General features: G+C 45.0%; 5 protein-coding genes and 2 pseudogenes across 19 annotated transcripts in view; 4 read left to right on the forward strand and 3 right to left on the reverse strand.

Annotated features, from left to right (window-relative positions):
- The window catches only part of Anln (anillin, actin binding protein), a 122,734-nt gene extending 55,867 nt beyond the window's left edge, over positions 1–66,867 (reverse strand). Inside the window, exons 1-23 of one of the 7 annotated variants that reach the window (XM_087196412.1) lie at positions 66,613–66,867; positions 60,429–60,582; positions 58,207–58,518; positions 54,577–54,974; positions 52,789–53,011; positions 50,174–50,361; positions 49,692–49,799; positions 42,540–42,663; positions 38,015–38,125; positions 37,059–37,297; positions 36,077–36,222; positions 35,664–35,811; positions 34,615–34,750; positions 33,688–33,870; positions 32,171–32,297; positions 31,252–31,300; positions 31,103–31,159; positions 30,004–30,042; positions 29,627–29,648; positions 28,053–28,165; positions 25,749–25,802; positions 14,677–14,763; positions 9,619–9,726 (exon numbers count right to left, since the gene is read on the reverse strand). In XM_087196412.1, coding sequence (XP_087052538.1) covers positions 9,619–9,726; positions 14,677–14,763; positions 25,749–25,802; positions 28,053–28,165; positions 29,627–29,648; positions 30,004–30,042; positions 31,103–31,159; positions 31,252–31,300; positions 32,171–32,297; positions 33,688–33,870; positions 34,615–34,750; positions 35,664–35,811; positions 36,077–36,222; positions 37,059–37,297; positions 38,015–38,125; positions 42,540–42,663; positions 49,692–49,799; positions 50,174–50,361; positions 52,789–53,011; positions 54,577–54,974; positions 58,207–58,518; positions 60,429–60,582; positions 66,613–66,630 — 3,144 coding nt within the window. In that variant the 5' untranslated portion in view covers positions 66,631–66,867. Of the gene's footprint in view, positions 1–9,618; positions 9,727–14,676; positions 14,764–25,748; positions 25,803–28,052; positions 28,190–29,626; positions 29,649–29,999; positions 30,043–31,102; positions 31,160–31,251; positions 31,301–32,170; positions 32,298–33,687; positions 33,871–34,614; positions 34,751–35,663; positions 35,812–36,076; positions 36,223–37,058; positions 37,298–38,014; positions 38,126–42,539; positions 42,664–49,691; positions 49,800–50,173; positions 50,362–52,788; positions 53,012–54,576; positions 54,975–58,206; positions 58,519–60,428; positions 60,583–60,935; positions 61,090–66,277; positions 66,501–66,612 lie in introns of those variants that run through there. The other 6 variants (XM_021254585.2, XM_021254586.2, XM_021254584.2 and 3 more) reach the window with 6 other exon arrangements.
- Positions 390–2,388, forward strand: LOC106009002 (nibrin pseudogene; annotated as a pseudogene).
- Positions 4,273–6,363, forward strand: LOC106008974 (uncharacterized; annotated as a pseudogene).
- LOC147822681 (leucine-rich repeat-containing protein 37A2-like) lies at positions 19,689–23,855 on the forward strand. The gene is given in 2 exon segments (XM_087196413.1): positions 19,689–20,971; positions 20,974–23,855. Coding segments are annotated over 2 exon segments (2,307 nt in total). The 5' UTR covers positions 19,689–20,424; the 3' UTR covers positions 22,734–23,855.
- A 21,973-nt stretch (positions 66,868–88,840) lies between the features above and the next one.
- Matcap2 (microtubule associated tyrosine carboxypeptidase 2) lies at positions 88,841–125,127 on the forward strand. 5 transcript variants are annotated; one of them, XM_004840299.3, is made up of 7 exons: positions 88,844–89,104; positions 97,765–98,459; positions 111,403–111,546; positions 112,082–112,214; positions 113,006–113,311; positions 119,005–119,102; positions 122,503–125,127. In XM_004840299.3, exons 1-7 carry the CDS (start codon positions 89,080–89,082, stop codon positions 122,659–122,661), a joined length of 1,560 nt encoding a protein of 519 aa, XP_004840356.2. In that variant the 5' UTR covers positions 88,844–89,079; the 3' UTR covers positions 122,662–125,127. The 5 variants fall into 5 exon arrangements, with proteins under 5 accessions (XP_004840357.2, XP_004840355.2, XP_004840358.2 ...); XM_004840298.3 differs by having other exon boundaries at positions 88,842–89,104; positions 119,005–125,127; XM_004840301.3 differs by lacking the exon at positions 111,403–111,546 and having other exon boundaries at positions 88,843–89,104.
- Eepd1 (endonuclease/exonuclease/phosphatase family domain containing 1) lies at positions 109,215–239,657 on the reverse strand. Of its 5 annotated transcripts, none has more exons than XM_021254587.2 (8): positions 238,035–239,643; positions 183,025–183,076; positions 158,298–158,408; positions 154,177–154,308; positions 152,709–152,847; positions 139,602–139,796; positions 113,692–113,785; positions 109,215–110,969 (listed from the first exon to the last, which is right to left on the reverse strand). In XM_021254587.2, exons 1-7 carry the CDS (start codon positions 238,910–238,912, stop codon positions 113,706–113,708), a joined length of 1,587 nt encoding a protein of 528 aa, XP_021110246.2. In that variant the 5' UTR covers positions 238,913–239,643; the 3' UTR covers positions 109,215–110,969; positions 113,692–113,705. The 5 variants fall into 5 exon arrangements, with proteins under 5 accessions (XP_021110246.2, XP_087052544.1, XP_004840354.2 ...); XM_004840295.3 differs by lacking the exons at positions 109,215–110,969; positions 113,692–113,785 and adding an exon at positions 137,295–138,359 and having other exon boundaries at positions 238,035–239,082; positions 239,513–239,657; XM_087196418.1 differs by having other exon boundaries at positions 109,215–113,785.
- LOC101720846 (G protein-coupled receptor kinase 6-like) lies at positions 123,203–130,216 on the reverse strand. Its single transcript, XM_013070562.3, is given in 2 exon segments — positions 123,203–129,118; positions 129,121–130,216. Coding segments are annotated over 2 exon segments (1,668 nt in total). The 5' UTR covers positions 129,950–130,216; the 3' UTR covers positions 123,203–128,279.
- Positions 239,658–288,358: the final 48,701 nt, after the last annotated feature.

The raw sequence follows: 288,358 nt of genomic DNA on the forward strand, positions 1-288,358 counted from the left end.
GTTCAAGAAATAGCCTGAGTTTTGCTCTTGGGTTTCCTGTAGTTGTAAAAGAAAGAAAAAAGAGAGAGAGAGGAAAAAAAAAACTTTAGACAAATTAAGTTGAGCAGTCTGTTTGAGGAAAGGAGGAGTCATGAGTCGTGTATCACCCTGAACCAGTAGCGGTTCAGAGCACTCCCACCCAGCATCTTGGCCAGGAAAACCGTATAGATTTTTGACTGGTGTTGAGTATGTTGTTGGAAGGAAAACCTGTGCCACTGTAATTGACAATGATCAGTCCATCAGTTTTTCATGCTGTGTTAACTGCTAACTTTTCTGTAACTAACTTGCAAACAGGTGAAATTCCTACTTTAACAATAAAAGATAATTAATTCTAAGTGTGATACCTTTGTTAATGAGGGGAAAAAATGCAGAATGGCCTTTCTCGAACTTTGAAGACAGAGGATAGAGTTACCTTTGGAGTGTTTGAAAGTAAATTCAGAGCAGAATACGAGCCTTTGGTTGCGTGCTCCTCTTGTTTAGATGTCACTGGGAAACTGCTTTAAGTCAAGCTATATTACAACCTGGAGGACTTACAGTAAACACCTGGACAGAAGAATGTACTCACCTTGTTGTGGTATCGGTTAAAGTTACCATTAAAACAATATGTGCACTCATTTGTGAATGTCCGATTGTAAAGCCAGAATATTTTACTGAATTTGTTAAAGCAGTTCAGTCCAAGAAATAGCCTCCACAAATTGAAAGTTTTTACCCACCTGTTGATGAACCAGCCATTGGAAGTAAAAATAAACAAATCTTCAAAGGGAAAACATTTGTATTTTTAAATACCAAACAGTATAAGAAATTAAGTTCAGCAGTTGTTTTTGGAGGTGGAGAAGCTAGGTTGATAGCCCAAGAAAATTAAGAAGAAGTTAAGTTTTTTTTCAGCTCCTGGAACTTGTGTTGTTGACATAGGAATAACAAATACACAAATCTTAATTCCCGACTCCCAGAAAAAATGGATTCACTCAATTATGGATATAATCCAAAGGAAGGGTCTTAGACCTATTCCTGAAGCAGAAATTGGATTGGCAGTTATTTTCATGACTACAGAGAATTATTCTGATCCTCAGGACCAGCCCAGCACAGGATTAAAGACAAAGACTCCAGGGCTAAGCCTTTCATAAGACTGGCCAGTCAGTGAAAAACACATGTCAAGTGCTCCTGAGAACACTGCAACATATGTAGCTGACACAGAATTGGACCAGGCACATACACGTATGTATTCAAGTGAAAAGACAAAAGAAATAAAAATCTCCAAAACGGAACAAAAATGTGGATCATCTTCACAAGAAATAGCCATTATAAAAGAAGCCCCCCAAAGAAGCTCCAATGATAACATAGCATCAAATACTCTGGTTAGGGCAAATATCCAAAACTATCGGCTTTCACCAACTAAATTCCCAAGTGTAGATAAAAGTAGAGATCGAGCTTCTCAGCAACAGACAAATACCATTAGAAACTACTTTCAGCCATCTCCCAAAAAAAGTGAAAGGGATGAAGAAAACCAAGAAATGTCTTCATCCAAATCAGCAAGAATAGAAATGTCTTGTTCTCTTTTAGAACAAACACAACCTGCTATAACCTCACTATGGAAAACAAAGAGCAAAATCTATCTCAGAATGAACCTATGGACACAAAATCAGGAAACTTATTTCCAGATGATGAAGATTTAAAATCCAGTGTGAAAAACTCTGACAGTAAATCTGTTTCTACAGAAAGTCTAAGATCAAAAAAAGCAAAGAAATTGATTTGGCCATAGAAGATGAACTATTGGAGCAGTTATTCAAGAACACAAGACCAGAGTTAGAAACTGAAGTGAAAGTTGAAAAACAAGAAGATGTCAACATTAGAAAAAAGCCAAGATTGGATATAGAAACAAATAACAATTTTGATGATAAAATAATACCAGAAAGTGACAAAATACCCCAAGAAAGTGAAGTTGGGAAGAAATGTGAGCTCAAGAAAGAATCACTGTCGTCAACTAAAGAAATACCTAATAATGATGAACTTCAGGACAACAGTGAGATGCTTCCAAAAAAGTTGTTAATGACTGAATTCAGATCACTGGTGGTTAATAACTCCACTTACAGAAAACTGTGTGGGATAAATAATGATCATGGTCATCAACTAAAGAATTTCAAGAAATTCAAAAAGGTCACCTTTCCTGGAGCAGGTAAACTTCCGCACATCATTGCAGGATCAGATCTAATAGCTCATCATGCTCGAAAGAAGGCATAGTCACAAGACTGGTTGAGACAGGAAACGGAGGTACAAAAGCAACATGCAAAAGAAGAGTCTCTTGCTGATGATCTCTTTAAGTATAATCCTAATGTTAAAAGGAGAAGATAATTGAGAACTTTAAAAAGAAACTATAAGCTGTCACCTGCCTCACAAGCGCAAGGTCCCGAGTTCGATCCCTGGTACCAAAAAAAAAAAAAAAAGGAAATTATGAAAACAAGCTTCCCAGCAAACATTTACTTCAGGCCGAGATACATGAATACAGTGTATGGAAGAGATTTTTTTTTTGTGGCCCAAATTTGTTAAATAAAATGCACAAAACTCTAAAAAAAAAAAAAAAAAGCGAAGGTGATACATTACTGAATGATAACAAATTAGGGGAAGTGCCTTACCAGGCATTAAGATCTCTTTTCAAGCTGTGATGATTAAGACTGGGGTAGAGAAACACAGCAAAGGAAACGGCACAGAAACCCTAAAATTAAACCAATGACATTTTATCCACATACGTACAATGAATATCTTCGTATATGCCAGAAGCGGCACTGTGAACCAGGGAGGGGAGGAGGGACCATTCAACAACACTGGCACAATCGGCTGTCTAGAAAAATACATCAATTTGAGGTACATTAAACGTGAACTATAAAACTTTGTAACTTTGGAAGGAGATATAAGAGAAATTCTTTTTCGTCTGTTTTGTTTTTTTGGAGATAGTTTCACTGTGTAGTTCAGGCTGGCCTTGAACTCCTGGTGATCCTCCTGCCTGAGCTTCCTGAGGGTTGGGATTACAGGTGTGAGCCACCATCCCTGGCTTAAGAGAAATCTTTTCCACTGCAGAGTAAGAATCAATCTTTCAATCTTTCTTTCTTTCTTTCTTTCTTTCTTTCTTTCTTTCTTTCTTTCTTTCTTTCTTCCTTCCTTCCTTCCTTTCAGTTTTTGTTATTGTTGGTTTTTTGGGGGACAGAGTCTAGCTATGCACCCCAGGCTGGTCTCAAACTTTCACTAATCCTCCTGCCTCATCTTCCCGGGGGCTGGGATTACAGACACCCAGCAGCTTTCTTAAGACTCAGAAAAGCACAAACAATGCAATAGATTGACAGAGTTGATTTTCTTAACATTCTATTCATAAAAAGACTCTTTAAAGCTAAAAGATAATGCCTTTTAAAGCTAAAAGATAAAGCTACAGAAATATAACTGTAATTTACCAAAAGAGATGAAAAATATAGAAAATCAATTAAGAGAAGAGAAAATATAAATGGCTATAAATACAAGAAAAGATCCTACTCTGGTAATCAGGGAAACACAAAAGAAAAACAGTGACGTAACATTTAGCCTCTCTCGTACTGACCAAAGATTAAAAGGACAACATATCAAGTGTTGGTGGGAGTAAGGAAAACTAAGAACTCTTACATTCCTGGTGAGAGCAGAAAATTGTACAACCATTTTCAAGAATCATTTGACAAAATCTAGTCAAGTTGAAGATGTCCAAATCTTGTACCCAGCAATTCTACTAGGTAAAACTCAAGAAAGAATGTCCATCGATGTATACAAAAAGTTAAATCAGAGCAGCACTGTTTATAATAGCACCAATTTGGAAATAATCTAAGTGTCTATAAATAGAAAAAGGAATAAATGAAATGTGATAAGGCCTTATAATGGAATACTGTACTACAGAGAAATGAAGCAAGCTAGAATTACACATATCCACCTAGAGTAACTTCACATACGTGTTGACTCAAGCAAGGCAACTTGTAGAATAATATATATGATATATGATTTGTATATTTAAAAATGTGCAATTACAATAACATAGTTACTATATAGGATAAGAATCTTAAGAAATGTATAGGAACAATAAATAATTTTAGCACAAGAATTATCTATGTGGAGAACTACATGGGGGAACATCCATTGGTCTGATAGCAAAGATTGACTGAAATTATTTTTATGGCTTTTTAAATGCCTTAAACATTTCACGCTCATCAGCCCCCATAGGCAGAACAAGGAGACCGGGGGAGCCCCAAGAACACTAAGAGTTCACGGAAGTGCAGCTTCTGAGAGGAAAGCTATGGAAGAGGTCAAGAAGGAATCAAATCTAAAATGCCCACAGGGCCTGGTTCCAGCAGCAAGACACACCAGGTAAAGTGGGAGGATGCTGCAGGACCTGGGTACCACCATTGTGGAGACACCACTGATTGGAGACTAAGATTCCTAGCTAGAAGTTTAGGGCAGAAGAAGAAGAAGACCAAAAACACAGCCTCCTGATTACTGGCCATTTCCCAATAACAGAAGAAAATGATTAAGACTCAGGAGTCACTGACCCCGGAAGATGTGGCTGTGAGGTTCACCTGGGAGGAGTGGCAGCTCCTGGGCCTTGGTCAAAAGGACCTGTACCGAGATGTGATGCTGGAGAACTACAGCAGCCTGGTGTCAGTGGGCTATCAAGCCAGCCAGCCACATCCCCTTTCCAAGTTGCTACATGGAGAACGATGGACAGTGGAGGATGCAATCCACAGTCAAATCTATCTGGAAATCCAGAAAGTTGATATACAGATACACTCACAAACCCAAAGATGGCTGAAGAGAACGCCATAAACATAATGTATTTGGAAGTGTCATTCGTCAGAGGACAAGCAATTTCCTTTTAATGCAAAATCATGATATATATGACTTACATGAGAACCCACTGAAATTAAATTTAAGTGCAGTTAAACAGAACAGAAGCTATCAAGTAAAGAATCCTGTTGAGATTAATGGAGATGGAAAATCATTCCTCCATGCCAAGCATGAAAAATTTCATACTGAAATTAAATTCCCAGAATGTGAAAGTTCTGTGTATACAAATTCACATCAGATAACTCAAAAGACAGCTAAACCCCATGTATGCACTGAATGTGGAAAGGCCTTCCTCAAGAGGTCTCGCCTCATTGATCACCAGAGAGTTCATACAGGAGAGAGACCTCATAGATGCAATGTATGTGGGAAAGCCTTCTGCAGAAAATCCAGGCTCAATGAACATCAGAAAACTCATATACGAGAGAACCGGTATGAATGCCCTGAATGTGACAAAGCATTCCTCTGGAAGTCACAGTTCATTGCACATCAGAAAATTCATACAGGAGAAAAACCCTATGTATGCAGTGATTGTGAAAAGGGTTTCATCAAGAAATCTCGGCTTATTAATCATCAGCAAGTTCATACAGGGAAGAAACCTCATGGATGCAGTCTGTGTGAGAAAGCATTCTCCAGAAAGTCTGGGCTCATTGAACATTAGAGAACTCATACAGGAGAAAAACTCTATGAATGTGCTGAATGTGACAAGGCATTCTGCTGGAAATCACAGCTCAATGCACATCTGAAAATTCATACAGGAGAGAGATCATATGTATGCAGTGACTGTGGAAAAGGCCTCACTCAGAAAGGCAATCTGACTGTACATCAGCGAACCCATACTGAAGAGAAGCCTTACACATGCAATGAATGTGGAAGAGGCTTCATCCAGAAGGGCAATCTCCTTATGCATCAGCGTACTTATACTGGAGAGAAACCTTATGTGTGTAATGAATGTGGGAAAGGCTTCAGCCAGAAAACATGCTTGATCTCACATCAGAGATTTCACACAGGGAAGACTCCTTTTGTATGTAATGAGTGTGGAAAATCCTGTTCACACAGGTCAGGTCTCATTAACCATCAGAGAATTCACACAGGAGAGAAGCCCTATATGTGTAGTGACTGTGGGAAAGCTTTCAGAGATAAGTCATGCCTCAATAGACATCGGAGAACTCATACAGGAGAGAGAGGCCCTATGGGTGCTCTGACTGTGGGAAAGCTTTCTCCCACTTGTCCTGCCTTGTTTATCATAAGGGAATGCTGCATGTAAGAGAGAAATGTGTTGACTCAGTGAAGTTGAAAAATATTTTCTCAAAGAGTCACAGCTTATCACAAAGAAGTGATCTCCTACAGGAGAAAAATCCCATTAGCATGGTGATTGTGCAGAAGCCTTCTGAGACTTCATTAAACAACAGCAAATTTCAAGCAAATAGGATACAGAGCCATTGTGGGACAGAGATCCCAGATGTTCACCCCTAGCAGAGAATATAGCTCATTGAATGTAATGGTGCTTTTAGTGGTCGGTTACATCACATTTTATGTCATAAAAAACACAAAAGAATAAACCATGATACACTTATGGCAGAAGACCCTTGAGTAAAACCTAGCTCACTGTTGGCCAATAAGTATATGCTGAGAGAAAAACAGTATGAATGCAGAGACCAGGAAAGTCTTATGGGAAGATAGACCCTATCATCAGTGATGATAGATCACAGAAAATGAGCTGTTGTAGAAATACGTTAAGCATGGAAAAGTCCTTGCCCAGAAACAAGTTCTCTGCGGGCGTCAGAGTTCACGCAAAAGAAAAATGGTTGGAAGACCTTTGACAGCAGCGAATGTGGCAGGGTTGCCAGTGGTATGTTCTGCCTCAGTTGTCAGAGAAAATAATATAGAGATAAAACTATGAATACACTAACTGGAAAATCTTCAGCAACATATCAAAGAAGCAAATAAGCCCAGTGAAAATGAAGAATAGTTCAGGGAATTCTGTCAAAAGTCTAAATCATTATAGATAATACATGATTTGCATTCTAGGACAATATACCTTAAATGAACCTCTTGGTCAATATGTTAGTGGCTCCTTAATTAAAAGAACATGATTTGCATTGCACCTCATTGGTCAAAGTTACAACATTATGCACCTCTCTTCCTCTTTTTTTCTGGCATGACTCTTCTTTTTCCACCCGGGATCATTATATGGTTAATACTTTGTATTTCTTTGGTTCTAAGAACTGAAGTCCTTCAAAAGGAAATGGAATATGCCTAATTCAGTAATGTAACATGTGTAGATGTGTTTATCACATCAGGGAATGAAGTTCCCAATGAGTATGGAATGAGTAATCAATTAGCCACATTCTTACCCTAGAAAGTAGTTCTCATCCTCATCCTGTGGTTTGTTTCATTACTGCTAAACACCATTGAAAGAAATTTTTATCAACTATATTACCTGGTGCTGTTCTAGAAAGTGTAAGTGATGACTGTGATGAACAAAACAAAAGCTCTTGCTATTTTTGAGTCACCATTTCATTTAAACTAGATTATATACATGTAGAAATTTTATCCTCCAGCTGGGTGTGGTGGCGGTGGCCTATAATTCCAGCACTTGGAAGGCTAAGGCAAGAGGACAGCCACGAGTTTAAGGGTAGCCTAGGGTACATAGTGAGACCCTGTCTCAAAAAATGAAAATTTACCCTCCAATGCATGTACTTAACGGATGCATATAGCTATACTACATGCAATGATGTCAAAGTATCCTTATAAGTAAGTTCTTGTTCAAGGAGCATGTTGTCCTTTGGAGTGGGAGGGAGAAAGGATTAATTTTACATAAAATAGGATATGGATACGTCTTCTAAAATGATCCTAATCAAAATAACTTCGCTCATGGAAAGAAAGGGGGCTAGTGGAAAGAAATTTTAAGAATCAGTATTCCCCCCTCCCCGCAAAAAATACCCAAGATTGGTGAAGGTGTGAACCTTTTGCATGTCTTGGAGAAGAATCCTTACATTTATGCACGGACCTATCAATTTTGACTGTTGCCATCATCTCAAAAATCCTGGCTCCACTGACCTGCTGAGTTGAGAAATGTGCTTTATCTTCATCATTTGCCCTTGTCATCTCTCCTATACACAGTTCTTTCCCTGAATAAAGCTAGACCTAGCTTGGAAACAGTAAGTCCTATTTCTAAGGAAAAAGTGGGAAAAAAAAAATTCACTTCTTTTTTTTTGAGATAGGGTCTTACTGTGTAGTCTAGCCTAACCTCAAACTCATGACCCTCCTGCTTCTGGCTTCTGAGCACTAAGATTACAGCATGTACAACCATATCTGTCCATAATATATTTTTTAAATATCAGTAATTTTAATGACTACAGTGTAATAATATTTAACAACTAACAAACACAACATTATTGATGTATCTTTATTGACATGGAAAGATGCCAGAATACATCATGATGAATCCTTTCATGCAAAGATTGAAATTTTTTTAAATTTTTGCCTAAAATACATACATGTTGTATTGCTTCTCGGCCTTTTGGCTAAGATCATGTGTAGTATATACATGTTGGGCCAGGGATTTAGCTCAGTGGTGCTGCCGCCTGCCTCAAAAGCACAAGGTCCACGGCTGGGGATTTAGCTCAGTGGTTCCACCGCCTGCCTCACAAGCTAAGGACCTGAGTTCGATCCCCGGTACCAAAAAAAAAAAAAGCACAAGGTCCTGAGTTCAATCCCCAGTAAGGTTCCAAAAAAACAAACAAAACCAAATTCATACATGTTACCTAGAGAACACATTTCATTGCGTTCCATTATTATGGGCTCTCCAAAACTGGATCTCTAGGCATTGAAGGGTTAAATAAAGACCAGAGATGAAGACTGCTGCTCTGGCCTGGGCGTAGCTTAGTGTAGCGCACTTCTCCAGCATGTGCTGGGCTCAGTGCCCAGCATAAAGGAGAAGAAAAAAAAACTTTAAAAAGCACTGCTTTTTGCTTTTGAAACATTCATAAATGGATATATTGTAGTTATTATTACATATTATATATTTTTTAAGTTTAGAAAGATATACAACCAAACTATAAGCAGTATTTATCTGTTATGGATGATTTTACTTTTTAATTCTGCTTACTTCTAGTTTCTAGTTTGGGGCTAATAAACAATCTCACTTGGGTGATAATACTAATAATGTGCAGTACTAATAATACTTTTAAAATGAAGGGTAATTTATTAAACAAAATCCTATTGTTAAGTTTTAGAAACAAAACCAAAGCCAACTGTGGGTGGTTTTTCATTCTTGTTTTAGCATAGATATAAGTAAATCAATTAGCTAATAAAATATAAAGTTGAATTTAATGTATTTCCAAATTTGCAACTTAAAGTTACTATGAAACATTTCAAAGGATAAGAAAATATACACGGTAAAGTATTTTAAGGATGGCCAGCTCGCAAGGAATAGGAAGATAGAACACACACACACACACACACACACACACACGTCTGCAGCCAGGACATTTAAGGACTCAGCAAGTATGTGAAACAAGGAACCTGGGCTGGGGAAGCAGAGGGACACTTGCGTGGACACCACAGGAACATCCCCATCCCCAAGTCTTTCCCCATGAAGCAGTACTATTTAAATTACCTTCCACTGGGCCAGAGATGTAGCTCAGTGGCACAGTGCCTGCCTGGCAAGTGCAAGGTCCTGAGTTGGATTCACAGTATGGAAAAAATAAATAAAATAATATTTACCTTCCGCCGCTCATCATCTGGATAGGTCCAATAGGAGATACAGTTTCCAGCAAGCACACACCATCTTCTATGCCAGGCACCAAAGCCACTAACATCTTCAAATATAGTCTGCAAAAGTCAAAGTGCTGACTTTAGAAACGTGAAGCAAACACCCTAACAATGAATGGTTGATTCTATATGGTAGGCTTCTGTATGTTGTCATAATCCATGTCAGATCCATGTATATGAATTTTATCGTGTCTTTACAATCGCCAATCGTTCACATCAGAGGTTAACTATAATATCATCTACACACATTTAAGAACATCCAGATATTATCCCAAATAAATATCTCCACCTAATCACCCTAACCAAATGCTCCATAAAGAAGGGGGTTAGCTCCTTATGTGCTGGGGAGGAAAGGACCTGAGCATTATACTTATATATGGAAAAACTCATGACAGAATTTTAAGCTAGAACCATCTTCCTCTAGAAAGACTGGTATTTAATTGTTATTCTAGAGAACAGTTTTCTAAGAGGGTTAGAAAAGCCTCCGCTCGGGATGAGCGGCCCTGCGGGATCCACAGGTAGCTAGCTGCGTCGCCCTGCAGTCGGGCGCTGGGCCACCCTCGCCTCGGAAGCACTCGGGGGATTCCGCGGGGAGGTGGAGGCGCTGCACCACACACGGGTCTGCAGACTCAGACTCACCACGTCTGAGCTGTCTTCCCAGGAACTACTTCTATGTAAGCAGCAGTGTAAGTAGAAGCGGCCTTTTTTTTTCTCTATCTCTGCTGTTTTATAGCTGTAATTACAAGAGCCCTAATTTATATAAAACCCTACTTTTAATTAAAATTATTTTTCTTCGTGAACTTTTATGTTCGAGAACAAAGCAAGAGAAAAAAATGTTAGCAATGCCGTAGGTCATGGGTTGGCAATCCTTCTCCTTATAGGGCCGAGAATATCCCGGGCGTCAGGAGTTCTGTCACAAACACAGCTCCTGCTGGAGCCCAAGGCAGCCAAAGCCGCCAAGTCAGCAGCCGCACGTGGTCTGCAGGGGCCTCGGGTGCTGCCCGGTGCTGCGCTGTGCTGCGAATGACCCCAACGCAACTCTGTGTTTGATTCCAGAACACATGGAGGCCTTTCCACCTTTCAATAACGGCGTTCCCTTTCTGACAGTTGGGTAGCTAATAAAAAACTAATGTTATTTGGTGGTTTCTGTGAGAAGCACCCCTATAAATACATTTTTAAAATGATCTCGACTAATCTTTACACCAATCCTGTGGTAGTATGATATACACTCTTCTCAATTCGCTAATTTATGGGAAGCTCCCAAAGGTGGTTTGAAGAAAGCAGTCCTGGCCAGGGAGGAAAGTTCCTGGTAGGCTAAACTGAGCCTCAGGTTTATTAGCTGAATTAACTAGCCTGCTCCAGGCAGAGCTCCCCTGACCTGCCTTTTCCGCTCCTCTAGCTCACTCTTTCCCCTAAGGTGTGCTTTTCTGGGCAACACTGCTTGCAGCCCAGGAGGGAGGATAGGAATCTTATTTGACTCTCAGTCACAAAGATAGTACAGATGGCTCACCAGCTCCCTCCTGTGTCTACATTCACCTTTTACACCACACAGGCAAGGAGTAGACAAAGAAGATGCTGATGAGGACAGCAGTTACTGTCACAACCTACTGTACCCAGAGAGGAAGGAAAGATGGCCTTTTCGTCCTTACAGCGAAGGAAACCTAGGGCCGGGGAAATGAAGTGACGACAGTCACAGGCAGAACACCCTTGCCCTGCTGTTCACCGAGCTGAGCTGAGCTGGCCCAGGGCGGGTTCAGAACCAGGCACGAGTCTCTAGGGCCAGGCTTCCTCCTCCCAGCTGCCCTGGCTCTGCAGGAAGGGACAGAGGGTGTGTGAGGGAGTCCTAAGCTCTTCCTCACCACATTCTGTATGATGTAATAGAAATGGGCCTTAGGATTCAAGAAAGAATAAATCTGACTGCATCTAACTAGAGAACAGCTCAAAAACTAAATAGGTCAGGCAGTGCCTACAAATGAACTGGCTACTACAACAGGGCCTACAACAGACTAAAGGTGCCTACAATGAAATATGACAATATTTACATTAAAAGAAAATGTCAGAAAGTAAACACAGCTTTCAAGTCAGGAATTAAAACAAAACCTTTCCCAAGAATATTTAGTGCCACCTGCTGGATTTCCATGTAAACAGCTAAGAAGGAAGGAACTGTGTTCCCAGCATCTGTCAGAAGCCTTGGCTACCTGGGCCAGGTGGGCTTCTCCTACAGTCCAGCCCCTCTTTCTGACTTTGACAGCAACTGCAGACTGGTCTGCAACATCCCTGCTATCAGACTCTTGCGTCCCAGAGTCAGCCAGCTAGGTTTCCACCATAACCGCCATTGTCTATGTAGTCCACACTCCCCCTCTCCCCTCTAACAGCAGAAGAGATGTCATTCTGTGACCATCCAGGGGGCCAGGGCTGGGGCTCACTTCTCCCCTCTCAGGGCCATGCTCTGTAATTACTCTAGTTTAGACTCCCGAGGCCTCTGTCTTCAATCACTTTGACTGCATTAGAAGACATCATCTCAGATGCCTTCTATCTTAATAAAATGTGGACAAGATCCTTTCACCCTACAGACTGCTACAAGTATCACACCCTCCCCTCTTTGCCTCCTTTGCTTGTTTCCAAGAGATGCTCCTTCCATTACCTTACTTCCCTCCCACTCTGTAAGCACCTGCGAGCCAGCTTCTACTTCTACTGGGGCTGGAATCACTTACTGCCTTCCAGGTGAGTCTGAGAGCCAGAGGGGACCCGTGTCTAACTTGGCCACTCCCTCCTTCAAACTCTCTCGTCCCTTGGCAACCAGGTCATCAGGTTGTCCCCCTCCTCCCCAGTCCCCTCTAAGGAATTCTCCCCAGGGCCTGTCCTTTAAACACCAGCCCCCTCCTCTATGCTGTGGACAGCCAAGGCTGGGCTTGAACTTGCAGTCTTTCTGCCTCTGCTTCCCAAGTGCTGGGATTACAGGCATGTGCCACTATGCCTGGCTGTATCTTAACGAAAATTGGCTAACGTGTATGCATTCGTCAAAACTCAGAAAATACATACTTCAGTTTTAGAGGAAAGTGCCTAATGTCTAATATACTTTGAAATTCTCCTGAAAAGAGAGATGGCTACGTGATACATACAGGACACAGTAAGGATGGTAAAGCATGTTACAGGCTGAAGGTAAAAATCCAATCGGTGGACTCATAGATCCAATGCTGCTTACCATTCTCACAATAAACTGTTAGGGGACGGGGGACACCACTTCCCACCTTGAACATGGGAAAGAGGAGCGCATGGCTCTTCTCCCTGGCCCTGTATGTATTCTATTGCCTTGAGCTAAGGCAAGGGTCTCGGCACCATCCCAGTGTTTTCTCCCCCAACCTGGAGCGAATCCCTCACTCAGGTCGGGTCGGGTCTCTTTCCTCTCTCCATACCCCTGCAGTGCCATCTCCTCTCATTGGAACTACTATCTCCCAACTAGGTTTTCGGGGCTGCCACTGTCCAATCTACACTCTACCTGTCGGTCAAAATCATTTGTCTAAAGCCCAACTTAAATTCCTGTTAGAGTAACTCAGCAGCTGCAGAATGAAGCCCAAATGCTGTGAAGGGCCCTTGAACATGTAGCCGATTCTCCTGACCCCACTTTCCTTCCCAGTTGCCTTCTTCACACACCACACACACACACACACACACACACACACACACACACACTAATGCTAAGCTTCAGCCATCTGAGACGCTTGTCACTGTCCTAGGGGGTCACCTTTCTCTTCCCTGGGTGGGTGGGAGCGGGAAGGGAACTGCAGGCCCTCACATGCTCCCCTTACCCAGAGCCCTTCTCTTCCCCAAGGGCTCCAGTTAGTGGCTCCTCCAGCCACCCCAGCGCAGTCAGGACCAGTTTCACGTCCAGGCCTCAACACCCCACGCTCTCACCTTTCACAGTGCTGCACTGTGCTTGCTGCTTCACTGGTGCTTCTCCATCTGAGATCAAAAGCTCTCGAGTGGAGGGATTGTTTTGTGACCTATCCTATTCCAGTACCAGTGTAGGGGAAAGGGCTCCATAAAACTGGGAAGGCCTCATTGGGCTTTCTAGCCAATGCTAACCAGAAAGACTTAAAGCTTTACTGATGGAGCAATTAAAAAGACAGGAGAAAGCTGATAAACCACACCCTGGCCGAGTTAGCCCAGCCACCCCTCTCCACCTTACAAAGGAGACAAGGGGTGGCCACTTAAAAGACAGCTCTCTATTTAGTATACAGTATGGTACCAAAAGTGTTGGTGAACAATTTGGTTTGCAAATAGAAGCACTTGGCAAAATTTTATTTTTGTTTGCGAAGCCTGCACTTGGTGACAAAGACGATCACAGCCATCTTTTCCAGAATTGTGGAACATATTAAATTCATGACTTGAGGTACCTCTGTATATCCTCTCTCACTGTTTCCCTTTACTTAATTGCTAACTGTGTAAGGTCTCTTTTAACCAACCCATAAATTCTAGGGACACAGTCTGACAGGACAAAGGAAGTCAAATAAAGACCACTTAAGAATGTGCATAGAGATGTAGATGGTGCAGGGAGTTAGGGGTCTTGGGGCCTGGGATCTATGCATGACATCCCAGGAAACCAATCAGGCTGCAACACATTCTAAGGGGAGGGCCCTAGTACCCAATGAAAACAGCCGAGAACAAAGGGCCCGCTGGTCCGCCATCTTTCCAGAGCCTTCTGCTCTGATTTAACAGGGTAGCTATCCCTCCTCCTTTTTCCCCCTTTCCAATAAAGTGTCTAATAAAATGCCTTCCTTTCCTTAAACTTTGTATCTTTTTTCCTTTACTGATAGGGAGTTTATGAATCCCAGAGGTGGCCACTCACGGTGGACCCAGAACAGTGACTGGCATATAGAAGTCATGCAACAAGTCTTTACTGAACCGATTTATCACTTAATCGCACCAGCTCTCCTTCCCATGGGACACCAAGTGTCTATATTTCATAAAATGGAAAAAAGGAAATAAAGATTAACTGATGTTACTTACTAGAAAACCTTTTTCTTCAACACTTGAATTCACTTGACAGTTTATTTTTAAACAAATATGACCTTCCAAAGGAGACAAAAAGGGCACCTGGGAACAAAAAGGGCAAATTATTTGCAAAACAGTTTGAGTGCTGTGATTCTTTTTTTAAACATGTATAAATCATGAACAATGAATATAATGCCGAGAAAATACATCATTTTCTAAAGGTAGACTGTAAAAAACGTGGCCAAAAAGCCTGTTTCCTTAGCAACAAATGCTTTTGAAGAATATATTCATTCAAGTTAGAGCTTGACAAAAACAAATGCTTAAATCCCCAATAACAGGAGAGAGAAAACAGATTTAAAAATCGAGCACATGCATGTATCCATTCTCCACCAATAGGAGAATATATACTCAATAGAGACTGAATAAACCAATGACTTAAATTCATACAATGCATATTACACAGCCGTAAAGAACAAAAAGCTGCAGAAATGGGACAGCCAAAGCTCAAATTCATATGAAACTGGAAGAAGCTCCAAATAACAAAACAATCTTAAAGAGGGAAAGCGCTGATAGACTTATATGTCCCAATTCCAAAAACTAATTCAAAGAGCAAGCAATCAAAAGATGTGGTACTAACACAAGGACAGAGATGCGACAAATGGAATAAAACTGACAGCCCAGAAAGCAAATCATGTATCTATGACAAGTGTGCTAAGACCAGTCATACCGCAAAAGAAGCAAATTTGGGATCTCAGTGTGTATATTTGTGTGTGTGTGTGTGTGTGTGTGTGTGTGTGTGTGTGTAGTGCTGGGGATCACCCAGGGCCTGGCACTTGTGAGGCAAGCATACCACCGCTGAGTTACAACCCAACCCATGTTTCTTTAAGGAAAGGAATTTAAACTTGTCAGAACATATTTCTAGCAACTTACAATGGTTTGACTTACAATTTTTTTACTTTACAAAAAATTCAAAAGCAATATGCATTCAGTAGAAACAACTTCAAAGTTTGAATTCCGATCTTTTCCCAGGTTTGCAACATGCGGCATAAAAATTCTTTTAATATTCTTTCCAGATGCTGTGTAGCAGCAACAGCTACAGCTCCCAGTCAGCCATTCAACCAGGAAGGAAAGAACTGTTATCTGTAATGCATACTGGCAGAGAAGGAAGAAGGATGCTAACTTAGACCCAGCTGTGAAAGCCAGTGTTGAAATCTATCTGAAGAACTGAGTTCAATATGAAGGTCTGAATTGGCCTAAATGCAGACCAGATTCCATTACTGAGATGATTCTCACTCAATCTCAGCTGACCTGCTAGCTATGGATACACACACAGTCACACACACAATTATTCCTCAATCTGTCCACTCAATTTATTACAGTGTGCATTGTAAGAAGGAGATACACAAAGGATTTCTACTTAGGTGCTCAGAGTTCCAGTACCAAACATGGTGTGAAGTTCACAAAAGACCACCAGTTCTGCTCTAACAATACTAAAGCACTGGATTCAGTTTCAAACCTTATTTTTCTTAAACACATCCAAGAGCTATGGAACCAAACAGATTGAATAAGTTGAACTGCAGTAAGAAATCTGCCTGTCCAGCCTAAGCCAAATGAGGGACTTTCATTCCCTGTGGGCCAGGACCAGCAGCACAAGCCTGCCACAGTCAGTAAGTCTTCCAGGGAAAAGGAGAAAGCAGTTGAGCCTTTCATGGCTGAGCATGGGGTATGGGGTAGATGGCATCTCAGGGGGCACAAAGGCAAGGCTGGCCCTCCCTACCTGCCACACAAGGATTTTGCTTAGTGAGTGTTGGCTGAAGACAAATCTAGAGGACAGACAAGGCCTATAGATGCACAGTACTTAGATCTCAAAAGTTCTATTCAAAGGTGGGGGCCTGGGCCAGGAATGTAGCTCAGTGGTGCTACACCTGCCTGGCAAGCACAAGGTCCTGAGTTCGATCCCCAGTACCAGAAAATTTTTTAAAAGTGGGGGGACCTGACCTCATTCTCAATGCATTTGCAATAAAAGTTGAACCAAAACTAACCAAACCCCAATCAAAGCTTGACTTCTAGTTATATCAAAAGGATCAGCCCCTAGGCCAAAAAGAAACTTCAGGCTCTACTGCTATGGCTTCTTAATAAGATTAGGTCTTGCTTATGATAAAAGGAAATTACAGGAATGCCTCCATTCGCAAACAGAAGCATTTGGCAAAGAATTCTACCCTTGCCAGGTTCCAGCCCTTGTGTAAGGCATGCGATGTGACCTCATACCATCTCAGGTAGACCTGACCAGGTTATGATGCACACTGTAATTCTTAGCAGCTAATGAAAACAATCAGGAGGATCGTTAAAAATCTAACAGAGGAGATAAAAAGGATTACCAAAATAAACAGGGCAAAAGAAAAACAACAGTTCAAAAACAGGTGAAACAAACAGAAAACAAAGAACAAGCAGAAGCCAGCAAATTTTCTACAAAGCCCTTATTTCTCCTTCTAGACTCTGTAGCCCACATGGTCTCTGTCACAACTACCCAATTCTGTCACTGGAGTGTCAAAGTAGCCATGGACAATACATAAACAAAGGTGCAGAGCTGTGTCTCAAATGCTTTAGTTACAAACACCAGCTGCTAAACTTTAGTTAACAATAATATACCAATATTGGCTCATCAGTTGTGACAAATACAATAAGGGAAGATGTTAATTCTGAAAATCAACAACAAAAAGCAAGCCACATTCGTGGTGGCGATGCTCTTCCTGCTGAACCAGGTCCAGAAGCTGGAGGAGTCCCTGTCGAAGCTGGAGCAAACACTGGCCTCAGGAAACTAAATCGAGGTCGGCGTCGGAGTTGGTGTCGGCGTCGGCGTCCGGGTCCCCATCCTCGTCCCTGCCTGCTCTCCCGAGTCCACGGCGTCTGTGGCTGTGCGTGACCGGATCTCCTACGCCTTCAGGCCATCCACGACAACCAGATCCTCATTGTCACTGGCGAGACCGGGTCCGGGAAGACCACACAGATCACCCAGTACCTGGCTGAGGCTGGCTACACATCCCGGGGCAAGATGGGCTGCACCCAGCCCCGGCGCCTGGCCTCCATGTCCGTGGCCAAGTGGGTGTCTGAGGAGTTCGGCTGCTGCCTGGGGCAGGAGGTGGGCTACACCATCCGTTTCCAGGACTGTACCAGCCCCGAGACCGTCATCAAGTACATGATGGATGGCATGCTGCTGCGCGAGTGCCTGATCGACCCCAACCTGACACAGTATGCCATCATCATGCTGGACGAGGCGCACGAACGGACGATCCACACCGACGTGCTCTTCGGGCTGCTGAAGAAGATGACATCCTGGTCTTCCTGACCGGGCAGGAAGAGATCGACACAGCCTGCGAGGTCCTGTATGAGAGGATGAAGTCACTGGGCCCCGACAGCCCCGAGCTGATCATCCTGCCCGTGTACTCCGCCCTGCCCAGCGAGATGCAGACCCGCATCTTCGACCCGGTCCCACCAGGCATCTGGAAGGTCGTGATTGCCACCAACATCACGGAGACCTCGCTGACCATTGACGGCATCTACTACGTGGCGGACCCCGGCTTCGTGAAGCAGAAGGTCTACAACTCCAAGATGGGCATCGACCAGCTGGTGATGACGCCCATCTCCCAGGGCCGATGGCATCGGTTATGAAGAGGAAGGTGGCCCAGAAGCTTGCTGCTCAGAAGGCTTTGACAGGCGCATTCCTGAAAGTGTGCATCATGGCTCTGGGGTGGAACTCAGGACCTTGTGCTTGTGAGGCAGGTGCAGCACAACTGAGCTACATGGCCAGCCTTGCAGTGCTTTCTCTGAAGCTTTGCTCATTGTATCCCATGGTGTTGTGGTTCTTGGAGAATAAAAATTGCCCCTGCCTTCTGATCTGAAGTATCTACTGGTCCCATGGCCTCCGTCCCAGGTTCGAACTCCCTTTGAAACTGTGAAGTCATCATAGTGGGGATGTCTATGAAGCCCGAATCTGATGGTGAGGAGTGAGTTCTAAAACATGGAACCCTTACCGAGTTCAGAGCAAATGGCAACACTGTGGAAGAAATCGCCTTCAGATGTGCTCTCCTGCCTCCACCCCACCTGGTCTTGATTTTGCTTGGAAGCAGTGCAGCCAAGGGGAGGAAGACTCACTCTGGGTTTCAGGTGGAGGGGGAAGAGTTCCAGTTGCCAGGGCTGGACCACTACTTCTGATAGAACAGTGCTAAACAGAAAGGCAGGCCCTGGCCTTGCCTCCATTTTTTTCTCCACAGAATGTTTTGTTTTGGAAATGTAAGTTTATGTGGCTGGGCTCCTGCCCAGTGTATCAAAGTGGTGTGTGGCTGTTTGAACTGTGCGACCTTTCAGAAATGTTCTGTCAAGCCCTGCCCTCTCACAAGAAGGTTCTGTTAAGCTCTGGACCCTGTCAGAAATGTTCTGTAACTCTGTCCCCGAGTCCCCGTCCCCCCCGCCCCCCGCTTCAATGAGCATGCTCACCTACCCTGTGGCTCCCTATATAAGGAGGCTCTCATTTCTGGTAGAGTGCTCAGACTCCTCTACTAAAAGGCTTATCTCTACCTCTTCAACTGACCATCAGATTCTCAAGTCTTCAAAGAATGAGAGCTGTGACCCGGAGTTGCCACACTGAGCAATAAAGCTCAGCTGTGCCTCAGAGCTGTGTTTCAGAGCCACCACACTGAGTTGTAACACTTGGCTATAGCACAGAGCTGCTCCTCTCTGCTGCAACACTTCTGAGCATCCCAAGACCAAGCCCTAACTTCCATGGGAACCTCTTCCCCACCCCACCCAATGGCTGGTGCAGGCCCAAGACCACACGTTGGCACTGCTATGGAGAAGAGGCCCTGTGAAAAGCCGCTGTCACCTTTTAAGGGAAAGAGAGCCAGGCCTGGGCACTGATGGGCAGCCCTGAGAAAGGTTTCCTCCACTATGATGTCATACAGAAAGGGTGGGGTGTGGCAGAATGTGGGTGAGCCCCGTTACCAAGGCACTTGCCACACAGGTGGCTGCCAGAAAGGTTCTAGCAGACCTAGGGTCAGCACCCTACTGGCCTAGATCTGTGCAACTGAACCTTGTCCTGTCACGTTTTCACTTTGTTTCTGGGCTTCACTGTTGCTGCACTGGCAACAGATGTGCCTGCCCATCCTGGCTTGTCCCACAGCCAGGCTGGACCCCATACCAAGTTCACCTGAACTCTGCACCCCTAGCAGCTAATAAGGCCTCTTCCCTCGAGTCTGATCTCCCGCTCAAATCACTCACTGCTCTTACTCCCCCAGAAGAGCCTGGGGGCTTTGTTTACCCAGATTCCTCAGTGCCCACCAAGATGTCCTCTCCACCTCAGAGGTTTGCGGGACAGCTGTCCCCACAGCTAGAAAAGGTTGCCGCCCCACCTCAAGGTCTGCGTGCCAAGCTACCTTGGCAAGAGAGGCTCCGAAAACTGCTTCTGAGGTCTGCAGCTGTTCACGCAAGGCCCGCCGAGGTGACGCTTCCACCACCAAACCTGATTCTGGGCACAGTTGGACCTTTGGACCCACAGCTTACCAGAACTCCACCGTGGACTGCAGAAACTAGAGTTCCTCCAGCTGTCCAGAAGCTCTCCTCCCAGCCTGCAGACCCTGCTGAGTCTGTCACTCAACCTCCAGCGCCTCTGGAGACGGGAGCTCCAGTCCTGGTCAGGAGCCCACTCAACATCGCCCATCACACCCGGTCGCAGGCCCACCTTCCCACGTGGATCCCAGCAGCACTGCCATGCCCTCCACAGGGGCTGCACACTCTCCGTCCTTGCAGAAATCTACAGCTCCTATAACACAGACTGGGTTGTCGCTGCCACGCCCAGACCAGGTTCAGACTCAGCATCCAATCCTGACTGAAGTCACCACTCAACCAGCAGAGGTGAAGGCTCTAACTGTGCTAAGTGCACAGAGCAGCACCACACACAAGGACATATTCGAGCTCTGTTCCTGCCAGGAGGAGACTCTGTCTTGCACTGACCCCGGCTCCACCCGCAGGCTGCACAAGGTGCCTGCCCTCGAGCCCAGTGCCCACAACAGGACCTTCACTGTCTTAAATTTCCAAGGAAATTCTATTTCTTCCCTTGATAAGAATGTTTGGAAAACATACCAGTGGGTTGAGAAACTAAATCTCAGTGGAAACTCCCTGACTGAATTACAAAAAGACTCCTTTGCAGGCCTACTGTCCCTGCAGTACTTAGATTTATCCTGCAATAAAATACATTCAATTGAAAGAGGGACATTTGACTCACTACCCTTTTTGCAGTTTGTAAATCTTCGTTGCAATTTTCTCAGATCAGCTACGGAACATTTCATGCATGGCACAGGATGCAGTTTTTACATCAAGTAGTCCTCAACAATAACCCTCTGACAACTATCGAAGATCCATCTTTTTTTAAATTACCAGCATGAAAACACCTAGACTTGGGAGCAACACACGTGCCCCCTGCAGTGCTGGAGAACATCCTCACCGTGACTCTGGAGTTGCAAAAACTGATCTTGCCAACCTACATGGCCTGCTGCCTCTGCCAAATTAAGAGTGATATCGAGGCTGTGTGCCCGACAGTCAAGCTGCACTGTGAAAGCACCTGTCTGTCCAACACCATGCAGTGCCTTGAGGCAGCAGCCATTGGGAATGTGGATGGGTCGCTCATGAATGCGCTACAGGCCCGGAACAACAGCACCAGCGCCCAGCTGAGCATTGAGCCTGGGACGTCATCTTCGCAGCAAAGTGTGGCCCCCTGGTCGGGCATCATGAGCGACCAGCTCAAGTTTGATGACCAAAGTGACATGATCAACGCCCTCAGCTACGTGGTGCCCTGTCTCTCAGAGGGAAACCCAGAGGATGTGCAGTCAGCTCTACTGCCACTCATTGCAAGCCTTCTTCCAAATGCATTTCATGGAGATAACACAGATTCTTTAAAAAAGGATACAAAGAACTCCTCCTTTATCCATGAATCCAACAAAAATAAATTGGAAGAGCTGAATTTGCTCAGAAATCGGTCAAATGTAGAAATTCAGAAAAAAATGGAGGAGGTTAAGAAGGAAGAAGACACTGTCAGGCATATACAGCCCAGCATTTTGGGTCCCACCTTGGAGCCCCAAATATCTAGAACACTGGGAAGGGCTCCGACACAGGAAAACAGCATGGTGGAGAACCTGAGAGGAAGAAGGCTGCACACAGTGGACAGGGGTCTCAGGGGCCTGAAGGGCACAGGTAAAAGGCTGCTGCAGGACAGGAGGAAGCAGCAGGTCAGGGACAGACAGGTCACCTGGCCCCTTGCACAAGCAGCCTCGGGGACCCCAGTGCCACGGAGCTGGAGCAGCGTCATGGGGGCCCCCAGCCCCAGGAACCTGGAGAGATTCTCCATCCTCACAGGAGGACAGAGGGTGGCCACCCCTTCCTCCCTGCCAGCTCCCTGGCTGGGCCGGTCCCCCACCTCCACCCCTGCCAGAGCCCAGCCTGTGGTGAGAAGCAGAGCGAAAGACTTCACCCACAGCATACGGTTTCTAAACCACGGGCAGGACAGAGTGCTAAGAATGAAGGCAATTCCACCTGCCTTGCAGTCACAAAAGAGTCGTCGCTTGGCTGAAACTTTCTTTCCTGTGTCCCTCAGAACAGCCCAGGCCAACTCGAGGGCACAGCTCACCAAGGGAAATGCACGCAGCGACCTGAGCCCAGTAAAGAGGCCTGGGTTCCAGGCATGGAGAAGCCTCATGGACTCCCCTCCAGGAGGCTTCCCGTCAGCACCAGGGGACCTGAGTGTGTCTGCTGCAGACTCTGCCTCGGGCTCGACCTTGGCCCCCACACACATCACCTCCCCAGTGCTGCCGTCCCTGGGGGTCAGGTTAGAAACACAGCTGAATCACTTGCTGCAGCCGCTCATCCCTGACGAAGGCATGAGATGGCTCATCGCCCAGGTCGTCAGCATTTTGAAAATGGACTGTGCTGAGCCCCCCGTGTCCCCCGCCTGTGCCAAGCTCATCTCCAAGTCTCGCCACCTGCTGATGCTTCTGACTGAGCAGCGGGAGTCCACGCTGTCCTAGGCCCAGTGGGAGCAGCAGCAGCTGTATTCTTACCCCATGGTCATGGAGGGGACAGAAGCCCATGGCAAGCAGAAGGGACAGCAGACACCTCAGGTGTGCAGAGAACATGTTCTTGAAGACATGTATATATACAACTGGATCTTCAGGGCATTAGCAGCCCTGGTTATGATACTGATACCTGTCATCATCGCCCTCTGCGTCAGGTACAGAAGAGCCAGAGTGGAAGATCCAGAGGCTGGGGGGAACCCCAGCGAAGAGGCTGAGCCTGCAGAATCAGCCAGTTACAGGGAGAGTGATGAGCTAGTGGAGGTGGTCATCTAGTGACCTCGTCCTGCGAGTGACCAGCAAAGCTTATTTTTCCCTCGTCAATAAAGATGTTCTTAACTCCCATTAAAAAAAAAAAAGAAACTGGAAAAAAAAAAAAAAAAAAAAAAAAAAGCAAGCCACAAGTAGACTTAGCCTGTGGGCTGTGGAGTCCCCACCCCTACGGTAGACTAAACCCAACCACATTTGTATTACATTAACTGTAAATGGTCCAAACACTCCAATGAAAAGGACAAAAACTGTCACAATAGAGGACAAAATATGACCATGAGATGTTCACAAGACATAAAATTGAAATATATAGACACAAACAGGACATGAATAAAAGCTAGAAAAGATACTACACAAATACTAATTATAATAAAGTTGTTTTGACTGTATTACTATCAGACAATGTAGACTTGAAGAGAACCATCAGAGATAAAGTAAATAATTTAAAAGGATAATACAACAATTTTAAACTATGTGCACTAACAGCATAGCTTTAAAATATATGAAGCAAAAACTGACAAAAGAAGGCTAGAGGAATACCCTTGCATGCTTAAAAGACTGAGCTCAATCTCCACAAGCCAGAGACTGCTGCTGACAGACAGCATCTCGGAAAGATGAGAAAATGCACCCTCCCATTCTATGGCTGGGGACATGGGTGGTATTCTTGGTTGGAAGCTGGGCCTAATAGAGAACTGAGTAAAGAATGTTCACAAGAAGGTTAAGCCTACTGTTCCCTGTTGAGCATGGAGACTTGTGTGAAATCGCTAAGACCCTAATCTGTTTAACAAAGGGCTATTTTAAGACATCCGCACTTCAATGATTATTACAGAGACATCAAATGTAGTTAATTATATGAGTGGTGTAGTTAATTATACAGTGGCATATGTTAGAGTGAAAGGAGCATTATTAATGACACAGGCCAACAGGCATGCAACTGGATGGCTTTAGACACACCAGAAGGCCTAACCACTGGACCTCTGACACAAAATTCTGTAACTCTGGTTGTTTTACTTTGTAACTTTGGTTCTAATAATTTTTACATTGACTTCTACTTCCTAAAAAGTATAGACACCTAAGAGGTCCTTCAAGTCAGAAGATGAGCTTTGGGATACCTTTCTCCCTTTATCCATAAATCCTGTTTTGAATTCCCTATTTGAAAGGGTTTGAGAGTGTGGCTCATTGAGATTCATCATTTAGGGCTGGGGTTTAGCTCAGCAGTGCTGCTGCCAGCCTCGAAAACACAAGGTCCTAAGTTTGATCCCCAGTACCAAAAAAAACCAACCCAAAACCCAAGATTCATCATTTAAATTCTGGAATGCGAGGCTTAAAATCAGATTAAATCAGACTATGTGTAAACTCAAATAAGGTGGCAATCCACTGTTCATGGTGCCTTAACTTTGCAGAGCAAACAGACTGGGTTAACCTCCATAAAACTTCCATTCTGAAAGGGATCTCAAGGAAACTCTGTAACCCAATGGCTGCTATATTATTGGTCAAGATACAAGTTTTTTAAAAAAGAAAAAAAACACTCCCTTGTACTGATAGCATCGGATAAGAAACAGCAGACCTGTCTACTCTCTCAAAGTCAATTAAATAACAACATCATATTGGTATAGAAGATTTACATTTTTCCCAGCAGATTAAACAACAGCTAAACTTAACTATCATAAATATTCTACATACACCACAAGCTATTGGAATAAGTATTTGCTTGCCCATCACTCACAAAATCACATTTGGTACAAATTTTGAATCAAAATTGTATTTGACTCAGAAAGACACTTAAAAGACAATCAGTTAAATTTAATGATTTGATTTTTCACTCAATAATATAGTCAGAAATTTAAGTTATAATTTCAAAGGAAGTATTAAAATAATGGAAAACAATGTTAATTTTTAAGTGTGACATTTCAAATTAAAATGGCAGCCAAAAATTTTTCAAAAGAATGGTTTATATTTAAGATATGTCATTAAAATCTCATTTTCGAGATTAATTAGCTCACTCACAAATGCTGAAACTGCATAGGTGACAATACTGAGTGAGAAACACAGGTCATAGAACCCCAGTTTTTATGTTTATCTAATTTGCAAATATCAAATCTTGTTTTAAGGATTTAAAATAAAACACTATCCAGCATTTTGTTAACTAGCATTTCTATATTACCACAGAATGTTTGCAACTGGTCTTTACAAGAACATTAAATATTTTGTCTTCTAATATATTGATATTCAGTATAATTTTAGTGTTAAATACATTTAGCAATATTCCAATTAGCCAATCGATACCTTTATTTAAAATATCACCAATAACTTTCAGTAGATAAAAAGTCAAAAATATTGAATAATTTTAAACATAGTTACTAACTGGGTATTCTAATCGATATTCAGGAAAAAAAATCAATCGTGAAATGAATACAGAAGTTTAAAGAACTATAAAACAAAAGGCTACATAGAAGAAAAAAAACCAAATACCAAACATGCCTGAAAACAAGAAAGAATTTTCAAAGAAAGTTTTAAAGATTTCAGAGCAGAAGAAAAGATGTCCTTCTGAAAGAGTCCAAAGAATACTGTACACAATGTCCTTAATTATTCAAAATAACACAAAAGACACAAAAGTAGTTAGTGAAAGAAAGATACATGGACTAAATATTAAGATTGATTTTTAAGTACATTAATTTAAAGCAAAGAAAATATGGCAACCTTTTCCTGGAACAAATAGCCCAGTAGCTCTTGCTCTTTTACATCATAATTTATCTAAAACAAACAAACAAAAAAGACAGAGAAAAAAAAGACCCATGATCATTCAATTTGTTAAATTAGCTGAATTAATTAAATTAAAAGTTAGGTAATTTTTTAGAAATGAACATATTAAAATATATTTATGGTTTAACAATCGTCAAAATTTCAAATATAGCCTGCTTTTTGTCCATCAACTACAGGAGACATTTCATAAAATTCTAAAGTTAGGTTGCCTCACACTAACCTAAGATTCTGACTTCACCCAAACTAAGATTCTACACTGGGAAAGCAAGATCACTGAGAAATACAGTGACTAATTCCATAATAAATAAAAAACTACGAGCAGGACAAATACTCAAAACTAGGCCTTCTAATTTTTATACATTCTCACCTCTATATTCTGACTACAGATAATCGCTTACAAAGTATTAAAAGCCAAATGTCGCCTATTTTCTTTCATTGGTAGATGCTAAAGTCAATCTTCATTTAAAATAGTGGTTTCTAAAGGCTGAGAAGAGTTAAGGGAAAGGGGGAGAATGAGAAAAAAAGAAGAGGGGCTGGGGATTTGGCTCAGGGGCACTGCGCCTGCCTCGAAAGCGCAGGGCCCTGCGTTTGATCTCAGGTACCAAAAAAAAAAGGAAGAAGAAGAAGCAAGATCCATCATGTTCAGGTACAAATTCCCTACGATGAATGTGATCATTATGTATATCTAAAGTATAAATATTTTGCTTCCAAATAAATGTTTTGCTTCCAAAACAAAAGAATTAAGGGAAAGGAGAGAGAGACCTCATAACAAGTATCAAGACAAAAGGAATATATGCTAGTGTTCCACAGCACAGCAGGGTGACCAGAATTCATAATAACCTGCTATATACTGTATTTTATAAAGAACTAGAAGCCAGGAGCTCAAAGGATAAAACATAAAGAAATAAGGAAGCCAGGCACTAAAGGATAAAACAATAAAGAAATGAGGAAGGGCCGGGGATTTAGCTCAGTGGTTTTGCTGCCTGCTATGCAAGTGCAAGGACCTGAGTTCGATCCCTGGTACAAAAAAAAAAAAAAAGCCAAAAAACCAAAATGAAACAAGAAATGAGGAAGCCAGGCACTATGCCGCACACCTACAATTCCAGCTATCCAGGAGGCTGAGGCAGGGGGATCACAAATTCAAAGCCAGCCTAGGCAACTTAACAAAACCCTGTCTCACAGTAAAATTTAAAAAGGGCTGGAGGATGTAGTTCAGGGGTAGAACACTTGCTAACAAAGGCACAAGGCCTGGGTTCAACATCCTCACCTCCCCCACTGCAGAGGGAAATGCTAATTACCCTGATTTGATCAACGGACACTGTATACAAGTGCTAAAATATCGGAAACTCCATAAATACGTACAGTTATTATATCACTCAAAAGTTTTTTAATTAATATTTTAAAAATCATTGTAATATATAGCAAAAAATCAATACAAGAAAAAAGTTAGCCTCTCGTTCACTTCCTGTTTAAAATGGTCTTATAAGAGCAAAATAAAAGACAGATAAAGGCCAGGGATTTAGCTCAGTGGCACCGCGCCTGCCTTGACAGCATAAGGCCCTGAGTTCGATCCCTGGTACTGGAGGATAGCAAGGGGATGAAATGAGGAATTACGTTGTGATGCGTGCATGCACCAGCTCCACACAAGGAACGTAAGAATTATGTACCGCAAACATGGACTAATTAAAAAAATGGTCTTGCCAGCTACTTAACAGTTTAATTATACCACATTATAGTGTAAAAACAATAGTGATATAATACAGATTTGAATTTTGAAGCTTTTAACCTGGAAGGGAAGGACAGAAAAGAAGTCCCTTAGATTCAAAAGCACTTTTTCTAAGAGACTAATCTATTTTTCCTCATCTTGTCAAAACTAAGGCCATAACATATTGCTCATTTCAAAATGTATTAGCGGTTCAAATGGGCAAATTGTTATGTTTTAAAACTACAAATTTAACATCAAAATGTAAGAAGCAGTGCTTCTTCAGTGAGAAGTGACAGCATAAACCAGAATACTCTACTTTGAAGATCTAACTACAATATTAAGATATAAGAGAGAATACTTTCAACATCAAAAAATATACCATTTAGTTATTCTTGGATCTAGTAAAAATGTGCAATTCTATAAACATTTACTAAGAGACTTCAAATACTTGAAAGCATTATGGCATTTTCATTAACCTAATTTTTCTAAAATTACAAGAAATAACACAACATATTCATAAATTTGAGAGTAAATACCTTGTCAAGAGCAAACTTAGTGCTTCCTACAGATGACAATGACAGTGTGTAAGACCCAACGAGGGCAAAGTTGCTGGTCCGCACAGCATGGAGGCCTCCTGGACTGGCCATAACTGTAAAGAAAGAGCCAATGACATCTAGTTCAGTGACTTTTGCAACTACAAATAGCAATTCCTCACCACACACCGACAGGATGAAAGTAAACTGCCACAGAGAAAACTGCCTCATTTTCCTCTATTTTTAAATATGGGAGAAAACAGAATAACACGTTTCCTAGTGAAAGAAAGTTATAGTGGACCCTTGACTTATGAATTCAATTCATTCCCAAGGGCTGGTTGTAACTCAAGTTGGTCAATTGAGGCTCAGGCTTCTCTATACAGCCCTCAAAATCTCTCTCCTGTATACATGCAGATCTCAGTGTCCTTAGAGAGACACTGGCTCAGGATTTCTCAACTCCACACAGGAAACAATGTTGTAATGTTCCTTACAGAATTATTTTTTTTTTTTTTTGGTACCAGGGATGGAACTTGAGACCTTGTGCTTGCAAGGCAGGCAGTGGAACCACCGAACTGAATCCCGCTCCTTCCAGGATTCTTTAAGGGTTAAATCTGTATCTGAGACCATCTGGAAGCACAAGTGGCCAGCATTTGGATCATAACTCAAGACTCTGGTCCTAAGTTAAAACTAAAATGCTGGCTGTAACTCAAGTTGTTCATATGTCAGGCCAGTTGTAACTCGAGGGTCCACTGCATATAGAATTTTGTCTTTAAATGAATGTAAGCACTCCTTAATATTTGGAATGTATGTGTCTTAAAGAGTCTAAAAGTGAATACATAAAAAGCAATTTACCAAGAAATATAGAAGAGATTTCATCACTATTAATAGTCCAGGGTGACATAATTAGCAGTGGAGATCCAATCTGTACAGGTCTTCCTAGTAAGTCTCTGTGCCATAGAGAAAAAGCCAACAGCCCAAAGGACATGAGAGAAACCAGCTCCATCCTAATCTCCCTTAGAAAACTTAGACCTAAAGCCAATGTGGAGAAGGACTTTTCTGGCAGCACCCCAATGCCCAGCAAACGAGAAAGAGCTTTCACAGTATGACACAATGCCAGTCGTGATGAGTAAAGTGGAAAGAAATAAACTCCACAGTGTGAACAGCACACAGCAATCCACAGAGCAAGAGAAGCCTGGTGGAGTACTGCCCCCTGCTGGCGTTGCCTGGTAACTAAGTACCACATGTGACTGACTAGCACAGCCTGAGTCCTGTGATGGCAGTGGCCTGCATTGCTGCCTGACAAAGGTACAACCAGGCTGCGTGCTATTCTGGCCAGTAACCCTATATGTGACTAAAAAACCCATATAGAAAGTATTATCTCAAAGAAGAGTAGGGTAAACACTCAAAGTCAGTGGTGCCCCTGCCTGCCTCGAAAGCAGAAGGTCCTGAGTTTGATCCCCAGTACCAAAAAAAAGAGTCAAGGTGGCCTACATATATATGAATGCACCCTTACATATATGCAACTGCTTCATTCTTTTCCTTATTCTAAACTTTTAAATAGTTCAGGATCCACTCACCTGAAGAATGAAGGCTGCTTTTCTAAAAGAAAGTAAGAAAAAAAATGTTACTTCTTTTCTTTGATATGAAGATGTAAAAACTCTAACAAGACATAAACATCTCAGAAAACATTCTTTCCAGGCCGGGGATTTAGCTCAGTGGTTCTGGTGCCTGTCTTGCAAGCTCAAGGTCCCGAGTTCGATCCCCGGTACCAAAAAAAAAAGAAAAAAAAGAAAAAATATTTCCTACATAAATGTCAAGGATCACTTTCCCCATTAGTATATTTTAAAGATCAACAGAACTTATAATTGGTTTAGAAATCATTAACCAATTTACAATCATATGTGCAAGATGAAAATTTCTCAAGAAAGCTTAATTTCTTAAAAACTCTACTTACTGGGGTTATAGATGTGAGGAGTCTCTTTGGAGTAATAGCCTAGAAGAAAAAAATTAGCATATTTCCAATTAAATGCTGTAATTCAGAGTTTAAAATTAACTTTGAGATATTCCCACATAAAAAATAAATCTTAAATATGAATAGTTCAGGCTTGAGTCCCTTATCAAGTCTTTCCCATAAAGCTATTCCTAGCTGGGCATGGTGGTACATGCCTGTAATCCCAGCACTTGGGAGGCTGAGGAAGGAGTTCAAGGCCAGCCTGGGCTACATAGCAAGACCCTGTCTCAAAAAACCGAAACAAAAATTAACAACCATAAAGCTATTCCTTTTTAGTTAAAGCTAAAGAAAAAAATTTTTTTCATTTTTATTTTTGTTCCAAGATAAATTAATTTGCAATAAAGAAAAATTCTTTAATGATGACTTACAAAAATAACAATGACTGGAAAGGTAAAAACCAAACTAGAGGTTCTACTGCTTACTCTACACAAGCGACCAGGTGGTTATGGGCTGGTTTAGAGGACTTAGGGAGACAAGAGGGCAGAGGACAGCAAGGTTTAAGCGGTTATGGAAGTTGTCAAGTAAATACAGACAAAGCAGAACGTTCTGTCTTGAGTGCATCAAAGGCTTATAGTGAGGATCACAATCACTTAGTGTGAGTTCATCTTAAGTATTCACTCCTATTTAATGCAGTGAGTAGAAATCTGGCACGTAAAACTGATCTAAAGACTTTATAATCATTAAAAGTTGTATAACAATTATAATCTGAAATAGGAAGAAAAGGAGCAAAGGGGAAGGGGAAGTGGGAGGGGTTGGGGAAAGGAAAGAAGGGAATGGAATTAACATGAGAAAATGAAAAAATGGAAACAAAGTCTTTGTAGATAGGGAAGGATGGAGGGGTTGAAGGGAGGGCAGGGGAATGGGGAAAAAAATAAGAACCAAGATAGATTAAGGTACAAATTTCCAATGATGAAAGTCATTATATTGTATACCTAAAATGTACCAATAAAAATTTTTTTTAAAGTTGTATAATGATTAAAACTAGCCTGACACCTATTATATTTTATCAAAATATTTTTTACTAGATTTCTATAATTCTCACCTTGGACTTGGATGTTTTTTTCTTCTTATCGGGGCCTGAAGAATCTTTCTTTTGTACCTACACACAAGCCCAAATTATAATCACCTTAAAATCTGATATTATTAAGAACAATATACTACTGGTTATTTTAGAAAATTACAAATTCTTACCAAGCTATAAACTTCAAGATTTATTTCAAAGTCATTGGACACATCTTGTCTGGAAAAAAAAAAGGCATTAAATAAAATACTAAGACAAGCTTCAAGTTATGCCTTTAAAATGCCACAAATACTGTTACAAGGGTCTGAGGGTAAAGAAATATACTGTGTTTTTAACTAGAGACAATAAAAACTGGTAAGAATAGTCTGTGTTAAAAAAAAAGTCAGAAATATTTTCTTCAGTGTTTTATAATTCAAGAGCTTCAAAAAGTAGCATTTTTTTTAAATTGGTTTTTACTCCGTAGTTCCAAAATAAATCTGTAATATTAAACATAAATATCTTTTTATTTATCATGTACAGGTACAAATTCCCTATGATGAATGCTATTATATATATCTAAAGTGTACCAATAAATGCTCCAATTAAAAAAAAATCTTTTTATTACAACTGAATATTAAGTATGAGATTTAAAGCATATATAAAAATTATGATCCACATTTAATATATATAATACTTCAAAGTATTAAATATCTATAGTAACACGGAAGAAATGTGCTACACAATGGAAAACAATATCAAAAACACATAAAAGCTAAATGAAAAAACTTGAAAACTGAGTTATTCATCCATATAAAAAAAAAATGAACACACAGCTCCCAAGAGACAGAAATACATAAGAAGATGGTGCAAGTTCAGGGCCAGCCCGGGCTACAAAGTCAGTTCAAGGCAGCCTGGACCTTGGAGCCAGATCTTGTCCCAAAAACTAAAAAAAAAGAAACTTAAAATAAAAAAGGACTAAGCACACACTTGGCAAGATTTGATCAGTTTATGGATTTGACCCCCAGCACCACAAATATCACCGGTATGCTTAGACTGGTTAACTGTTTAAATGAGAATAGTGTCTGAACCACCAGAAGCCTAATTACTCACAGAGTAAATGTAGTAGTGAACATCAGAGCATCGCCATTAAGAAAGTTTGAAGTACTTGCTAATGGTGTGGCTACCATATTTTCAGCTCCTGCTTTTAGCATAATTAAGTAATAATAATTGGCTGCATCTGCAAAAAGTGATCAATTACATAATTAGCACAAGCAAAATCAGATTTAACTCATCAGGGTTCTGAACTACCAAAGGAATAAAGTCAAACTGTAATCAGTTTATATAAAATTTATATTTAAAGTCTTTTATTTAAAGTCTAATGTTTAAAGTCTTACTAAATCAAATTTCCAGAAACAAAAAGCTGTTAGACATAATCTGATAGGTATAATCCTGAAAAAAATGTCATCAAGGTCTCTCCTTAACTTCTCAATTTCTACTAACTTTGAATTTAACTCACTAACCCTAATATGTACTTCCAAAGGGTAAATTATGATTTTTGTATTCAAAACTGAGATTAAAATATCATGAAAGTTATCTAGAGGTAAATTCTAATAAAATCATGAATGACTTCACTTTGCCATTAAATAAGCACATATCTCAAGGTACATGTTTTCTGTTCACACTTCACTGAAATGAGGCAATAGCAATAACCACAATTTAAGTTAGCTGTTCCTACAATAATGCTCCATTCTTTTTTTCTTTGGTACCAGGGATCAAACTTGGGACCTTGTGCTTGCAAGGCAGGCGGCGGAACCACTGAGCTAAATCCTCGGCCCAAATGCTCCATTCTTTGCCTTCCTCCACCTCAAAGTCACTCTCACCTACAGCTGACTTTCCTTTCCCACAAAGAGAAAGTTCCACACAAATAAAAACTTAAGAGAACCTTAAAAAAAACCTTACCAATATTTAATGCAACTGCAATTTTCTTAAGCTTACTAGAATTACCCTGCTGTGTTTTGAGATTTTGCTGTCAAGTTCCCCTGTATCCACTGGTAAAGACAAGACTTTTAGGGGGAAACAGGAGGTTGGGGAGGGAAGTAAAAAGGATCCATACAAGATTAAGTACAAGCATGAATTCGCCGCAATGAGTGTACATATCTAATATGTACTGCAAATATATATTAATAAACATCTTTTAAAAGTAGATATAATTTTTAATAGACTGCATTCTTTTACTGTGATTATTCAATCAAGCGAGGCAAAAGGAATAAAATTGCAGTAGAAATATCTTCACTGAGGTGCTCATCATCCACACAACTAGTGGTTCAGAGTTTGTAGAACAAATTTCTATACATACTGGGGTGCATTTTAAGTAGAATAAATAAAATGAGTTCTTTTAAATACACCAGCTAATTTCTACAGTAAAATTAATTACTGAAGTCAAGTGGTCTATTCTATTAAGATAATTCATCTCAGGAAAAGTTTTTATGTTCAAAATTATGTTTAGCCTCACTTGCATTGTACCTTTATATAAGTAATTCTTGTAACTATCTCATACAAATCCAATCTAAGTGAAGTTCATAACTTAACATGTAATCTAGAAATAATGCAAATAAACATCACCATACCAGATTTCTGAGCTGTCCCACAGACAAAATCTGCTTTCAGAGGCAAGCGGATTTCAGACAAAGTAACTGAGCCTGTGGATGGGACAAATCCATTTTGGGCCACGGGACCAGCCTTGTTCCTCCTCTGAGGGCCTTCACTCTTCAGTTTATTCAGCTCATCAATCAAAAGTGTCCTCTTCTCAGCTATGTAAAAACATGAAAGTAAATATGCTAAATATCAAAATTACAATGGTGGGCTGTGGATATTAGCTTAGTGGTTTGTCTAGCATGCTTGAGGTCCTGGGTTCCATCCCAAGCATCATAAAAGTAAAATAAAATAAAATAAAATTCAAACTCCTTCTAAATGAAAGCCAATTCAAGAAAGTACACTGATAGGGGACCTGTACAACAAAACGAAGGACAAAAGTCACCGTTTTTATGCATCAAGTAGGAGGTACTGGGTAAAACCTATACTGTGCATGTTTACCAAGGCCTTGTAATTTAATTCTTCAGCTTTCAATTTACTCTTTCTGAGCAGTATCATCTCTCTACCACGCACACCTCTTTCCTTCCTTTCTCCTCTCTCCCCCTCTCTCCCAAATCTGTATTGTTTTAGCTACACATAAGTCGATAGGGAGAGAAAGGGAGACACAGACAGATTGCATGTACGGCGTGTGTGTGTGTGTGTGTGTGTGTGTGTGTGTGTGTGTTCATTTAAGATCTTCAGGTGCATTCCAGTTGCTTTCACCTTTGATGTAAACCACATATTACATCTTATTTTTCACAAACCTCCTAAATTTCAGAAACAAGAGCTAGATCAAGAGAAGCATCTGATCGGAGACAATCCTTTCTCTCAAATTAGAGATTTCTGAACATACCACAGGAAATGAGCTTTCCCTAGGTGGAAATTTTGCTGGAAATGTTTCAGGTGCAATTATTGGCACATACTTGCAATCAGAAGCAGTCTCTCCGCTTCAGCTTCTTCCAGGGATCCCTTCCCATGCTCTTCATCAACACAGCAGTTAAGAGCCTGGCTCGCTTGATAAATCACTGTCTGCTGCAAATTTATTTCATTATTGAGCTCCTAATGCAACCAAGAAGAGGAAGAAGTAGGCATATTAAAATTACCATTCATTTCAACTTACTTCATTTCAACTTCAATTCTAATTCATCTGATTGGATAATTTCAAATTTTTCCAGGGAATAAAGTCAAAACGTTAATTCCAACCCGGCATATGATGCATACCTGTAATCCTAGCACTCTAGGAGGCTGAGGCAGAAGAATCACAAGTTTGAGCCCAGCCTGGGCAACTTAGCAATTTAGTGAGACCCTATCTCAAAATAAAAAATAAAAAAGAGCTTGGAATGCTCCTCAGTGTAAAAGCCCTGGGTTCAATCCCCAGTACTGAAAAATAAATTAATGTCAATGTTCAAGTTTCTAGATTATACACCAAAACACTGAATATAGTATAATAATTAAACTATAAACCTTCCCTATGAAATGACTTCCAAGTCATACTTGTTAAAATTATAACTGGGACTACATCTAACAAGGTAGAAATTTAGAAAGTATCTGATCCATCTTGTTTAAATTAGAATTCTGTTGCTTTTGAAAAAAATGCTTTCCTAGCACTTAAAGAGTTAAAAAGCACCATAAATTTCACACTTCGCCATGATCCAATGAAGAGTTATACTTAACTCTTCATTCAGGTGTATGGTAGAAGGTGTAGCTCAGCGGTACAGCACATAAAACCACACCAAAACCTCTGGGCTCAATCCTCAGTATCTTATCCCCTTGAAAAATATTCAGCAACAAAAATAAGCTTCTGTTTTCTCTGAAATTAAACTGAATTCAAGTGTGACTTAGTGAGCTCCAAGGGTCAGTACTGCTGTAGTCACTCAGGGTACAGAGATAAATAGGGCTGGGTCCTCACTCTCAAAGAGTTCCCAAGGTAGCCCAGGAAACGCACCCAGTCTCCTCTCCACAGAAGCCATACCTGCATTTTCTGCTTGATGTTAACTTGAGAAGAAAAGGCATTCTTCTTTTCATCCAATTTTGAAGTAACATCTTCCTTCCGAACAATCACTTGCTTTACTGAAGGACGCTCTGTCTCTTTGATTCTTTGAGACCTATATGCGTCGATGCTTCAGGAAAAAAATCACACTTGAGAGACCCCGCAACACACCAAGCACTATTTACTACACATATCAGCAGAATTTGATATTAATACCAAACATACAGCAGACTATTTCACCAGGACGGAAATGCTACTTGGTCAGAGAGAGGCTGACAAAAGTTATTCCAAACTTTTATACAGACCAGTTACTAATAACATTAAAACTATAAACTGAAATGCCATTTATGTCAATCCAAACCATGACACCAACCTAACTGTCCCAACGCTCTTACCTATAAAGAAGACCACGATCTTCAGAGCCAATGCTATCCCCAGACTCTGCTCGAGGGACACGGGTTCTCTGGAATTTTCCTGGTTTGGGACTTTCATCACTTCCACTAGTGTCCTTCAATTCCAACTTAGGTGAGGAAACAAAACTCTGCAAGAAAGCACATCAGATATCAGAACATTATATGGATAATTAACAGTGACTCGAAATGCTAATTCATTTCATTATGAGAAAATAAATGAATTTTTCCCCTTTATTGGAAAATACATATCCGGTAAGTCAATTGATTCATCATAAAAACAAAGCAAACCAAAATAAATCCCTTTAAAAGAATGAATAAGGCTGGGTGTGGCGGTGCATGCCTGTAATCCCAGCACTCTGGAGGCTGAGGCAGGAAGATTGCCACAATTTTGAGGCCTGCCTGGCTACATAGTGAGTTCAAGTCCAACCTGAACTACATAGTGAAACCCTGTCTCCAAAAAATAAAAATTTAAAAAAAAATAAAAAGATGAATAAAAGTATGAAGTCAGCTGAAACTTATACAGGTAACTCTGTAAGTGAACCAGTCTCCAGAGCTGCAAGGTGACAGTGAATGACAGCACTCAGATCTCACTGCATGTCACCTGTGTGTCTGGTGCTAGGTACCGGCACACTAGCATGACTTAAATGTTCACACCAACCCTTCGATGTGGGTACTATTGTCAACCTCAGAGAAAAGACAAGGGAACTGTGGCAGAGAGAGGATCAATGTCAAAGCCAGGGTTTGGGCCTGAACACCTGCCGTTTTAAGTCACATTACAGTGTGGATTTTGTCTAAGGTCCACAGGAAGCCGCTGAAGAGTTGCAAGCTCTCTCTTAAGAGAATTTTCATTAGGTTTCCAAAATCACTCTGGCTACAAAATGCCAAATGTCCATCTACCAACAAAAGGAGGGGCCCCGTTATTACCCAGTTTACATTTTTCACAGGCCTGTCCATGTCTTCTTACCTCTGGACTTACACCAACAGTCTGTGCCAAGGGCGCAAGTAAAGACATGGAGGAGATATTCAGCGCATCTTCCTGCTCCTCACCACTTTCTGCTATCACCTGATCCATCTCCTCTTGGTTCTTTTCCACGTCCAGGTCATCTCCTTCAAGGACGTCACTGAAGAGGTCATTAATTACTTTTGAACTGTTGATATCGTCGGCATTGTCGTCCACACTCATCTCAATTTCCCGAACCACTTCTGAAAAACATTTCAATAAGTGGACACTGGAGTGCAGGCCTTTAAGAATTAAAGGGACAGCAGAGAACACTTTGTACTCACATGCTTATTAAATAAATAAGAAACAAAGAAAAAGCATTTCCTAAACAACAAAAACTAAACTACTATTCATATATGAAACCGAGATACTTTTCCAAGTTCCAATCACATTCTCTAAGAAATAAAGGTTGGCTCTACCAAAAGCTGATTCAATAGTTTGGACTTAAAAAAGAGTAGTAAATAAGAACTCAATTGCAGCATAATAACAAACAACATCCCGACTTTCAAAAAATGTTCTTTCAAATGATTCTTTTTCTGTTGTCGGGAGGCCAGGTCATGCAGGGCAGGGTTTACAAAGAAGCCACAGGGGCCTCCAGCCCTCCCTGTTGGCAGATATAGCACACGGGAGGCAGGACATGTCTTCTCACCATGACAGTGACAGTCCCACCTGGGTGCCATAACTGTGCACCGCACCACATCTGGGTGGAGTATTTCCTAGTTATAGGCTGAGGGTGTGGCTCAGGGGAACAGCCCTTGCCTAGCAATTACGATGCCCTGCTTTCCATCCCAGCACTACCAAAAAAAAAGTGTTACCAAATATAAAAGCACAAGACACATTTTTGTGTCTCTGTGTGTGTGGTGATGAGGGTCTAACTTAGAGTGTCAAAAGTTAATAGCAAATAGAGAATAGAAACCAACCAATCTGCTGTTCAACTGTTGGGTCTGATGTCACTTTCAAGGACTTTTCCTCTTCTAAAAACAATGTTATTTTCAAGGGGCTAGACTTCATCATGTTGCATTCCAGGAAGCCTAAAAAAAATTAAGAAATATCATATTCATATATACAATGACCTAGAATTTTTAAATTAAGGCATCACATAATTTCATTATAAAACAATGCAACTGTTTAAAAAATTCAAACCTAGAAATATATAGAAAACCACTGAAACGCTTGTGTCTTCTCTCTTTCTCTGTCTCTAAGTCTCTTTCCTTTTCTCTCTAAATATGGGGTCTCACTGTGTTCCCTAGAAGGGACTCAAACCCCTGGGCTCAAGTGCTCCCTTTGCCTCAGCCTCCCAAGCAAGGACTATAGGCACATGCCACACCCAGCTGTCCTCTCTTAAATTTCTATCTCCTTTCCTACTGAAAGAGAAGGGAAACACTACTATTATCAAATCGTTGTTTGTTTTTCCATTTTCCCCCTAGGAATACGTTAAGTGTATATTCTTTTATCAGAAGATGATCATTATCATATACAAAGTGCTCTGCAATTAGTTTTTACTTTAAAAAGTATCAATAAAATTGCTTAAGAACTAGGACTAGAAAGAGATAACCCAAATATAAAAGACCATGTATTAAAAAACCCTCAGGGCCAGGGATTTAGCAAGCGCAAGGTCCTGAGTTTGACCCCCAGTACAGGGTAGGGAGAGGGGACCCTCAGCTAACATTATTCTCTATGGTGAAAGAATAAAAGCTTTTCCTCTAAGATCAAGAACAAAGCAAAGATTCCTGCTCCCCCTATTTCCATTCAACATAACATTGAAAGTCCTAGCCAAAGCAATTAGGCAAGAAAAATAAATAAAGGTATTCAATTAGAAATGGAGAATTAATATTTATCTCTGTTTACAGATGGTATGATCTAATATGTTGAAAATCCTATGGATTCTGCAAAAAAGAACCTGTTAGAATAAATTCAGCAAAGTTATAAGATACAAAATCACTACATAAAAATCAGGTGAACTAAAAAAAAAAAAAAAAAAAAAAAAAATCAGTTGAACTAGGTCTGGTGGTACATGCCTATAATCCCAGGTTTTCAGGAGGTTGAGACAGAAGAATTGCAAGTTCAAGACCAGCCTGGGCAACTTAGTGAGACCCTATCTCAAAATAAAAATTAAAAAGGACCAACAATGAACACTCTGAAAGGAAAATTTTGAAAACACTTCCATTTACAACAGCACCAAAAAGAATAAGATACTTAGGAATAAACCTAATCAAGGAGTTGAAACACTTGTATCTTGAAAACTATAAAGAACTGCTAAAAGGAATTAAAGATACAAATAGAAGAAAAGACACCGATGTTCATGGATAGAAAACTTAATGTTGCTAAGATGTTGATATTACGCATGTAATCTGCAGATACATCATGCAATCCCTATCAAAATGCCAAGAGCAGTGTATTCAAAAGTTAAAAAAAAAAGCGAAATCATCCTAAAATTCAAAAGAGAACTTAAAGAGACCCTGAATATCCAAAATACTTTTGAAAAAGAACACAAATGGAGGACTCATCCTTCTTGATTTCAAAACTTATTACAAAGCTACAGTAATCCGTAGAGTTTGGTAGTGGCATAAAGACAAACGTAGATCAGTGGAACAAAATAGAAATACCAGAAATAAACCATCACATACATGGTCAAATCATCTTCAACAAGGGCATGATGCTGAAAAAGAACACTCCTTCAAAACGTGGTGCTGGGAAACCCAGACATCCTCATGTAAAACAATGAAGTTGGACTCTTGTCTTTTACCATACATAAAAACTAAGTCAAATTAAAACAATGACCTAAATGCCCAAAACTATAAAAACTCAAAAGAAAATATAGGGGGAAAGCTTCGTGACATTGGATTTTATGATAATCTGTTGGATATGAAACCAAAAGCAAAATCAACAAAATAAAAAACAGACAAATCAGACTATATTAAACTTTAAAAACTTGGGGGGTATCAAAAGGCACACTTAACATAGTGAAAAAACATCATATGGAATGGGAAAAATGTTCAGATCTCTCTGAAGAAGTTAATATCTACAAACTACAGAACTCCTAAATCTAGTGATTAAAAAATGGCCAAAGGACTTAAACAGACGCTTCTCCAAAAAAAGATATAGAAATACTCAAAAGGCACATGACAGGATGTTCAACATCTATATTTAAAGAAACATAAGTAATAAACACTGAGACTCATGGATACTATCTAAAACAGAACAAAACAACAGAGATAACAAAGTGCTGGTAAGCAGCATTAAAATTTAAATCATTGAGCACTGTTGGCAGGAGTATAAAATGGTATGAACCACTGCAGAAAGCAGCATGGTAGAGCCAGGTACAATGGCCTATGCCTGTAATCCAGCATTTTCAGAGGCTGAGGCAGGAGGATCATAAGTTCAAGTCCCACCTGGGCATCTTAGCAAGATCCTGTCTCAAAATTTAAAAATCAGAAGCCTGGCGTGGTGGCACATGCCAGAAAATCCCAGTACTTGGGAGGCTGAGGCAGGAGGATTGACCCAGTTCAAGGCCAGCCTGAGCAGCAGTGAGTTCAAGGCCAACCTGAACTATATAATGAGACCCTGTCTCAAAAGAGCCAAAAGATAATAATAATAAATTAAATTAAATTTTACAAAATTTTAAAAATCAGAAAGGGCTGGTAATGTAGCGCAGTGTAAAGGTCTTGAGTTCATTTTCCAATACAAAAAAAGGGCAGATCCTCAAAACATTAAAAATGAAACTACCATGCAATCCACCAATCCCTTTTTTAGGTATTTATCTGAGAAATCTGAAATATCAAAGAGATATTTGCACACTCATGCTCACAGCAGCACTGCCTACAATAGGCAAATGTAGAAGAAACATAAACAAAATGTGATATATTCACAAACACACAATAGAATGTTATTTGGCATTGAAAGTCAGTCTCATCACATACTGCACCATGGTGAACCATAAGGACATTATGTAAATGAAATAGGCCAGTCACAAAAAGACAAAAATTACAGTAATCCCTTGCTATGTACTTTCACAGTTTCAGTTACTTACAGACCACTGCAGCCCAAAAACATTAAATAGAAAAGTCCCAGAAATAAACAATAAGTTATAAAGTGCTGCCGGGGATTTAGCTCAGTGGTTCCGCCACCTGCCTCGCAAGCACAAAGTCCTGAGTTCAATTCCCGGTACAAAAAAAAAAATACAAAACACTCTAAGTAGCAAGGTAAAGTTTGCAGGCCTTCCCACTGCATCTAGCTCCAGGCCAGGGATGTGAATCATTCTTTTGTCTAGGGCATCACCCTGTAAACACACCAGAGCTTTAGTCAAGTAAGTGCAAGTTACCCTAACTTCACTGAATAGTGGTCCCAAAGGGCAAGACAGTGATGCAAAGATGGCACCAGGACACAGAACATGTAAGGACAAAAAAAACTTTTTTGGGGGGGTACCGGGAATCGAACTCTGGACCTTGCACTTTCAAGGGAGTCGGGAGCACCACTGAGCTAAATCCCTGGCCCATGTATGGATAGATTAACTCTGGTACCATGTGGTAATGCTGCTGGGCATATAAGACAAAAACAGTCTATGTGGAGTGCAGTTTATAATATATGGATATTACCACACGATTTCAGACACTCACTGGAGGTCTTGGAACATGTACCTACAGATAAATGAGAGCGGGGTGTATGATTTCACTTAAATGAGATTTCTAACATAGTCAAATCCATAGAACAGGAAGTAGAATGGTGGTCACTAGGGGCTGAGAGGAGGTAGAAAAAGAAATGCAGAATTGTTGTTTCATGGATATAGTATCATTTTTGCAAGATGAAAAAGGTCCAAAGATGTATTTCCTGATAACATGAATAAAAACTTAACAGTAACGAAATATTCACTTTGAAACAGTTAAGTTGGTAAATTTGATGTAATGTGCTTTTATCTCAAATTTTAAAAATAAAATGAAAATGTTAAAAGTATCTATAATAAGTTAAATATCATCACAAAGCTACCATCTTCTAGGCACCTACGCATTATTTGATTACATGGATGCAGCACGATTTATTTTAACAGTCTTCTGATGGGCACTTGAGTCACTTAAATCTCATTACCATTTCCAGCAGTGCACAATGGATCTCTTTGTATATATAAAACTCTGCAAAGTAGTTCAGGAATTCATCACAGAAGTGTTAGAAGAACACTTGCAGAAAAGCTGAATTAAAGAGCAAGTCAATAGATATAATTGAATATTTCTCCAAAAAGAGTTGTAATTACCCTCATCAAGAACACATACATACATTCTCACTGTGGAATGAGAAGTATAGGAAAACCACACTGCAATGTCAGAAATAAAAAACGACGAAATAGACCTGTCTTTTGCACTGGAAGCAGCATTTCTCCCCCCTCAATCCAGTTTCCAAATCTTTGATAGACTAGAAGCTACATTTTAAGTGAAGTAGAAATACAACACTGACCTGCAGGTTCTGTACTAGAAGCTTTTGCAGGTATCTGGTTTTCTGTCACCTTGTCTTTTACTGGGAGGGACTGGGTATTGGGAACAACTTGTTTCTTGAGGGGATTGTCCTGACTGTGAATTTCCTGCAAAAACCAAATGAAGAGGTAAATTTTACTTCTCAAAACTATAGATTTTATCTACAGAAGTTATTAAATAGTACAGTTCATATTCCTGGTTAATATTCAGTATATAAAATGTTTTTAGAGACAAGAAAGCAAGGGAAATCTACACCAGAGCTCATTGTTATATAAACCAATTAAAGGGAAAGCAAAGGGGAAAAATAATACCCCATGTCATTTATCTCAACTAATACTTAACACAATCTGGTGACAGTTCCTACATCAAGGTTCCATTTAATGATCAGTTACTCAGAGTGTAAAATTTCAAGAAAACAATAAAAGGACGAGAGCAGATGGGAAAGTAAAAACAAAAAAGAAAAACAGTCCCTCATGTGAGTCTTTTTATTCACTAGAAAGCTATGGAAGAGAAATATTTATTGATTTATTTGTTTAAAGACTAAGATTAAAGCAATACCAGAAACAATCAAGTAAGAATAGCAGTGGCTAAAACCTAGTTTAAATGTGCCGGTCCCCTTTCCACATAGGTCACATCTACACTGCCTCCTCCAATCCTCCCCCACCTGGAGTAAATGCCACTGTGACATCCGGTTCCATGTCCTCATGTCCCATCTGAGTCTCAACACTGCACCTTGTCCTTCTCGCTCTAAGCCCTCTCTTCCACCCTCCAGAAAGCATTTCTCCTTCCATGTGAGCAGAGCAGGAGCTGCCTCTGGCAAAGTCCAGTCTTCTGCCCTCACAGGCCTAAGACCACAGCACTGCAGTTTTCCTCCATCCTCTCCATCACAGACTGCCTCTTGGCTTCTGTCTCGGCCCTGTGCTCTGAGTTCATGCACTCCCACCTCATCCCATCAATCACCAAGTGCTCTCCTCTACCTTCTTAGTGTCTCTAATTTCTTACTACTAGCTCCCTGCCTTTGATACCAAAACCGACCCCAGTCTCAAAAAAGAACAAAACCAACACCAACCCTACTTTCCTTCTTCATGCCCTCCAGCTATGCCTCCCTCCTCCCTGTGCTTTAGATGCAAAATTCTAACAACAGCTCTGCATATTGATCTGGGCTTTCTCCAGGTCCCTCTACAGGGCCAAAGATGAAGGTAACAAGGTTATCACAAGAGACAATCATAGTAATTCCCTGCTCTGTTCCTCACCTCCCTGCGCCCGCCCCCAGTCCAGACTGCCTGGATTCTACCCTCACCACTTTACCACCACGTCTCCCTGTAAAGCCCAGTGCCCCTGGCTCACCCCACACTGCTCGACACTGGACAATACTGGCCACGCCTTCCTTCCTGGGACTCTAATAGCACCACACTCAGCTGCCTTTCCTCTCACCTCTTTGGCTGCTCCCTCTATGGGGACCACAAATGAGATTTTAGGGGGAAGAGACCAGAACCCCTTGTGACTACATTCAAAATTCTGTTTGTACACATATGTGCTGCTGCCTGGGCCAGAATTTCTCATAAGCTTAACAGGAATCACTCAGCACAAAATAATTTAAGAACCACTGCCTTACACTCTGCAGAGACACAGGAGGAAAACCATGAGAATACCATACACAGGCAACTGGGGGAAAAGGTCTCCAAGTAGAAATTAGTAATGGACAATGTCAAATGCTGCTAATAGCTCAAGTTACAAGACTTTGGACACTGATCACTGACGATCATGGATGAACTTGGTAAGGGTGAGTGTGTGTGGAGGGGGCAGTGGCAAGAGACTGACTGGAGAGAAAATTTAAGAGAAAAACTGGATGCAGGAAGCAGAGACACCTCTGTGGAAAAGTTTGCATGCAATGGAGTCAGAGAAAAGGAAGGAAACAGGAGCCCAAGAAAGTTGAAATTGGAAATTAATGGTAAAAGAAACCACAAAAACTTCATAAACACAGAAATTAAATAGCACCGTCCTGAACAACCAATGGGTCACAGATGAAACTGGAGAAGAAACTAAACAGTTTCTACAGTTAACAATAATGCCAATACAACAGACTGGAACTTATGGGACATAATGAAAGCACTCCTATGAGGGATATTTATAACAGTGAATTCCTGTATCAGAAAAACATAGTGAGCTCAAATAACCAACCTAATGCGCAATGAACCTCAAGCTTCTAGAAAAACAGCAAGTCAAGTTCAAAGCTCTTATGAGGGAGGAAATTATAAAGATCAGACCAGACCAGGAATTAATGCAATGGAGACTAAGAAAAAAATACAAAGAATCAATGAATCAAAGATATGGTGCTTTGAAAGATTAAATAAAATTGACAAATCCTTTGCCAACCTTATCAAAACAAGACTCAAATCCAGGTAACTAAGAATGAAAAGGGTTAAATCACAACAGATCCTGCAGAAATCCAGAAGATCACCAATATCTATTTTGAGAACCTACTTTCTAATAAGATGGAAAACACAGAAGAAATGGACAGATCCTTTGATATATACAAATTACCAAAGCTGAATCAAGCTGGACATGGTGGCACATGCCTGTAATCCAGTACTTGGGAGACTGAGCCAGGAGAATCACCGAGAGTTCAAGGCCAGCCTGGGCTACATAGTGAGTTAAAGCTGGCATGAACTATATAGTGAGACCCTGTCTTGAAAACCAAAAAAAAAAAAAAAAAAGCTGAATCAAGAAGACATAAAAATTCTAAATAAACCACTATCAGTCAATGAAACTGAAGATGTAATTAAAAACTTACCAACAAAGAAAAGCCCACACCCTGATGGATTCACTCCTGAATTCTACAAGAAATTCATAGAAGATCTAATGTTGCTACTTCTCAAACTCTTTAATGAAATTGAAAGGAAAGCAATATTCCCAAATTCATTCCTGGAAGCAAGCATTACCCTGGTACCAAAACCAGAGAAGGATCCAACCAAAAAAGAGAACTACAGGACAATATCCTTAATGGACATAGATACAAAAGTCCTTAATAAGATACTGGCAAACAGAATGCAGCAAATCATCAGGAAGATTATACACCATGACCAAGTAGAATTCATCCCAGGGATGCACAGATGGCTCAACATACGCAAATCAGTAAATGTAATATACCATATTAACAGAGCCAAGGACAAAAACCATGTGATCATCTCAAAAGATGCAGAAAAAGCATTAGACAAAGTCCAACACCCAGTCATGAGAAAAATCCTACAAAAAACTGGAATAGATGGTTTTTATTTCAATCTGATAAAAGCCATCTGTGACAAACCAATAGCCAACATCACACTAAATGGACAAAACCTGAAAGCTTTCATTCTAAAATCAGGAACAAGACAAGGATGTCCACTGTCACCACTCTTGTTCAATATAGTTCTGGAAACACTATCCAGATCAATTAGACAAGAGAAAGAAATAAAAGGAATGAGGCCAGGAAAGGAAGAAGTTAAGTTATAGCTATTTGTGGATGACATGATACTATATATTAGAAGACCCCAAAAACTCCACCAAGACTTCTAGATTTAATAACCAAATTCAGTAGTGTAGTTAAATACATAGTCAACACTCAAAAATCAATAGCATTCCAGAAGAAAAATAACAAACTTACTGAGAGAGAAATTAGGGAAGCAACACCTTTCATAACAGCATCCAGAAAAATGAAATACATAAGAATCAATCTAAAAAAGGAAGTAAAAGACCTTTACATGGAAAACTACAATACTCCAAGAAAGGAGATCGAAGAGGAAATCAGAAAATGGAAAGAATTCCCTTGTTCTTGGGTAGGAAGAAGCAATATATTGAAATGGCCATACTTCCAAAACTGTTATACAGATTCAATACAATCCCAACCAAAATAGCTATAGCATATTTCACAAAATTAGAAAAAACAATTCTAAAATTCATTTGGAACCAGAAGAGACCTAGAATAGCAAAAGCAATTCTGGGCAACAAAGGCAAGGCCAGGGGCACCACACCCCCTGACTTGAAATTATACTACAAAGCCTCTATGAGAAAAACAGCATGGTAAAGGCAAAAAACTAGACCCAAGGATCAGGGGAACAGATTAGAAGATGCAGAAGCAACTCCAAACACACTCAGCCACCTTATCTTAGACAAAGGGGCCAAACACCTTCACTGGAAGAGAGCGTCTTTAATAAACGGCTTTGGAAAAATTGGCTTACCACTTGCTAAAGTTTAAAACTAGACGCATATCTTTCACTGTGCACTAAACTAAAATCAAAATGGATCAAAGATCTAAGTATTAAAAGAGAAACACTAAATCTGCTGAAAGATAGAATAGGTAGAACTCTTGAAGACATTGGTATAGTTAAGGACTTAATGAACAAAACCCCAACGGCACAAGAAATATCACAAAGAATCGACAACTGGGATCTCATCTTATTAAAAAGCTTTTACACAGCAAAACCCACCAAGAGAGTGAAGAGACAACCTACAGTGTGAGAAAAAGTTTTACATTTTTTCCTCAGACAAAGGACTAATATCTAGAATATATAAAGAACTCAAAAAAAATCAGACCCTCCAAATTTAAAGACTCAGTCCAAAAATGGCATCTGAATTGAATAGACACTTCTCAGATAAAGAATTAGAAACAGCAAATAAACATATGAAAAAATGTTCAACATCACTGGTCATTCAAGAGATACAAATTAAAACAACACTGAGATTCTATCTCACTCCAGAAAGAATGGCTGCTATCAAGAAATCAACCAATAACAAATGCCACCAAGGATGTGGGGAAAAAGGAACCTTGCTCCACTGTTGGTACGAGAGTAGACTGGTGCAACCACTGTGGAAATCAGTGTGGAGATTCCTCAAACAACTCAACTAACTAAAACAACTCAAACAACTAAAATGAGAGGTTCCATTTGATCCAGCCATTTCCTTCTTACATCTTCTTGAAAGAATTAACAGCATCAGACCACACCAATATATGCACACCCACGTTTATAGCGGCACAGTTTGTAATAGCTAAATCTTGGAAACAGCCCAGATGCCCATCAACTGATGAATGGACAGAGAAGATGTGGTTTTTCCATACAATGGTGTACTACTCTGCCATAAAGAAGGATAAGCTTAAGACATTTCTAACTTAAATGGATGCACCTTGAGATCATACTCTAAAGTGAAATAAATTGGACACACATGTTTAAATACCACATTGTTTCTCTGATGTGAGAAATCAAAAATGTAAATAAAGACCAAAATGTAAAATAGATATTGGGAGATGGGAAGAACAGATTCAAATGGGAAAGGGAACAAGGGAGGGGGAGAGGGGGAAGAAGGAAAAGACAAGAAAAAAGAGAACAGAAGGAAAAATGGAAACAAAGCTTTTGTAAATAAGGAGGGGAAGAGGGATTGAAGGGAGGGAAGAGGAATGGGAAAAAAATAAAAAGATATATATCAGTTACAGGTACAGGGCCAGGGATTTAGCTCAGTGGTTCCGCCGCCTGCCTCACAAGGTGCAAGGACCCAAGTTCGATCCCCGGTACAAGAAAAAAGTTACAGGTACAAATTTCCTATGATAAATGTTATCATTATCCATATCAAAAGTGTACCAAGAAAATAAAAAATTTAAAAAAAAAATTCCCTGATGAATATTATCATTATATTTATCTAAAATGTACCAATAAAAAAAATTTTCAAAAAAAGATGACATAATGCTGATGGCAAGGATCAGCACCTTCCTTCCTTCCTTCCTTCCTTCCTTGCAATGCAAATGCAGGGAGCTCCTCCTCTCAGGCTCCTCCTACTCAGGCAAAAGAACAGCAAGGCAAAGGTCTGCAGGCGTGGCACAACACAGGCACACCTGGAGAGGAGAAGAGAGGCTGGGGACTCTGTACACCAAGCCAAGCACTTTGCACACTATCACGATGACAGCTTTATAGAGCGTGCCAAGATTTTAAGCAAGTGGATACATTAATATTTGCCTTAAAAAACATTTCTCTGGGACGAAGAGTTTAGGTCAGTGGTAGAGTGCTTGTGTGGCATGCACGAGGTCCTAGATTCAATCCCCTACACTGCAAGAAGAAATTTCTCTGGCAGCCCTGGATGAGAGGAATTGGAGTAGCTGGAAAAAGTAAGGTGTCCAACACAAAGCTCTGATAGCGACTATGGCAATGGCAGAGGAAAATACGGAAGCTTGATGACAGATTTAGAAAACTTACCACTGGTTGTCTGGGTTCATGTGTGCACATCAAAGGCAATCAGAGGGGAAGACATAGAGAACAGCAAGGAGCCAAGGAAGAACTACCAGAGTATCTTAGATGGCAAAACAGACCAAAGCCACAAGGAAGACAGAAACTATGAGGGAAAATAATGCAGCAGGCTTTACCACCAACTAAGCCTTGCGTTCAGCACAGCAGAGCCGAGAGCCATCAGCACCTCTGCACTTGGCTGAACCCAGACCTGAGAAAAGGACAACACAGGGAGGGAGAAGACTGAGGTCATAATCTGGGATTAAGCTAGAGAAATAACAATACCAGAATCAATCAATTAGATCTTTCTCAAAGAATTCTGATTAATTTTTTCTTCTTCTTTCTATTGGTCATCACTGTAAATATAATTCTATTAGTTCAAAAATATATCCTAATATATTGTAGTCATGTTAATAAAGTAGAACCTAGTTTTCATTTTAAGTGGGGAATTTTGGAAGGCTGATTAATGAATTTGACAGGAAAAGACAAATTCTGGATGTAGATGGTAACTGAGAGAATTGAAAATAGTCTAAAAGTAGAGTATTTCAGGAGAAATAAAATCATGTCAATGGGAAAAGTATATTTGAGATACATTTCAGAACCAGGATCTAAGTAGACTATTAAGAATCTGACATTGAATGATGAAAATATTTTTTATTTTATTTTAAGGTCATACTGAATGTGGTAAAGAGCTCCACTGAAATGGGAAAATACCATGAGAAAAGTAGAGCTTCGTTTACGTTTAAGGAGTTTATGAATGGAAAGTGTCCAACTTAAATGGAAAAGGCAAGCATGTAAAAACTTATTTTACAATACAAACTACCAATGTTATCCTAACACTACTTTGGTACCAAGTTGGCAGTCATATTTCTTGCTCACATTACCTGTTTGGTTTCTGTCTGTTTGCTTCCTGAGTCCCCTCCTTTTCCTGTGCTCCATAAATGGCCCTTGTCAACTCGGCCGCGGAGACACGCTAGTTCTCTTTGGCGCTCCTAAATTCATCAAAAGATGCATTTTACACAAAGGCCAGAAGTAGGCAGAAGGACAGACAATACCCAAATACTACCAGGGCTTTCCTTGTCTTCAGTTTTAAAATTGAGTTTGCGGGCCAGGGATTTAGCTCAGTGGCATTGCACCTGCCTCAAAAGCACAAGGTCCTGAGTTCAATCCCCGGTACACTCCCCCCACCAAACTGGGTTTGCAATACACATGGAATATAGGACAATATTTCCAATTTGCAGTAAGTGACAGTTACCTAAGATACTGTTTATCTCAGCCAAAGAGATGAGCATCAGAAATCACATCTGATTTCTAGGTTCTATGCTAAGACCATGCAATGAATAAAATGTAACAAAGTAAGCCATACCTGCTTGAGCTGTTGTGCCGCATGGGTAGTAGATGAACTTGTGTTTTGCTTGAACAATCTCTCTTGGATGGCCTTTGTGTTTGGGGTGATAACAGGGGTCCTATGGGGTGTGCTATGAGCTGGGCTTTCTTTGCGTTCCTGACAACGCTCTCCAAAGCGTTCCAGGAAAGGCTTAATTCCTCTTCCTCCTGCAGAAAACAAAACACATTTTTTGGAGGCTATTCAAAATAAGTAGTGTTCTACAGAAAAAATTCTAAAGTCCATTAGTCACAAAATGCTTTGTAGCTGGTGCACGGCTGTAATCCCAATACCCAAAAGGCTGAGGCAGAAGGACTGCAGTGAGTTTGAGGCCTTCCTGGGCTACACTGTGAGCTCAAGGCTGGCCTGAACTCCATTGCAAGACCTAAAAAAACAAAAATAGCTTTGCTTCTGATGGGAGTATTCACTGACAAAGTAAACAGTATAAAATAGTCCAAAAAATAGCATATAGTTCTATTTAATTACATGTTCTAAAATGTATTTGTAGGATTTAATTCTTTTTAAAAAATAATTCATGGGGATGTAGTTCATGGCATAGTACTTAATATAGCATGCACAAGGCCCTGGGTTCAATGCTCAGTATCAAAAGAGAAAGAGAAAAAAAAGGAATGTTAAAAATGTAGAGTGAGAAGGCAGTGGGGATTTAAAAACTTTCAAATTGAACAATCAAAATTTTAGTGATCAGAAACTGACTATATGTGTACAAATAAATAATAAAGTGTCCTGGCCATGACAACTTCCAACTATTTACATTTCTATAGTTCAATTCATTTTATCTTGCTTTTCAGAAGTCCAACATGTGAATATCTTAGGATTTTTCCTTTCCTCCTCAAAAGAAAATGATTATCCATATCACCAAAAGTATGTCTTCTTTCTTCATTTTACAAAGTTTTAAAATAACACTTGAGATGATGTACAGTACATTTACAGTGGGCAAATGGGGCATATATCACTTCCTTAAGAGAGTTCTAGGATTGTATTATATAAAAATAGGCTTATCTATATAAGACAAGGGCAAATATTTTTCTGTAAAGGGTCAAACAGTAAATATTTTGGCCTTTCCAGGCCACATGGTCTCTGTTGCAACTATTCAGCTCTGCATTACAGCATGAAAGAAACCACAGAAAAATATGTAAGTAAATGGATGTGGCTATGTTCCAATAAAACTTTATTTACAAAGAAAAAAGCAAAAGGTGGAATTTGACCTGTGGCCATAGTCTGAGGACTCCCCCTGTCACTTACCATCATTTCATGCCATATTTCAAATGGGACTCTATTAAGGAGACAAAGAAACATCTACACTTGATCTTAGCCAAAAGGCCAAGAAGCGATAAGAAACATCTAAAATAAGTATCTCTGAGGAGGCCCTGATAGTATAAAGTATTCTGACTATACCCAGGAACTAAAAACAATAAAAAGAATGCTTCTTATCTAAGCTTTTAAGTCTTTAGAAAATTGCTGATTAGTCCTATTTCACATGGAGAATCTTGCTATTGTTTCTAATTTTTTTGTGTGTGACAGTGGTGATGCTAGAGATAGAAATTCTTACTTTGGTAAACTGTAAACTGACTGCTGGTTTCTATTTACCCAATAGCCAACAGCTTCCCTACCATTAACTTTCTGCCAACATCCCCTTTATGATGAACTATAGCTTTTGGAAGGATTGTGTATTCAAGAAGTTAAATTTTAGAATTATAATTGCCCTTCCAATGAAAAAGAACACAGTTCAAAGTAAACTCTGTTACTGTATATTTGCACCATACTTTCATTTTTGCTGCACTATATTTTTTAGTCCCATGTCTCTTAATATATGGAAAGTGGCAGAGATATAAATTACCACAAGATAAACATGTCCTTTCATGGGGCGTTGGTTTACCATGGTAAGAAACGTGAGCTTTTATACGTATACATGTATACACAGTGAACACACAGGAAAACATAACTGGAGCCAGGCATGGTGGCACACACCTGTAATCCCAATATCTAGAAAACTGAGGCAGGAGGATGACCATGAGTTCGACGCCAGCCTAAGAGTGAGTTCAAGTCTAGCCTGAACTACATAATGAGACTGTGTTTCAAAAAACGAAAAAAAAAAAAAAAAAAAAGAAGAAGAAAGAAAATAAGAAAAGAATATATAACTGGCAGTGGAGTCAGTTTAACGCCCACTCAACTTCTCTCTGCTATTGGGGTGACTTCATAGTGAAGACCGAGAAACACTGCTCTGTACACTTTGGCTCCAAAAATGTTCCTCCATTACACTCCTAAAATGTGATTTCCAGTTGTATACTTTTTTCCTACATCAAAAAATATAGAAAAATATATCTAGAATGATCATCCTGGGAAAAAACATATTTAATCTGTTATAATCTACATGTTGAATACTTTGACTAGTTAATGAGCTGGTCCACCTGACTCCTGAGTACTCATCAATTAAAGCTGAATAAGAAGTCTCATTCAGGACATTAGGGACTTGTTCTGACAAACCAACACCATCAGCCACAACTACATACTTCAACTGCGGCGAAAAGAAGCTTGAATAAGGGAGCAGTAACTTTAGATTTTTTAAAATACGTAACCTGGAGTTGTATATTTGTCTTTAGATTGAGACTGCAGACAAATTTCTCTGTTTCCTTCTTCTCTGGCACCAACTCCCTGGGATAAAGCAGCCTTCCCAGCAGGTTCTGAGACCTCTGTTTTCAGAGGACTAACAGCCTTTTGCAGTACCTCAGGATTCTGTACCTCACAGTTTTTAGCACTGGTGGTAGATGTAGAAGACTTCACAGGGGAAGAAGCAGCTTTCTGAAACATGAGAAAAATTAGGATAAGTAACCTTCATAATATCTCAGGAAGTCCTATAACAAAAAAATTCAAATTCTGTTTACTTAGCAGCCTTTATGAAAAGCTTATTTAAAAAACAATTCTTATTCTTTAATAGCTCAAACTAACTCACATGGTTTGAATGCTGTTAAATTATGGGTTTATATATTAAGGGGTAATTAAGTATTAAGAATAGGGTGACTCCTTACTTTATACATTTTTTTCATATAATTGTACTAGTATCTCTATTAAATTTTAACTAGATTTGGTCAAACTAAATTTTTATTTATATTTTAATTAACATCAATTCACAAGACACAGGTTGAGTATCCCTTAGCGAAAATGCTCAGGATTAGAAGTGTTTCAGAGTTCAGATTCTTCAGGTTTTGGAATATTTGTAATGAGGTATCTTGGCAATGGGACCCAAGTCGACACACAAAATGCATTTATGTTTCATATACAGCTTAGACTCATGGTCTGATGGTCATTTTATACAACATTTTTAATAAGTTCATGAGTGAAAGTTGGTTGGTGTGGAATTTTCCACTTGCAGAAAGTATTGTGTCATTGCTCATAAAGTCACAGAGTTCGAAGCTTTTCAATTTCAGATTTTCAGATCAGAGATCCTCAGCCCACAGTATCAGGTACTTGATGGCTAATTATGAGAAATTCTTAAACAGAATACAGCTAGGAACTATGGTAAGTGCTTTATGCATACTACTTTATTTAACCTTCCCAATAACCCTGTTCTCCCCATTTTACATGGAAAAAAATATGGCTTTGCAAGATTAAGTAACTTATACAAAGTTAATCTGTCACACTTCTAATTATGAGGCAGAGCTGGAATTGAATACAGGTCTAAGTCCAAAGCTTCTCTCTACACTAAATGACAATCATCAGTATAACAACACAACACTATTTTTCCTTTTTTTTTTTTCTTTAGACTGGTTTTTTAACTGCTGAGATGACACATGCATAAAGTAAAAGTTTCAAGCACTTCAAAAGGATGCACAGTGGAAGTGTCCCCCTCACCTTCCTGTTCAGCAATTTCCCTTCCTGGACACAACTACAGCCACTAGTTTCTGTCTCTTCAGAAATAAATGCAGTATCATGCACATATCCTTAAAGCATTCTTTTTGTACCAGTGATCGAACTCAGGACCTTGCGCTTGCAAGGCAGGCACAGTGCCACTGAGTTAAATCCCCGGCCTCCTTAAAGCATTCTAATGGAGAAATCCATTTCCAATAATCCCCTTGACCAAGAGGAGGCTCAGTCATACCATTATTATATACTTTGAATTTGCATTTAATTAATGTAATTGCAGTTTCAAAATGTTCATTTATCTTGAGAGAGGTTACCAAATTTACAATTTCACTTTCGATGAAGCAAATATCCTAAAACTACATATAAACACACAAATACATATAAACACACTATGCATATACTATAAAATACACACCTACATACACGTATATCATTACCTCTAATAGCAAAAAAAAAAGAAAAAGAAAGATATGGTCCCCAAGACCAAAATGGTATTGACTCACCACAGAGCTGGAAACTGAGTCATGAAGTACAGCAGCAGTGGCAGCGCTGGCAGACAAGGCTTTGTTTAAAACTGCATCACCATCCCTTTGGGAACAGCATGTAGCTTCCTGCTTAACACTGCTGCTATTGATCCTAGCAGATGCTCCAATTGCAGAGGAAAATTTGGATAAACAAGTGGTACCAGGCTGTTCTTGTACACTGTTTTGCTTTGCAGATGAGTAACTTACATCATCTTCCCAGGAGGAAATGGTGGCAGCAAGATTGGCCAGACGGCCCCTTCGCCCAACTGGGGTTGCTGAAGCACCAGAAAGGGGGGATTTGGGAGGGGAGGCAGCCTTTTCCTCAGATGGCACTGGAGAGATGAGGGAGCTCGTGGGTACATCATCCGAAAATGTGTCTAGAAAAATGGCAAAGAGTTACACTTGCAATGCGTAATAACAAGAGCATTCTTAGAGAATTTTAAAATAAGATTAGTAGTAAAAAACTCATGCATGAAATACCATGCTATTTAAATTTTATAACATTTTTTCAAATCAAATGATGCTTACCCAAATTTTAAAACACTGTTAACATCTGCTTTTTTCAATTTTTGATAGATTATGAATGCTATAAGACACCAGATATTTAGGTTATAATGTTAGAAGCAATTCATGGTGCTCTGATATTGCATAATTTAAGGCTGTGTATTCTACCTACAGGAACTTTTGTTTTAAAAATGAACTAAACCAGGGCCAGGGATTTAGCTCAGTGGTTACGCCGCCTGTCTTGAAAGCGTAAGGACCCGAGTTTGATCCCCGGCACCAAAACAAATCCTCAAAGATGAACTAGACCAAGGCTGTGGAAGTAATTTCCCAAGATGATGAGATGTCCCATATCTATGTTGCTTGATACAGTACAAGCCACACGTGGCTAGTGAACACCGGAATGTGGCAGGATAACTGAAAAGCTAAATTTTATTTAATTTTAAATATAGTCACTGTTCAGATAGCACAGAGTTAGGCCAAATCAGTTTTTGTGCTTCATCTGGAGGTGAATCCAAATAGTAACACTTAGCTGAAGAAAGACCTAGGCCTGTGTGCGTGCAGATACAGAGGAAAGCCGAAGTTCATGGCACTTCCTATTCCACAAATTCAGTCAAGGGAAGACATATCCCTCCTTCTGTCCAAGGCTTCCACTCCTGCCTAATTTTCAGTTCCACCCCTTCCAAAACCTCTTCGGAAGTCTTGCTTCAAATCATCCCTCTTCTTCTCTGCAAAGCCTGTCTTCTCTGAACATAAATATGCTTTCATCTTAAAAATAAACATAAGCAGCCAGGCATAGCGTTGGAGCCTGCAGTCGTAGCACTCTGGGAGGCTGAGGCAGGAGGATCACAAGTTTGAGCCCAGCCTGGGCAACTTAATGATTTAGTGAGACTCTGTCTCAAAATTTTAAAAAATTCATCCATCCATCCATCCATCCATCCAGCAGGAATCAAGGCTCAGTGCAAAGTCCTTAGATTTAATCCCAAGTATAAACAAATAAATCTATTACAAAAGAATAAAAAATAAAACTAAGCATCCTCTTTTTCTTTACATAATATTCACTCACCACTAAACCTGCTCTCTGTCTACATCACTCCCCTGAAGCCGGTTTGCTATTATCACTAGATGCCAGTACATACTATGCAGATCTTGTATTTCTCGACATCTCTAAAATTTATCACTTCTCCATTCATTACATCCTTCTCTACAAGCTCTCTGTCTCTATGGCCCATCTTTCATGGCCTTCCAACTGCAGCTACCTCCAGCTGCCTTTCTCACAAGCATCCCAAATGACACACCTGAAGCCCAGGTTGCCCCAAACATACTCCGCTTCTTAGTAAATGACATCACCAACTATCCATCACTGAGGCCAGAGAGTTGTCCTCTCCCCCACTTCTCACTCATCCTCCACCAACCATCAAGTCCTATACATTTTTTCTCCAAAATCTCTTACACCCAGCTTCTCTTCATTTGCACAGGTCTTTATCATTGGGCACCTAGATTATAGCACTGGCCTTCCAACTGGTCTTCTTCCTCCAAATCTCTGACCTGTCTCATCCCTCCTTGATTTTTCTAAAACACCTGCCTGCTGTAAACTGAGCTAGGACCTTCCAGTCACCTCCTGGTTAAATTTGGACCTTGCTGCCTTTTCAAACTTATCTCTTGCTTTCCTACCACCTGCACTATACACCAAAACCACACAGTGTTCATGGTATTTACCTCTGTGCTTCTCACATTACCCTTTTCTGCCCAGATTATTTCCATTCTCTAAATCCAGGTGTCCTTCAAAGCCTCGCTTATTGGCCTTCAAGTCCTCAGGAAAGGCTTCTCTCTTCACCTTCCCTACAATACCTTTTCTTTTTTCTTTCTCTTGTTTGCCTGTATTGGGGATTGAATCCAGGGCCTTTGTACTGAACTATACCTTCAGCTCTTTTTTTGAGTCCTGCTCACTGTGTCACCAAATTGCCCTAACTGGGCTTGAACATGCAATATTCCTGTCTCAGCCTCTCAGAGTGCTGGGATTGTAGGCATGAGCCATCACACCCAGCTACAATACCCTTTTATGTACTTCTATCACCTTCTGTAGAATAAGCACTGTCTCTAAGAAGATGACAATCATACGGTCATGTTTTAGGAGTGCACTTAATAGATCTCTGGCTCTTGTAAGTATTTTGTATAGAAAGACTTCAGATAAATTACATTTTAATAAATGTCCTAAAACAATTTAACTTGTATCCATAGCCTTGTTTAGGGTTCACTAAGACATTAATTATAAACACTAGATTCAGAAGTCTCATTTCTTAAAATCTGAGAAGATATGGTGCCATAATGAGATTTATCGTTACAACTGAGGCAGGCATTTTTTAACAGCTGTTTTCCCAGTATTCAAAACCACTGCCATCCTTACACTCTCAAATGTTTAGCACTCTGGTTATTCTTCTGACCACATGTTAAAACACAACCATCTCTTTTTTTTATTCAGAAAAATCTGCACTCTGATATCCATAGCTATTTCCTATAGAACAGAAATGGCAAAATATAAAAACAAAGCAGAAATGGCACATCCATCTGCTGAGGCACATTTACTTGACTCTTTGGGCTTTACACAGAAATATGCTTAAGCTCACCCACTACCAAAATGAACAGGTATTAAATGACACCATAAACCAGTGGTGGTGAACCTATGGCATGCATGCTGCAATGGGCTGTTTGTATAAAGTGAAAGTTCTAAAAGGTTCATCATCACTGCCATAAACCATCTGCATGCTACTGTGCACGGAGAGACAGCAGGCAGATAGCTGCAGTTGAGATTAGAGTCCTAGGATCAGAATACTGGGGTTTGAATTTTAGCTGCCATCCCAGGGCAGGTTTCTTAGCGAGACTTCTGTGAAGTGGTCCAAGAACCTCGTCACAATCTATGTCATTGAGAATATAACCACCTTATAAATGTACTACTGGTATATGAACCATTTGCAAACAAAGGGTGCTCTGAGTACAGAAAAAAGCCAAAGCATGTGCCTTTCATGTATTAACTGATAAAATTTCCAAATACCAAACTGAATCTCAGCCAGGGAGACTGACAGATCCCTTCACCCACATCACTGATACCTGCTGTGTCGTTATCCCAGTGGCGCCGCTGCTCTGCAAGTTTTTGCATGCGTGTTTTAACTGAGGAGCCTGCAGCTGCTTCCAGTCTAGGGTGCAGCTCTCTCCCCAGGCCTAGGAGGGATGCTGGGGCAGCCGCAGAGTCCCTGACCCCAGCGGGTGCCGGGGGCCGCACCTGAGGAGCCGCAAGGCTGGGAGAACAAGATTTCACAGCAGCTGTCTCAACCGGCTGCTTATTTTCCAAGTTAGAAACTTCTACTTCAGCATGGTCAGAACAGCGCTTTTTTGATGGTGACGGTTTTGTACCAGATTTCTCTAGATTAAAAAGAACAACAGAATATTGAAAATTCCATAATTTCTCACAGCATGAAAAGCTTGAAGTGGGTACTTAACAAATTAATAAAACATTGTTTCTCTAATACTTAGTTTAAATATTTTAGTCACAAAACATATATTAAAATGCCACTCATTCAGTAAATCAGAAATCTAATTTGAAAGACTTCTTTTTAAGTGAACATATAATTTATGGTTTAAAACCCATAATGAAAATTTAAGTAACATCCTCAAATGTATGCATAATACTTTATGTGGTCATAAGACAATAGAAAAAGAAAGTACATGCACACAGAATAAGCAAGTCCTCTAAGGAATTTTACAGATCACATAACCCACTACCTCATATTTAGGTAAGAAAAGTCAAGTCGAGAAATTAAGTTACCACCAAGTCATACAGGTAGAAAAATAGAACTTCTGTATTTGAAACAATCTTTCATGGACAATATCTAATAAGCTAGGATAGAAAAGCACTTGGCTTGAGCTTCGGGAGAGAGGCAGAGATCAGAATAAGTGACTGAATTATCTAGTCAACACCAAATGAAGGGCCGGGAATTTAGCTCAGTGGTTCTGGCACCTGCCTCGCAAGCACAAGGTCCAGAGTTCGATCCCCGGTACAAAAAAAAAAAAAATCTGCGAACACCAAATGAAGTCACCAATACAGTATCTAATATTTAACATTTTACATTTTGTGAACACCTATAAAGTAAGTGAAAAAAAATCCTTTTAAAAGGACCTGTCCAAACATAAGGCATATTACTTCCACATATGAATGACTTCCAATATATCCTTTGAAAATATTTTTAAAAGAATGTGAATTTCATACAGTCATCTCATTGGCGTCTCCAAGTGTTGTTTTTGGCAGTAACCACAGTAGTCTCAGTGGGAAGTTACGGCTGTGCTCATCAACAACATAATTAAACACACCATGAAACTTCTTAGTCCTTTCTAACTCACTTATGGATCAGTCTGCATCTAATCATCTAATCATTTTTTTTAATCTAATCTTTTTTTAAAGAGTTCCTATTTTAACATGAAACATCATCTGGAGAGTAAGGATTCTACAGATTCTGCAAGTATACAGTTCTTTTATAAAGCAGTAAATACTTTCATTTAAATGTCAAAATGAGCTGGGATGGTGGTGCACACCTGTGATCCCAGCAGGATGAGGCAGGAGAATCACCATGAGTTCAAGGCCAGCCTGGACTACACAGTGAGTTCTAGGTCCCTGTCTCAAAAATCAAAAAAAATGAAGCTCCTAGCACTAGTTTTCAAGAAAATAATACTCTCAGAAGTACTCAATAGTGTCACAGTGAAAATAGAAGATCCTAGACTACAGACAAGTCCCATGTTCCTGGCTTAATATCACAAAATACATAATTACATAATACCTATTTCCTTCAAAACATATAAACGTATGAAAATAAATTCTCACTCTATGGTTAGCTTCCAAAATAACTGAGCCAGCCCCACACCTCTTTGTTTGTTTGCAACACTGGTTTTGCTCTTTGTAACACTTGTTTTCTGTATTTAAGATTTTTCAAATAGTACTAAGGAAGATTATTATCTCCAGACTATTAAATACTCCAGGAAAAAGACTGGTGCTGGCTAGGGATGCCAGGATTTCAGAAAAAACAGAAGATTCCAGGTGAAGATGTGTGTGTGGTTTGGTTTTTAATTCCTGTACTCATGGAGATTAAGTCTAAACTTTGAGCTCAGCCCTAGAGTTGGTTCAGCAAGCACAGCATGACAAACATACATTTAACTTTGAGCATTCATACCCAGTCTGCCTTCTGTTGCCTTGTTCATGCCAGAGACACCCCCTGAAATTAGCAGCCAGCTATTCTGTCCCTGTTGGGGTGAAAAACCCCACACCACTGCCAATGTTTTACCTTCACCACTGGATGGGGGCTGCTGGTTACTTGCTTCTGAAAGCGGCTCCCTGAGTCGTTTGGCATGAGTTGCAGACCTGGCAGCAGCTGTGGGCCGCTCAGCCATTTTTCTCTGCAGGTTCTCCCTCCTGGCACGGGTTCTTTCAAGCAGTTTCTACGTGTGTAACATATCAAAGTGTTAAAACACAAGTATAGTCAAAGGTTTACAAAAACTTGGGCATCTAAAACCATCAAATGTCATTCAGGGTCACAGTTAAATACATTTCAAGAGTGAAATCCTATGTAGTTAAGGCAAGACTTACCAAATACCACCTCAATCTCAAAATCATTACAGATTCAGTAAGAATATTAAGGAATGAGGCATAAGGATAATCACTAAGATTTTAAATGGCCACAAGTTCTTTCTGCTCTCACCAAAAGGTATAATTGTTTTCTCCAACCTTAAATTTGGGTGAGCAATGTGATTTGCTTGGTCCAATAAAACATGGCAAAAGTAAGGTACCGTACTTCGTGACTTCTAGTCCTCAGCCTGAAGAAGTCCTGCAGTCTCTGCTCTCCCTCTCGCAGATCACTGCCCCACCTGAGAACTCCCAGGTTAAGTCTGCTGGAAAATCACCACTCTGCTGAGAGCCAGCATTAACCCGTAGTCACATGACTCAGGTCTCAGGCCATCCTGCCCCAGGGAATTTGCCAGAACCCTGGAACATCCTCCTGTTCCCAAGGAAGACAAGCTGAAGAACAGCCCAGCTGAGCCCAATACAAATTTCAACCCAATGAATCATTAAAAACAAAGTGGTTTTTCTGTCAATCTGTTAAGCAGAATAATGATCTCCCAGGGATGTTCATGTCCTAATCCTCTGACCTGTGAATGTTACCTAATAGCACAAGAGGCTTTCCTGAGGTGATTAAGAATCTTGAGATGGGAGAAATTATCCTGGATTATCTGGGCCGGCCCAATGCAAAAGAAAGGTTCCTTTCTTACAAAGGAAAAGAGGGAAGGAAGGAGGCAGAAAAATCAGAGTTAGGAAAGACGTGTAGACAGAAACAGAGGGCAGAGTAATGTGACTGGTAGCTCTGAGGATGAAGAAAGGGACCACAGCCAGGCAATGCAGGGGGCTCGAGGAGGGGGAAAGACAGGCTCAGATTTTCCCTTAGAGTCCCCAGGAGGTACAAAAATCCTGCCAACACCTGGATTTTTAACTCAGGAAAATCCAGTTCAGATCTTTGACCTACAGACCTGAAAGATAATAAATATGCTTTATTTTAAGCCACTAAAATTGTAGTGATTTGTTACAGGAGCAAAACTAATACGGCCCCTTGGATTTGTGATGGTGGCAAGCAGCAAGGTAGCGTATTAAACTCCTTCCATAGGACACTTTCTAGGAGAAAAATAAAAGCTAATCTTATGTTTTACTTAATTAAACATCCATATGTAATAATTAGTTTTAAGTTCAAATCTTAATTGTAACATAAAATCATGATTACTCCTCTTTTCTTACTCTGAATCAATTAATGTTCCTATTCGAACAGCGTAGTATAAAACAATTTGTTCTCTTTCAAATATACAAACCCAAAAGAAGAAAGCAGATTATTACCATCCTACATTTACAGATATAGTACTTAGTGCAGACTGAGGAATTAAACTACTTTTGATCTAACTCCTTAATAGAATAATGTTTAAGAAATCCTTTGAGCATGCAAAAAGAACATGAGCTAAATTTGAAACAAGGAACAACTCTCTTCTTAGGAATAATTTTTAATTTAAAGTTCATTAAAATTAGGAACACTAAATCAAGATGCTGTGTCACTGAAAGAGTAATTTAGAACCAAATGCCTTGGAACCAAATCCAAAACACAAGACTTCAGCCTCTAAATAAAAATCTCCTTTAAAAAACTCAAATGTGATCATACTGTTACAAAAATTCATAAACGTCTGATAATTTTCCCCACGATATCACTCTGCAGACACCAAACTGCCAAATTGTATTCAGGCATGGTCATCTCCACAGTTCACTCCAGTTCGTTAGAATACTTAGGAGTCTGAACAGCTTCAATTACCAGGAGCAAAGGGTCACAGCAAAAGAATGTGGCTTTGCCATTCAAACATACACAAGTATTGTATTGTTTGCATTAGATTCAAAAATTCCCAGATTTCAGGCCGGGGATACAGCTCAGTGGTTTAGTCGCCTGTTGCGCAAGTGCAAGAACCCAAGTTCGATCCCCGGTACAAAAATAAAAAAAAAAAAAAAAATCCCAGATTTTAAAAAGTTATAGATAAGCAAAAAAAATTAAACTGATAAACACCAAAGTTTGCTAATTTAAAGAAATTAGTATATCTAAAGTACATAAACTCAACAGCTCAGTAAGTATAAGCTATTACTAATAATACTACATCAGGAATTTAACGACTCAAATACAACCCACACTGTTATTTAATTCTGGAAAATAAGAAAAACACTACTAAAAACAGTAGCAGTCTTTTCTTTATTTATTTATACTTAGCTTGCATGCACAGAAGGATTTAAAGTATCTCACAAATTTTTTTAGAATGCCTCAGGAAGTATATTATTTATTTATTTATTTTTAAGAGATGAGTCTCCCTATGTTCCTCATTCTGGCTTGAAACTCCTGGGCTCAAGCAATCCTCCTGCCTCGGCTCTCAGAGTAGCTCCTAAAAGTATTTAGCACCAAAGTATTTTAATTATAGTTTTATCCCTTTAAAGTTTCAATATAGGAAGGACCAGGGATTTAGCTCAGAGACACAGTGTCAGCCTGGCAAGTGTGAGGTGCTGAGTTCCATCCCCAGTACCAAAAAAAAAAAAAAAGAGTAGCAAGTCTGATTTTAAATTCATCTGACAAGTATAAAAATAATGTAACAATTATACAGAATTTAATATAAAGTACTTTCAGGGCTTGGCAAAAACTAAAGCATTTCATTTTCAAAACCTTACTTGGTAGGATCTGTTTCTTCTACTACTTTACAGATGAGAGATTGATGCACAGACTAAGTAACACAAGATAGGTCACATGGCTTAGAAGTGGCAAAGCAGGATTCAGATCCAGAATCCAGGGTCTGGGTTCTTAACCATGTCACTAAAACTGTCTCTTGACAAAGCCATTGCTCTTCTTAGGAACTTACTGGCAGCAGAACAAGCCAACCTCATATCAGAATTTTTAATGCTATCAGCTGATCATAACAAATGCATGCCACAATTGCTTGTTAGTCCATGAATCAATCTGAGATGGATTCTTTTCTCTACCGTTGCTTCATGAAGAACCACTTAAACACTCCCCTGTGGACTCTGTCCAGATCCAGATTCAAAGAAATAAGGTCTAAAAATATATGACACTTGGGGAAATCTGAATCATAGACTATCCATAATATTAAGGGATTACTTTTAATTTTTTAGGTGTGATAATGGCATTGTGATTATGCTTTGCTAAAAGAGTCTTTCGTATCTAAAGTATTTGTGTATGAAATTACAGCAGTACTTTGGTTCATAAACTTAACTCTTTCCACAATTCTTGATGCAAACCATATTGGTCTACAACTGAATCAAATTTAATGGTTAGGTTCAACATTGACCTTATGGGGAAATTTGAGATGATGCTCATCCAATTCCATTTGTGACCAGAATCGTGGAAAAAATTAAATTTTTGAACCAAGGTACCACTGTATATGATGTCTAGGATTTGCTTCAAAATAATTCAGTGGGAGTCAGGTGTAGTGGCACACACCTATAATCCTAGCACTCAGGAGGCTGAGGCAGGAGGATTGCTGCAAGTCTGAGGCCAGCCTGGGCTACATAAGACCCTGTCTCAAAAAACAAAAAATAATTCAGTGGAGTAGGTGAGAGGGGATAAAGCAAAAAACAATATGGCTTATGTTGATAACTGCAAAAGTTAGATGATGGGTGCATGAAGTTATTCTACTTTTATGTATTTTGAAATTTTCTTCAGTTAAGAAAAAAATTGCTAACATGTTCTAATAGATTTATAAAATTGACACTTAATAGCTGTCCACTGTGTTAATTCAGCAAAATATTGTTAGTTGCATTTGATTTTTATGAAAATATCTTTGAACAGCAAAGAACAGTTCCTACCTTCGAAAGGCTCAGTTCAACAGGTAAATGCAAGTGAGATGAGCACTGGGAAAGGTGATTGCCCTCTGGAGAAGGGAGATCACATTGCAAGCTGAAGATCAAATCCGAGCTCAATAGGCAGAAAAGGCTGGGAGACTGACAGAAAGCTAGACAGCAGCAGAGGCAGTGGGGAGAACCAATGACAAAGTCTTGTTTAAAGAAAATAGAGTTTAGGATGATTATAACCTTTGTGGACCAGAGTTACCAAGAGAATTAGAACAGATCCTGGGATTTATGCAAATGAGTTGATTCCTTTCCTGTTTGCAGGATAGTGCTGGCTATGAGTCACCCTTGGAAAAACTGAGAAAACTCTCTTAATTTATTGTGCTCCACGGTTTTGAGAAGGAAGCTCTTAATGGTCACTTTATAATGACTTTAAGTCCTTTTTAGAGAAGAAAATGTACCAGCAATTCATTGCACTGTACAAAAATGTTATGAATGCCATCATCAAGCACCTAGAAGTTGGAACTAGTTCAACTAGTTCACTTGTTACCAATTAAGGAAAAGACGTGAAAGCTGTTATTCCAACTGCAACTGATCTAACGTTCATGATATAAACTGTACGTATGAAACCAAACCACATTTCTAAATAGATTCTAAAATTATCTAAATAGAAAGTTTCAATTAACTGACATTTGCACTAGCTTCAGAATGACATTTTTAAGTAAAAATTTTCAGCCAACTTTCAAAATGTTTCTTCCCAGGCATTTACTCTTTCCTGTCAGTTACTACGGAGAACATACAGCCTTGTCTTTAGGGGTTCTACTCCACCTAATGTAAAATAATACATACTTTTTAGCTTCAGTGTGACTGACAGATATTTGGTGCATGACCAGCCCTATTCTTTAAAACTGATAAAAAAAATGTGTCTTGGATTTTCCAATTAGAATCTTCAAGTAAGCTGAGCAAATTGATGTGTTTCCCACAATATAATTGAAAATTTGAAACAAAAAAACCTTATACTTTGAATACAGATAAACTTTTAACTGTTGAAATCTTTAGTGTCTTAGACTTAACTTATGGAGTTGTAATTATTCCTAAAAGTATGCATTATCCCACTCCATTGCATTTAGGTTTTCAGTCTAGTGTAGAAATACTTTTAAGCCCACTTTGCAACAATGCGCGCGCGCACGCACGCACACACACACAAATTGCAGTTTAGAAGCTGCACAACAGCCTAAAGAGGAACTTCGTGAAGTTAAACGCAGCAAAACGAAACTCCTCAATGTGTAGACGTACATCCTCAACATGAAAAACCAGAGACACAATAGCGATGTGATCCATACTATTTCCGAGGAACAAAAGATGAGGAAGGTATTGGTTTACATCTTTAGTTTTTTTCTTTTTTTTTAACCTTGGGCTAATAGTATTGGTTTCCACTCACTGGGCTAGCTAGCCCTGTTTGCTTTGAAAAAAAAGATCTCAGGTACGAAGCCGAGAATCAGCAGAGCAAAGGGGTGTGGCGGAACTACAGACACTAGGAAGGAACGCAAAGGTCGGGCACCTGCGCATCTAAACGCTGCGCTGCCCTCTCGTTAGCAGGACCTTAAACACGCAAATCCCCTTATCACATCCCTTCCCGTCTCCAGGCAGTGGCTGCACACGCAGCCCTGAGTCACTGGGCACCACCCTGCCAGCGATTCAAGCTTCTTCCAGCAGGCCTCTTTCCGTGAGCCCCAAGCCTCTTCTGTGCAGCTGGAGACAGACCTGGAAGGGGGGGATCACGACTCCCGAGGGCCACTGCAGTAACAGGGGCTGCGAGAGCTTCCGCACTACCGCCTTTTAAAACGGACTCAAAGCTTTCCTCCCCGAGTTCCGTCTGGAGGACAGTAACACTACCGCCGCGGACAGACCGGAGACGCGGCACAGGGAGTAGCTGCGACCAGACCTGGTCTCCCCAGCTCGGGGGGCGCTAACCCCCGCCACGTTCTCACGCACTGCGCACGCGCGCGCTCTCGGGCGGGTGGGCAGAGGTTGACAGAGCGGAAAGAGGGTGGGAGTCGAGAGGGGTCGTGGTGTGCCGCGCAAGCAAATTTTCTCACCTCCGTAAACGGGTCCATCGCCCCGGGCGTCGCGTGCCGACTATAAGACGGCGGAAAGGATGGCTCAAATTCAGGAAAAGAAAAGTGAGTCTGGAGTTCAGTGTGTCTCCTGGAGAAAACAAGAAGTCCCAACAGGGGAATTCACCCACTACCAACTCTCCTCTACCCTCAGCCTGCAGTGTCAGACTCGGCTTTCTGCGGCCGTTCAAATTTGAATTTCAGCGCCGGGAGCGGCGCGCATGCGCAGGGGTTAGGCGCGCCTCGGTCACATGGCGTCGCTGGACCGGAAGTTCCTTGGCGCACAACCAGGTCGGTACCTGAGTCCCACCCCACTGCTGTCGCCCCACCCTGACTAAGCTGGTCCGGTCGCGTCTCAGCCTGGCGTTTGGGCGTTCCCGCCTTCTTTCAATTACTAAATGTAGGGTTAGGATTCTGGAGTCCCGCCGGGGGCGTTGGCTTGCAAAGCCTCCTCCCTCCCCGCCACCTGGCGCCCACTGCCCCGGAGCGGGGCTGCAGGCGCTGGACCTGTCTCTGAGGCGGCTCTGGGGGTCCAGGATACTTGGGAGCCGTGACTGGTGCTTTCTGTTGGAAGGAGAAGCTGTGAGAGAACTTCGGGTGTCCTGCTGTTTTAATCCTATACCCACGTATCTGGGGTTTGAGCTGGGAGTGACCTGGAAGGCTCTCTAGTTCAAGCGACGCACGCAGACATTAGCTGGTCCAGGGGAAATGGAAATCTCTTTTTTTTTTCGTGATCCGCTCTCCACCCTAGATCAGTCTTCGTCTCTACGCTTTTTTTAACGCTGTGGTACTGGATATTGAACTCAGGACCTTCCCACTGAGCTACATCCCAAGCCCTTTTTACTCATTGAGACAGGGCTCACACTTCGGATACTCTGACCTCAGCCTCCCGGAGTGCTGGGATAACAGACGTGTGCCCGGCTTCACGCTTTTGCTTGATGATTGTAAAATAATCGTACATAGTTGCCGCACTAGGTTCATTTCTTGCCTAACAAGCCCACTGGGACTTGTAAAAACAGCTCTTTACTTGCCCATCTGAAAAGTAACACCCACCTGGATTACAGTGACTGCCCAACAGCTGAACCAAACAACACTATTCCACTTACTGTATTCAAGTAAGATGTTTATATTTAATAACGTCTCCATTTTAGCAGTCAGTAAGGATGGCAGACGTTATTTTACCAATAATTTCTTTCATTTGCATTTTAATGATAGATTGTGATAAGCCAAATTCTGAACCTGAGGTGGGGAGAAACTAGTTGGGTCTGGACTCTACCAGGACCCAGGTCCATGTGACTTTAGGCTTTAAGCAAATCGTCTGACCAGTTTTTTTTCCCGTGGGGGTAAGTCATGAATTTAGAAACTGAAGCTGACCTACCTAGAAAAAAACCCCTCAATCGTAAGCTATTTAACATACATGATTTCGTGCAGTTTGTGAACACCAGCTTAGGAACCTCTGACTTAGCCTCTCTTGTGCGTATCTGTGTAACAAGAATAATCAACTGCCCTTGGAGCTCTGGTGAGAGACCCCAAAGTATTTTGTAACATGGAATTATTAATATTTACCTCAGAATATGCCACTTGTAAACCAACGAGGAAAAAGGTCCTTGAATTTTTTTCAGGTGCTGAGCAGAAAAGGTGTGTGTGTTTGGGGTTCAGCTATGTGTGTGAGACAACACTGGGAATGAGTCACTAGAAATTTATGTAGCCGTTGTGCCTTGGGGCTAGCACCTCCCTGATCCTTAGATTCCTTCCAAACTAGCAGTAGCCAAAACGGGGATAAAGCACCCAGCAAAAGATAGCTGCTCTGCTTTTACCTTTCTTCACAATCCCCCTGTATCTTTGGATTTTATCTTCAGGATGATGGTAGTAATAGTAGCAACAAAAGCGCCTGTGTGTGAAACACCTACTGTGTGCCAGACACTGTGCAACATCCTCAATCCACCGAGTACCACAGTCCTCTCCTAACAGCCGTCCTATTCATTCCTCAGTTTATAAGATGGAACAATTTTTTTAAAAACTGTTATAAAATATTTCTAGTTTACAAAAAAAAGAAAAAGTGAATAAAACATAACCCTGTATTCACTTTTTTTTGTGAGAGGGTCTTGCTCTGTAATTCAGGCTGGCCTTAAACTCACTGCAATCTTCCTGCCTCAGCCTCCTGAGTGCTGGGATTACGGGCGTGCACCACCATGCCCACCTTGTACCCACTTTTTAAAAATCTCACACATAACTGAAATCTTCTATGTGACCCTTCTAATCCTATTCACCTTCCCATTCCCCAGTGATAAAACTGCTTGATATTTATCACTCCCAAGGACATGTGTATACTTTTGTTACATCTAAATGTACCTCCACAACAAGATACAGTGTTTCATGTAACTTTTTTTCCCTGCGGATATCTTTTCTGCAGTTTCTTTGTCTCATCTTTATGAGAGCCATCCTCACTAATATTGTACTATAGCTTTATTTCATTCACTTTCACTTCTATCTTATTATATAAAAATGAGTGTAATTTGTACAATATCCATTATCTTTCAGTGGACATTTAGCTTGTTCCTAGATTTTCATTCTAAAGATCCCATGATACAGTGACTATTCTTGTCTCCTTACATACACATAAAAAACTTGCTTAGAATAACACACCTAGAATTTCATGGCTCATTGAATAAATGTATTTTGATATTATTACAACATACTGAAAATAGATTGATCTTAAAAAATTCTTATAACAATTTATACTCCAATCAATAGTTTATAAGTGTACCTGTTACTCTAGTTCTTCCTCAGTACTGTAAATGGGTTCTTTTGGGGTGGTGTTCTTTTTCTTCCTTTTGGTTTTTTGAGACAGGGTCTCACTATGTAGTTCAGGATGGCCTTGAACTCACTATGTAGCCAGGCTGGCCTTGAACTCCCAGTAATCCTCCTCCCTTAGCCTCCTGAGTGTTGGGATTACAGGTGTGGGCTACCACGCCCGGCTGTGAATGGCTATTTTAAAAATTTTGTCATTCTTGCTTGTGTGCATTTATTTCTCTTATTGCTAGTGGAGATGAATATTATTTCATGTGTTTTTTTAGCCTTTCACTTTTTTTCTATGACATTGAACTTTATGTACTTTTCCTGTTGGTTGTCTTATTGATTCATAGGCTATTTGTTATTTTTTCCCATATTCTGGAAAAACAAGATGTTTGGGGGGGCCTACAAATATCTTTTCTTGGTGGCTTGTCTTTCTGCTTTATGAATCTTTGATGTACAGAAGTGTTTAATGTTACTATTATCAAAAATATGTACTTTTTTTAGGATTTGGCATTTTTATGCCACAACAAGTTCTTTTTACCCTGAGATCATAAAGATGTTTTCCTGTATTTTCTTCTGAATATTTTAAGCAATGGATTTTCATGGCTTTGTCTTTCAACTATTGGTCTTGATTTAGTATTTTATATGGGTAACCAGTGGTTTCTGCAACAGTTTTTAAATTGTCCTTCCTTTTCCCTTTGACCCAAAGGCTACTCATATCAAATTTGGAGGGTGCTAGCGATATCACTCAGTGGCAGAGTGCACACATAACTGGTATGAGGCCCTGGGTTAATTCCTAGCACCAAACCAAGAATTTTTCTTATACCAGGAATTGAACTCAGGACCTTGTGCTTGCTAGGCAGACATGGTGCCACTGAGCTAAATCCCCAGCCCTCAAAACAAGACTTTTTCTCATGTGAATGTAGTTTTATACTGAAGCTCTTTCCTCGGTTCTTTTGGCCTCTGTCTCTGTCCACAGTGTCACACAATGTTGATACCTAACAGAGCAAATTCAGGATTAACTTGTTTCATTTTGCCTCTTGTTCTTACACCTAAATTGTATTCTCAGGCTCCACAAAGGAGAAAAAAAAAACTCTTGAAATTTTTGATTAGAGTTGCACTGAATTTATCACCTAACTTGGAAAGAATTGACATCTTTGCCATATTAAGCCTTCCTACTCATGAACATGGTACAATGTATCCTCCTCAGTAGTGCAGGTCTACTTTAATGTCTTCCAAACACATTTGTATTTCCGGAAAGCTCTTTAAACTCATTTGTTAATTTTTGCCTATATCTTTTTGCTGTTGTTTTTATAAATGATATTTTAAAAATTATCATTTGTAAGCTGGAAGTAGTAACACACACCTGTAATCCTCGCACTCTAGGAGGCAGAGGTAGGAGGATGGCAAGTTTGAGCCTAGCCTGGGCAAATTAGTGAGACCCTGTTACAAAAAGGGGTATGGAGGTAGCTCAGTGTGAAGGCCCTGAGTTAAACTACCAGTACAATACATATAATAATTACCATTTTAAAGTATCTGTTAGTGATGTATAGATACATAATTGATTATAGCAAACATACCAAATAAACTCTTACTTGTTTTCACATAGAGATTTTTTGAAACAGGTTCTCACTATGTAGAGATCTTTTAAATATAAATTATGCAACGTCAAGTCCTAGTTTAGGGCTGGTTTATGTCTTCCATTGCAATTAGAATAACACAACACACCCACAAGGCCCCATGGCATCTGGAGCCTGCCTGCCTCTCCTAGCAACCTAATATCCTCCTGATAGCACAATACTCTTTTTTCTTCATGAGGCTCCACCTTCACGCCTTCTTCTCTGGTCCTAAAAAGAGCCATGGACTGGCATGGCAGCCCACGCCTGTAATGCCAGCACTCTGGAATTGCAGGTTTCAGCCCAGCCTGGGCAACTCAGCAACTTAGTGAGATTCTGTCTCAAACAAAAAAAAAAAAAAAAAGGAAAGGAAAGGAAAGAAGGAAAGGAAAGCCTGATGCCCATCTCTGAACCTACCTAGGCAGTTGGTCTAAGCTTGCAGATGCTCTCTCTTTAAAAAGGAAGTGACAGTTGGCCACCCTCTCTTCTCTGCTTCCAAATCATTTTCTATCCTGTTACTCAGACTTATTTTCTTCATCAAATTTACCATGATTGGACATTATTTTAGTTATGTATTTATGTTTATGATCCTGCTCTTCCACTAAAGTATAAGCGAAGGCTGGGAGCTCATCTTTGTGGTGGTAACCCAGGACCTTCTGGGCACAGGAATGCAGTAGATACGTATTGAATGAATGAATGAACGAATGAATGTAAAAATAACTGTTATTCCTATTTTAGAGTTGGAGAAATTAAGATGAACACACCCACACACAGACACACACACACAAAAGGGTATTTGGACTAAGTCATTAAATAAACAAAAAATACACTTCTCAAATTATTTTTTAAAAGGCCACAACTTATTATATTAACAGAACTGAGTATCTGAAACAGAGATGACTAGCCCTAGAAAATTAATATTTCCTCCAAGACAAAGGAAATAAGTGTGTCTTTTGCAGATGAAATTGATGGAAGGCCAGAAAACACGAAAATTGGATAGCATTGACTTCGATAAGGACAGTCCAAATGCTGTATCAAGTGATGGCAAATGTTTTAGAGACCAAGCTCCCAAACAGCAACCCGGGACCCACTTAATTATCGACAGCTGCCAACATTGCAATTAAACCTGAATACTGAGGTTTTAGCTTAGAAAGAACAACTCATTCATTAAAAGAAAAACAGAGCTTTCAATGATATAAACAGCCCACTGTGGCACATGTGCCATAAGTTCGCCACCACTGCTGTATACTTATAGTTAAAATACATTCACACACATTCTCATTTACTTGACAAAATAATGCAATAACGTAAATATTTGTATTTTTACAGGAAGAGAAAAGGCCAAGCTCTAACCAGAAGGCAGTGGCCAGAGGGATTAGCCGCAAGTGCTCTACCTCAGGTTATCTGGTCAAAAGGCCAATTCTATACATTTATTATAATGGAGAATAAGAACCATCAAAAGTTGTTATCAACATGTTACTGAAAAGGATACAATTTATGCTCTTAATGGCTTTTAGTGTGACATAATTTGTTTCGAATTTAATCAGTGAAAATATTTCAGATTTCAGAGGAACTAAAAAACATATTTGACTTTCTGACTACGTTGTTTTTTAAAACCACTGCAACTACAGACATATCTCCTTTATTCAGTAGAATATTCCAAAGATGCAAATAGGTTCAGTGCTCTTTTTACATTCATCTGCGGTTTATGAGAATATCTAGCAAACTCATATTTAAAAGATCACATTAGGGACCGGGGATTTAGCTCAGTGGTTCCGCCACCTGCCTCACAGTGCAAGGTTCCAAGTTTGATCCCCGGTTTAAAAAAAAAGAAAAAGAAGAATAATAAAAGACCACACTGAAGGGCAGGGATTTAGTTTAGCCTGGCAAGCACAAGGTCCTGAGTTTGATTCCTGGTACCAGAAAAAATTTTTTAAATAATAAATTTAAAAATAAATAAATAAAAATAAAAGACCACACTAAAAAAAAAAAAGACCACAGTAAATCCTTTCATAAAGAACGATTCTTTCATGTACTTCTCACACTATAATTTCTCTGTTGATTATTTTTCCATACCTACATTTCTGAAAGCTGTTTTCATAAAATTCCATTTTTTAGTGATCCCATATTAAAGTAACTCTTAAATATTACAAAATAGCAGTATCCAGTGTTTCTTAAATATCCAAGTCCTTTTATTGAACATCAAAGATAAAATCTTCTCCTTAAATGTGATACTAGAAAATAGACTAAGTTTATTTTATTTCATTAATATCTGTCACGAACTTTGTTGTTGTTGTTGTTTTGTTGTGGCACTAATCCACTTGTACAGTGGATCCCCCGTGAGCCCACACCTTCCTTTAGTCCCACCTCCCAGTACTGTTACACCAGGGAGCATATTTCCAACGGATGCTTTTGGGGGGACACATTTAAACCACAGCACCAGTCTTCCTCAGCTCCCTCCCTACCTGACACTTCCTAGGCCCCCAAGTACCGTTTGCTGATGAATTCTCAGGAACCACAGTCTCCCACACCCTCACCCCACCATTCCTCAAAGCCTTCCCACTGTGTAGGCTTCTGCCTTCTACCCACCCACCCACCAGTTTATCTGACTGAGACTCGAGTCAAATGCTCCATCTTCAAGACTGCAAACCCTGAACCTGGTCTCCTGACTCTCATCTTGAGTCCTTATCTCTTCTCAGGGCAGCTAACTCCAACCAAACCTGCAAGTCCTTCCCTCTGTCATCAATCTTTAGTTTACTTACTCTCCCAACTTTTGCTCACAGTAAAACCGATAACTCAGGCATGGTTGTCATGCTCAAGTACCAGTCCTCACCTCCCACCCTGCCCTGTTTTGTGAGGTCACGTGGGAAACAGCTCATGCTACTGGATTCTGAAAAAGAAGCCAAGAGGAAATGGAGTTTTAAAATGTCTCAGTGTAATCAGAGGATGTTCAGCTCACCTAATCCAGCCATTTAAAATAGTAGATGAGGAAACAAGACTGAGCCCAGACCCAGAGTTCTGCAGCCCTTCCCGGGAGTGCTTGTCAGCTTTCCATCACTGTAGTACATACTTGAGATAAATCAAGTTATAAAGAGAAAATGTTTATTTTGGCTCAGGATTTTCAGTTTCCCTACATGATGGGCTGGCCCTGTTGTTTTGGGACTATGGCGACACATCCTGGTTAGGACTGCATGGCAGAGCAACACTGCTCACTTCCTGTCAGGAAGCAAAGAAACGATGCAGGAACCAGGCTCCCACTGTCTCCTTCAAGAGACTGCTCCAGAGAACAGAAGACCCCCACCAGGCCCAGCTGTTAGAGGTTCCACCACCTTCAGGAGCACCACATGCTGGGGGTGAAGCCTTTAGCACACAGATCTGGGCCACACTTGTCCACTGCACTGAGTCCTTCCCCTGACACTGCCCAACCTCCTGCAAGCTAATTCGCTCTGACCCCACCAGACCTCAGAAGAAAGCATTTCAGTACCATTCTCCTGGCTCTTGTTCTTGCCAGTCTCCAACCTTTCTCTTTCTATTTTGCCTGGCTTGCTGAGCATTGCTGGAAAAAGACACAAAATCAAGCCCATTCCGTTTCAAATGCATCCCAACCAACTAGACCTTTATTGTTGCTCTGAATCCTTTCATTCTCATCCATTTGAATCCTTATCACACTTCCCATCCCACCCTTTTTCTCTCTGCAAAGGACCCTGTACCCACTCTGCTTAGTGCCCAGGGCTAAGGGAAGCATCCAGAGAACAGAACTCATCTGCTCGCCATTCCCAGAACAAACCCTGCTCTCTGCCGCCTCTGTCCCTGGCTTACCCTGATCCCACTACCAGAATGCCCTGCCCAGCACTTTTAAATGTCTGAATGTGAGCTCCACTGATTTTGGGGTCTTACAACATTTCCTCCCTGGTCCATGGTGAGGTCATCATCCGCTTTATAACTCAGTTTGCACTGTTTTATTTTGACATGATTTCACACTTACAGAAGAGTGCAAGAGGCTTGTAATGCCTTAAACAAAGATTCCTGGATTCTAGGAATCACCTAGATTCCTGATATATTAACATTTTACTACGTTGGCCCCACCCTCCTCCCTTTCATATATGTATACATGTTTACATATTTGTACATGCCTATGCATGTATATTTACATATACACATGCACACGCTGAAATATTTAGGTGTAAAAGAAGATCATGTTTGCAAGCTACTCTTAAAACAGTTCAGGAAAAAATATATAGTCATGCGTCATTTAATGATGGGGACATGTTATGAAAAATGCACCCTAACTCAATTATGTCACCATGTACTTAGTGAACTAATGTAGCTATGACATCACTAGGCAACATAGTCTTATGGGACCACCATCATATATGCAGTCAATTTTGGGCTGAAATGTTGTAGTCAGTTTTTGACTGAAATTCATATATAGTTATATCATCATGTGTATTATTCTCTGTATATGGGTAGATGGGTGGGTAGAGGTAGGTAAGTAGGAAGATAGGAAGGTAGGTAGACAGACAGACAGATACCATGGATAGATAGATGTAATGAACTTTGCCAACACTTCTTTCTCCATCCCATAACTAAGTGTCTAAAAACTCTGCATTCTACCCTGAGTACTCTTGTCTGCCTACACACACCTGCTAGGTGATCTCATTGGATTCAAAATGCCAGCTATATATAATGGCTCCAGAACATATTTTTCTTGCCCCATCTCTTCCCTGAGCTTTGAGCTCTTATATTGAGTTGTCTGTTTGAAACCCTGACTTGGATATCAGTAAGCATATTTGACAGAGCAGACCCAAAGCAAATTTCCCCGCTAAACCTGTTATTCTTGAATCTCCTCTATCTGCCTGTCTTGAGTCTTCTCAGCCATCTACCCGATTGCTCAAGAGAAATCATGTTTACTTCTTTCTCTCCTCCTGCTACTCACATACCCACGTGATGGTCAATTCTGCTTCCCAAGCCCTGGCTCTTCCACTTCTCTCCATCTCTGCATCTTCCTTTGCACCCAAAGCTCTCATCACTCTCTCCCTCGGCCCACTGGGAGAGACTCTTATGTGTCTTCCTGCTTCCACTCTCACCTTCCTAGCCATTGTTCTCAGAGAAGACAACTCAAGCTTTGAAAAACTTAAATCAGAGCTGGAGATATGTTCACTGGCACATGTGAGGCCCTAGGTTCAATTGCCAGCACTCCAAACAAACAAACCCCATAAATCACGTGTTACTACCATCTAAATACTCCCATGGCTTCTGATTGCACTTAGAATAAGATCCAAGCTCCTTTCCTAGCCTCTCCTTACTTTGCAGAACATTTTTCCTGCCATTTTCGTAGCTTACTGGACTTCAGCCATACTGACTGTCTTAGTCCATTTTCTGTTACTATAGCGAGACATCTGAAGCAGGCTACTTTAATGAGAAAACAAGTTTCATTATCTGAGATCTCTGAATGTCCCAGGGCACAGTGCGGGCATCAGCTTCATTCTCCTGAGGACCTCGTGGTGGGTAGGACCACAGTGGCAGGAGTATGTGTGGGAGGAGGAATCACAGTACCAGACGGGAAGCCAAAGAGACTGGGTAGCCACCAGGCTTCTTCCCTTTTAGCAACCCACTCTCTGAAACTGACTCAGAGGCCCCATGAGAACTGCCTTGAGCCTCTCCAAGGGCACCAAGGACATCCCACTGGGCTCACCTCTTACAAGTCCCCAGTTATCCCCCCGCCCCAGCACTGTCATACCAAGGACCAAGTCTGTGACACACAAACTCTTGGGAGTCACAATCCATATCCAAAATTGGCCCTGACCTTCTTGTGTCTCCAGAATCACGCCAAGGTCATCCCTTGTGTCTCTGTAATTCCCTTTGCCTGGAATATTCATTCCCTAGAATTGTCTGTCTTTCAAATCTCAGCCCAAATTCTCTTCCTCAAAGCAGCCTTTCCTGACCTCTGTCACTCCAACTCACTGTTTAGTGCATTTCATAACACATGCTAGTATTTGAAATTACATCATTTGTTGATTTGTTGTTTGCTTATCCTGGTACAACATAAGCTCCATGCAAAGTAGGACTCTGATTTATTCACCATGGTATCCCTATTGTGTGTACTTAAGGACAGGATGTGTACAGTACCTCATTTCTACATACACACTTCCAGTAAGCGCTTTGTAGGAATGTAGGGTGTCTTTTTCATCATCTTTTTGCCTTGTAGATACCAGGAACTTAATATCCTAATACCTTTCAAATAGCTTTGGATGGAATAAATTGATAGATATTTTGACTTCTTCAAAATTATAATCAAGGGCAATTTATTTTGGCTGATTAAAAAATATCCTTCCTCACTGTAGTCATTTACAGTGAAACATGGCATCAAATAAAAATCACAGAGCTGGGCATGGAGGTGCACACCTATAATCCCAGCACTCAGGAGGCTGAGGCAGGAGGATCACTGTGAGTTTGAAGCAAGCCTGGGCTACATACTGAGTTTAAGGCCAGTCTGAACTACATAGTGAGACTCTGTCTCAAAAAAAAATTTTTTTTAATTTAAAAAAATCACAGAATATTTCCCAGGATCTTTGTGCTGTTCTAACTTTTTTCATTGCAGTAAAGAGCCAGAGGTGGTTTCACAAAGCATTCTTTCATTTGGCTTTTACATGGTGCTTTTCATTCTCCAGAATATACACATACTGAAAACATTCTATTCTCTCAATATTGACATTCTGAGGGCATTCAACTTAAATAAAAATATATTTATACATATACATATAAAGAAGTCAAGGGAAAAAACAACCCTACCAACTAGTCCCTTGATTCTTTCTTTTTTTCTCTTTTTTTATGAGTCAAGGAAAATTGTTTTCACTCCCCTTGAGGCTTCTGTTAATGCTTATTAGAATCTGAACTATTGCAACCATGGTTGCCCTGTCTTTTCATAATTGCAGGCTGCAGATCCAGTCTCCTCAATTCATATATTTTCAACAACAGGAAGATTCTAACTTGCTTTCAATAGGACAGGAAGAAAAGTCAAAAGTGTTTACTGGAAGCTTCTCCCCTCCCTTCGGGTAAGCACTCATCTGAAACTTAAAAGTAAATAAATATCATTTCAAGGTTCTAACTCATTTTTAGTTACTAAAAAACCTTTTCTTAAGAAATTAAAGACTTGTTCAATTTCCAGCTTAATATATACTTTTTCTACTCTCAACAAAATGGATTTCTACTATCCAATGTGTGCTAGGAAGACTACTTGTCTCTGCAGTAGCAATACAATCAACCACCTTGTGTTCATCTCTTCCTTCTCTTCTGGCCTTTACTACCCTCCACCCCAGGCACAGCAAATGATCAAATCTCTTCTGAATCTTTAAAATGGACATGGTGATATTTTCCTGTAAAAGAAAATAATGCTGTCTTTTTGCAAAGATAGTTTAACCAACTTTAAAAAATTTGATTGATTGGCTTTGCAACGCTAAGGATTAAACCTAGAGCCTCACACATGCTAGGCAAGTGCACTACCACTAAACTAACTGCCTTTTTTTATCCTCAGTCCTAACCATTTTTATACCAAAACTCCATCAACTAATTTACAACTAAATAGTAAATAAACTAAATGTTTGCCAACAACACATACCATCTGTTCTGCTGTGTAGCATGTAAAAGGAAGATATAAATTCATATGAGTAGATAATTAAACAAAAAGTTACTGACAAAATAAGAAAAACTCTTTGCTCATAACAGTAATCCTACTACACACAAAATAACAATACTGTATTTCTCTCCAGGCACCTATTTTCCTTTGATTTTTAAGTCTAAAATTGACTGCAAGTTATCATTACAGATATTCAGAAATCATAATGATCCACAATATAATGCTGCTAGTGTACAAAATTATAATGACCATAAAAAGAAAGTGACTAGCCGGGCATTTAGCTTAGTGGTTCTGCCACCTGCCTCGAAAGTGTAAGGTCCTGAGTTCAATCCTGGTACCAAAAAAAAAAAAGTGACTAGGGTTGAGGATGTGGCTCAGTGGGGCCTCGCCTGCCTGGCAAGCACAAGGTCCTGAGTTCGATTCCTGATAACGAGGGAAAAAAACTGACTATATTTCAGTGAGAAAACTAAGATAGCATTATTTGTTATTGCTTGAAAATTTGAGTAAGATATCCTTAAGTGTAAGAGGCATCCTTAAGGGTAAACATAAATTATTAAAGGCAGTTTTAATAAATTCTTTAATTCTCCTTGATGCATGCTAAAAGTCCCATGAACTATCCATTGCAATACAGAGCTTGCCCATCACTTTTAATAAATTCTTGATTTTTTAATCAGTGCTTTGAAAATGGAAGAGTGAATCAGATCAATCCTTTTGTCTCAATATTAATGTAGAAACAGATATAAAAGAAAGTTTTTGAGTGAGATGGAATTGTTCATTGTTCTCATAGTGTGTGAAAAATAATGCTGCCTCAAACCCAGCCACCTGGACAGCTGCAGAGGCTGAGTCCCACGGAAACGCTAGGTGGGGCAGTGCATCAGTAATTACTGCAGATGCTCCCGCCTGATGAGCACGAGCAATTGAAGGGCTGGGACTAGCACAGGAGCTGGTAACAGCATTCCTTTTCTAAGACATCAGAGAAACTGCTCAGAAATTCATTAGCTCTCATGTTTCAGTAGTACATGTAGAATACATTTTAAAACATTTTGATTGCATTGATATGCACCTTTATAGCTGCATGTCACTAAAGATATTTAGAAGTCAAAATGACCCTCAAGAAAATATTGATAGGGTGAACATAAAAATAATTATAAAGGTAGAGAATGTGATGATTGGCTAGGTATGTTAATTACAGAGGCATAAAATTTGCTTACTTTTGGAATTCTTAAACTTAATGAAATATTGAAGAGGGAGTACATCTTTAATGCACTTCATTGCCTGGCATGTATGTATATACATACATGTGAATATACACATAGACATATATGTCATTTATATCCACTATATGTAACTATATAATATTTTCCATATTAGTGAATAAGTTCCTTGACAATAGGTATCATGTCTTTGAATGTATTCTAAAAATAACCAACCCAATGCCTTGTATATAAATATCCATGGAGCCAGGTGTGGTGGTGCACGCCTATAATCTCAGCACTCTGGAGACTGAGTCAGGAGGATCGCTGAAAGTTTGAGGCCAGCCAGGGTTACATAGTGAGTTCAAGGCCAGTCTGAACTTCATAATGAGACCCTGTCACAAAAAACACTAAGTAAATAAATACTCATGGAATGAAGAAAGTAATACACATCTTTGTTCCTTCAGAATATCATAGGACTAGGGATGTAGCTCAGTGGTAGAGCATTTAACTACCAAGTGCAAGGTCATGGGTTCAATCCCACTACTGCAAAAAAGAAAACAAACCACGGGGTGGGTGGGTAATAATCCAAGCACTCTAGGAGGCTGAGGCAGTGAGATCAGAGGTTCCAGCCAGCCTGGTTAACTTAAACAATTTACTAACACCATCTCTTTTATTTTTCTTATTTATTTATTTTTTAGGGGGCCAGGGGATTTAGCTCAGTGGTTCTGCCTCCTGCCTCACAGGCTCAAGGTCCTGAGTTCCATCCCAGGTACCAAAAAAAGAGAATAATGTAATTTTTTTTTTTTTTTTTTGCGTTACGGGGGATGGAATTCAGGACCTTGCACTTGCAAGGCAGGCCCGGCACCACTGAGCTAAATCCCTGCCCCCAGTAACACACTCTCTTAAAATAAATTTTAAAAGGAGGTCCCCAGTCGCGCGGAACACACCGAATCACCCCGCTGCAGACCAGCAGGTCTGCCCACGCCCTACTGAGGTCCCGAGTGGCACGGAACATGCCGAATCAGCCCGCTGCAGACAGGAAGCCACCTGGTTCCACACTACAAAGACGCAGAGGACACCAGACCACCAGACCAAGGTACTGAGTCCCACTGCTCCCGGCCCAGAGGTAGGGGCTTCTGAGCCACCGTCCCACTGCTCCTGGTCCAGAGGAAGGGGCTTCCTGGCCACCATCCCTCCTGCTGCTCCCAGCCCACAGGAAAGGGCTTTTGGGCCACCATCCCTACCGCTGCTCCCAGCCCCTGTCCCACCTCTCCGAGCTCAGAGGAGGTAATCCCTACAGGCACTTACAGCCCCCCGCCCCAGTCGAAATGAGAAAACACATAAATAAGTCTCAAAACCAGACTTCCAGATCAAATACAGCAACCCCAAAGGGAAATGACATGGAACACTATGATACTCAATCACCTGGATGCACTGAACTGGCAACAAAAGGGGATCTGGAAAAAATGAAATCAGAAATAATTTCTCAGATAACAGGAGAGATTGTGCTCCTAGTGCAAGACATGATTAATAAATCTAGAGAGGAGCTGAGGAACATGATGGAATCCCAACATAGGAAACAAATGGAATCCATAAAACAGATGCAAATAGATTTCCAGGGCATGAAAAACTCCATTGAAAGTCTACCCACCAGAATGAGCCAGTGTGAGGACAGAATTTCAGATATAGAAGATAAGATTGCAATTAGTGACCAGGAAAAGAAAAATTGCTTCAAAATTATAAGGGAACATGAGAAATCAATCCAGCAGCTGCTAGATGATGCAAAAAAGAATAACATAAGACTGATTGGGCTCAATGAAGAAACAGGAGAGAGTGGAGATGACATAAAAACCTCTTCACAGAAATAATGGCAGAAAACTTCCCAAGCAGGGGAAAAGAGCTTGACATACAGATAAGTGAGGCATATAGGACTCCAAATAGCCTTGATCAAAAAAAACTGCACATAGGCATATAATTGTTAAGATTCCAGAAACACAACAGAAGAACAAAGTTCTCCAAGCAGTCAGAGAAAAGAAACAAATCACATACAAAGGAAAGCCCATCAGAATCACAGCAGATTTCTCAACACAAACCATCAAGGCAAGAAGAGCTTGGAGTGACATATTCCAAGCCCTAAAAGAAAACAGCTTCCAACCCAGATTGATGTACCCTGCAAAACTATCTTTCAAAATGGATGGAAAAATAAGATACTTTCATGACAAAGAGCACCTTAGGAACTTCGTGAATACCAAGCCAGCGCTCCAAAGAATTGTACACAATATCCTAGGAACAGACATTGAGGATCACAACCCCAGGAAGCAAAGCAGAATGAACCCATCTGGCATGACAAGAAATTAAAGGTAAAGGGGGAGAACCCAACAAAAAGAAAAAGTCATGGCAATGACAAGTCAATACGTTTCAGTTATAACCATCAATGTTAATGGTCTCAATTCACCAATCAAAAGAAATAGACTGGCAGAATGGGTCAAGAAGCAAAATCCAACAATATGCTGCATACAAGAAGCACACTTCTTTCAAAAGGAAACTCATAGACTGAAAGTTAAAGGGTGGAAAACAATACTCCATGTGACAGGAACCCGAAAAAAAGCAGGAGTAGCTATCCTCTTTGCAGATCAAGTAGATTTCAAACCAACACTGATTAAGAGAGATGAAGAAGGACACTACATCCTTGTAAAGGGAACAATCCAAGAGGAAGAGATGACAATCATAAATATCTATGCACCAAATACTAGTGCACCCAACTATATAAAACAAATACTAACGGACATGAAAAGTCATATATGCACTAATACAATTGTAGTGGGGGACCTCAACACCCCACTGTCACAAATAGATAGATCAACTAGACTAAAAATAAGTAACGAAATACTAGAACTCAATCGAACTCTTGAGCAAATGAATTTAACAGATGTTTACAGAGTCTTCCACCCCACAAAATCAGAATACACATTCTTCTCAGCTGCACATGGGTCATTCTCCAAAATAGACCACATACTCACACATAGAACATGTTTAAGTAAGTGCAAAGGAAGTGAAGTTATCCCCTGTATATTATCAGACCATAGTGCGATGAAATTGGAGATCCACAGCAAAAGAAACTCAAAGAATTTCATAAACACATGAAAATTGAACAACACACTTCTAAATAACCAATGGGTCACAGAGGAAATTAAAGAAGAAATCAGACAGTTCCTTCAGTTAAATGACAATGACAATACAACATATCGGAATCTATGGGATACAATGAAAGCAGTCTTACGAGGGAAATTCATAGCAGTGAATATGAATATTAGGAAAACAGAACGAGCCCAATTAAACAACCTGATGCTGAACCTCAAGCTTCTAGAAAAAAAAGAGCAGGACAACCCCAAAGCTCATCCAAGGGAGGAAATTATAAAGATCAGAGGAGAAATCAATGCAATGGAGACTAAGAGAATGATACAAAAAATCAATGAAGCCAAGAGTTGGTTCTTCGAAAGAATCAACAAAATTGACAAACCTTTAGCCAACCTTGTCAGAAAAAGGAAAGAAAAGGCCCAAATCCATGCAATTAGGAATGAAAAGGGTGAAATGACAACAGACCCAGCAGAAATCCAGAGGATCATCAATACCTACTTCCAGAACCTATAAGCCAATAAGATGGACAACACAGAAGAAATGGACAGATTCCTAGATGCATATGAATTACCAAAGTTGAACGAAGAAGACCTACAAATTCTAAACAACCCAATATCAACCAATGAAATTGAAAATGTAATTAAAAACTTATCAACTAAGAAAAGCCCGGGCCCTGATGGCTTCACTGCTGAATTCTACAAGACATTTAGAGAGGAACTGCTGCCACTACTGTTTCAACTCTTCAATGAAATGGAAAGGGAAGCAATACTCCCAAATTCATTCCTGGAAGCAAGCATCACCTTGATCCCCAAAGCAGAGAAAGACCCAACTGAAAAAGAGAACTATAGGCCAATCTCACTAATGAACATAGATGCAAAAATCCTTAATAAGATAATGGCAAACAGAATGCAGAAGATCATCAAGAAGATCATACACCCTGATCAAGTGGGATTCATCCCAGGGATGCAGGGATGGTTCAATATATGAAAATCAATCAATGTAATACACTATATCAATAGAGCCAAGGACTAAAACCATATGATTATCTCCATAGATACAGAAAAAGCATTTGACAAAATCCAACATGCATTTATGATAAAAACCCTACAAAAAATTGGAATAGATGGTCTCTACCTCAAACTGATAGAAGCCATCTATGAAAAACCAACAGCCAATATCATACTAAATGGTCAAAAACTGAAATCCTTCACACTAAAATCAGGAACAAGACAAGGATGTCCACTATCACCACTCTTGTTCAATATAGTTCTGGAAACATTAGCCACAGCAATTAGACAAGAGAAAGAAATAAAAGGAATAAAGATAGGTAATGAAGAAGTCAAATTGTCATTATTTGCAGATGACATGATACTCTATATAGAAGACCCCAAGAACTCCATCAAAAGTCTTCTAGACTTAATAACCAAATTCAGTCAAGTAGCTGGTTACAAGGTCAACACACAAAAATGAATAGCTTTCCTCTACACCAATGACAGACTCACTGAGAGAGAAATAGGACAAATAATTCCTTTCACAATAGCATCTAAAAACCTGAAATACCTAGGAATCATCCTAACGAAAGAAATCAAAGACCTCTTCTCTGAAAACTATGGCACTCTGAAAAGAGAAATTGAAGATGATATCAGAAAATGGACAGACATCCCCTGCTCCTGGGTAGGAAGGATTAATATAGTGAAAATGGCCATACTTCCAAAACTGCTATATAGATTTAATGCAATTCCAATTGAGATCCCAGCAGCATACTTCACGGACCTTGAGAAAACAATCCACAAATTCATTTGGAACAAGAAGAGACCCAGAATAGCAAAAGCAATTCTAGGTAACAGAGACATGGCAGGGGGTATCGCAATCCCCAACCTGCAACTCTACTACAAAGCTACTGTGATAAAAACAGCATGGTACTGACAAAGAAACAGACTTGAGAACCAGTGGAACAGATTAGAAGATGCAGAAACAATGCCAGACACACTCAGCCATCTCATCTTCGATAAAGGAGCCAAACACCCTCACTGGAGGAAAGATAGCCTCTTTAATAAATGGTGCTGGAAAAATTGGGCTTCAACTTGCCAAAGATTAAAATTAGACCTGTATCTCTCACCATGCACTAAACTAAAATCAAAATGGATTAAAGATCTAAATATTAAAATAGAAACTCTGAACCAGTTGGAACAGAGGTTAGGTAGAACCCTTGAAGACATCGGTGTAGGAAAAGGTTTTATGAACAAAACCTCAGTTGCCCATGAACTAGCACAAACAATCAACAAGTGGGATCTCTTCTTATTAAAAGGCTTCTGCACAGCAGGAGAAACCACCAGCAGTGTGAAGAGACAACCCACAATGTGGGAAAAAATCTTCACTTGCTCTTCCTCAGACAAAGGTCTACTATCTCGAATCTATAAAGAACTGAAAAAGATGAGACCTCCCAAATTTAAAGACCCAATCCGAAAATGGGCATCTGAAATGAACAGACATTTCTCAGACAAGGAAGTAGAAATAGCAAATAAATACATGAAAAAATGTTCAACATCACTGGTCATTTGAGAGATGCAAATGAAAACAATGCTGAGATTCCACCTCACACCAGAAAGAATGGCTGCTATCATGAAATCAATAACAAATGCTGGCGGGGCTGTGGGGAAAGACAAACACTGATGCACTGCTGGTGGGAGTGTAGAGTGGTGCAACCACGGTGGAAATCAGCATGGAGATACCTCAAAGAACTAGGACTGGAAGTCCCATTTGACCCCACTATTCCACTGCTGGGGATCTTCCCCAAAGAATTAAAAGAATCATACCATAGTGATATATGTGCACCCATGTTCATAGCAGCACTGTCTGTGGTAGCTAAAACTTGAAAACAGCCCAAATGCCCATCAACTGGAGACTGTATAAAGAAAATGTGAGGTTTTTTATAAAATGGAGTACTACTCAGCCATAAACAATGAGAAATTAGAGACATTTATAGCTAAGTGGATGCACATTGAGGCGATACTCTTAAGTGAAATAAATAGGACACATGTGTAAATACCGAATAGTTTCTCTGGTGTGAGAAACTGAAAGTGTAAATAAGGACTAAATGTATAATAGGTAATAGGAAGAAAAGGGGCAAAGAGGAAGGAAGTGGGAGGGCTAGGGGAAAGGATAGAAGAGAATGGGATTAATATGAGAAAATGGAAAAATAGGAACAAAATCTTTGTAAATAGGGAGGAATGGAGGATTTGAAGGGAGGGCTGGGCAAGGGTGAAAAATAAGAGCCAAGAGAGATTATGTAAAGGTGCAAATTTTCAATGACGAATGTCATTATATTTTATACCTAAAATGTACCAATGATTAGAATGAATAATCGATAATGCAAAATAGGAAGAAAATGTCCAAAGGGGTAGGGGTAGTGGGAGGGGCAGGGGAAAGGAAAGAAGGGAAAGGAAAAATCCTGAGAAATGGAAAAAATGGAAATAAAGTCTTTGTAAATAGGGAAGAGTGGAGGGGGTGAAGGGAGGGCTAGGAATGGGGAAAAAATAAGAACCAAGATGCATTATATAAAGGTACAATTCCCAATGAGAAATGTAATTGTGTTGTATACCTACAATGTACCAATAAAAGAATTTAATAATAAATAAATAAATAGATAGATAAATTTTTAAAAAATTTATAAGGCCAGGGATGTAACTCAGTGTGAAGGCCCTGGGTTCAGTCTCCAGCACGTCAGCAAATAAAAATAAAAAATATAAATAAAATAAAATCAGTAAAATACCTAATAAACTAGACAATATGAAGTAAGTGCTAAACATAGAGCATAGAAAGGGGATATGAAATATGAGAAAAGAATGAAATTTTAAACAGAGTGGCCACTCTATTTTTAAGTGGAGTGGCATTTTCAATAGAGTAATATTAGCATTAAGTCCTTTGAAGGAAGTGAGAAGCTAGTCTGTGGATACCTGGGAAGGAGCCTCTCAGGCTGAGAGAATCCCAAATTGCAAAGACCTTGAGGTCAAACAGTTCCTGTCACATTTGAGAAACCTCCGGAAGCCATTGTGTACCTGGAGGGTGGGGAGGAGTACTGGAGATTCATCAAAGAAAGGACTGGAGGCTAGGTCATAAAGAACTTGGAGTCATTTAAGGGTTTTGAGGCCAGGACTGATAGGATCTGACTTTTTCACAGGGTCCCTTGCCACTGGATTTGGAGAATAGAATTAGAGGGTAAGGATGGGAATAGAGAAGTCATTTAGGGTATCCTCCCTGTAATCCAGACAAGAGAAGGGAGTGGTTTGAACCAAAAAAGTAGCAAGTGACTGAGTTCTGGATCTATTTTCAAGATAGTACTCACAGCTTCTTTGGACAGGATGTGAGGTTATCTACTAATATGTGATAGTTCAGTTTCCACTATTTTCAGCTGGGCTTGGTGACCCATGCTTGTGATCTTGCATTTAGGAGGCAGAAGCAGGAGGAACACAATTTTTGAGGCCAGCCTGAATCAATAGGGAGACCCTGCCTCAAAAACTTTTTCCCCCACTGTTATCTAAGTGATGAAAAAGAAACAATTTCTCACAAGTTCAAGGCTTTTCAGTGTATCATACTCCTGACATTGAACTTTCCTTTGTTCCCTAGTTTGAAAACATGCCCCAAGGAAAGGAGAAAAAAGGGGCTCTGAAGATGGACAGTGCCAGCATTGTCTTCTGACCGTGACAAAATGCTCTGCCAGGTTTATTGCGTTTCTCTCGATGTCCTCAAGACCTTCAGAACCTTGCATGCGTTGACCTTACAATGTGTTTACTGTATGTTATATTGTCTACATTTCTCATGGCTATTGTAAAAGATTGTTTTCACTTTCCTTAAAGTGAAAATGAATGCAAATAGGCATCCATTAATTTATTTTCCATGGTTTGAGTTTTCTGTAGTAATTGCAGTCTGAAAATATGAAACATAAAGTTTGAGAAATATACCACTGCCATTGGTAAGTGTTAAATAGCATGGAATCTTTTTATTTTTTTGGTACCGGGGATCGAACTCGGGTCCTTGCGCTTGCGCAGCAGGCGGCGAAACCACTGAGCTAAGTCCCCGGCCCCATGAAATCTTGACTATCACACGGTGTCCTGCCCTAGACACAAAACACTCCTTTGTGCATCATATCTAGGCTGTATATAATCGCTGCTCGGGTTATCTGAACAACTGTCTTTGTATCACAGTGCTATGTTCAAGTAGCCCTTATCTTACTCATGAATGGCCCCCAAGGGCAAAGGTAGCGATCTTGGCAATATTATTACAGTAAATTGTCATAATTATTAGCTTTTGCTGCCAATCTCTTACTGAGCTTAATTTATAAGTTAAACCTTATCATATCTGTGTATGTGTAGGAAAACACAGTACCATGGTTCAGGCAGCCCCTGTGGGTAAAAAAGGAACTCTAATAAACCGAGAAAGAACATTCAGCCCCTGTCAACTGCATAATCCCAAATTAATACCTATCTTTCAGTATTAAGAACAGTATGCTGGCATGCTGTCCACTAGTGAATGTTTGCAGTGTACAGCCGGGACTGAGTATCACGGTATCCGTATCTCGTGCAGCCATCGCGGAATCAAACCCCCTGAATCGCCAGCAAACGTCTTGGGGGACGCTCTCTCGGATCGCGGATACCAGGCTGTCCCACACAACCGCGCGGCGCAGTCCGCGCTTTGTACGCCGGAAGTTGTAGTTCCCGTCTCTCCCTGTGAGCCAGGCTTCTGACTCACGAGCGCCCCCAGCGGCGCGCAGGCTCGGTGACGCGCAGCGTGCGTGATGCGGCGGCGGCGGGGGGGGCGTTTCCTAGCAACGGGGGCAGCGTCTACGTCACGCCGGTAGGGGCTAAGCGCGGCCACCGCTGTTAAGCAAACGAGTGCATCTTCCAGCGCCTGCGGGTGGAGGGAGTGCCGCTCACAGCCGAGTGTCCGCACTTCTCCGTCTGCCCCTGCTGCCGAGAGCAGCCCCGCGCCCCACCACCAAGGCTCGGGCGGGTGGCGGTCCCGCTGGTCCTCCACCCCACGGAGTCCGCCTCCCGGCCCCGGCGGGACCATGCTGGAGTCCATCCGTGTGACAGGTGAGTGCGGGGAGGGCAGGCCGAGGTGGCCGGAGTGACCAGGGGTGATGGAGGTGGCCAGGGTGGCCGAATGACGGGGAGTGGCCGGGGTCCTGGCGCGGGAGGACCGCACGGGACGCCGCGCGGGGACAGGAGAACCGGCCCCTCCTGTCACTTGGGGCGCGCGAGCTCTGCACCGGGGTCTGGGGAACGGACGCCCCACAGGGTGTTGACGCTTGTTCCGGAGCAGAAGAGTGCCTGGGCGTTACGATTTTCTAGAATGTTCGGACAAAAGAAGAGGTAAGCAAGAGAACGCACCTTTCCCCTTGAGTGTCTACATCGCCTGCATCCGTGTATGCGCTCTTATTCGCAAACCCTGAGGACGTTTTGAGTTGATACTAAGAAGCATAAAGCATGGGTGGTTAGACCCCAGCTCTGAAAGTTTGCTTGCCTTTATGTCACTTTTAATTTTTATGTAACTAAGTGACTAGACATTTAAAAATCTTACATGCTGTTAAATTAATTTCCCACAATGTTTTCCCAACATCTGATTCCTCAGTAGAACCTTTGTGTAGATCAGGTTTCATGATGAAGAACAGGCTGAAGGGAGTTACCTAAAATAAGGCCAGACTTTTTAAAGCATCCCAGTGCCTAATAAACCATGCTTTCTGTGTGCTTTTTAAATTGAAAAGTGATAATATTTATGATCTTAAATGTATACTGTTATTTGATATTCAGTGTTATAATATACAGAGCTCATTCTGTGCAGCCATGACATTGCTGAGATCTATCTCATTTTGATGTTGACAGGAAGCAGAAACAGTAATAGGAGCTAAGATCTAAGAGAGGCAACTTGAGTTGCCATTAGATTTTTTAAAAATAGGCTTTGATATAGATGCTAGTCTTTCAACTTAAAACAAAATGAAAGTTACTTTGAAAGTGCCATTTCTTTTATATGTCATGACCACTATTAACATTAAGCAAGATAATTCATCCTAGTTTGTTGTTTGATAATTTGACTTCTCCCTCCCACCAATTTAATGACTAAAAATGTCTTCAGATATTGCTATAAATGACTCATAAGGGGCAAAATTGCCCTTTGTATTTTCATTGAGAGCTACTGTCTTGGAGTAAAATGTAGTGACATTCTGTCACAATACAAATTTATTTGGTTTAGAAATCATTGATTAAAATCATTTGCCCAAAGTATAACAGTTATTATAGAGAGAATACCATTAAAATAGTCTTAATATTAGAATGTAAATATTCTGATCTACTGGTCTGTAAGACAAAGTGGATTTCCTGATACTTGAGTTCATGGAATTGGAAGTTTGAGGAGAGATACAGTACTTTATAAAATAGCACACCCCCTCCTGTTGACTCAGTTGCCTTCTCTTAATTTAACGGCAGTGTACTTATCAATCAAACTCAGTGTTGTTTGTCCTGACTTAGATAATTTGGGAGTGGATTTCTATATTATAATAAAATTTTAAATTATCATTTTTTTTTGAGACAGGGTCTCAGTGTGTATTAAATTGCTATTGGAGACCATTTAAACCTCAAGTTTACAGTCCCTTTACAGCCACACCTGTAATCCCAGTTACTTGGGAGGCTAAGGCAGCAGGGTCACAAGTTTAAGGCCAGTCTGGGCAACTTAGCAAGACCCTGTCTCAAAAATTTAAAAAAAAAAATTAAAAGGGGTGTAGGAATATAGCTCAGTGGTAGAGAACTGGCCTAGCACGTTCAAGGGCCTGGGTTCAATCCCCAGCACCGGAAAAACAAACAAAAAGAAACCCGAATAGGTTATTTTTAAATAGTTTGTCCATTTCCTTTATATAGTACTTAACAGTTAAAATAGTGCTAGAGCCCTGTGCCTAGCTCTTCTCTCGCTATTCATGGTATCTCCAACACCCAGTTCTTCTGGTTAGCAGACCAGCTTGATGGATGGTAGTGAGAGTACTGCTCAAAAGTGTGCCTTTTTTCAGCTTTGATATAGCTATAAAAAGAGAAAAACTGGTGTTTTATATTTCAGGACTGAAGCACTTACTTAAGTGTCTCTGAAATCACTTACTTATTTATAATCTTACCCGCTTTGACTTAGTCATGTAATCTAAAACATCCCAGTGGAAGTGCTAATTAGAGGAGTAATTTTTTTTTAAGTTTTTTGGAGACAAGGTCTTGCCATGTAGTTCAGACTGGCCTCAGACTCACTGTGTAGATCCATCTGGCCTCTAACTCATAGCAATCCTCCTGCCTCAGCCTCCCAAGTGGTGAGATTATGGGCATGTACTACCGCACCCGGCTAGAGGAGTAATGAAATAAAGATATACATGCTTTGTGTGCTATTAAAAATGGAATCAAATCAGAAAATGTTTCTTTGCCCTCTTAGAATCTTCTAAGGAAGTTTATTATACCAAAGCCACTAAAATGTTGATTGTAAAATATACAGTTGATTACTTTAGAGTTAACATTAAATTTACCTTGGAAATACAAATGTAATGATTCTATTTACCCATTTACATTGTTTCATGGATGTGTCTATAGCAGCTGAATGTAATATTCAATATAATTATGATAATAATAATGATAGTTAACAAAGACTGTTTATTTTGGGCCAGCACCGTTCTCAGGATTACTATAAAAATCTTCATACAACACCAGGAGGCAGGAGGATCATAAGTTTGAGCTTAGCCTGGGCAATTTAATGATTTAGTAAGATCCTATCTCAAAAAAAAAAAAATCTGCATGGAGATTCCTCAAAAAACTAAAACTAGAAATTCCATTCAACCCAGCTGTACCCCTTCTATGAACCTTCCCAAAAAAGTTAAAGACATCATATTACAGTGTCCATGTTTATATAAATATGCCCATGTTTATAGCAGCACAACTCATAATAGCTAAGTTATAGAAGTGGCCCATATGTCTATCAACAGATGAATGGATAAAGAAAATATATTCATACATAATGGAATACTACTGTGCCATAAAGAAGAATACATTTGAGTCATTTGAAAGAAAATGGGTGCAGGGGCTGGGAATTTAGCTCAGTGGTTCCACTGCCTGCCTTGAAAGCGCAAGGTCCCAAGTTTGATCCCAGGTACCAAAAATAAATAAATAAATAAAATCCAGAAAATGGATGCTCCTTGAGACCATAATGCTTAGTGAAATAAATCAGACACAGAAGGTTGAATATTGCATATAGATTGTATATTTCTCTTATCTGAGAAATCCAAAATATAAATAATTTAAAGAGCAAAATAAACAGAGATGGTAGGCAACAGGGAGGTGGGCTTTGTGACAGTTAGGAAAGGGCTTTAGAGAAGGCAGGAGGGGGAAGAGTTGGAGAAAGAGGAGATAAAAATGATCAGGATAAGATATATATGTATGTATGTACCAATTCCCCAAGATTAATGTAATTAGTATGTCTCACAACCATATACTACTAATAAAGGTTTTTAAATTTAAAATAATTTTTAAAGAAGGACTGGGGATGTAGCTCAGTTCAGACCCTGGGTTCAATCCCCACTGTGTGGGGTGATAAAATAAAACAAAAATCCCTTTTCTTGAGCCTTATTAATTGTTTCATTTCCTTGTACCTTCCTGGGATGAGTTTTTCCCTCAACCCTCAGGAAACCAGATTCTGCGCCCCTTCCCTAAGTCTTCTGTCTCCTTGGCTGCCCTCTCACAAGCAAGGCAGAGCAGGCCAAAGCACACACAGCCGAGTGCTGTCCTGGAGTTTGTTACTACTCCATTTTGAGCAGGCCCTCCCAGAGCAAGTGTAAGAGAATGGTGTGTGACAGTCACTACTCGGGAGAGACGAGGAGGACTTGGCAGTGAGTGACCTCCTAGGCCGTGGTTAGGGGATCCATCCTCAACCCGTGGAAGGCCATGGGAAAGTTAAATCCTGCTACATTCACTATGACTTCACAGGGCTCACTGATCGCAGCCAACATCATCAGTCATTTCCAGAATACCCTCTAACTAAAAACCACGTGCAGCTACTTCTGACCCCAGAGCGGCTCATCACCTCCTAGGTTTGTTGCCTACGGATCCGCTGAAGCACAGCCTGATCCCCAGTTCCTGAGTGCCATTAGCAGTGCCTCTCCCTTTTCCTTCACCATTGAGAAAGTGCAGTGGGTGCTGCTGAATTAGCGGTATTAGAGCTAATAGATTACTCACGTAATGTGGACAAATTGTCCAAGAACTGTTTTTAAAGATACTGTTTCTTATTGCAATATTTTAAACGCAGCGTTGAAGATGTAGCTCAGTAGTAGAGCTCTGACCTAGCACATGCAAGGCCCTAGATTAGATCTATAACACTGGAAAAAAATTAAGGAGGTATTTATATAGAGTGAAGTGTACAGGTTTCACTGTAATGAATAACCATTGCCCAGAGCAGACATGGAAGGGTTTCTAGCACCCAGTATGCTCCTTGGTACTGCCGCCAGTTTATGACTCCTCTCAAAAGACCAGGGTGATGCTGTTTTGGCTTCTGCTATCATAAATAAGTTTTGTTATTTCTGAACTGCATCTGAATAGGATTATATGAATGGAATATATACTCCTTTGATCGGCTTCCTTTCCTGAACCTTGTCTGAGCAACCTCAGTGTTTTTCAGTAGAGTGTAGTATTTTGTTGTGTTACTGTGCCACAATTTATTCATTCTTTGTACTCTTGACAGGTACTTCAGTTGAGTTTTAACTGCTGAAATACTTGATAAAGTGTTATCTCATCCAGGGATTATTTTGTTTTACATTGTTTTTTCTTCTGTGTGTAACCAAGCAACTGATTGTTTTGTGCTGTAAATTTATCCCAGATTCTCAGGTTCCATAAGTATTAGTAAACCATATGTTACTGTAGGCTGGGCATGTAGCTCAGTGGTAGAGCCTGCCTGCCTATCTATCTATCTATCTATCTATCTATCTATCTATCTATCTATCTTATCTATCTATCTTATCTATCTATCTATCTATCTATCTATCTATCTATCTATGTTGGCTTTTTTTGAGACAAGGTCTCACCAAGTAGTTTAGGCTGGCCTTGAACTCACTATGTAGCCCAGGCTGGCCTTATACTCAAACTCATATAGATCCTCCTGCCTTAGCTTCCCGAGAGCTGGGATTACAGGAGTGTGGTACTATCCCCAGGGGTACAGAGCCTGTTCCCCAGGACCAAAAGAAAAAAATGACCAAATCTTAGTTGTTTTATAGGCCATGATTTGTTGAGCAGTGTTTTTCCACAGGGCTTCTGTTTCTGGTGATCCGCCATTTAGCCAGGGGCCTTGCAGTCATGTGAAACCTCGCCTGTTCCCAGGTGTGAAAGCCTGGGTCAAGTGAGCAGCATCCCCTTCTCCCCAGTGTTGCTCTGAGGAGTGAACAGCAGCGGCCCTGATGGGGTGGACGATTAGGCTGATGTTACAGAGAGGTCACTGAAGGAGCTGCCAGGGGACGCTGGCTCCTGTCTCCTTTCCTCCAGTTCTAGATGCTTGTGAAGCTCCCATTGTGCTGGCGAGCTGAGCACTCACCTGCTGAGGGGAAACTACTAGTTTTTATCTAGTAATATGGGTTACCCTTTTTTCCTCAGCATGGGAAACCAGGTCGAGGTGAACAGATTATTCATTCCGAGATTTTAACGAACAGATTGCTGATGGGTAACTTGTTAAATTACACGGTATCAACTTTTTATGTGAGAGATTATGAGATTTAATTAATGCTTCTTTGAGGAAAAATACTTCTTCCTAAGAGAAAAATTTTCAAGAAGGAGGAGTCAGGGAATGAAGTGTTCTTTAATAAATTATGTAGACAACTGGAAATCTCATCAGCCTTTTATTATGTTCTTATGTATGAAAGGTCATTTTTTAAAAGAATAAACAGTAGTACTTAAAATGATGAGGACAGTATTACAATTACTAAGTCTTTTTTTTTTTTTTTTGGTACCAGGGATCGAACTCGGGTCCTTGTGCTTGCACAGCAGGCGATGAAACCACTGAGCTAAATCCCTGGCCCGAGGACAGTATTATATACAACTGAAGTATGATTAGCATGACTGAGAAGTCAGTCTGTGTCCATCTTGAAGGACCATATGCCCCACCTTTCTGGGCTTCATGGAAGAGCCAATATTTGGCAAGATTGGTGTTGGGAATAAATTCACCTGGCACTTGGAAACTGTGGAGCAGCAGATGGGCCTCGAGCATGCTGCTGAGCTCTCAGTAGATGGTCAGCAGGTGAGCCGAATGCCATAGCCTGGGGAGAATGCTTTGTCACATGCCCCTCTGCCACCCTCTCTCCTGGGGGGCTTCTGTAAGAAGTTCAGGACTGGTTTTTTTCATATCCTAAAGTATATAGTTTGACCTCGGACAAAATTATGAATTTGGAAGTCACTGATGCCTTATGACAAAACAAAGGAACTCAGTGAAATCGGCTCTATGGTCATAAAGTTAAGTGTTCAGGATCAAAGAAACCATTTTACATTGAATTTTTTTTTTTAAATCAGACATGTTCTGGGCCAGGGATTTAGCTTAGTGGTTCGAGCACCTGCCTCACAAGCGCAAGGTCCAGAGTTCAATCCCCGGTACCAAAAAAAAAAAAAAAAATCAGACATGTAATGAACCGTCAGAGTTCTTCAGGGTGATTTTATTCATTGGTTTTAATTTCATGCAACTTTTTCCCTTGTCTTAAATGAAGCTCAAACTGAGAAAGAACCTGGTTACCTCCCTTTACCTTTCTGGCCGCTCTGGTCCTTACCCTCCTTCTCTAGGCTTACGATACTGCTGTGTTCTTATCTCATTCTCTTGCTCTTTCCCAATTAGTGTCCATTTCAGTGTTGCTTTCATTGTCATCTCTTGTTTCCTAAACCTGTGGTGTCTTTTCAAGGAAACTGGCATTGTTGTCGGGGATTTGGGCTGCAGCCTGTGTCCTGGTGTTCCTTAGCTTGCTTGCCTTGCCAGTTTTGACTCTCAGTTGGCCTCACGTCTGAAAATTCTGCGAAACTGGCACTTACCAGCCTGTGATGAAAATGGTGTCTGTCTTGTTTTTGGCTGATTGAATCTTTAACATGTTTTGAATGGCTTCTGTGTCCAACCCACCTTCGGCGTGAACCTTGCAAGCTGACTCCTACTTCTAAACTTGTACATACAGTAGATATTTTGTCCCTGCAAATACTTTTAGACACTGGAATTCAGATTTCATATGCTGTCCTAGAAAATGTAAGTAAAAGGAATTTTTTAAGTACCTTACGTAATTGGATGGGGTTAGGCCACTTGTGACCTGGTACTCTTTCTTCGCCCTAAACCCTGTGACTTCTAGGCTTTCAAAGCTAACGTTCAAAACAGAGTTTCTTTACCTCGCTACCATCGACATGTTGGGGTGAATGTTTCTTTGTGTACAGAACTCCTGTGAAGGATCTTTTGTGTCATCCCTGCCCTCTGTCCACAGATGCCCATAGCCCTTTCCTGCTGTGACAACCAAAACATCAGATGTTGCCAGATGTCCCCAAGGGCAGAGTCATCCTCAGCTCAGGGTCTTTGTGGGTTTCTATTTCTGCAGGGCTCTTCCTGTAGGAAAACTGAATGCTTCCAGAACTGTAGATCCCTCTTTACTTAGTGGCTGGAATGTGGTATGTGTAGGGTCACTGATTAATTACTTTATTCACTGCACATTTCTTGACAGGACTTTAGCTAGAGTCTTGTTCACATGGCTGCATTTAAGCTGCATTTCAGTTAGTGAGTCTGACAGCCCTTTGAGCCCCACCTGGGACCCCCTCACCTGGTCCTCTTCAGTTGCTCCCTCCCTAGATTACTGTTGGTGTCTTTTTTTACCTTTAATCATAGGCTAACTGGTATTATTAATCAAAACACCTTGTTTTTGGAGTCAGATTAGAAGCTGGCTGTAGGCAGGAATAGTGTACTTATACAGGTGTTTATTAGAGCCTTATACAAGTCAGTAGTATTCTATATATTTGTGAGTAAAACAAGACAGAACACAATTTTAAAGCAGTGTGTGAATATCAGTATATAGGTCTTATTTGTTTAAAGTGCTTTTGAGCCCTAAAGAGAAAGTTGCCCTCCCCTTAACTTGCCACTTAATATATATGTATCATGGTAATAGTAATTATAATTTGCTTTTCAGTCTTGTCAAGAAAAAACTGTAAGCTTAAAATATAACTTAGAATTAATAAAATCAACCAGTTATTGATACTGAGTGCTTAAACACATGCATGTCATCTGTTCAATCCTGAAAGTGGCTTTTGGGGTAAACAGGCTGCCTTTTTCTACATAGTTTCAGATTTCAAGATCATATTAATTTTGAAAATACCTTGGATTTTATTTGTTCATTAGTAATACTATTAGGAATATATTCTTTCTGAAATCGACATTCTTTAGTAGTGTCTTCAGATTATTTAGTGTCTTATCTCACATCTGTATTAGACTTTGATCATGTACATGGTTTGAAGCTGAGGAATTTTTACAGATAATTTAACATATATACACTATGGGGAAGAAAAGCGATAATGTCTAGCATTACCCAAGTAATACATCCTATTAATATTTAAATATCTTTTCTAAAGATTATTGCAAATTTATAAAGTTTACAAGCCATCAGAATATTCTTCATATAAAAGCAGTTTGCTTCATCCGGTATCTTTGTTATTTCTTTTGTTTTGATTTTGTTTATTTAACACAGAGAAGCTTCACTGGCCTGAGCAAGAACTTGCTAAGAAGTCTGTTCTAAATGCAGAAGACTCATTGATCCCTGACAACAAGAGAAGCCTTTCGCATTTATCCTCTGGAATACTAAAGGACATTTTCACAACTGGAACCAGTAGTTACAATGTCCTACTGCAGAGCAAGGAGGAAAGAAAGCATCATTCACAAAAACAGTCCTCCTCCACCTACTCCAAAAGATGTAGAAAGCCCAGCAAATGCCCTAGCTCTTCTCATAGCAGAGACCCTCACAGGACAAAAGGCCCGGTGCCCATGGCAAGCAGTGGTACTTGGTGTTGCCTGGAGAGGCAGCCTGCTGCTTTTGTCACTAGCTCAGTGTCAAGTCCTGTAAAGTTTACCCGTGATATCTCTGTTACAGGGACCAGCATAGTCTTGCCACCTAAACCTAAAAGCAAGATCAAACGATGCCATTTCTCTGCTCTGCCAAAGCCTAAGCAGCAGCCTCAGCTGTCTAGAAGCTTTGAAAAAGCAGATGACTTTTCTGGAAAGAGATTTTGCATATTGACTGCTATAAAGCCTACCAACTTAGAGAAAGAAAAACTGAGATTCTTTAAGTCTGACTATACCCACAACCCCCAGTTTGAATACGCCAACCCTGGCCTGCCAAGTGTGTTAGCTAAGCACAGCAATGCATCTGACCGATTTCTGAAGCAGGTAAGATGCCAATAGTGGCATTTCATTTTTGTGTACCAATTATCTACCATTTTGCAAGCAAAACAGAAATTGTTTTTAAATACTCCAGTAATGTATATGTTGTAATTAACTCCCACCCAGGACAGGTGGAAATGTGACAAGAGATCTCCAGATGAGTGATATTTCCTATACATGAACAACTACACACTCATCAAAATCTAGAATCTGTTGTGTAGACTCTTTGTGACAGGAAGCAACCCTATTTGGAAGCGAGCTTCAGATTCGGGTTCTAAACTTTCGTTCAGGAGTTACAAACTCTTGGCCTGTTATAAGCACACAGATGGTTGTTGGGAAGCTCACACTATGTTTTTGTTTTCTAGTTGAGTTTTTAATGTGTAGGTGGAGCATGCGATCTCTGGTTCTCCCAAGCTGGTTCATTCCCAATTTACCAATCTATAGCAAATTGGGGACCCAGACTTGCTTCTTGCTCATGAACTTGTTAATACTTTGCTAAAAGGATTAATCATCATCTAGTGCTCATTTAAAGAGGAAAATGGGCTGGGGCCGTAACCCTGTGGTAGATCACTTTCCAGGTGTGGACAAGGCCCTGGGTTCAAGCCTCAGCACCCTAATAATCAATAATTTCAAAAAAGAAGAAAATAATGGGATTTTAATGATTATCTCTGGGACTAACAAATCATCACATGAATAAAGAGAATATTTTCTAAGTTGTTCACTTTAGACTTAGCACATAGTTTTAGGACTACAACAAACCAAAATTTTACAGAAGCATTTGAGGCGAAATTGGCTGATGTTTGTCTTCAGGACATAGTGTTGAGATGATATTTGCAGACTGAACTTAGTTAAATTAACTTTGGACAGGTTTTTAGAATATATTAGCTTGGCTTTGCCAGTGATTGAAAAATCAGTTTGTAGGACAGATAAGCAAAATTGCATGGCTCTATTTTTCAAGAGGTATCTGTCCTCTTTCAGCATTTTTGCTGATAGTATAGTATAGTTCTTTGGTCTTATGGCCAGTAGATTTATTTGCTGTTTGGTTTGGAGTTTTTTGTTTGTTTGTTTGTTTGTTTTAAAATTCTTTTATTGGTACATTTTAGGCATACAACACAATTACATTTCTCATTGGGAACTTGTACCTTTACATAATGCATCTTGGTTCTTGTTTTTTCCGCATTCCTAGCCCTCCCTTCACGCCCTCCACCCTTCCCTGTTTACAAAGACTTTATTTCCATTTTTTCCGTTTCTCATCATTTTTCCTTTCCCTTCTTTCCTTTCCCCTGCCCCTCCCACTACCCCTACCCCTTTGGACATTTTCTTCCTATTTCGCATTATTGATTATTCATTCTAATCATTGGTACATTTTAGGTATACAATATAATGACATTCGTCATTGGAAATTTGCACCTTTACATAATCTCTCTTGGCTCTTATTTTTCACCCTTGCCCAGCCCTCCCTTCAAACCCTCCATTCCTCCCCATTTACAAAGATTTTGTTTCTATTTTTCCATTTTTTCATATTAATTCCATTCCCTTCTTTCCTTTCCCCTAGCCCTCCCACTTCCTTCCCTTTTGCCCCTTTTCTTCCTATTTCACATTACCTATTATACATTTAGTCCTTATTTACACTTTCAGTTTCTCACACCAGAGAAACTATATGGTATTTATACATGTGTGTCCTATTTATTTCACTTAAGAGTATGGCCTCAATGTGCATCCACTTAGCTATAAATGTCTCTAATTTCTCATTTTTTTATGGCTGAGTAGTACTCCATTTTATAAAAAAAAAACCCACATTTTCTTTATCCAGTCTCCAGTTGATGGGCATTTGGGCTGTTTCCAAGTTTTAGCTATCACAAACTGTGCTGCTATGAACATGGGTGCACATATACCACTGTGGTATGATTCTTTTAATTCTTTGGGGAAGATCCCCAGCAGTGGAATAGTGGGGTCAAATGGGACTTCCAGTCCTAGTTCTTTGAGGTATCTCCATACTGATTTCCACCGTGGTTGTACCAGTCTACACTCCCACCAGCAGTGGATCAGTGTTTGTCTTTCCCCACAGCCCCGCCAGCATTTGTTATTGATTTCATGATAGCAGCCATTCTTTCTGGTGTGAGGTGGAATCTCAGCATTGTTTTCATTTGCATCTCTCAAATGACCAGTGATGTTGAACATTTTTTCATGTATTTATTTGCTATTTCTACTTCCTTGTCTGAGAAATGTCTGTTCATTACAGATGCCCATTTTCGGATTGGGTCTTTAAATTTGGGAGGTCTCATCTTTTTCAGTTCTTTATAGATTCGAGATAGTAGACCTTTGTCTGAGGAAGAGCAAGTGAAGATTTTTTCCCACACTGTGGGTTGTCTCTTCACACTGCTGGTGATTTCTCTTGCTGTGCAGAAGCCTTTTAATAAGAAGAGATCCCACTTGTTGATTGTTTGTGCTAGTTCATGGGCAACTGAGGTTTTGTTCATAAAACCTTTTCCTACACCGATGTCTTCAAGGGTTCTACCTAACCTCTGTTCCAACTGGTTCAGAGTTTCTATTTTAATATTTAGATCTTTAATCCATTTTGATTTTAGTTTAGTGCATGGTGAGAGATACAGGTCTAATTTTAATCTTTGGCAAGTTGAAGCCCAATTTTTCCAGCACCATTTATTAAAGAGGCTATCTTTCCTCCAGTGAGGGTGTTTGGCTCCTTTATCGAAGATGAGATGGCTGAGTGTGTCTGGCATTGTTTCTGCATCTTCTAATCTGTTCCACTGGTCCTCAAGTCTGTTTCTTTGTCAGTACCATGCTGTTTTTATCACAGTAGCTTTGTAGTAGAGTTGCAGGTTGGGGATTGCGATACCCCCTGCCATGTCTCTTGTTACCTAGAATTGCTTTTGCTATTCTGGGTCTCTTCTTGTTCCAAATGAATTTGTGGATTGTTTTCTCAAGGTCCGTGAAGTATTCTTCTGGGATCTCAATTGGAATTGCATTGAATCTATATAGCAATTTTGGAAGTATGGCCATTTTCACTATGTTGATTCTTCTTATCCAGGAGCAGGGGATGTCTGTCCATTTTCTGATATCATCTTCAATTTCTCTTTTCAGAGTGCTATAGTTTTCAGAGAAGAGGTCTTTGATTTCTTTCATTAGGTTGATTCCTAGGTATTTCAGTTTTTTGGATGCTATTGTGAAAGGACTTGTTTGCCCTATTTCTCTCTCAGTGAGTCTGTCATTGGTGTAGAGGAAAGCTATTCATTTTTGTGTGTTGACCTTGTAACCAGCTACTTGACTGAATTTGGTTATTAAGTCTAGAAGACTTTTGATGGAGTTCTTGGGGTCTTCTATATAGAGTATCATGTCATCTGCAAATAATGACAATTTGACTTCTTCATTACCTATCTTTATTCCTTTTATTTCTTTCTCTTGTCTAATTGCCGTGGCTAATGTGTCCAGAACTATATTGAACAAGAGTGGTGATAGTGGACATCCTTGTCTTGTTCCTGATTTTAGTGTGAAGGATTTCAGTTTTTGACCATTTAGTATGATATTGGCTGTTGGTTTTTCATAGATGGCTTTTATCAGTTTGAGGTAGTGACCATCTATTCCAATTTTTTGTAGGGTTTTTATCATAAATGCATGTTGGATTTTGTCAAACGCTTTTTCTGTGTCTATGGAGATAATCATATGGTTTTAGTCCTTGGCTCTATTGATATAGTGTATTACATTGATTGATTTTCATATATTGAACCATCCCTGCATCCCTGGGATGCATCCCACTTGATCAGGGTGTATGATCTTCTTGATGATCTTCTACATTCTATTTGCTAGTATCTTATTAAGGATTTTTGCATCTATGTTCATTAGTGAGGTTGGCCTATAGTTCTCCTTTTCAGTTGGGTCTTTCTCTGCTTTGGGGATCAAGGTGATGCTTGCTTCCAGGAATGAATTTGGGAGTATTGCTTCCCTTTCAATTTCATTGAAGAGTTTAAACAATAGTGGCAGCAGTTCCTCTCTAAATGTCTTATAGAATTCAGCAATGAAGCCATCAGGGCCCAGGCTTTTCTTAGTTGTTAAGTTTTTAATTACATTTTCAATTTCATTGATTGATATTGGGTTGTTTAGAATTTTTAGGTCTTCTTCATTCAACTTTGGTAATTCATATGTATCTAAGAATCTATCCTTCCATCTTATTGGTGTATAGGTTCTGGAAGTAGGTATTAATAATCCTCTGGATTTCTACTGGGTCTGTTGTAATTTCACCCTTTTCATTCCTAATTGCTTGGATTTGGGCCTTTTCTTTCCTTTTTCTGATAAGGTTGGCTAAGGGTTTGTCAATTTTGTTGATTCTTTTGAAGAACCAACTCTTCTTTGTGATACATTGATTTTTTTGTATCATTCTCTTAGTCTCCATTGAATTGATTTCTCTTCTGATCTTTATAATTTCCTCCCTTGTATGAGCTTTGGGGTTGTCTTGCTCTTCTTTTTCTAGAAGCTTGAGGTTCAGCATCAGGTTGTTTAATTGGGCTCGTTCTGTTTTCCTAATATGCGTATTCATTGCTATGAATTTCCCTCGTAAGACTGCTTTCATTGTGTCCCATAGATTCCAATATGTTGTATTGTCATTGTTATTTAATTGAAGGAACTGTCTGATTTCTTCTTTAATTTCCTCTGTGACCCATTGGTTATTTAGAAGTGTGTTGTTCAATTTTCATGTGTTTATGAAATTTTTTGAGTTTCTTTTGCTATGGATCTCCAATTTCATCGCACTATGGTCTGATAATATACAGGGGATAACTTCACTTCCTTTGCACTTACTTAAACATGTTCTATGTGTGAGTATGTGGTCTATTTGGGGGAATGACCCTTGTGCTGCTGAAAAGAATGTGTATTCTGATTTTGTGGGGTGGAAGACTCGGTAAACATCTGTTAAGTTCATTTATTGTTTGTTTGGTCTTTGGTTTTTGAGACAGGGTCTCACTGTATAGTTGAGGCTGGCCTTGAACTCATTGCACAGCCCATATTGGCCTTGAACTCGCAGAGATCCTCCTGCCTTAGCCTGTTGAGTACTGGGATTACAGGTGTGTGCCACCATGCTTGGCTTCCTTCTTTTTTTTTGATAGAAAAATATTTAATTGGCAATAAAATACCTTCACTAGTAGAGTGTCTTAATCTAAAACTTCTCTAAGGCTGTTATAATTGTATAATCCTAGAATAGAAATAGTATTTTATCTTTGTAGACTCACATTGCCAAAACAATGAAGGGGAAGAAAAAGCAAGGCTTCTTTAAATAAATATATCACACCTCTCCTTAGATCACATGATTTTCTCTTTTGGCAAATCATAAACTTTTCATAGACACCCTGAAGTTAAAAGGATTTTAGTATGTTTCATCGTTGCTTTGTGTACTAGGTTGGAGAAGCGGGGCCATTTCTTCACCTAATATCTTGAGAGGTTTTCTTCCAGATCAGATGGAAGCACACCCATCAGATTGTCTGTCGTTGGAGGGAGGAATGACCTTGATGCCTCATTGGGAGGCTTTGTTGATTTGACTTGGAAAGCTCACCGGCCCCCTGACCTGCACATTCTCTGGTTATCTTAGCAAAGTCTTTCTTGGTTCCATGGTCAACAATGAAAAAACAGTCTGCAGTGCTCAGCTGCCTGTAAACATCTCTGCTGTTGTTTCCTTCCTGTCCTGCATCCACAACGCTGGCCGTGCCCTGCCCCTGTCTGAGCAGAGTGCAGAGGGGAGACCAGGGCCCAAAGGAATGGACTGCACAGAAGGGGGCCTTGTCATTCGTTGACGGCACACTCAACGTCTGGATCCTTTATTTCCTGGATTCTCCCTATCTAGAATATGACTTTTTGAAATATGTTAGTTTGTCTCTTCTTATTGCAGCCTGATCCTAGTTTGTAGTTCCTGTTAAAGAAAACTGGATTCCTGGCAAAAATATCTGTGCTGCCCCCAGTCTCTTCTTTGCTGTCCATTCTGCTGTCAGCGTCTTTCTAAGGTGACATCTGATCCTGTCGCTTCTCTTCCTGAGGAACTGCAGGGGTCCTCATCATTCCTGCTGAAGTCCAAAATCCTCAGCTTGGCCTTCAAGGCCTCTCGCAAAGGCAACTCTGTGCTCCCATGGTACCTTGTTGTTACATTTATCCTGTGACTGTTTTTAAGCTTCTTGTTTCTTCATCACTAGATTGGCCTCCTGTGTATCAGTGCGTTTTATTTATTTCAGCTACTCCACAATCTCTGGCACAGTTGCTGGCTCTGCATGACTTTCCCAAGCTGTATTTCCCTTTCTTTGGTTTCTGTGTCCTTCTGACAGTGTTACTCCCATTTGCCTGGAATGTCCCCTGTCTCCTCTAATTCCCATCTTCTAGTAAACTTTTTTAGATGATCTTACAATGGTTTATAGCTCCATTGAAGTATTACTACAATATGTCTAGATGTCACCTGCCAATCTAATAGCAGGACAGGAACTTCGTTTCTAAAATATAGAAGACTAACAGTGATTGGTAGAAGGTGACCATGAAAGGGAACCAGTGAGGAGCTAGGTAAATGAATGGTCCTTTTGGCTGCTATGCTAGAAATTTATTAAAGTACTTGATAAACCACAGATCCATGATTGATGGTCAGATTTCTAAATTTGTGGTCCAGGGTCAAGTTCAGCCAGCATGTATCTTTTGTCGAGCTGGTGTGGTGTTTTTTAAACACTGAAATAGAAAGATGGTGCTCTGATGCCCTCCCAGGTACCTTAGAGCTGGTAGCTTTACACTGTGGTTACTGCTCACACCTGAAGATGCAGCGTGTGTGCCACCGTGACAGTGTGCTATAGGTAGGTGGCTGCAGTACTTTACATGGAGGCTGTGATCTGATATTACCACAAATCTTTATAAGCCTGATGTGCTACCAAGGAGCAGAAGCCACCATTGGAAACCTCATTAGTATTTGGAATTTTACTCTATGTCCCAAGAATCTCACAGTACCAGAATGGGGGTCCCCATTGCTATCTGTAGTAACCAGTCTCCAGCTGTTCTCAAGAACACTAAGGAAAGGGGGCCGTGGGCTGTGAAAACTTGGCGTATTCTGTTCATCTCCAAGATTCACCACTCAGCATCATCAGAAAGGATGGCAGGAGTCTTTCGACTATTTAATCCAAGATTTTCCAAATTTAGTTGTCATGGAAACTATGAAAAATACACCATGTATTCACTTTCCCTCAAGGAATAGTTTGTAAAGCACTGGCTTAAAGAAAAGGACTATCTCATCTTCTGGGGGTGGTTCAGACTTTAGAATTTGCTGAAAAGAAAAGGAACGAGTATTGAGATTGTCTGTTAATTAGCAAGGTAGAAAAAACTAACCTTTAATAGAAAGTTAGAAGACAAACCAGTTACTTTAAATTCTAAAATTAAGCAGAGAGCGGTGGTACACGCCTATAATCCTAGCTACTTGAAAGTCTGAGCCAGGAGGACCGAAAGTTTAAAGCTGACCACACACACACACACACACACACACACACACACGCAAATTAAAACCTAGCATTATTCTGCCAGATATAAGTGCTGTTCAGTCCTATAGGAAATACATTGTAGAGCACATTCTCAGTGCCCCTTCCCGGCCCGTCTCATCCTCACCACAGTGCTGAGAGGTAGGCAGGGCCTGGATGTTCATCTCCATTTTACCAGGAAATATGCTACACCTGAGAAAATTAAACCAGCATCCTCACCATGGCACCGTCAGCACCTGGTGGCACCCTGATGTAAAACCAGGTCCTCTGGTGTCTCATCTTCTGCAGCACTACCCTTTGTCAGTGGCCCCATTAAGAAATGCTATTTTTCAATGAGAGAAAATTGCATTTGAGAAGGGAGATCATTTTTAGCACATGACTGTTAAAGTGGCTTGTGACTGATGGTCAGATTTCCAGATTTCTAAACACTAAATGAAATCAGCAAGTAAACCAAAAGCAGATTTAGCAAAATATTGAGACTTTTCAGATAGTTTGTTCTGTCATCCAAGAGAATGCTGAAAGTTCTATGTAAAGAAAATTTTTTTTTTTTTTTGGTACCAGGGATCGAACACGGGACCTTGTGCTTGCAAGGCAGGCAGCGGAACCACTGAGCTAAATCCCCGGCCCAATGTAAAGAAATTTTTTATTTTATGGGTTAATGGTTTAAATGTATGTTATTTGATTACTCTTCCTTTTTTTGCAGTAGGTTTTGTTTTGTTCTGTTCTGTTTTGTTTTGTTTGAGTCAGTGTTTCTATGTAGTTCAGGTTGGCCTTGAACTCATTATGTAGCCAGTGCTGGTCTCAAACTCATAGTGATCCTCCTGCCTCATCTTCCTCAGTCCTAGGATTACAGGCTGTACCACCACACCCTGCTCTACTAAGGTGTTACTCACATGCCATATAGTTTACCCATTTAAAGTGTAGAATTCAGGGGCCAGGGATTTAGCTCAGTGGTTTGGCCGCCTGCTGTGCAAGCCCAAAGACCCGAGTTCAATCCCCTTCAATCCCCGGTACCAAAAAAACCAAAAACAAAACAAAATGCCTCAAACACACTGAAGTGTAGAGTTCAATGGTTTTTAATATAGTTAGTTATGCAACCATCACTGCCAATTCCAAAATTTCATGACCCCCAGAATAAGTCCTGTACCTTTAGCATCACCCCATTTTCACCAACTTCCCTGCCATAGGCAAGCACAGACTGCTTTCTGTGGATTGGCCTAGTCTGGGTACTTGTTATGTATGCGATCGTATAATATGTAGACTTAGTGGTCCTTGTGAACGGTGTCTTCCATTTACCATGATGTTTTCAAAGATTCATCCAGGTTGTACGCATATCAGTACTTTTTATTGCTGAATAATATTCCACGTATGGATTTAATACATTCTCTTTATTCCTTGGCTGATAGACAGTTGGGTTATTTCCACTTTGGGGCTATAATAAATCATTCTGTGAATGTTTATGTATAGGTTTTGGGGGGGGGGGGTACCGGAGATCAAACACAGGACCTTGCACCTGAGAGGCAGGCGGTGGAACCACTGAGCTAAATCCCTGGCCCATGTACAGGTTTTGTGTGAACTTTGTTTGCTGTTACCTTGGGTCCACATCTAGTGGTGGATTTGCTGCCCCACATGGCAACTCCTTGTTTTAACCTCCTGAGGAACTCCTAGACTGTTTTCCTAAGTGACTGTACCACTTTATTTCCCTCCAGCAGTGTATCTCAACTCTGGGTTCTCCAAATCCTCATCAACTCTGCTTTTGTTTTTCTCATCATCCTGGTGGAGGAGAGGGGGGATCTCATTGGGTTTTGTGCATCTCCCTGGTGGCTAACGATGCAGAGCCTCTTTTTTCATGTGCTCATTGGCCATTTATACATCTTCTTTGGAGAACTGTCTATTCAGAGACTTTGCCCATTTTTTAATTGAGTTCTTTGTGTTTTTCTTATGGAGTTCCAAGATTTCTTCATCCATTCTAGGTACAATTCCCATATCAGACATGAGGTTTGCAAATGCTTTCTTCTATTCTGTGTATTAGTGTATTAGTGGGCTATGTATTAGTCAGCTTCCCTTGCTGTGACAAATCACCCAAGATAAACAACATAAGGGAGGCACCTGGTCTCACAGGTTTCTGTCCACAGTCAGCTGGCTCCATTGCAGTCTCAGGCCTGCGGTGAGACAATATCGTGCTGGAGGAGGGAGGGTGAGAGAGCCCCACAGAGTTGGAGGGACAAGATAGATCCTTCAGAGGACACCCCCGCTGACTTCCATCCTCCAACCAGGTCCCCTCCCAGCAGCCCCTGCAGCTAATGAACTGACAAGTGGATGGATCTGCTGGATGACCTTAGAGACCCTGTGACCCATCACCTCCCAAACCCCCATGAGGTGGTGCCAAGCCTTCTGCACATTCTGGATCCCACCCCTGAGAGCTGTCCTCAGTTTCTTGGTGGTATCCTTTGAAGTACAAAAGGCTCTAATCTTGGTAAAGTCCATCTTATCTTCTGTTGTTTGTGTTGGATGTGAATGAGCCCAGGGCCTATCCCAAGGTCATGAGAATGCTACCTATGGCTACCTATGCCTTCTCGAAGAGTTCTGTAGCTCCACTCTCGTTGGCTTCCATTGCTTGGAATGTCCTCTATCTCCGATAATGTCCACTTCTGTAGTTTATTTATAGCTCCATCAAGATATTACTGTATTATGTCTGATTATGTCATCTGCCAATCTAATGGTAGGACAAGGACTTCATTTCTTTTTCTTTTTTTTTTTTTTTTGGTACTGGGGATCAAACTTAGGACCTTGTGCTTGCGAGGCAGGTGCAGTGCCACTGAGCTAAATCCCTGGCCCAGGACTTCATTTCTAAAATATAGAAAAGTTAACAGTGATTGGTAGAGGGTGACCATGAAGATGAATGAATGAGGGGCTGGATGAGTGAACGGTCCTCTTTGCTGGTATGCTAGAAATTTATTAAAGCCTTTATCCATCTTTTTTTCTCTACTGCATATTCTCTAGGGCCATATACTATACTATGAAGTGTACTTTTCTGATTAACATAGATGATGATATAATGGCGTAAAGTTTGACCTGAAATTTATTACCTCTAAAAGTGTCGTTGATGTGCAGGTGTGAAAAAGCTTGATTCTCTTAAGTAGTGCAGACATTGGTTGTCTGAGCTGTCACCCTTTTAAAAATAACTGTTTCCTTCTGATCATGGCACAAATATATGCGTATTATAAAGAATTTTAAAATGTGTGAAAAATGCAAATAACACACATTGGTGCAACTCGTTACGCCCTCCCCAAATGTGAACATCAGCCTTGGGATATCCTTCCTGATTTTAAGAGTACCTTTTAAAGTTACTTTATCCAAAATTGGGATCATAGTAAAGAAGAAGAAAACAATCAGTAAAGGTGATGACAGGGAAAGCACCTCAAAGAGGAAGAATATAGACGGTGATGTGGTGCTCAGTATTTAACATGGAGAAGTGCAGTACACTTTGTGGCTCTCATATCCCACGGGATGTCACCTTCACGATGTCACTGTGGCGCTCATGAGGAAACGAGGGAAGTGACATGCAGGTGCAGAGCATTTTGATAGGAAAATCACATTCCCTCACTGCAGAAATCTCCATTCCTTTTATCCTTTCCTTACTTATTCATCCATGATAACAACACCTATAATTTTTCTTAATTCTCTAGACTGTTTAATATTTGCCACATTAAATAGTAAACAGATAACTACATTTTCCTACTGAGTAAGCATATGCTGAGAAAAGCTCATTTTCCCTGGAATTATTTTGTATAGAAAAACTTGGAAGCAGAAATTAGAGTGAAAAACATAGCCTTTTTCAGGTCTGTCAGTCCAGTACTGAAGCTGTCCCTCCACCTTCTTCAGTGGCAATTAAGGCTAAATTGCCCACATTCTTTTCAGTTTGATAGCTGGGTGACTGCTGACCGGTGCCCTGTAGTCCCGCGCGTGCGCCTGTGTGTGTGTGTGAGACATACCTTTACCACGCTGCTAAAATGGGCTTTTAATTATTGCTTGTCATTTCCCTAGCTGTCGTATGAATGAATCGGCCTCCAGGGCACTCGTGCCACATTTACCATTCTCTGGGGTCCTCCTCACATTTCCCTGTGTGTGACTCAGCTGGGATCTAGTGGAAGAGAAGATTCTGACCTCATGGCTTGAGGATAGGACAGGGCCAAAATCCTGCCTCTGGGACCAGCTCCCACTGTGCCAGCGCTGCTGGCCCTCAGGCCATACTACATAGCAAGGCTTTCAGTAATAGTTTGGAAACAGAAATCACAAAATCTGTTAAAGTCACTGCTTGTTCTGGTAACTTTATGATACATGCCTAGTTTATTAGTAATTATATTTTTCCACTGAGAATATATGTTGAACGATGATGACTTGTACTTGTTAGCTTTTCAATAATTTCTATGTCAGGCTTGTTATTTACAGTGGTAGTATCTATAAAGAATGGTAGTATACCATTGATGTGATAATCAATAGGTACTGGCTTCGTTTTATGTCCCAAGAGCTGTGCTTGACAAAGGTGGACAAAATGTTCTCAACAAAACCACGAAGTAGACATTGTTATTGTTATCCTCCTTCACAAGCGAGGAGGCCGAGTGGCCAGTGTAGAGACTGGCCAGCGGGTAAAGAGCCAGGGTGTAAGCTCAGGAGGTCCCGTTCTAGAGCTTGTACCTTCTTCTCCTCACGAGTCGGATGGCAGTTCAGAAGCTACAGACTCACATAACGTGTGTGAGTTTCCCAGTTCTTTCACCGTTCACATGAGATATATTTGAATTTTCCAGTTTCTGTTCCAAAGAGCCTTTGCAGGTAATTTTCTTCCTTCTTTGGTTTTTCACTCTTGAGGCTTTTCCACAGTTCCTGATGATTTGTAGTTTGTTACCAGATTCCTTTAGTTTTCTATTTTGCCTGTGCATGTGTGGAGAAAACAATTTTAGCTTTTGTATTCCTTGAAAATTTATGAAGCATGAGAAGTAGACAGTTCTCTGGTCTGAAAGAAAGATAAAAGTGTTCTCAGTAATCTAGAAACTGTGTTGTCTGCCAAGGATTAGCTCAGGAAAACAGTGATTTTAGAGATTGTCACAGAAGACTCATTGATTCTTTTATGTTCTTAAATTTTTGAAGTTTTTTTTTTTAAATTGTAGCCCTGTGATCAGTGTAGACGTGGGCCTTCCGCTTGGCGCGTCCTCCTGCCCACTGTGTGAGCATAGGGAAGCCAGCTCCTCACCCGTTGCACGGCAGCACTGTGGGCAGCACGGAGCCCCTCGCTTGGCAACCGAGTACACACCTGTGAGAAAACCTAGTTCCCTCACTTGCTGCTTACTCTGCTAGTCAATAAAACTGGAACAAGTCAGAGCTGGCTTGTTACTCATCTCAAAGCCATATGAGGCCCTCTGCTGTCATCCTCTCTCCTGCTTTTACAGTCCATCCGTATCATGGAACTGACTCTACAGAAGTATGGAAGCTATGAGAAGTTTGAGCAGGCCACAGGTGGCAGCCTGCTGTCAAGGCCACGCATCTGGAGCCACGTGCGGAAGTACATGACGAAGGAGGGCTGCCTGGGAGAGGTGGGCTTCCGGCACTGCTCCGAGTGCTTAAGCTCCCCTTGCCTTGAATTGTGGTGTTCAGTTTCTCTCTGCTTTTCTCATTTTCTTACAGCCATTCAAGTATAGCCTTAGGGTTATACGAATTCCTGTCTGAATCTTGCTAATGAAACATGTTGCTCAGTGGCCTCTCCTGTTAGCAGTCCCATATTAGTGGTCAGTCTCAGGGACTTGGTACTGGCCACCAACAGGACTCTTCCCCTGCGCCTTCCTCTGCCTGCTGTAGCCAGGGACTGCTTAAGAGACCCTAGGGGTTCAGTTTTAGGTTCTCCAAGTCTCCTCAGCACAGCTGTCTTCCTTCTTGTCAAGCCAGTGAAGGTTCTTGAGTCCTTGAAAGTTAAAGGTGGCTGGCTGCACATTCTACCACCCTGGTTTCTGAGAGAGTCAAGGCAGCCATAGACAAAAGCCAGAGTTCATCCCTGGGCTCATTGCTTTCTGTGACATCGTTTCCCTGCCTTTACTTTGTTTAATACACATGTACTTTCCTCTTGCCCCTTAGATTGTGGTGCATCTCACTGAGGACCTGCTGTCCCGAGCCTCGATGACGGTTGTCAACGGGTGTCCTACTCTGACCATCAATGTGGCCACTGCTCGTGAGCACTGGCTGGAGGGGATGTTACGGCATGAGATAGGTGGGCAGCCCACCCCAGCCACTTGGATGGCAGGAGTTAGCCCCAGGGCGGTGCTCTTAGCAGTGTTTAGCAGGAAGCATGCAGTTGTTAAGCAGTACTGGGACTAAAGATAATGTACTTATTTCAGATTCGGATTTGTTAGGGCACCATCTAGCTGTAGCTGTACTGAGCTTGGAAAGGCATTTGACTCCTCTGAATTTCAGCTCCCCCACCTTAAACTGAGGGGGTTGAAATAAGTGTCTCTAAGATTCTTTTCAAATATCAAGGCTGATTCTCCTCACTAACAATATGGTTATAAAAGTTTGAGCTCCTCTAATGAGCCATGAAGGGACTATACTCCTTCAGCTTTTCAAAGGCTTTAGATCAGGTCATTTTCTACTTTGTTTTGATTTGTAGGCAAACATCAATGTAGAATTGTTGATGGAATCTTTTCTGTGTCAGTTTTCTGTTACTATAACAAATAACTGGAATAGTTAGCTTAAAATAAGAAAAGGTTTATTTTGGCTCACAATTTGGGAGGTTTCAGTCCAGGAGGAGTTAGCCTTGCTGCTTCTGGGCCTGTGGCAGGGCAGCACATTATAAAAGGAATAAACTCAAGGCCAAAAAAGCCAAAGAGAGTGGAAGAGGGAGGGGCTAGAGTCCCGTTATCTCGTTGGAGGGCACAGCCAAGTGGACCCAGTAACCTAGAGATGTCCCCTAGGCCTCACCTCCCAGGGTATTGAGCTGGGGACCAGCTTCTGCTTGGGGTGTGGAGCAGTTTTCTTCACCCATGTCCCTCCTCCTCTCTGCAGGCACACATTACTTCCGAGGTATCAACAACCTGCAGCAGCCGTGGAACAGTTGGATGGGCCGCAGAAAACATGAGCTGAAGCCCAACAACCCCACAGAGGAGGGCCTGGCGAGCATCCACAGTGTCCTGTTCAGGAAGGACCCTTTCCTATGGAGGGCCGCCCTCCTCTACTACACCGTGTACCAGGCCAGCCACATGTCGTTCTGTGAACTCTTCAGAGACATTGGCAAGTTTGTCAAGGACCCCAATACCCGATGGGATTACTGTGTACGAGCCAAGAGGGGCTGGACCAACACCTCCCAGCCAGGTGAGCATCCCTGACCGAGGGCTCCTGAGTCACTGGCTGGTTAGCGTGGGATGCAGGTCAGAGTCTAATTATGAAATCTGAGGACTCATTTGTCTGTGACAAAGTAAACCTTTGTTTTCCAAACCACTCTTTCTCAGCATTGTTTTTGTGCAGCTCTTTTTGAAAACTAATAGACTAATAGAAATATACCTATCCTTCATCTAGATTCACCAGTTGTTAACTTTTGCCATTTTTACTTTCTCTCCAGCTTTTAAAAAACAGCTTCATTGACATGTAATTCACATGCCATGCGGTTCACCCATTTAAAATGTAAAGTACGGTGATTTTTAAAATATGACAGAGTTGTACAAACATCGCCACTAATTTCAGGATATTCCTACCATGCCATTAGCAGTCACTCTTCATTTCTTCCCCTCTCCTCAGCTGTGAGCAACCACTTTGAGTGGTTTTCACTTTTAATTTCTGTAGATGTACCTGTTTAGGTAATAGAAAGTTTAAAAATTTTTGTCAGTAGCCTAAAGATGTTAGAAGCCCACAGGATTTTTTTATGTTTGTTTGTTTTTTTTCACAAGATACACAAAAGAAGTCTATGGCAATTGCCTTAGTTACTTCGCTCATCACTGAGACACAGTACCCAACACCCACAGCTCTAAGGAGGAAAGGTTTACTATGGCTCCCAGTTGGAAGAGGTTTCAGTCCATAGTTGGCTGGTTCCAAGGTGGGGCAACATGGCAGACAGGTGCGGCAGAGGAGAAACAGTCCATGAGGTGACATGTAGGAAGCAGAGTGGAGCTCAAGAGAAGAGGAGGGATGTACATAACTTCCAGGCCACCCACAATTACCCAGTTCTTCCCACCAGGCTTCATTTCCTAATGTCACACCCAGCTATAAACCAATCAGTGGACTAATCCAGTATCACATGGTCTGGTCACCTCCCAGAAGCCCCACCTAATAGCTCATGAGGTTTTGGGAGGGCATCTAGATAGAAGCCACAACACCCCCAGTGACCCACCTCCTCCAACCCAGCTTCACCTCTTGGTATCACATTCGGGTATATACTCATCAGTGGCCTAATCCACTGGGGGACATCTAGATACAAACCATAATTCCAGTATGAGAATGTTTTGGAAAAAAAGAGTAAAAATTAGGAAATGTTTGTTTAAAAGTCATTTTGACTTTGAGATTAATTCAGTATATCAAAAAATTCCATCTAAAAGTATTTTTAAACTACCTATTCAGAGCATAAAAACACTCAGGCCATGATGGCTATGTCACCAGTGTGGCCCATGTTAACTTAAGTTATAGTTTGTGTCTAGACGGCCCCCCAGAGCCTCTTGTGGTCTTGGGTGGGGCTTTTTCAGAGGTGGCCGGATCTAGAGTGTGTGATGCTGGGATTAATTCATGCTGCAATGCCAGGCTCAATGGCACTAGGATTAAGGATGTGAGTGCTACCCGACCTAAGTTGCCTGGATAAGATACAAGGGATACAAAGAGCTGTGATCCTCCTTTGCTTGTTTTTGCTACCTTATACCTGCAATGAAGTGTTTCTCTTCTGTGATGCCCCTCTGCCATGCTGTTGTGGCAAAGCAGAACAGCTTGGTGCTGTAGCCAAGTGTTACAGCTCTAGGTCTGGGCTATTGCAATTTGAAGACTTGAGAATCTGATGGTCACTGGAAGAGGTGGAGAAAAACCTTTATTATGCTGACAGGCGCAAAGGAGTTCATACTCAAAGTCTGAGCCCTATACCAGAAATGAGAACCTTCTTGTATAGGGATCTACAGGGTAGGTGAGCATGCTCACTGAGGCAGGGGTGCAGAGTTACAGAACATTCCTGAAACACATCCTGTGTGAGCATGCTTACTGAAGCAGAGGGGTGAGTTACAGAACATTCTTGCAAGGGGGCAGAGCCTAACAACTTTCTTGTAAGGGGGCGGAGCTTAACATTCTTATAAGGGGGTGGAGCTTAATAGAACATTCCTGAAAGGTCACACAGTTCAGTCACAAAACATTTTGATACACTGGGCAATAATACAGCAGCACAAATTTACATTTCTGGAATAAAACATTCTGTGGAAAAAATACAAGGAGGCAAGGCAAGGGCGTGTGTTATTATATGGTATTACTTGTAATGTGCCACTCTGCCTTGGAGCCTGCCAACTGTGGACTGAACCTCTATGAACTATAAGCCAAATAAAATTTTCCTCCTTTAACTTTGAGTGTCAGATATTTTGTCTCAGCAATGAGAGAAGTAAGACAGAAGTTGGTACCAGAGAAGTGCAGTCATTGCTGTGACTATACCTGCCAATATGGTTCAGGAGACTTTGGGACTGGTTTGTGAGAAGAGTTTGGAAAGGTTCAGAGATGCCGGCTGAAAAAGTAGAGCTGGAACGCCTCAGGCAGTACTTGATGGAAGATTCTAATCAGAGCTCAGAAGACCGGAAGGCTAATAGAAATCCTGCTGGTAAAGACCAGGCTCGGGAGGTTTCTGCTGGGAAAATGGACTACATTGGCTGTTGGACTCCAGACGGTGCATATTATGCCTTGGCAGAAAGTTTGACTACGTTTTGCTCATGTCCAGAGACTTTGCCTGAGACTAAGATTAAGAGCAGCAGGCTAATTAATCTTGGAGAAGAAATTTCAAGGCAGTGTAATGTTGAGGTGGTAGCATAGATACTGTTGGAGGCTTTTAGCCAAATTTATGTTGAGAATCAAGAGCAAAGAGCCCAGCAGAATGATTCAAAACATTGTGAGTTTGGCTAGAAAGGAAGCTCCAATAAAGTTTTGGCCTGCAAGAATGAAACAGAGGAGAAATTGGTCGCTGAGGAGACTAACAAGAAAAAGCCAAGTATTTCAGAAGATAACAGACAAGATGGCCTGAGGGCATCACAAGAAGCAGCAGGACTCCAGGCTTTGCAGCTTCAAAATGCAGAAGTGAAAGACTTTACTCTGAGAAGAGAGTCTCAGAGCACCATGTTGCAGAATGGTGGTGCCCTAGGGAAGTTTTTCCTCGGGATTTGGTTCATAGGCCCTGGACCCCTAACCCAAGAAAGAAGGAAGCCTGGCTACTGCTCTAGCTGGCAGCAGACCTTGTATCACCCATGTGGCGCTGGTTTTAGGCGCATGCAGAATGCAAGAGTTGGAGGGTCAGGAAGGCTTCCACCCAGATTTCAGAAGAAGGCCTGGGAGGCCAGGCAGTGTGCCCTGAGAGGGTAGTGTGTGAAGCTGTGAGTGTGAAGCCCAAGGTGCAGTGGAAACCCCAGAAGGCTGGAGAAGCCAGGAACATGGATCATCTGAGGAAAGCTGCAAGGAGGAAGCAGAACTGGCTCCAGAGAAGCCACGGGAGCTACAACCACCAGAAGCGCCATAGGGGCAGAACCCTTTAGAGTTTACAACTTACCTCAGATTGCCAGGAATGCTAGAAGTGGAACTGTGGGATTTTATTTTTGCCCTGCTGGATTTTGGTTTTGCTTTGTTCCCTTCCTTGCTGTCCTATTTGTACCTTTTGGAATGGAAATGTCTATCTTGTGCCATTGTCTGTTGGAAGTGTTTAACTTTCCATTTGTACAGAGGTGCACAGCTCAGAGTTTGCCTTAAATCTCAGAGGAGACTTTGAACTGGACTTTTCAGCAGTGCTGAAACTGTTAGGACTTTGGCACCTCTTAGAGACGGACTAAGTGCCTTTTGCATACAGGGATGTGTCTTTGCGGGGAGGTAGGGCAGAATGTTACCGTTTGTGTCTAGATGTCCCCGCAAAGCCTCGGGTGGTCATAGGTGGGGATTTTTCAGAGGTGGCTGGATCTAGAGTGTGTGACACTGGCATTGATTCGTGGTGCAGTGCTAGGATCAAGGGCACTAGGATTGAGGGTGTGAGTGCTACCCTTCCGAAGTATCCTGGATAAGATACAAGGGATAGAAAGAGCAGTGGTCATCCCTTGGTTGCTTTTGCTGTCTCCTGCCCACCATGAACATTTTCTCCTCTGCGATGCCCCTCTGCCATGTGCCACTCTGCCTTGGAGCCCGCCAGTTGTGGACTGAACCTCTATGAACTATAAGCCAAATAAACTTTTCCTCCTTTAACTTTGGGTGTCAGGTATTTTGTCTCAGCAACGAGAAAAGTAACTAAGACATTATACCAGGAACGCAGTTGTATGGCAGGGTGGCTGTCTGAATGCTGAGATCAGGCAAGACAGGAATCAGAAGGGAGGTCATCTGTCCCCTGGTTTCATGTGTGCACAGCTGCCTCCAAAGTGGGTTCCTGATAAAGTGTCTGTCATTTTCCTTCTCCTTTGTAGATCTCTTTATCTTTTTTTTTTTTTTTCAGTACTGAGGCCTGAATCCAGAGCCTTCACACTGAGTTATATCCCCATCCTTTTTTGAGACAGATTCTCACTAAGGCACTAAATCACCCAGGTAGGGCTTGAGCTTGCAGTCCTCCTGCCTGAGCTTCCCAGGGTGCTGGGATTATAGGTGTGTACCTCCATGCCTAGCTCTAGTCTGAGTTTTAGTGCACAGAGCTTGCCTGCTGCCCTTGATACCCCCTGAAGGCATGTGATTTTTAGACTAGTCTTTTTGCTTCACACACATTTTTTTAGCTTTCTGTTATGGAAAATTTCAAATGTATGTAAAACAAGAACAATTAATGTGCTGAGCCCTCACTAGTACATTACCTGATCTTAGTAATCATCACCATTACCAACTGGTTCATCTGTTCTTCTGTGTTCCTATTTCCCTATAGTATTGTAAGAACAGTTTTAGCCTCATGACCATGAATACTTCAGTGTATATCTCTTGCTGATTGGACCAGAATTTTTCATAATCCCCATGGTAGCTTATCATGGTAGCTTACCTAACAAAATTAATGATACTTTCCTCCATGTATGACTGTATGGTACGACTTTAGTCCATTTAGTAAATGCAGACCAAAAAATTTTAAAAGCTGAAGTTATATCAGGATGAAAAAAAGGTTTTCATCATTTTTTTTGAATAGGCTCAGATCTCTTGAGCTATTCCTATTTTTCATGCATTCATATTTTTTTCTATTCCTAACCCTATATATTCTTTAAAAGTTAGTTCTAATTCTTACTTTCATACAGAAGAATAGTATCAAAATAACCTAGATTGTTCCTAAACCATAGCCTCTTTTTTGAGGGCAGAGGTCTGTTATTATTTAACAATAACAGCAAAAACCTAAAAATCCAAAAAAGGAGAACTTTCTAAAATCTTCTGTCTGTACAGGACCTTTGTTGAGACCTTAACTGCTCCCAAACTTCCCCACGCTCCCCACCCAGTGCCTTCGAGCAGCCTGGGAGTTACAGTGAGATTGAGCAGCAGGGGTGGTATAATCGTGAGTCAGGCATTTTAAACTGCCAGCCTTTCTTTATAATTATGGGGAGATGTTAAGAAGAAGGAGTATGGGGAACGGAAACTACTAGTCTGTATATTGTTCTGGTTTTCCAGAGTCTTCACTTTTTTTGTTTATTACAAATAAACATTGGCAAGTTAGATTTTTTTCCCTTGCAGTATTGAGGATGGAACCCAGGGGCCTGTGCGTGCTAGACAAGTGCTGTACCCCCAGCCCCACATTAGAATTTTTATACTACAGGTCTTATCCTACAGTGAGGGGCATTGGATTAGCATCTGATTTCTTAGTAAGTTTTTAGACATCAGAAAGTAAACACTTGTGCTTCTTCCAGGGTGTTTCAGTAAAGACCAAGTCTACTTGGATGGCATCCTTCAAATCCTCCGGTACCGGGAGTCCATAGACTTTCACCTCCTGACGGCCCTGGGGAAGGTGAGGAAGCCCAAGGTGTGGTCTCCACACTGCCGTTCAGCGTTCAGCATCGCCAGGCCTCAAGCTCGACTGACTGCGACTGCACTGCGTGCTGAGACTCATGTTCACACCCTTTACTTTAGGGTTGGAATGAGATTCCTTTATGTGACAACAGAAGGGGAAAATATGGTTCTGTCATAACATTTCTTTGTGAATAACAGAAAGGGGTAGGAAATTTGGGAAGATGCATAGTTTTATATTTATATCTACTTTTTCTAAGAAGCGTCTCTTTCTAAAAGCATTTTAAAATAACCTAACACTATAAATATCTCCAAGAATAGGGATATTCTCAGACATGACCATACAGTTTTTAAAAGAAATTTACCATTGGTTCAGTCTAACATTTAAAGTATAATCCACTTCAGATTTCTCAAATTGTCTCCAAAATATCCTTTGTAGCACTGTTTGTGATTCCAGATCCAGACAAAATGTATGCATTGCCTTTGGTTATAATCTTTCATTTCTTTTAATGTGTAACAGTTCCCCCTGCCCATACTTTTTATTTTTCATGACATTTTTTTCTTTTTTTTTTAATTGGAAATTTGCTCCTTTACATAATCTCTCTTGGTTTTTCATGACATTTTTAAGAGTTCTGGACAGTTTCCTTCAAAATTCCAGCAGTCTGGATTATCATATTGTTTCCTTATGGTGTGATTCGGGTTAAACCTTTTTCCCAGACGATGCTGTGTCACATAGAAAGTCACACAGCATTTTGCACTATTGTTGGTGATGCTCTGTTGGATCCTTGGGCAAATTGGTGGCCCCAGATCTCCAGGCCTACCCCCCTTGTATTGGTGAGTCGTCCATGGGTGAGTCCTACAAATGCCGTTCCCTAGCAGTCGGTGTTAATCCACAGATGATCTCTGCCCAGTCAGTTACTGCAGTCCTGGTAACAAAGTAGGGATCTCCTGGTTTCGTTGTGTGTTTTTTTCACTCCCCTCTTTTTTGCAGTACTATTATGGGCTTACTCTTTTCCCTTTAACTCTTTCATGGCGGTGCCTATTTTTTTTTTTAAAGTCCCCATTTTTCCTGGCAAAGTAAAATGTTCTGGGCTCATGTTGATACTTCTTGTCCGAATCTGAGATGATCCACTTCCTCAATGAAGCCTTGGAGACCTTCGGCAGGTGGTGGTGTCTGGGAAGCAGGAGAGGAGCCAAGCAGGCGCTGTTGCAGTGAGCGTGTCAGTGGGCGGGCAGCACATGCGTTAGGTAGCAGCGAGAGCAGCAACACAGGTCACCAGAACACGTGCAGTAGTGATGAAAGGGCGGGCAGTATTGTGGGAGTGGCTGGAATGCAGCACAGAGACAGGAAGTGAGCAGTGCTGTTGGCAGAACAGCATTAATAAACTCGCTCGGCACAGGGCTGCCACAGACCTTCAATTTGTAAAAAGGCCGTGGTCTGGGAAGCACAGTAGGCCAAGGTGTGCCTGTTCCCATCCCTTCTCATAAACTCAGGGTGGGCTAGGGCTACTAAGCCAGCCACACTAGTGTGCACAAACCTGTTTTCATTACATTTAGGGGTGTAAATAGTAACTACATAATTAATAATAATAATAATAATAAAACACTTAAAAATGAATAAGATACAGATATGCCACATTTCCCCAGAAACAAGACTGAATCTTACAGTAATTTTTGCTCCAAAAGACACAGGACAGCTTATTTTCAGCGGATGTCTTATTTTTCATAAACAATCTATATTCATTTATTCATGTATAGAAATCTGCATTTATTCAAATACAGTCATGTCTTCTTCTGGAACATCATCCTAACTCTCCAGACCCCGAATTCTGGCCTGGATTTCTTGTGACTCTATTTCCTGAAGAACCAGCAACAGAGCTCTCCTAAATGAGAGCTTCCTGTTCGTGTGGCCTGCTCAGAGTGCACAGGCAACACAGTTGTCAGTGATTTTATCCTGTGAGTTCTTCACCCAAGTCACAACCTCCTGCAGGGTGGCTTTGCAGCGTCTCCGTTAAATCGAGTGTTAATTGAAGACTTAGGAGGTAGGAGCAGCAATGAAAACGATGACAGTTAAGATTGACGGTCCACACAAAAGCGATGAAAAATTGCTGGCACCAAAACTCAGAAAACATTTCTTATTTCACACGAGTGCATTAAGTGAATCTGTTGCAACACATGATATATTGAATTACGAAGATTCATATTAGACAGTTCGTTACCAAGTGTGCGTGTTACTGGTGCATTGTCTGTACTCTGGTCAATTGGTCATAAGTCTGGAGTTTGTCTACACAGGTGTTTACTTCTCATACAAAGGCATCCTCTTCGGTGTTAACAAATATTTATAGTTTATATTTTTTATTTTAAGTATTAATGTCAATATTTATTTACATTAAATTATATATTAATATTATTTTATAAGCCTCAGTACACCCAACGTGTGTTGCAACAGATGTCCTAAATGCATCTGGCTAATGAGCTTAACTGGAACTTATTTTCAGGAAAATAGGGTATGAACATGATTTCTTTTCAGAAAACCTTCCCACCGAACCTGGCAGAATGTTGATCAGGAGACGGTAGTATTTGAAATCAACCATGTTATAGTCTGGTTTTTCTCCAGATCATATAAATCTCCTTTTACTGAAATCAGCCATGTTTTGGAATTTAAAGATGAAAAAGATAATTTATAGAACTGAAAAGCTTTACTACTAAACCTGAAAGAAATACCTGTGAAAAATTGACTTTTTACATAGGAGAATGAAATGTGAAATTTTAAAAAAATGCTTAGAAAAACTCAAAATTAAGAATATAATACAAATCACAAATCACAAATCTTTGTTTCTCAAGTGAAATAGAAATAGGAATCTAATATAAAATGGTGCTAATTTAACAATTATTCCATTATCTTTATTCTTTATTTGATTTAGAAGGAGTTTTATTTGGATTTGAAGTCTCACAGCACACATAAAGTTAGTTGCATACTATTTAGACAAATTGATTTAGGCCCAAGATAGTGTTAAATAGTGAACTTGCAGTAGTCTTTTCATATGGTCCTAGCAGAAGGAGACAAATGTGTTTTTATTTAACATAATAAAGAAAAAAGAAAGCCACTGATTTTTGGTATTTTGCAGTTATTAAAGTAATTTGAGGCCAATCATGCTGGTGCACATTTATAATCCCAGCACGAGGGCGGCTGAGGCAAGAGGATTGCCATGAATTTAAGGCCAACCTGGCCTACGTAGTAAGTTCAAGGCCAGCCTGAACTACATGGTGAGATCCTGTCTCAAAAAAACCCAGAAAAACAATAATTTCAAAGTGATCCATATGCTCCCTTTTAAGACCCAGGGCAGAAATCCATCTTAAATGTAAATTCTAGTTGCTTTTTAAATTGTGCCCTTTTCCAGGTGTCTTATGAAGACGTGGATCGCCTGAAAGGCCTGGCGGTCACTGAGAATATGCGGGTCCCGCACTTCCTGCAGGACCATGAGCGGTACAGGGAGCACCTGGAGAAGATCATGGAGGTGAACAAGCTCACGGACAGGGAGCTGCGGGCCCTCATCTAGGACCGGCACAGACCAGCTGGCCCGAGGGAGTCCCAGCTAGGTGCAGCAGCGCCAGTGGATCCACAAGAAGAGAGAGGGACTTTTGACTTGACTTTTCTGAAGCATGGTCCTCAGTGTTCAGCTGAATTTTTAGGTTAAATGCACACGGACTGTTTCCCTAAAATGTTTCTGTGGGCTACAGAGCGAGGTTGTCCTGTTTGCATCTCAGTCTTGGCAGAGTTGACTGAAATTGCGCCTGCTAAGTGTTTCTGAAGACTCCTGGTTGCATCAAGCGGTAAACTTCTGCCCCAGCACTGAGGCAACTCTATGATGGAGCCTGCCCTGCCCTGCCCTGCCCTGCCCTGCCCTGCACACTGCAAGTGGGATTGTGCACTCTCCTTTGAACACTCAGTCTTGGGACGCTCCAGAAAGCCAGCTACAGCTCAGATTTCTTATTTCTCTTATAAGTTAAAGTTAAGTAATGTTAAAGGAAGGGGAAAAGCTATTTGAAAAGTTGTCCTTAAGTCCTTTATTTTATACAGTATTATTTCACCTTCTCAGCTTCTAGAAACTCAATTAGAAAATTGTGTGTGCTCCACCACCCAGCTACATCCCCAGCCTCTTTTTGCCTGGTTTTCTCTTAACTAAACCCTTTTCACTTCCTGAAACCTATTATGCCCCTCTAAAACTTAAAAACTTTAAAAGTTTTAAGGTTCTTCCCTCTGCATTATTTTATAGAAATGATAAGAATATGTTCTGCACAAATCAAAACGGCTGGGGAAGGGGAAAGCTGCTCACTTCTTTGGGAATATGTCCCAAGGAGGGGACAGAGAGCCTGACCTAGAACCTAAGGTCAACTTGACCATGCTCAGCAATCAAATCTGCAGGCATTTCCACCTCATCGCCTGGCCTTGTGACACACACTCGGTGTCCCTTGTCCCAGTCTGTGACCTCATCCCCCAGTGCCGATGTGAAGTAAGCTCCACAGTGAGAGTTGTTTGTGTACTTCTGCTGTCAGCATCCACACCTCACTTTGCAGGTGGTTTAGTTTATACTTGGCTGTGCATACTGGGAATCAGATAGCTCTTGAACAACTTACTCTAAAGATCAGAAAGGATCCATGTTCTGAGTTGCTACTGCGATCTCTACCCAAAGCCCCCTGAGAGTGCTCTATACCTTGTTCAGGCCAAACCCTGGTGCTCACCCAGGTAGCTTCATACTGCAAAGCCTGGTCCCTTTCGTGCTAGAAGTGATCATAGGAAACCTTGTGCAGCTGGGGTGAGAGCTTTTTGAAAGGCTTGCCTCAGAGCAGGATGTTACACACCCAGGAGAGACGAGCTGGTGCCTGCCAGGTCCTCTGGAGCGCAGAAAGCACCACCTTGCACCTTCCTGACTTCGGGTCTAGCACCTCTGTTCCGGGAGGCAGCAGGGCCACGATGCCTGCCATCACCTTGAGCACCTGTCCTTGCGGCAGAGTCAGGTACTTCCAGCTCAGTGTAGTGTTTTCTGACTTTGTCTTAAAACTCTTTGAAGGTGATTGTGGAAGCCATGTCTTATAAGTATAGACAGAAATGGCAATACCGTACCTGTGTCCTGTGACTTAAGCCCAGATGCTTGTAAATCCAACATATGCAGGCAGGAACACTGCTAATCTTACTGTATAGTTTAAAGAAAAATCACAGCAGCCTTAATTTCCTACTGGGATATTTTGCAGTGGTCCTAGCCCCTAAAATTTTTTTTTTTTTCTGGTATTGGGGATCAAGCTCAGGTCCTTGAGCTTGCAAGGCAGGTGGCGAAACCACTGAGCTAAATCCCTGGCCCAAGCCCCTAAATTTTAAAGTGGGTAGATACTGTCTTTGATTTGGAAAAGGAACTGCTTTCTTGCCTTACTGTTTTGGTAGAGAGATACAAAAACATTCAGTAGACAAAAAATGACCTTGAATCACATTGATTGTCGTTAAAATGTTTTATAATTTAGCGGTGAACCAAAAGTAGCTTCAGATAGCAGAAATACTTTAAAAGTGCTTTCAGCTTTTAAATTGAGCTTGAAGCTGAAATAGAAGTCAGATCTGTTTTGTTCCCCAAAATAAAAATTTTAATGAACAGAACATTTTAGCGACAGTACCTACCTACTTGAAGACCTACTGACTTTAACTGTAATAGTGGATAATTAGGATTTCATCAGTTTTGTCCACTATAATTCTTACAGTTGGACCAAGTAAATATTTTGATAAACTGGTAAGTTTTAGCATCAGATGAATTTAAAGTAAAATTGTTTGCAAACATAAATCCATAGTTTTCATTTCTTTATATTTTCACTTTTGTAAAAGTGCTTAACATTTCTATTGTATATCTCTGGGCATTTTGTGTTGAGTTATAATAAAAACAAGTAGCACTGAGGTTCCCAAATGAAGTATGTGGACATATACTGTATGCATGTCAACTTCCGTTCTCTGAAAGCCAAATTATATTTTTATTGTGACCTTTCTTGTGTTTCATTGTGTGGTAATTACCGAGAAGGCACTAGTGGATTTTGTCTCCCGGCGGCCTTCCTGGGGGAGAAGAACTGCATCTGAGCCCCTCCCTAACTGGTTCAGCTCACAGCCCATGGGGTCTGGGGAAGGAAGAGGGGAGAGGGCCGGGAGTGACTGTCCATTCAGTAAAGCCTCACACAGGACCTGCTGAGGGGTAGGAGCTGTGCTGAGTGCCAGAGATCTCCGAGGAAGAAGAGCAGACCCAGTCGGGAAGGCAGCGGCGCGACATGAGTAAACGCGTGCTGCAGCCCGTGTGTTTGCATCCGCGCGAGAGCCACGTGCCCAGTGGTGACTCCTCACAGGTCTCACCACAGCTTTTTGCAGGGCTTGCGTTTGGAGCCTGAGCAGCTCAGCCCAGGGAGGGGCAGGCCATGAAAGCAGCCTCTGGGGTCCTCAAGCCAGGTGGGGCCAGGGTGCAGCTCAGTGGTGAGCGCTGGCCTCACATGGGCAAGGCCCTGGGTTCCATCCCCAGCACCGAAGGGCAAGAAGCCTGGGTACCAAAAGAAGCCAACATGAAGAGAGTTGGCGCTGAGGAGAGGGCCAGAGCCCCCACTCCAGCCGGGTAAGCGGTCTTTGAATTCAGAAAGCCTGTCAGCTATGGGTCTCACCTGCCTGTGTTCATGGTCACTCCCACAGCCAAAGGAAGTATTGCCTTGAAACAAGTGCCAGGAGGTGACATATCAGTTATTTGTCAGCTGGTCGTGGAGCAGAAGCCCTAAGAATAAGTGGGGTTTTACTGGACAGTAGTTCCCAGGCATTGTGGAGCTCTGTAGAAATCTCCACCCTCCATGGGGATGAAATAAGGCAAAATAACCTGCATTCATATAGACCAATGGTGGTGAACCTTTTAGAGCTTTCAGTGATAAGTAGCCGGCTGCAGCATACGTGATGTATACCAAAGTTCCTAGTAGCAAAGAGGAAATAACATAAGAGTAAACGTCTCAGATCTAAATAAACTAGATATTTGGTTCCCTGGCTGTATTAAAACACCTCTATCAGAACTGAGGGTGTAGCTCATTGCTAGAGCACTTGCCTAGCATCTGCAAGTCCCAAGGTTCACTCACTCCCCAGCACCTCAAAACACATAGAATACCCCTATCGAGTTTGGAGCACTTTCCTAATTAACTACTGTTAAATCTCAAAGAAAATTAAGTAGCTTGGATCCTATGGGGAAGCTGACTGGGATTTAGGAAGACAGTATTGTCACTGGCTTCTGGTGGAAGATCCAGTTCCATGTGACTTGTTTGGGTCTCATGTCTGTGATTAGATATTGACAGCCAGAGCTGCCGGTCTTGGAGGCCAGAGTGGCATCCTTAGTGAATTTCCGGAGGTCTCCACCAGAGGGACCCCTAGCTCTACTCTTTCCCCTCTTCTTCCCACTCTTCTGGCGATTTATCAGACCCTTGCAGCTAGATCCTAACCTGTACTTTGGATTTCAAGCGAGAAAGACTGTAGCAAGAGAAGTTTGTATAGCACTGTGAAGACCTGGAGGAGTTACTGAAGTTTCCTGCCACCTTACTCCACAAAATCCAGTTCCCCCTCTGTCTACTGTAAAACTCGCACTGCTAAGTTTGTCATAAAATTCCCAAGCTGGTAATCTCACCTGCTGGAAAGGCTGAAACGGGATCGTAATTCAAGGACACCCTGGGCAACTTGGTGCGTGGGACCCTATCTCAAACTTTTTTTTTAAATAGCAAGGGTTTGTAGGGACAGTAAGCCCGTTAGACTTGCTCTTCAGTAATGCACAGGTGTGTGCATTTGAAGCAATACACAAGACGCTGGCAGTTTGGAATTCACAGCCTGCTTTATCTTACCAACACCGTAACTTCAGACACTTCTCAGAAAAACCATTTTTCTTTTTTTTTTTTTGAGTAATAAAAATTAGCTTTAAATATGGAACAACCAGGGTCCTGTAATCCCATTCTACCCTAACACGGGGGACCAAGATGGCTGGCACAGTCTGGGAGGACCAGGGCTGGGGCTGGGGCAGGGTCATAGGCACAGCCTTACCCTAGCCCCTTCACACATACACAGACACATACCCACACCCACACATTCCCCACGGGCACACACAGGGAGGGCCAGGTTATTGCTGGGCATATGTGAATTTTTTTTTTTTAGGGGGAGGGAAACCCAATGTTTTTTTTTTGGGGGGGGTACCAGGGATCTAACTCTGGACCTTGTGCTTTTGAGGCAGGCGGTGGAACCACTGAGCTACATCCCCAGCCTTTCATGTGAATATTTTTGAGGGGATTCTAGAATGTTGGCCAGAGTTGGTCAAGGACACCCCTACTTCTCCTATGGCCTGGGCTGGAGCGTTTTTGAAAGAGGTGTCTTCAGGGCCCAGCATAAGAGACAAGGTGAGCTGGGAGCTGGAAAGCAGAGGGAGACCAAGGTGGATCACCTTGGGCAGTGAACTAATGGGTCTCACGGTCAGTCCAACCTCTGTTCACAGCTTGGCACAGGCCTACAGGATACAGAACCCCCAGATTTTTTTTTTGGTACCGGAGATCGAACTCGGGTCCTTGTGCTTGCGCAGCAGGCGGTGGAACCACTGAGCTAAGTCCCCGGCCCCTTCCTCCCAGATTTAATTCTGACATTTGCTATAAAGGGATACTACCGGGCCCTAGTCAGTGCAGCCTGAGCCTAGGACAGCAAGGGCAGGCATGAGTCTCACCCCGAGGCTGGTGGTGGCCAGTACAATGCCGGGGCTTCAGGGATCTGGCCTTGCCCCTTCTGAGTGGGGCCTGAGAAGCCTCAACTTCGGCAGTGGCCCCTCTGGTGTCTCTTAACTCTCCCAGCCAGGGCTTGCTGCCTTGGAGGCTGAGGCGGGCCGCCAGGTCTAGGGTAGGAATTAAGAACGCTCTGGTTGCTATACACATTCATACAAATACATAAATACAGAAATCCCAGAGCTCCGCAGAGGAGCTAAAGGGATGCACCTTTGTCCCAGGGATGGCCCAGGCTTTTCCAAACTCAGCCAGGCCAAGGGCTAAGGGCCAGAGGACACTGGGGACAACTCTGGCTATGTTCCCTAGGCCACGACTTGAGTGGACAATGGGGAAGACCACTGTGCAAAACTGTAAACAGCACTTGGAGGAGCTGCTACTGCCAATCGCCGGTGGGGGCCGAAGGCTGGGGACTAGAGATGGGTGGGGAGCTCTTCCTCAGTGTCGCTGCAGTCCCCACAGCAATCCTCTGGCGGCTGAAGAATCTTTGCAGTAATCCCTTCTTGGGTGGTGCAGGTGGCTGGCCCTTCCAGTCCAGGTCTGGGGGAACTGAGCCATCCAGCCCAAAGACATTCAGCTCCTGGAAGCACTCAGTCTCCACCATCTTGTTCTGCCAGGGGATGGGCACACTGCCTGTGGCAAACTTCTGGTAGAAGTTCTGGTCCTTTGGCTCTAGCTCCACGCCCTTAACAGTGGAGAACTGTTCAATGTCCAGAACATCTTTGCAATAAATGGCCCGAGGATCAGGTTTAAAGGGTAGTTCTAGCATGCCTGCTCCCAGCCGCTTGAAGTTCAGTTTTTTGAAAAGAGGGTGCTCCTTCCCCTCCTGGGCGCTGCCCCCATGACACCTCAGGTGCTCCGTCGGGTCCTTGCAGAGGAGCTGGGAACAGAGCGAGCAGGCCTGCCGGGAAAAGCACTCAGAGTATTCTTTGGGCACCTCCTTCACCAACCGTTCTACCTCCTCCCGCTTGATCTTCTTCCTCTGCTGGAAGGGTGACTGGCCTGTGATCATCTCATACAGGAGGCAGCCTAACGCCCACCAGTCAGGGCTGAATGTGTGCCTCTCGTTCTTCACCACCTCTGGAGCCACGTAGCCCACAGTGCCCACACGGCCTTGGATGGTCTGGCCCTCAGGCACATGCACAGCCAGGCCCAGGTCAGAGATGCGGATGTGGCCGTGGTCATCCAGAAGGATGTTCTCTGGCTTCAGGTCCTGTACACGATGCGCTCGCAATGCAGGTCCTCCAGCCCGCAGCAGATCTCAGCAGCATAGAAAACAGCACGTGCTTCAGGGAAGCCAGCCTGGCCCATGTGGTAGATGTGGAACTTGAGGTCACCTCCATTCATCAGCGTCAGCACTAAGCACAGTGCATCCTTGGTCTCATTGGCATAGGCTAAGCTCACTACAAACCTACTGTTCACTTTCTCCAGGATCTGCTTCTCATTAAGAGCCATGGCCTCCCCTTTCCGCTTCTTGATCCGTTTCTTCTCCAGCTTCTTGCAGGCATACATTTTTCCCATTGCCTGCACCTGGCAGGCACACACCTCCCCAAAGCCACCTTTGCCAAGGACTCGATGCTGCCTGAAGGTGTTTTTCGTCACTGGCTGCCTTGCCGGCCACTTCCACTGCAGGAAATGGTCGAAGTAGGTGCTGTCGAGGTAGTCAGCAAAAGGGGCCATGCTCAGGTACTCATGGGTCAGCCAGGACAGCTCCTGGAAGAGGTCTTTGCAGGGCCCCTGGTCCAGCCGCTGGGCACAGTTAGTCACCAGGTGCAGGGGGACCTCAGGGATGAGGTCAGGACCCGTGTGGCTCAGAAAATTCTGCATTAGCCGCCGCCCACATGCCTTCCGCTTTTCATCTGGGGTCACCTCGTACTCGACCACCCCGTCCAGGAAGGCAATGCAGCGAGTCAGCTCAGGCTTCGTGGTGCAGAACTCCCGGAACAGCAGGCGCCCAATGGGCTGCCGCTCACACAGACTGTGGTAGTCACGCTCAAGACTGAGCCGCAGCTCTTCACACTGGCTGATGTGGGGGAACTGAAGCATCTGCCGCCATTTCTTGCTCTTGCCTTTGCGATTTCCACCTCCACCTTCCCGGGCCTTGAGTAGCACCGTGTTCGCTACGATGTTCTCGAGCTCCGTGGGCTGCAGCGGCGCCCGCTAACCGGACAGCTCCGCCAGCCGGGATCACGCGAGAGCCGGGGCCGGATGCCGATCAGCACGGCTCGGGTCGGCTCGGCTTGCAGAGACTGCGCCGCGGCCTCCCGGGCGCAGTTTTTCTTTTATAGAGAAATTGAAGAGAAGAAGATCATGTGAAAAGTTACCAGATCCTCTGGCCAAAGATACTTCTCTGCTCAGCAAGTCACAATGTCCCACGCACGGAGGCCACTGTTTCCGGGTTGCGGGCAAAGCTGGGAACCCACGTACTGAACTAGAACTCCACATGCTGAGCCCAGCAGCAATTTGCTGCCTCTCAGAAATACTCAGTACTATGCAGCCAGGACCCCCCAGGCCTCTGGATGGCCTCCAGGTAAACGCTGGGGGTTGAGGACCCCATCCCCAGGGAAGCAGACTTTCTATAACCAGGCTGGGGGGAAACCTTGGAGGAGCCCTGGGCTAGCTGGGCTTCCACATCCTGCAGCACATCTTCCCCCAAGAGCCTCAGGACCCAGACGTCTCTGCAGCAGCCCCTGAGACCCGGAGGGGAGGCAAGGGTGGAAATTTCAGACTTCTATATTGTCCAGTGACTTTGCCTTCTTGGATAAGTTAATGGTGATAAACAGAATTCAGAAAAAGAAATGTTCTGGGACGGGGATTTAGCTCAGTTGTTCTGTTGCCTGCCTCAAAAGCGCAAGGTCCTGAGTTCAATCCCTGGTATTTAAAAAAAAAAAAAAGAGAGAGAGAGAGAGAAATGTTCTAAAGCATTCCTACAGCTGCCGGGCTATAATTCCAGCATTTAGGAGGCTGAGGCAGCAGGATTGCTGTGAGCTGAGGCTAGCCTGGCCTACATAGGAGACACTGTCTCAAAAGACAAACAAACAGGGCCGGGGATTTAGTTCAGTGGCACCACACCTGTCTCAAAAGCACAAGGTCTTGAGTTTGATCCCTGGTACCGCAAAAAACAAACAAACAAGGCACTACATGTCCAAGGCTATAATCCCAGTTACTCAAGAGGCCAAAGCAGAAGGATTGCAAATTCAAGTCCAGCCTCGATTCAAACTAAACGAGATCCTTTCTCAAAAAAAGGTAGGGGGGAGCTGAGGATATAGCTCAGAGTTCCCTAGATTCAAAGCTCTGAACTGAAAAACATCTGCATGCCAGGCAGGTTTCCACAGTGTGCTTCCTTGGCCAGTGGGAGGACCACTGCCCCAGGGGGATCCTCAGTGCAGGTCACCAGTTGCCCCAGGTTACCCTGCTGGGTGACCTGGGATTCCTTTATTTTATTTTTAGTTTTTTGAGACAGGGTCTCATTATGTAATCTAGGCTGGTCTTGAACTCACTGCATAGCCCAGGGTGGCCTCAAACTTTTAGTGATCCTCCTGCCTCAGGCTTCAGAGTGCTGTGATTACAGGCGACCACTCCTGCTAATCCCGGGATTCCTGGCTCCCTATCCTTGACCTTTGACAGCCAGCAAATATCCAACCCAGGACATTCACAGGGTTCCTCTACACAGAGACCTGGGACGCCGCCTGTTTGCCAAGAGCTAAGGTGCTTTGGGGTTTTCTATTTTAAATATCACTTCCAAGTGTCAGAACTCAAAGCAAAGCACAGCTCACAGCAAGTCTGGGCGGGCAGCTCCCCTCTGTCTGTAGTGGTGAACTCAGGCTCTGTCCAGAGGAGCCAGTTCCTGTGCAGTCACCGCCTGGCCAACTGTACTCCCTTACACAGTGACACCCCAGGGCCTCGAGTTCCCCTCCCAGAATCCTTCATTAAATCACAGGAGCCACTGGGTGCTCCACAGGTGCCTGCACCCCTCGCTGACTGCTGACTGAACTACGGCCTGCTCACCAGATACCATTAGGCACCCAGCACCCTGAAAGCACCAGGAGAGGAAGCCTGCAGGGGATGGGGTGGCCCCTAAACTCAGAGAACCCGAAGCAGAGCAAAGTCACCAAAGTCACTACAGCCTTTCTCTGCCTCCTTGCCCTGCCTGGCCTCACAGCAGGAGGCTCTGCCCCTCCTCCAAGAGCAGAGCCCACAGGGGCAGAGTAGGGCCTTCCTTGCCTTTGAGCTTGGGTCGCCTGAGACTCCATGTTTTCAGGCCCCGCCTGGCCACCTCAGGCCCAGACCAGGGAAGCAGAGGGACAGAGGGAGTTGGGAGGCCTCACCTTTGCTGTCCCCGATGGCCCCATGCCCGGCCTCCCCTGGCTGGCTGTCCCCTGTGCTCTGCAGCCCATGTCACTAGGTAAGACCCAACCCCAAGTCCACCTTAGACTCCCGCACAGCGTCCGGGATGGAAGGAAGTAGGAAGCCTCCCTGGCCTGTGCCTGCCTTGATCAAGGGCACTCGTGTCCCCAGCCCTTCTCCCTGCAGCCACTGAACACTTCATGGCAGCACAACTGGATCCTTCACGTCCCCTGCCCACACGATCATGTGATAAACAACTCGTCGTGTTGGGGTCAGCAGTGCAGGCAGGCACCCGGATGGTCGTCACCGACTGGCAGAACGCAGTTCAATAAACAGATGCCAGAACCAACAGCCCACGTGTCGTGGGCCATGAAAATCAGCATCATCCCAACCTCACAGGCAACTGCTCTCGTGCCCGCCACCCCCAACCCCAGGGTCCTCCTGCTGGTCTTCAGCTGAGGTCCCCACCCCCTGCACCTCCACTTTGGGTTGGGCCTGGATCTGCAGGGTGCTGGCTCATGCTGGGACATGAGCGCCTTCTCAGTCTTTGTCCCCCCAACCAGACTTTGCTTCGTTCTGCCTAACAGCCAGCATTTAAAGAAGAAAGAAAAATAGCCATGATTTAGCAGTGTCATCCAGGCTAGAAAATAACTGCCATTTTAGTTGGGTGGATGGCACATGCATGTAACCCCAACACTCTGGGAGGCTGAGGCAGGAGGATTGAAAGTTTGTGCCCAGCCTTGGCAACTTAGTGATGTAGTGAGAACTTGTCTCAGAAATATTTTTAAAAGGGTGGGGGACTTTAAATCAGAGAAAAGACCCTGGCTTCAACCCCCATTTTTGGGGTATGTGTCTTGGGGTTGTGTCTCACTTTGTAGTCCAAGCTGGTCTTGACTCAAAGCAATCCTTCTGCCTCAGACTCACTAGTGCTGAGATTACAGATGTGCGCTACCACACTCAGCCATAGAAAACAGTTTTTGTGTAGTCTCAGAGAGCCCAGGTTAACTACTCTTCCTCCCTGGGCCAGTTAGGTGAGGGTGCCACTCACGCTGAGTCTGAACCTTGAGGACATGGAACCTGGCTACCAGGTGCACTGCAGGGCACTGAGCTCTCAGCCCTCCTGGGGCAGAGGGCAGGACAGGGTGGGGTGGGGTGGAGTAAGCTCTGCCACCTGCTGAGTCCCTGGGATGGGGGCCACTAGGAATGCAGGAGGCTCGACCTGGGGCCTGGGGCTTGAGAACTTCCAGCCCTTATCATGTCCAGAAAAACCAAGCTCCTCTAAGGAGGGCCCAATGGCTTCTCCCACCAAGTCCTCCCCAGCTGGGCCCAGCACTGACAGGCAGAAGTGAGAAAAGGAAGAACTGGGAGGCAGTGGAGTGGGGAAAGCCACATTCACAGGTACACAGAGCTGGTGCTGGGGTGCAAGGACTTGAGAAGCTCTGGGTTTGGAGCCACCCACAAGAGGGCAGATCCACTGCAGGAAGTGAAGTATGGTTCAGAGAGAGGAAGCCAGAGAAAACCCGAATGCCCTAACCCTAACCCTAACCCCGAATCTAAACCTAACCCCTAAGCCTAACCCTAACCCTACTCCAAACCTAACCCCCGACCCTTAAATCTGACCCCTAACCCTAACCCTAACCCTTAACCCTAATCCCTAACCCTAACCCCTAACCCTTAACCCTAATCCCTAACCCCTAAGCCTTAAATCTGACCCCTACCCCCAACCCCTAACCCTTAACCCCAATCCCTAACCCTAAACCCTAACCCTTAAATCTGACCCCTAACCCTAACCCCTATCCCTTAAACCTAACTCCTAACCCTAACCCCTAACCCTTAACCCTAATCCCTAACCCTAACCCTTAACCCTTAAATCTGACCCCTAACCCTAACCCCTAACCCCTAACCCTAGCCCCTGATCCTAACCCTAACCCATCACCTCGAATAAAAGCCACTCCACAGAGAGCCTCACTGTGTGATTTCAACTCCGAGATGCTCTGGGAAGGGCAAAACCAGGAGGCAGGAGAGCAGCCGTGGTTGCTAGGGGTGATGGGGAGGCAGAGCTAGTTGACTGATTGCCTTGCTTTGCTTTATGCCACTGGATCCCAAATCTGCTTTACTTTGCAAAGTTGTCCCTCATAAAGTCATTCTTCTTTTCTTTGCCCAGCATTGTAACTTCTAAAAGATCCCCTCACCCTACCCCTTTTGTGAACCCAGGGATACATCCTCAGCTCCTTTTTGAGACAGGACCTCTCTAAATCACCCAGGATGGGCTTGAACTTGAGATCTTCCTGCCTCAGCCTTTGATGGCTGAGATACTCTGATTCAGAGCATGGGGATAACTGGTGGTTTTCATATAGCATCAAAGTGTGAGCTGAAAACTTGATAGTCTTGTTCTCTAGTCAGAAGAATGATGTTCAACATGGACAATGTGTTCGTTCAAAAGATTACACAAGAAGGCTGTGCCACAGGCTATCCCTGAAAGCAAAAGCCATTTGTGAAGGTCATTTGTCATCGCAAGAATGTTTCAGCTCAAGAGCAAACACCCCCTGAATGAAGATGGCTATCATGTCCTCATAAAAACATGTTATGTAACAAAATCTTCAAGGCCATTAGGATGCAGCATCCCATGATTTTCCAGGGAAACCTGGTGCATCCTAATAAAACCCCACCTCCCCCAGCGACGTGCACCGTGGATAGGCAGAAGCTAATCTGAAAGGTCACACACCCAGGATGCCTGGGGCAGTGGGATGCTCTGTGTGATACTGTGCTGGGATATATGCCATCCTGCAGACGGTCCCAGCTTCTGATGGTTGCCTTATGACAGGCAGTATCGCTAATACAGGTATTCAATAGCTTATAGGACACAGTCCACACTTTATTATCAAATAGATTTTGGAGTAGATGATTTTGCCCAACTGTAGGCAAAGTGTCCGTGTCCTGAACTCATTTAAGGTGGGTAGAGCAAAGCAATGATGTTCCATATGTGAGCTGTATTAAAGGCACTCCTTTTTTTTTCCCGGTCCTGGGGATTGAACACAACCTTTGCACTGAGCCACCTCCTTTGCCCTATTTTTTATTTTGAGATAGGGTCTATGTTTCTAAATTGCCCAGGCTGGGCTTGAACTTGCCGTCCTTGGCATGCACCACCACGCCTGGCTTAAATGCATTTTTTGACTTGACGACCTTTTCAATTCACTGTGGGCTTATTGGGATGGCCCATCTGTCCATTTGGCAAAACCCAGAGGACACCGCGCAGAGGGAACCTTTCTGTAAACCAGGACATGACAGCAGTTGTGACAAATGAACCACAGAAAAACAACGTTAATGCTGGGGCAGCGGGGGTGGGGAGGACCTGCAGGCTCTGTCCTCTGTGCCTACTCTCTTGTAAACCTAAAAGTGCTCTTAACAATAAAGTGTATTAATTCACAGCAACAAAAATAACAAACGTCAAAACTGAAAGTAAAAGCCAAGTGGGCCGGCTAGAGTAAGGTCAGCCATCTGTCCACGCACACCCTGATGGCCCGGACAGGTCACAGGCAGTGCCCACGAGCTGTGGCTGCTGCTCAGCTCCCAGCCTCTGCACAAAGCCTCCAAAGCTCCTTTAGATGGATTTCCTCCCCTGCTCACCCCAGGAAGAAGCCTTTTCTGTCCACAGCTTTGGTGGAAAAAGACATCCTGCTAAAACAGTGTGGGGCGCCTGCCTGGAAAATGCAGGCGAGGCTATTACTTTTAGATGAGGCACCAAAAACACATGCGCTGCTGAGCAGCACCTCTCTGGCCCCAAGGACTCCAGGTGCTGACCTGGGGTTTCCTGCCCAGGTTGGCTGGAGAGACAGGAACTACCTTCCTCTCCCTCAACCCCAGAAGGGCAGAAGGGGCACAGCTGCTCCCCAAGTGTCCCCAGGCACATCCTGAGGGAGCTTCCTCTGTGTGTGCAAGGTGAGTAACAGTCTCCAGGGCCAGGACTCTATTACAGTCCGTCAGCCACAGGCCCCAGAAACTACTGAGGTCACATGGCCTGGGGGCAGGAGGATTCTCAGTGCTGGTGCACAGTGAGTGGAAGAGGCCTCTGTGGGAAACTCCATGGGAAACTGGGGTGACCTAGGGAATTGAAGCTCATGACTTTCTCACTATTCATCTTTACACTTTCACATTAATGTGAGCATGAAGTTGATCTGTGAGCATGGGGTTGGAATCCTGGATCAGTCAGCTTTTCCATTGCTGGGACACAATGCCCAACACCCACAATGTAAAGGAGAGGTTTTATTTGGCTTATAGTTCAGGGGATTCAGTCCATGGTTGGCTGGCTCCCAGGCAGGAACATCATGGCAGAAGGGCATGGAAGAGGGAAGCTTCCTAGTTCATGGCTGCCGGGAAGCAGAGCAAGGGAGTAGCAACAGAGAGGAAGGGGCCAGGGACCAGACATAGACCCCAAGGTCATGCCTCCATGTCCCACCCAGACACACACAGAAGTGTGCTCCACCAATCCCCCCACTGGGTCCCATGCCAATCAAGCTGACCCTCCACCCTGACTGCCAGAGTTCCCATCCATTTCCTTACTGGCTGGGTGTCCTTCAGGAGGTGTGAAGAGGACATTATCATCCTGGTCTCACGGGACAGTGTCACGATGAGCCTAAAGATGAGGCCAACCCCAACCACGAAGAAGGACCCTCCCTCCTTGGACACTCAGCCTGACCTTCCTGTGTATTGAGTCAGCACACAGCTATCCTTCATTATCAACAAAAAGAAGGTTGCAGGGATCCCCCAGGGGACATGAAAATCCATGCATGGTCATGTCCCCTACATTAAATGGCATGGCATTGGCCTGTAACATATATACATCCCACCGTATACTTTATTATTTGGGACAGGGCTCACTATGTTGCCCAGGCTGGTCTTGAACTCCTGGACTCATGTAATCCTCCTGCCTCAGCCTCCTGAGTAGCTGGGACTATGGGTATCCACCACCAGGCCCAGCATCCCATAAATTTAAATCATCTCTAGATGACTTATGACACCTAATGCAGCATAAATGATACATAAATAATGGTTATACTATATTGTTTAGGGGATAACAACAAGGGGAAAAAAGCCTGTATGTTTAGCACATATGCAATTTTTAAAGATATTTTTGATCTAAGGCTGGCCGAGTCCACGGATGTGGAAGCCAGCTGTAAATTCCTATGGCTATGGACAGCTGTGCACCACTCAGAGCAACACAGGGAGCCTCTGGGCTAGGAATCTGATGGCAAGCGGGAAGACGGGGTGTCTCTGTGATAGAACCCTTGTGCTCCAGGAAGTGGTTGGAAGCAGAAATGTTGCTGCAAAGAGAGTCTGGCAAGGGAGTCAGGGGAGAAGGAGCGGCAGGAGGGTCTGCAGAGATGCCGGGCACTGCAGGGCTGCGGCTGGGATGTGAGGGGCAGGCGGAGCAAGGGCCCAGGCGCATGCGCAGCCTCGAGGAAAGCGTCTCAGGCGCATCACAGCAGGGCAGGTTCATCTGTTTATTTTTTTCAAAACAAAACTAAAAATCACCACTCAAAATCCTTGAGATGAGTCAGTTAAAAGCTTTCTGCTATTTGCAGCCGGGTCGGAACAGCGCTGCACACTGGTGAGCTGGGAATGTCGGGAGCTGGTGGCTGGGAGGCGTCTCTCCTCCCTCCCCTCTGCCTCAGCTGCCCCCCATCCTTCTCCTGCTGCCACCAGCCTGGTGGTGGCCAGACTCCTTCCGCTGAGCCTGGTGCGGCACATTCTCCTGGGCTTCCGATGTGACTGCCATGCCTTGCTCTGGAGAGGTCCTCGAGCGCCACCGTCCCCCAGGGGTGGCGTGCTGATGTCCCTGGAGCAGGTGAGAAGGGCCCGCTCCCTGCTGTGCCCTTCCGGGTCCCAGGGAGAAATCCACTCGGCTGTCATCACCGCTCCTGCTTGGTGTTGGCTTCACTGTGCTCCAGGGTGACCCTGCCGCTATCTTGAGGCCCGTCCTTCTTGCCCCAGTCCTTCTCTATGTAAAACTCGGCCAGCACAGGGCAGTGCTCGGAAGCCACTCCGCCCCAGGACCAGTTATCTGGGATCCACGGGTTCGTGAGTCCTTCTCTCACCACGGCCCAGTGACCTGGAGGGGAGGGAGACACCCAGAAGTCAGGACAGGAACGGTGGGCTTGCAGGTGGTGCGGCAGGTCAGCCTAAGGAAACTGCTGGGGCCAGGCAATTGGCCAACACAACTTTCCACACAAACAAGGCTCACACATGTAGGCACTGAAGCTACCCAGAGGCCAGGTCTCCTGCCCATCCAAAGGCAGCAGGGAGCCAACATCATTTGTGGACGGCTATTAGTTTGACCAGCAAAATATGTATTTCAACCAGGTGTGGGGGTGCAGCCTGTCATCCTAGCATTCTGGGAGGCTGAGGCAGGAGGATCGCAAGTTCAAGCTCAGCCTGGGCAACTTAATGAGACCCTGTATCAAATTTTAAAAAGAGGAGGGCAGGGATGTAGCTTAGTGCAAAGGCCCTGGGTTCAATCCCCAGCCCTGCAAAGACAAAAACAAAAAGTACTTGACTTGGGGTCAGATGCCTCATGAGGATGTCCCCAGCTAAGGTCTTACTTTGCAAAGCAAAAGACACTAAGGTGGGAGGTGGGTGGAGGTGGGTGATGAATTCTACAGAAGGGGTTAGAAAGAGAAACTTAGGCTTTTGAGAAAGGAAAGGCATTTTTAAAAAGGGAAAGACTTAGAAACAAACTAAGTTGGAGGTCTACCCAACAACAATTAAACGAGTTACAGAAGCGATCACGGGCTGTTTCAGGCACCCCTGCAAGGCTCAGTCCTAGGCTGTCAAGGTCAGGGGCTGGAGACAGAAGGGTCTCTCCCTCCTCCTGCCACACACGCTCAGCCGCAGTCTCTCTTGGGCTCTGGGGGGCTGGGGGTCCCTGCCAGGTCCCCCGAGAGTCCAGCAGGAAGCCAGTGCCCAGAGGAAGGGGTTGGTGACACAGTGCAGACTAAGGATGACGGCCTGGCTGCGCATGCTAAGACTCTCATGTTGGGAAACAGCCATCGCTCTTTTCTTAGTTTTACGATTTTTGTTGAGGTACAGTGTGGACCTGTTGGGACTCTGTAAAGCACTGTTCTTGTCTTTCGTCAAGGACCCTGCTGGTGGGCTGGGGGTGAAGTACTTGTCTAGCACGTGTGGGCCTCGGGCTCCAACCCCAGTACTCCCTCCACATCTCTGACGAGGGACAAATGACCTGAACAGCAAGCCCGTAAATGCTCACAGAGGAGCTGACACTTTCAGACAGGACTGGGGTTCCCAACTCTCCTCCAGAATGGGAGGAAGTGGGGCTGCGTTCTGTCTCCCTTACCTGTGAACACCTTCTTCAGGCTTTTGCTGATCCAGATGTTGTCCAGGGATTTGGAGCCTTGGGGGTTTTTGGTGCTGATGTTGGTGAAGATGTGCGCAGGGATGAGGTGGTGGAATTTCTCTCTTCTCAGGATATCATAGTCACTGCTATCTGGCCCTTGGCCAAAATCCCCCAATATGATGACATCTTTTTCTCCTAGAAGTAAAAGGAAGAAAATCAGGTGGAGGATGTGATATCGCAGCAGAAGTGAATACAGGTTCGGCTGAAGCTGAACCTTAAGAACTGCGATCCCGACTTCTGGAAAGGGACTTCTGGGGAAGTGCGAGGATGGAAACTCTACAGGTTCATGAATTATGCTTCAGCTACTTCATGAATTCGATTCTCCAGAAAGACTGTCAGCTCCTCAAAGAAGAAACTGCTCACATTGCATTGCTGAGTGCACAGTAAGTGCTGAATAAATACCCTCTGAGTGAATGAATTCTGCCACAAGCCTGTGCCTGGTCTGGCTGGAACCCTTCTAGGCTCAGCTGTTTTAGCTGAAGCAGAACTGAGGTGCCTCCTATTAACAGGAATAGCGGACTAGCCCCTGGCTGAGAAAGCAAGATCACCTTAACAAATACACTAAGTCCCTGGTTTGAACATTCGAGTTGCAAAATTGAACAGATACAAACTGGACCTTGCATCACACACATTTGTAGATGGAACCCACCGTGGAAGTAGCTCCCGAGTCTCCCAGACACTGTCACAGCCGTGCTGCCGGGCGCTCACTGTGCAGTGCCATAGTGTGCAGTAGCGCAGTGCTCAGTCAGAGCCCAGGATGTCCGGAAGCGAGAGGAAAAGCAGTGGTGATGTGGGGTGGGGTGTGGGGGGGGGACTGCTAGGAAGTGCAAAGCAGTGACCATGGAAACTGAAGCAAAAATAATTGAGAGACTGGATTGAGGTGAAAAGATAGTACACGTGACTGGTTCTGAAAACATGAAGCACTCAGCCATTGGCACAATTCCAAAGAACGAGGACCAGATCATGGAACATATGGAGTCCGCTGCGCCAATGAAGTCAACAATAATATCCATGCCTGCCTCGCAAGCGCAAGGTCCTGAGTTTGATCCCTGGTACCAAAAAAATACTAATCATAATCATAATATCCAAAAAGTGTGGTTCAGTGATAGAGGAGATGGAGAAACTTCTCAAGTACGTGAATGCAGGATCAGCGTCAGCATCTGGACCCACTCAGCTCACTGCTTGTTCAGAAAAAGCAAAAAGCCTGTTTGAAGACTTGAAGAAAAAAGAGTGAACGAGGTGCCTCTTTTACTGCCAGCCATGGACGGTTTAGGAGTCAAGGCTGGAGCCAACCTTTGCAACGGGAAAGTGTGAGGGTCTGAGAGCAGAGACCTTAGCTGCCCAAGAACCTCCAGCAGCACTTATTGGTGGTGATGAGAAAGAGCTGCTACTCAGACTGTCACTGGATCGGTTTCCAAGAGGGTAGACAGAATCGAGTCCATCAAAACACCTGTGTCACCAGAGTCGGGTGGGAGCGAAACTCCATCTTGCCCTCCGTGTCCTGCTGCTGCTGGCCCTTCAGCTCTGTCACCTCTCACCTCCCTCCTCCAGCCAGTAACTCTCCTTGTCCACTCAGCCCATGCATCCCCAGTGTGCCGCCGTTGCACTGCACTGTACTACCCTTTGAAGGTAACTGTAGAAGTAAAGTTTATTTACAGTAAAAGAAAATCAGGTGGAGAGCGAAACTCAACACGGACCCTGGCACCTTGAGATGGGAAGGGGATTCCCTGATTCCACTCCCCAGCCTGAGGACGGAGGTATGGTCTCATCTGGCATCTCCAGGTTCCCCAGTCTGCAAGAGCAGGGCTGATGCAATACAGAAACCACCTGGGTTCGAACTCCTGGGGTCTGGTCTCACTGTGGAAAAAAGCCAAAGCATCCTGCTGGATAGGTAACATTAATGTTCAACACGTATTTCCGGAGCACCCAGGTGGGCCAGAAATTCAGAGAGGGGTACAGTGGGCGGGGGAAAGATGGGGACAGAGCACAGGGGCAGAACCAGAATGCATCCATAGGGCCGGGGATTTAGCTCAGTAGTTCCGCCGCCTGCCTCACAAGCAGAAGGTCCTGAGTTCGATCCCCAGTACCAAAAAAAAAAATGCATCCATAGCACAGGGAAGGGTGGCCGAGGTGGAGAAGGTGGCTGCCTTGGGTCTCAGAGGATACACAGGCCACTCAGGGCAATAAGATGAGCGGGAACCTGTGCTCAGGCAGGAAGTTCCCAAACACCCTGGTTTCCGGGGTAACACCTGGAGCAGCTGATGCTGGAGGTGTAAGAAGCGGCTACTTGTGCCTGACTCGCAGGTGGTCTATCTGCTGAAGGTCAACTTGAACCCTGGACCAGGAAAAGGCTGGTCTCCCGGCATCCGTGGGCAACCACGGTGTCCACTCCCCACAGCGATGACTGGTTCTCCATTCTCTGGCTGCGGCTCATTTCTCAGGCTGCTGCTAAAACTCACCGCTGTAACAAGGCTGAAGTGAGAATCTCACTCCGAAATCTGTGTCCTGGCTTTCTGGGTTTAGTAGAGAATTCCAGTCTAAAAGCAAGGCCATCATTGATTCTGGATAGATTTACCTGCTTGCTTTGCTCATATCCCACCGGGGATATGAGGTGCCTCTCCCCGCACCCCACCAATGCTGGGTATTCTCACCAAAATGGGCACAGCTTCTTTCTGTTGTAAGAAAACAAGTTGTCTTCAAGTTATGTGGAGTCCTGGGCTGGGGTAGCTCAGTGGTGAGTGTCCGCTTTGCATGTGAGGGCCTGGGTTCCGTGGCCAGCCCCTCGCTATGTGCTAGTGTACATGTTTGTAATTCTGCTGCACAGAAGATTTCTCTCGTCTTCCTCGCTTATTACTTTACTTGATCATTTATTTATACCAGTATGGGCTCATATGCTTCAAATTATAATGTGCAACCTATTAATGAGTTTGTTAAAGCTCAGATTTTTCCGCCTTGATCTTTGGGGCTCTTTCTGTCGGCTCCTGGCTCCTTCTCACACACACCTGCTGTGTTTTTTGTTGAGCGCTTTCTTTCTTACTCTCTAAGATGCTCCAGGACTGTCCTGTATCTTTTCTTCCTCCATCCTAGAATTGGTCACTTCTCGGAGGGCCCCGGATCTTTGATCAGAGAGACGCCAGAAACAGAGGGCGGGGCTGGAGTCTTCGCTGTATCTCTACGCTGCACAGGGATCTAGTGGTTTATTGACATTAGTACATGAAGTCTTCAGAGACTAAGAACAGCACCTTGTCATCCTATATAGGAACTGGTCTTTCCCCAGCTCATCATTTGCCTTTTTATTTGCTCTATGGCCAAACTGCAGCAGAGATATTTAATTTTTCTTTTAATGCACTACCATTAATAAAATGTCCCTACATGGACTCCAAAATCAAACCAATATTCACAAGCTCCTTTTATGTTTTCACTTTTTCAAATTTCATTCTTTTTCTTTTTTTTTTTTTGTCAGAGTCTTGTTATGCAGTTCAGAACTTGCTATGTAGCCCAGGCTGGGCTTGAACTCACACCCACCCTCCTGTGTCAGCCTCCCGAGTGCCGGGATCACAGGCGTGTACCACCATGCCCAGCCAACTGTTTTGATTTTAAAATTAAAATTTGATGGAAATATTAGCCACAGCAATTAGACAAGAGAAAGAAATAAAAGGAATAAAGATAGGAATTGAAGAAGTCAAATTGTCATTATTTGCAGATGACATGATACTCTATATAGAAGACCCCAAGAACTCCACCAAAACTCTTCTAGATGTAATAACCAAATTCAGTAAGTAGCTGGATACAAGGTCAACACACAAGAATCAATAGCTTTCCTCTACATGAACAACAGACTCACTGAGATAGAAACAGGGCAAACAATTCCTTTCACAATAGCATCCAAAAAACCAAAATACCTAGGAATCAACCTAACAAAAGAAATCAAAGACCTCTTCTCTGAAAACTATATACTCTGAAAAGAGAGACTGAAGATGGTATCAGAAAATGGAAAGCCATCCCTTGCTCCTGGATAAGAAGAATCAACATAGTGAAAATGGCCTTACTTCCAAAACTGCTATATAGATTCAATCCAATCCTAATTGAAATCTCAGCAGCATACTTCATGGACCTTTAGAAACCAATCCAAAAATTCATTTGGAACAAGAAGAGACCCAGAATAGCAAAAGCAACAGAGACATGGCAACAGAGACATGGCAGGGGGTATCATAATCCCCAACTTGAAACTATACTACAAAGTTATTGTGATAAAAACAGCATGGTACTGGCAAAGAAACAGACCTGAGGACCAGTGGAACAGATTAGAAGATGCAGAAACAACTCCAGCACACTCAGCCACCTCATCTTCAACAAAGGAGCCAAACACTCTCACTAGAGGAAAGACAACCTCTTTAATAAATGGTGCTGGAAAAATTGGCTTTCCACTTGCCAAAGATTAAAACTAGACCTATATCTCTCACCATGCATTAAACTAAAATCAAAATGGATTAAAGATCTAAATATTAAAATAGAAACGCTGAACCGGCTGGAACAGAGGTTAGGTAGAACTCTTGAAGACACTGGTGTAGGAAAAGATTTTATGAACAAAATTCTCAGCTGCCCGTGAACCAGCACAAACAATCAACAAGTGGGATCTCTTCATATTAAAAAGCTTCTGCATAGCAAGAGAAACCACCAACAGTGTGAAGAGACAACCCACAATGTGGGAAAAAATCTTCACCTGCTCTTCCTCAGACAAAGGTCTACTATCTCGAATCTATAAGGAACTTAAAAAAATCAGATCTCCCAAATTTAAAGACCCAAACCAAAAATGGGCATCTGAAATGAACAGACATTTCTCAGACAAAGAAGTAGAAATAGCAAATAAATACATGAAAAAATGTTCAACATCACTGGTCATTTGAGAGACGCAAATGAAAACAACACTGAGATTCCACTTCACTCTGGAAATGGCTGCTATCATGAAATCAACCAATAACAAATGCTGGTGGGGCTGTGGGGAAAGAGGAACACTGCTCCACTGCTGGTGGGAGTGCAGACTGGTGCAACCACTGTGGAAATCAGTGTAGAGATACCTCAAAGAACTAGGACTGGAAGTCCCATTTGACCCAGCTAGTCCCCTGCTGGGGATCTTCCCCAAAGAATTAAAAGAATCATACCACAGTGATACATGTGCGCCCATGTTCATAGCAGCACAGTTTGTGATAGCTAAAACTTGGAAGCAGCCCAAATGCCCATCAACCGGAGACTGGATAAAGAAAATGTGTTTTGTTTTTTTTAATAAAATGGAGTATTACTCAGCCACAAAAAATGAGGAATTGGAGACATTTATAGCTAAATGGATGCACATTGAGGTGATACTCTTAAGTGAAATTAACAGGACACAGATGTATAAATACCAAATAGTTTCTCTAGTGTGAGAAACTGAAAGTGTAAATAAGGACTAAAAGGTATAATAGATAATGTGAAATAGGAAGAAAAGGGGCAAAGGGGAAGTGGGAGGGGTAGGGGAAAGGAAAGAAGGGAATGGGATTAATATGAGAAAATGAAAAAATAGAAACAAAGTCTTTATAAATAGGGAGGGCAGGAGAAGGGGGAAAAAATAAGAACCAAGAGAGATTATGTAAAGGTGCAAATTTCCAATGATGAATGTCATTACATTGTGTACCTAAAATGTACCGATAAAACTTAAAAAGAAAAAAAATTAAAATTTGAATGTTTAGTAAGCAAACTAATAGTGTGCTTAACAATTCCCATCCGGAGCTGGCCAGAGGAAGCCAGCCCCTGTGTCTCCTGTGACTTGGCCCATGCATGAGCAGGCTTGTGTGTTGATTCACAATAGCACCTTTACCTATGAGTTCCTACGCTGTTTTTCTACTCATCAATACATCCTAGAGATGGATCTCCTTCAAATTAGCAGTCTTTAAACAGTTTTTTCTTTCACTGTTTCAGAGCACTTGGGATACAACCCAGGGCCCAGTGCATGCCAGGCAAGTGCTCACCACCGAGCTACGTCCCGAACCCCACGTTTTCTTTTCTACACAGAGAATTCCTTTTCTCAAATGCAGTCATGCAGGGGCCCCAGAAAGGGGCAGATGTGGTTGAGGTGGGAGGGTTCTGAGGAGGCTCCTGACACTGACGCTGAACCTCACTCCTGAGACTGGGGTTCCACTGCAGAGACCCCTCTGGGCATCCTCAGCGTTTCCTAAAGCTCTCAGGGCTTCTGTGTGCAGCCAGCGTGGAAGCCACCTCCAGCAGCCAGACGGTCAGGTCTCCCTGGTGCAGTGGACACACACAGATGGGGGGGTGTCTTCCGCTGTCATTTCTCCACCTGACAACAGGCCACGGTGCGTACTGACTCAAGCCTCTTCCTTTATGTTCTGTAATAATGTTTTATAGGCTTCCTTTCTTTTCCTCTTCCTTCTTCTTGCTTTTTTGAGACAATCACTCACTTTGTAGCTCAGGCTGGCCTTGAACTCACAATCCTCCTGCTTCAGCCTTCCAAGTGCTGGGATTACAGGTATGTGCCACCATGCCTGTCCACTTTTGTCATTTTATCACCATATTTCTAAGTATTTTTATGATGAATAGGATCTTTACTTTCATTATATCCCCCCTTCCCCACTTCAAACAAGAAGTTTATTTAAACAAGACACTTAACTTACAGGAGAAAAAATCTGGATTCTTTTGCTAAAGAGTAATTTACTCCTACTGAAAGACAGATTTTCTTACATGTAACAGCTACATACAAAAAAGTCATAAAATTGTCCTTGGTTTTACAATGATAAATGAAAAACATTAAATAAAGTATACAAGGATTGTTGAGGTCTTTTGTGTGAAACAGTGAGAGCAAAATAACTTACTGGAATATAAAGATCAGAGCTGAATGAGCATGTCACTAACGCAGAAAGGGGATTATCATCACAGAACCAGTATTGTCCCTGTCCCATTTCCATGTGATGTCAATCAAAACATGTTGGCCACAGTTAAAAAAATGCGATGTGCTAATATGCTTGTGTGCATACACCAGATACTTCATGTACAATAAAGGAATGGAGAAGGGAAAATGAGAGAAGAGAGAAAACCATGCTCTAGTGCTCAGGCTGTGGTAGAACCAAACTGCCATTTTCTAGTGGAGAATGTATCATTGGTCTGTAAGATCAGAGTTCTGGAGCGAAGCTGTCATAGGTTCCCTTTTCAGCAGATAGATACCTTTGTCTGCAGCTGGGACATATCCATTGTATCTTGGTCTTTCATTTCCAACTCTGTGGACACCTGTCTCATTGCCTGGCTGCCCATCGGATTGGAATCTGGTCTTCCTCATGGACAAGCCCGGTGCTCACCAGGGCTCTCTGGTTTACGAAGCACTGTGCACCTCAGTCCTAAACGGCACCACGGAACCTTCCTGCCCCACCATGGTCAAATTCACATGGTCACTGCTCTGGGTCTGGGCTCCCTCCTTGGGCCTTTCTTCAGCCACGGCAAGCATCCAAGGCTCCCCAGCTTCCGCGTCTCAGAAAGGGGACCGGGTCCGCACAGAGCCAGCACATGGGCAGCACCAGAACGGCGCAAGGAGGAGGTGCCAGTGGAGGATGAGGGACAGGGCGCCTTTGCCTGTGCTCCCTCCCCAACCTGTGTGCCCTTCCAGCTTTTTCCTCAATTCACCAGTTCTCATCATTCATTTACTGGGGCCATTTCCTTTTTTTAAACTTGAAGCGTAACAAAAAGGGTGATCATGTTCTCTGACAGCAGTGCTATTTCCATCTCCTTTCCCCGGATTGCTCATCTCACTGTATTAATCCACAGGAACTTGGAGAAAGACAGGCCACAGAGTTCTGAGACCAGAGCTGCAGATCTGGAAAGCGGCTCTTGGCCCAGGTCTAAGAGGAAACAATGGGGTGACCTTGAGATGCGATCTAGGCTCTGTTCCCTCAGCTCAGTGGCCTCAGGCAACCCCTGGGGTCCAGAAAACAAGACGCACAACCCTTTTCCTGGGGTTCTGTCCAGATGAGACACGGGCCGATGTGACAAAGTGGGATCAGGCCAGAGTGGAAAGGTTTTCTCTTTGAAGTATTCTAAGCATTTCCCCCACAGCCAGTTATTTGTACAGGAAGCAGAGCAGTTAGAAAGTATTTTCCAAGAAAGGGAATAGGAATTCTGAAAGAACAATGCAGCCCAGCCAGGCTCTGAGGGATTCCCACGGCTCTGCCTGACCCTTCTCCTAGGGAGGTCATGCAAGGAAGACCATGACCCAGGGGGTGACCCTTCCTCATGTGCACCTTGCGAAGGAAGCTTTTAGGAAAGCAGTTCCTAAATGAAATCATCAGTGTTATCTGCGACAGTCACGTATGGTGGTGCATGCCTGTAATCCCAGAAATCTTCCAGTGACCCTCCAGCCTCAGCCTCCTGAGTGCTGGGATTACAGATGTGCACCACCATGCCTGGCCCCTTTTTATCCTGAAACAGGGTCTTGCTGAGTTGTCCAAACAGTGAGTTTGAGGTCAGCCTGGATTATATAACAAAGCCCTGTCTCAAAAATACCAAACCAAACCAAACCAAAAATAAAGGGGTCGGGATATAGCTCATTGCCAAGGCCCTGAGTTCAATCCCCAGTACCACAAACAAACAAACAAATGAGCAAACACCAACTGAGACCCTCAGCCAGTCTTTTTTCTTGGCCTGATTGCTTCAGTAAGGGCGAGAGGGAAATTGAAGCAAAGTGCAATGACAGTAGCGACCAGCAGAGGGCAGGCGCGCGCTGCAGATGGCCCCTCCTAAGCTTGGGACAGGGTCTGGATGAGGCCCCTGAAGCTTCCGTGTGGCCTGCATGCTGGGTCCCATGCTGTCCGAGGCCAGGTCACCGGAGGACCCAGTGGTAGCGTCCAGCAGGAAGGCCGTCTGGGAGCCATGTTGGTGACCATACACGTGGTCACTGTATGCCGGGCCCTGGGCTGACCACTTCCGGACAGCGCATCCGGTGACTGCGTACCTGAGCAAGGTGGCTCTGAGAAGCGGGAGACAGGCAGGTGTCTGGGCAGCCAGCCCCGAGGGACTGCAGGACAACACACATTTCTTGTCTGGGATGGGTTTGTTCAGGTATCTCAAAAGCATATTCTGCCCATTAGATATCTGTGTCACCGATGGTACAAAGGAAGCTTTCTGTTTCTTCAGTACTGACTACTGAAGTTGAGACCCTGACATTGAACTGCATCCCTAGTCCCGTTTTATCATTGTTTTTGAGCCAGGGTCTTGCCAATTTGCTAGGCTGGGACTTGCAGTCCTCCTGCCTCAGCCTCTTGAGTGCTGGGATGACAGTCGTGTCACTGTTAGGCCCGCCTATGTGAGTGGTCTTTGCTCTGAGCAGCTGCAGGTGCCTAGAAGCCCGGATTCTCCTCCGGGACTCCACCTGCAGGGGGTGTGTGGGGTGGGCTCTCGGTCACTTGTTCCCTTAGATCCCAGAAGGGAAGGGAGAGACTGAGGCCCATCTCCTCAGAGACCCCTTGGCCCTCTCCAGTGCCAGTGCTGCCTCCGGGGCGAGACCCCGCTGAAGGACCACCCCCCAGGTGCCAGGCACGGCTCCGGGCCCTGCTTCCCGAGTTCACAGAGGGGCGCCCTGTCCTCCAGCCCTGCTCAGATCTGAAAGCAGAAAATCCCACTGAGGATGTAAGAACCCACGGCCACACAGTCCAGGGGAAGGGAGCGAGGCCTGGAGCTGTGAAGGACTTGGCTGCTGTTGGCACCGTGGGAAGAAGGTGTTGTCTCCTCTGCTGATCGACTGAGCCAGGCTGTGCCCAGGCAGGTCCTGGCACTTCCTGCATCCCTGGCCTGAGGGTTACGGTTAACAATTAATTGGCTGTGAGTTACAGGAAGGGCACACAGAACGTGGGTCACTGTCCCCATCCAGATGCATCAAGGCCGAGCGAGCCAGGTCAACAGTCTCTTGGCAGTTTATCAAAGTACCTGCTGAGGCTTCTGAAGAAAACCTGACCACTCCCTGAGTACCAGGGGAAGAAGGGTGATGGCCGGCTTAAGGCCCTGGAGGAGCTGTGGGTTTTCCTTTCTGCGTCCATGGGAAAAGGAGTTCAGATTGTGCATAGCAAACTGTCACCCATGTGAAAACCTATCAAATCATTGTTTTTCTGTTTTTGTTTTTGTTTTTTGTGATGCTGGGGATGGAACCCAGGGGTGCTCTACCACTGGGCTACACGCCCAGCCCTTTTCCTGTTTTATTTTGAGACAGGGTCTCTGGGGGCAAACTTGTGATCCTCCTGTCTCAGGCTCCCAGAGTAGCTGGGACTAAAGGTGTGCGCCACCCCATCTGGCTCAAGTCGTCTGTTGTAACAGGTGACAGAGTGGCTGTGGGGGAACACAGCTGCTTCCTGGATGGGGCATCTTAGCACCGTTTTTTTACTGTGAAGACTAAAATTTCCTTATAGAACATTGTGCTTCCAGCAGCCCTCTTCTCAACAGCCCCAAGGGGGCGCGACCCAGGTGCCCCCAACAGCTGAGCTGGTGAACAGGGAGATGGGGTCCCTATGGACAGCGGGACACTATTCACCCTCAGAGAGGACAGGAGTTCTAATACACACTGCACTGTGGGTGAACCCTAAAGACCCAAGGACTGGTCAAAACATACAGTATGTGTTTGAATTTAAAATTTTATTATACTAAAAGACACATTGCTATTCATCTCATCAAGGTACCCTCGCCCAACACACTTATCCCTTGGTTCTTGCCACTTTCTGAAGGAGTTCTGGAAGTTCTCTTTCATGAGTGTCTTTATGAGGTGTGATCAAAACTACAGTGAATGTTGCTCCCAAGTGCCTCCCAAGGAAAGGCAGGCTCCTAAAAACATTACAGTGTATCCTCGTCTACCTTATTCAATGCATCTGGCATTGTGTAATTTCTGGCTCTTCCCCAAAGCCAAAGTGACCATGAAAGGGAAACATTCTCAATCAGTTCAGGACACCAAGACAGCCAAGAGTGTAATTAACTACAGACACTCATGAAAGAGGACTTCCAGAACTGCTTCAGAAAGTGGCAAGAGTGGTGGGATAAGTGTGTTCAAAGTGAGGGGGATTTGTGACAATGTGTTTTTTACTGTAATAAAAAGTCTTAAACCTTCACTGTTTTTTAATCACACCTCATATTATCGTAAATGAAATAAGCCAGACCCAAAAAGACAAGTCCTGTACAATTCCCCTTATGTGAACGATGCGGTCGCCTCCACGGAGACAGGGAGCAGGATGGTGGTTGCCAGGAGCAACAGGAGGTGGGAGAGGCTGGGAGTTAGTGTTTCAGGGGCTCAGAGTTCCAGCTGGGACAGCAGGAAGGTTCTGGAGATGGATTTACACAGCAGTGTAAATGGACTTAATGCCACCACACCACACACTTAAAAATGATTACACAGGTACCTTCCAGATCATGTGTCTATTTCTACAACAAAAAACTTTTACAATATAAGCTCATAGTTTAACCAGAATACTTTCGTAGCCAAATCTGTTCTTAATCTCCCAGTGTGAGGGGGCAGCGTAGCAAGGAGACGTCTTAGGAGGCTAAAAAGTACAGTAGAGACTCGGGTACAGAAGAGAATTCCAGGGCTCACCTGTAAAGCCTCAACTAGAGAAGGCAGTGGCTCTGGCAGACCACACCCCACCACAACCCCTCTGTCTTTATGGTCCTGCCAGCTCTCCTTCTGATACCAAGCACGGAAAACTGGGTGAGTGGGGTGAACCTAGGAAGATTCCACCTTTCTCCCCAAGGTCCTGCTCTTTCCAATTTTTTTTTTTTTGGTCGTACTGGGGATTGAGCCCAGGATCTTTGCACTAAGCCTCATCCTCAGCTCTTTATTTTTATTTTTGTTTGTTTGTTTTGAGACAGGGCCTTGAACTATGTAGCCCAAGCTGGCCTCAAACTTGCAGTGATGCCCTGTCTCAGCCTCCCAAGTGCTGGAAATACAGGCGTACACCACCACGCCCAGCCCAGCTTTTTATTCTAAAATTTTTATTTTGAGAAAGGGTTTTGCTAAGTTGCTATACTGCCCAGGCTGGGCTTGAATTTACAGTCCTCCTGCAGCAGCTTCCCAGGGTGCTGGGACCACATGCATGCACCTCCACACCCAGCTCCTGTTTTATTTTGTATTCTTGCTGATAGCCTTTCCATCTTGGGTGACATGGAATCTCTATGTAGTTGTGATTTGCATTTCTCTAATAGCTAAAAATATTGAACACTTTGAAAATATACTGATTGGCCATTTGTACTTCTTCCTTTGAGAAATGTCTATTCCATTCATTTGCCCGTTTTTTGGATTGGGTTATCTGTTTTGTTTTGTTTGCTGGACTGGAGCTTGAATCCAGGCCCTTCACACTAAACTCCATCCTTAGCCTTTCTTTATTTTGAGATAGGGTCTTGATTGGTTGCTAAGTTGCCCAGGCTGGACTGGAACTTGTGATCCTCCTGCCTCAGCCTCCAACTAGTGTTCTAATTCTCCTGGTGTTTTAAAGTCAGCTTGGGTACCCTGATCCCCCAAATGCTTGGTGCTTCTCTCTATGTCCTCCTGATCACCCAGCAGAGGGCAAGTGGGTTGGGGCTTGAGCTCAACAGCCACCCAAGGGGCTGAGATTAAGACCGCATCCCACCGGGGAAAACTCAGTGGCTAATAGGAACACACCTTCGAGTCACCTCCTGTCTTTCACAAGAGAATGTGAGCATCTAAAGGTGGCACCATGGAGTGGGACCAGGACGAGTCATCAACGAGAAGGGCTCATCACTTATATTTGCCCTCTAATTCTTTGCATTCACAAGAGGCAGACAAGGCACGAAGCCACCACCATGGAATCCACACGTGATGTCCACAGAGGAGACAAAGATTACCATGCAGGGGCCAGCTAGGCCCTGTGAGGGGCAGGTGTGTGACCGTCCCAGTCCCCACGGCTTGCTCTGCTGACAGATACCTGGCCTCGGTGGCCCGAGGTGGCATGGAGGACCCTGAGCTGCCCACCCTGCAGAAGCAAGGCCGGGCCGAGGAGAAGGACCCCATCCTACCTTTCAGGGTGCCCTGCAGGGTCTGTGCCAAGCTTGCCAGACGGTGGCTGTCACTGGGATTCTTGCTGGGGTTCTCTGTCGCCGGGAGGCTCAGGGCAGCCAGGTGAAGGTTCACAAGGGTCACTTCGTTACTTCCCACCTGGGCAGCGGGAGACAGAGAGACAGGGAGGGGTTCGCACGCTGCCACTTCCCGATGCACCACGCGCACCTCAGTCCACACACGTCCCACCACTGGGGGCTCCTGTCCCCCTGAAGCCCACCCTGTGCTGATTAACCTTGATCACAGCTGGGCAGCAGGGGGTGCTCTGCAGGCCTCACCCAGGGAGACACTTTATCTGCTGGGCCGTCAGGCCCCACTTGACTGCTTGGAGTTTGGCTAGTAGGCCTTTGGTTGTCATGGAAACAAAAATAAACACTGCTAAGAAAGGAAAGATGGGGGCTCCAGGAAGCAGAGGTGTCAAGCTTGTCTGGCAGACAGGGCCCCAGTTTGACACCCCCAGGCCCACAGCTCTGTCGCTGCAGCCCTGCCTATCAGGGAAGCCACCTTGTGGCTAGGCAGGGGTAAGGGCAGGATGCACTGCACTTCTTCTCATCTCTTTTTCTCTCTCTTTTTTCTTTTTGCAGCATTGCGGATGAAATGCAGAGTCTCACACGTACTAGGCAAGCACTGTGCCTCTGAGCTAAGTTCTCCAACCAAGCCCCACCCCTGTACGGGACCATCCACCTGCACAGCTCTGCATGTGACCCGCGGCACAGGAGGCCACGTGCCTGGCTAGGGGGCTTCTTGAGAGGAGCTGGGCCACCACGGGGGACACCACAGCACTTTTTCATCCAAAAGAGCTTGCACAGTTTTGTCAGTCCAGGGGATTCCGTCCAGGGACTGAATGCCCTGAGCTGCATCCCCAGCACTTCTCTCACTTTTTATCTTGAGACAAGGCCTTGTGAAGTTGCCAAGTTGCCCAGGGCTGGACTCAAACTTGTAATCTTCTTGTCTCAGCCTCCCACAGTGCCAGGATTACAGGTGTGCGCCACCACGCTCACCTTTAAAAGCCAGCTTGCTGGGCCGGGGATTTAGCTCAGTGGTTTCGCTACCCACTGCACAAGCGCAAGGAGTTTGATCCCCGGTACCAAAAAAAAAGGTAAAAGCCAGCTTGCGTTGCAGTGACACTAGCTAGTCTGGCTGTTGCTGTAGCTTTACTCGGCCAAAGTCGCTTGACATAAAAAGGGGCCCGGCACGGTGGTGAGAGGTTTTAAAGATGACCTGAGCTGACTCCCCCAGCAGGTCCCTGAGTGTGAGTGTGCAGACAGGGCCCACAGGTGAAGACTGTAGGCTGGGGCACAGAAGTGTCAGCGGGTACCACAGTGGACACCCCAGGGCGCACACACCCACCCTTTGGCCTTGCAGCCCTGGGGTGAGGGGGAGCTGCAGCTCGTGGCCCCAAACATACGTGACCTATGGCACAGGTACCTTGAACCTGGCAAGGTGCGAGCTGGGTGCCGGGGGCCTCCCGTGCCCATTGCTGGGGCTCTCCTGCCAGGCAGCATCTCGCACCTCCACACCGGCTGCCGTGTCCCACAGGAATCCCGAGTACCCAGCACTCTGCAGCGAAAAGGAGACATAGTGAGTGCTGGGTGCGAGTTCCACAAGGGAAATGGAGCAAGGGGATAGGCGGTGGGGGCTCCTGCTCCCCAAGAGCATTCCCCAAAGTGCCCCACACAGCCAGGCTCTTCCCGCTGATTGGGCACAGGTATCCCAGGGGTCATCCCGTGCCACAAGGTAGCAGCTTGTGCCCCCTTTGCTAGGGGAGGACACAGGTGCTCAGAGAGGCTGAGTAACTTTCTGAAAACCCTGCAGCTGTGAAGGCCATGCTGGGAATCATTCAGGAGACTGTGTGGGGTGGGGGTGACTTGCAGATGAGCGGCTGGTCACAGCATGTGGGGCCGAGCACTTAGAGGTGGCTCAGTCTGCAGCTGCTGGATAAAGGAGTCTGGGTAGGCCTCAATGCCCGGAGCTCAGGAATGGGTGGAGGGCTCTGCAGGTGGACGCCTGAAGCCTGGGTCATGGCCCTGAGGGCCATGGGGGCACAGACTCTGGGCTGCTGAGGGCAGTTTTGAGGGGTCCCATCATCCCTGCAATCTGAGAGGCTGCTCTCAAGCCGCCCACTTCTGCCACTGCCTGGAGGCTCAGGACAGAGCGGCTTCTTCTCCACACCCACAGCACCAGCACGGGCAAGTTGCACACATCTGCAGGGAGGGCCCACACCATCACAGAGGCCGGCGGTGCTGCTCAGGGCTCCACCAAGCCATAGGGGCGGAAGTGGCCCTGCACAAGCATCCTCCTGGGCAGCTGCCCCCAAGTCTTTGGCTCAGCTCGGGCCGAAGCTTCTGTGCTCCCTGCTGGCAGCAGCACTGGGTGGATTCACAGACCCTGGTCTCAGTGTCCCCTGTGTCAGGGAGCCAAGAGCCACCCTGCCTATCTATGCCTCAGCGTCCTGGGCACGGTGAGGTCGGCAGCGCTCTGTCAGCTCTGTCTGCTCCTCTCCTTTGTGTGTGTCCCATGCAGCGGTGCCAGGGCCACCTTCCCTGCCCAGGGCTCCGGTCATCTTCTGCCTGAAAACAGTCTCAGCTCCCTGATGCCACCTTCCTCCTCACAGCCACCTGTCAGGCCTGCTTGTGTGTTCCCAGTGGCCCCAGGGCCTTTCCTGTCCCCCACCCTTCTGTGCACACTGCTCCATCACTGGTTTGTGACACATCTGGGTGCCTTCAGCAACTCAGACTGACTGTCAAGGTCAAGAGCTGCTGGCCCAGCCGATAGCTCCAGGCTCAGCTCTGAGCACCACCTCCAGGCAGGGGACACTGTGGGGCAAATCACTTCTTCCAAGGTCTCTCAGGTCTCAGCTTTCTTATTTGCAAACTGCCTCAGGCTGCGATGTAGGGGCTAGAGAAGGGACCAGGGGGCTTAGGGACCGGAGACCAGGGTTGGGGAGCAGGGCTTGTGCTTTCTACTTTTTTTTTTTTTTTTTTGGTACTGGGGATCAAACTCGGGTCCTTGCGCTTGCGCAGCAGGTGGTGAAACCACTGAGCTGAATTCCCAGCTCACTTGTGCTTTCTTGTGCAGTACACATACTAAATATTCCTGACCTGCAGGTGGATTGTTTGATTCAGTGTTGTAACACATCTTTTTGATTATCGGTTGTGACCATTCATCCTGATATGTCAACTTCATTGGATTAAGAAATGCCCAGCAGATTAATAGAGCATACTTCTGGGTATGTCTTGGGGAGGCTCATGGAGGTGTGACCTTGGTACTCTGTAGAGTCCCCGGCCCTTCCTCTCTGCCACTGTTTGTCTGTTCTGCTCCTGGCCACCATGAGCTAAGCAGCTTTGGTCCACCATGCCCTTCTACCATGATGTTCCTGCTTGGAGCCAGCTGACCATGGACTGAATCTCCTGAAACCGTGAGCCAGAGCCAGACTAAACCTCTCCTCTTTTAGGTTGTGGGTGTTGGATGTTGTGTCCCAAGGACAGAAAAGCTGAGTAGCACATCCTCCTGAATATTTAAAATTCAGACATAGCCAGACTGGCCCACAGTACTTTATGGTGATGACTGGCTGGGCCTGGACATAGCTGCAGCTGATGGGGACCGGGTGCTCAGTCCCACACCTGCACATCCTACTTGGCCTTCATTGTGCTGATGCACACCAGGGCTGCTTGATTAAATCCTGAAGCTAAGAAAAGGGTTATCCTCTATCATACAGAGGAAGAAACTGAGGCACAGAGGTTTAAGTGGCTGGAATTTGGCTCGTGGTGACTTCATGCTGTTCTCCAATGGCCTTGACCCCCTCGTGGAGCAGGGTGACCTGCCCTGTCCCAACAGTCTGTGAGTGTCTTGGAAGAGGGGCCGGTCGGTGGGGAGGGTTTTCTCACTGATGTGCACCTGGGACAACACAGGGCCTGGTGCGAGTCACCATGCATGAGCAGTTTGCTGGATGGATGAAGAATGCGTGCTGAACAGATGACTCTGAAAGCCCCTCAAAGCTTCACACACCCACACACGTCAAGCGCTATTTATGGACCAGCAAGGTGGTGCTGGCACCTCTGTGAGATCGAGCGGGGATGGCCCTGGGCTCAGTTGTGAGGCCCGGAAGCATTGCCCTCAGCTTTGCTCTGCCCTGTCCTGAATAGGCCTGATTCACTGCCCCTTAAGGGGCCAAGTCCATGCCAAAGTGTGGCCCAGAGCAGGGGGATTTAAGTGCACATTTTTTTTTTTTTTAGTACCGGGATTGAACTCAGGACCTTATACTTTCAAGGCAGGCAGCGGGACCACTGAGCTAAATCCCCAGCTTAAGTGCACATTTTTCAGGAAGAGCTCAAAAAAGTAGGGCCAGACTGTCAATAACAATCAATATGGGTTTATTATTGTTCATAATAATAAATGGCTGGGGGCCCGGGCTTTAGCTCAGTGGTTCTGCCGCCTGCCTCGAAAGTGCAAGGTCCCGAGTTCGATCCCTGGTACCAAAAAAATAAAATAAAATAAAATAATAAATAAATGGCTGGTATACATTTATGGTATACATTTAATCTGGTATACATTTATGATTTATGGCTTAAGAGCCCAAGTTATACATATTAATTATGTAAGTATAATTCACGTTCTAAGCACATTAGGCCCACTACAGGTGAAAAACAACATCTGCATTTATAGGAAAATTATGTAACTATCCTTTTTTGTTTTGCTTTTTTAAAACAGGGTAGTTTAGGCTGCTCTTGAATTCATTATGTAACCCAGGATGACCTCGAACTTGAGGCAATTGTGCTGCCTCAGCCTCCCAAGGGCTGGGATTACAGGTGTATGCCACCACTTTCAGTTTTATTTTGTCTGTGGTGCTGCCACTGAGCTATATCTCCAGCCCAAAAGTCTTTTTCAAAAAAAAAAGTCTTAGCCAGGGATTTAGCTTAGTGGTTTCGCCACCTGCTGTGCAAGCGCAAGGAGCCGAGTTCGATCCCCAGTGCCACAAAAAAAAGTCTCAAAGCCCTCTAAACCTGGCCTTGAATACAGTATGCAAGAACGAAAATGTTTGTACGCAGAGATCCACCCATATCACAGGGCAACACTGCTGACAAAAATCCAGGATCAGGATCTGGTGGAAATGTCAACAGAGCACCTCTATGTGCACAGTTTCAGGTATGAAAGCAAATACATCAGGGATGAACCCAGGTGGCTCTCAAGTTTCCAGTCAGCGTGCAGTGGACGGAATGTGGCAAAGGGACTTCAAGGACAAAGGACAGAATCCCCACTTTGCTGTCCTGGCCCTGGACAGATTCCTCCTCCCAGGACCCCAAGCTTGAATTTCCGCCTGGGCAGCCGTCCACTCCTGAGCTAATATGAAGCAAGCACCAGGGCACTGGAAAGGAAGGGCAGAGACTGAGAACTGGAAGAGAACACAGACTTGCCCAAGGGCACAGCACAGGAAAACGTAAAACGCCCTCGACTGGGCTGGGGGAAAGCCTGCTGGAATAAAATAAAAGCAAAGGTGAGGCTGTGTAGCAAGAGTACCTTCTGGAAAAAAATAAAAAAATAAAAAGTACCTTCTGGAACTGACTCGAGGGCTTCTCGGTGACCAGGGACCGCCAGCATCCCCGAGGACCCCTCCACTTGCGGATGTTGGGCAGGACCGGCTGGTTCAGCTCCGCACAGAACTGCAAAAACAGAGGCCAGTCAGTGCGTGTCCCCGACACTGTGGCTCCGAGCCACCACCTGCAGGCTGGAGGCTGCAGGGCTTCGTGCCTGTGCTCTTGAAGAGCAGGCTTCCCGCTGCTGTCCGTCAATCAAAAGAGAAATACATAAAGAGTGAACAAAGCAAAATAAACATGGGGGTTCCAAAGATCCAGATGACAAGGCAAGCAGCACAAATTAAAACACACACTGTCCACCTGCAAAACACCAAGTAATCATCGGGACTGAGGTTTTCGGTCCCAAATGGTTCAGAAAGAGCAGTCAAAGCCCTGTCCGTACGGGGAAGCCAGTGGCTTCCGATCGGTGTCAAATCCAAAAGGAAAGAAGAGGTCCACATGGAATCTTTCCTCTTCGGGGCTCAGCTTATCGCACAGGGACAGAAAATGACCCCAGCTCAAACCTCAACCACATACTGTTGCAGATGGCTACGTGCCCATCTGTGTCGTGCACGACTTTGTGCTCCTATGTGTTCCACAATGTGGCCTGGGGTCCAAAAAGAGTCTTTATCACCGAAGTAAAACAAAATAGCACAAGGTAGGAAGAAAAGGAAAAACCCTGCCAACTCCAAGCTGGGTGTGGTGGTGCCCGCCTGTAATCCCTGCACTCTGGGAGGCTGAAGCAGGAGGATTGCAAGTTGCAGACAGGCCTGGGCAACTCAGCGACTTAGTGAGGCTCTGTCTCTAAATAAAATTAAAAAATTTAAAAAGGCCTGGGATGTAGCTTAGTGCAAAAGTACTGAATTCAATCCTCAGGACCACAAAATAAAAAATCCCAGACTATTAACTTTACAGTACATAGGCCAGTTTCTCGAATTCATTCTGAGGCAGCTTCTTTTTTGGTACCAGGGATTGAACTCAGGACCTTGAGCTTCCAAGGCAGATAGCGGAACCACTGCGCTAAATCCCCAGCCCTGAGTCAGCTTTCTGGAGGAGTCTCCAGACTTCATTAGATTTGGGCCTAGCATTTTTTTTTTTTCTTTCAGTCCTGGAGATTGAACTCAAGGCCTTCACACTGAGCTACATCCCAATCCTTCTTTATTTTCAGATAGGATCTCTCTAAGTCACTAAGTAGCCCAGGTTGTCTTGAACTCAAGATCCTCCTGCCTTAGGCTCCCACAGTGCTAGGATCACAGACATGAGCCACCATGCTTGGCTTGGGCCCAGGTTTTGAGATGCTCTGACACCTGCCGCTGCCCTCCCCAGTTACACCCTCGTGTCCCTCCATACACCTTTGAGCACCCACTTGCCGGTTCCTTTGTGAGGGTTTCTCGCTTTAACCAGCTGCCTTTACTCCTGCTTGCCAGTTCCTCAGAGTCAGCTTGGACCTCTATCAGACCCCAAATCTGTAGCCGTGGCCCATATCTCTTGCCTGAGCGTCGAATCGTGTTTATGATGGCCTCTTTAACAGTTTCACCTGAAGGTGTCCTCAGAACCTCAAACCCAGATAGACAGAAGAAACAAATCAACAGACCCAGCCCCCACCAGGGAAGCTCAGTGTTTAAAAAGCCCTGCCAGGCGACCAGCCCAGCCCACCATGTATCCGGGAGCCCCAGCCTGAGGGCACTGGCTGGCAGGGACTCCAGTCTACAGGCACCTGGCCCATAGGGGTGCATCTCTGATAGCCACAAAGCCACCCAGCTCAGCTACTTCCTTCCTGGTGACACAGCTCTGCAGAGGGAAAGGTGGACCAGACCAAAGGCAAGTTGCCCATGCTGGTCACTTTGAGAGACCATGTTTTTGACTTAGGTAGAGATGATCGGTGTCACTGGGTACTTGTTAAAATGCAGATTCCCAGGCCTGGCCCCAGACATGCTTAGTTAGAGACTGGGCTGGGCTGGGCAATCTGCATTTGATGGAAGGCAGAGCTAGTTTCATGGATGGAGGGAAGGCATTACGTTTTATTTTATACTTAAAATCTGTTTACTCCTCAGTAAACTCCAGGAGCCCTAGCCCAGTGGGCATCTGAATCCTGCACATCTGAAGCCTTGCTGTGACTCCCTCTCAAAGCCACAGTGCAGATTACCTGTATCCAACCTCTCCCCAGTGCTTTTTACGTCACTGGGAAGAGCTAACAACTCAGGAGACCAGGGACATAAGTGTGGTTACCAAGAGCTGCCTTGGCCCCAATTTTCATAATCAGAGTTAAGGAAGGGCTAGGGATTTTCTTCTGTTTCTAGGACCAGAGAAGGAATTGTCTTTTAACCAAAGTGACACTTACACTGAAGGGTCACGGCCAAGCTAAGAAGGGGAACGTTTTAGGTCCTTGCTACTCCACATGTGGTCTGTGGACCGCAGCACGGGCCTCCTGGGTCCCTGATCTCCTGCACAGTCTGCATTGCTACAGGTCTCAGGGTCGTTTCTGAGCCCCTGAAGCTTTGAGAAGTCGGCCTGAGGGACTTCCTGCCAGTTGTACCCGGGCACAGCGGTGGTGCCCCCGCCTCTGCAGGCCCTGCGGAGCCCCAGGAGGCAGATGTTCTTCTAGCTGTTCCGGGGCCATTTGCTGCTCAGGATGGTGGGGCCCTTCCTGGTGTAAGGTCAGGGTCACCTGGCTGGGAAGTGTGACGGGAGGGTGGGGTCAGGTCTGCCCAGCCTGCTGCTGGGCCTCCGCCTGGACAGCTGTTCAGGGCTGGGCCAGTTCCCCTCTATATCCTCTTCCCATCCTTTCCCCAGAAGCCTCTGTCCATCCTCTGACAGCCCTCAAGGTGGGCACTGCCTTAAATGTCACATTTAGGCCAGCAGGTCCTCAAATCTGTTTCACTCACATCCATCTGCAGAAAGAAGGAATGATACAGTCACAGGTACAAGGGGGCCGTCAAAGCAGAAAGGTAGGGACAGCAGGGAGGAGCAGCAGGGATGCTTTGTGTCACTCAAAAGCCTCCCGGGGAATTCTGACCCACACGGCCCAAATAGGGCGGCTCACCTCACTCTCTGTTCTCAAACCCTGGTGGCTCACTTACAGCCGGCCTCCCTCAGAATGAAGTTGGTTCCTCTGTGTACATTGGTGGGCTGCTGGGCATGGTGACACACACTTGTGATCCAAGCTACTTGGGAGGCTGAGGCAGGAGGATCACGAGTTCATTGGCACGTGTGTGATGGCTGAATGGAGCCATAGGGTCACTGGAGGAGATCCTGAGGGGGACACTAGGACCTTGGTCCCTTCCTGCTCTCTGCTCCCGGGGCACCATGAGCAAGCAGCTTCCTCTGCAAAGCTCCTCTGCTGTGATGCTCCACCCCGACACAGGCCCAGCGACAGCAGGGTCACCAACCACACACGGGGACCTCTGAAGCCATGAGCTCGAATGAGCCTTTCCTCCTCCAAAGGTATCACTGGTGCCTCGTCACTGTAATGCAAAGATGACAAACACAGCCAGCAACCAAGAAGTGACAAAGGTCTCTTGGACACTAAACTACCCTTGGGCTCAGCAACCAGGGGCTTCAAAGTCCAGACCTCTTAAAAGCAACTGAAGAGATGCCCACGGCGCTGGCATTTACAGCTCCTCAGTCCTGGAGGACAAGAGGACTTGGCTGAGACTCCAGATTGCGGGACTTCCGGCGTCTTGGGTCTGCCCGGAGTAGCTGACTGCTTATCTCTACTGTGACAAAACGGCTGGAAAGCTTGAAAACAACTGCTTTTGCTCATGGACCTTTGGACTTTCTTCTTTACTTTGACCTCTCCCATGTTCTGAAAAGAATATTCTTCCATCTGGACCTGACTGAGAAAGAAACAGAAAAGTGCTTCTGCTTCACGAAGCAGCAGGTCCAGCCTCCAGCAGGATCAGAGCCCCTCACAACCCCTTTCCAGTCAAGTTAAATCCAAACCCGGGCTCTGGGGGCGATGTGTGTCTTGGCAGTGAGCACACAGCTAACCAGAGACAGGCTATCGAGAGGATCTAACAGCAAACACCAAGTGGCCACCTTGTCCTGCTTCTGGGAAGGGTGGGGCCAGTCTGTTTTCACTTTGAAGGCTTGGGCTCAAATTCCCAGATGAAACTGCTTCCTTGGGGTGGTGTTTCTCTTGCTTTCCTGACCCTGGACGTGACTTCCCTTTGACAATAAGTTTCCCACATGGTCACCACCAATTCCTTCTCTGTGCTCAGTGGTGGCTCCTAAAAACACAATCTATTTGGGTGGATGACAAAGCCCATGTGGGTTTTCCTTATAAAGACATGTTGCCATAATCGTGTGTGGGCTACAGGACAACAGGGCCAAAGGCAGAGAGAATTGTTTTTAAGAAACATTAATGGGGGCAAGTGTGGTGGCACAGGCCTGAAATCCTAGCACTCTGGGTGGCTGAGGCAGGAGGATCTCAAGTTTGAGTCCATCCTGGGCAATTCAGCAACTTAGTGAGACCTTGTCACAAAAATAAAAATTAACAAAGGACTAGGGACGTAGCTCAGTGCAAAAACCCTGATTTCAGTCCCCAGTTCTGAAAAAAACAAACAGAAAAGATATGCTAATGGTAAGCAAGAGTTTACCCTTGACTGGATCTTCAAGCACTAAATGTTACAGCCACTGTGAGAAACCAGTGTCCTTCACATGGTGGACAAAGCCAAGGCACAAGTAAGGTCATTAGAAGATGCCAATGCACTCTGCAAGAAAACCCAGCCGTGCTGGAGCCTAAGCACTTCTAAGTGTAAATCAATGAGTACCCATGCTTGGCCTTCTAGATATACAAATGTGTGCATCACACGCTTTTCTAGGATAGTTAAAATACATTTGAAAAGCTGTATCCCTGAGGGGGAGAAATACACTTGCTTCCCTCTTCCAGGTTCTGCTGGGAGCCAAGTGCCCAGTGGCCCTAAACCTCATGCATACCACCTTGAGGCCCAGTGAGCCTCTTGGGGCTCCCAGGCCAGCAGAGCAGACTGGGGTTGTTTCCTGCAGCTTTGAACGTCGCCACCATCCAGGCAGGCACAGAAGGGGAGGGAGCAACTCTGGGCCCTGGGTTCACTGCTAACCCTTGGGTCCTGGTCTCCCCATCTGTAAAATGAGGGGAGGGCCTTGTCCAAGGCCATCTCCTATTCCCAAACTGCAACTCTCGACCCCTGAGAAGAGAGGGTGGTGAAAGAGGGATAGGCAGGAGGGAGTGTGGAAGTGGGAGAGGAAGTATAGAATTTGCATCGCATCGATACTCTGTGCCCCCTCCATCCAATGATAATCACGGCTGGAACCCTGGGAAGAAGCTGATAACAGCTACAGGACAATGGGTAGCCTTTCCAAAGGCTTAGTGCCCCTGCCAGAAGGGACCCTTAGAATCCACGCTAGCTTTCCTCAGTGTTCCCCAAGCCCAGTTCAGGTCCCCTCGCTACAGTGCCCATCTGAAGAGCTTCCTTTGAATCGGTGGTGATCCCGGAGGGTTTACCCAGTAAACCCTGCAACACGAAGGAGACTTGGGTAGCAAACAGTCCTCGGCCAGGTTAGCTCTGAACTCCGAGAAAGAGCTGAGGGAGGAGGGATGGGAGGGAAGGGAGCCAGTGGTTATTAGGCGACAACCAGACGGCAGGCACTGTCACACAGGACCACATTCATCCTGGTGGCACCCCTGAGAGGCAGGCAGCACCACTCCCACTTGGCACATGCAGAGAGACCAAGACCCGAATTAGCTGCTTTCACAGAGCTCAGGGCAATGGCACCCATGGGTCCTCTGTCACCAGTAGCTGTGTCCACTTCCCCACGCTCCCAAAAGGTACAGATCACACAGTGGCCGAGCAAGATGGTGGCAAAAGCAAAAGGAGGGCCTTCCCAAGAGCCTTCCCAGGCAGTTGCAACAGGGGAGCCAGAGGGAGGTGGGGATTCCGAGGAGGCTGAAGTATAGTCGGGAACGGAGGGCACAAACACACTCACTGGGGACTTGCCACTTCCACGCTGCCACCTAAGGCACCTCCCCCCGGTGCTTCTGCTCTTTGGCTGTGTGCCCAAGGGTCTTTTCTTCTGCCCTGACCTTTGGATAGCAAGACTCTTAATCCTATGGGAGTTAAGATTTTGATAGTAATTTTGTGGTTGGTTGTTTATTTTCTTTTTCTTTAAATCGAGGCTTCTGTCCTGCTATGAATAAATACACACCTGAACAATTGATAAGGTCGAGAAACAGAATAGTAAGTGTAACCTCAATGTGCAGAGACCACCAGGGCTGACATTTCCTGGAGTTCCTTCCAGATCAATGTTTTATTGATCTATTTGTTACAGTTTGGATCTTGGGTGGAACCTCCCAAACTTCACATGTGTGTAGAAGGTGATCAGATCACAGGGGCCCTGCACTCATGAGTTCACGGCTGACTTGCTGCTAGGAGGTGGATCTGGTCCGAACAGGAGGGTGGCTGGGGACAGGACCAGGAAGGGTGCATCTCCCTCTGGCTCCTCCCTTCTCTCTGCTTCCTGGCTGCCAGGGGGTGAGCAGCTGTCCCCTGCCAGGCCCTTCCACTAGGACACTTCTACCTTGAAGGCAGCTGACCAGGGACTACACCTGTAAGACACATAAGCCTCTCTCCTTTAAGTTGGGCATCGTGTTCCAGCAATGAAAAAGTAACCAAGACACTATTCCTCCAGAAGCACACACACTTGCATTCTGCTTTTCCTACTTACATTGTGCCATATGACTATAAACTCTTCTAAAGTCACTTCATAACTGTCACATACCACATGCCCAGCAGGCTGTCACACAGCACAGCACGGCATTGGTTGACAGGATTTTTCCCTCTGTGAGGCTCATTCAATTCCATATAAACATGCTAAGATCACCTAACAAGGTAGCAATACAACCTCACACACTACATCTTTGCATGCTTAAAATGAATTCCATCCACATATTTAAAAAACCGTCCTAAATTGGAGCTTAAAATGATAATCTCTTTGTTTCTGAAAGTAAATCAGTGGCCTTTCATTGTGTTGTGTTGTGTTTTGACACAAGTACCATGATGAACAGTGGTGACATGGGCACTGGGAGAATGAGTGACCCTAAAACCTACCATCAAAGGACAAACCATATTCTTTTGAGTTTTTGTTTTTATATCTCTGACTGGCACAAGAGGAGAGAGCCTTCATAAATAGCTTCTTTTCTCTCACTTGAAAACAAACAATTCTCACCTTTATTTTTCCCTCTAGCTTTGTTCAGAATAAAGTGGCCCTTTGGAGAATTTGTCCTGATGGGCACCTGTGCTTGCCAGGACTCGGGTGTGTATGGGGCCCCGAGCTAGGGGAGGAGTTGGTCCTGGGGTGGATAGGAAGGTCGGGAGTCCCCAGTCAGGACTCAGTGGGGACGGCCACCGCCAGCTCTGCTACTGTCCACACCTGAGCAGTAAATGCCTCTGTGGTGACTCAGTTTCTCTTCTGGGAAGATCCTGCCACCCTGCGTGTGCCAGTAGGGTCACGTCCATTATTAACAGAAGGGTGCAGAGCACAGACTGGAGACTCATGGTGTGGAATCAAACTTTGGATCTGCTTCCTACTAAAAGGTGTTTTTTGGTTTTGTTTTCTTTTTGTTGTGCTGAAGATGGAGCCCAGGGCCTCTTGCATGCTCAGTAAGTGCTCCCCTCTGAAGCTACACTCCAGCCAGAAGCAGAACACTGCGTGCTAGGAGAAATTTCTGTTTGCTCCTCAGAAGACCTGAATTAAACTTCTGCAACAATCAGGGACCATCTGTTTGAACCCTAAAATGAACTGCTGCAGGCCAGGACAGGAAGATGGGGACTGCAGGTGCTGAGAGTCTTGTGTGAGGAGTATGGATCCATCCCACACTTATGAGAACCCAAAAGCATCAGCTGCATGGCCATCTCAGCAGACCTGGAGGATTCCGAGTGCAAGAGTTGCTCTTGTGGGCCACAGTCCCTAGGTCACCTGTCCTTCCAGGATCCCCCAGTCAGGAAGGAACAGGAGGCTGGAGCCTGGCCCTAGAGGCAGGTGTGTCCATCCTCTCCACACATCTGGGAGTCAGGGCTCAGCCCTGTCATTCTTGGAATACTGGTTCTTTGAAGGTCAAAAAGAAACAGACAAGTTTTAGAGCAAATAAGTATTTCTTTCCCAACTAGGCACTAAAGTTGTGAGTAATGGTTGAACTAATTATTCTAAGTAGAAGCAGGTCTGAAAATAGCAGCAAGTTGGGAGGATTCTGTGGCTATTTTGGGAGCATACGGGGAAGCTGTAGACAATGTGACACTTAGTCTTTATCAGAGCAAAAATATCAGGACAGCCATGCCGTGGTCTGCACGGAGTGTGCATTTCCATAGGTCCTGAGGGTTCTGCATCACCCAAGAAACAACCCAGCTAGGAAGGCTAAGGATGCAGAGCTCCTCTTGGGGCTTCTCACTGAGGTGCTCATCCCACGACACTACAAGAAACCAAGAAACATGTGCCCTGCACAGCGCAGTGTGGGCACATGGCAGGCGTCGGTCCCGAGCCTGTCCAAGATGACTTATTTATTTCTCAAGCCAAAGCATACTAACCCTGCCAGATGCACCTCTTCCCTTTCCAGCAGCTTCCTTCCTTTTTGCTGCTGTCAAGAGAACAAAAGATGGGTAAGAAGGATGGAGGGAGCAGATGCTGCCTACACCCACAAAACCAGCCTGCAGCACTTCTGGCCAGAAGGAGCATTTTCAGCCCTGAGGTTATGAATGCCGGAAGTGGCAGCCAAAAGGGTGGTAAAGTGACACAGAAGGGAAGGGCTGGTGATTCCTTACAGATTTCCATCCAAAGCTCTGCCCAAGGGTAGCACAAAGCTGGCCTTTCCCCTAGTTCCCCACCTCCCTTCTTCTGGAACACGCACAAGCTCCTTCAGCCCGGGGACACATTTTCTGCATCTGTGTCTGCTGAGGACTGGTCCACTCTTCACCTCGTTCTAGGCTCCAGGGCTCCCAGGACTAATATCCATGTGTGTTTCTGTGAAGACCCCAGAGGTATTTAGAAACTGTCGCACTAAACAGAATTAGCACTTAGGAGCCTTCCGGGAAATGGCTCTGGATGCCATTTTTCCTATAAAATGCCAGCTCTCACCATTCTACGTGATGCTTATGAAGCCCAAAGGGGAAGCAATAATCACAAAAATAAAGACTTTGGAGCAGTCGGTGAAAGCATTACTGGTAAACAGCTGATTTTATTTGGATTCGCATGAGGCCAGAGCTTACTCTTGAAAGTCTGCACATTTCCTTTTTCCTTTCGAGCAGACCCCATCGATCTGATTATTCTTTCCTACATGGATAGTGAGGGCTGGGGAACCCTGCAGTTGGTCACATTCACAGGCCCCAAATGGCAGCAAGAAGTAGAGGTGGTGCGGCAGGCTCCTTCTACACCCCGGACAGTGCAGCTCACGAGGGGGGCGCTGCCATCCCAGCTTCCAGCTGAGGAATGAGCAATGAGTTCAAGACCACCCGAAGGGTAGGTGGCCAAGCCAGGGCCCACATCAAAGTCCACCTCACCCCAATATTATCTCCAGGACTGGGGATCGAAACCAGGGCTTTTGCACTGAACTTCATCCCCAGCTCTTTTTTTTTTTTGAGAAAGGATCTCCCTAAATCTCTGAGTTGCCCAGGCTGGGCTTGAACTTGTGATCTTCCTGTCTCAGCCACCTAGAGTATTAGGACTACATGTGTGTCCCACCATGCCTGGCTGTGTTGACCTCATTATGCCCCAGGACTTTCCCCTAGAATTCTTGCTGTATCCTTGCTGTCTACATATGCATGGGTGGATTAACTAAGTGCAGGATTACAATATCCAGATAAAAAATCCTGTCTGGGCTGATCACACACAGACTTATTTTCTTTCCATTCTTCCATAAACAATGCAGAACAAGAACGGCATTTACATTGCCTTAGGTACTAGAAGTCACCTAGAGATGATTTAAAGTAGGTGGAGGATGTGCATAGATTAAACACAAATTTGTTATTATGCCAGGGGCATGGGCACCCTTGGATGTTGGTACCTAAGTGGTGGTCCAGGAATCAGTCTCTTGAAGGTGTCTCCATAAGGAGGAAGAGGCGCCTTCCTGTGTTTAGAAGGGTTACTCTGGTAACTATACAAGTAGGGGATCAAAACAAGATGAAATTAGACCGAATTGTAATTGTGTGTTTTAGTTTTCTTTCCTATATTCCAGTTTTCTAGAAGATTCACTTGTCCAGACACAGCGTAAATACAAATTAATTGGTGTGAACTTTATCCAAGTAGAAGATACACACTCTTTCTCTTCATCCCTCCCTTCCTATTTTATACACAAACATATATTTCTTTTTCATAAAAAATTCTGCACATTATTACTAAATAAGCACCCAAACATCAAAAACACCCTTACCATACCTTAAGTGAAACATGAAAATGCACGGTGTCCTTTCCTTGCTATGCACAAATACAGCCACACAGACTAAGCTAGTAACAAGGACGAGAGGACGGAGAAACCAAGTGAACAATCGATTGGAGCTATTTATTCTCTGTCACGGGTTTTAGTCCAGTGGAGAGGGGGAGGGAGCCGCGTGCCTGACAGAGGAGACAGGCTGTAACTCCTGCACTGTCTCCTGGGGGGGAAGGGTTTGCTGCTCCCCAGCAACTCGTGCAAATGTGGGGATTCAGGATAAACCCCACAACTTTCTCCTCCTCTTCCAGGTCCAACCCTTTACAATGAATGCTGGGAGCCTTGTATTTAGCTCTGGGCACTCCTGAAACTGAGGATCCACAAAACTAGATGGGGAAGATGCTCAGTAACTCAGCAGCATGTCTGTGGCATCACTTAGAGCTCTTGACTGTCCCCTGGTGTAGACAGCCTCAGCCTGATAATCCTCAAGGGCTGGCAAGAGTAGCTCAGGGATGAGGAACTGCTTGATTGTCTTTGGCTTCCTTTTTCCCGCCCACTTAATTCTGGATGTTAAATTGAGTCTATGCTCCATGGTCGGAAGTGAGCGGAGCCAGGCTGAAGACCTGGGCAGGAGTGGCTAGCCACATAGTTGGTGTATGGCAGGGAAACTGGGCCCAGGAGCTAGAAGGGGGTCATGGATTCTGCTCATGGGGAGTGTCAGTGCACTCTCCCGAATTTCTATACAGATAGATCAAAACCTCCGAAGCCAGGACGGATGCTTTCCCAGAAGTTTGTAATCTTGTTAAGGCCCAAACATACCATCTCAATGCCTTGTGAAAGTTAATAAAAAATATTCTATCAGCTATAGGAATTACTCGTTCTAAATGCCTGGTTGTCAAGTTTTCAGAGCTCTCCACTGATTTATTTCTGGCCAAGAAAGCTTTAATGACCAGCTCAGTCAGGATAATTTCATCTGCCAAGAACATCCGGCATGAATGTTCCGGATAGCAACTCAACAAAAAAACAGTTTCACCGGCTTGTCCTTCTGTTTCATTTAAAATGACAGACTAGCCCAGACTTGGCTGAATACAGTTTCTCCAAAAATGAGTGAATGAACCATTCATGAAAAGTTTCAGGGTTCTCTAAAAAAGTGAATTGAAAGTTCTTTCAGTAGCACTGCACTGTCAGCATTTCCTGATAAGAGAAGTATTTGAGGGTGGATGAAAAATGACAGGAGACTGCATATGACTCCTGTTGCCATGGCTGTCTGAGTGCCTGGAGGAGGAGGTGGCTATGTGCAATAGTTCTGAAGGGACAGTAATGAATTTTTCTGTTGAAAAGTAAAGTTAAGTAATTAACAAAGTAAGAGAAGTACTCAGCATATACTCAAGGGCAAGCAGAGACCTCCCAGTATTGGAGAAATCTCAGAGCAGGCCTTCTTCCAGGCCGATAAACGGACAAAGAGAGCACTTTCCAAACATTTTTGACCATGATGCACAGCAACAAACAAAATTTTATATAGAAACCTAGGGCGGGGGATTTAGCTCAGTGGTTCCGCCACCTGCCTTGCAAGCACAAGGACTCGAGTTCGATTCCTGGTACCAAAAAAAAAATTTATATAGAAACCTTGTTCATTCTATTTGTCATCCATTTGATCCATCCATCCACCTACTCGCCCACCCACCCATGTACACAATCACACATGCTACATAGATAATTTATACTGGAGCAAATGCTGAGTGACATTTACTAAACTTGACTTCATGGTCTATTATTTAATAAGAGTCAAACTTCCAGTTTTCTCACTACAATGTCCTTGGTCTTTCTGGAATATGGCTATCTTCTTATTTTCTCTTTGCCATAATCATGTAAACTGCTTTGCAGGACTTCATAAACATAATGACTCAAAAGCCTTCTCAAGCAAAAGGAAACCATGTCACAAAAGCTGGACAAGCTTTGGGAGACCAACGAATAAGCTTAACAGGTAATAACCCATTTGGTAAGCATGGCAGCTTCTGCCCCCAGGAAGATATCCAGCTGCCAAAAGTTACTTGTTCACAGTAAGATGAAGCACTGAATTTTCATCAGAAACAATGGAGGCTGGAGATAGTAAAATGATATATTCAAAGTGCTGAAAAAATTGTCAATCAATTTTACATCCAAAACTATATTCAAAAATAAGGATGAAATACATTTCCCAAAACTGAGGGAATCTGTTGCTAAAAGACCAAAACAAGACCCATTCAAATCCTCATTTAAAAAATGAAGGGCTGGGGATTCAGCTCAGTGGTGTCACTGCCTGCCTCAAAAGCACAAGGTCCCGAGTTCAATCCCTGGTAGAAAAAATAAATAAATAAATCGAATAGCACTGGTAAAGGTAAGTATAAAAGCCACTATAAAGACATGTTCCTTCTCCTTTATTCTCTTAAATGATTTAAAAAGCAATTTGGAGAAGCTGGAGATATACAGCTCAGTGGCAGAATGCTTGCTTAGCATGCAAAAGGCCCTGGGTTCATTCCGCAACACCACCAAAGGAAAAAAAAATATCAAACAACATGTGCATACAATTGTGCTGTTAGGTCTATGACACAGAGAAATGGAATATATCTGACAAAGCAGAAAGTAGCCAGGTGGAGTGAAGATGTTTTAGAGTAAGGCGATCACACTGAGTGGGAACCCAGATCCACTTTCTTATTTTGTCTTCTTTAAAAAATATAAAAACATAAAAAATAATTAGGACTGGGGATTGAGCTCAGTAGTTTCAGTGCCTGCCTCACAAGTGCAAGGTCCTGAGTTTGATACCTGGTACCAAAAAAAAAAATTATAACAATTTCTATTTTAGTCTATAATATACATAAATGTGATATGTGTAAAAATAGCATAAAACAGGGAAGATGGTATAGAGTTCTATAGTATACTGTTTCTATACTTTCCTAGAATTAAGTTAGTGTAAATCTGAAATAGAGCAGATATTTCAATTAAGTCACTATAAATCTCTTAAGATATATATGGTAAATCCTAGAACAACCACCAAGAAAATAACTCAAAAGAATATAAAAAGAAAAAAATTATTAAAGAAATAAAAAATGCCATATTAGAAAACATTCACTTAATGCAAAACACAGCAGTAATGAGGAACAAAACAAAGAGGTAAGACATAGAAAAACAAAGCAAAATGGCACCATAAATTCAATTATAGCAATAACAACATTAAATGTGAATAGATAAGACAACTCAATAAAAAGGGAGAGACTATGAAACTGGATAAAAAAGAAGACTCAAATATATGCTGTTTATGAGAAACATACCTAGAAAAGGGCTTTTGGGCCACTGTCCATCCTGCCGCTCTCAGCCCAGAGGTAGGGGTTTCTGAGCCGCTGTCCCACCTCTCCCAGCTCAGAGGAGGTGAGCCTTGCGGACGCCAACAGCACCATGCCACCCCCACCCCCACCCCAGGTCAAAATGAGAAGACATGTAAATAAGTCTCAAAACCAGACTTCCAGATCACCTACAGCAACCCCAAAGGGAAATGAGATGCAACACTCTGATACTCAACCACCTGGACCCAATGAACTGGCAACAAACGAGGACCTGGAAAAAATGAAATCAGAAATAATTTCTCAGATAACAGCAGAGATTGTGCTCATAGTGCAAGACATGATTAATAAATCTAGAGAGGAGCTGAGGAACATGAGGGAATCCCAACATAGGAAATAAATGGAATCCACAGAACAGATGCAAATAGATTTCCAGGAGATGAAATACTCCATTGAAAGTCTACACAGCAGAATCAGCCAATATGAGGACAGAATTTCAGATATAGAAGATAAGATTGCAATTAGTGACCAGAAAAAGAAAAATTGTTTCAAAATTGTAAGGGAACACAAGAAATCAATCCAGCAGCTGCTAGATGATGCAAAGAAGAATAACATAAGACTGATTAGAGTCAAAGAAGAAACAGGAGAGAGTGCAGATGACATAAAAAAACTCTTCACAGAAGTAATGGCAGAAAACTTCCCAAGCAGGGGAAAAGAACTTGACATACAGGTAAATGAGGCATATAGGACTCCAAATAGCCTTGATCAAAAAAAAATCTACACATAGGCATATAATTGTTAAGATTCCAGAAACTCAACAGAAGAACAAAGTTCTACAAGCAGTTAGAGAAAAGAAACAAATCACATGCAAAGGAAAGCCCATCAGAATCACAGCAGACTTCTCAATGCAAACCCTCAAGGCAAGAAGAGCTTGGAGTGATGTATTTCAAGCCCTAAAGGAAAACAGCTTCCAACCCAGATTGATGTACCCTGCAAAATTATCTTCCAAAATTGATGGAGAAATGAGAAACACACCTAAGATTCAAAGACAAAAGTAGGTTGAAAGTAATAGGATAGAAAAGGGTAAAGACTCATATGGCAACCATAAGAAAGCTGCAGTGGCTATACTACGATCAGGAAAATAGACTTTAAAACAAAACTGTTACTAGAGGTGAAGGGGGGGGTGTCAATACAATAATAAAAGAGTCCAGCTGGGGTTTAGCTCAGTGGTTCCGCTGCCTGCCTCACAAGCACAAGGATCTGAGTTCGATCCCCAGTGCCAAACAAAACAAAATAAAACAAACAAAAACAAAAGTCCATCAATCAGAAAGACAACACACACTCTAAATTTATGTGTATCTGAGTACTTGAATCAAGAACTGACAGAGTTAAAGAAAGAAACAGACAATTCAATAATAGATTTCAGTATCTAATTCCAACAATGAATACAGCAGTTATATAGAGGAAGCATGGGACATAAAATACTTGAACAACCTAAACCAGTGATATCTACCTACACCTACAGATATCTACAGAACACCCAATGACTCTAGACTACATGCTTTTCTGAAGTACACAGGGCTTCTCCAGGACAGACCATATGCTAGGCTGTAAAACAAGTTTCCATATGTTTACAAGGAATAAAGTCAAAGAAAGTATATTCTCTAACTGCAATAACATGGAATGAAGAAGTCAATAAGAGAAAGAAATTCTAAGAATTGACAAATATGTGGAAATTAAACAATATACTTGTAAATAACCTATAGGTCAAAGAAGAAATAATAAGAGGAATCTAAAATGACTTTGAGCTGAATAAAAATGAAGATGCAACCTACCAAAGCTTATGGGATTCAGCTACAGCAGTGCTTAGAGGGAAACTGATAGATGCAATGCTTCTTTACTTAGCAGAGAAGAAAGATCTCAAGTAAATAACCTAAGCTTCTACCTTAAGACACTAGAAAGACAAAAGTAAATTAGATCCAAAGAAGGAAAAAGGGAAGAAACATTAAAGATTACAGTAAAAATTAATAGAGGACAAAAATACAATAGAGGAAAATCAGTGAAATTCAAAGGGTTTTTTTTGATAATGCCAGCAAATCCAGACAAAACTTTATACTGATCAAGGAAAAAAATTAGAGAAAATTCATTCTGTGTCCCCCCACCCCATCTTAGTCACTTTGTGCATTGCTAGGAAAAATACCAAACACTCACAAGCTAAAGGAGGACAGATTTCTCTTGGTTCACAGTTCATAGAGGTTTCAGTCCACAGTCAGCCGGCTCCAAGGCAGGATTGCTTGGCACAGGGGCACAGTGGAGGACAGGGCTCATCTCAAGGCAGACAGAAAGCAGAGAAAGTAGAGAGAGGAACGGGCGAGGGAGATAAACCCTACTGCTTCACAGCCCCGGGCTCCACCTCCCCATATCCTATTTAACTAGAGTCCTCATCAGCGCACTGCTCCCCTGATGAGTATTTCACCCCCATAATCCAGCAAGCACATGAGTCTTTGGGGCAACATCTAGATCTAAACTACCATGCCCTCCAAAGTTCTCCACTTTCTGCCTGAGCTCTGGTTGCCCATAAAAACTGGGGGGGCTTCTAGGGGGAGAAGCCATCAGATGTGGTCCTCACCCTGTGCTGTTCCCTTCCTCTGGCGGTGGAAGCCCCTCCAGTTCTGCCTGCTTTGCCTGCATTTAGGTGTCTTCACACATCCAAAGTTTATGGTGCTATTCGACTGAAGGCTACTCTGATATAAGCTATCCTGCTGTTACCAGAAAGGAAAAGAGGGCATCTCAAGGATAGAGAGTCATATAGGAAGGGTTTTAACACAGATGCACTATGTTTAAATCACAGGCAAGGCAAGCTCACCAAAGCAGCTCATCACATATGAGCCACTATGACAGGCTAGCAAAACTGACTTTCCAGCTGGGGGTGACAGGAGTCCTAGTGAACATGGAAAGAGCTGATTCTTCCAGGTCTCCCGAACACATTCAGACCATAACTCCCAAGAGGCCAGGCTCCTTTGACTTTGAGGCCTGAATGAAATGACCTCTCTCTACCTGAATTTGCAATCTGCATGGAGATGATAAGATTTCTTTAGAAGTCTAGGAGACTAGAAGTTGTAGCAGAACTTTTAGTAAAAGATGGCATCTGATGTGGCCTTCCCAAGCGGCTCAGCTGACCTAGAGGAGTTCTCAGGCATGACTGACTTCCTGTTCACACTCCTAAATTCATCCTGCTGTATCTAAGTGTACTCAACATTTAAAAAAATAGTTTTCAATCTAAAATTAATAGGTTTTCATTATAAAAACAGAAATAGGTATAAATATAGATTATAAAATGTGGATAACTGCACATAAAATTTTTAATTCTGTATAAACTTGCAGAATAATTTTTTTTTGTAACAGCAAAAAGAATTTAAGCTAGTTAGGTTAGAAGTTGGGTAAGTAAGCTATGATTTATTTACTAGATTAAGTCAGACAAGAATCAAGGAGAGCTGCAGGGGGATGAGGGCTGGATGTGGAGGGTAGGAATTTACATTTAAGAAAATCACTAGCAAAGAAAGAAAAGAGAGAGAAATAGAACGAGCAAAGCAGAAAGCAGGGCAGGTCCCAGCACATTTCAGGTTTGGAGGACTTAAATGCGTGTCTGATGTTACCAGCGAAGGAAATGGTTCTAGAAAGAAGCAGGTAAAGAACGGGAACACGTTTTCAGCAAGTGGGAAGGTGTAATCAGTTTCCACGGACAAGGCCACGACCTGCTTGTACCCACTGATGATAGAATGAGGCACTGGTGCAACAGCTGGGTAAGCAATCTGCAGACAAACACTGGCAACATTGCGGACACCCTCCAGAAAGCGAGAATGCGGAGCTTCCTCTGTAATGTCAAGCACTTCAGGGTTGTAGACGCTGCCACTGTCGAACACCTGCCAAATGACCAGCCCAAAGGAGAATGGGGAGATGTTCAACATGTTCAGGAGGGTGGCCTCGCTGGCTCAAAGGTCAAGGCCTTCTTGCCTGATCCATCTGCATTTGTGGCTGCTGCCCCTGTCACTGCTGCCACCATAGCTGCTCCTGCTGCTGCGGCTGCCCCAGCCAAGGTTGAAGCCAAGGAAGAGTTGGAGGAGTCTGATGAGGATATGGGATTTGGTCTCTTTGACTAATCACCAAAAAGCAAACTACTCAGCCTGCCTGATTGGCAAAACAAGGAATAAAGGGGTAATTCTCTTCATCAAAAAAAAAAGGAATGGGAACATGGATGATCTAGAAACCAAGTAACTCCCTTAGAATAACCAGCATGGGGCCGGGGATTTAGCTCAGTGGTTCTGCCACCTGCCTCAAAAGCGCAAGGATCTGAGTTCGATCCCCAGGACCAAAAAAAAAGTTAGATACTGTTATGGGCTGGGGATTTAGCTCAGTGGTTCCACTGCCTGCCTTGCAAGCTTGAGGTCCTGAGTTTGATCCCCAGTGCCAAAAAAAAAAAAAAAAAAAGAATAACCAGCATGGGATTGCCCCATAAGCCATAGAAGGGATGCAGCATTGTCTAAAATCTAACTACCATCTGACCACAACACTGGCTTTCCTTTCCAGCACTCTGGAGGCCAAGGCTGGAGGATCATGAGTTCAAGGCCAACCTGGGCTACATGGCAAGTTCAAGGCCAGTATGGACTATGTGTCTCAAAAAAAAAAAAAAATCAAACCAAACTAAACATAGTGGGTTTCCCATGGACCTTGGGCACTGTGCCTCACTGGCATGGGCTGATTTACCCCAATAGGAACATACCCTACTCAGGCCACAACTGTGAGTAAAAGAAAATAACAGCACATTTGGCGTGGGAAAAGGCATCCCACCTACACCATGACTCAAAGGCAAGAACTGAGGGCTCCCAGGGAAGATTCAAGAAGCCTGTGAGCTCCAAGTGTGGAAACAAGCAGTTTCCAGGGACGAGGACACACAGTGCTACAGCTGGCGTCCAGACGTCCCCCAGAGCCTCATGCAGTCATAGTGGGGCTTTTTCAGAGGTGGCTGGATCTAGAGTGTGTGCTGATGGGATTAAGGGTGTGTGATAACTAAATCAGTCCACTGGTTGGCACTGCTCTAATCCTGGTAGCCTGGATACAATGTAAGGGTCAAAAAGAGACTCGTCTTCTCCCTTGTCTCTGCTTGCCATGAACTTCTCCTCTGCATGCCCCTCTGCCATGCCACCCTGCCTTGGAGCCAGTCGATTATGGACTGAAACCTCTACAAACTGTGAGCTAAATAAACCTTTCCGCCTTTAACTTTGGGTGTCAAGTATTTTGTCTCAGCAATGAGGGGAAGTACCTAAGACACACAGTTTCCTCGGATCCTTAAAAGGGCACTGCTGAGCTGGGGCAGGAGTTGGCAAGCTCTCTCTGCAAAGGGTTCCGAGGGCTGCATCACTCCCGCCGGACGGTTTAACTCCAGTGGTGCAGCGTGAGAGCACCGCAGATAAGAAGTTCAATGAACAGGTGCATCTGCGCGCCAATGAAACTTTATAAAAACAGGTGCAGGCCAGATTTAACCCCTAGGCCAGCTTTAGGTTGCTCTGAAGGACCCCTCTAGGCAGGCCTCGGGGCCTCTCAGAGGGTCTCTGCACCATCCCACCCTTCAGATCCTATGAGCCTCTACCCCCTAGCCCATCCTCCTGCTCCTCTGGCTGCAGCCACCAACGGGACTGGAAAAGGTTCATCTGGGAACATGAAGTCATGACAAAGGAGAGTGAAAATGAAAAAAAGATATGACCTAATTATGCATGCATTCATACAAGGCACGATGAAAATGTCTGGTGAATGATTACATTTTAAAAATGCATTCAGTAAAAGAAATACATTGTCATTCATCTCCCTTAAAATACTTAAAAACCTCTCCCTTGCTTCATTCACATTTACCCTATCATTCTGGCCACTTTCACTTTCTGAAGCAGTTCTGGAAGTCTTCTTTCATGTCTTTCCAAGGGATGATAAAAAAAATAATACAGTGAATGCTGCTGGCAAGTGCCATCTAACTTGGAAAGGCAGGCTTGTCAAAATACGACGATGTGTTTTTTCTCATCTACTATACTCACCGGATCTAGCATCATGTGACTCCTGGCTCTTCCCCAAAGTCAAAATCACGGTGCAAGGTCAATATTCTGAATCAATTCAGGACACTGAGGCAGGCATGGCAGCGCAACTGACACTCATGAAAGAGGACTTCTAGAACTGCTGCAGAAAGTGGCAAGAGTGATGGGGTGAGTGTGTCAGAAACAAGGGGAGAGTTTTGGGAGGGATTCATGACAAAGTGTCTTTTAGTACAACAATTTTGTTATAAACATACACTGTAACTTTTCAATCACATCTCTTATGTACACACACACACACACACACACACACACACACACATCCTACTGATTTGGTGAGAACATTAGTTAGGGCCCACCTATGACAACTTGTTTTTTCTGGGTTTTTTGGCATTTATCTATCACTATTGTATTTAAATGACCCTGTGTGTGCCTTATGTGAGTGACCTGCATGCAGGAAAGGTAAACACCTTTCTCACAGATGTAGATTTCTCCCAGCCTGATAGAAAGCGGTACCCAATAGATACGTATTCAAAGAATGATCATATATTTTTACACAGCTGCCATCACAGAAGGTACGACTGCTTATTCCTCGCTGTTGGTAAAGATTATGTCATACTTCTACAAGGCTGAAAGACTTACCATTATTGGTGGCCACACACCAGCCCTTCAGATAGATCGACCTCAGCCATTTTTATCACCGCCTTCCTACAAAGCACGGAACCACCTTCCAATTTTCATAATTACAAAGTATACCATAACATAATTATCATTTTTCCAAATCAAAGGCTCATTTCCTTAAGATTCACTCCCAGGAATGGAATTCTGATCACTTCAAAGACCAATGGAACCCACTGCTCAGGAGCTCATAAGAGGTCCATCACCCCTCACCTGCCTTCCCCAGCCAAGGATGGACAGGGACCAGCACAACTACAAGCAGGACGACTTCAACACTACTCATCATGCTTTTTCAAACTTTACTAATCAATTTAAAGTGACTCCTCATTGTTTAATCTGCTTATCTTTGATAACAGAGAAAGCTAAAGGTGATTCCAGAAGTCCTATTTGGGGGCTCTACTCTTGCTTAATTCAAATAAAAGCTTTACCTGGAGACAGAAAGGTAGTGGGAGCCTCTATGTACAGTATCTTGAGGTGATTTTCAAAGCCTCAGAAGAAAATGCACCCTTTTCTGTTGTGGTCGTTGTTGGTGATACTGAATCAAACCCTGGGCCTTGAGCATGCTGGTTAAGTGCTCTACCACTGAGCTACACCCCATCCTGACACCCCCCCAGTGAGGTGCCTAGGTGGACCCCAAGTGTGTGGTTTGGGGAACAGAGCTGGCAGTTGGGGTGTCCACAGTAGTAGGGACAGTAAAAGGGACTGTCACATTGGTGTCTTCTATGTACATGATTTCTTCTATTTCGCTTAATTTTCATTTTTAAAACTCCAACAATGTTGGCATTATTGTGACCCTGCATGTTGAAAAGAAAGCAGGGCTGGTGGGTCACTTGTCCAGCAAGTCCTCTTCCAAGTAACAGCAGACCCGAATTTGCCAAAGCCAATGGGTCCTCACAGCCCAGCTCCAGAGGACAAAGCAGGAACTTGGCTGATCTGGGATGAATGGCGGCCAGGGCAGGACGGGCAGTGCTCAGAGCAGGGTGGGCTGTGTTCCTGGAGGGCCCGCTCAGGCGGGCAGCTGCTCAGGCAGGTGCTGGTCTCAGCTGGTCTTGCCAGGATGAAGGTGACCCCCAGCTGGAGCTCGAGGCCAGACTATTGTCTGCAGCTCTGTAGGAAACCATTCGAAAGGGTCACTGAAAAATGATCTTTCCAAATCAAGCTGTACCAATATTTTTATTTCCTTTCGTGTCATGCCACAATTAAAAGCATTAAAGCCTGGGAAACAAATCCACGTGACTTAAGTTCAGAAAAACAAAGAATCCCACCCTCTAAGGGAGTGCACGAGGCCGGATGACATGCATTCTTCTCTGATTGAGTCCTTGTTTTGGGGACCTAAGGGACACGCGATGAGAAAGTACCTCTAAACCTAAAACAGTCTTGAAGAATTCATGTCACATGCCCTGATATTTACACATATTAGATCCCTGCTCATGGTTCTAAAATTTTTTTGAAGTAAGAAATTGACAGAGAAATTTAGGTTAATTCTATGGTTTGGAATTTATGCTTTGGATAAGTGATAAATCCATCACGAGTTTGGAACTGGCTCTGTGTAGCATTAGTAGAGGAGAGAGATTCAGATATCTGTCCCTCAACTAAGATAAACAGTAAGAAGTGAAATGTGGCACCTACTGGCCCAGGTATCAAGGTCACTGGGCATGTCTTCACTGTTCTCCTCTCCCCAGAAAGCCTATTTCAGTAGTGAATAACGCAGATGAATTGTTAACACCTCGAAACCCAGTTAGGGCCACTGACATAAGAAGGAGAGAAAACACCAGAAGCTGGAATAGATGTCCCCGCTTTGTAATGTGAGCAAGGGTCAAACTCTTGTTAAAAACAGAACTCTAGGGTAAGAAGGGAGGGAAGCACAGATAGCAAGGGTTACGGATGAGGAAACCAGACTTGCACCTCCAGGGAAGCTCCTCTGCTGGGTCCCACAGCTGCAAAAGGGTGAGGCTGGGAATGGACTCGGCTCTGGGTTCTGCAGAAAGCAGGCAAACCTCAGCACTTCTCAAAGTTTCTGCTCCAAACAGGTAAAGTACTGCTCAGCTGGGATCCAGTATGTCCCCCAAAAGGCTTAGGGTGTTGAATCTTTGGTTGCTGATGGGCTTTTGGGAAGTGATTGGACCATGAGGACTCTAATGGATTAATCCACTGATAAGATCATAATTTGATGGCATTACTGGAAGGAAATGGAAACTCAGGAAGTGAGGTCTAGTTGAAGGAAGTGGATCATAGGGGTGTGACCTTGGGAACTACGTTTTGTCCCTGGGCCCTTCTTCCCTGGCTCTTTCCCTCTCACTCTGCTTCCTGGACTTTAGTGCACAGAAAGTCACTCAGGGTCTTTACAGAAAGTGGGTCTGATTTGAGGGATCTAAGTTGGGGGTCAAGACTGTGTATCCAACAAGCCTGAGTAGCAAAGCTCCACAGTTCACAAAGATCTTTTCTCAGTGGCCCTCCAACGTGTCCAGGGGAGGCCACTCTGTCAGTCACGAGGCTCTGCAGGGAGCATGTCTTTTGTCAGCGTGTCCACTGGACAATCTTACTGCAAAAAACAGTGCTGCTCCAGGGAGTAGATCGCGTGCCACTCACAATGCAAATGGCCACCACGCTTATGACTGGTTGCTTCTGGATATTTCCAGAAAAGTCTGCTACTTGCTTGGCACACAGAAAGCTCAGCAAATACCCATGGCAGGAATAAATGAATGAATGAAAGTACAGAAGGAAGAAGAAAGCTGCGTGAAGGAAGCCCTGGTACACACAGGATCATTCTGTAAAGTTTTCTTTTGGTCATCCACTGAGCTGGGGGAGCAACAGACAGACATCACGAGGCAGGCTTCGAGCGGGGATGGTAGGATTCGGAAGCTTGCCTTTCTCTTCTGAATCACTTGAGAACAAGCAATAAACCCCAAGCCCCTTTATTCCTAAACACAGCCGCATATAATTCCTAAAAGCAAGGCCAGGCTCTTACAGGATCACTGGCAAGTGATCAATTTCAGGAAAGGTTCACAGTGACATAATACTTTTATCTAATCTACCATCTGCATCCAATGTTGTCATTTTGCTCACAGATCAATTTTATAGCCAAACCTAGAAGGCTTTAAGGGCTGAATGCATATTAAGAATTAATATAAGTAATTAAGAATTAATATGAGCAGAGTGCTTTGGCATTTAGGAAGCCCTTTTGCTGCATTAGCTCTCTGGCTCTTCTGCCTCTCTGAGGCCAGGCAGCAGTGTCCACCTTGTGTCTCCCAGGATGGAGAACATAAAATACAAACCCCAAGCTCAGGCCCCTCTCTCCCCTCCAATTACTGCTTGGTGCTGATTTTAAAGACTTTATTCATTTTAGTGCCAATGGACTGACCACTAATCCAAACATTTTAAATTTCACAAATAAAATAATAGCTTTTGGGTGCTTCTCTCTTACCAGCTCTATGGATTCTAATTAATACTCAGAGCTACATCCTCAGGCTGAGTCCTGAGATACTGTGAAGGAGCAGCCTGGTTGTCCGCGGGAGGCCAGTGGGGTGGCAGGAGGGGCGTGGCCTCCCATGGCCCCACCCAGCCCACTTCCAGAGCCCACCCCACCCAGCACACTGAACAGGAATCCCCAGCCAGCACACAGTCCTGTTTGGGGCTGGCCTTGAACACAGAAAGTAGAGACACCAGAACCTCTTCCAGGCCACAGGCAAGCATGCATCAGGGTTGGGGAGGAAGTTTCTCAGTCTCAGAAGTAGCCTAAAAGGGGACACAAACTCACCAACTCAGCTGCTGAGCAGAAAAGCACCCACTTTGGAAGTGGAGCTGTGGGAGTCCACTCAGCACTGTTCCCTTTGTTCAGCCACCGGGGCAAGCAGTGAGCCTTGCTGGGTTTCCCCCAATCAACCACACCCTCAGATACAATGGGCAGCACAACAGAGGCCGCAAAGGGGTCGGCACAGAGCCTGGCACACCGAGGCCTCTGTGGGTGGCTCTGAGAAGCATGAAGGCCCTCTCTAGAGTGAGGCTCTCAGAGCCAGGCCTGGCTCAGGTGGCACTAAAGAGCCCAGCAAGTGTGGGGAGACCATGAGCGAGATGGGGAGTTTGCATGGAACTTCTGCACGGCTCACCGACTGCCAGGAATAGAAAGTAACTGACCATCTCTGTAGCATACACTGGCTCTGGTGACAGAGAGCGGGTTTCCCCCATGCGAGGCACTCTGGTCTGTGAATGTGGGCTGGATAGGGAAAAAGACTTACCTTTTCCAGGGCCTCTTTGTCAAGTATGTCTTGCACAGCTAGGAGCTTTATGCTGTAAGGGAAAAGGAAACCACACTTGAAATCGTTTTGCATCATCACAGGCAGCATCACCCAAGTCACAAGAGCAACAGTATGACATCTCAGCCTGCATTTCTGTGCCACCTCCCATCCTAAGGTGATTCACTAGTTTTTTTTTTGGTACTGGGGATCGAACTCGGATCCTTGCACTTACGAGGCAAGCGGTGGAACCACTGAGCTAAATCCCCGGCCCTGGTGATTCACCTTTTGCATGAATCAAATGACCATTCCAAAAAAATATTAAAAATGTCTTGAAATTTTAAAGCGATTTTCCCAAATGATTTGGTAATTACAGTTTCTGGTCTATTCCCAGAAGAGTTGGAAGCAGGCGCTTGGAAAGGTATTTGCACATCAATGCTCATAGAAACATTATTCCTATTAACCAAAAGGTAGGTACAGCTCAAATGTCCACTGATAAGTGAATGCATAAACAAAACATAGCACATAATAGTTACTGCATATATTATTCAGCCTTAAAAAGGAAGGGAATTCGAACACACGCTACAACGCGGAAGAACTCTGAAGACATTATGCTGAGTGAAGGAAGATGGCACACACTGCATAATTTGCTCACACGAGGCACCTAGTGGTCAAGGGGATAGAGACAAAAAGCAGAATGTGCTTTCCCAGCAGCCTAGAAGTTGGGAGAATGGGAAGTTATTGTTGTATGGGTATGGACTTCCCAGTTTGGCAGTTTGGAATAAAGAAAAAGTTCTGGAGATGGATAGTGGTGATAATTACATAATAATGTCCACTCCATGCCACAGAACTGGTCACTTAAAAATGGTTAAAATGGTAGATTTTGTTATGCATTTCACTAGAAAGTACTCCAAGAGTAACTGATAACTGCTTCATTCAAAGTATTGGAATCGATTCAGGGCTGTGAAGAAGAAAACAGCTACCATGTCCAGGATGAATCTTCACTGGGGGTCCTTTGGATGGGGAATGAGCAGACAGCTAACATCCCTGCATCTGGAGGGCCTGCCCCCCTGTACCCTGGCTCAGCAAACACCGATGGCACCTACTGAATGCAGGTGGCCAAGCACAGATGACAACTTGATGACACACCGCCTGCCTGCAAGGAGCTCACGGCCCCTTGGGAAACCCGGTCCATCGGGGATATGATGTACAATGGCTAAGCATACACACAGAGGTATGGATGGGGGCCGGGCCATCACAGGAGGCTTCTCAGAGGGACCAAGATGGCCTTGCCAGGGGCCAGGTGGGGAGGAAGGCCATCCAGCATCCAGGAGGATAGGTGAGACTCAGGTCCTTCAGAGAGAGGGTCAGCTGTGGGCGGTGTCCTGATGTTCCCTACCCACCTGGCTAATGGGCATGGAGTCCCCTGTCATGCAGTCTGCACCGCACCAGGCTGTTCAGTTCTGCAGAGAGAGCCGGTCCCACCTGGGCCTCACAGCTTCCTCTATAGGGATGGTGCCAAACTTAAGGGCTTTCCTTAAGTGTGCAGAATTCTTCATGCTCTCTCTGGACAATTAAGTATATCCAAGCAAATGGAAACCAGCTCCAGGAAGTGCAATGAATATTTACAAGGTTATAAGAAACCACCAACAACCACCACGATTGAGCAAACATCAGAAAGGACCAGTCTCTGTGCCTTCCCTTTGCTCCTAGCTCACCAGCTTTCCTTCTGTGCACCGGATAGGCCCGCCCTTGTTGCTTTTCTGGGCTGGAAGGGTTTCCTCCAAGTGTCACAACACAAACCCTATCTTCTTACCTCTCCCTGGTTGAAATGTGAATGTCAGCTCCTTCAAGCAGCCTCCCTGGACACCAAGGAAAACAGTGTCCTTGTTCCCAACATTGTACTTTCTTTGGTGCACTAAATGGTATCTTTAAAGCATTTATGTGTTGAGGGTGATTTTGTCCTGACTCCTCCCAAGTGTGCAGCCTCACAGATACATTTGCTTATGGAAAGCATTCAAGGAGAATGTGCTGGCTAGGCCAAGATGTGTTCATAGTTGACACATTCAGCTCACACATTTCCACGGTAAGTAAGAATCACAGGCCAGGCTTTAGTTTCTCCATCTGGAAAAGAAGGCCTCAAACAGAACACCTAGGTGGATTTGCCATGACAACAGCTGCTGGGTGTAGGCGTGGTGGAGTCACTGCCACTGATGAAATTCTTCTGTGGGCAGGTCAAAGGCACCCGCTGCTCCTCAGCACATTTCAGTTCCTCATGCACAAATCAAAGACTCCAGGTTAGAGATCCAGAGGGCAACTCAGCCACTCAGATGCTCAGTTAGGACGATGCCATTGTAGCTCAAGTTCCAGAAGCTTAAATTACCTCTGAAAAAGCTCCTGGAAAACATGGCCATTGGAGGGACTTTTTAATTAGTCTTTCCCTCCTTCCTCTTCCGCAGTCAGGAGGCCTGATTTAGTATCAGATATCAGATATCAACAGGTTTGAGAAAAGGCTGGAGCACTGTTCATGATATTTACCTCTCCCCTCCTCTCTGTTCACTAAGATACTGAGCTCAAACCACTGTAGAACATGATCCGAAACCCTACAGTTTCAGGCTCTGGGTGAAAGTGAAATTAAAATAACTTCAGTTGACTCTTATTTAGGTAACAAGATGGAGAATACCACTCCCCGCTCTCCCTGTTCTATGGTGCCCTAGGACAGGGATGGCAAACCCTTGGTGTGCATATTGCTTCTTTCCACCCTTCCCCATCCATGGAACTTCCCTACACTAAATTCTGATTCAACTTCAGAATCTTTCTTGACATCCAGCTAGCTGCCACTGAATGTGAACCCAAACCAATTTGGCATCTGCCCTAAAATCAACGTCAAATAGTATTAATGGCAACAGGGATGCAGAAGGCAGAAAAAATAGACACTTGCACCTTACTAAAACCCAGACCTAAAATGCAACAGCTTTAGGGGTAGGGGGGAGAAGATGACAAGAGAGCCTGTAGAGCCTGAGTTCCAACAGGGGAACCATGGGTGTCTCGGGGTGCTGCCGCTCCCCTGGTTCTCTGTGCAAGCTGTGCCTCGTCCTCCTGCAAACTGCCGTCTCTGAGAACATTCTTGGGTGTTCCCTGTTATGTAACTATGCTCACGTCATTCCTGCTGGTGCTGGATACTCTTCAAGTCTGCGGTACTTACTTCAGTGTTTATGATATCAGATTCTTCTAGCTCATCAGGTACTCCCCAGCAGGAAATTTCATAGATAGGAAGAAGCAAGAGACCTACTTAGCAGATCTTCCATTTGACAGCATCTAGCTCCTGGGCCTGGCCGAGCATCTCAGAGCTCATTTTCAATTCACCCCCCTCCCACCTCCTGAGAATTCCAGAAACATACCTCGAAGAGCTGGTGCATTTTAGAAACTGTGCCATGCATCAGGGCACAAAATGAACACGATCCCACCTCTGCCCTCAAACAGCTGAAGAGAACTCGCATGCTGCCAGGGAGCATGCCCCAGGGTAGGGTGCCTTCCTGAGGACCTCCCCGCTCCCAGTGAGGACCAGGCAAACTGGCCAAAGGGACACAACTGTCAATGGGCTGCAGCTTACCCAGCATGCTCTGGTGAGTTCCCAGATGGAGCTACAATGAACCGCAGCTTTTGTTTCTGCCTCTGCTTGGAAAAGGAAGGTAAATCACACAGAAGCCACTGACAGCCACGATGCAGTTCAAAAAAAGAGCTTCAAGGGTGAGCTCCAAAGTCAGACAAGTGACACTAGGATCATCCAGAATGTGTGTAATTAATGTCTGCTAAGCAAGGCTCCTTGCCGAGGCCTGGTGCTTGAGTGTGACTTACCCAGCTGGAGCACAGCCGGCATGGTGAGGTCCAGAAGGGACCAAGAAGTGGCGTGGGAAGGACAGACACAGTGGACAATGAGGCAGAGTGGGATGTGGCCAAGACACGCTGCCATGAATCCCTGCAGTCTGAGGGCTTTAGGGACACTTACGAGAGCATGAGGGCTACAAAGCACTCAGGGGTAAACACGCAATTCTGGAGACGCCTAGGCCTCTGGAACAGATTCTACCCAGAGGGGACTAGGATCAATACTCACTCCAGACACCTCCTCCGAGGACTCCCACATTTTACCTTTCCACTGCTTTTATACTGACAAGATGGGGTATGAGATACAGAGGTATGCAATAAATATGAGGTATGATAAAGAGCACAGTGAATGTTCAAATAAAAACTTTTAAAGATTACTATAGTAAAAGCCACATTGCCATGACTCCTCCTCAAAAGACTCTTCTTTGCTTCAAACACACATCAATGTGGCTGCTTTCTGAAGCAGGTCTGGAAGTCTCTTTTGTGTCTTTTTGGGCTGCTTTGATGTCCTGGATCAATTTAAACATTTACAGAAATTTCTGTCCAGCAAAAATAATATGATGTGTCCTTATCTACCTTATTCACCGGATTTGACATCGAGTGACTTCTGGCTCTTTCCCAGGCCAGAAACGATTCCCTTCCAACACAGCTGCTCACCCACAATGCCCCTGGTCACCCAAGGGGACCAGCAGAGATGCACAACATGATGCAGATTCCAGGCTGCTATCCAGCACGTACTCTGCAGCCCTCGGACCAAGGAGTCACTATCACTTCTGGGTTTGTTACTGAAGACGCACATCTGGTGAGGCACTGGCTGCTCTCAATGGGACTCCCCTGATGGACATGGGCAAAGTGAGTGGGAACTCTCTGGAAAGGATCACCACTCCTGAAGCCATGGAGAACGTCCATGACTCTTGGGAGGAGGTCAAAGTGTCAACACCAACAAGAGTCTGGAAGAGTTGATTCCAACCATCATGAATGACTCTGGAGGTCCAAGACTTTAGGGGAGGAAGTAGCCGCATATGTGATAGAAACAGCAAGGGAACTACAACAAGAAGAGGAGGGGGAGATACCACCGAATTGCTAAGATCTCAGGAAGGAACTTCAGCAGATGAACAGCTGCTTCCCACAGGGGACCAAAGGAGTTTGTTTCTTGGGATGGACTCCACCAACTCCTGGGGAAGATGCCGTGGCCACCACTGCAGACGCCACAGAGGCTTTATTCTGTCACAAAACCTCAGCTAACGAGGCAGCGGTGGGAGTTGAGAAGAATGGCTCCAGTGTTTTGTGTTTTGTCTGCACAAGATACACATTACTGAAACACTCAAACTAAGAGCAAGGTCTAACTTCCCAGGGATGTGCCAACCAGGACAATCAACTAGCACAAGGACGAATGACTCCACTTTGAAAGGTGTTCTCCTGTGGGTAAAATGCTACCAAACGGCATCACATGTCACAGAGAAACCTTCTGTGAAAGGATGAGTTGGTACTGCTATCTTATTTCAAGAACAGGCCACAGCCAGCGGCTTCAGCAGGCACCACCCCAGGCCATCAGCAGTGCCAAGATCGAGGTGAGACTCTCTGCTGGCAAAGGGATTACAACCCAGTGAAGGCTCGAATGCTAATTAGCCTGTTCTTAGCAACACAGTACTTTTAAATTAAGGTCTGTACATTTTTTAACATAGTGCTATAGCACACTCCATAGGGTACAGTTATAGTATAAACAAATTTTCCATGCACTGAGAAAAAAAATGTGTGATGGGCTTTATTGAAGCATTCACTTTGTTGCAAAGAAACCAGCCACACCGTCTTTGAGAGATGCCTGTAAAAGATGCTCCAGAGAGCCGTCTGCCCTTCTACCACTCAAGGACACTGCTACACAGTATTATCTATGAACAAGGGATTGAATCTGTTGTTACCTCGATCTTGGGCTTCCCAGTCTCCAAAACTGTGAGAAATAAATTACTGTTGTTTATAAACCACCCAGTCTATGATGTCTTATCACAGCAGCCTGAACAGACAGAACAAGAAGGACCTGCAACAAACTAATAATTATAGAATATGTAGCACTTCCATTCTATATGTCATTAAAGGAACAAATAATAAATCATACAGCTATATAATGCGTCTCATAGTGATGAGTTTACGAAAAGTAAGGAAGGGTCGAGGGTGTGGATGGTGAAGTTTACAGGTGCATGCGTGGCCAGCAGGCCATGGGGATGTCAAGAAGCCACAAGATCAGAGATGGGATTCTCTCCCCTGTAAAACCAGGATAATGATTCATTTAATAGGTTCACTGTGAGAATTTGATGAAGTGACGCTTATTATAGTATACTCCCTCTAGTCCACAGTCGGTACTCCATAAATGATGGCAGGTGATGTTCTTTCTGAATTGAAATGGATTGACTGGATAAGTAATTCTCATCTTCATTAGAACTGGGAAGTATTTAAGGCTTTCATTCTTCCAAATCAAACAGGTTTAACAACAAGTACATGGTATTTAGCCACTTTAAAAGCAGGTTCTAAGGGACTGAGCAGCAGCCTGAAAAGGGTCCTGGGTTTGCTGTTGAAAGCGCCAGAAACAGTGAGGCTGGGGCTTGAATTATTCCCACCACCATTACTGAACAATTTCATTGCAGTCATTAGCAGTCAACACTTTTAACTCCAGATCAGTTCAAGCTACTCTGCCTCAAAGAAATACAAAGAATTTGTTTTAACCTTTCTGGAGCTGAGCAGACAACACAGTTTTATTTTCCTTCATCTCTTAAAATTGAATTAGGAAACAGATAATAAGCAAAACATATACAGGTTGAATATTCCTTATCTAAAATGCTTGGGACCAGAAGCATTTCAGAGTTTGGGTTTGTTATTTTTGAATTTTGAACTATTTGCATAGATATAATCAGATATCTTGGGGATGGAACGCAAGTCTAAAAGAAACACATTTAGGTTTCATGTATACCTTATAAACATAGCTTGAAGGTAACTTTTAGTGTGTGTGTGTTTTGGTTACAACCTGTCACATGAGGTCAGACTGTGGAATTTTCCTTGCAGCATCAGTGCTCAATTTGGATTTTGAGCCGGTGTGGTAGTACATGCCTGTAATCTCAGCACTCTGGGAGGCTGAGGTAGGGGGATTGCAAATTCAACCCCAGCCTGGACAACTTAGTGACTTAGCAAAATCCTGTCTCAAAACAATAAAAAGGGCTGGTGCTGCTGCTCAGTGTGAAGGCCCTGGGTTCAATCCCCAATACTGCCAAGAAAAAAAGAAAAAAATTGGATTCTGGAGCCGTTTGGACTTTAGACTAAGGATGCTCAACCCGTATGATAGAACCGGTTCCTATGTCTTCTAAAGCTGTAATGTTTATTCAAAACGTGAGTCCCTTGACCAAAGGGCAAGGGTCACAACTCCAGGAGATGAGGCAGAAAATGCCAAAAAGAAATTAAACATCAGGTCATTTTAAAACGAAAAGTGAAACTCTTCCCTTAAACTGGAAAAAAAAATTGCTATTCTGATTATTCCTTTTAGAGTCCAGGTTAGCTGTAAGCCTGCTATGAGGGTGAAAGGGAAAGGAGAGAGCACTGGGTTTCGCTCACCTCCGAAGCCGCAGCACGGGACACTGTCTGGTTCTCTGCGGCACCGGCACCGGCATGGCCATCGCTGTCATTAACTTCTCCCCCATGCCCAGCACCTTCTCACTGAGCTGCATTCCTAGCCCTTTATCTTTTCTTTTGAGACAAGGTCTCACTAAGTTGCCCAGGTGGCACTTGAGCTTTCCATCTTTCCTGCCTCAGCCTCCCAGAGTGCTGGGATGACAGCACGGGCCGCTAGGTCTGGTTTTAACTCTGCTTTAAAGATACAGGCTGAAGGGCCAGCTCCCACAGTGAGAGCACAGCCATGCATCACACCAGGCTCAGGACTCCACAGGGACCGCCTCCCTTCATCACCAACGCCCCTTCTCACGTCAGACTTCCGGGAGGTGCTGTCTGGCCACGTTTAATCCAAGTGGATGTGAGGCCCCAGCCCAGCTGTCCCTAAGTCAGCACCACTCACCTCCCTGCTCCAAGCTAACCTGCAACTTCCTCCTTAACATGGCAGGGCACTTTCCCCCAAGAAGCAGCCCCCTGCCCTGCACACAAATTATCTTTGCAGTTTGCACCACCTCTCTCTCCAGCTGCTCTTCCCAAGTTGCTCTTTGGTTTTCCCCGGGGATGGGGAAGGAAACAAGAGATCGAAGTGGCCTCTGTGTCTCCTATGGGGATGGTGCCGACTCCACCACCTCACCTGGGGACAGGTGAAGGCTGCTGCCTTCCTGATCTCCTGTCCGGCCGCCTTCCTGCACTTTCTTTAGCACCCTGTGCAGTACCAGCCCAATCATTAGGGGTTTTGAGTTTTCTCAGTCCTTCCCTTTTCCATTTGGGAATTCATAGGGGATTCCCTGTTCTCCGGGTTTTTGTTTTTTTGTAAATGTGCATGAATTTAGGTTTTGCTGTCTAGCTGCTCTTTATGTTCCCAACATTTTAAGTATGACAATTTTTAACCCTACAGGAAAGTTCATGGAACCAAACCTGGATCACACACAGACCTAGCACATAGATGCCATGCCCAGCACTGTGTCACACATGTATCTCATCACACGCTCCTCTATCCTAGTGGGGACACATCTCAGTGTGCTGGGGCAGGGCTCCGGCTTCTGATGCCACAGGAAGCTGGCCCAGGTACTTCCACCCATCCTCCTAGGAGCAACTCCCTGCCCACCCCCAGGCACCAGTCCTCAAGCCTCCAGGAGCAACAGTGAGCTCTGTCCAGCTGACACTGGACAACATCGCCACTTTCGCCTGCGCAGCGTCCTTCTATTGCCCAGTTCTAGATCTGGCCACATCTCTTTAGGCAGGAAGATGCTTACTGCATTTTTCACACAGGACTCAGTACAATGATTGCTCCACACCCTGCACTTGAGTAGGAAATGGATCAGCCAAGCCTGGTAGCCCACACCTATAACCCCAGCACCCTAGGAGACTGAGGCACAGGAATCACAAGTTGGAGCCCAGCCTGGGCAACTTAGGGAGACTGTTCCTCAGAATAAGAAATAAGAAAAGGGTTAGGGATGTAGCTCGGTGCAAAGGCCCTGGGTTCGATCCCTAGCACTGCCAAGGCCTGGTGTCCTCTATGGCCAGCTGGGGTCACTACTGCTTTTTCCAGCATACTGTCACTGCCTTAAGAACTCTGCCACTTGTTTTATTTTTCTGGGAAAGAGGAAGAGTGATTAACAGGCCAGAGAAGCGAAAAAGAAATTTCCTCTTTCAAAGTACACTGGAAATTAGAAAATTATCTGACACAATACAGGGTCTGTGACTCCAAATTTATGCTCCTGCCAAAATTCTTCATCTGCCTTTCAAAGCTGACCTTTCACCTCTCCATAAGGTTTCTCTTCCTTTTAAGCCAGACAGAATTCACCCCTGGGTCATGTCCCGGGTAACGGCTTCATTGATCAACAAAAGGCAAACCTTCAACCTTCCCTATGACATACACCAGTTACAGTCGGCACAGGGAGCTGTCGAAAGCAATGGTTTCAGGGTCCTATTTCACAGAAACCGCTTATTTAGTTTCAAATAAGTCATCTACAAAACATATGTTTTTTTGCAGAAAATTCAGGAAAAAAACCCAAAAAAACAAACATCAACCATAATCTTGCTACCTATGAATTGCCACTAAGGTCTTGATAGATACCCTAAATCTTTGGAAAATGGATATATACATTTTATAGCATTCTACCCATATTGTATAGGCTATTTTCTGTTACTTTTAAAATGTCATCAGGTAACGTTGCAAATCCTTGTCATTATTAATAAGGGATATATGACTCCATGTCACTAAGTATGTGATCTTAATGGAGATATACACAAATACAAAGGGATGTAGTTTTGGATGCAGGGAGAGAGGTGGGAGAGGAGAAAGAGAAAATAAAGAGAATTACGTGTGTTTTGTATGTGTACCAATAAAAAATTTAAAATTATTTAAAAATTACAAAATAAAAGAGATAGGAAGGAGCTGGGTTGGACACCAAGGTTGTTTCCAACTTGTCACTGTTTCTAATCATCATTTTAGTGAAAAACTTTCAACATACTGTTCTCTGCACAACTTCGTTCTCAACAATAAATGCCCAGGAGCACTAGGGCTAGGGCTATGCACATTCGTAAGATTTTAAAGAAGTGCAAAACCTCCTCGCAGACTGAGAGCTCCTCTAGCTGCTGTGCAGCTCACTTTCTTACTCTGGTGACCTTAAACTCCTCACCCATCCCCCCGCGGTGTCACACGGCTTACACTTACCCTTCACTGGGTCACTAGAGAGACTGAACATTTTACTGGTCCTTTTTCAGTTCTGTCATCGGAACCAATGAGTGCTGGTGGAGGAAGGAGCCATCTCCACCTCCAGGAGCCACAGGGGAGGCACACTGAGGGAGTCCTGCCAGGATGATGGGGCGCGCTCTCAGGCCACTCCTTTCCCTCCTCCCCTGGAGGGAGAGAACTGGATAGATCTCTCTGGACATGGGAATATGGTACTCTGGCCTTTTTAGATTTCCCAAATGATCTTGATGAGAAACTTCTATCAATATTTTGGCCCAAGAGCTTTGCCGGGACCCCAGCAGGAATAAGTCTGAGGGATGGGGTCTTGGGTAGGATCTGGAAGGATCTGCTCATTGGCTCAAAGCCATGTGAGTAGCTAACCCGGAAGCTGGGCTGCCTGGCCTCCCCATGCCTGTGGCAGCAGAGAAGACCGACCTATACCAGTGTGCAAAGTGTGAAGGGATGGAGTGGCACTGGACACACGGCTGTGGTTTGCAGGCAAGCCCAGGAGCCTCACAAAAGGGGGGGGGGTGCTCCTGAGACCTGGCAGGCAATTAAGGCTCTACCCTGCCACATGGGGCAGCTGCCCTCAGGGGACAGAGGCGGCCCCTGTCCCCAGGATCTGAATGCATGCTGGCTTCACAATGCACAGCGAAAGAGCCCAGGCAGCAAGGCCCCCAACACGGCAGACAGGCTTTCGACATGCTAGTGGGCATCCTGTTTCAGCGGCAAGCGCTACTACTGTGCACTGGTGTCTGGCTGTGAAATTCCAGCCTCTGGTTTCTGGAGTCAGCCTCAGACATGGGTAGCCAGCTGGGCTCTGGCTCTCTGTACCTCTGCCTTGCAAGGAGGAAAACCCTCGATGTATCTCCAGCAGTTGGTACCCACCACTGGCAACTAGGAGCGAAGCCCTTTTATAGCCTTGGCAGCCTTGGCCCCTGCAAGCTGGCTCTCATCGCCAAGGGAGCCCCAAGGTGCATTTAGGGGCTAATGACCTGGCAGGGTGCAGTCACAGGGAAGGTAGCAGCTGGGGTTTGGGGTCTGGTTTTCATTAGGGGCAACATTTCAGTGTGTTCAAAGCCACAGGTCTCAGATGTCACTGCTATGAATCCAGCCCCTTTGAGTGAAAGCTTATGCTCCAGTGAGCCTGCAGTCCAGACCCTCTGACCCTTGCAGTTTAACATAGCACATTCTGGGGGCTGGGGTAGGGCCCCTGCTGGCCCAGAACCTGTGTAGAGATGACAGCCAGGCCAGGCGAGCTGCCTGGGACCTGGCAGAACCTGTCACTTGTCAGGGGCCCAACTGTCCCAGCTCAGGGAATTCTAGAACAGGCTTCCCACAGATGACTTCAAAGGAGTGGGTGGGAACATTTCCACCTGCTGGAGGATCCTCCCTTCTTGGCAACCAGAGCTAGGTAGTTCCAGCAGCTGTCAGCTTATAGTGGTTGTTTTTCCTTCCCCTAGGACCTTTCTGAGACAGGACCTAGCTAAGTCACTAAGTTGCCCAAGCTGGACTCAAATTTGGCCACCCTTCTGACCTGGCCTCTCAGAGGGCTGGGATTACAGGTGTGTACCCCCATGACAGGCTTCTGGAGTAGGACACTGGTTCTGCAGGCGTGGTGAACACTCCTTGCAGAGGGGCCTTAAAACTGCCTGCCGGGTGCACCTCCAGAGTTGTCATTTTAAGTAGGACCCAGGTACGGCCTGAGAATTTGCATTTCTAACAAGTTCCCAGAGGAGGTGGATGCTAAGTCACTAAATATTTTGAGACTCGTTGAATTTGGGTATCATAACAAACTACTGATACTACTTTCATCTCATTGATACAATCTGACAGAAAGGCCCTGAGCAGCCATGCTACCAGGGAAGGCAGCACCCCTCAGCTGTCTGGGGGACGCTCAGCAGCTTTGGGGGGAGGGTGCCATAGGACCAGATGGTACAATTTTATTTCTCACACAGGACGTCCATTTCCTGTGGACACTCTGATAACACTGCCCAAGAGCCATCAATACAGGTGACCTCGAGCCAGGATGTTCACTCTGCTCTGTGACCACCTTCTCCTCCTTCTAGGATCATCCCATCCTCTTTGTGGTCCTCCCAACTCAGAAGAGTTTCCGCTCCTTTTTTCTGAGACCAGTCAGTACTCTTGTGCTCACCAGAGATGGATCGCGTTCCTTTTCCCCAGGACCTGCTTTCCTCTTTTGAGATCTAGTCATGGATTGGCACCACTGCCAGCATCCTCTCTTTAAATGCTTTAGAATCCTCCTCCTATCTCTCCATCTTCCTTCCCTGGCTCACTGGCTGTGTGTGCTCACCCTCCCAGGAAGTCCAGGCCACGCTGTGCTGGACACCAGGGATCACTAAGAGAACAAGATGTCGCCTGGCCCTGCTCTCCTGGGGCTGATGGGCTGATACCAAGAACTCGCCCACCCACAACCCATTACACACATGGTCATGAGAAGCCCGAGATGCTCAGATCCTATGCTGGGGGCCGCCTAGGGCTGGGGACAGAGAGGGGATTGGGAGTGAAGTCACAATGACGTGGTGTCTGGATTGACACGGACCGGGCATGTCTCCTACTAGGGCCATAAAAGTTGGTGAGTCCAAGAGCCCATTCTCTGTCCTCCTTCCTCCCGCTTCCGTGCTACTCCCACCAATCATCTTCTCGAGCACAATGACCCCCAGTGATTCAAATCCTAGATCTCTCCAGCACCCTCTCCCTTCTCCCACAGAACCCCAGCTCTGTATTTCTAACACCCGCTGACCTCCAGCCAGGATGCTATAGTGGAGCTTCAAAACCCCACCCGTGAGATAAGACTTTCTGAGGAAAGTTTCCCCATCCAACCAAGGCCATGTTATTCTTCATTTTGGTACCAGGGATCGAACTTAGGACCTTGCGCTTGTGAGGCAGGTGGGGGAACCACTGAGCTAAATCCCTGGCTATGGCCATGTTATTCTTGAGCCTACCCACTCACTCCTCACAGTGTCCTCACATCTAATAAGCCACTCACCACCAGTTATTTCCACCCACCTCAAGCCTCCTGACTCTGGGATTGTATAGTAAGTCCTCCAAACCCAGAGCCATACAAGAATTCAAGATATTCTTTTCACTATGAGGATGAAATATAGCCTCCTAATTTGCCTGCTCACGTAGGAAAATGTGAAAACACACAGAATGAGTTGGAGGGTAAGCACTGATAACACACTGGTAAGTTTGCATATATCTGCGTGTCTCTGGGCATCCCAGCAACTGTAGCCTCATCATCAACACCACATACAGTTCATGGTCACACTGGTGGCCCCTGCGTGCCCAGCTAGTCTGGCGTGGTCATGTGACTTGAGTTAGCCCACAGGGCATTAGCTAGGATGATACAATAAAGGTTAAAAACTGTTGCAGTCCTATTCTTTAAAAATTTATCTTTAATGGTGCTATGATATTTCCTATGTGTTTCTACCATAATTCACTACTTCCTCTTCTTCTGGGCATCTTAATTTTTTTTACACATTTTCTTGACTTATGATTAATGGATATCTTTGCAAAAATATTGGGTGTGTTTTGCTATTTCCTTAAGCTGGATTTCTGGAGTTGCACTTACTCTCTCGAAACATCTGTCCATAGTTAAAACCTCTTTAAGCCAGAGAAACCATTTCCGGCTATCTTCTACCAGCAATTTTGGAAAGTGACTTTCTTTTTTTTTTTTTACCTGGGATTGAACCCAGGACCTTGTGCTTGTGAGGCAGGAGCAGTGCCACTGAGCTAACTCCTGGCCCAGGAAAGTGGCTTTCTTAACATAACCCCTGCAGGGTTACCTGATAGACAAAGAGGTCACAGTTTCCTTTGGATTTCTCAGTTAGCAACAAGTTAAACATTTCTCCTACATCACTTGGCCGCTTGTATTTCTTTCTTCCATGCATGATCTACATCCTTCCTTTGGCTATTTTTCTATCAAGATATAAATGGTTTCCCCTATCTATTTATATAAGTAATATCTATATTTAAGAATTTAAATTTCTTTTCTGTCACTGGAGGCAAATTTTTATAAACTGACTTCAAAGTTTCTGATATTTGTGATGCACAAAAGTTAATTTTTAAAAGCAGCCCAATCCATTGCTCTTTATTCTTTCTGATAGTTTTCTCACTGTTTTGTGTTTGCAAAGCCAGTTCAGCCTTAGAAAAGAAGGCGTCCCCATTTTTTCTTAGCTTCTTCCTAGGGTTCAGTTTGAAATGTCTGGTCAGAAGTTTTCAGGCATGGTGTGAGGGAAGGATCTAATTACTTTGCACGGGTCATCGATGTAATTACCCATCCCTTCTCCGTATGGATTCATGAGGCTCTGCCACCATTTATTAGCTTCTCGTAAATGCCAGGATTGGCTTTTGAAATATTATTCTGTCCCTTTCATCTGCGTCTCTACTCATCCACCAATTGCTATTTTAATTACTGTGCACTTATGCTTTCCGCTCATGCTTTCATGTATTCACTCAACAAACATTTACAGAGCTACCACATGTGCCAGGCACAGAGGATGCAACAATAAGCCAGGCTTCTGTCTGCTCCCTTTCTCAGTGGGGGAAGAAACACTATTTACTGTGGATTTATCTCTGGGCTGGCTCAGTGATCTGCCCTCCCTCCCGACCCCCAGCACGTCCTTGCTCCACCCCTGCTCTGCCCTCAGCGAGCATAGCCACCTTGAGGTGTCCTTTCCCCAAATGCCCAGGCAAACGACTCTCGACCGGATGTCAGGAGGTGAATGAACCGTGTCCCTCGAAAATTCCTACGTGAAGTTCTAACCTTGTAACTCAGAATGTGACCAAATTTGGAGAAAAGGTCTTTTCTTCTTTTCCTAGTGAATGTCTGTGTGCACACTGACGCTCATCTGGGGAACTGCTGCATACGCCACCACTTTTAATCCCCTTACCTCCCCCAACCTCCGTCCCCATCTCCAAGAAGCCTGGCTTCCTGTTTCCGACCATCTTTCCTTCATTTATATGTTAGCTTTCTCATCTAAGAGAAGCCATGCAATATGGACAGAAGGTCTTTAAAGCAGTATTTAAGTTAAAACAAGGCCATTAGTAGCCTGAATCCAACACGCCTTCTGTCCTTAGAAGAAGAGAAAATGGACACGGAGTACTGAGGAGAGACCAGGCCGAGAGAGGCCCTGTGCAGCCCTCCGCTCAGACTTCCAACCTCTGGACCCGGGGGAGGAGCCTGTGTTGTTCCAGCTCCTGTCTGCATCTCTCTCTCTCTCAGCACACAGGGGCAGAGCTGCAGCTCTGGGGCCACAGGAAGACACTGACAGCGACCCCCAGGCCAGCGAGGTCCGCACAAGGACCCCTGTGGCTCCTCTGACACTGTTGACAAGGGAACCGACCATCCAAAAGGGGCAACTCAATGAACAGAAGTCCTGTCCTCCCCAGAGACCCTGGGAGCCTCCTGAGGATGGTCCCCAGGGGTCCTTCAGAAACATCCCGAGGACAGCCTGCCTCCAGAACCCCATGTGGGGATGCAGAGCTCCTGCAGCACAGGTGGGAGACACCCTTCCACCATCAGGAAGCCAGCACCAGGTGTGACTTCACCCAGCAGGGGCCCCGACCAGAAGGTGCAGAGCTACAGGGTAGACAAGGCCCCCAGAGCCTGAGCGGGCCATCTGACCAGCTCCCTGGGAAGAAGGCAAAGCCGCGCTGTTGCCATGTGTGCAAGTGTGAAGCACTTACTGAACAGGATGGAGAGGAGGGGTCATGGGCTGTGGGCAGGCAGGCCAGGAGCTCGGGGTGTTCACTGGGGCCCCACGGGGACCAATGCAGCCCCGCGGATGAGGCCACCAGAGGGGGGTGGGAATGAAAGGGGTCTGAGTGTGATATCAGAAACGGTGTGCTGAGAAGATGGGGCCAGGGTGGGGGCTGGAAGTGTGGTGGTAGACAGACTTACAATGCTGGGGGCCACCAGGACCACTCAGGGTGGGGCGGGTGGAACACAGGAAATGGGCCAAAGGAGCCTGCTTACTCTCTCGGCCCCAGCCCTTCCTAGCACAGGGATGTGCCGTGAACAGGGCTGGGCCAGGATTCCCAACACCCAATTCCCCACCAGCCTCTTATGGTGGCCACAGGCAACTCTGGGCAAGGAGGCACATTAGCAACAGGATAGGGGCCACCACAAGCACATGCCATCTGCCACCGTCTGCCCTGCCACACGTCTGGTCCATGATGCTCAGTAATGAATCTCAGCAGCCCCCAGGAAACCCAGACTAGGAAAAGGTCTGGATCAATGCTAAGTAGACAGCAGCTGACAGGAGGAAAAGAAGACATGCCACACTCTTGTGCATGCACGAGGGGCCCCCATTGGGAAGGGTGCTGAGGGCCAAGCTTCGATGCGGCTGCGAGATCCTTCCCCAAGTGCCCCCTGCACACAAACCAGAGCTGTGTTTGTTTTTTCTGCAGGACTGGACACCTTAACAGCACCATGAGTGGGGATGCTGAAGAATCGTCAGCATAATTCGAAGAGCACACAGCCTTGAGGTCCAACAGGCCTGGAGTAGGGCCGGCTGGCTCCATGCGTTAGAGCCATCTGCCCACCATAGGGCAGCACTGTTGAAAAGTTTTTTCTCCTTATTTGGTTGTTTCGTGGTGCTGGGGATTGAACTCAGGGCCTTTGAGCTGAGCTACATCCCCAACCTTTTTAATTTATGTTGACACAGGATCTTGCTAAGTTACAAAGTTGCCCAGGCTAGGCTCAAACTTACAATCCTGTCTCAGCCTCCCAGAGGGCTGGGATTACAGGTGTGTGCCACTGTTGTCAGTTTTAACCTAAGAGCCAGTGTGATCCTGCAAGATGGACACTGTTACCACACCCAGTCTACACAAGAGAGCAATGAGGCACATTGCAGCTGCCCAACTGGCCCAGGCCATTCATTGGAGAGCTGAGCTCAGTGTAGCCCTGGGCTCTGCTCTTGCCCTCTCTGCTGGGAGAACCCAAGACTTCCTGTGCAGCAGGGTACCTTAGGTAAGGGTGGGGGGTTGTTAAGACATCCCAGAAAGCCAGGCATGGTGACCCATGCCTGTGATCTCAGCACTCAGGAGGCTGAGCCAGGAGGATTGCCTGGGCTACATAGTGCATTCAAGTCCAGCCTGAACTACATAGTGAGACCCTGTCTAAAAAAACAAAAAATTCTAGGCTCCCCCTTCCATACATAGGCCACAGATGGGGCCTGAAAATGCGTGTTCCTAATAAGCTTCCCTCCGGGTGATGTTCCTCTACTGGCCTAGGGACCACACACAGGCAACCTCTGCCTCAGGGAATACTGCATCGCAGGAGGAAAAGCTCACAGGACATTTGCACAGGACTCATGGGCCAGGCATACAGCACAGTGTGGTAGCCCACAAATTCTCCTCCTTCCCATTGAATCAGGTGCTCAGGCCTCAGCAGCAGAGCGGCGGGGTGGGGCCAGCTGCTTTCCTATTTCTAAAGCTCTGCCTCATCCTCCTCTGCAGCAAGGCAGCTGCCACCACGGACCTCTCCATTCAGGGAAGGTACAGGCCAGTACCAGTCACCATCCTGTCCTGATGTGAGCACAGATGTGACCTCAGCACACACACACACACACACACACACACACACACACACACACACACACAGAGAGAGGCAGGGTCCATGCCAGGGGCCCTGGATCCTATGAGTCTGACAAGGAGGGGTGCACAAGCCTTTTTCCTGCTTTCCAGTACTAGGGATAGAATGCAGGGCCTCCCACACCCTAGCCCTATAAACACACTCATTCTGCATTCCTGATACTCCACTTGTGCAAGCTTCGTTTACCCTTTTGAATGCACTGCTATGAACAGGGTGCTTGCCAGAGGGGGAATGCGGGCCCCAGGTTATTTTTAGCGTGAAGTCTCCTGGCTGGGGAACTTGCCAGTGTGCACAGTCCCCAGCAGCCACAGGAGGGCTGCGTCTCTGCCGCCCTGGCCCAGGGTACCCCCTAAACTCCAGTAACCTGGGCCTGCTGGCCCTGGGCCAAGCAGACAGCTCATTCTGGTCACTAGGATTCACAGTTCAAAAGGAGGAACATGCTGATAAGATAGAAATCAAAACTGCTGAGTGCAGGGGAGAAGCCTTTCCTGGAGGGCATGGGCCTCTGCCAGGTGCTGTGGCTATTCTCCCTGGTGGTGGCCACGGGCCTTGCGTGGACAGAAGGCTCGACCCCAGCTCCCACCCTGCACATTAAAACCTGCAGCTTCCAGATGGGAAGCCCATGCAGCTGGGGTCTGGAACAGCCCTGGAATGGTCACTTCTGCCCCAAGATTCCTGGATCAGCACATCCTAAACAGCTATTAATGCATACGCTCCTGCAGAATTTCACACGATACCACCACAGAGTGGCATGCACAATATACTTATTTCAGATTTATCAAAAACAACACAAACTAGGGGCTGCAGGCAGGAAGAGACCCTGGAATTGAGGCGGCTGGATTAGGCCCTTCCACCCATCCCCTTCCTGAGGACCACGCCCCAGGAGCCTCTCCCTTTGCCAGATGAAGAGCTGTTCCAGGGTCCCAGGCTCCTGACCTCCTCCTGTGAACACCTGTCTCAAGCAGGTGGTCCAACCTGTCTTGAAAAACTGACATGCAGCTGGGTGTGATGGCACATGCCTGTGATTCCCAGCATTCTGGGAGGATCACAAGTTCAAGGGAGAGCCTCGGCAACTTAGCAAGATCTTGTCTCAAAACATTAAAAAGGAGGGGCGGGCGCTGAGGATGTAGCTCATTGAGTACAAAGGACCTGGGCTCAATCCCCAGTACTGAGAGAAGGGAGGTCGGGGGTGGGGGTGGGGGGGAGACAAGGAAAATAGATGTTTGGGCTCAGAGTTTCTCATCCCAACTCTCCTGCCTAGGAAAGGCCCCTCCCTCTGCCTCTTCTATGGAAATACTCACCACTCCCCTCCCTGCCAGAATCTCTTTTCTGCCCACCTTGGGCAGATGAAGCCTTTCTCTTGCATCCCTAGCCCTGCTTGTATTCCCACTACTGATCCAAAGGTTCTGGCCTGATGATGTTTCCTCTTCCACTGCCCTCTAGAAATTGCAGTGCAGATGTGGACGTGAGTCAGCAGGGGACCCTCACTAAAGGAAGGGTGCCTGCCTGCCTGCCAGGAGCTCTAGGGAAGAAACATACTGAAGTTTGAAATTCCTATGAAAATGTAAATAATTATTACTACCTATAGCTTAGTTATGGTTTAAAGCTTTTTTAAAGGGCAGATGAATGTTGTAAGGACCCTATATCAAATGATGCATGATTCCACAGCCCCAGATGCATCCTTGGCTCCTTCCTTCCTCACCCTGAACGGTGCCCAGGGATGCAGCAGCTCTAGACTCACTCTGGGTGACCCTGAAGCCACCAGCCACACGGGGCCCTGGGCACTCGAAATGTGTCAGGTGAATGTGAGACATGGTATCAACTTGAGTAATATATACAGGATTCCAAAAAGTCCACAAAAATAGTGTAAAACATTTCCTTAGTAATTCTTACATTTGAGCCGGGGATTTAGCCCAGTGGTTCTGTCGTCTGCCTCACAAGCACAAGGACCCGAGTTTGATCCCCGGTACCAAAAAAGAAGAGAGAGAAGAAGTAATTCTTACATTAATTGTGTGCATAAATGTTTGTACTTTAGATGCACTGAGTGAAATAAAAAATATTAAAATTACTGTCACCGGTTTCTCCTGATGTTTTAAAAAAAGTGCTCCTAGAACATTTTCTAAATGCACACAGGGCTCCCTCAGTATTTGCCTGGACAGTGTGGGTGCGGACCGTCTGCCAAGCACCGTTCTCTCTGACCCAGCACTGGTACCCACAGAGGCTCTCCCACTGCTTGGGATTCTTATGATAAAGCCCTAGTCCTTGGCCAGTTCTCCAGCCAGGGACTGAGTCCCAGGTCCCTCAGCCTTCTGTGGGCATCTGGCTGGCGGGGACAAGAGCCTCCAATCACTGGGCCTGACAGCACACAGAGCAGAAGATGGAGTGGCCTCAATCCCACTGTCCTGGCAGCAGGAGCTCATGGTACTGGGTAGATTACTGCCCTCGTTTAGGTTAGTGGTGCCATTACCCCAGTGTCTGGGAGAAAGTTCCCAAGGACTTTTGTTGGTGCCACTCTTTGCTGCCTTTCTCCCCTTTTTGCAGAAAGCACCCCCTTGCTGAGGCACTTAAACCTTAAAAATAGCCATAGCCTGGTTCACTTGTCAGCCCACCTGGACATAATGGGCTGCTGACACCGGAACTGCTTATCCCCTTCCAAAGTTAAATCCAAAATCTAATGCCACTTCATTTGGGGGCATGCCACACTGTAACCTGCTTCTCAGTTTTCTAGACCACCTTAGGAACATGCTTTTACCCTTCCTGACATGCCGCTGGGACCCAAACCCAGAGCACTGCACAGGCAAGCAAAGTTGGACCCTGAAGAGCTCAGGGAAGCAAAAACAGCTCACGGGCCAGCCCTGTGTGAAATGCCCAGGCTGGACTTCCTCCCCACAAAACAGTCAAGCAGTGATGACTTCCACATGACTCAGTTTGACAGCAGATGAGTATCTGGACAGCCTGTTCTACTGTGCCTCTTCTAAATTATTTTATTTATACAAATAATACATGGCTATGTTCTGTGAAGAGAATCCCAAGGAAACAGAAGGGAGTGAAAGGCAAGGAGCCCATACCACTGCCACCCCTAGGGCCTTGTTAAGGACAAAAGGTGACATGTGATTGTCCTGTCACTTCTGCCCTCCCCACCTGCCTCGAGGGCCAGCACTCCATACACTGACCTCTCCCCTGAGAATCAGAAGGCTGTGGGTGCAGGGCAGTCACCTGCATGCACAGGCCAGGGTGAAGGTCAGCAACGGTGGGGTCATGCCCTGGCTTTACACACAGCCAGCCTTGGATCACAGCTTCTACCAAGCACAGGAGGGTCTCACACCAGGTCGTGGAGGCCAGAAGCCAGGACTGCCTTGTTCCTACGACCCCAGGGTTGAGCCAAGGTCTGGTGTCCCAGAGGTCACCAACAGATGCTATGGCCTGTGTCTCAATGTCCTCCAAAGCCTCATGTGGTCATAGGCGGGGATTTTTCAGAGGCAGCTGGCTCTAGAGTATGTGACACTAGAACTGATTCATGGTGCAATGCAAGACTCAAGGGCAATAGGACTAAAGGTGTGAGCGCTACTGCCCTAAGTAGCCTGGATAAGACAAAAGGGGCAGAAAGACACCATTAAGGTCCCCTTGTTGCTTCTGCTACCTTCTGGCCTCCATGAACTGCTTCTCCTCTGCCATGCCCCTCTGCCATGCCACCCTGCCTTGGAGCCAGCTGATTATAAACTGAAACCTCTACAAACCATGAGCCAAGTAAACTTTTCCTCCTTTCCCTTGTGGGTGTTGGGTATTATGTCCCAGAAATGAGATAAGTAACTAAGACAATAGGTTATCTGCCACACCTTCCCAAGGTAAAAACACTCCTGCCACACAGCAGTTCCCCGCCATTCCAGCAATTCTAAGAATGACCCCCTAGGGTACTGGGGGCAGGAAGGAGGTGCACCCAGAACAGCAGCCACATCGGATGCTGGAGCCCAGGTGAGCCCCATCTGCCAGGCTCGGGATGCACAGTCTCTTCCAGGACACCCAAGACACAGACAGCTCCGAGTCTCACAGGGGCACCTTGGGCCAAGATCAGTGTCTCACTGTGGTGGGCAAGTGACCCACGCCCACCTCGATGGGCGGTCAAGGGTCAGACTGCACCCCCACCCCGATCTGTTTCAGCCCCCAGCAAACTGCAGCCCTGCTTTCTAACACTGCTTCCCTCCTCTGTTTAGCCAGCAAATGTTGACAGGGCTACAGGAAGTCACAGAAGAGCTGCTGCCCACAAGGAAAGTGCAGTTTAACAGAGAGACGCCAAATCAAGGGACCAATTTGGCCAACAACCGGAGGAGTAAGAGCTAAGGCTGTGATCTGGGTAAGCTCATCTTAGAGGATAAGCCAGGGACTCAGGAACTGCCCTCTCCAGACTCCTCAGTCACAGGTTTCTAGCAGGCACCAACAGGCACCCTCTCACCTTGCAGGCATCTGCCAGGCCACCTCCGGGCCAAACGAAAAGGAAGAGGGAAAGAGGGAAGGGGACTCATTCCACAGGACTATCAGGAACATGGATCACAGCTTTAAAGCCTGCATTTTTACCATAATCTTAGTATGAGAAAACATAAATTTATAGTAAAGTAAGAGTATACATAAAGATATATTTATTATATGGGCTTAGGGTGTAGCTCAGGGGTAGAGCACTTGCCTAGCATGCTTGAGGCCCTGGGTTAATCCTTAACACTGAAAAAAAAATACATTTTTGACAGTATTGTTTAAAAGTTTTCTTTTTCTTTTTAAGGAAAAGCTTAAATGTCAAACAGTGAGAATGGCAATGAAACCTATCTCAGAGTGCCACGTAATAACAAACTGAGCTGATACGTAAGCTTAGAGCAGTGCCCAGCACATGATAAGTTTTAAGCAAAAGTGATCATCGTTATCATCACCCTTGCCATGGTCACAGACGCCGCTGTTCATAGATAAATTATAATGTCTTTGTTATGGCTTGTATCTAGATGTCCCCCCAAAGCCCCATGCACTCATAGGTGGGGCTTTTCAGAGATGGCCGGATTGAGGATGTGTGAGTATGGATTATGAGTGTGCAATACTGGATCAGTCCACTGGATTAGTGTGATTCTGGGTGTGGCTGCATGTGAGTGGCACCAACCAATAAGCTTGTAGTCTGGATAAAGAGGGAAAGGGAGGCTTGCTGCTTCCTGCCTGCCAGGCTATGGACTGTTTCTCCTCTGCCATGCTGCCCTGCATTGGAGCCAGCCAATATGGACTGCAACCTCACTTCTCAAGTGAGTCACGAATCAAGTGGGAGTCAGAAGAACTACAAATTCTGAGTGCCTGGATCTGAGATGGGACCTGAGAGCCTGTACCTCTACTAAGCACTCTTTGGGGCTGCCACTCCTGCTCTTGTATGGCAGGGGCTGGAATTCTAAAGGAAGCCAGAGCTGGAAGAAATCAGGATGGGCCAGGGCTTGAGCCCATCTCACAGGCTTCATTCAATGACAGCCAGAGAGTTTCTCAACTACAAGACCATTGATTTGTGTGTGTGTGTGTGTGTGTGTGTGTGTGTGTATGGCACTGGGGATAGAACTCAGGACCTTGTGCTTGTGAGGCAGGCACAGCCCCACTGAGCTAAATCTCGGCCCAGGACCATTGATTCTGACCTTGGAGGCAACTGTACATGGAGATTTCTAGAAATACCACTGGTGACGGTGGATAGGGCAAGTGTGTGAGCGTGTGTGTGTGTGTGTGTGTGTGTGTGTGTATGGCACCGAGGGTCTACAACAGGGGAAGGGGGAGGGAGGAGGGCAATGTCACATGCTATGGATTAAAAGCAGAGCTTTATCATCATGTGGCACCAGAATGTGGCCACTGCTCAGGCAAGGCAGACTCAGCAGGTAACAGGAGCTCACTTGGCTAACAGCCACTAGAGGCAAGATTTGAACCCAAACAATACTTTTCTGGCTCCAAAACCTGGACACTTTTCTCCATACTCTGGTGTGGACAAGATGCCAGAACCTGTCACCCATTATCCTCCAAAGTTTCCACCTTAGGGAACTCAGCCTGAGGGTGAAGGGCAGGGTGGGTGGTGATAGCACTGTGAGCACCCTCTGTTCCCTCCACTCACACTTTGCCCTGTCCACAGCGGTTCTTTCTCTGGTCCAGGATCTGATCTCCTCGGCTTGGGGACAGTCCCCTAGTCTCCTTTTGCTTTGCGTGACTCTGGCCCCATGAGGAGTCCTGGCCACTGCTTTTTACCATGTCTTTCATTTCGCACCTGTTGGCTGCTTCTTTGTGATTAAATTCTGATGGTGCATTTTGGTAAAACAACACAAAACAAAAACAAAAATGAAACAAAATACCACGCCAGAAGTGAAGCACTTCTCAAGGCAGTGCACGAGAAGAGACGGGGTTGAGGGATCTGACCCAGCACAGGTAACATTAATGCTGGTCGCCTGCCAAGGTGGTGCTTAGTGGCCAGTGGGACACCATGGGACACCTTGATGACTCATCCCTCTGTGACCACCAAGTGTCTCAAGGGCAGGTGCTAAGACCGCAACCTCTGGGCAAGGGACTCGCACCTGCTCATACCTGGAGGCTGCTACCAGGCCAGCAGGGCAGGAAGTAGGGTCAGGAGGAGAGGGACCTGGCTGCGGATTTGCCAACACTGACCCACCACAGAAAGCAACATACAGGAGACTGAGGCAAATCTCTGCAACAACAGCCATAGAGGGAACCTGGCCCGGGGAAGATGACCATCTCAGTGACAAGAAACAATTCAAGACAATCAAAGCTCTCAGGTCCACCCCCAACCGAAATGCTCTAAAGGGCAAACTGAGCACCCCAGTGTTCCCACTTTTCAGAAGCCTAGAAGGAAAGGATGATAACTCCCTTAAAATCTTCCCTTTTTTGCTCTGAGCAGAACTGGGCATGCTTAAAGAAATGTGCTTCAGGAAAAAAACCTCAGAAAAGAGCAGGAAGGATTCGGGATTTACAAAGTAATAAATAAGGCTGTTGCTCCTAACTGCCTGGCAGAGCCAGACAGGCCAAGCGCTGGGCTGGTGCCTGGGATGGGGCCGAAGGACAGGGTACAGGGAGGGAGTCACACCCACCAACCTGCTGCTCCTCAACTACACTGCTGCCCCTCTGCTCTGAGACCCCAGCTCCTCCGCACCCCAGGGAAGGGTCTCCACCCCCTCACTTCTGGGGGCAGCCTCGAAGGTGATCTGCCCTTGCCTCAGTGTGGGGTGAAGCAGCTGAGACTCCAAGGGGGCACAGCCCGCCTCCCTCCTGCCCTGAGGCCCCCAAGTAGGGAGTCCTGGGCACTTCAGAAATCCTAACTATGAAGCCCAGGCAGGAGGCTGTGCCTGCCAGACATGGGGCTCCTGCTGTCTCTCCTCTTCTTCCTCTTCTTCTTCCTTCTCCTCTTCCTTCCGCCACAACAGTGAAGTGTTTGCAATTTGAAAAGGGGCTGGGCATGAGTTTTTAATAATAATAATAACAACAACATAAGAAGCTCCCTTCCTGGAGGAAGCCCCCAACCTGGATCCCCTCACCACGACTGGTGTGAAGTAGCCTGGTGTGTCTGCTGCTGAAGTCCCTGCAGACTCCCCAGAAAGCAGCAGAGTGCCCAGCCCCTGCAGGCAGGCAAAGCTGTTTCTGGGCCCAGATTACATGCCAGGCATTATGGCTCTGCGTGGACTGGCACGTGAGTGACACCCTGGAGCCCATGGGCAATGTTTCAGGTGCACTGTCCCGAGAAGGAGATGGGAAAGGCCGTCCCCGGGCCTCCTCTGTGGCCCTCCCCTCTGTGTGTAGCCATCCCTGTACCCTGAGAAGGGACCCCCACTCTGCACATAGCGAAATGAGCACAGGACCATGTGGAGGGGAGATGGCTCCTCCTGGGCCAATCTAAAATCACAACAGAGCGAGGAGCACAGGGTGTCCCCTTTTACAGCTTACCTTTGCTTTTCAGCAAAGAAGCCTCCTGGCAATGCAATTTCTTAGCGTTGTACACTGTGTTGAAACCCAGAGTACTCTGCTCGCTTTACACACTTGTTAATCTGTTATTGTACAGACACAAATTATATATACATACATTTGTGGTGTACAGCAGGATATTTTAAAATGTGTTTGCACTGTGGAATGGCTGAATCAAATGGATTAACATACATATCTCACAAAAGTGTTATCGTGTATATGTGTGCGTGTGTGTGTGTAATAAGAACATTTAAGAACTATCTGCAGCAATGTTCAAGTATATAACAGTAATACACTGTTGAGCCAGGCACAGGAATACAGACACACAATCCCAGCCCTCCAGGCGGCAGAGGTAAGAGGATCACAAGTTTGAGCCCAGCCTGGGAAACTTAGTGACTTTAGTGAGACCCTGTCTCAAAATAAAGTGGCAGGGGGCGGGGGCTGGTGATGTAGCTCAGTGTAAAGGGCCTAGGTTCAATCCCCAGTTTAAAAAAAAGTTAATACATTGTTCTTTCCCATGGTCACCATGGCATGCTATATTTTTCCTGAACCCATCCCTCTTGACTAACTGAAATTTTGTATCCTTGCCTTCCCCAGACCTGGCAACTACCATTCTAGCCTGGGCTTGTGCACCTTCAATTCCCCGTGTAAATGAGATCTGTCTTCTGTCCCTCGCCACAGTCTGTAAAAAAAATGGGAAAGCTGCTAAAACTCACTCCGTAGGAGGATCAGGCCTCATTTTCTGACGGCTTTCTCAGATTCCCTTAAGCACTGTTTGGAGGGGACACATTTTTCAGGACCCCCTATGTCCTATGAGAAGACAGCATCGTGCCACCCACCTACTGAGTCACCCTATCTGTCCCACGAGCAGGCAGGCCCCTGGGCCCCTCTTTAGCTCAGAGCACATCACAACCCGCTATGGCCCTATGAAACCGTCTCCTTCTTGGGGTGCCTGGGAACATCCCTGCACATGGAGTCCCAAGAGGGCCACCTCAGGCCACCCCATCAACACAGAACAGAATCCCCGAGCCGTCCTTCTTTCCACAACTTCCATCTGGATGACCCCACCGAGCCAGAAGTGTCCCGGCCTGTCCCCACGGACCCCCTCTTCTCCAGGTAGACTACGTCCTGCCTCGGCCCTCCCTCTCCAGGACTCAGCCTCCCTGCCTCAGCTTCCATGGCACCCACGTCTGTGGGACTCCATGCCCCATCACGACATCCCTTCCTTGCTCCCCTAGGGCCCAGACCAGGCCGAGTCTGGCTGAGATGCCAGGAGAGAGCAGGGACACCCAGGCTTGGGCTGCCCCTCCTTCCCTGTCACCACCCCATGGCCTGAGCCCCATGCAGGATGGCAACTGGGAAAAGGGACTTGTGCCACAGCCTCCCTTCCAGCCTGGGGCCATCGGGGTTCCATGGGCGGCAACAGGAAAGTGCAGCCTAGCCAGGCCACCTGGGTGGGCCAGGAAGTGGGGTGCGTCCCTCTCCGATGTCTTGTGTTTCTGCATCCATAGGTCTCTGGCTTCATGTGTGAGAACAATTCAGTTCTAATCATGGCCCAAGAGTACCATTTCATCACTGCTCAGACTTCTGAAAAACGGAACAAAGAAGAGGTGGTGATATATGCCCACTGGAACATTATTCAGCCCTGAAGAACAACAAAATTGTGTCCTTTGCAGGCAAAGAGGTGGAATTAGAGACCATTATGTTAAGTGAAATAAGCCAGACTCAGTTAAATATCACATATTTTCTCTTATATGAGAAACAAACAAATAAAAAAATAAAAATAAATAGAGAGGACAGGAAAATAGAAGGCAGACTTTTAGAGATGAAGAAGGGATTAGGAAAAAGGGAAGAAAGGGAGGTGAGTGGAGAGGATTGAAAATAATCAAGCTACATGACATGTACGTGCCGATACACCAAAATGAACTTCATTACTCTGCACTACTGTGTCCTCATTGAAAAAAGACTGTTTGAAAGATGATGCTGGGGATCAAACCCAGGGCCTTGAATGTGCTAGGCAACTGCTTCACCACTGAGCTACACGCCAGCCCTACTGTTTCTCAGATTTTATTCTTACTTTGAAAGAACAGGTTAAGAGATGGGGCAGACAACCAGCTATGATTTTCATAACCTAGGACTGCCAGCCAGGATTGCTTAGTGTTGAAACACAGGCCTTTGGTGGGTAAGGTTCTCTTTTGAAAACTGATCGCAGCAATGGCACACGTTGAAAGGGTACCAGGGGACGATCTGATACATGCGACACTGTCTAATGCTTACACTGCGACCGTCAGCATCCCGCTCTCAAGCATCCATCCTGTCGCTCTGTTGGGAAGCTGGGAACGTCTGTCCTGGCTCTCTTGGGACCATCAGAGCACACTGCTGTTCAGCACCGCTTCCGTGATCTTTCCTATCCTTGCCTCACCTCCCAGCCATGGCCACCGCTACCTACTCTTTTTCCACCAGGCCATGGGTGAGTGACTGGTAGGGTGTCCTCTTCCGGGACAGGCTGGCTCACTTTGCACTAATTCTGCACGCTTCTGCTTGCTATACTTCTCGGCATTGCACAAAATTGTTAAAAACTCATTTGTGAATAAAGAGAAAGAAGACCACCTGTGTGGCCATGGAGATGGACAGCGGCCGGCGACGTCAGCCACCCCTCACCCACAGGTCCTCCCTCAGTGGCGGCTCAGTGCTGCCTCTGGCAGAGCCTTCCCCTCATTCACGTGATGCCGGGAACTCACTGCATCTGTTCTTTAGCTTTCTTCCCTTTTAAAAATAATTTGTGGTTTGCGTGTTTTACACAATACAGATTAGCTGGCTGGGGATGCATCGCCGCTCACATGCCATCACTCATAGTGTTTAAAAATAAAATCGCTTCTGCAATCCACGGTGCATGTGCTCCCCTTCCAAAAGAGAGCAAAAGGCTTGGGTGCCCAGTGCCTTCTTTTAAATCTCACTGGGGTCTCAAGGAGCCAGGGCAGAGCAGAGGAAGGTGGATCGAGCTGCAGGATTCTGGCAGCCTTCGAAGTCTTGGGGTCCTAGGCCTTTATCTCCCCAAACGTGTCCCTTCCAACTCAAGGGCACAAAACAGGCTTGCAAAACAGAGAAGCACACAGTCCCTGGTCACAAACTGCCCCCAAGATGAGCCCTCCAGACTCACACAAAGAGCTAAAGTGAACCGCATCTGGTAAGACGCCCGGGGCTACGACAGGCGTGAGCTGGCCCTGTTTCTCTGCTCTGAAGGGCTGGGTATCGAACCCACGCCTTTTGCATGCAGGCAAGTGCTCTACCACGGAGCTGTACCCCCGGCCCCCATGTCTGCTTCTAACAGAAATGCTGAAGACTCTCCCCGCTGTGATGGCCCGACTTGGACCATGTGGCTGGGCACATCCCTTAGCCAAGCATTCTCTCTTTGTGAAGGGCTCACTGTGGGAAAGGCATGATGCTGAGCCCCAGCCCGCCCCAGCTCTGGCCTGGGACATAACCGGGGTTAAGACAGCAGCCGACTGAGCGACCTCTCTCCCCCGTCTCCTGGCCTGTCCTCCTCCTCTCCTCCCCCCAGCTCCCTGGTGTGCAACACGCGCCTCCCACACTCGCCTGACAGCTGTGCCAGGCAAGCCTCAGGGCTAGAATACAGGCTTTAGATTCTAAGCAAAGGCCACCCTCGACCTTAGAAGAATCAGGCTGACCAAGGGACCCACTCCTGTCTATTAACTCCCTCTTGTCACTCCAAGCACTTGCTCAATTTTAGGGCCGGCCACCAAGTTGTCCAAGACAACAAGACTTGGCACAGACCAACACTTCTCAGAATGTTTCCTTGACAGAAAGCACGGACACTTCATAACCGGGTCCCAGTGCAGTCCCTGCCAGGCCCTCGGTAACTATATACCACTGGCCCATGGGAGGGCCTCTCAAGTCTCTGCATAAAAGCAGATGTTGAAGTCACTTCAAGTTCAGAGGCCTCTTGAGTGTTTTTCTGGAGAAGAGGTCAATGGCCGCAATGACTTAGGGAAGAGATTAGAATGAGGAAGTTGGAGTGCTCTGGGTGTGGTGGCTGCAAGTCAGGCTGGAGCTTGGGACACAATCTCAGGAAAATAGGATAGTCCCTAGGGGTCCCCAAGTTCCCCAAGCTAGAGGCCTCCCCCACTTTGAAAGTGCCATGAGAATCAGTGCTGTTTCTCTAAGCTGGACTCTTAGGTACGGAGGGTAAAGGACCAATAGGATCGATGGACAGGGCCAGACAGTCTCCTCTGCAGGGTCCCTAGGCTACTCGGGTGCTGATCATTCCCAAGTCCTTCATGAGGGGCTGTGCCTAAGGAGGAAGTGCAGAGCATGTGAAAAGTCAGCCAAGAATCACTTCTTGGTCTACTGATAATAATTTTTATCTGACTAAGTCACAGGAATGAGATTGGGAGATACACCCAGGAGATACCCTGAGCTAAAAGTAACAGGTCCCATTTTCCTCGGTGTTTCGTATGTGCCTGGACCTATGCACAGGAGCCTTCCACTCATTCCTCTTCGATGCCATCAAAACCAATCTTGCTATAGTTGGGGAAACTGAGGCACAGCAAGGCTGTCATCTGCCTGCCAAGCACACAAGAGTCTGCAGAGGAGGCAAGCCAAGTCTATTTGAAGCCCTGTGTGCTCAGTCACCTCAGCGAGGAACCACCGATTGGTCTCCTTGGGACACTATGGGGTCCATGCTCCCTTCTGTCCCCGAACACCTACACCTCCAGGACCTCTGCACCCAGCCCAGGTGCCCACTGGAGAACATTTCTGACGGTGCCAAAATTCTCACAGCCTATAAAACCCTCCCTAGAAAAGGTGGGGCAGCTAAAGAATGTCGAAGATTTAGAAAACCACTGTCCAGAGACAACAAAGAAATTGGATGGTTCACATACATAGAATAAGGCTATAAGTATTAGTATAAAGACTAAAGAAAACCATTCATTGCTCCACCCCCTCTGCCCTAGGATTGGGCATTTTAAAAAATAATCCCCATTTTTCAACAAGATGAATGCCCTCTCCTTCAGAATTGGATCAACACTCCTTTTGAAATTTCCATAAATGGGGTTAACCAAGCAGAAATGATTCTTGAGGACCGCCCATGCCAGGTGCTGCCCTGCAGGTAGCCTGTGGCATCTGTCCTTGGAAGGTCTCACCCTATGGGCAGGGTGAGGCAGGAGCTTCCGAACCCAGGGCCAGGGCAGGGCTGACAAGTGGTGGTGGTCACCTCAGACTATTCCAGATTTCCACTGGGTCTGTCAAATTGAGTCCTCAGAGTGCTTCTAGTTGTTGTGCATGTTAAACAGATATTTTTCCACATGTGGAAACCAACATTCACTAGTAAGTTATAATAAAATCTCCCCAAACATAAAATGATGTCCATCCTTAGTAACACTTTGCATTTTTATAATAAAGCATCAGATGTAACCAATGGGTCTCCTAAAGCATTCATCTCATTTGCTAAACATACTTAAAAATAAATATCTGTAATTAGCCATTTATACATTTCAGAGTTCATTTTTTTCAAAATGCAAACCACTCATTTCAGCAAGTGACTAGGACTCAGAACAAGAGGAAGGGATGCATAATGAGCTTTTGTCACCTGTTTAGTGGAGCTCTCTCCTGACTAAAGGGCTCCGACTCAAATTTGAATTGCTACTGACTCTGCCTATATTGATCCGTAACCTTTGGGACCCCCCCGACCCCCCGCCAGCCTCATACCAACTGGAGAATCCCTGCATGACCCAGACGATGGCTCCAGCCTGCGAGCCTGACCACAGCACTGAGCAGCCGGTGCTACACAGAGACTGACCAGTTAAACCACTGGTTCAAGGAGAAGCCGAGGTGTCTCTTCCTACCCATCTCCGCCTCCACCATTAATACAACCTTTACTGCTACACTGATAAACCAAAAGTACATGTTCAAAAATCCTGTAGTAAAACTAACAGAGCTTATGGAAAGAGGAAGAAAAAAACAGAGTGTGAGGGAGAGGGACAGGGGGAGGGGGAAGGGAGAGGGAGGGGGAGAGAGAGGGGGAGGGAGGGAGACAGAATGAATAAACAAAGACAGCTCAGTTTAAAGCAAACTAAATTACTAATAAGTAAACCTATAGGGCTTGTGGAAACTCAGATTTTTTTTTACACCCATGTCCATTGCCCCATTATTCACAACAGCCAAAGGCAGAAGCAACTCCAGTGTCCACGGGTAGATGAACAGATAAATAAGAAGCAGTATATGTACAGTGGAACATTATTTGGCCTTAAAGAGAAAGGCAATTTTGACATCTGTCACAGCACGGCAATATGCTAAATGAAATATGCCAGACACAGAAGGACAAAGGCTGTGTGACTCCAATCACACGAAGTATGAACCATGGTCAAGTTCATGGAGATGGCTGAATGTGAGTAAGGAACCTGAGGAGGGAAGATGGGCATAAAGCTTCAGTTTGGGAAGATAAATCAAGTCTTAGAGATGGGTGCACAGCAGTTTGAATATACTTAATACCACTGCACAATTAAAAACAGTTAAAGGGAAAAATCTGATGTTAGGTGTATTTTATGACAACTTACAAATTTGAAAATTAAAAAAAAAGAAATACGAATTCATTTAAAGCTTTGAAAAGTTAAAGGTGATGTGATGGAAAGGGAGGTAAGCAGGAGCTAAGTTGCAACATGCAAAATGTGATGCGGGAAAATACAGAGTCAGGAAGACCACACAGACTCACTTCTGGAACAGGGCCTGCAGCCAGCGCAAGCCCAGAAGAACAAGGTGAACGGGTTCTGTGTTCTTCCCCTGTTTGCTAAGTTCTGCTGGATGTGTGCAACACTCCAAAAGACTAACACACTGGGGAATGCTCAACTTCTTCCTTATACGAACATCAGCTCTGCATTTATGATCATACTAGCATAAGAGCTAATTTGCATTAGAGAAATGTGTTGTCATAAGACAGCTTGGTGTTCAACATTTCCAAGAATAGTTTGTAGGACTACTGAAAGAATTAGCTTCTAAATCGCGATCAGTCCAAGTTTTGCATACACCCCAGCCACATCAACCACCTGTCCCACACTGCCATCCACACACGTACACACGCACCCTCCCTGGGCTGTATATTGACTTCTGAATTACTTTGAACCATTCTATTTCTACTTAGATCAGTGAAGAAATTTTGATTCAGTCATAATGGGAAAAGTAAGCAATTCTTGAGTCCTCCCAGGAAGCTGCTGCCTATTTTCTTAGTGTCACCATATAGGAGGATGGGTTGGTACATTTTTGGTTGTCACTGGGTGAGGCTGACAGGACCCTTTGAACTTCCACTGGAGGTCTGGAGCTGGACAAATGGACTCTGGGGAAATGCAGGCTGCCCCGCTTAGGATAAGTTTCCAGAGGTCAGAAGAGCCACCATGCCCAAAGCCCTTTCCTTACCAGCCTTTCCTAACATCCATGATGATCCCAGGGGATGTAAGGGACCAGATAGGGAAAGCGAGAGGAAGAGAAGCAGCGAAGGCAGAAGAACGGAAGAAGACAGGAGCAAGTGTGAGCCTCTCCTGAGGAAGATCAGCCTGAGAGGAGCCCAGCAGGGCCTAGCACCAGCAAAGTCCCCTGGGTCCCTGGGACTGCAAAGGTAAGATCACAAGTTGCTGCCTTTCTGCAAATGCCAGGAAGAAACCAATCTTACAAAAGAAATATATCAAGCAAAAGAAATATCAGCTCTAGGAAAGAAAAAGTGAAGGTAAATTCCCTTGAAGAGTCTCTATGTGAATAACAATCGGTTACACCTGTGCCAGTGTTGAATGGCCCCTTTTAACGGTTGGTAAAAGGATACTCTGATTGGCGCTGGCACTGTTATGCCAAGGTAAGGGCTTTCTATGGGGCTTAGAAGAAACTTGATAATAGAACACACGATCCTTGTGAAGCCTAACAACAAGCCAAATAAACACACTGCCAGCAGTACAAAGGGTACCGGTGAACTGCTAAGGCTGCTCAGGCAGGATGATAGTTCTTTCAAGGTGGGGCCACCCCAGACGAGGAAGCAGGAGGTGGGCAGGGTGGCATCTCTAGAACAGCCATGTGCTGGGCAGCAGGGACCCGAGCTGGGCAAGGGGTCTGGTAATCACACGTTTGCCAATCCCTGGAAATGCTATCTGGCACACAGATGCTGGATGCTAATGTGATTGATAAAATAATTCGAAAGTGAGTGACCGGACGCCCAACCTCCAAGTCAATTCACAGAAGACTGTTCGCAGCAGTGTTGCTTATAAATGCAAAGAACTGGAAACCATCTAATGCCATCCACAACGGCATGGATAAGTTAATCATGACACACACAGAACACAGTACTGCAGTGAACGGGAATAAATTTCATCTACATGCAACAAAGGGACGAATGTCAGGAAGAGTCTGAGTGAAACAAAAAGCTGCTAAGGACACATGCAGCACTGTCCCAGAGTTCCATGTGCATGTCCCAGCATGTCCCACAGTGGTGCCAGGCTCAGGGATTCGAACTCCTGTCTAAGACTCCAGAGTGCATGTTTCCTGGAGAGCACAAGAACTGAACTTCAGAGCACAGAGCTCCCTTGCTTAAGATGGGTGGCAGCCTTATGACTGCTCACTGTATCACAAATTTTTTGTATCTTACGCATATTTTACGACAGTTTGGAGGGGGTGGGGTCTCACTGTGTTGCCCAGGCTGGCCTCAAGCTCCTAGGCTTACGTGACCCTCTCGTCTCAGCGTCTCAAGCAGCTTGGAGCACAGGCATATGCTCCTGGGGCTCATATATGATCATTTTGGGTTGACTCAGTTAACAGAGATGCTTCTGCAAAATCAGAGAGTCAGGGGTCCGATGCTCCCCATGGCATTGCAAGACTTGAGGGGAGGAAGAAATGATGACTTGCTGCTCCTTGGCTCTCTCCTGCCCTCATGTATTGCAATCTGATACTCCCTGTGTGCCAGAGAATCCTGACTCTCTCATGCCACAGGATGGACTTTAATTAAGCACTGCCAGTGGCTGCTCACAGAAGGCTTACTCTCAAGTATTGAAAACATGACAGCCCAGAACAGGACAGCTAACTGCAGTCACCAGGCCACATTCATTGTGCCACCTGCTCTTGCACAGTTTGTAGTGTAAGATGGTTTTCACTTTTTTCCATGGTTGAAAAATATCAAAACAATACACATTTCCTAACATACACAAAGAAAATTACATGCAATTCAAATGTCAGTGTCCATCTGTAGTTTTACTGCAATACAACCACATTTGTTTACATATTGTCTGTGGCTACTTTTGCTCAAAAACAGTAAACTGAGTGACTGTAAAAGACCATAAGGAGTCAGGTATGCTGTCACACACCTGTAATCCCAACACTCTGGGAGGCTGAGGCAGGAGGATCTGGAGTGTGAGAACAGCCTGGGAAACTCAGCAACTTAGGGAAAGCCTGTCTCCAAAAAGGGGGGTGGGGGGTGGGAATGTAGGTCAGTGCCAAGGCCCTGGGTTCAAGCCCCAGTCTTGCAAATAAATAACAGAGAGGGGACCTCATATGACCCTCCAGAAACAGGGTAAAAACCCTGAAACATTCACTATCTAATCCTTGGCAGAAAGTTTGCCATACTAGAAAAAAGTTTTTTAAAACAGATAAAATATAGAAAAACCTAAGACAAAGTTTGCTTCTTTGCTAATATTGTGCCTCATTCCACAAAGAACCTGTGGCTGTTGGGGAGAATACATAATAAACTCCATACATATTGAAAACACAAAAGTTGAGGCCTGGAATACTCTGGACAGACCAGGAAATGAGCCCAAAAGAAACACCCTCAGGAATACACAGCCTAGGCCATGACCAGCAGATCTGTGTTCTGAGCAGCCAAAGTAGAAAAATACATAAAGGTGGAACAACCTCACACAGCATGAGGTAAACAAATAAAACCAGAACAGTTACTCAGTGCAGAGCCACATCCCACCCTCCAGGTGTGCAGCTGACATCAGGACTGGCGGTGTTTGGACAACATACACAGGTGAGGGCAGTGACAGCACTGGGCTTCTGGTGACAGACCTGAATGTGCCATTCTACAGTTTTATGAACCTTAATACTAACTGCAAGCCCTCACCTCTATAACTAATCCTGTCCCCAACCCTAACCCCTAACCCTAACTTTAAATCCTAACACTAAACCTTAACCCTTAACCCCTAACCCTAACATCTATCCCTAATCCTGTCTCCAGCCCTAACCCTAACCTTACCCCCTAACCCCTAACCGTAACCCTAACTTTAAATCCTAACACTAAACCCTAACTCTTAACTCCTAACCCTAACCCTGAGTATCACCAGAGCTGATACTGGCTGGTCTCACACTGGATGAGACCTTGTTTTATCAGCTCCATACTTGCTGTAGCCAGGGTCTTCCTCCTTGTGAGGAGCAGCACAGAGAATGGTGTTAGACATGTCCATACCAGAGCTAGATGAGCTGGGCCTCTTGGGGTCCCTGGGTGGGGGGGCATGATGATGTCTAGGCCATCTGCACACCCAAGACACTGAGGAACAGCCCACGGTCAGCTGCTCCATGGCATGGGCTGGACACTGGGACAGATGAGCCATGAGCTTGTGAGCTCGCTGGGTGTGGTGGCTTAGTGAAAGGCCTGCAACCCTTGGGGCTTCCTCTCGTTTCCTTTCTTTTTTCTTTTTTTGTGGTACTGGAGAATGAACCCAGGTTCTTCACACTAAGCTGCATCCCAGCCTTTTTTATTTTTTATTTTGACCTAGGGTCTCGCTAAGATGCTAAGTTGCCCAAACTGGGTTCTAAACTGAGACCTCACCAACCAGAGCAGAAAGCATCTTTCTCATGGGAAGGACCCTCCAGCCTAACACGAAGGCCATCCTCTCTTTTCCAGGTTAAATCAAACTTCTGGCAGTCAAGAAAGAGTCTCCTCTAGAACAAAGATGCAGAGAAGGAAGGGCTCCAGACTTCCAGCTTTCTGAACTAACAGAATATCCCCACAGCCTAGTCATCACCCAGGGCAATGGAGACGGAAGGCCATCCAAGACAGTCATCTTCCAGGGCTGCCGACCACGGCCAGGCACTGCTGGGGGCTATGGCCAGCTCAGGGAAGGAAGGACCACTGTGCCACGCGGGCTCATGGGCCAACGTGAGCCATTACAGTTTCACGGGACATGGGGGCAACCAACATTGAGGGGCTCTAACAGCACTGAGTCAGCTCTTCCAGAGCCACATGAGGCTGGCACCCCAAAGAAGAGCAGGGGGTGGCAGGAGGCAGGGAGGGGAGAGAAACAACAAAGGTTTGGCGGCAGGGGCTGAGCCGTGGAAACAGGACCCAGCGCTATTGAAACATAGGGATGGAGCCCCCACCTTCAGAGATAAGGGGGCCCAGAGGCCCGGTGTGGGGGAGCACCCTGACGGCATGGGGAGTCTGCACTCTGACAGGAGCAGGGGGACAGGGGGTCAGCAGGAACCTGGGCCAGAGGGCCAGGCCCGGGTCATGGGCCATGGACAGAGACGAAAGACAATGGCAGAGAGAAGTGACCGTGGTGGTGGTCACTAGGCAAAACCAGGGCCGGAACTGATTCCATCAGTTGAAACAGAAGCCTCCTGAGTCAGGCACGAGCTTGCCCCTTTTCCAGGAAGAGATGAGGCCCAGTGGGCTCAATGCCTGGCCTTGAGTCAGATGAAAGACGTGGTCAAATAACAAGGGAGAAAAACCGCTAAGTCAAAGAAGATGCCATTTAGCGCACACAGCAAGAACACATTTTTTTTAATTGGGGCAAAATTTACACTATCCATTCACCCATTGTGAGTGATTTTTAGGAAATTTATAGTTGTGCAACCAGCACAATCGTCCCTCCAAAATCTCCCACTGCTCATTTGCAGTGGGTCCCTGCTCCCCCACTGCCCCCAACCTCCAACCCGCTTCCTGTCTCTAAAATGAAATACAGGGACATTTTAAGTCAAAATATATGGGATCATGTTTGGATTTATTATTTTTCCTTCCACTGAAGACACTCAAAGCACCCAAGAGCTACTTGAAGAGAACCAGGCAGCTTTATTTTTAGCCTGTACAACTCCATCCCATATGCTGCTTTCCTGCCACCTCTTTTCCCTCCCTGGAGCAAAGGATTCTGCATTTTGGCATTTGTGGTTTATTTTGGTTTATAATAAAAGTCAAACACATATCAAGTGAGCACCATCTAAAGTCAAATATGGTGTCTTTTCCAATTTTAGCTGTTCCTCTGTACACCATAAAACCACTTTATTCCAATTAAGCCTTCATTTTTATTTTATGCGGGGACGTCACTGAGAAAGCTGACAACCATCGCAGAACGCACATGCTTGTACTTGAGTCCTTGAAACCTGCTAAACTGCACTACTCACAGCTGGACACCTCAGAGCATTGGAACTGCAACAATGTAACTCGGCGACGCTATACAGAAGGCACTGAATTCAGGAGGCCCCCAGGAGACCTGGTTTTTCTGCCCTAAATTCAAGCACAGGGATAAGAAATCCCACCTCTCTGTCCTTTCACCAAACCCTGCTCCTCCTCAGACGGGGAGCACGGTCTACAGTCCACTTCTGAATTATCTACTGTCCTCCAAGTGCCCTGAGCCCCCTCCACTCCCTCTTTGGGAATCTTTACGCCCCGGGGCCTTTGCTTAGCTGCTGGTCCCTGGTGCCCTCCCACCTCAGCTCACTCTCGTGCCTGGGAGGCGATTCCCAGGCTCCTCCTCAACTCACCAAATCCCAGCAAGGGACAGGCAGCTGAGGGTGCCCCGGCTTCCACGCATCACCCGGCCTCACCTCCCCAAGTCCCCTAGCTCAATCCACTCCACATCATCCTCAGCGCACAGGGTGAGCCCACAGCTGCTGCTCCCGGCAATCTTGCTATCTGCTTCAACCTCATGGGGTCCTCATCTAATGAGAAGAGACCAGGGACTCATAAACATCACACTCACAATCCAGTCCCCGCAGCAAGAATGATCTGGCTCCAACAGCACTAGAACGTGAAACTACAATCAGCTCAAAATGAAAAGTCAAAACAAAACAAAAAAAGCCGGGAGCTCCTAGGCTGAAAGACCCCACTGCAAGCCATGTTCTCTGTAAAAGTGAAGCCGGGCTCAGCGGGGAACACTTGTGACCCCAGCTACTCTGGAGGCTGTGGCAGGAGGGCCATGATTTTGAGGCCAGGCTGAGCAACTTAGTGAGACTCAGTCTCAAAATAAAAAAAGGCTGGGAATGTAACTCAGTGGTACAGCACCCCAGGGTGTGATCCTCAGTGCTGCAAAAATATATTTTTTAAACAGTGCCCTCGTACATAGGTTAGGGACTCTCCGGAACACGGGATCTCTGAGACCCTGGTGTCCACACATGTGCAGGGTTTGCCCACATCCTGGGGGAGGAAAACAGCACACAAAGGCCCTGAAAGCACAAACGGGGAAGAGCCAGCAGCAAACACCCCCGCCCTGTGCGTGTCTCGTCCCGTGCTCATCTGGGGGCTGCCTGACAGAGAAGAGAGTCTAGTGACAGGGCAGGGAGGTCGTGCTTGGCCCAGGCAGTGGACTCCAATGTACTTTTCTTTTTTCTTTTTATTTCTTTGTATGTGGTACTGGGGTTTGAACCTAGGGCGTTCCACTGAGCTACATCCCCAACACTTCATTCATTTATTTCCTTTACTTATTTTATTTATTCATTTATTTATTTATTTATTTTGCGATACAGTCTCACTAAGCTGTCTTTGCAGGGCTTCAACTTGCAATCTCCCGGCTTCAATCTTCTAAAACACTGGGATTACAGGTGTGCGCCACCATGCCCTGCTTCACTGTGTTATCTCCTGTCAATCCCACTCGCTCCCACCCTAACTCAGCAGCACCTCTTTTATCAACTTCATTTGTGCTTCCCTGTAAGATTTCACTTCTGGAGAGGTTTTGAACCACTGGTTCAAGCCCCTGTACCAGGACAGCTGCATCAAGACGGCAAGAAACAGGAACCAGCGCTGGCTGAGGCAGACAAGCACTTCATTCAAAGGATAGCAAAGAGCTTGGGGTGGGCATTCAGAAGCAAGAAGCAAAGGTGCCCCAGAACTGGTCTGGGAAGGACCCCACTGCCACAATGCCCAGCTTGTAATTCTGCCTGTGCAGGTGCCAGTGCCAGCCTTGGGCACTGCTCTCTGTGACCAGCCACATAGGCTATTGCCCCCACACCCAGAATGAAGTCTTCCCAGTCCCTGTGCTTGGGCCACTGGCCCCAAATCAAGATCGGCATGGATGTCCCGACACACAGAGCCGCAGTCCTTGCTGCAGAGGATGCTGGGAAAGTGAGCCTGTCATTTATAGCTTCCCAAGTGGGTGGTGGGCTCTGCCTCCCCTGAAGACTCACAAGGAAGGTGGGAGGAGGTTTTCCAAGTACAGAAAAGGATCCAAAAAAATAACAGTGGGAAAGAAGGGCACCAAATACTATTTTCATTTTTTGTTTACTTTAAACACTTTACATAAAAACTAGGACACCAAAAAATGAGCTTCACAATTTGGCCTTGAACTATGCAAAAGACCAAGGGCAAGGTCCCCAGCTCTGACTTTAGCAGCCCACAGGCCACTTGAAAACCTGGCCAAAATAAGAGACATTTCTGAGTTTCACCTGGGCTGATTTTAGATTAAATCAGATGCCAAGCACCATCGGGCTTGGCTAAAGCTAACTACAGAAGCGAGCTTACAAATAATTACTCAGAAGGCAGGGTATAGCCAGCTGCATACAGGTCATCTTTCTGACTACACTTACACGTGAGACAGTAGGGGCAGCAAAGATGCAATTAACACTAAAGATAAAGATCTATTTTAAGAGACAGGTATATTTATAACTCACACTGTGTGGGTGGAGACAAGTACAGACATATGTCTGTGGTCAGGCACATGGGGGTGCCTGGGCACGAGAGAGGCAAAAAGAGGTTTATAAAAGCAAGACTTGATCAGTGATGTGTGACTATGAAAGATAACGCCAAGGTGGTTGATCTTGAATTTGACCTGTAATAAAGCGTGACTTGCTGCTAGAGTTGTTCTACACAAGTAAAATTAATTTTAAACTTAAACATTTATAACTTAGAGTCACTACATGTTTTCTCTTTTTTTGGTTGGTTGGTTTTAAGCTGGCAATGAATACTTCGGCTTTTCTGCTAGGTCCTCTTTTATTTGAATACATTGACTCAGGCATGACGACACCCAGAGTACAGCCAGAAAAACTAATTTATGCCTTAAAAATCTAAAGCATGGGAAAAGGTAAAACAAACTAGAGGGTTAATTAGTCTAAGATTATGGGATGGAAGATTGAACGGAGGTCTCTAAATGCATAAAGAGAACCTGTAGGAGGTTTTGATCAACACATTTAGAAAAATGGGCCTAGATTCTAAGTAAAGTGGTGTGGTTTGAATGTGTCCCCGAAGTTCATGTGTTCCAGTGTGAGCTGATGAAATGTGTTTGGGGACAGTGATGGGGTCTGTCCTCACAAGTGGTCAGGGTCACTCCCGTGGGAATGGGTGAGTTACGGACAGTGGGGTCGTTACATAAGCAAGCTCTAATCTTCTTTCTCCCTTTCCCCTCTGCCATGGGATGATGTAGCATCAAGGCCCTCACCAGGTGTTGGTGCCATATTCCTGGACTTCTCGAACTCCCAAACCATGAGCCAAACAGGTTTTGGTTCACTATAATTTACTTGGACTCAAGCACTCTGTTATAGCAGCAGAAAAGTTCTACAGTAAGGGGGCGTGCATTACAGCATCATGGTAACAAGGACCACTGAATGCTAGAATGGGTCTGCACTGGGGGAACGAGTGGGTAAACGTGGGACAGGCACATGCTGCTTCTGACTAAGCATCTGTCAAAAGCCAAAACTAACCAGAAATCTCAAGAACACACATTTTTATACATTCAAGATACCACCTCTTCTAAGGACTCACAGGTGACACTTCACACTGGCCATGTACGGTGCGGGGGGCAGGGTAAAGAAGAAAAGGCATTTGAAAAATAAAACACAGAGAAGCAGAGCCCTGTACTGAAAGATGATGGGGTCCCAAGCAGTGGAATTGAAAGGCCCAGCTCCTCACAGCTAGGCTCAAAGGAAGCAGGAAATGAACACATATGTAACTTCACCTGTGGTGGCTTTGGCAGTGTCCTGTGGCAGGTGCTCCTTTAAAGATCCTTCCTGGGGCCAGGGATTTAGCTCAGTGGTTATGCTGCCTGTCTTGAAAGTGCAAGGACCTGAGTTCGATCCCCGGTACCAAAAAGTAAATAAATAAATAAAGATCCTTCCTGGCCCAGGGACCTATGATTTCTGGACACTGTATGAAATTTCCAAAGCTCGCTATTCATTATAAATCCTGCCCTGTACCATCCATTACATTTTGGCTACATATAAAAAGTGCTAAACGTCCATCCATAATATATCACTTAAACATGGAAATCAAGGCTACTTCTCAAGGATGTGGTCAAAAGCCCAGATCAGGGGCAGTGCTTCAGAATCGTGAAGCATACCAAATGCAATCTCCCCATGCAGGGGTCCACTTCAGTAAGATGTTGGACACTTTTTCTGATTACAAAGAAATTTTTCCAGATGCTGTCCCTGTAGAATGATTCCATGACTCTGAGGGCCAGGAAGAGGGCACAAGGTGATGAGAGGGAGTCGGCACAAGGAGCTCTTGTGTTTTTTTCAGCTTAGAAGTAGGACCAAAAGCAACCCACCCAGATCCAAATAGATATTTTTCCAAAGAGGGAAAACAAATGGCCAATAAACACACAAGGAGATGCCAAACATCATTATTCATTAGGGAAATGGAGCTCAAGCCCTCAGTGGAATACCTCTTAGCACCCATGAGAACGGTAATAATAAAAAAGACAATGACACACGCTGGCAAGGTTGGGGGAGAAACAGGAGCCTTTATACACTGCTGGTGGAAATGGGAAGCTGTGCAGGTACTCTGAAAAGTTGTATGGTAGTTCTTCAAAATGTTAAACACAGACTGACCCAACAACTTCACCTCAGGCACAGATTCAAGGGAAATGGAAATAAATGGCCATATAAAAACATGTACGTGAATATTCATGAAAGCATTATTCATAAGCACCAAAAAGCAGAAACAACCAAAATATCTATGAACTGAAGAAAGGATAAAGAAAATAGGGTACATCTATATAGTGAAAGATTATTCAGCCATCAAGAAAAAAAGAAATACTAATACAGTGGACCCTTAAAAACTCAACCTGTTCGCGAGGGCTGGCTGTAACTCAAGTTGGTCAACTGAAGGCTCAGGCTCCTCTTCACAGCCTTCAAAGCCTCTCTCCTGTATACATGCAGATCTCAGTGTCCTTAGAGAGACACTGGCCCAGGGCTTCTCAATTAACCCCACACAGGAAAGGATGGTGTCATGTTCCTTCCAGAACTCTTTAAGGGCTTAATCTGTATCTGAGACCATCTAGAAGCACAGGCGGCCACATTTGGGTTGTAACTCACGACTTTGTTCATAAGTTAAAACTAAAATTCTGGTTGTAACCCAAGTAGTTCGTATGTCAGGCCGGTGTTAACTCAAGAGTCCACTGTTCATGTTCATGGGTGAGAACATTATATTAAGTTAAGCGAAAGAAGCCTCACATCAAAGGGCACATATTGTATGCTTCCGTTTATTTGAAATATGCAGGATAGGCAAGTAGATTCGTGGCTTCCAGGGCTAGAGGGTGGAAAGTGCTTGCTAATGGTTATTCAGCCTCTTCCTTGGGTTGATGAAGATGTTCTGGTATTAGACAGTGGCAGCAGTTGCACAATTCTATGAGAATACTAAAAACCACTGAGTTTTACACTTTAAAGGGGGTGAGTTGTAGGGCCTGGAAATTATATTTCAGTTAAAAAAATAATTCAACCCTTGAGCAGCCCAGTATTCTTGACATCACTGGATGGCAGGGTTGGATGATTTCATCCAATGGTAGCTGAACACACTGCTGGGCAGTACATCCAAGTGACAAGGTCTCCCCTAGTGAACCCTGTTTCTTCACACTTTCTGGTTAGAGAAATGTCCCCTCTTCTGCTCCCACCTCCAGCTTTATGGATTTGCAAGCTTTGTATCCAAAAGTGCTGAGGCAGGAGGATCACAAGTTCAAGGCCAGCCTGAGCAACTTAGCAAGATTCTGTTTCAAATATTTTTAAAAAGGGCTGGGGATGTAGCTCAATCGTAGAGTGCTTACCTAACAGGTACAAGGTCCTGGGTTGAATCCCCAGGACTTCAAGTTAACAATAATAATAATAATAATAATAATAATAATAGTAATTTAAACATAAGAAACAGTGTTTGGGGTCAGGTTAATTCTGCCTGCTCCAACTCACTAACCTTGACTTCCTGCAAGTTTACCTGAATTCTTTAAGATACATTTCCCTGCCTATAAAATGAACATGGTTTACCCTCCTCGCTGGGGCACTTGGGTGACGTGAGTAAATGCTCAATAAAAATGAGCGGTCTCATATTCTTTCCAGAGATTCGTGACTGCTGGTGTGATGAAACTGTGATCCATGCACATGGTCCCCGCCCTTGTAACACCCACAGAGCAGATGGTGTTAATGTGCAATCATGGGAGCATGATCGTGGTTAGGGGTCCATGGGGAGAGGGGGCCGTGGTTGGGAACCTCACAAGAGATGTCAGGGAAAGCCAACTTGAGCTGGCTTCACATGGTTGCTCTGAATCTCACCTCCTGCAGCAGTTGTAGAGGGCACCAAGCTCTAAACAGCAGACAGGCACTAGATTCCTACCTTAAATTGGTGCCAGGGTTTGACAAACACATGTGTCAATACTGCCTATAGCCAAGGGTAAACACAGAGTGTCGAGAGAACACCCCACACCAGCAAGTGTGGAGGACAGAAGGGCAGGAAAATGAATCCCAGCTCTTGCGAGCTGGTCCATACCTACTGTGGTGCCCCCTAAGATTGCCGCTCCTCTTGTCAGAAAGAAGAGTCCCCCCAGAAACTTAGAGCCAGGTTTCTCTAGCCTTTAACTGAAATGAACACTTCAAAATAATCTCTCCAGAAAAATCTCAGAGGAGTATGTTTCTTCCAAACTGCCAAGAAGGAACCCCGTGGGCAAGCCTTCCTAAATTGTCTTGCTATAGGCTGTACTATGTCCTCTGAAAATTCATAGGTTGAAGTCCTAACCCCTAGTACTTCAGAATGTGACTGTATTTGGAGACAGGGTCTTTAAAGAGGTAATTAGGGTAAAAGAAGGGTGTTAGGGAGACCCTAACTCAGTACGGGTGGTGTCCTATAGGAAGAGTAAATTTGAATGCAGACAGGTAGAGGAAAGATCCCTTGAAGACACGAGAAGATGAAATGCTATGGTCAGAGGCCTCATCCAACTTCAGGGAGAACAGCCTCTGGAAAAAACCAACCCTGCTGACATTCTGGTCCTGGATCTCTTGCTCAGAGCTGAGACAATAAACTTGTGTTGTTTTAGTCATGTAGTCTGTGGCACATCACAAAGGAAAATGCTGACTAGTCCTGGTGTAAAGTAAAAGTAATAGCTCACTGTTATTTCACCATTTTTATTTCTGAAAGGTATAAGAGATTTTCCAAGGAGAACTAGGACCATGTAGCTATGGACTCTTGACTTTATAACTGGTAACATTTTCAAGTCTTTTTTTTATTTAAAGAAAATGATGGTGGGTCAATAACAACCTGCAGTTATTGCCGGGGGTATGCAATATACATATACAGCAAATAGTGTCTCTAAACAAAATAACTCAAGTACAGGTACTAGTGTCTTACAAACACAACAGATGTTCTCCTAACCAATCTCTACCCAAAAGACTCACTGTTCTGTCCCCCACCCCTTTGTAAAACATGCTGCAGGAGGCCTGTGGCACACTGAGAACCCCTAGTTGGATCTGGGTACTCAAGGTCACAGTACCCTTTCACCAGTTGTACATGTTACTATGGTTTCTCAAAACAGAGAACAAATGATGAACAGGAAGTGTGAGCAGAAAGAGAAGTTGTTTCTAAGAAAACAAAGATGACTATTTAGAAAGTTTCTATAAAGCAAGTTATATAAGAAAATGGAGTAGGTGTGGGCAAGATAATTGTAAAAGACGGATAAGTCATAAAAAATTATATCCTGCACCCAGTTTGCTTTGCAAATAGCCTTGCTCTACTTTGAAGAAACAAACTAGAACAAACACACACATTCACACACACAGTGATATAATTACATATTTGTATACTTAGAAAAGATCATGACCAGGGGAACACAAACCAAGTGGATTAAGAGGATGTGTAAGCTGTGTGTAGTGGCACAAGTTTGTTATCCCAATGTTCTGAGAGGCTGAAGCAGGAGGATTTCAAGTTCGAGCCCAGCCTAAACCTAACAATTTAGCAAAACCCTGTCTCAAAATAATATATAAAGAAAGGAGGAGTACAAAGAGGGTGTATAGTCTACTATGCAGGTTGGGTGAGGAGTCAAATATAAAAATGAAGAAAAGCTCACTGAGCTTAGGGTAGCTTTTTATCAAACTTTAGAGGCTAACTGCTTGGACTGTAATCCAGGCTCCACCACATAAAAGCCTAAGACCAAAAGTAAAGATCTCAGCTTTCCTGAGCCATCTCTTCTATGTCTATAAGAAGGGACAGTCACAATGCCATAGGTGACACTGCTCAGTCCAAGGCCTCTGCCACAGCTATTATCTGTGTTAAGTATCTCCTTACTTAGCTCAACTACTAGTACCAACTGTACAGTAAAAGTCCAGCAACCATCAGGTAGGGGGTTGGGTGTGAACTATTTTACCCTTGTAAAACGATCATTTGGAAAAAAACCCAAAACTAAATGGTACAATGGCATCATGATCTGAAACCTCCATGAAGGAAGGAAGGGCCCAAGTCCAGGGGCAGTTAGGTTCAAGACCATACCCAGTCACCAGTACCTTGGGGCCAGCCGAGTTCTTACTTTTCCTGATTGAAGAAGTGAGATTTAAAAATGAAAAGAAAAAGAAAGAGCGATGAATTTGCACAGTGAACAATAAATTCTGGAGTTTTCCTTGAACATGGCATTAGATCAATATTTTAAAAGACAATCATCCACTTGGGACCTCCCTCTGTAAAAGATGCCATGTTTATAGCATGAGTTGAGAAAGACAAAATATCAGTTCAACCTCCCAGTTTTGGGGTGAGCAAACAAGATGGCAGATCCCCAGAACAGCCAAACACAGGAGACTGTAACTGTGGCCATGGGAGTGGTGTTCTTTCTGCAGAGTGCTCCATTTCAGGAGTTCACAGCAGCCTCCAGATAAAACAACTGAAGACTCAGCTTAACAGCTTAATCAGGTAATGGCTGAACCAAAATAGAATTCTCAGGAAACTGGGGCTGGTTGGAAGCTTGCAACAAATCAACATTACTTGGAGAACCCAAGGTTTCTTTATACAGGAGTGTGGAAGAAAGATCACAGACTTCTCTTTATAATGACACATTTACTTTGGGGATACCTCCTAGGGCTCCTAGTCACTTGACCCCATGTTTGGCAGCTGTCAATCAAAATATTCCAGTAAGAACTTCGGCCCTGTCCACAGGGACGAGGGTTAGTACAGGTCTTACTTTGACCTGGTCTTAAACACCCAGCAGGAAAGTACTGAATAACCAAAAAGGGGAGTAATAACAATAACATTAAAACAAAAAAAGCTAGGCTATGTAGAAAAAGGAGGTGCCAGACACTACTGGCAGTCTCCAGCTATACCTACAACACCTTAACTTATAGCTATAAGAAGTCATGATTCCCAGTCCCAATAACACTTCCAAAAATGTGTGCTTCGGCCTCTCTTAGTGTACCGATACTACATTATTTTAATGTACTTTCAAGGACCTCTCAGGTAAAGCTTGGCTTCTTGGATAAGTGTGCTTATACTATAAAAATGCTGATGTAAATATTCCAGCTGCTAAGTTTTGTTACTTTTGTGGTATAATATAATTTTCTGCTCTCTACTACAGACTATGTTTATATTCTTTAAGGCCTTCACCTCTACAAAATAGAGGTCAGATCCAAGGATCTGAGTCATACATACAGTTAAGAATTTTCATGACACAGTGGTCACACAGAAACGTAGATATCTTTATTTAGTGTATCCTTGACTATTTTTTTAATTAAAATAGGAGAATACTGGATTTTTTTTTTTTTTTTTTTGGTACCAGGGATCAAACTCAGGACCTTGTACTTGCGAAGCGGGCAGCAGAACCACTGAGCTAAATCCCTGGCCCCTGAAAACTGGATTTCTTATTGATAAAATAGGGAGGAGTCTATATGGTCCTAAACGCTACATATTGAATTTGGGCAAACACCTCAAAACTAATAGAGGTTAATATAAAAGATTTATGCCAAACACTGCCTAATTTTTTGTGACTTCTTTTTACAGCCACTACTCAACAATATTCTACTTTTAAATTTTAGCCCCTGCTTGTTTAATATTGTCCTCTTTTCCAGAATAACAAAGGATGATCATTCATTCAACAACTCCCCCCAAACCCAGAAAAAACATAAAAGAAAACAAACAAATAACAGAATCCATCTTCCTACGTCTCCTTCAGATCAATCAGGTGAGGCTTCTGATTCCTGGCTAGGCAATCAGCACCCCCTCATCCTGAAGCAGCCGTAAGATGATGAACCTCTGGCCCCTCTGCATCACTCAAGAATAAGGGATCAGAGTCTGGGGGAAGAATGAGGTAAGACAGAAAAAATAAAGATAGGTAGAAAAGAGTCATGGCGAACCATAATTTAAAAATTGTACTTTTTAAGAAGACCACATTTCAGGACATAAAGTCACCCAAGACGGTCCATATCTGTACTCCCTAGGCTTGTTTATTCTTCTTTACTTCTAGGACCGTCACACCCCAAATCCCTTAAGAATACTATAAGCCCATACATTGGTTTAGTTAATAAAGTAAAGGACAGAAAACTGACCTTAAGATAGAGAAATAGATTTGAAGGTTTCTCAGAATGTTTTTAGGCAAAACATCTTAGTTCACCCATCTTTTTAAAAAATCCAGTAGACTGGACAGGGGGCTTTCTCCTGTACAGTGGGGCATTATCTTTCTACCATTCCCCTTTTCCTGTAAACCAGGCCCAAACTTTGTACAGATTCACAAATTCCACAGATTTCCACTGCCACAAACACATAGATATTCCTAGCTCCCCTCTCTCTATTTCTTCAAACGTGTAATATTTTAAAAGTTCTGCCCAGTAAATCCCTTTATGCCTCTTACAAAAGTGGACTGGGGTAGTGAGTCACTAAGATTCCTGAACGTTCGTGGAGGCCCCGTCTCTCAGCAAGAGCTGGGCACTTGCGTGGCATCTCCTGGGTGTTTTGATGTGAGCTGCACACAGACCACAATGTCTATGATATTAGTGAGATGCACCATTTTATTTGCTAGTGGCAGAGACTCTTACTAGGAAATTCTCAGATGAAACCCTCTGCCTCACAAGCAAGGGGCCTGCTTTTGAGTATCACAGATGATAAGCTTGATGGGGGCCTGGCTTGGAGCCCACTCCTGAGCCGGGGTGTGGGGGCCAGCCGGGAAGGGGCAGCACCACGCTTCTGACTCTCAGGCCCGTCTCTCTGTGAAGACCAGCTCCTCCTGACTCCCTGAATCATCCTCCCCATACTCCCAGCTGAGGTCCCAGCCTCCATACACCTGCCAAGCCACACAGACTGGCACCCGACCTGAGCTCTGTGCCCCTTCAGTGAGACTCTCTTCCTCCCGATACCATGCATTGTCTGGCAGGTACCTGGTGAATGTGTCTGCCTGACCCAGGGCAGGTGTCCCTGTGCCTCTGACTTCATCAGCAGTGCGCACAGCAGGTGCTCAGTAACACGGACCAGAACTGACATCACGTCTTCTGATAAAGTCATCTAGAGTCGCAAGCACAGCCCTGTTCGCCAAGGCCCAGTCACTAAAAAGCACATGTGGCCTTATCAGATGCCGCATCTGTGCAGCAGACAGACCACAGCCTCTTACTCCACCTGCTCGGGGCCCAAGACCCCACACCTGTCAGGCCCAGCAGGACAGCAGGAGGGTGAGGAGAACCGGGTCAGCCCACAGTGTCTTACACGCCTTGGAGCCTTCAAGGGAGCTCAGAGCACTTCAGACAGGCTGCTGCCTAACCCTCACACCCTCCCCCACACAGGCAAGTCTGCAGTTTCACCTCTAGGAAGGCCCCTCGTGTGCCCACTCCCCACTTCCCTGGGCCCTGCTCCCGAGTCCTGTGCCCAGCCACTTTGAGAAACTCCACGAGGGAGCCCACTTCCCCAGCTTCTGCCTCTATCCCTCCGTGGGCCCATCTGCTGTTACACAAGAGCCCTGGGGGGCCCCAGATCAGGGCCTGCCTCCTTCTGTACCCAGTCCCTGGCACTCCAGGCCTTGGCCTTGGGCCTGGGGCAGACCCTTGAAGGGCTCACATGCTGCACCTGTCCACACTGGCCCTGCTCACCACCGGTGGCCTGTGCACATCCTGCCTGGCCCCTCCTTTCCAAGCAGGCTTCTCTTCAATGCCCCTCCATCATGCCAGGACTCGTGCCCACCTGGAGCCATTCATCTGCTTGCTGGGCCGTCTTCTCCCACCTAGAATGGAAGCCTTGGCCTATTCACCATGCTCTTCCTGGAGCCAGACACACAAACTTGTACCTAGAGAAGGCTCCAAAAAGCATTCTATGAATGAATGAACAGTAAGGAATGGATACCCCCCGGGGGAACCAACACTATCAAACCCCCACAATCAGAACCAAAATGGGCCCAACTTTCTTGAAAAGCCAAAGTATGAAATGCATTTCTGTTTAGTGAAATGAACCCGGTGTGGAGCCTGCCGGGGCTCCCCTTCATCCACAGCTTCTCCTAGGGAAGCCACAGCGGTCTTATCGCTGCCCACCTCTCTCTCTGGAACCGACCCAGGACTCCTTGGCTCAGATAGCCGGAACTCTGCCTTGGAGTTGAGCCCAAGGTCTCAGACTCACACTTGAGGCTGAGGCCGGGTGGAAGGGGCCTGGCACCCCCTGGATGCCTGGCCATGAGCCCTATCCTCTGGAAGAACAAACACAGGAAGGGAGCAGCGGCCTTGAGCCTGGGGTGGTCCCCAGGGTCTAGATGAAGCCCTCCTTTCCCCGGGCTCTAACAGCTGGCCAGCCCAGGACCCCACATGGAGGAAATAGTGGGCGGCCACCAGCCTGCCTGGGTCAGAAGCAGGACACTGCATTTGGGAAAAGGCACGCCCAGTCCCAGATATGAAATCAGGCAGATGCCTGGCTTCAAATGACTCCACCATTGGCATTTCCAAAGGTCACACAATGAGATTAAATCCTCTGGGCCTCAGTTTCCACAGGTTTCAAAATTCACCATTTCTACTTTAAGAGGATTACTGGGTATTTTGTTTCCAGGTGTTACACCTGGCTGTGTCTATCCTTCAGCTGGCCAGATGAACTTGTTATTCATATGGGGAAAATACAACCAGATATCCATCATGCTCTGTGACTTAGCCCCCAAAAACCTGGCTCACCAAGCTGTTTCGAGGCTGAGCCATACCAATGGACCCACGTGTATTTAATTCTGCAAAGTAACCAGGCTGCACTGACTTTAGCTTAAACATGTATCCAGCAGACATTCCAGACACATTTTTCAATGAATAAGTCCAATGACAAGATAGATTGTGACTATATTGATCCCACTCATCAAGTCTGATAAACTAGCATCTCTTTCCTTCACAACCAGGGTGTATAGCCAAGCACTAATCCACCTTGTGCTTTGATACTGCAGCTGTGGCAGGAAATCAGATTTAAGCTATTATAAAGCCAACACCTTCGACACAGGGGTTTCCTCCCAACATAGGCTGTGGGGAAAATGAGCTAGTGGGTTGTTAAATCTCCTTATTTCTTTCAGAGATTATCTGTCAGCTCCCTCATGGTGTAGACTTTCGGTAACCAAAGGGTCTTATCAAAATAGGATAATTATTTGGCAAAAAAGTTTGTAAGTCTTCATTCCACAAGTGCACTATCACTATGTTTTGCAAGGATAATTAGCAATAGTATTCCTCTTGCTCCACAAATACTGAACAAGGAAGAACATTGCCTAAGACTGAGGTCTGGCAAAAAATCTGATGAAACCCATCCGTTCTGCACCACCAACATGGTGTCCCTGAGGGCTCCTGGTGACTCTATAATTACCTAGCTCTGTGCTGTTCCACCTCAGGCTTCACAGGCAAAACATACCATCTGCCAAAGCAGTGGCCTCTCAGGGCAAGAAGAGACTCCAGCCTTCCATTCCACACTGGTACCCTTTAGCCTAAGAAAAGCCACCTGGGAAAGCAAACTTTCAGAAAGGACAGCTAGGAGCCGGCTATTCCCTTTGCAAAACTGTCTAAGGATTGCTTTAAAATGCCTTTACAATGGACTTACTAAGAAACTGACACACAATTTGGCAAGTGGCCTTGATTCAGCAGGGGCTGGGTCGCCTAACCCAGGGGCAGGAAAGAGATGCTGCACTTACCAGTCACAATGTGCTTGCAACATGCACAAGGTCTAAAGTCAGAAGGTCTAGGTCCTCATCCCAGCTGAGTCACTAATGAGCTGTGTTTCATATACAAGTCACTGCACTGCTTCGGTTTTAGTTTTCTTATCCAGAGTCAGAGAATCATTAATAAAAAGCAATTATTACCTACTTCCCAGCGGTAAGGGGGACATCAAATGGATGTGATAGGCATATCCAGAAGTCAGGGAACTTTTCTATTCTATGTATACATGTGTGAAATAAGAGGCACATGGAAAATTACCTGTATCCGTTCTTGCTCACACTGAATTGTTTCCTCCTACCAATAAAAGGAAGAGCTGGAATGTAAGAGACGTGTGTGAATCAGGATGAGCTCGCAGCTCCTGGAGAATGGGCACTGCTGCCTGTCACCAAGGACCTGAGATCCACTCTGGGGCAGCTTCTGGTGCCCTAGGATGGCCACACGGGCAGAGGCACCGCCCACCCCAGCTCGGTGGGGGATCAGGCCCTAAGCCTATTACTTCATGTGTGCCAGACACTCACAACCACTAACTGCACTGTGAACAGGTACGAGGAACCACAATCCACAGAATGACACGCACAGCCAAGTGTGAGGGAGTGATGGAGGGAGGTCACCTTCCCAGTCCCTATAGGTGCCCGTGCTACACGCTGCTCAATGTGAGTGAGCTTTTCCTAGTCTCACTTAGGACAGCAGTGAAACATCTTCAATAAATCACTGCTCCTATAGGAAATCCCCATAGGAAAAAAAAAAAAGTAGGGCAAACCCACACTGGACTCCTCCTCATGAGCCTCCAGTGGTCCTACCCAGGTGGCACACAGTGAGGCCAGCTGCTTCGGGTAGCTGGGACCACAGGCATGCGAAAGCTCGCCTGGCTCTCACCCTCCCATTTTCCACCCTTCCCGTTCACATGTCCTAGAAGCTGAATAAGCCTCTCCGACCATGACCAGAAAGAACGTCATGGGACTGAGCTATAGGCATGATCAGAACATCCCAAGAGGGTGATAAGAACCTGGACCACTGTCATTGGCCTTGCCAGAAAAGCCAGCACAGAGTGAGGGGTTTTAACAAGAGCCCCCTGGAGGATCCATGATCTCAACTCCTAGAGCAAAGGCTCTCAAACTCCAGTGTGCCTCTGAAGTCCCTAGAGAGGCGTTAAACCCAGGAACCAGGGTTTCTGAATCGGCAGCTGATGGGCCATGCTTGAGAAAACACCAACAAAGTGAACAAGGGCTGCCTGGGCAGTTATTTCCACTGGGCAACTTCAGATCCTGATTCAGCCCCCTTCACCCCAAAACTGAGTCTTCAGAAACTCCTAATAGGAAGTAGCTGTGTTCCTCACTCCCCTCCTCCTCTCGTTCATTCACCCTTGATGCTGTAGATAAGGACTATAATCAAGTTATTTCTGATAAGTGTGGCCAGGCCTGAGTCCCTGGGCACAAGGGTGTCCACGTGCACAAGACAATTGTGAGGGAGTGAATTAGGTCGACAAGCAGAACAGCCAGCAGTTCAGCAAGAACACTCCCAGGCTCCTTGGTCCAGTTCTCTGACCCAGTGTGCGGTCCTTCTCTCAGTGACAAGAGCGTGTCACTCACTGGGACAGTGCCAGGGAAACGCTGTGACCTGCTTTTCTCCTTGCTCATTTGTCCTGATGATCTGCCACGATGCACTGTGATTTCCCACTGAGAGCTCACTTCATGTCACCAAATTGTCACCCAGCCAGCCTCACCAGCCACTCAGTGCAGAAGATGACAGTGAGTAGTACAATTACAGTACCTCTGGTGGGGGTCTGGGCAATATCCCTGCAAACCAGAATCAGTAGACTTCTGACCTGGAAGGAGACAATATAAATGCTCCCTTCCTTCCCAAAGCTGACTGCATTACAGTGCACACTGTTTTACCAACAGCAGGAGTTCCTGCCACGACAGTGTTTCGTCTTATGGGGAATTAACGGAAGTTCCTACAGAGACAGTATTGTGAACAATGTAAACATGCTCAGATAACAGCCTATCCTACAGTCTCCCCTTGACTCAAGCGGGGAAATCTGGCTGGTCTTGGGCTTTTCTGGCAATAGACAGAAGAAGTAACACAGAAACCCAACTTAAGGTTAAATAAGGAAAAAGAGCAAAGAGCAATTTGTTCAGAGCATTTTGATAACCACAGATGGTATATGAGTTTGCAAATACCTGGTCTTACAGATAATTTTGTGCACATAAATAGGTGTATTTGGTGGAACAAATATGATTTTCCCTCCATTAATAAAAAAATCTGATCAGTTCTTTCTCACGTGCAAACTGTGCCAGTTCCCAAGCTGAGTCCCTGCTTCTGTGAACCCTATGGAGTCCTGTGAATTTAACTACCTCCTCCAAAGCAGTGCCACCAACACAACCTCCACTTACGCCAACCTAAGGTCCATCTCAGACACACTACGCTCACAATACGGGCCTCAAGCCCTGACAGCTGTATCCAGAAAATCACAGAGCAGAGAGAGCCCAGCCCCAGGTGACAGTACTGGCCCAGGCCCCGAGAACACGGATTTAATACTCTTGCCCCCTCCAGGCTCCCAAATGAGAGCACGAATCTGCATTCGCCACCAAAATGTTTGCCCAACACCCTTTGTGGCTCTGAACTCACCTGTTTTCTAAGAGCGTCATGCACACCACCTCGCGCACACCGGGGTTGTTGGCCTTCTCCATGGAGCAGCCCTGCAAGTTCCAGGTGGCCAGCCTCAGCACCAGCTGGCCATCCCTCGTGCCACCAAAGGCCTCCACCGAGGGCCTCGTGGAGATGATCTGCGTAGGCCCCCCTGGTGGCAGGTCCAAGTCCTCACTCTGCAGGCTCAGTGAGGTGGGGCTGGGGTGAGGCCTGGCGGTGAAGGTCAGGCCCCCATTGGTGTGGGTGGATGGGGGCCTGGACCTCTCAGCAAACACCTGGTGCCGTATCCTGTCCAGGAAGGCGGCATTGATGCCATCCATCCTCACCAGGTCCTCTACGCTGCGGAAGGGGCCGTGCTCCCGGCGGTAGTCCACGATGCTAAGGGCCAGCTTCTCCGTGAGGCCTCGCACACTCATGAGCTGGGCAGGGGTGGCCGTGTTGATGTTGACACGGGGCGTGAGGGGCACGGAGGTGACCAAGTGGTGAGGCTGCTGCTCAGCCAGCAGGTCCCGCCGTAGGGAGCTGGGAGAGTGCTGCGCAGAGCTGCCCTTGCTGCTCACACAGATCTCAAACTTGACCTGCTCCAGTTTGGTGGCACCCACGCCGCTGACCAGTGCCAGGTCCTCCACCTTCTTAAAGCCCCCAATGTATTCTCTGTACTCCACAATGCTGTGGGCCACCACCCGGGTCACCCCGGGCAGGGTCATCAGCTCCTCCTCTGTGGCCGTGTTGATGTTGAGCCGCTCCTGGTTCACCAGGATGTTGCTGAAGTTGCAGGCTGCACTGAACTTGCGGCTATGGGACAAGTCAGAAGGGTCCCTGGGGATGGAGCGGTGGCAGCCCAGGGTGCTCCCCATGGTGGGCTAAGACTGGGGTCCAGGAAGGTGTCCCCACCACAGGAAAGAGGCCTGGAAGAGCTTACAAGGCCAGAAGGGAAGATGCAGGGCTTAGGGGCTGATGAGGTTGCTGCAGACAAACACCAACTCTCCCATGTCTGGAGTATCTAAACCACCTTTCCCTTGGCCACCTAGGGAAAGAGGAACACACGAATCCTTTGAACGGATCGTCTGCCACCAGCGCTCCCCACGCGTGCGTGCTGGAGTTCGGAATTTGCGACCAGGAGCTCAGGGCGAGGGCTGCAGTGGGCTGAGAGTGCAGACACGCAGCAGCTGGCGTAGTCTCCCCAGGGTCCTGGGGAGCCCTCCCCGCTTAGTAAGCCTTCCCCTCCTGGCCACACCGTAGAGGAGGGCGCACCCTGGAAACTCTAGTCCGCCGGGCTGACCTGTGAGGGGCTCAGGGTCGCGCCCCCTCTCGGCGCTCCAAGGGTCCGCCCCACTCCGCCCCGGGGACGGCGCGGGCCGAGTCCCGGTCCAGACCGCGGGACGGACCCGGCGTTGCTCCCTGGGCAGGGGAAAAGCGGCTGCACAGGCTACGCCAAGACTGCGCGCCGCGCTTACCCAGGCGAAAGGGCCAATACCCAACTCCGGCGAGGGGTCCGCGGGAGCGCGTCCCGACCCCACGCCCGCGCCCGGCTGCTGCTCGCGGCGGTGTCACAGCCGGAGTCCCTGCCGCCGCGCAGCCACGCCTCCGTCCCGGCCACGCCTCCCAGGACTCCCGAGACGCTGGAGCTCAGTCCGGGAGCGCGGGGCGGGGCCAGGGTGTCCGGGGGGAGCGAGCCTAGAGCGTGGGGCGGAGCGCGAGAGCGTGGGGGCGGAGCCCAGCAGCGCCGGGGAGGGGGGGACAGAGCCAGGACGCGCGGGTGTGGAGAGAACGTCAGGGCGGGGGCGGGGCTCTGGGGCGCGGGAGGTGGAGCCTCGGAGCACGGGGTGGGGCCAAGGCGCGCGGGGGTGGAGTGGGAGTGCAGGCGCGTGGGGGCGGGGCCCGGCGTGCGGGAGGCAGGGGGGTTTATATCTGTACCACTCGAGTAGAGAGCAGACGGCAGAGTGTGGGGCCGGGAACAAGGCGCCTGGGAGGCGGGGCCAGGGCGCGAGGGGTGGGGGGCGGAGAGGGACCCAGGGACTGAGGGGCGGAGCTTTGAGGGCTGGGGCGGGGCTCTGAGGCCTGGGGGTGGGGCGGCGTGCTCGCGTCTGCTGCAGGCAGTCTGGGCTCCCGCCCGGCTTTGCTGAGGGTGTGCTGTGCTGTGTTTGCCAGGGCGAGCATGCCAGGCTATTCCTCTGTCCGGGAGGGTTGCGAGGACGAAGGCCAAGGCACCCCTTTTCGAGGGGCTTCGTCATCTGCAATGCCAGGACCTCCGGGGTTCCAGGGAGGCTCGCACTCCTCGGGGGTTCACATAGATCTTGGGTAGGGCTGCTCACGTAGTATTCTGAGTCGATAAAGACATATTTTTCTATGTATGAAATCTAATTATTAAAAGGAAAGAAATGCTAGTGGGAAATGCAGGCTGCTTCCCCAGTTTTTGGATCACGTTGCAAAATGATAATTTAGTTAAAGATTAAAGAGCCTGCCACATTGGAATGGATACCTGGAGCAAGAGTATTCAATTAAACAAACCCTGCAGTCATGCCTTTGAATACTTTGACCCCGGGCATTTAGAGACTTACGAAGAAGTAAACCAAATTATGTGACCAGTGCCTCTGTTCTGAATCCCAGGGGCCAGATTGGCAAAAACAGCAACTCTCAGGGTCGGCTAATGCCAGACAACCTAGGCTTGGCAAAATGCCATTGCCTTCCTGAGGCACAGTTCCCTGCCACAGATATTAGTCAGGACACTCATAATTCCCAACGACAGTAACGCCGGTCAAACTAGCTGTGACATAAAAGAGGCATTTCCTGGATCCCTGGGGGAAAGTTAAGGAGCAAGCGTGGCAGCAGGCAGCTCCAAAGAGGTCCTCAGGCATGGCCTCGCTCCCTAAGCCAGGGTCCACCTGACTGTTGGCTTCCTATTCAGGCAAGGTATTCTCACTTGACAACAAGAATGCATAGCTCTGGCCCCACCAGACCACTCCCACACTCGCTCTAGGCTTCCTCACTCCACTCCCTGAAATCCTGCTGTGGTCTGGAAAAAAAGAAAAAGTTTAAGAAAAGCAGGGAAACTAAAATAATCCTTGTTGGGCCGAATGTGGGTGGTGTGCTGCGAAAGAACAGCCCGGGGCATGGCCACGTGGGCTAGGAGCAGAGAAACCATATCTGTACCTAAACCAGGGGACTGGAGATTAAGACGGAAACTATTAATAATTTACTGGAACAACAGAAATAATCTGATTTTATTCTCCATAAACCTACGCATATGTTCTCCTTGTTAGAAATGAAGCCAAAAGAGAAAAGTACAGAGAAAGCAAGAAATGAAGCCAGGAGGGCCAGGAGGTAGCTAAGCAGCAGTGTGTCAAATACACATCCATAGGCGCATGCACGCACACACTCTCACACACACCCACAACTTTAAAATGACTCATCTTATCAAATATTGATGAGCACATAGAGCATAAGAGCAAATGAAACTTTCCTAAGTTGCTGGTGGGAATATAAGCTGGTACAACCACTTTGGAAATCAGTGTGGTGGTTTCTTAAAGTTAAATGTACACATACCATATAACAACCATTCCACTTATAGCTTTTATTTAAGAGAAAGGAAAGCATGAAGCCTGCTGTGGTGGTGCACAGCTGTAATCCCAGCACTCTGGGAGGCTGAGGCAGGAGGATCACAAGTTCCAGCCCAGCCTATGCAACCTAAGGATTTAGGGAGACCACATCTCAAAATAAATAAATAAGTAAATAAATAAAAAGAGTCGGGGATATAGCTCCATGCAGAGGCGCTGGGTTCGATTCCCAGTACCATAGAAAAAGAAAGCATGAAACCCAAAGTCTTTTACATGTGATTGTTCATAGGTATTTGATTTGTTATAGTCAAAAATCAAAGACCTCAGATCCATCAGTAATGCTGTGGTTGGATATGGTCTGAGTTTGTCCCCAGGGACTCGTGTTGGGAACTTAGACCTCAGTGTGGTGATGTTGGGAGCCAGTGGACCTTCAGAGGTTGGCCTGGTGGGCAGTCTCTGGAGCACTGCCTTCAGACGGATCATGGTCATTCTGTAGGACCTTTCGTAAGATTCCAAAAGAGTTGTTATAAAAAGAACAAGACTGGCTTCTCTTGCTGTGGTTCCTCATCTCATGATCCTGTGTCCTCCTCTCTTGTCATTGTGATATGGTCCCCCATGAGGCCTTCACCAGAAGTGAGTATAGGGCTGACACCATGCCCTTAAGCTTCCAGAACAGTGAGCTCAATGAACCTCTTTCTTTATAAGTACCCAGCCTCAGGTATTTCATTGTAGTAACAGTAAACAGATTAATACAGTAAACAAATGAATAAACAAATTGGAGTATAAAAATACAGTCAAATGTTGTTCAATTATAAAGAAAAACTAATACAAACACCACCATCAAAGAGTCTCAAAACCACATACTGAGGGAAAGAAGCCAGGCAAAAAGAGAGAAGACACTTGTCTTAGACACTTTCTTGTCACTGGGACACAATACCCCAGGGACTCACAACTTAAAGGAGGAGAGGTTTCCCTTGGCTCATGTTTTCAGTGCAGAGCCATCCTGCTCCAAGTCAAGCAGACATGGCAGAGGGCCGTGGTGGAATACGGGCTGCTCAGGTCATGGCGGCAGGGAAACAGAGAAAGGAGGAGCTGGGGAAGAAGACACACTCTTCCAGGTCATGACCCCAAGGACCACTTTTTTCAAACAGACCTCACCCCCAGAAGCAGTTTATAGCACTTAGCTGTAAACTAACCCCTACGATTGCATGAGGCTTTAGGGGACATTGAGATATAAACCATAGCACACTGCATGAGCCATACATGGGAAGCACTAGAACACACAAAGTAATATCTGTAGAGAGTGTATCAGTGGCGGTGGTTGGTAGGGGATGGGATGGAAGGAGGAATAGATTCAAAAGGGCACAAAGAGACTTTCAAGGAGGGGCAGTGGAAATTTTGTTTGAGACATGGCTGTTTCACGATGTACGTATGTCGAAACTGATACAGTTCCATATTGAAAACATGTGCAAATTAGTGTACTTCAGATACACTTCAAGAAACTTGGAAAATGTCTCTAAAAATAAAATCATTTTTAGAAAGGATCACCTTTTGTAGCTAAAAGAAAATGAGATGGGAAGGTGAAGAGGTGAGCCAGGGTGGACACGAGGAGGTTGGAGAGCTAGGCAAGAGGGCTGTGAACTGGGTCCGCAGCCAATGGAGAAGAGAGGGCACATTCTCCAGTTTGAGTTGGGACCCAGGAACAGGGGGCCCAGAGAACTTTAAGACTGATGATGTCAAATAGCCAATTTAATCTGCCGTGCTATTATCTATGCAATCCCTCACTCCCACACACAGATGCTGAGTCTTTAATAAGATATATGAAACTGAATGGATTTGGATGGCTGCTATTTAGAATAAATGAGGTAAGGGAGCGGAAACTCTGGGTGGATTATGGGTCAGCTGTGAGATCAGACCTCCTCAAAAAACCAAAGGTGGCAGAGAGCCAGGAAGCAGGAAAGTTGAATGCAGGAGGCCTGCAAATATCTAATGCTCAAGAATCCCCACTGAGATTGAGCAGTTGGCTGGGGCCTTGTTATGCAAGGAATGGACATATCAACCAATTTTATTTGACTCTCCAAGGATGTCAGGGCCCCTGCTAACACTCCAGCTACATGAGGATCTCAAAGGCCAGGTGTACATCACTCCAGCCAAGTGCCACATGCAACGGCCTCTGTCTCTTACAACACAGCTCTTACTTAAGGGCTAGTCAGAGGGGATCAAGGTCATTGGCCCTTTCCTTCTTAGTCACAGCCTCAAAGGTAAAAGGTAATTCGGGGGCGGGGGGGGAGGGAGAGGTAGTAGAAGTTAAGAAGTGAAAGCGTTTGTCAGTTTTCAGTTTCAACACCATGATGCTAAGCACCGGAGATAGAGTGAAGAGCAAATCCGTGATTCCTCTATTCCCAGAGCAGATGGATAGGCCAGCAGGGACGTAGAAATTAAACCAGCAAAGCAATACCAGTGAAAATAAAAGGGAAAGGAAGGAGATAGGACTGTGAATTAAAGAGAACTTTAAGGGTTTTCCTGAGAAGGAGGGTCAAGATGGGACTTGGAAGATGAATAGAGAAGTGGTACCCCAAGCCCCAATCCCCAGCCCCCACAAAGCAGCCCCTACTTCCCCAGCCAGTGAGGTTCAGCCAGGCTGACGGTGACCTTGCACCTACCCTGTGCCAAGCCAGATGGTGGCCTGCGTACTTATGTGTCAAAGCTGCATATGAGGTCAGTGGGACACCAACAGTTGCTCTGTCCCTCTCTACCAAAGGAGGCTTCCTGTGTTCCAAAAACAATGAAAGCCCCAGCTCTGGCAGTGTTCTTGGACTCTCTAAGCAAGATGTCAGTGGGGACCTGACACAGGGTAGCAGAGAGTGACCGTGGATAGACCCCTAGATGGTGGTGGTAGATGCACCTCCACCCCCACAGGCTGTGGCAGAGCCCCATGCAGACTCTCTGCATGACTCCCTCCATCAGGAGCACCTGTGTGGCTTCTCCAGCTCCTCCTACTCTGCTGCAGCAGGACGTGGAGACTGTCCAGGAGTCAAGGAGCCAGGCCTCCTGGGGTCCTCCTCCCTGGGGGGCCTGGTCCCATGATGGCTCTGGGCTTGGCCAGTGACCTGCTCCATCCAGTGCTGCATTAGCAAAAGTAGGAAAGCAGGGGCTGGACAAGCACTGGCCCCTTAGCCACACAATGCTGCAGGGAGACCCTGGAGAAGAGCTGGGGTAGCCCCGCATCATCAGCCCTTTGACTCAGAGAAGCCTGAGGGTCCCTGGCCCAGCCGGCGCCTGCAGGATATGTGCACAGAGTGACCCCAGCAGGGATCACAGGGACTAAGAAGCCCTCGCTGAGCCCGGCACCACAGGACGTGAGAGAGGACATGCGGAGCAGGTGGCTGTGGGCACCCAGCCCTGCATGTATTCTGTGTACGCGCCCTACAGCTGTCTGTTACCTGCACAGGTCCAGTCCTGATCAGTGGGGCTCCGTGGAGCTCAGGCCCTTCTGCTCCATGCCCCAGCTGCAGCACCCTGACCTCCTCATGCTTGTGGGGCACAGCCTTGCCACCCTCTCCTGGGCCTCGGATCCTCTCTGCTCTCAGCCTCTGCTCCTCTTTCTGGCTCACCTGAAACACAGTTGTCTGCGGGGAGAGGGGAAGAACTCCCTGGTGCCCCACTGTGCCCAGAGGGAGAGCCTGGTAGCAGCAGGACCCAGTTCTGAGGGTCCCAGGCAGCAGGGAGCGTCCTCAGCAGGATGCCCTGGGAAGGTGGGTGCAGGGCTCCTCCATGGCTGTCACTGTGTGGCTGGTGGGAGGAGAAGAGGGACAGAGCACCACGCCTGGGTGGCCTGGTGTCCGGGCCATGAAGGGAACGCTGCCCTTCTGTGTGCTGCTGGCCTCAGCCCAAACCCTGCTCCTCTCGGGCCCTGACCTCCGAGCTGTTCCTTTGACCATTCCCAGTGGGACGTGAAGGTGGGCAGAGCAGGGCCCTGACACCCGGCTGCTCTGGGTGGGCAGAGACTGTGCTGTGCGGTGTGGGGTGGTGAAGGAGCGAGCGGGGTCACCAGCTACAGGGGGCAGGGTGGTGGTGGCGCCTTCCAGCTGGGAGCTCTTGTAGAGTGGATGGTGGCCTAGCTTTGTCACACTTCTGGCCCTGATTGGAGGCCTGGATCCTTTCCTCTGTGTGGACCACGGACCCCGTCAGGTCAGTGGCCAGTGTCTGCAGTCAGGGTGGCCTGATGTAAGGCACCACTTCCTCCTCAGAGCCGTGGTCATTCATACAGCCCTCGAGACTTCCTCTGAGGTGGCTCTTGGTGGGTGAGGATGAGGGATTTCCTGAGCAACTTTTCACATGCCCTGGACATACAACAACTAGTGCAGCCGAGTGTGATTGCTGGATCACATAGGAAGATCATATTTGGTTTTGTAACACATAGCATAGCCAAGGTGTCTTCTGCTGGCCATTTTGCATTCCATAAGCAGTGAAAGAGAGTTCCTTTTGTTTCACATTTGGTGACATCAGTGTTTTGGATTTTGGTCGTTATAATAAATGTACAGGGTGTCTTAGTGTGGTTTTAATTTGTAATTCTTTGATGCCATTTGATGGGAAGCATTTTCTGATATGCTTATTTGCCATCTGTATATCATTGGTTGAATTAACTTTCTAGATCTTTTGTCCATTTTTCAGTCAGGTTGCACATTTTCTTTTTGTTGAGTTTTAAAGAGTTCTTTGCATATTTTGGATAGTTGTCCTTAATCAGATAGCTCTTTTGCAGATAGTTTCTTCCAGTCTGTGCCTTGTCTGCCCATTGTCTTGTTAGTGTCTTTAAGAGAGTAGGTTTTTTAATTTTAATGAAGTCCAGACTATTAATATTTTCTTGGATCATGCCTTTGGTATTATACCTAAAAAGTCATCACTAAATCCAAGATTATACAGATTATTTTTAGGTCGTCTTCTGGTGGTTTTATAGTTTTATGTCTTTCATTGATATCTATGATGTATTTTCAATTTTTAAATGAATAATGCAAGTTCAAGATTCATTTTTATATTGGGTATTCAGTTGTTTTATCATGATTTGTTGATAAGACTTTTCACCATTGTATTTGTTCTTTTGTCAGATATCAGTTGACCATATTCATGTGCATGTATTTCTGGGCTCTCTCTTCCGTTTTGTTGATCTATCTATTCTTATCATAATAGCACACCTCTTTGATTGTTGTTGCCTTATAATACATCTTGAGTTTTGTTAGTATCAGTCCTGCAACTATATTATTCTCCATTAATGCTGAGTTGGCTATTCTATGTCTTTTATCTTTGCATAGAAACATTAGAATAAATTTGCCTATATCTACAAAATAACTTGCTGGAATTTTTATAGGTATTATGTTGAATCTATTGGACAGATTTCAAAGGATTTGATAATATTGGGTCTTACTATTAATGAACATGGAATTCTATCCATTTATTTGGTTTCTTTTTTATTTCTGATTTCAGAGTTTTATATTTTATCTCATATGGATCTTGTAAAAATTTTCTTAGATGTATATGTAAGTATTCCATTTTGGGGATTGTTATGACTTTATTTAGATGTTTCTTTAAAGCCTTGTGGACTTACAGGTAGAGCTTTTGTGAGGTGGCTGGATCGTGAGTGTCTAATACTGGGTTATGGGCATGATACCTGGATTAGTTCAGTGATTGGTTTAGCATAAATCTGGATATGGTTGAATGGATTTATTGAAGATGGAAGCCCACCTTGGGTGTAGGTGGCACCAACCAATTTGCTTGTAGCCTGGATGGAATATAAAGGGAAAGAAGGAGGGCAGGCTTGCTGCTTTCTGCCTGCCCTGCCGTGAACTATTTCTCTTCTGCCATGACACTCTGCCATGACGCCCTGCTTTGGAGCCAGCTATGTACTGAAACCTCTACAAACGGTGAGCTAAAATAAATCTTTCTTCCTTTAACTTATGGCCGTGAGGTATTTTGTCCCAGCAACAAGAAAGTAACTAAGACAGGGATGCTGATGCAAGCACTGTGTACTTTTAATTTCAAATTCCCCTTGTTCATTGCTGGCATGTAAGACAGTGCTTCAGTTTGTATATTAACCCTATATCTTGCAACCTTGGCATAATCATGTATAAATTCCAGAAGTCTGTTTTGGCAATTCTTTTAGATTTTCTACACAGAAAAGCATGTCCACTACGAACACAGTTTTCTTCTTTCTTTTCCAATCTACATATTTCTTATTCCCTCTTCTTTTTCTTAATGCATTAGCCATGCCATTGAGTACGGTGTTGAAAATCTGTGTCAAAATGGATCATCTTTTTCCTTCTTCCTGATCTTAGCAAGGAACCTTTTAGTTTCTCAACACTAAGGATGATACTATCTGTGTTTTTTTGCAGATGCTTTTTATCAAGTTGAAGTTTTCTTCTATTCCTACTTTGCTGGGTCTTGTTTTGTTTTTTACACAGGGTTTCACTGTGCAGTTCAGGCTTGCCCTGAACTCACTGTGTAGCCCAGACTGGCCTCGAACTCATGGCAATTATCCTACCTCACCCTCCCAAGTGCTGGGATTACAGGCGTGCGCCATCACATCCAACAAGTTTACTTTTTAAAATCATAAACAGGTGTTGGATTTTGTCAGATGCTTTATCTGTGTTTATTGATATGATCATGTGATAGCTTGTTGGTAGAATGGAGTGTATTAATTGATTTTTGAAGGTTGGCCTACCCCTGAATAGTGGGATAAATCCCATGAAGTCATGGTATCTAAGTCTTTCTATGCATTGTCGGATTTGATTCGAAAATATTCTGCCAAGAATATTTGTACCTGTGTTCTTGAGAAATACTGGTTTGTACTTTTCTTATTCTTTGAATCTGGCTTTGATATTAAGGTAATGCTGGACTCTCAGAGTGAGTTAGGGAACTATTTGTTCTGCATCTATCTTTCAGATGTGGGTCTAGAGGATTGGTCTAACTTCTGCCTTAAATGTTTTGGTAGAATTCACCAGTGAATTCATCTGGACCTGTTTTGAAAGGTTATTAATTATTGTTTCAATTTCTTTAATAGTATAAGCCTACTTATACTGCCTATTGCATATATTTCTTAGTCTTTTGTTTTTCCAAATGATCCTTTTTAGTAGAACTAGTCAATACATTTCCATGCTGGTAAACTAAATAAAAAAGAGTGTGAACATTTCTCCATTTAAATTTTGTTTGCCTGTTGGCAGAAGTCCCACCCAGCATGGTGCGCAGGAGTTGTGTCTGCTGATAGAAATGGCCAAACTTGTTTCTTCTCATCAGAAGATGAGGGTGTTGAGAAGGTGAGTATTGAGAAAGAAATCACTTCCAACTGTTCTCACCTACAAATCTGCAACTGTTTGGGTTTTTCAAACTATCTTCACATCACCTTCCTAAACTGAGCTTCATACCAGTTGGAAACAGGGAGCCCAGGGGCTTCCTTAAAGCTCACAGTGTACTGACTGATACATGGTCTCATTTCACAGCTGGTAATTGAAGTCTTTTGTTATTTTCCTGACACCCTAAATGCCTTTTCAACTGGCATTTTGTTTCTTATGGTGCATTTGGCTGGGGATCATTGTGGCAAGGCCCCAGTAGGATGAGGTGGCTCTACATGCATAGCCAAACGGTGAGCATTTACCATCAGAGGCACTGTGTTGCCCCTCTCCAGAATTATAATTATTACAAAAAATAATATTCATTAATCTTTAAAGGTGATATGATTCTCATCATCACCCTTAGGTAATTGAGCTCTCATTTACTTTATGCATGTCCTCTAAACAGCAACAATTCCAGTCAGTTTTGGAGTTTCACTTTCTCACAGAGCAGTTTATTCTTTCTTATTTACTTAATTCGAGGGTTTATGAATTCTCTTCTTGGTAGAACCTCTTACTTTGGTTTCTGGATGTCTTACTAGGAGCCTTCGCTTAGCACAAAATAACCCAGAAGTGGGAAGGGAGGTCAGGCAACTACTCTTTCCTAATGACCCATCGGAGTTACTCCCTGGACCTCACAGGGCTGGGAGTGAGGAGGGGGTGGTCATGCACCCCCCATGGCTGCATGGCGGCATGGAACACTGTCCTGGCGCTGGGGCTGGTGGGAGCTCATTCACATAGGAACAGCAGGTAGCCCTCACCTGCCCTGCCTCCTCTTCAGACTTACCTGGCAGCAGTGACAGCCTGGTCACCCCCTGCACAACCTCACAATGTCCCTTTCTGACTGCTCCCTTTCTCTTTCCTGTCAACATTGTCACTGGTGTTTTTTTCTAACCACATTTCTCCCAAATACGGGACACTGAGGGCCTGGTGGAGCTGGTCCCTGAGCCCATAGCTTGGCACCTTTAAGGCTGAATGAATGGCTTCCTGGAGGTCTTACAGAGCATCCTCCAGAGTGTGATGTGATCGGGGAGAGGAAGAGTGATTTGGGAGGCCTTTAACCACATTAACTATGATTGAGCAGCTCAGCAAGAAACCTCTTTTTCTTCTCTCTGTCACGCTACAGCCTGGAGAAGAAGCTTTCAGTTCAAGGCCACTGTGACTACAGGGTCTCCTCATATTTGTTAATCCCTATTGATGATGAAAAGGCTGCACTCAGGCTCAGAATCTGGGCTGGACGCAGTGTCTAGTCAGCTTTATCCCGTTATTTTCCTCTTGTTGGTTTTATTTTGTTTTCCTGCCTGCTAGTTATGACAAAAACTATTGCCATTCCACATTCAGGCAAGCCCTCCCAAGTACAGATGCTGCCCAGGTAAAGCCATAGGCCATGGAGTTGTGCAAGAAAGACAGCATGGAAAGATGATATCTCACAGGCAGTGGTCCTTGACCTTGGTAGCACATAAAGTCCCCCAGGATACTTGTCACAATCCTACTGCCCAAGCACTTCCCTACACCACCTCCATCAGAAACGCAGGGTGGGACCCAAGGGCAAGTGTTGATTAAAGCTCCAGATACCAAGCTTGAGAAGAAGGCTCTGAACTGATCTTGAGCCTGACCAGAATGGAACAAGACATGCCCCACACTGAAGCAGCAGGACCAACATCTGGGACATGGAGATTCTAATGGCTGAGATCAACCACAGTATTCAAATCTCAATCCAGAAAATGACAGAATTATAGGACAGGAGGGCAGGGTACTTTCTCCACATCATGCTGAATGCTGCCAATTGTCCCTCGAGTGAATATAAAATTGCCTCAGTTGAAAATTGATTCTGAAGACAGCTACAATCACTTTAAGGAGTAAGCTAAAGATACAAAAAAATTAAAATTTCGGATCTTTCATCCAGAAAATTGTTGTGGGAAAGAAGTTATGAGAACCTAAGATGCACCGTGGAAATTGCTGAAAGTATGTCCCATGGTTAGAAAGTGCTGGATAAAAACCAACTAAAATGAGTTTCATTGCTGCAGGGCTTCTCAGAGCCTTTAATTTACTAATGTCCATACAGAACTCCAGTAGTAAGATATACAGGCAGCACTCGTTTACCCTGAGATTTCACAGGGCTACCCTTTCCTGGGAAGGTAACATGGGGTCTGTGCAAGTCAGATTTTTGTCACTATGATCAAATGCCTGAGACAGTCAACTCATAAGGAGGAAAGATTTATTTTGGGTTATTCTTTCAGAGTTCCAGCCCATGGTCACTTAACTACCTTGCTTTGGGTGGTGGCACTGTACATCATGCCAGAAGCACATGAAAGAAGATGTCTGCTCACTTCGTGGTGGCCTGGAAGCAAAAAGAAAGACGGCAGAATCTTAAGAGGTATGGACCTCAATGACCTAGCTCCCCACCCCCCACCCCCAGCCAGGCCCTATTTCCTAAAGGTTTGACCACCTCTCAGTAGTATGGGAACCAACCCTTTAACGTTCAGGAGTTTGGGGGACATTCCAGACCCAAACTACACAGTGTCACAATTCCTAAAAGCTCTGACCTGCTCCCTAGCTCTATCCCTTCACTTTATTTTACTTAACAGTATTTATCGCTTAGAGATTTGTGTACTGCCTGTCTCTTCCTTACTAAAATATAAGCTCTATGAGGAGAGGAAATGGACTTCATGATTATATACAGCACCTCCGGGAGCGCTTAACTCTTAACAAATTTTTAATGGGTTTTAAACTTTACTATTTGATTTATAGGTTTAAATGATCACCACTGCTTGTTATAAGCCATATTCTCTGCCTTCCTTATTCCGACATGCTTGTTAATTTTCCATTGCCTGATACACAACCTTGAGTATGTTTCTGAGAAAATTATGTACTTTGACTGCTTTCACATCTTAAATACTGTGTTTTAAGTTTCTCATCATGTTTACAACTATCAGAATTTTAAACTTTATAAAAACAGTGTTTTGTTGTTTTCTTCCCATTATGAATATCCCTAGTGAAATTCTTGCACACATTATGAAAACCTTTCTAAATTTATGAGCCTGCTCTTGTTTTCTCCATGTTTTTTATGAATGCATATTTATTATACAGATTACTGGGTTTCATTTTGGCAGATCTGTATGTGCACATCACACTTTAATCATTTCCACCCATAACTCCCAGTCTCACATTTTGGGGAGTTCAATTCATATAACATATTTCTATCATATCCATACCCCTGTTACCCTCCCTTACACTCCCTTGGGTTTCTCCTTCCTCCCTTCCTCTTGTCTAATAATAGCTTCCTTCTACTTTCTTGTCATCTCTTTTAGATCCCACATATTAGGGAAAACATGCTGTATTTCTCTTTCTAAGTCTGCTTTATTTTGCTTGACATGATTTCCAGATCCATCCACAGTGGAGTATTACTCAGACTTAACAAGTGTTTGTGACAAGGACTGAACTTGTCTTAAAAGTCAAATGACCATGACTAGTTTCCCAGTGGACCTGCCACTTCTGATAATGTCTCTCACCACAACTTCGGTCTGAATTGAAGAGTCTGTGTCTTGTAGGGAACTGGGTGATCCTGGAGCTGATATCCAGGTTAGGGCACTAATTAGTTCTATAAGCTTGGGCAAATCACCTGACTTTCCCAGGCCCCATTTTCCTTGTGTGGCAAAGGGAATGGACTGAATTAAGAGGCTCCTACTGTGGTACTCAGTAACTGTATGACAAATGGCTACATTCAAATATCTGAGTTATCTTGGGGCTTCACTGTTTCTCCTTGGAGTTTTATCAGGTTATGCTTCATGTTGTTTGGAGCTCTGTTGTCAGTCCCATAAATATTTAAGATTGTTATATCCTCTTGGTAAGTGGACTATCTTATCATTATGGAATGACCTTCTTTGTCCTTTATAATATTCTCTGCTCTAAAATCTACATTGTCTGATATTTATATAGCCATTGCAGCTTTTTAAAAAATTGGTGCCATGGTACAGCAGTACCTCGGTTCACAAACTTGATTTGTTCTACAGTTTTGGAAAAGATGGCAATATTTGTGTTTGTGTGAGAAAGATGGCCATGGTCATGTTTATTACCAATGTAGAGTATGCAAACAAAACCAAAATTCTGCCAAATGCTTCAATTTGTAAACCAAATTGTTTGCAAACAAAAGCGTTTGTGAACGGAGGTGCCACTGTATATCTTTTCTCTCATTTTGTTTTCAATCTATTTGTATCTTTTTTTAAAAATGGGGTTCTTTCTATTTCCTTCCCTCCTCCTTCTCCTCTGCCTTCTTCCTTTTCTTCTTCTTACGCCTTCTTTTCTCTTTCTCTCCTCTCCCTCTTTCTCTGTCTCTCCCTTCCTCCATCTCTCCCTGCTTTCCCCCTCCTCTTGCCCTCTGGCTTCCACTTTCCACTATAGGGTGACATAGTATAAGGGCCCTCACCAGACTCTGGTTCCGTGGTCTTGGATTTCCCATCTTCCATAACTATGAGCCAAACATATACCTGTTCATATAACCTATTTACTCTCAGGTATTATGTTATGTGAAGCAGTAAATTAAGGAAAGTTTGTTGTTGGGTTTTTTAATCCAGTTTCTCAACTTCTGCCTTCAAACTGAAGCACTGAGGCCATTTAAATTTAATGTGATGATTGATATTGTTGGGTTTATATTGAACATTGCATCAGTCAGTGCTTCCTAGAGAAAACAGATTTAATACAAGATATACAAATATATAAGGATTTACATATATTTTGGGTGTGGAAAAGTGCAAAAGGGCCGCCTGTGTACAGGAGATCCAAAGGACCCGGTAGAAGTCCTGGAGAGCTCAGTGCAGTTTCCCCTGCGAGTCTGCATCAGGAGACTAAAGGGTCAGAGTTGGAAGTCCAAGTGAAGACTGCAGCTCCTTTGAAGAAAACAGAAGCAATCCTTCTTTCTTCATTTCCCTTTTATAGCATTCAGAGACAGCCTTCCCTGGTGTGGATCTTCCACACCCAGAACTATGCTGGGCCAATTTACTTGGACATTTCTTACCCAAGTTGACACAATCGAACAACCAACACAAACATCTTGCCCTTTTTTTCTGTCTGTCTCATCTGTTCCTTTTTCTTCCTATTCTGCCTACTTTTGGAATGATTCCTTTTTTATAACAGCTCTTTTGAGAGGTAATTTGCATATTACAAGTTTTACCCACCAAAAATGTACAATTCAATGTTTTTAGCATCTACATAAAATTGTAAAACCGTCACCATCAATTAGAAAACATTTTGATCATTCCCCAAAGAAACTCTATATGCATCACCACCAGATCTGCCCATTTTTACCCTTCTCTTCCCCCTGAGCAAGTATCTACTTTATCTCTCTATAGATTTTCCTGTTCTGGTCATTTCATATAGGTGAAATCATATCACATAGGTCTTTTGTCACTGACTTCTTTCACTTGATGTAATACAGTGGTGGCAAACCTATGGCATGCATTTGTTTCTCTTTTAAGACAAAAAATGTTAAAGTATGAGTTGTTTTTTGTAAACTAAAACCTCCATATTCAGGCTTAAATGCAGTGTTGGCACTTTGTGATAAATAAGTAGGTCTTGGGTTGCAGTTTGGGCACTTGTCTCTAAAAGGTTCACCATCACTGACATAATGTCTTCAAAGATCACCAGTGTTACAGCACATGTCAGTATTTCATTCCTTTTCATGAAAGAATTCCAGTACTTAGGTAATACCGTTTCTAATCTAGTTGTCAGATGGTGGGCATTTGAGGTGTTTCTACTTTTTGGTTATTTCAAATAGTGCTGCTGTGAAAATTCACATGCGAGTTTTTATGTAGACATATCCTTCATTTCTCCTGGGCCTACACCTAGAAGTGGAGTTGCTGGATCACATGGTAACTCTATATTTGATAGTTTGAGGAGCTGCCAGGTGATTGCAAAGTGGTTGCCCCATTTTTTTATTCCCTCCAGCACCATATGAGTGTCCTGATTTCTCCACATTGTCACCAACACATTAGTATCTGCCTTTTTGACTGTAGCTACCCTGATAGGCATGAAGTGATGTCTAGGGGCTTGGTTTGCACTTTCTGATGACTAATTTTATGTAGATGTATCTTTTCGCATGGTTACTGGCCATTGTGAATCCCCTTTGGTGGAATGACTTGTTCCTATGACTCTAGTTTATCCTCTTTGTGGCTTCAGAGTGGTAACCTTATTTGGAAATAGGGTCTTTGCAGAGCTAATCAAGTTAAGGTCATTAGGTGACCCTGATCCAATTTCCTTATAACAAGAGAACATTTGGACAGAGGAACAGAGGGAAGACAACCATGAAAGAGGCAGAGATTGGGTTTTGTGATTCTGCTATAAGCCAGGTGATATCTAGGGCTACCAGAAGCTGGAGAAGACAAAAACCTTCTTCCCGTAGAGGGTTCTGTGGACACCTGGCCCTGCACACACCTAACTCAGCCTTCTGGCCCTGGAAATGTGCAAGAAGCCTTTCTCAGCTCCAGGCCCCCAGCCTGGGGAGTATGGCCCAGCCGCCCTCCCCAACCTGACCACGCCTGGGCTCCTGCATTTGCCACCTCCCCCCTGCTCTCTGTTCTCCAGGCAGTTATAACTTCTGGCCATTAATCAGAGTCATAAAAGATTCTACTGCTGCCAAGACAAACTCACAATGAGATTGTACCTCCCACTGATCACAAAGGTAAGATAACGATCCGGCAGGGAAGTGCAACACAGGGCATCCCCGGTGACAGCTGCCCCTGCAGCTGCCTTCACAGGCATGTCAGGGGCAGAGTAACAGTGCCTTATCATTCTTGGTAACAGGAGGTACCAGCTCCCGCCTGAGATAAGTAGAAGTAACTTCACAGACTGACTCAGGGGGCTGGGTGACCTCAGGTCCTGGATAAACAGAGGACAACAAACCTCAGACAGCCTCAGACGGCAGTGTGTGTAAGACAGATAGGAAACCACCGCAAGTCGAGACCTCTTAAAATCTAAAACCTAGAGCATTTAAATCCAAGCAAGTGGGTCAGAGGCCTCAGATTGTACAGAGGTAAAGCAGCCCCTAGAAATCCTATAGGCCTGACTGGGTCCTTCATCTCTCCCAGCCCAAGCCCCGGATGCTCACACTTAAAGGATTCTGCGAGCAGGTGCATGTAGGACGTGCTCTGCACTTCAGTGTCTCTCAGGGAACTCAGAAGGTCTGGGTTAAAGGTTCTGTGACATTGGGCAGTGAAGATGCCTGTTCAGTTTCTTTTGGGGGTGTGGTAGAACAGCACGCTTTGGATTCCTGATGCATTCTAGCCCCAGAGAGTAGATGCTTTCCAATGGTTACACAGTGATTGACTCAACTTGTGTCTTCAGCTTCCAAATCCAGTGCTTTAAAATTTTTTTTCTTTTGCCCACTAATTTGTTTATTAGTAAACAGTGGAGTGTTGCCATGTGGGAATTTGAAAAATTATAAAAATGAATAGGGTAGACTTTGCCTCAAATGCCATTTCCTAACTGTGGAGAAAATGAGCAGTGGAATAATCAAGAATGCAAGTTTGAGAGCCGGAGTCATACCTCAGTGGTGCTGCACCTGCTTGGCAAGCACAAGGTCCTGACTTTGATTCCCAGTACTAGGGAAAAAAAAAAAGAATGGAAGCTTGTAAGGTGAGGGATGAGAGGATGGGATCGATACCTTTGGATGGAGGTGAAGCCAGTCTGCCTTGAGGTTTCAGGTTAGGTTGCTAGTGTTCTAGAAAATCCCATGACAAGGACCCTGACACAGCTACCCAAGAGGCAAATGCATAAAATGCTTGAATGCCAATAATTGCATTGACAAAAATTTAATGTGCCTGGGTGACAGAGAGCTGGGGCGAGGGCCAGGCTTTGCACATCAGACGGCAGAGGTGACATGGAGACGGAGTCTGCGGACTGAGGAGCCAGCCCGGTGCCTGGCCAGGTGCCAGCCCCACCCACCTGCCACTGCGCATGCTCCGGATACTGTGTCCTCTTGTTTACGGGGTGGTTTCCATGTCACCGGAGACCTGACCCTGGGCCCAGCCCAAATGTAGCCCATCCACCACCCTTGTATCCTGCTCCCACGTTTGGCAAGCAGGCGGTGTTCAATAAATGCCCGTGGCATTGCTCAGTACCTACGACTTGATTGCCAAGAGGTGAACAGTCACACATGTGGAGCCACAGTCCTGTGACGGAGGAGAGTCCTGAGGCATCAAGGTCGCTCAGTGGTACAGCGTGTGCTTAGCATGCATGAGGCCCTGGGCTCGATTTTCAGCTCTCCCCCCCAAAGAAAGAAAGAAAGAGAGAGAGAGAGAGAGAGAGAGAGAGAGAGAGAGAGAGAGAGAGAGAGAGAGAGAGAGAGAGAGAAAGGAAAAGGAAAACAGAATTCCAGAATGATTGGGTTAACTCTCAGCCAGTCTCAAAGAAAGAAAAGCAGACATAGCTCTCAGGAAGGACTTAGACCAGCAATGGTGTGTGTGTGTGTGTGTGTGTGTGTGTGTGTGTGTGTACGCGTGATTTGGAACATCGAGGGAGAAGGGAGTGGAGTGTGAAGACTTTTGCTGTTGCTGCTGTCGTCCTAGTGGCAGAGTCCTTAATGGCAGCCAAGCTGCTAGGCCCTGTAGCGTCTGGTCTCAGGACACAGCTGGGCTGTCCTAACGCTGGGGCTGATGGCCAGCTCTGGGTTTATAGCACCCCTGCCGGGTCTGCCAAGTGTGTGAGTCAGCTTGTGGGGACCCGGCGTGCCTGGCAGTCCGGACAGTGTTGAAAGAGCAGCGCACCCCCAGAGGGCTCTCAGATCATGACCGTTGGGGTACTTTGCCTCTAAAAACCCAGGCACCCAAAGAAATTCTAAAATCACAGTACCATAAATTCTGATCTCAGATCCCACAGCAACTCATCTAGGGAGTTATTTTTGGGTCCACAGCAACTATCTTTGTGGTAACTCTAGATGCTTGAGCTCTGCAGTGCCTCTCAGAACTGCCACTGAGTATCTTTGGCTACCATCATGTAGTACCCGAAAACTATGCCCAGTTATTTTGAGGTGCTGGGAATTAAACCCAGGGCTCCAGAATGCTAGGCAAGTGCTCTACCACTGAGCTACAACCTTAGCCCCATAATTTGCACAATTTTTATGTAGTATTTAAAAGATAAATTAAGAAAGGAAAACTTCAGTTAAAAATAACAGTAAGTGTATAGGCATGATGGTGCACACCTGTAGTCTCAGCAACTTGGGAGGCTGAAGCAGAAAGATCTCTTGAGCCCAGGAGTCCAAGCCCAGCCTAGGCAATATAGTAAGGCCTTCATCTCAAAAAAAAAATTAATAATGCTAATAATAGAGAGCACATATCAAGTACTGACTAGATACCAGGTACTGGACTAACTGTGTTTCATCCTTGCCTTAGTCAATTCTCACAGCAAACTGTGAGGCGGATATATTATGAACCTCATTCCCTAAAAGGAGCAAAAGGAGATTTAGGTTCCCAATCAGTCCCCAGCTATCACAGTGTCCTTTGACCAGGAAGTCAGTATCTCTATTGCCAAGTCCCCTGACGTTATCAGGATTCATTCAATGTGAATCTTATTTGCAAACATAAACAAGATTAGCATTCACTTATACCATGAAAATATTCACCTTTAGCACCCATCACTGAAATTGGGTGCTACTCTGAGTACTACTTTGAATCCCACTGAATCCAGACCTTGGACTTTAGAATGCCAGCTAGTCTTTCCTAATCAATCTAATATTTTATTAGAATAAAATCAAGGAGTAGATTGAACACTTATTAGAATATCAGTAACATCTAACATTTATTGAGCACCCACCAGTGGCAGATATGGAATTTGAATCTGGGCAATTTAACACTGAAACACACCAGGCTACAGGCCCTCAGAGTACATCCCAGGCATTCCCGAGGCCGTTTCAAAGGGTCCCCAACGTCAGAGCTATTTCCCAGTAACACCCATCCTAGCCCATTTCCTGTTCATTCTCTCTGGAGCCTGTAGCATGTGGTCTGGAAACTGCATGGTGTGGGTCTTCTAGGGAGCCAGGGCTTAGGGAGGTTTACAAACGTGTACAACAATGCCACGATAGTGGGTTGATTTGCTTTTTCATTTGGAAAATAGAATGGATTTATTTTTGTTATTTTAAACTAAATTACTAATACATACTTCAAAACATGTTGAGTTTTCATTTTTAAAATGAAGAGCTATAGGCCAGGGAAAGCTTTTAAGATTCTCTGGCATTTTAATGTTATCCTCATATTTATGAAGCTCATATTTATGATGAGCCAAGGTCTCTGTGGAAGGGACTGTGTGGAAAGCAACAAGGTCACTGTCCCCAGAGACTTTCAGGTGCCAACAGATCTGGGGTGTTGTGGGTGGAATTCCAGAAACAAACGAAGGAAGACCTAGGCATCCTCCAGGGTGCCAGCTCTGAGGTCAGTACTCACAAATGCAGGGCCTAGCCTTGTGCTGGGATACCCGTTTCCATCATATCTGTGGCGGGAGGAAGGCTTTCAAACTGGTCAGCCCGTAAGCCAACACCCCAGCAAGGCGTTACCAACTAGCACCACTGTTCTCAAACCTGGGCTCTCGGGACCCTAGGATAACTTTAAAAACCCTGAGAATCTTAAAGGCTTTCCCTGGACTACAGCCCTCCATTTTAAAAATGAAAACTCAACGTGTTTTGAAGTGTGCATTAGGTAACTTAGTTAAAAATAACAAAAATGGGGCCGGGGATTTAGTGCAGTGGTTTCACCACTTGCTGCACAAGCGCAAGGACCCAAGTTCGATCCCCGGTAACAAAAAAAAAAATAACAAAACTGGATCCATTCTGTTTTCCAGATGAAATGTACAGATGGGGAGCTGAGGGAAGGAACATTCGCGCAGGGCTTGCAGTGAGCCCCGGGCCTGAGGATCTGCAGCTTGTGGCCAGCAGCAGGACATCGCAGGAACCATGGCGGAGCCTGGCAGGAGCTGAGCCCAAGCCAGGGCAAGCAGGACAGGGGAGCGCGGGAGGAGGTCGGGGAGGAGCTACATGGTGCAGCTGCGCAGCTCCTCATACGTATTCACGAGGTTCACGAGGGCCGTGTGCAGCGGCACCTTGCAGCACACGCTGTTCCTCTGCCTCTCTTAGACTCTGAAGAAACATGGGAGGAGCAGGGGGGTGCAGCTGCGCTGAGGGACTTGCAGAGCCCGCCTTACTCTCCTGGGCTCAGGATGCTTCTCGTTGCAGTGCAGGAAGTGCCAATGCCCGCAGAGGCAGCCAGCGAATGGGGCTCTTTTGGCCCAGGCCCAGGAAGGGTGTTTCCTGGGGCCGCCCCAGGCCTGAGACACTGGGCATCCCGTGGTGACCCGGAACCCCTCACCCCCAGGCCTTGTGACATTATTCGAAGGCCAGAGCCTGGACCAGGGGACCAGCAAGATGCATCCAGAAACAGGTGACAGGGAGGGAGAAGGGAGGGGAGGCAGGCACTATGCAGGCACTGTACTAGACATTTCATTTCATTTCATTTCATTTCATTTATTTCTTTATTTTTTGGAACCAGGGATCAAACTTGGGACCTTTCGCTTGAGAGGCAGGTGGCAGAACCACTGAGCTAAATCCCCGGCCCTAGACATTTCATTTTAACAGTAAACATTTTGAAGCTGAGGCAGGATGATTGCAAGTTTGAGACCAGCCTGGAGAACTTAGTGAAGTAATTGAGACCTTGTCTCAAAATAAAAAATTAAAATGGTGGGGAGGTAGCTAAGTGCAAAGGTCCTGTGGTCAATCCCCAGTACCCTCACATGCAAACACACACAGTAAACTTTTTATTCAAAACCTCTGTGCAGAAAAGCATGGAGGTATGGACTGATGAATTTTCAGACAGCACATTTCTGTACCTGCCCCTAGATCAAGAAGCAGAACATTGCCAACATCCCCAGAAGTCTCCCCTGTGCCCCCTGCTAAGCTCTTCCCCCAAAGACACCCACTGTCCTGAGCCAACGGCATGGATGGGCTTTGAGTGTGTTAAAGTTTATACAAGCAGACGTACGTTATGCACTTCTTCGCGTCTGCCTCTCTCTCAGCACTGCTGGTGAGAATCATCCTGATCATGCTTGTGGATTGCCCTTTCTTGCTGCTGAGGAGGATTCCACTGTGCAAAGATCCTGTGATTAACTTCTCTTTTCTCTGATGATGGACACTTGGGTGGTTTCCTGGCTCGATGATTGCAAACAGTGCTGTGTGCATATGTCTTTCACATTCGTGTCTTTTGGCAGCTCTCTGCACCCGTTCCTCTTGGGTAACAACTAGAAGTGGAAGGACTGGGTTGTGTGGCTTGGGTACGTTCAAATTTACAAGAATGGCCACGTAGTTTCCTCACATGGATATAACGGTGGCCACTCCCACCAGCAGGCCACCAGAGTCCTGTTTCCTCCATGTCCTTCTAACACTCGGCACAAGCACCTGAGACACTGTGCTCACGTCACTTTGAGACAGTTTGGACAGAGGCTAAAGGGGTGGACTTTAACAGGACAGCCTGGCTTCTTATCCTAACTCTGCCCTTTGCCTGGACCTGGGACACTGGGCGAGTTCCCTACCAACTGGTGACTTGGCTTCCCCTCTGTTGACAATAGCTTATTTTCTAAGGGCTCTGTGCATGGTTACTATGCCTTGCACAGACGGGGGCCCTCAGGGAATCCCAGGGGACACCTGAAGCCCTCCACCTCCATTGCCTGTAGCCTGTCCCAGTGGCTAGAACTACCAGTGGTGAGTGCCACCCCGAAGGAGGGATCAGGTCTGGATCCGGATCCACTGACAGAATCCAGATTGGCTGGGGTGGAGATCTCCGAAGAGAAAAGGAGCTGAAGAGATTGTATAGCTGTCCTGACACTTGCCCTGTGGCTTCTCCAGGTGGGACATTCTCAGCTCCTTCCCCAGGTACGTAGCTCCTGAGGAGTAGAAGAGCTCTTAGCGACACAATGGGAAGCACACATCTCACACGTGCAGAACAAAGAGCAGAAATGGAATTGCAAGAGCAGTTGGGCCGACAGGGTAGGCTTTTAAGTAAATGAAAATTTGATCAATATTTTATGTACTTATATTTTTAGAAATGGTTATTTCCTTCCCTCATGTAGTTTTTGTCTGGTAACTTGTGCCAGAGAAGAAGAGGTTCTCCGGGTTTTAAGCCCAGCATTGCTGTGAGTCACGCACCATTAAAAATGAAAGTTTGTCCTCACAGCAACTGACAGCACAGGAAAACAGAAGCACAACCCTCTGTTAAAGCTGCATGAGATGGACAGTGCTGGTGCAGAGAGCTTTTTAAAGAAAATGAACCCTGACATTTGTAGGGCCACAGTACACACAAAAGATTCCCTTCCAGGAGTCATGGGCAGCTGAAATAGAAGTGGTTTGCGGGGGCAGGCACAGAGGGGGAGGGCCTGTGGGGCAAGTCCCCAAGGCCTCTGAGCTGTCGTTTCGGTGACCAAGCGAGGCCCAGATAGCTGGTCTCAAGCTATCCCTTCCGGCCCTGCCAAGTGCATGGACAGCGGGAAATATCAGTCTCAGCTTCCCACGCTCTTCCTCTGCTCTCGTCCTTGGACTCCAGCATTAGACAACCTGAGCCCTTTAGCACTCTCAGCCCTGTCCAGACTGTGACGGAGAAGGTGCTGTTTGACAGATCCCAACTGGATGGTGACGCTGATGACCCAGCCCCACCCTAAGGCCCCAAATCCATCCCTAAAAGCCGGATGCCTTAACTTATGTTAAGCCCGAAGACTGAAATTCCCAGACAGAAAACAGTTCATCTCTAAGTTTTAATAATCATAAAAAATCCTGTATAGAGATCAATTTGTTCCTCCTATTACAGGAGAGAACCCAGTCCGCCAGGTGGGTAGAACGGTTTCCCAGTCACACAGCTGTTGGTGATAGAGCCAGGACTAAAACCCAGGTGTCCCTGCCAACATGGTGGTGTTTTATTGACTAACAGTTTTGAGGAACAGGTGTGGGCCGAGGACCTCAAATGACCTGAGGACCTTGATGTCGCCAACCCCATTTCTCAGGTGCAGAAGAACTGCCCCTTCCCCGAAAAATATGGAAAGGCTGCCTCCTTCGGATCCTGTCTTCTTTTGCCTGCTACCAACCTTACCAGTGATAGGCAGAGGCTTTCACGGAGTGACAGGTGACCATGAGCCCTAGATGTGCGTTCCCAGTGCTGACTCCCTCCTCTGGCCCCAGACAGTTGTCAGTGTGCACTCTGTGGAATGGAAGGGCAGCCATGTCTAGGGCCTGAGAAGGGCTTTGCTGCCTAGTGGGGACAGGGTGTGACCTGACTGCTACTCGGAAGCCAATACCTAGCAGAGTGGGAGCCAGTCTGTGAGGGGTGATCTGGGCTTGGGGATGCCAGGGAGGGCTCCACAGAGGCAGTGGCAGAGCTGAGTCCCACAAGACAAGGAAGCATTTATCAGGGCCAGCCAGAGGTCAGGATTTATCCACACACACACACCGAAACTGGTTGAAATATAGATGTCATTTTGAGGCCTGAATAAAGCTGCACAACAGAAAGATATAGCAGCTCTCAGGGTGCTTGGCCAGGCACCCCCTGCTCCTATACACCCTGGCATTTTTATTGGTGTCCCTGTACCCTAACTTTACCATTGATGTCTGCAGCCACCCACGCTGGGGCAGCTCCCTAGCAACATCAGATCTCTCATCTAATTTTATCCCAAGAAATGTAAGTTTAGGACAGAATATGCAGACACCTCCCTTGGGAAGGAGGCTGGAGGGCCCCAGAGAGCGCACCACAGAGAGGGACCCAGGACAACGTCAGGAGACTCCACAAAGGCCATGGGTCTGAGTGACAGCATGCTATGCCACCACCCAGCTGCTGCCTCTACCCAGCTGTGGGGAGGGTGACGCAGGTCTCTGGAATGGACACATTGTGTTGTTCTGCTTGGGTTCACAGTCATTTAACCAGGTCTGTGCCTTCAGAGCCCAAAGGACCAATGAGTCAGATCGCTGGGAACCCAGAGATGCAAATCCTGGGGTGTGTTCACCCCCACAGAGAGGGGCATTCACGGCAGCACTGAGGGGGTGGAGGAGAAAGTGCACGACTCTGACTCAGACCTGCAGGGTAGGTGGAAGCAGACTGGGCCCATTGCATGAGGTGACTCAGCCGTCCCTCCTAGGCCAGCAGGATCCTAGGCCTCGTTGTCCCTCAGCCTGTTCCTCGTGAGGCAGAGGATTTTCCCTGATGCTCTCAACACAAATGGATCTGTAGGTTCAGTGCCATCCCAAACAAGATCCTGGCAGGACTGGAAATGTCTGCTCTGCGAAGAGGCTCTGAAGACACGGGGAAGACGAGCTACAGGCCGGGAGACCACTTGCGAAAGACATTTCTGGTACAAGACACTATCCAAAATTCACAAAGAACTCTTCAAACTCAACAGTACAAAACACACCACCTGATTTAAAGATGTACAAAGATGTGCACAGAAATCTCATCAGAGCGGAAGTTCCAATGACAAGGAAGCCTATGAGATGTTGCCCCCACATCACCCATCACTGGCGGAATGCAAATTAAAACCACCTGGTAGGATGGCTGCAGAATGAGGGAAGGCTGTGCGGCTGCAGGAAGTCCTTCCACTCACCTGTGGTGGGAATGCCTGTGGCACAGTGGGCAAGATGCAACTGTCTTATAAGACTAAACGTGCCCTTCCCATGCGATCCAGCAGTCACACTCGGCTGCACTAGTTGTTGTATGTCCAGGGCATGTGAAAAGTTGCTCAGGAAATCCCTCATCCTCACCCACCAAGAGCCACCTCAGAGGAAGTCTCGAGGGCTGTATGAATGACCACGGCTCTGAGGAGGAAGTGGTGCCTTACATCAGGCCACCCTGACTGCAGACACTGGCCACTGACCTGACGGGGTCCGTGGTCCACACAGAGGAAAGGATCCAGGCCTCCAATCAGGGCCAGAAGTGTGACAAAGCTAGGCCACCATCCACTCTACAAGAGCTCCCAGCTGGAAGGCGCCACCACCACCCTGCCCCCTGTAGCTGGTGACCCCGCTCGCTCCTTCACCACCCCACACCGCACAGCACAGTCTCTGCCCACCCAGAGCAGCCGGGTGTCAGGGCCCTGCTCTGCCCACCTTCACGTCCCACTGGGAATGGTCAAAGGAACAGCTCGGAGGTCAGGGCCCGAGAGGAGCAGGGTTTGGGCTGAGGCCAGCAGCACACAGAAGGGCAGCGTTCCCTTCATGGCCCGGACACCAGGCCACCCAAGCGTGGTGCTCTGTCCCTCCTCTCCTCCCACCAGCCACACAGTGACAGCCATGGAGGAGCCCTGCACCCACCTTCCCAGGGCATCCTGCTGAGGACGCTCCCTGCTGCCTGGGACCCTCAGAACTGGGTCCTGCTGCTACCAGGCTCTCCCTCTGGGCACAGTGGGGCACCAGGGAGTTCTTCCCCTCTCCCCACAGACACCTGTGTTTCAGGTGAGCCAGAAAGAGGAGCAGAGGCTGAGAGCAGAGAGGATCCGAGGCCCAGGAGAGGGTGGCAAGGCTGTGCCCCACAAGCATGAGGAGGTCAGGGTGCTGCAGCTGGGGCATGGAGCAGAAGGTCCTGAGCTCCACGGAGCCCCACTGATCAGGACTGGACCTGTGTGGATCACATCTGATTGCAGCTGGGGTGCACAGGAAGCAAGCTGGGCTGGGCATCCACAGCTACCTTGCCAGGGCTTCTCACACTGCACAAGTCACAGGTGTGCAAACTGCCAAGGTGTCACCCAGAGGGTTTCAAGTACAGCTGTCTCACAGCTCCTACCCTCAGTTGTATCTCAAGTAGGAGCTGAGCTGAGGGGTGCATGAGCTACCTAGGGGATAGGAGCAGAGGGTGGAGCAGAGGGTGGTGTCCAGACAGGGACCCAGAACCTGGACTGGCGCCTGGGGCTCCTCTCCTGCTTCTCCCTCTTTCTGTCCTGTCTTCCAGGCCTGTGGGAGGGGAGATGTTCCGGAGAAATGAAACACACACACACACACACACACACACACACACACAGAATCACAGAATGATGAGCAAACCCACAGTTCTATTCCCAGAGCTGCTGGTTTATTCCTAGAGTCGCAGGTGTCACCTGACAGTCATCTCCAGCTTTTCAAACTGACGGTTCTGAATCTTTGACCCAACTGTCTTGCGCCCCAGCTTAAACACAGCAACACACGTCACTTGGGGTAAACAAAGCCTGGTGTAGCAGGAAAAAGATGTCAGTGAACTTTAGTAAATGGGGCCACATTGTGAGCTCTGGTATTAGTCTTCCTCCACAGCCTGACACAACCACTGGTCCTGGGGTGCTGGGCTCTGCGGGGCCCTCTGGGTCACCTTAAATTTAGCAGCTTCCTGGGCTCCTGTTTTTTAACACACAGTGGTTTAGCCACCCAATGGTTGCATTCCCACCAAGGGGGAGCACATGCTTAGGTTTACAGGGAATAAAACCAGAGTATATCCTGTATTCTAGTGAGGTTAATAGACACCCATTCTTCAAACTAAAGTGTCATGGTTTGGATCATGAAATATGTGTTTTTTGTACTTCTAGTGCAACTGGCCACGCCCCAGGCTGTTTCTGAGTTGGTGGTACATCAAGGCTTTCTGCTCAAGACTGTGACATAGCTCAGTGTGAAGGCCCTGGGTTTAATCCCTAGTAACACATACACACACACACACACACACACACACACACACAATGACACACACATATGAAAGAGAATAAAAAGGAAAGAAAGATTGATAGATAGATGAAGGTATCAGTAGGACTGTGCTGAGCCTCCATGGAGGTGGCCCTGGGGTTGCAGATCCTGGAGAGATGAGGAGGACTTTGCTGCATGGAGTAGGGTGAAAATGTGGAGGCTGGAGAGAGCTCAGCGCCTCTAGAGTGCCTGGGCATGGCTGACATATGGAGTCTATTTGTGCTGGTGACCATGCACTGCAGGGTGGTGGCAGAGACAGCAGTGACAACTCTGGCCCCACACAGTGGCACGCCCCACCTGTGCAGCCAGGTCATCTGCATTACCACTGTGCTTTGCAGAGATGATAAAGGCAGGGCGTGGGGGAACTCCAAGGTCCTGCAGCCCTGTGCACCACACACTTTGCTCTTGGACTTTGGCTGCACAGGGGGCTTGTGGAAATGCAGAACCTCAGGTCCCACTCAACCCCCAGGACTATGTGTGCAGCTGAGGGAATGAGATAGGGTGGTCTAGGTGGTGTCCTGATGACCACTGAAGGATGGGCTGAGAGGGAAAAGGGGGCACGCAGGGTCACCGGAGAGCTGAGGAGGTGGCTGGTGGTTGAGGATGTGGCTGCCCAGTGCCCTTCCCAGGTGCTAGCACCTACCTGGACAAAGGTTTGGGCCTCACATACCATGTGCCATGGAAGAAGGCACCTCAAGTGATAGGGGCAGCTGGCATCAAGTGATAGTGGACATTTATTGCCCTCTGGGAATCCTGTTTCAATGAGGACTCCAGGCCCCAGTGGAAGTCATGAAGTCTGATAACAGGAAGAAAGGGAGGGAAAGTGTCTTATCACTTTTCTCATTTTGCTGGAACAAAATACCTGATGCTTACAAGTTAAAGGAGGAAAGGTTTATTTTAGCTCACAATGTGTAGAGGTTTGGGTCCATAGTGGCTTTTTCCAGGCAGGGCAGCATGGCGGAGGAGAAACAGTCCATGGCAGGGTAGACAGGCAGCAGTAAGCCTTCCTTCTTCTTTGTCTTTTTAGTCTGTTCAGGCTATAAGCCTATTGGCTGGTGCCACCCACACCAGGCTGGCTCTCCCCTTTTCATCAAATCCATCATCCACACCCAGAACTATGCTAACCAGTCAGTGGACTAATCCACTTGTTACACATCCATGATCCAGTGTCACACGTCCATGATCCAGTCACCTCACAAAAGCCCCACCTATGAGCACATGAGGCTTTGCGGGGACATCTAAATAGAAGCCATAACAGGAGGAAAGCCTCATAGAGAGTTTATGAACTGAATACTATGAACTTCTTGTCCTTCAGCCTGAGAATACCAGAGCAAGGGGCCCCGTGAACATTTCAGAGATGAGGAAATGAAGCCTGACTTTAACAGAGTAAACTTGGCTGGTGACTCAGGACTTGCAGCTAGATCTGCCTGGCTCTAAATCCCTTCTGTCTGCACTGTGTTCCAGTGGCCCCATGGTGACCTCCTCCTCCTTCTCCTGTTCCTCCTTCTTCTTTTTTTTCCTTTGATTCAGGAAATTTTCTCTTAATGAATTGTTTTTCCAAGTCTTGGGACCAGAGTTACTCTAAAAAATGAGGGAATAGGAAAACACAGTGTGAGGAGGGATTTACATGTGACCAGGGGATGTCAGGAGTGAGAAGTAATGTGTATCATTCCTTCTGCAGCTCAGGGGCACACTCTGGAATAAGAAAATGATCCAATATATCACTTTCCTCTCAGCAAAGGTAATTTTTGGGGGGGGGAAGCAAGATCAGACCTATAATTGTTGAATATCAGGGAGGAGGACACTCCAGCCTTTTAGAGCATGTAAAATAACACACAGAGCAGTTTTTGTCCTGTGTGTTGGCTTCTGAGGCAGAGGGCAGGTTACCAGCCTTTGAGGGTCACCTGAAGACCTGCCCTTGGTAATTGGGCTTCCCCAGTGTCTCAGTCACGTTCTCATTGCTGGACACAATAACAGGTACCCACAACTCAAAGGAAGAGAGGTTTAACTTGGTTTGGGGTTTCAGGGGATTCAGTCCATGGTCAACTGGCTCCAAGGCAGGAGCATCATGGCTAAAGGGGGTGGTGGAGCAAAGCTGCTTAGTTTACAGCGGCCAGGGAGCAGAACAGGGGAACAGTGCAGAGAGGTGACAGATAATAGACACAAGCCCACACCTCCATGACCCACCCAGACACACCCAGAAATGTGCTCCCCCAATCCCCTGGGCTGATCCCAAGCCAATCAAGGTGACCCCCTCTCTCCTCCCTGCTACACCCACCCAGTTGGTTCAGGCTCACTCAGTGGTGCTGCTGTTTGGAGAAATACATGTTTGGTCTTTGGTGTTCTGTACCTCACTATGTAATTGTTCCTCTTTATTTTGGGGAGGATCTACTTGTAATTCAAACAAGTGTTAAGTTCATTCTCTTGGATCAGTCCTTCCTGGAGAAATTGTCATGAAGTTGGCAATTGTGAGAATTTGCAATGTGGAGACTTTGGCTTTAGTTTGGGGAGACTGAGGAGTGGCCAGCCATGGGCTGCGGGTGCTGAGGGAGCAGGAGTCCCTCTGCTGTGTATGGAAAAGCTGAGGAGTCACCCTGGAAGGTCAAGTGAGGGAGAGAGCTGAGGGGAGTGAGTGGAAGGTATGTGAAAAGTGACTTTCCATCCTGAGGAGTAGAGCACCCTCACCAGGAAGTCTGTAAACTCTAATCTAATAGGTGATTAGACCAAAGGACCCCATTTTCTAAAGCCTATTTGATTTGTAGTGATGATAAAATACATTTTTAGAGTAAAATAATTATGCCACTTCAACTTAGTATATGTGCTGCTGAAGCGAGCACAATGCCACTTCAATTTAAACCATTTTACCATAGAACTGGAAAGTGGACTATTTTTTTAAAATTGTAATGAAGATTGAACCCAAGTCCTTACACTGAGCTACAACCCTAGCCCTTTTCTAATTTTTAATCTCCAGACATGGTCAGTCTCATTAAATTGCTAAATTGCTCAGGATGGGCTCAAATTCAGAATCCTCTTGCTTCAGCCTCCCAGGGTGCTGGGATTGCAGGTGTGTACCACCGCACCCAGCTTGAAAGGTAAGCATTCTTTTAACCACTAAATGGAGCAAAACTTTATCAAACCAAATTTATGACATTACAAGAACAGTTTTAACTGTGTATTGCATGAAATTTGTCAAGAGTTGTCACAGATTTATGACACTGGCCATTCGATACTGTAACAGTTTTGTAAAGGATAGTATAGAAATGGAGAACGAGTCAACTAGATATTTTATGTGAAGGATTGATTTCCTTTTAAATCCCATCTGATTTTCATGAACATGCTTACATTAAACTGTTTTTCCATGGTATTAATTTTCAATATTCTACAAAACTCAAATGTACAGACAAAACCTACTACTACAGGGAGTTTAATTTGGTGTGCCATCCATAAGAAATACTGTCATTTACTTTAACAGTTTCTCAAATATATTTTTGTAGCATAGTACGGTCTTTTAAAAAGGAGCTATTCTAGTAGTAACAGTTCACGTCTTGGTTAGTTCAAATTATTTTATCACTGGTCCCTTGAATGGGCAGTGGGCAGGGGCTTCCTGGAATTGTGATGAAATGAGCACAGAGGAGCAATTCAGTGTGAAAATGAAGAAAACAAATGTGTGGAAAACACACTTTAGATTTCAGAAGAATTTAATGTTATCATGATACACGAGAGACTCTGAAACATCGACTGTTTTTGCAAAATGTTTTTGGCTACTTGCCACTCTGTCTCCTCCTCCTCCTCCTCCTCCTCCTCTTCTTTCTCCTCCCCTTTCCCTCCCTCTTTCTTCTTTTCTCCTTCTCCCTCTTGGAATGAACTACAACACCATCCTTTTTTTCCTTTCTATTTTGTGACAGGGTCTTGCTACGTTGCCCAGGCTGCACTAGAACTTGCCACCCTCCTGGCTCAGCTTCCCACAGTGCTGGGATTACAGATGTGTGCCACTTCACCTGGCTGATCTGTCCTCTCAAAAGGCTTTGCATGTGAAAACAAAGCAGTGTGCCACTCACAAAGTCTCCGTTTTGTGAAAGGCAAGTTCTCTGCTCATATCTCCATGATCCCAGTTACTCTGATGGATTGAGAGCACTATCAGAGAAGGAGAAGAGAAGAGAAGGAGGAAGAGGAGGAGGAGAAATACAAATGTGTTGAAAAAGGAGTTTCAACACAAACTTGAAAAAAAATTGAGGAAACAGCCACCCTACATGTCCCTGGCTGCTACATGGCATCCTGGAAGCAATGAGGGGCACCCATCTCTGTCACGTTGTGAGAAGCCCTGAACACCCTACTTTATTAGAACATGTGAAGCCCTTCTGTCCAGGATAGCAAAGCCACAAACCAACAAACAGCAGGAACAGCAAAATCTGGCCACAGCACCAAGCTTCTGCAGATCCCCCAAACCAAGGGTCATGATGCAGCCACCTGCCCGTCCCCTCTGCTTTTCTGCTAAGGGCCACAGAGTGTGACGTGTGGGCCTGGGGCGGTGAGAGGACAAAGGACTTAGTTGTCTCTCTGCTGGTGGATTTGCAGCCCTAGTGGATTGCAGGGCAAGCCGTTCAGGGTCCAAACACCTAGGATGGTAGCCTCAGTGTCACTGCTACTGGGCGCCCTGCATGGGGGTCAGCGAAACTGTGCACGACTCCATGCACACTCACACACAGATGTGGAGAAGACGCACAGAGCCGAAACTGACCATCAGCCTGTGAAGGTATCTTCCCACAGCACTCCGTCCACCATCCTGAAAGCATTCCAAAGAAATGATGATTTTACTACAGTGGAGATATTGCCTCGTTATTTTTGTTTCCAAAGTCAGGAGTCGTGACAGCGATCAGACTTCCATCGCATGACCCAACTTTCACCAGACCTTGTGATTCTTTTTCTCTAGAGCCAATGTTTCCTCACTTGGAAGATCATGGGGTTCCATGGGAATGACCAGAGAATGGCTCAGAAAAACATTCAGAGTGCTTCAGTAGAGAGATGGCCAAAAGCTTCGAAAAAGAAATACAGGATGACAAAAGGCAGCTGTTTCTCACCAATCCCTCGCCCACATGTCTCCCTCGCTCCAGGCCAACAGCAGCTGTGCAGAGGGCTATAAAAGGGTTGTCAGTCCAGGCTGTGGACCAGGGGCCCCAAGACCCAGTGGCCCAGTGGCCTATTGACCACAGGGGACCTGGCCCTGAGGGCCAGTCTTCCCAGCCATGCTCAGCAGCCCCTCGACCACCGCAGGGTGGGACCAGTGGCCATGCTGACAACAGTGCTCCTCCCTCTGGGTGTCTGTGTCCCAATTTCCGCTTTGTATTAGGACACTGGTCATGCTGGCTGAGGGGCTCCTGGATGACCTCATTTTAACTGACTTCCTCTTTAACGACTCTCTACAAATACAGTCACATTCTGAGGTCCTGGAGGAGACAGAACTCGGCCTGCGCACTGGCCTCAGAAGCATCTGGTTTCCTACCCCTTCCAACAATTGTATTTGTAAACAACTATGATTTTAAAAAGCTACGCTTGTCATATTTTAAATTCCAGCATCCCTTTCCCAGCCCATCCCTGGTACTGCCACTTTCTCCCCAGGAAAATCAAATTTTCCCTTCATGCACTCTCCTTTGTCTTCCACCTTGGGGCCACCTCCAGATGAGGCCACTGCGCAAAGCAAAGACACAAACAGGTGTTCAGCATCCATGATGCGTGATCACTGACTCTCCTGCATGAGTTCAGTAGAGTAATACAGTCTTTCCTTGTTCATAGGGTCATTTCTTTGTTTCTGGGATTAATAAATGCCTGTAAAGTCCATTTCCCATTTAGGAAAAAAAAGGGCAGCTTGCTGTTAATATTCATTTAATTTTCAGAGTTATTATATTATGCAAATAGAAATACCACCAAGAAAAGCAGAATGGCTTTTGTTTCTAAAGGTTGTTGATATGCAGTGGTACTTGGGTTCACGAACTTAATTCTTTCCATGAGTCTGTGACCAGCTTAATTCGGGGAAAGACTAAAGTTTGTGAACCAAGGCACCACTGTACTAGAGAGATGCAAAAATAATAATAAAAGGGCCGCGGATTTAGCTCAGTGGTTCTGCCGCCTGACTCACAAGTGCAAGGACCTGAGTTCGATCCCTGGTACCAAAAAGAAAAATAATAATAAAAGCAAAACATTTCCTGGCAAGTTTTGGGAGGTGAGGTTAGGCTTGTAATCTGTGAGTTCTCTTGGGGTAAATGCTGCAGCTGCAAGGAGGATTTTGAGGGCAAACGTGGGTGCATTTGACTTTTTATTGCAGATGACTCCTCTAGAGCTCTGCCCCAACTCCACCCACACCAGGCACTTCCCATCCCTGCTGGCTGCTCCTCTGGCACCTCCTGCCCTGAGGCCCTATGTTGGCGCCTCTGTTTCCTGTAGCCCAGGGCCTTGCTCTTTCCTGCTCCCTCCCACTGACCTTCACTTTCCCTTGGCCACACAGAAGGTCAGGTCTGTTCAGATCCGCCACTCCCCTGCTCAGCTCCCAAACCCTGGCTCACCTCTCAGACCTGCTGTTCTTCTACCTCCTGCCCATTGTGTTCTTTGGGTTTACCCTAAAAACCAGAAAAATAAAACCCTTGGTCATTATCTAAAAGGGTTTCCAAAGGCAACAGCTCAGCGTATGGGCTTTAGTTGTTGTTAAGTTGTTCTCTCTCTCTCATTTTTTTACAACAGGGTCTCACTATGTAGTTCAGGCTGGCCTTGAACACCTTGCCTCAGCCTCCAGAGTGCTGGGATTACATGCCCCACCATACTGGCATTTTCATTACTGTCTTAACCCTCAAATTTAATATGTAGTTTATACATCAGCTCTATTAGGTTTCTCCTATAAACTGACCAGATTCTGTGACTCCTTTCCCACAATTCTCTGTGATAAGGGCTTTTATTCTGTCAGTGAGTTCTATGGCTCTGGACAATAAGTTTGTACCTAGAGAGCTACGTAGATTCCCATTTCTTCTTTTTTTAGATTTAATTTTAGAGCAGCTTTAGATTTACCTAAAACTTGCAAAGATAATACAAAGGTTCCCCATGCCCAGTTTCTCTTGTCATCCACTGCTAACATCTTCTGGTATTCTATACTTGCTATAATTCATGAGCCAATAGTGAACCGTTCAGTTAGTAATATGTTATTATTAACTAGAGTCCTTAGATTTTACCTCATGTCCTTATTCTCACCTGGGATCCCAAGCAGGATACCATAATTACTTTTAGCCAGCAGGTCTTCTCTCACTGTGACGGCTGATGCCCTCATTCCTGTTTTAGGAAGTAGATCCAGACATGCTTCTTAGCACCAGGAAGAGGCATCTTGAGGAACACTGAGGAGCTTACTTGTTCTGAAGCTCACAGCCAGGGCTACAAATAGTGCCTAGGGGAGGGGATGTCTTCAAACAGGCTCTTGAAAGTCTCAGGAGATCATGAGGGAGGCTAGGATTTATATTAAGGACAGAGCTGCATATGGTGGCCCACACCTTTAATCCCAGCACTCTGGGAAGCTAAGGCAGGAGGATCACAGATCTACAGGAACGTCCTGCAACAGTTTCTGGCTATTCTGCTCCACTCCCCACGCCACTCTCCAAAGCCAGGCTGGCTGGACACACACATCCGTGACAGGTCCTTGGATCGCTGAGGGTGGGACTGCCACCCTGGGCCATGCAGAGCAGGGCCCCCCCTCAAGCAGTGTGATCCCCCAGAGCACTTGGCCTTGCCTAGGGACTTAGCTGAGGTCCTGTACCTTCCCTCTGCTTCCACCCTGGCCAGGTGTCCATGTCCTCCTTCATGCTCTGCCTCACTCTCTTCCATGAATCTGAGACAGAGCCCATGATCCAGCCTGGCAGAGCTGACCACTAGCCGAGGAACTGGGGGGCCCCGCACAGCCCACCACCTCTGTCAGGTAAGAGCAACCAAAGCTTCCTGTGTCTGGAAGCAATGGTACTGTGAGGTCTGTTACAGCAGTTTAGCCTACTCTTAACAACACGCTTTCTATAAAGCGGTATCAGTGGACTAAACACCGACTCACCAAAAATCCCCCTGCCCTCAGTTGTCTGCCTGCCTGTCTCTCCTTCCTTAATTGTGCGTTTATGTGTGTGTGTGTGTGTGTGTGTGTGTGAGAGAGAGAGAGAGAGAGAGAGAGAGAGAGAGACTGAGAATTGACCCCAAGGCCTTTGTTCTGAGCTACATCTCTAGCCCTTTTCTTATTTATTGTGAGACAGGGTCTCACTAAGTCACGGATCACTAAGTTGCCCAGACTGGGCTTAAATACAAGAGGCGCCTGCTGGCTCCCGGAGCCTGGGGCAGCTCCAGAGAGGTGAAGATGCTTGTGAAGTGCTTTGTGCCCCCCTGCAAGATGGCATGGGGACCTAAAGTGCAGGCATTTGCCCTGGGCATCCGACTTCCCCCGAGAGCTGTGCTGTCCGGGCCACCTCCCCGCGTGGTGCAGATGTCAGTCCTCAGGGGCTGCTGTCACTTTTGCTGGAATCCTGAGTCCGCCAAAGTGAGCATCATCTTCTGGAAGGAAAGGCAGGTAGGGCTGAGCAAAGCTGCCCCGGACCTTTCAGAGGACACAGGACAGGGAAGGGGGCAAGAAGCTCAGGGTGGGGGCGGCATATCCAGCTCTATCTGCTGCAGGTTCCGGGGCGACGGGAAGTCAAGATCTAGGACTTGTTGACCACACAAGCTCCAGAGCTCTCTGAGAAGTCCCAGCACAGAGCCTCCTGGGGACCCTAGCACCATCTGCGTGTCTCTAACCTCTGCCCTCCCTCGGCTCCAGGCTTTTCTTTTCTAGATGATGTGAACCCTGCTCCCCAGGCACCCTGAGGACAGCACAGAAATCATCAGGGGTGTTGAAAAGAACACATCCAAGCTCAGTGTCCTGTTGCCCCATATGGGGAGGAAGACAGGGCCTCTGGACACAGGTCCTAGGTCCTTGCCTAGGACCGGGCTGTCCAGCTCAGCAGGCTGTGTTTGGGGCTCTGTTTTAAGCAGGTCTCTTTTGCTTCCAAGCATAGCAAGAGCTACTTGTGCTCACAGGAATCAGCTATAATTTTTCAAATGACAAAATATTATCTTTAAAAGAGATCAGCAACAGCTAGCTTTGCTGGAAGGAATTGAATTTTGTGTTTCTTTTTGCTGAATGCTGATCTGCCTGCCTATACAATCTTTACTGAAGGATTTGATGCCAGTGAGCCAATTTTGTTTGCTTTTGTTTTTACAGTACTGAGAATTGAACCCAGGGCTTTCCTCGTTGAACCAATGTCCCCACATCCTCAGCCCTTTTTCATTTTTTATTTTGAGACAGGGTCTCGTTAAGTCTCTAAGTTGCCCAGGCAGTGCTCAAACTTGTGATCCTCCTGCCTCAGCCTCCCAGAGTGCTGGGATTATAGTGTGTACCACCATGCCAGGCTCAGTGGATGACCATCCCTTTGGCCTTACTTGGTTTCCAGGCAACCAGCCTGGAAAATTTACCCCCAAAGGCAGCTTTAACTCAGTGAGGGAGATGCTGTCCATGTCACAAGTCTCAGTAGACATGGGATAAGCTGTGGTGGGAGGGGGGAAGAACCCCGTTCCCCTACTTCCCCTCTATGGATTCAGCTCTTCAGGGCAGCCCATCTTCCTCTGGCTTTCAGGGACCCAGAGAAGGGATGTGGGGCTTTGTAGCATGAAATCAGCCTGAGCCATGTTAACCTGAATCCCAAAAGTTGTGGTCCTCATCTGACATCAGGGTAGCCACAGTATTCCAGCCTAGGCACTGCGATATGGAAGCTGGTGGTGTTTTGGAATGCATGTCTTCAATTAATATTTTCCCAAGGAGGCAAGTGGCTAGGAATTGAGGCCATTTGAAGGTATCATTGTTCCTCCTCTACCCAGGCAGGAGGGAGCACTAGACACAGAACACTGCATTCTGCTGTTCATGCAACAGTCACCAAGCAAGCAAAGTGGGCTTCCTGGTTGGGGCTCTGGGCACAGAAATACAGTATAGAGCTATAGTAACCAAAACAGTATGGCACTGGCATAAAAGCAGACACACAGATGAATGGAATAAAATGGAGATCCCAGAGATAAACCCACATATCTACAGTCTACTGAGCTTTTCTCCAAGTTAAAAATAACACACACTGGGCAAAGGATGGTCTCTTTTATAAATGGTGTTTTGAAAATTGGACATCTACGTGCAGGAGATCTCAGCTAAGCTCCTCTTACCATGTACAAAAATCAACTCAAAATGGATTAAAGATCATATATAAGACCTGAAACTATGAGACAATTAGAAGAAAACATATGGGAACACTTCATTCTTGGACTGGGCAAGAATTTTTTAATAAGACCCCAAAGTATAGGTAACAGAAGCAAAAATTGACAAATGGGATTACATTACATCAAAAAAGTCTGCGCAACAATGGAAACAAACAACAGAGTGAAGAGAGAAACTAGAGAATGGGGATAATATTTGTAAACTGTACATCTGACAAAGAGTTAATATCCAGAATATTCAAGGAACTCAAACAACTCAATAGCAAATAATAATAAAAAAAGTAGTTGAAAAGGAGCCAGAGACCTGATTAATCATTTCTTAAAAGAAGACAAATAAATGACCAATGAGTACATGAAAAAATGCCTAACCTCACTAATCATCAGGGAAATGCAAATCAAAACCACAAAGAGATATCACCTAACTCCAGTAAAATTTGCTATTATAAAGAAGACAAAAGATAAGAAGTGCTGAGAAAATGTGGGGGAAAGGGAGCATTTGGTCTCTACAGCCACTACAGAAAATGGTATGGAGATTCCTCAGAAGATTAAAAATAGAACTCCTATGACCCAGATATTGTACCAGCAGGTGTGCACCCAAGGGACATGAAATCGACATGTCAACAAAATATCTGCAACCTCCAGTTTACTTCAGCATTGCTCATGGTAGCCAAGAAATGGAATCAAGCAACTATCCATCAATGGCTGAGCAGATAACAGAAAAACCTGCAGTATATTCACAATGAAATGTATCTGGTCATGAAAACGGATGGAATTCTGTTTCTTCTAACAACATGAATCAAAGGAGATTATGTTAAGTGAAATAAATCAGGTACAGAAAGACAATCACCACATGATTCCACTCAGGTGGAATCCAAAGAGGCCAATCTCATGAAAGTAGAGAGCAGAATAATGTGGGGTTGGGAGAAGCTGAGAGGAACAGGACAGTGGGTGGCAGAAGGAGCTAAGTTATAGTCGGAGAGGAGGGATAAGTTCCACTGTTCTCCTGCACTGTGTGGAAACCATAGCCAATAATAATGTGTTACATATTTCAAAATAGCTAGAAGAAAGGATTTTGAATGTTTCATCAAATGATAAATTTGAGGTAATACATATGCTAATGGCCTTGACTTGATCAGTACACAGTGTATACAAGCATCAAAACACTTACACCAAAAAAATGGTCAATCTGGTAAATTTTATGTTATGTGTTTTATCACAGTAAAAATAAATGTCAAGGAGGGCTGGAGATTTAGCTCAGTGGTTCCACCACCTGCCTCGAAAACACAAGGTCCCGAGTTTGATCCCCGGTACCAAAAAAAAAACCAAATAAATAAATGTCAAGGAAAGATTTTTAGAAAGCACTAATGAAGGGAAGGTCATGTAGAGTCCCTAAAACTACACAGAATATTTTTAGGAAACATATTTCATCTGCACTTTAAAGAACACTGTCAGCTCCCCTAAAGAAAAATGCTGAGAGTTCTGTTTCATGGCAATGTGGCTGATGGATGTGGCTGATGGAACCCATGGGTAGCTCACAAACTTGCTGTTTGTCGGGGGGACAGATGGGACCTCAGCGAGACTCAAGGTCAATTTCCACATCTGGAGAGGTAATGTTTAGCCTCCTGCTCTCCTCAGTGCCAGGTCCTAGGTGAGGGCACCTCATGGGTTACCTGCCTGATCTTCCAGCCCTGGCAAGGGGCATGGCATGGTGGCCACTGGAGAGCTACTCACGAAACCCAAAAAATCTACTAGGGTTGAGCTCCAAAGAATCAAAATCTCTAAAGGGACATCAGTATCCAGACTGCAAGTGAGTGTTAAACGTAGGCTTTTGTAGAACTGTGACTAAATGTGGATCAAAAGAGGAGCACATAATAAGTAACAAGTAATGCCCTCAAACTCACCTTGTGTAGATATGACACCAAAATGAAAAAAAATAGGGGTGGGGGGAAACTGAGGGACAAATCACTACAGTTTGAATGTGTCTTCCAAAAGCTCATGTGTTCGCAACTGAATCTCAAAATGTATATAGGCCAGTGGTTTTGCAGATGGGCTTTTGGGATGGAATTAAGATTTGATAAGGTCATAGGGGACCCATGATAGTCTTGGTGGCTTCATAAGAAGAGGAGAGAGGCCCAGGTTAGAGGGCTTGCTCTGTCCTGCTACATGATGCCCTCTCCCATGTGACGATGTGACAGAAAGACCCTTCCAGTTGTCACCACCATGATCTTGGACGCCCGACCTTCAGAACTGTGAATCAAATACATTTTTTCTACTTTATAAATTACCCAGCTTGTGGAATTCTGTTACAGCAACAGAAAATGGTCAAAAAAGTGTAAAAACAGAATTTAACTGTCCTCTGCGATCCTATTCATGATGGTAGAATTAGTGTTATTCTGAGGCTTATGTGCATGTGGTGTGGGATAAAGTCACTATATCATGGTGGGATATCATCATTCTGCCATCCCCTGGTACTGGAGATCTAGAATTATTGCTGTAGAAGAAAGGAAGTAAAAAATGTAACATGGAGGAAATAAAGTAAAAAATCCTATATTGTGTTGTAAATACTAGTTGGCACTCAAAATGTACTTTAACTGAAAAAACGTCATTTTCTAGCTCTGTCCATTGAAGAGGTCTAGAAAGAATGATTATCCCTGAGTAACAATGACTGCCTGTAGCATTCAGGTTGGGGTCTTGAAATACTACTTCCCAATAAAATAAACCAGGGTGTCTCGGGGAAATGGCTGATCATGGGTCCAGGGAAGAAATGCAGAACATGAGCCTGGAACTTCTGTCATATTAGATAGTGGAGAAAACACCTAAGACCACTAGATATGGCCAGCAGCACTCCAGAGCAAACTGGAAGAGCGTGCTGTGGCCAAACAGAGACAATTTGAGTTTCAACAAGAATGATAACGCAAGTAGACCACACCAGATATGCTTAAATACATCAGTTCAGAATGATACCTTTTAAAGGTGTCTTAGTTACTTCCTTGTTGCTGGGGCACAATACCCAGCACCTAGAACTTAAAGGAGGAGAGGTTTATTTTGGCTCACAGTTTGTAGAGGTTTCCGTCCATAGTTCAGTGCAGGGCGATAGGGCAGAGGAGAAAGAGCTCAGTGTGCGGCAGAAAGCAGAGCGAGAGAGGAGGGAAAGAGACAGACCCTTCCAGGCCACGCCCCCAGTGACCTCCTCCTCCAACCAGGCTCCACCTCACATCACTTTTAGCTACAAACCCACCAGCGGGCAAATCCACTGGTAAGTATCACACCCCCGTGATCCCGTCACGCCCCCAAAGTCCACCATGAGCACATGGGGCTTCGGGGGTCATCTAGATATAAACAAAACAGCCAGAGTATGACAGAAATGACTCGTTTCTAGAAAAGTGATAAATTAGGGGAGAGAAAGAAGAATTTAATTTTATTAGTATATATTTGTGAAGCATAATAATTAGGTTCACTGTGGAGAATTGGTATATACACATCGCATCTGATTCCTTTACACTTCGCCTTTCTCCCTCCCCTCCCATCTCTCCCCATCCCTCAGATCCTCTTCCCATCTCTGCCCAACTGTCTGTTTCCTGTCATCCATCTTTTATTTTGCTGTTTAAATTATTATACTTCTTGGGCCAGGGATTTAGCTCAGTGGTTTCAGCACCTGCCTTGCAAGTGCAAGGTCCCGAGTTCGATCCCCAGTACCAAAAAAAAAAAATTATTATACTTCTCTTGTAAGAGAAACTATGCAATATTTAACCTTCTGTGTCTGATTTATTTCACTGAGCATTGTGGTCTCAAGGTGCATCTATTTTCCTACAAGTGACTCAAATGTATACTTCTTTATGTCTGAGTAGAACTTTATTGTACTGCTAATGTGGTATTGTAAATACTACAGTTTCTTTGCACAGTCATCTGTTGATAGACATATAGGCTGCTTCCAAGATGCATCTCTTAGGAGTTGTGCTGCTTCAGGGTATGCCCCAGCCACTGTAATATGATGTCTTTATCTCTTGTGGGAGGAGTTTGTCTTACCTTCCCTGTATAAACAGTGTGACCAAATCGTGGATGAAGGAAAGCAGCTCTCCATGAAAGTATTTCAACAATTAAATAAATCAACAAAATCAAGGACAGAAATTATAGAATTAAACCGTCACTGTCTTGTAGGGCCCAGTGAATTAATGTGTCCGGGCATTAATCATCAACATCTACAGTGGCTAATGGCCCAAGAGGGAGAAAGAAAGAGAGGAGGACAAAGCAGGAGAGAGAAGAAGAAAAAGACAGAGAGAGAAAAAAAGAAAGGGAGTAGAGAAAGCAGAGAAAGAGGGAGGAGCAGGAGGAGAATGAGGAGAGGAGGGGGAAGAGGAGAGAAGCAGACATCCTGTGCCTCCTCAGGAAAGAACACACCATTACCTCGATTCTTGCCTAAGGCGTTGGAAATGGTACTGATAGTATCTCTTACTCCAGCAGCCAAATTTCAGGAAGTGCTGCACTGGGAGGAGCATACTGAACTGTACTGGGAGTCCGAACTTAGCCAAACCCAGAGCCAGGGACCCGGGGGACCCGCCCCCAAGAGTGCCAGGGAGGGAAGTGTGGGACCTGTGAACTTGGTGAGGGTTAGAGACATCAGATGTTTTGAAACAGCAAGTCTGGGAAAGCACACTCAGGTGCAGAACCACCAGCAGCCTCAGGAGGAAGAAACTAAGCCATACGCATGTGTGCTTCTAGGAAGTGAGTGAGCTGAGGGTGAGGCGCAGGGGAATGGGGTGCCGGGCACAGCTCTGCTTTGTGTCTCGGTCATGATTGAGGAAGTTCATCTTCTGCCTCACAGAGGTATACAGCGCTTATGTTATCTGGCTTTCTGTATGTATTTTATTTGATAGAAAAGAGAGGACTATACACCCTTTCCCTCCAGAATTTCCATTCAACACAGTGGAGTCTTGTCTCGGGGTCCTGCATGGTGGCTGGAGGCTTCTGACACCCCTGCAATAATCTCAGGGTGCTTGTATTTAGTATGGACCGCATGGTCTTGCATTCCTGCGTGGTGACTACAAGTGCAGACTGTCACCAAGGAGACCCCTGAGGTGCAGCAGTGGTCCCCGAGCACCCCCAGAACACCCGGCCAGCAATGAGTCCGGGACAGCAGTTCTTAAAGCAGGCTGTGTGTCTGCACTCTCTTGAGAACTGTAAAGCAGCTTTCTGCCTCTGCCCATTGCTGAACTCAGTGGGATGCGGCAACTCCTAGCGACTTGTGTTCTTCTGATGCCCGCCAGGCCTGGGAACTCCTGGTGCCAGAGAGTCTCGGAAATAGAAGCGACTGTGGGGAAGCCACGAACTTGGAATTCCTACTCAGACTCTCGGGTGCTCACTGGTCAAGCAGGAATAGGAAACCCTGCTTTGTAGGGGTGGCAGCAGGGTTCCACCAGGTGCCATGTCAATGCACGTTCCACTGCCTACAAGTAAACTTAGGCATCTAGTTTCAAGAGGGCTATTTATATTTATTTATTTGTTTGTTTATTTGGGGTTTTTTTTGAGACGGGGTCTCGCTATGTAGTTCAGGCTGGCCTTGAACTCACTATATAGCCCAGGCTGACCTCAAATTTGCAGCAATCCTCCTGCCTCAGGCTCCTGAGTCCTGGGATTACTGGCTCGGGCCACCACGCTGGGCAACAGGGCTATATTCAGAAGGAAGGATTATTTTTATCAGTCTGCAGAATGTCCCGTGGCTTTTAGGAAACACTGCCTTGCATCTTTCTGACTCCGGAACAATTCTTGTCCCTTCCACCCTCCACCTCCTGCTGATTGCAGGCCATTCGGAGCCAAGGCTGATATAAATCTCAACCTACTCCCACCCCCACCTCAGCAATGCTCTGCCCCAGCTGCCCATAGGGGTGAGTAATCTTTTCCCTAAAAATAGACAGTTGGGCATGGGCTCCGTTCAGATTGGATTTCACCTTTTATTTTCAAGCCTGTCAATCTGGCAACCCGTTCTGAGGCTGTAAATTATCTTCTTGAAAATCTTAAATGAGAGGAAGAGCCCTGGGGTATGAATTCTTGGCCTAGGAGCTGTTATAGGGCAAAATCTCCACATCTGAAAAAATTGCACAAGAGATTTATGCAAACTGCAATTATTTATTATTGCAAAACCAGCACAGACTCTTGGGTTCAGCTGGAAACCAGAGGACCGTGTGGTGGGTTAATCAGGGGAAGAAACGGGGCCCGGGGTTGCTCCTCAGAGCCATCCGAGTTACAGGTGCTGTCAGGTCTTTTTCTAGGGTCTCTGTTCTTAAAGGGGGGGCTGGAAGAGAGCACAAAGGTGAGAGGGGACAAAACATGTGGCTGCGGGGCTGCAAAGCCAGAAGGAAGTGGGAATGTGCGAGGCTAGGTGTGCTTGGCTCCTTCCCGACTCCCTGGGCTCTTCTGCTGAGGTTCCCAGCTTCTCTGTGCTGGGCATTCAGGTCTAGGCCAGGTCCACCCCTAACTGTAGACCAAGGACCCTGCCTTTATTCACTCAAACACAGTTGGCATCATTGATAGCTGCAAGAGCCAGCCTCCCCGGAGCCTGAGGTGATATAAGGGGATCAGAGTGCAGGACAGGGAAATCAAGAAGCTGGCCATCAGCTGTGGCCCAATGGACGACTGTCCCTCTTCTTTGCTCCTGCCTGACCCCGGACTGCACTGATCCTAAGCCGGAAGGCCCTCTCCAGCCACTTCCTGCCCAGGTCTGAAGCTGCCTCCCAACTCTCCCACCTCTCTTCTCTCCCACCTCTCACCACAGTGGCTTCTGCAAGATCCTTCCTGATCCCGGAAGCCAGGGATGTAGCTCAGTGGTGCCTCGTCTGCCGGGCAAGCACAAGGTTTTGAGTTCAAGCCCTGGTACCGCAAAAAAAAAAAAAGCAAAGAACAACAACAACAACAAAAATGTGGGACCCCTTCCTGAGCCTGGGAAAGCCGACTTGCACATTGTAAACCATACACTGTCACCCCTGGATATGCACAGAGCCAGAATCCCCCAGGGATGCTCATTTTCCTTGTATAAAATGGCATAGTATCTGCTCATAACCTCTGCACGCCCTCCTAGCCACTCTGCAGCATCTCTAGATTGCTTGTAATACTTAATACAGTGCCAATGCTATGTAAATGCTTATTATACCATACTATCAAGGAAAGAATGACAAAAGGAAACTCTGTACAAGTTCAATACAGATACAATCTTTTTCTGTGTATTTTGATCTGTGTTTGGTTGACCCCATGGATGTAGAACCCACAGGATCAGGGCACACTGTACCTTATGTCACAGCCTGATACACCTACGAGTAGCCTGTGCTGGGGGCTCAGGATTCTCCAGGAACGAGAGAGCAAATCCTGCTCCCACCCTAAAGGCATGATCCCCTCGAAAGCAGGGTCTCTGGTCCAGCCTCAGCCAGGCTTGGCTGGTGTGCCAACAGCTTGCTCCCCGCTGGCAATGCCCAAGTTGTGATCTGCTTCTCTTTCTGCCCTTCTGAAACATGTCCACGGGTTGATTCCCACTATGTCTGTGGCCACCGAACTCGAGATCGTCATGGCTGCTGGCTACAGCTCACCGCTTGGCCCCAGTAATCTCTGTTGCACCCCAGGTTCCGGGACCCAAGCACCTCAATAGTCTGACTTGAGGCTTCACGGGGAGACTTGCACAAACCAGCCTCAGCTGGCACAAAAGATAAGTCTCTCTTTGCAGTGGCCCCAGAAATTAGGGGACCCAGGAAATGATCAAAGGAGAAGGTTGCTCGTGCCTCTGGGCTGTGACTGCTTCCTTGGTGCTTGACCTGCCACTCCAGTGCCATTACTTGCTGGAATTGTGGGGCTTCATTGGCATGGTGAAGGGCAGTACAGGGATGCACCATGAAACATCATTAGATAAAAGAAACAGTAGCTGGATGTAGTGGTGCACACCTGTAATTGTAGCACTCTGGGAGGCTGAGACAGGAGGATCCCAAGTTCTAGCCCAGCCCAGGCAACTTAGCAAGACCCTGTCTCAAAACAAAAAAATTTTGAAAAGCTGGGGATGTAGTACAATGTGAACCCTCCTAGATATTTATATTAAATAAATAATACTTTGAAAATACAAACTTTTACATTAAAAAATTGGGCAATACAAAACTGAAAAAGAAAAGGGGCAATGTCTGAGTACTCTCTGACCAGAAGGATAAGGTTTTTTTGTTCATTGTCATCCGATAGCCTCTTTGCCCAAATCATTATCTCTACATTTATTTGAACATAACGTTAACTCTAATAGAACAATACCTCGGGGTTCTGAAGATGTGTTGGATTCTGGGACCCTCCACTAAAATTTTAATTCTTATAGCTGTGTTTCCTAATTTTTGATTCATTTCCTCACTTCGGGCTGTCAGCTGTAGTGGACGCCCAGTCCCCATGTGGCCCCAGGCCTCCCTTAGGCACTTGGCCACCCCCTCCTATTCTGTTCTGGGATTGGCTCCTCCCGAGTCCCAGTGGCTTGAGAAGCAGGTTAAGAAGTGGGTTGTAGAGCAGGTCATCCCTGCCTTTCACCAGTACAGAGAGTGTTTCTGAGACCATAGAGGAGACCATAGAGCTGCTCCCCGTGCTGGGGTCTGACCCTCAGGGGTTGACAGAGGATGGGGGTCAGGTCTGCGGTGACCAAGGGGGAAGGAGTGGCCTTCGTGTCCCCCCCAGCACAACCAAGAACACTGAAAACATTTGCCTGTGAGGATAGCATGACACGAGTGATGTTTTAGGAGGATTTAAATGAAATCAGAAATAAACAATCTTGGAGTCTTACTAAGAAGTTTTTTTGTGCAATAGATCACCTTTATTTATTTATTTATTTATTTAATTTTATTTTTTGGTACTGGGGATCAAACTTGGGCCCTTGCTCTTGCAAGGCAGGCAGCAGAACCACTGAGCTAAATCCCTGGTCCCATCACCTTTCTGTAGATAAATATTTAAATGTCTTGCTGATATATTCATTTATTCATTTATTTTGTGACTAGTCAGTGGTTAGCCAATGAATTATTTATGCTGAGAAAGTCTTCAGACTTTAAAAGAAAAATCCTTTTTCCTTAAGGACATTCTGTGTACCAAACATTTGCTGGACATTTTTCACATTTTATCACATTTTGGGGGAGAAAACAAATTTAGTGAAGCTGAATGTAGCAACAATTCCTTACAGAATACTATAACGAGATATTTGGCTGTTTCTCCCACTCATGTGGAAATTATCACGTTTAATCCAATTGAGGTGGTCATAGGCATTATACTCATTTTTAGTATATGTGCTGCCAAAGCGAGCACTGCATTATATTCATGAAGGGGCACATCAAGCAACTTCTTCCCCCCAGTCGAAAATTAATATAGGAACAAAATGGTCACATAATTTGTCAAATGCCAAACAAGTAGAGCCAAATTAGACTCTCGCTCTTACTGATGACCTCTATCCCTGGGACTATGCTGTCGCCACCTGCAGAGGTGAATGTGAGGGACTCCGTTCAGGGGTCTTTGATGTCCTTGGAAGAAGCCAAATGCACCTCTCTGTACTAAAACTCCAGGTCCAGGCAACCTGCTGTGTGCTCCATTTGAACCCAGAGCTGACTTCAAGTGCACCTGGAGCAGGACACAGCTAAAACTCAATTTCTTAACAGGAAGTCTAACACTGCCGGAGTCTCTCTCATTTAAACATAGAGGTGATTCCCCTACTGTTTCCTGGTTTTCCTTGCTGTTTCAAAATCTAGACATTGCTAAGAAATCAGCACTTCTGACAAAAGGAGTCAGCTGTTGTGTCAAAAGTCTTTCCATCAGGTAATTTAGGCAATATATTGTCTATTTTATTTTATTGGTATTAAGAGTTGAACTCAGGGCCTTTGCACTGAGCTACACCCCAGCCCTATTTTTAAAATGTTTTATTTAAGACAGAACCTCACTGAGATTGAGGTTGAACTTGCAAGCCTCTTACCTCAGCCTCTCCAAATGCTGGAATCACAGGCCTGGGCCACCATCCCTGGCTTACTATCATTTTAGAATTCACAGTTTTAAAATGCTAGTAGTCAGAGGTGCACCGAGGTCACAGGGAAGGGATTTGTCATTGCTGAGTTCCCAGAGCCATGGTGACACTGACAGCACAGCCACTAATGGAGACCCACAGCCTCCTTTCTCCCTCCCTCACCCACTTTGGGCTCCGGCAGCCCTGCCCTGCCCTGCCCGCCATCTTCCCCCAGCCCAACTGAAGGTGTGGTAAAATGTTCTACCATAACAAAAACAAAGTTGTCTCCCAACCCCCGAACTATTTCAAGGGCTTAGAGATGACTCATTATATGAAAAAAGCATTTGACTCAGGAATTGAGCAGAATGCTGAACTGTGTTTAAAAAATACATGGTGTAGCAGACTTGTCAAAAGTTTGTTTATTCCTCAATGGAATAACTATAATAATAATAATAAAGTTAGCATTTATATTATAAATTTCCATTGTCTCATAATTATATATGCATAAAGATAATGAAGCAACATTTTTAAGAGATTATCATATTTACATGGATAATTGCCTTCAATTCTATCAGGGAGAACTATTCTCGCCATTTTATAGGCGGGGGAACTAAGGTTTGGAGAGGATGGATGACATCTTTCAGGCTGCCCCGGTCATATATTTCATGGGTAAAAGTCCCACCCCAGTGGTTTGGCGGCACCTTTGGCACTGCCTCCCAGTCCACCAAGTATAGAGGGAACTCTTTTCAGTGGCTGTGATGGTTAGCTTTTCACCACTGTGACTAAGTTGCTGACATATACCACATAAAGGTGACCAGGTGTATTCTGGCTCATGATTTCAATCCATGGTGGACTGGCTCCATTGCTGTGCTCTGTGGGGAGGTAGGAGCATCATGGCAGGAAGGCATGGCAGAGGGCAGGTGCTCATTTCATGGCGGTTAGGAAGCAGAGAGAGAATGGAAGAGCCAGAGAGGAAGGGACTGGAGACACGACATAGTCCCCAAGGTCACACCCTCCTGACCAGCCAGCCTCCTTCAACAATGCCCCATCTCCTAAATTCTGTCACCTCCTAATCCGGCCACCAGATTATGGGTCCATCAATGGATGAACTCACTGATGACACTGGGGTTCTCGAAATCCAAGTACTTTCAAACCACAAGAGAGTTTCAGGGGACATTTTAGACTCAAACCATAACAATGGTGAGATCCAAATGTAAATTATCACGTGAAAAATAGGATTGTCTTTCTCCATCTTTTGCCAGCCCTGGCCTCTTTCATGCAGTTGCTCCTCCTCTGTTGATGGCTTCTAATCTCATCCCCACCCAGCAGGCAGAGTGGGTTCTTCTCCACTAGTCCCCTCCTGCATCACG

The sequence above is a fragment of the Heterocephalus glaber genome, unplaced genomic scaffold (assembly GCF_053883595.1).
Source record: "Heterocephalus glaber isolate CG9 unplaced genomic scaffold, H.glaber_assembly_v1.0 deba00001610, whole genome shotgun sequence".
NCBI lineage: Eukaryota > Metazoa > Chordata > Mammalia > Rodentia > Bathyergidae > Heterocephalus > Heterocephalus glaber.

What these genes read in the sequence shown, in the direction of transcription:
- Matcap2 (XM_004840298.3), top strand. Translation starts at nt 89,080, where the DNA reads ATGCTGGAGTCCATCCGTGTGACAG. An exon ending in AGGAGGGCTGCCTGGGAGAG is followed by an intron (nt 111,547 to 112,081) that starts GTGGGCTTCCGG and finishes CTTGCCCCTTAG; the next exon opens with ATTGTGGTGCATCTCACTGA. An exon ending in GATGTTACGGCATGAGATAG is followed by an intron (nt 112,215 to 113,005) that starts GTGGGCAGCCCA and finishes TCCTCTCTGCAG; the next exon opens with GCACACATTACTTCCGAGGT.
- Eepd1 (XM_004840295.3), bottom strand. Translation starts at nt 238,912, where the DNA reads ATGGGGAGCACCCTGGGCTGCCACCGCTCCATCCCCAGGGACCCTTCT. An exon ending in CCTGCAGGGCACCCTGAAAG is followed by an intron (nt 139,797 to 152,708) that starts GTAGGATGGGGT and finishes TTTTACTTCTAG; the next exon opens with GAGAAAAAGATGTCATCATA. An exon ending in CCTGAAGAAGGTGTTCACAG is followed by an intron (nt 138,360 to 139,601) that starts GTAAGGGAGACA and finishes CCTCCCCTCCAG; the next exon opens with GTCACTGGGCCGTGGTGAGA.